Source organism: Paroedura picta, chromosome 6, assembly GCF_049243985.1.
Source record: "Paroedura picta isolate Pp20150507F chromosome 6, Ppicta_v3.0, whole genome shotgun sequence".
NCBI lineage: Eukaryota > Metazoa > Chordata > Lepidosauria > Squamata > Gekkonidae > Paroedura > Paroedura picta.
This window is the reverse complement of record NC_135374.1, coordinates 126,629,632-126,917,989: the sequence shown is the minus strand read 5'-3', so window position 1 is coordinate 126,917,989 and position 288,358 is coordinate 126,629,632. Positions and strand designations below refer to the sequence as shown.

At 49.0% G+C, this 288,358-nt stretch overlaps 1 protein-coding gene and 1 long non-coding RNA gene across 6 annotated transcripts; one reads left to right on the top strand and one right to left on the bottom strand.

Moving 5' to 3' along the window:
* Positions 1 to 61,969: 61,969 nt before the first annotated feature.
* On the top strand, positions 61,970 to 76,419 carry LOC143840501 (uncharacterized). 5 transcript variants are annotated; one of them, XR_013232233.1, is made up of 5 exons: positions 61,970 to 62,384; positions 63,652 to 63,874; positions 64,277 to 64,886; positions 66,665 to 66,804; positions 72,723 to 76,419. It is a non-coding gene; the product is annotated as an uncharacterized LOC143840501 (long non-coding RNA). The 5 variants fall into 5 exon arrangements; XR_013232230.1 differs by having other exon boundaries at positions 63,652 to 64,500; positions 64,677 to 64,886; XR_013232232.1 differs by having other exon boundaries at positions 63,652 to 64,886; positions 66,668 to 66,804.
* Positions 76,420 to 81,347: 4,928 nt separating this feature from the next.
* Positions 81,348 to 274,939, bottom strand: PCDH17 (protocadherin 17). The gene is made up of 6 exons (XM_077344311.1): positions 271,008 to 274,939; positions 190,667 to 190,725; positions 190,324 to 190,496; positions 125,934 to 126,017; positions 93,156 to 93,230; positions 81,348 to 83,688 (listed from the first exon to the last, which is right to left on the bottom strand). The coding sequence occupies exons 1-6, from the start codon at positions 273,627 to 273,629 to the stop codon at positions 83,003 to 83,005; spliced, it is 3,699 nt and encodes a 1,232-aa protein (XP_077200426.1). The 5' UTR covers positions 273,630 to 274,939; the 3' UTR covers positions 81,348 to 83,002.
* Between the last annotated feature and the right edge of the window lie 13,419 nt (positions 274,940 to 288,358).

The window sequence follows — 288,358 nt, the reverse complement described above, 5'->3', positions numbered from 1 at the left end:
GGACATTCCTTCTGTATTATTTATTTTAAAAAAATGCTTCCAGATATTTGTTACTTCTGCTTACTGCAGTAAAAGGGCAACGTTTAATCTCCATCTTCCTCTCCGTTTTCTGTTTCAATGCCAAACTATCTCTATAGGATTATGATCTGCAAATATCTTCCAATGAAGCTCTGGCTTTGCCTAGATTTATTGTTAGACCTTTTGACACCCAGCACAAACCTATTCCTGAGTATAACAAATGTCTATCAGGAAAAAAAAAATCTAAATTCATTGCCTTTGGGTGCTGGATCCTCCAGGCATCTTCTAATTTCGGCATTTCCAAATACTGGCATGTGTTTTGGTAATCTCCCATGTTTAGAATTCCCACTGTGGATCTAGCCTCCTCTGGATCTAGCTCTCTGCTTGATTCATATCTCCAAAAATTGTTTTATCTTTCTTGACATTCTGGTATAGTTTAGATCCGCATTTAGCTTACGAAATTTCTACTGCTTTCTCAGTCCAGCAGTCATGACTTTCTAAATATATAACATTAATCATTTTGCTTCTCTTTAATTCTTACAGTCTCTTGTGTTTGCTCTTCTGGTTTTACATTAATTTCCGACAGTCCAGCCAGTAGTTTTTGACATGCTGTTTAGATGTTCTTCTGTTTCCCCCCCCCCCTCAGATTCTTGAATGTTCTTCTTTCTTTCCTCAGAAGGGTCTAGCATTGTTGAGTAGTATTGTGTGTTTATGCTTACATGTTCTGATAGTTGTGGCATATGGCAGTGGTCACCAACCTTTTTATCACCGGGGACCAGTCAACGCTTGACAATTTTCCTGAGGCCCGAGGGGGGTAGTCTTTTGCTGAGGGACGTTGCCACCGCTGCCTGAGCCCCTGATCCACTTGCTTTCCCGCTGGTGCCCCTGACCTCCCGCTGCCCGCTGGGGGGCCTGCCAGCAGCAGCTGCGCAGTGCCACGCTGAGAGGGAGCCCCCGCCATGGCGGCCGTTGGAGAGCACCCAAGGTGAGCCAGTGGCAGAGAGTCAGGGCAGCCCCCAAGGCAGCAGCCGGGGCGGAGGACAAGGAGGAGCCGCGGCCCGGTACCGACTGATCCACAGACCAGTCCCAGTCCCCGGACCAAGGTTGGGGGCCACTGGCGTATGGGGTGGATCTGTATTGTAGGGAGACCAAGCCTATGCACCAGGCTTCCACAAGAGGCGTGTGGGAAACCCAGCTACGTCACATGACCAGGTGGCAGGAAGGAATCAAGTCAAGGCCAATACCTGTAGGGTTCCTCAACAGTCTGCCACACACACACACACACCACGGTTCCAGCAGGTGAGTGGGAGCTGGACATTGAGCAAAGCTGAGTAACTCGATTGCTCCAGCAGGACCACTGAAAAAGGGGCTAGCCACAATGTGGCAGGATCTGCCCATGCTGTGCCAGTGTACATTGCTGGAAATGTTCATCAATAAAAGCAAGAACCAGGTTTCTTGCAAACATTAGATCTGGTGTAGCATTTCCCCAACACACCCTTGTTTTGCAAGGTGCTGATTTGTCTGTGGTCCCCACTGTAAAAAGGAGAAATGTTGCAAAACCATTTCTCCAGGATCCAAAGTCTTTTCATTTTTATGTTCTGGAAATGATCAAGGAAGGTATCTAGTAGATAATATATATAGGATAAGAACGTAAATCACATCTTCCAGTTGAGCTATCAATTTGATGAATCTGCCAGATTATTTTTTGTTGTTTGGGTTTTTTGTTTGTTTGTTTTTTGCTCTGTCACAAGTCTGATCTTTTTAAAGAAACTCTTTTCATCAGAAAAGAATGGGGGAACAGGAAGATAACTGATTGTTTAGTCCACAGGGACCGATTATGCATGGGAAGGATAAGCCAGTCCAGAACTTGTACATCAGCAGGGCAAATCCCTGAAGATGCATGACATCGCCATCAGCTAACCCCCCCCCCCCGCTGCCGCCGCCGCCATGGTGAAGTGCATCGGATCCTGTCTGACCTGGAGTTATGCAAATGCACGCACAACTCTGCAACAGACTGTGTTCACCGGGGTATTTTGTCCCCTGTGCCTACACAGGAAGCAGCATGGCATGCTACCCCACTGCACGAAACCGGTGGTGGCATAATTGGTCAGAGAGGATAATCCACAGATATGTGCAATAAGATAAACTTTGTCCAGTAGATGGGAGTGCAGATTGATATAATTTCATTGTCTTCTGGCATTTCTACTCTGTTTTAAGTTGCACCATTTTTTTTAAAGAAGTAGTTAAATTAGACATAGTTCAGTAGTTTATCTCTGCACTATCCAAGATCTCTTGTTAGGTCTGTGTAATTTGTGATCCATACATTTTCAGAAATTAACTTTCCTGTGAATCTCCAGTTTTCACCTAAATGCAGTCTGCCAGTGTTCCACAATAGGCTACAGTTCCAGGACTGATTTTTAAAAATGAACCAGAAGATTACAGATTTATAGAAAGGAGGGAAATAAAAATTCAAAAATTAAAGTAGAAGTATGAGGGGTTAATCTTTGCCAGCAAAAGCTCATTTATTCTTTTATGGTTATCTGAAACCAAGTGGAGCCTGCATAAATTAGGCCCCACCAAATGGACTCATCTGTCAGATGTATCTCCCACACGGGGGGAGAGGTGAGGATAGAGGAATAAATCATCAGGATCCTGCTTTAATACACCTGCAGTGAGATACATCTATTAAGAATTTTCCTTTAAGAATTTTCCTGTTCTGGTCACCATTTTCCCAAAAGTTGGGATTAAGATATTTTGATTAAATAAGTAACTACTGGTAATGCAGAATATATTTTAATGAAGCTTGTACGGATTATAATTTCAGTACTGTAGCCCTGTTAAGTCTGTGATAGAACGGCTAGATTCAAGTCCAGTAGGATCTTATTTATATTTATCTGTAACTGTTCGGTGAGCGGTATCATATTTGGTTAAGGGCCTGGTGGGCGGAGAGTGGGCAGGGCCGGTCCAGGTGAGGGCCAAATTGGAAGGCGCAAAGCACCTTCCAGTTGGACCCTCACCCAGACAGGCCACAGTTCCAACCAATCAGATGAGGGCTCAATCGGAAGGAGCAAAACGCCTTCCGATTGGGACCTCACCAGGACAGGACAGAGTTCTAGTCAGTTAGAAGGCGACCCCCCCACCCCTGACAGGTGATGCCCACTCAGGACTTTGGCCCAATCATTGACCTCAACCAAATGCCTGATGGAAGAGCTCCATTTTGCAGGACCTGCAGCATTGTGATAGCTCCATCAGGGCCCTCAGCTCTTTTGGGAGCTCATTCCACCAGGTTGGGCCTGGTCAAGTCCAAGTACACTTCCTGTAGGCAGGGATTCAGACCCACAGAGTGAAGGGCCTTGCGGGGGCCATAAGGAGACAAGCAGTCCCACAGATGTTCAGGGTCCTGACCACGTATGGCCTTAAAAGTAAGTATCAAAACCTTGAACCTGATCTGGAACAGATTGGCAACCAATGCAGCTGGACATGGGCCCTCCAAGTTGACCTTGTGAGGACCCTAGCAGCTACATTCTGCACCTACTGTAATTTTCAGGTCAGTGACAAAGGAAGGCCTGTGCAGAGCAAGAAGTCTAATCTGGAAGTGACTGTTGCATGGCCAGGTGTTCTGGAGCCAATACAATTGGAGCAATATAAGCTTTCAAAGGTTGAAGCTCCCTTCATCTCACAAAGAGTCATTTAACTTTGGAATTATTATAACCTAAATCTTGTTGGTGTTTTTGATCTCTAAGGTTATACTGGACTTGACTCGTCACAGTACTGCCTATAAGAAGCCAAATTGTAGAACCCTGGGAAGATCCCATTCTGGGGACCTGAACTACAGATGAGTCAAATTGTTTATAGGTTATGTCACTTGAGACTGCAGGTTGCCTACTGGGACACTTCCCCTTGTGCACATCAGAAGCAGGTGAGCTAGAACTCTTTCTTCCCAATCTATAATTAGCTGCATATTCTCTCATCTGCTACAAAGAGGTGTGACTCATTCCTAGTATCCCAAAGCAGCAAGAACCAACTAGCAGGGCCTGTTCCCTTCTTTTCACATATTTTGCTTTTCTAAATAAGCATGTTTGTCTGGAGTTCTCACTTGTGTTGCAATTTCAGAAAACAAGGGCTTTAAAATGAATTGATAGAGGAGGGGGAGGAGGAAGAGAAATGCAGAAGACACAAAGCACAAGTCACTTCCTGTTCCCTTCAGCTCATCCAGTTCTTTCAAGGTCATTTCCTTCTGCCAAAATTCAAATTTCAAATTAATATATCTTATCTGATATTATTCCCCCGATCACTTGTAGACTTCTATATGCATGTATCTTGTACACCATACCAACTCTTTGATTGTAAACATTTGTTTTGATGTAATTGGGTGATATACAGTTATGTTCCTCTCAGCCTTTAAAAAAAACCCTACTTAAAATCCTCTTTAGGGATGGGCACAAAATAGTTGAAGAATTAACTATCACAAATTTTGTCCAGTTCATGGTTTGCAAAGAAACAACAAAAGTGTCTATGAATTTTGGTGTAGTTTATGGTAATTCACAAAAAGCAGCTGAGCCACTGAGAGCTCCCCGCTTCTCGGCTGTTTGGTTTAAATGGCTGAGAGTTATTTAGACCCAGCTTTCTACTCCACATGGCTTTCCTGGGGAGCAGAAAGGAAGAGTTTATACTTGAAATGGATCACAAACCAATAGTCATTGGATCATTTCCTCTGAGTTCATGGTTCAGCCTCAAACCACAAAATGACCTGTAAAATTGTGGTTTGGGTCCATCCCTAATCTTCGTAATGTTTTCTTCAATATCCAGGAGAAAATCCAATTCTGTAGACCTGTAGCAGGCCCACCCTCACAATCCTCACCCCAACCCCTGCTTTTAGCATCTTCTAACATAGCGAAGACTTTTTCCTAGTATACCTTAGGAGAAATGGAAGCTTCTGGTGGTACTTGAGAATGGTTTTGCAAATATGTTCAGCTGTGCTCCAGGAAGAGTTCTTTTATCTTATTTTAGTTGTTATTTTTAGTAGTTGTTTTTATCAAAGAACTGAAGACCAACATGACTGAAGACTGTTAAACTCTAACCTTGAAAGTACTTGGACTTTGTGAGAGTGTACAGATCTTTCAGTAACACCTGGAAAGGTGGTTTTGGTTTGCAGAGACAAAGAGAATGATCAGTCCATGTTTTGAAGAGTGAAACATGAAAACATGGACATGAGGATACTGCAGACCATCTGGAATTTTAGCTTTTGAGAGGAAAATAAGCCTGTTCTGAAGCGTCACCTGAAACATTTACATGCAGTAAAACTGGTGAATTTCTCAACCCAGAGCTGGCAAATCATTCTGCCAGGGGTGGCCACACTGTGGCTCTTAGATATCCATGGAATACGATTACCATGAGCCCCTGCCAAAATTCTAGCAGGCAGTTACTATGTAAACATGCACTAATAAACCATGACAATTACTGAGAGTCTTTTTTCAAACCACATTGTTTCAAATAATACAAAATACAATTGTATCAGACCAATAGCCAACAATGCCTAGAAAATCCATCCAAGTGTAAATCTGTAACAACTTGCGCTTTTAATATTTGGGCAAGGGGTAGGCGGGCAGAGACTGGGCAGGGACTGTCCAGACTCCATTTCCAGACAACGGGCCAATCGGGATTCATGCAAGGCATCCCGATTGGACCAGCCCCAACAGCCTGGCCAGGAGCAATCTGGAGCAATCGCTTCCAGTTTGCCCCTCAATGCTGTTGGGAGAGGAGGTAAGTGGGGCTCCTGGGGGAAGTGGTGAGGGTGGGTGGGCTGTGCTCTTCACTGGGCTGAGATGCCTTCCCACTCTCTGAGGCCGAGGGAGGGCTTCTTGGACCACTGGGGAGTGCGGCTGGGAGGGTGGGGCCCGGTCGAGTGGCAGCTGAAGGGCTGTGCGGAGGGGTGGGGGGTTCAGAAAGATTCCCACCATTACTCCACCCGGCCACGCAAAGCCCTGGTGAGGTTCAGATGAGCCATAGTGGGGCTGCAGTGGGTGCTGGTAGGAGGGCTGGTGAGGGGAGAGGTCCTAGCCGCCATTCCACCCAGCCCCACAAAGCCCCGCCCAGGCTCGGACAAGCTACATTGGGGATTTGCAGGGCCGCAGTGGGTGCTGGCAGAAGGGCTGGTGGGCAGAGAGACCAGGAGTTCACGCCTGACCTCCCACGTTCCCCTCCCCCCCACTGGTGCCCATTGAATTTAGCCTTGCAGTGGGCTTTAAGTCTAATAATTCAATAATTCAACAAAGTCACCAGTTCAAACTCTTTTTTGGCAACAAAAAAAAGCAGCTAGGCTGGAATTCCAAATGGCTGCCAAGGAACTGGACCGTCTCCAGGGCTTAATACAGTGACCAGATTCAGCTACTGGTGCATTTTGTTGCTTCTCTGCAGGTTTGCCTCTCTGCTCTACCTCCAAGATGAAATCCCCCACGCTGCCAACTTTGGGTTCCAAAATACCTGGACATTTTGAGGGTGGAGCCTGAGCCAGTTTAAAGTTATTTCCCCCCAAAATCAGTCCTTCGTAGCTGGATTTCCTCAGACCAAAGCTACTGGCTCCTATTGAAATGCTAATTGAGGACAACGTTCGTTGGAATGTGAATGAGGTTGCCTAGCAACATTATTCCCTCCTCAAACGCTCATCCACCTCCCGGAGTTGCTGTAGGAACTTTTTGAGGTGCAAAATCACTGGGGGGGAAACCAACACAGTATCACAGCATCATGTATAAATGGGAATGTTTCAAAAACATTTGTAAAAGGACGATTTAAAAGGGCTGGTGAACTGAAAAGGGCACTGAAAACTGATACATGCATAATGGGCCCTTCCCCCCCCCCCCGAAAACCCCAGAGGGTACCCTGAGTGGGCTGCAGCTTAGAAGTGAGTTGCAATAAGACCTTGCCCCCACACAGTGAAATGGCACAGGAAGGAGAATCCCCTTTCCTAAACCATTCTTGGTCAGGCTAAGGGGACCAGATTTTAAAAATGGTCAAGCGGGACACGCCTGCAGGCAGCGCCACATTGCAGGCAGGGGGGAGGCGTGGGCAGACGGGCTTCATTGGCGGGCCTCCTCTGCCGCCTTCCCCTCATTTGCGCTCACCCCTCGGAGCCCCCCGATGCTGGGATGACCGTGGGGAGGGAAAGGAGAAGCCCCTCCGGGGGGGGGGGGAAGAGGTCCATCCGGGGCAGCGGACTTGTTGCCGGTCTAGGAGCCAGGCAGGCAGATGGAGCTGGAGCCGCCTTCGGGGACAGAGCGAAGAGCCTGGTGGGAGCTGCCTCGGACGGAGCCCCCACGAGCTTGGAGGAGACGTCAAGGGGTCGAGCGCTGAGGTGTCGGCCAGGGCGGCCCCCTCCCTTGTCCTCTGCATGGCCAAAGTGGATCGGGCGCCCCGAGGTGCCCTCACAGCCCACGACAGAGCGACACACCTCGGGGGCGAGCTTAAACACATCTCGGCCCCAAGAACCAAAAGAAGTTTTATGAGAGCCCCCCACCCTGCCCCCCACCAGCATGAAAGAAAACAGCTAAATACAGATTTAATGTTGTCTCTTTAACAATGCTTATTGTGGAAATTTAGAGCGAAGAGTTTGCAGTAGGTGCAAACTTAAAAGGACTTCAGGGAATGGTAGAGGACAGGAGGGCCTGGAGGATCATTGTCCATGGGGTCGCGATGGGTCGGACACGACTTCGCACATAACAACAATAACAACAATTGTGGAAATAGATCTGCTCCTGTTAACATGGATGTGGGCTCAAGCTGCCAGGTTCGTTTGAGAAGTTCCCAGAGATTTTAGGGCGGAGCCTGAGGAGGGCAGGGTTTGGGGAGGGGCCTCAGCAGGGTACAATTCCACTGACGTCACTCCCCAAGGCAGCCATTTTCTCCAAGGGAACTGAGCCTGCTGGTCTGGACGTCAGCTGGAGGTTCAGGAGATATCCCACCGGCAAGCACAATTTGTGCTTTCAGCAGTTGCAGTCTTTGTGTCAGTTCGTGCCAGTATGAACCATTCAGTGGATCCAGTATTGCTGACCTCCATGTTCTTCATCAGTCCAAAGTATGGCAATTTAGGTTGTCAACCCCCCCGTGGAGGTGGGGGTCCCCTGCCAGCAAGCCCCACCATTCCACTCTCAGTCAACTAGCCTGTGTGTGTGTGTGGGGGGGGGGGAACTTACCCCAACAAAAAGAAGAATCCAGCCAATCTGCAGGCTACACCACGGTCCACATTACCCATATGTGACATTATCTTGTTGGAACCTTCGGGATGATACTCTGGAATTTGGGCAAGAACTCAATTTTCCATAGAGTTATAGCCCAAATCCAAGAGTATCACCACAAAGTCCTCGATGTGATGGTGTAACTTCCATTCACACAGGCAAGTGATATGAAAGGGACCCGGACACAGAGGGTTGCTGTGGAGGATGAGTTGTCAGACCCCTTTAGGCTCCCGTGTGGGTTGCCGCAAGGGGCATCACTCTAGCCCCACACTTTTTAACATCTGTATGAACCCCCTAGCCCAGGGGTAGTCAAACTGCGGCCCTCCAGATGTCCATGGACTACAGTGAATGCTGGCAGGGGGCTCCTGGGAATTGTAGTCCATGGACATCTGGAGGGCCGCAGTTTGACTACCCCTGCTCTAGCCCAGCTGATCCAGGGCTGTGGGCTGGGTTGTCACCAATACTCCCCCCCCAGAAACAGTTGCCAGATGTTTGGAAGCCGTGGCTGGACGGCTCAAGCAGAGTCGTGTGAACCTCAACCCCTCCAAGACGGAGGACCATTGGCTGGGGAGGAAGGGAGAGCACTGGTTGCCAGGAATTTGGGAGTGACCTTTGATGCCTCCCTTTCCAAGGAGACTCAGGTCATTAAAGTAGCCCGGACGGCATTTTTCCATCTCCGCCGAGCGTGGCTACTAGCGCCCTGCCTGCCCTCGGAACACCTGGCCATGGTGATTCATGCAACGGTCACTTCCGGATTAGACTTCTGTAATTTGCTCTATGCGGGCCCATGCTTGGCTTTGACCTGGAAACTGCAGCTGGTACAAAATGCAGCTGCAAGAGTCCTGACTAGAACACCATGGAGGGCCCATATTCAGCTGCTGCTACAACATCTGCACTGGTTGCCAGTCTGCTTCCTGGTCAAGTTCAAGTTATTGGTATTATCCTTTAAGGATATACGCAGCCTGGGTTCCATCACTGCCCATCAGCTGGACCTCCCTCCTGTTCCTGGTAAGCCCCCCATTCCCCACATGTTTCCAGGTAGGACCTGGCAACCCTGATTCCAATTGCTAAAAAATCAGCTCTGAACTAGTCTTATAGCTTCATGGAAAAGCACAAAGACTCCACTTTGCACAGGACTCCACCTTGCCCATGTATTCCTTCTCAGTTTGCATGCCTCACCGGTTGCCTTATTGTTTAGGGGGAAGTATGTAATTTAGTGTATTCATGTTGCCTACATCTGGCCAAAGAGCCCAAGGCCAAAAAACAGAGTGGCAGGATAATTCTTCTTTCCTTCATATTTTCTGGTCTGTTTAAATGTTTGCTCCAATTGTTGACTGCCAACATTTGAACCCCATGTAGGAACCTTCCAAAATATGTACACTTTTCGCCAGTCCCTTCCCTGTGGTTTAATAAAACCCCATAACATAAATATATAAAATGCCATGTGCAAAAATCACTCACTGTTTGTTTAACCCTAATACTGGAAGCTGGCCACCATTCCAGCATTACAAAGGTCTGTATTTCAAAACTGTATTTCACTACCCAGTAATTTTGCAGTGATTTGGTTAGGTGAAACAGCACTTGGGTACCAGCTGTCTGTCATTCTTAGCATGTGTATTTCCCATTAACAGATGCAACAGTTCCAAAGAGATGCCAGCTTATCAGACAAGAAGTTTATCACTTGACAGTTCCAAAAATATTAGCATAGCATGCAACTCCCCTCCCCAAATTTGGCTATTGGAACACTTAGATTTTTGTGCCAAGTGTTTTCTTGGGCAGGGCTTAGAAAAATGACTCCTGAGCCATGCTATTACCACCATTTCTTCCAGCTATGTGTGGATGGGTAAAGATCTGTAGACCTTCTGCTCCTGTCCCTACAGTCCATCACATCCATTGGTGGGAACAGCATCAAAACCTCGTTTAAAAAAACCTTCTTCCTGTGCTGCATTCTAGTCTTGCAGTTCCTTAGCACACTCCCACAAAAAGGGGGGGGGGGGGCGCTAAGCTTTCAAGAAACAACGTTCCCCTCATAGGTATCTTGAAAATGCATCCTCTGGAAATCTTGTCGGTCTTGCTTGTACTGGGCTCAGGTCTTGCACAGCAGGTCAGCATGGCTCCCCTTGGAAACTATCATCTTTGACCTGTATAATTGGCTCCCTTTGGAAGCAAGTGCAAAATTAATGGTTCTTTTCAATGCTCTCCTCTTGTCTGTGCATTCAAAGGGCCTCTTTTAAGCCACTTGCTTGGTATACGCCTCCAGTGGCGCCCCAGGTTGGATGGATCCACAGCAAGAATTCATAGGGCCAGAACACGATCGGCTCAGGTACCCCCCCCATCCCCCCCCCAGAAAATATTTTCTGATGTCTCAGAAAATGTGTCATCAGACTGCCAGGCCCCCGCAGGCACCACAAAGGAAGACCCCCTGTCCTGGTTATCAGCACATTTCGGTATGCAAGCTATGATCAACGCAGGGCAACTAAGTTACAGCTCCAACCTTGAAGCCAAAGGGCGTAGGACTAAATGCCAGTGGATTCTTTCAGTCACTTCACCCGGGAGCCCCACTAAATAGGAAGGGGATAAGTTAATTAGTTGCAGGTCAGCTGTTGAAAAGGTTAATAAACCCTGCCTTCACCCATATTCCATACTTGGTACCTTAGCATTAATTATAATATGTATCCAAATAATACATGCACACACTCTCTCTCACTCACACACAGGGGTGTGTGTGTGTATCATAAATATGTATGTTAATGATATGATAGTTTGGAGGTCATTCATTCATAAGGTCGTTTTATGTACATCTAGCTTCAGTTTAGCAAGTAGAGTCAAAGGGTGAATGGTCAGAAGTCACAGGAGCAGGGAGACTGAAGCTCTAATCTCTGCAGCATTCTGCATCATTCTGCATTTTGTTGCAAATGCTTTTCTGCACTTAAGAGAGCTAATGACAAAAGGTAGGAATAAATGCTGAGAATTTCATAACCCTGAGAATGTATTGGGCCCAGCAGAATTCTAGGTCCTGTGACTGGACGAAATTGTAATCTCGTCCAAAATAATTATCAGAAGACCTGGGGACTGGTACATGCAGACATATCTAGATGGGGGGAAATGTATAATCTCATGGCCAGGTGGGATTTCAGCATTCAGAATTAATGTATTGCCAACACTAAACTTTTTCTTCCAAATGCTACCTGTACTCTAGAAGAAACAATACTGACAGAGTGGCCAAGACAGATACATTTATTTTAAAGCACAAGGAAACAAAAGCATCCAGTGAAAGAGCTACCAGCCATTTACACCCAACAACAACAAACCCTTTAATTAGGGTTGTGGGTGGCAGCGCCGGTGCATAACTTGCGCCGAATGCGGGCGCGGCGCTGGCTGGGTCAGCCTGGAATGGCCGATTCAGACAGTGGCACAACCCTAAATAGCATATTTTAAAAACACAATATAAGGAAGAAAAGTGCAGAAGGAGCCACTACAATACAGAGTAAACCAAGGCAAATGTCATGCTTTGGGGTGGGACAAGATACATTCATGATCTCTCATGGACCGAATATGCATGGCAGCGGCTGAGCTGGGCTTGATAGCCCTTGATAGCGTCAGAACAGCATGCCTCGCCGCTGCTGGAAAATGCACAGGGGAAGGAATCCCCATTACATGCAGATTGTCCCGACGTTGTGCGTATGCACGCACACCGCCAGCACTGAGAGGACCCACTGCACTGAGCGGCGGTGACGGCAGCGGGAGGGAGCGGGGAGCACAGGGGCCCCACCACACGCTGGCGGGAGAGCTGCATTCTGTTCTCACGCCATCGTGGGGGTGGGAGACCTCCTTGGTCAGTTCTGTGGCTCTGTGGTTCTGACAGGGACATTTGGTGTCCCAGTAGGGCCACCATGGGTTGTGCATGGAATCATAGAGTTGGAAGGGGCCACACAGGCCATCTAGTCCAACCCCCTGCTCAACGCAGGATCAGCCCAAAGCATCCTAAAGCATCCAAGAAAAGTGTGCATCCAGCCTTTGCTTGAAGACTGCCAGTGAGGGGGAGCTCTGTGGGGGAACTACTCTGATTGTGAAAAATTAGGATAGGATACAAAATATTACGTACAAAAAGTATTGGAATATCAGGAACGATATTAAAACAAATGAGATTCAAAAATAGAAGAAGAAGAGTTGGTTCTTATATGCCGCTTTTCTCTACTTGAAGGAGGCTCAAAGAGGCTTACAGTCACCTTCCCTTTCCTCTCCCCACCACAGACACCCTGTGAGCTGGGTGAGGCTGAGAGAGCCCTGAGATTACTGAAGAAGAAGAGTTGGTTCTTATATGCCGCTTTTCCCTACCCGAAGGAGGCTCAAAGCGGCTTCCATTCGCCTTCCCATTCCTCTCCCCACAACAGACACCCTGTGGGGTGGGTGAGGCTGAGAGAGCGCTGATATCACTGCTCGGTCAGAACAGTTTTATCAGTGCTGTGGGGAGCCCAAGGTCACCCAGCTGGTTGCATGTGGGGGAGTGCAGAATCGAACCTGGCATGCCAGATTAGAAGTCCGCACTCCTAACCACTAAACCAAATATATTGTTTACCATCACAATATGTTTACCGGTCGATCATATGCTGAGATATATGGGGGGGGGAGGGGGAGGGATCATGTATTAGTTACAGGAATGAAAAATCAACTTGGTCAATCTTGTATATGTATATCTATATGTATGTATATCTATATCGGTATTTTATTGCATTTTTTAAAAGATAACCTTCTCTGAGCTCTTGGAGAAGGACAGAATAAAAAAGTGGAAATTAATAAATTAATTACAATAAATAATGAGTTCTCGGTGAGATGTTAGAGTAATTGTGGAGAGCAATGGCTCGGAATAACTATTTGGAATTGTTGTGTTATTCATAAACATTTGACAACCTTTTCGCCGGAAAGTGAATACAGGAAATGTGATATAAAAGGGAACAAGCGTTGGCCCTTCAACACCCACTTCTGCAAATTACCACAGAATGTATCAACTTTAGGGGAGATTAACTATAGCAAATAATTACCATAATAATTGCAATAATTGTTATATAAATGGTAAGGAAAACTTGTAGAACAGATTGAGGTAACATGCGCTCCTTTTAAAACAAAAGACTGACTCATTATTACAAGGCATATTTTCTCTCCAAAACTAATTAACTTGTCAGTCAAAATATACTTGAACAATGTTTAAAATGCCCGTGGATTTCTGGGATAAAGTTTTAGAAATGGAGAACTGCTGTTTAAATTCTCTTTCTCTTTTCGACACTCTCTCTCCTTTTCTGTGGTGAAGTTGAGGCATAATGTCAAATTATGGTTTATTGAGTTATGTTTCGTTGGGAAAGCCAAGATTCAGCATGCAGGCAACTCCTCAAGTCATGGCTTGATCCCCACCACCTTCTCTACAGAGCCCTGGCTGTTATCCCAGCATGCACTGCTGTGGGGGACGTGCTGGGAAACCAGACCAATAAAGCCTGATATTGCATGCCACCCAAAGCCATAATAAAGACTGTCTCTAGTGAATGACGCAACCACACCATAGTTTCAGATCTTGATTTGATATATGCCAATCAATCCCTGGTGGATTGGCCAGCCATCAGATTACCCAGGGGTAGTCAAACTGCGGCCCTCCAGATGTCCACGGACTACAATTCCCAGGAGCCCCTGCCAGCGAATGCTGGCAGGGGCTTGTGGGAATTGTAGTCCGTGGACATCTGGAGGGCCGCAGTTTGACTACCCCTGAGATAAACAGACTCACCATAGTGGGATGAACTGTACTTACCCTTGAATTCCACTGAACAAAATATGAAGCCTTCTTCCATTGGAGGAAAGCCCATTTAAGAGAGAAAGGAAGCCTCCTTGGGCTAGATCAGCCTCTCTCATCCTTTTTACCATTGAGAAGCCCCTGAAACATTCTTCAGACTTTGAGAATCCCCAGACGTGACGTCAGCAGGCCGCACCTCCCTGCCACGCCCCCAGGAGTCATTTCTATGATTGTATATGTATATATGTATGCTGTCAGACAAAAACACAGAAATAACTTCTGTTGTGGCCAGATTTGCTTGGAGGTCAATCAAAACAAGGACGAGCTGGCTGGATTCGGAGCAACTTAGGTAGAGATAGTCTCAATTGCTTGAGATAAACTCCAGAAACCCTCCCACTGTTAACCCCCACCCCCCCAGCACCAAGAATACAGAGCATCACTGCCCCAAGAATGTAAGGAAGTCCATGCTGGAACAGGCCAATGGCCCATCCGGTCCAACACTCTCTGTCATCCAGTGGCCAAATCCCAGGTGCCATCAGAAGGCCCACCAGTGGGGCCAGAACTCCAGAAGCACCAAGAAGACCGAGCATCATGGCCCCAGACAGAGGGTTCCGTCTGTGCCTTGTGGCTAAGAGCCACTCATGGACCTCTGCTCCACATGCTCACCCCATCCCCCCTTGAAGCAGTCCATGCTTGTTGGCACCAATCTTTACTGCAGCCGAGGATCCCACATGCTAATTATTCCCACATGCTATAAAGTTCCTGTAACAGGTTGGGCTTGATCTGGATGCATGAAGATGACCTCCCTTCTCTCGGGATTATTGAGAACAGCCAAGCCCCGTTTTGCTTTGTATTGAAGTGGAGTTTTTCACGGAGGAATGTTCAAAATTATATAAATATTGGTTCTCACTATAAACAGGCTGTTTAGATCATAATGCTCGGCACTCTATGGGAAGTAGTTACTGAAGAAAATTGCTGCCGTAACCTTTCATGACTTTATATCAACACCAGTAGGAACACTAATTAGCACCCTGAAAACACTAAGTGATTTATTTTGTAGGAAAAAAATGTTATCATCTGTGGGGAAAACAAACCTTGCATCATAATGCTTACCAGCAAGGACCTGAAAAGAACTGGAAGGAGGAAGGATTCCAAAGATGGGAGAATCTTTTGCTCCTCCCCTTCATGTCTCAGTTTCTCATTCTCTTCCCCCCCCCCCCTTCACAGGAGTTCAATCAACTCACTCTCACCTGCCCCTCCCCAAATATTTCCCTCTCATTGGCCTAATTCCACTTCAAGCATCTATTTATTTAAGATTAGGAGCAAAGCTTGGGGTACCCAGGAATACAACGGGCGCTAGGACATGTGCCTGCCCTGCGGCTTTCCTGGGTGCTGACCCTCCCCTTGCCCCGTTCCCTGCTGGATCTTGAGCTCCAGATTGTTGGAGGAGATTGAACAGGAGGAGACTCAAGAGCCCAGATTGATCCCTCACTCCTCCTCCATGTGCAGCCAGCTGGGCTGCCAACCTCTAGCTGGAGGCCTGGAGATCTTCAGGAATAACAACTGATCTCCAAATACCAGTTCTTCCGGAGAAGACAGCTCAGAGGGAGGGAGGGAGGGAGGGAGAGCAGAGGCTGCGCTGGGTCCCACAGGGCTGGTGGGCAGCCTTTACTCCTTCCCTCACCCACCCCCATGACTCTTGAGGCCCCACCTCCAAACTGCAAGAAACATTCCTAACCCAGGGGTCACCAACCTCCAGGTGCAGCCTGGAGACCTCCTGGAGTTGGAGTTCATCTGCAGACTATAGAGATCAGCTTCCCAGGAAAAAATGGCTGTTTTCGAGGGGGAATTTTGCTGTGACAGCTCATCTCCAGACAACAGAGATCAGTCCCCCTGGAGAAAAGGGCTGCTTGGGAGGGGGGGACTCTGTGGCCTTGTGCCCCACAGTGGTCCAGGGATGCCAGCCTCCCAGGAGACCCGTGGATCCCCCAGAATGACAACTCTTTATCACATTGCAGGGATCAGGTCCCCAGGAGAAAAGGCTACTGGGGAGGGGGAACTATGGCCTTGTGCTCCACAGACGTCCAGGAATGCCAGCCTCTGGGGCTGCTTGGGATGGGCTTCCCTCCACCACAACCCACTTCTATTCCAGGGCAGCTGACTGGGGATGGTTCTGCTTCCTCACACCACATCCTTCCCCACTTCTACACCATGGCCAGTCACTGGAGCCAGCTGTGCTTCATCCCACCCTACCCCACTCCACTTCTAAACCAGGCAACTCACTGGGGCAGGTTTTCCTTCCTCCCTTCCCCAACTTCTACACCAGGGCAACTCACTGTGGCAGTCTGTGCTTCACCCCATCCCACCACACCCCAATTCTAAAGGTAAAGGTATCCCCTGTGCAAGCACCAAGTCATGTCTGACCCTTGGGGTGACGCCCTCCAATGTTTTCATGGCAGACTCAATACGAGGTGGTTTGCCAGTGCCTTCCCCAGTCATGACCGTTTACCCCCCAGCAAGCTGGGTACTCATTTTACCGACCTCGGGAGGATGGAAGGCTGAGTCAACCTTGAGCCGGCTGCTGGGATTGAACTCCCAGCCTCATGGGCCGAGCTTCAGACAGTGGCTTACATTCTCCTTCTCTTTCCTCTCCCCACAACAGACACCCTGTGAGGTGGGTGAGGCTGAGAGAGCCCTGAGATTCCGGCTCGGTCAGAACAGTTTTATCAGTGCCGTAGTGAGCCCAAGGTCACCCAGCTGGTTGCATGTGGGGGAGAAGCAGAGGATGAAATATGGCTCGCCAGATTAGAAGTCAGTGCTCCTATTTACTACACCAAGCAGGCTCTCACCAAGATACACTTCTCTTGGGAGCCTGTTCCATCATCCTGTGGCTGCCACAAAAAGGCCCTCTCTAGTGTGCCTTCCAGATGACTTTCTTTGATTTATGGGGCAGTCAAGAGAGCCTCTGCCTGTGATCTGAACTCCCAGGCAGGAATTTATGGAAGAAGACAGTATAGGAAAATCAGTCAAGTCACCTTCCTGTTCCCTCTCACACACCTTTTCCCCCTCCTTGTATTACTCTACTGACGTATTCTCCTCTCCTCTTCTTCTTATACATGTTTTTAACCATATGTAGAATGGAACCAGGTAGATATCAGGGGAAGAATTTCCACAGTCCAAGTAGTTGTGCATGGAATGGGCTGCCTCAGGAGGTGGGGAGCTCCCCCTCACTCACAGTCTTCAAACAGCAGCTGGACAGAGACTTGCTTTAGGCTGATCCTGCACGGAGCAGGGGGTTAGATTAGATGGCCTGGATGGCCCCTTCCCACTCTATGATTCTATATTTCCCCTTGTTGCCTGCTTGCTACTCACTTCCTCTTATTCCCTCCAAATTGCTTGAAAGGGACAGAAAGGTGGCCCCCGAATCGAAGGGTATTGGGCAGGCTTTTTCCTTCAGCTCCAACCAGGTGGTGAGGGGCAGCAAACACTTTTAGCCCTCACAATAGGTTCAGGAATTGTATGGCCTTGCCTACCCCTCAATGCAATGATGGGACCTGAGGGTCTTAGGATCTGAGGGAGCTTCAACCACCAGACGTCCCCACTGGGTGCCCACTCCAGTGGTTTGCCTTTGCCCATGATGGGAATACACATGGGGGGGGGGGGGAGGGAGGGAGGGGAGAAGGCAGTTATTTCAATACGTCCCCCCTTCTGGGTGAAAGTAGAGATGCCTTCCATTCTTGTTCCGCCCCACACACTACTGTGTACTTCCTTTATTGTTTATTTAAAGTATTTATGTTTGTATTATGTATATTAATAAAAATATTCTTGAGGTTTACAGTATCAGTTAAAACAGTCAAGGTGGATCTCTGGATGGACAGAGATAGACAAACAGATGGACAGACTGATGGATAGGTAGGTAGGTAAGTAGGTAGATAGACAGCGACAGACAGACAGACAGAAAGACAGATATGTAGATGCTGAATGGATGGAGGGGTGGAGGGGTTGATAGATGAGTAGGAAGGTAGATGATAGGTAGATAAGTACAGTGGTCCCCAACCTTTTTATCACCGGGGACCACTCAACGCCTTTTACTGAGGCCCGGTGGGGGGGGGGGGTAGTTTACTCCTCTACTCTCAACCACTGCCCTAACGCTCTCTGATCGCTTTGGTAATGTTTAAACATCCCTTCAAAATAAGATACAGACACACCACAACACTGAACATAAGGAACATTTTATTTTCATGGAAATTTTAACTCATGACAATGACAAATCAATGGGAACCCTGAGCTTGTTTCTCTGCAACGGGATAGGCCCATCTGGGAGTGATGGGAGACAATGACACCCAAAGTGTGTTGTAAAGGGCCGGGGGGGGGGGGATGAAGTAAAGGACCGGAGGGGGGGGGAAGGCGTCCTTTGCAGCCCACCTCCAATTAGTCGATGGACCACATGTGGTCCGCAACCCACAGGTTGGGAATCGCTAGATAAGTAGACACAGACAGAGAGATGATGGATTGATGGAGAGTGGATGGATGCATGTATGCATGCATGGATAGACAAATGATGGATGGATGGATGGATGGAGGGAGGGAGGGAGGGAGGGAGGGAGGGAGGGAGGGAGGGAGGGAGGGATGGATGGATGGATGGATGGAGGGAGGGATAATAGATGAGGATGATGAGAGACAGGCAGACAGACAGACATCACAGTGAGGGTGGTATACAAATTAAATGAATAAAATAAACATAAAAGATGATGGGTGGATGATGAGATTTTAAATGTATAGAAGTCCCTCCATCCCATCAGCTTCAACGGGTACCCTTGAGTTCTACCATTTTGGGAGAGGGAGGAAAAGAATGAATGGCTAACTGACCAATCTGCCCCATCCCTTGTTGCGTGTGTGGGATTATCTAATGCATACCCTGCATACAATTATGTGTAGAAGGGTTAACAATTTAGGAACACCATTTGCAGTAAATCGGAAAGGATGACACATTGCCCATCTGCTGCTTGTTTTCGATAGCAAAGTCACAACACTAATAAGGATGCACGTTGGTGTAATACGACACACTTCATTTTGCAGAAAGTGGACATACTTTTTGAGCAGGCTGTAGGATGCGGCAATGTTTATCCAATTTAAGCTTATTTTCAGCAAGGTCATTGCAATCTGCCAGAACGGGTCATAATGTGTGTAGCACAGCAAACTCAACCAGGGGAGGGGGAAGAAGATTAAACAGGAAAAGAAGAAAGGGATCACATGAAGAGCTTGCCCTGAGGGGAGAAGGAGGCCCTCCTGGCTTGCTGTAGTGGTTAAGAGAGGTGGACTTTAATTCGGAGAACTGGGTTTGATTCCTCTACCCTTTGGATGAAGCCTGCTGGGTGACCTTGGGCCAGTCCCAGTTCTCTCACAACCCCACCTACCTGACAAGGTGAGTGACGTGGGGAGAAGAAGGTAATCCTAAACCAACTGGGAACTCCATTGGGCAGAGAAAAGCGGGGTACAAAAACCAATCCCTCCTCTTTCTCTGGACTTGATGGAATTATTTATTTAAATGTTTCTATTCAAGCTTCCCAGGGATCCCATTCCACTGCACTGAAGTCACCATGGGAAAAGGGCTCAGGCTCCAGCCGATGCCAGGAGGTCCATCCTAAGTGGTGAGAGAGTCAACAGATGGCTGCATCATGACTGCAACTGGCACACAGCGGGAGATGGAAGGAGATGGGCCTTCAGATATCTGAGTCCCCAATTGTGGAAAGCTGTCAAGGTCATAACCTGCATCTTGAAGTGACCTTGGAAACAGACTGGTCATTGGACCTTTTTTAAAACGGGCAACATATACTCCTGACAATAGTTGGTCTGCTGCATTCTGTGTCAGTTGTACTTGCCAGGTTGTCTTCAAGGGCAGCTCCATGTAGAGGGCATTGCAGTAGTCCAGCTGTGAGGTTGCAGAAGCATGGATCAGTACAGGCAGATTGGCTGAGTCTAGGTAATGAGAGAGTTGGCAAATCTGATGCAGCTGACAGAAGGTGCTCCTGGCCACTGTGCCAACCTGCTGAATTTCCAAAGTTGCACCGAGTCCAGCAGCATGCAAGTGACGGCGGTGTGGAACATCCTGGCTGCTCACCTCCCGGATGCTAACCTTCAGAAATTTGTGTTTCACTCTTACTAAATGAAGGATTTGAGGCTTTAATTAAGGAAACATCCCAGTACGTCTTTCCCTTGCAATAGGCAGCACCTGCGTCCAGTGGAAATGATCTGTTTAGATAGCTTGATTTCCTAACATTACAGCAGCAATTGACAGTACCCATATGGCCATTAAATACTTGTGATGAACAAATACACAGGCATTGCAAGACGACTCTTGGGGTGGGGGAGAAATGATGACATCTGATGCAGTTCTTCCCAAGTAAATTGCTTGTGATAGAGCTGTTGAAACCCGCTTAGGAGCCGTTCCTGAAATCCACACGGCGTCTGGGCAAGCTAATTAAGACTGCTGTTTTAATGGTCTTCAGAATATTAGTTAGCATAAGAACAGACTTTCAAAATGTCCTCAATGACATCTGTAGATTATATTTCATTTTTGAACCAAATGTCGGAAATGGTGTCCTTTTTTGTTGTTGTTTTCCTCCATGGGAGTCGGGAGATGATGCTGTAGCCAGATAAATTGTACACCTGCAGTAATAAGCCCCAAAAATGTACATAATTTACAGAATGTAACGTCTTCAAAAAAAAAAACATTGTGATCCTTTCCAAAAATCTGCACTAACATCAAACCCATGGAAGATCATTAGAAGCCAACTGCAGTGCCAGATTCCTTCGGGGGCATCAGGGCTACAGACCCCACTAGGGAGGAACAGACGTTGCTAGGACTGGGATTAAAATTGCAGAATGGGGAAGGCTGTTGTGGCATAGAATTCCATCTTGCGCTGACTTTTCCCCGTTCTCCGTAAGGTGAGCTCCTGATCGTACGTAGGGGCATGGCATCAAGTGGCAATGGATTTATGGCAAGCCCAGAAAAGGGAATTTCTGGGCAAGTGAGAAGCAGAGGTGAGGAGTTCCTTTTCCGTCCCCAAATGTTTCCTGGTGAATTATGCAGACTTTCTTCCTGAAGATACTGGCAAATTTGTTTTCAATGCCATAACCTTTACAAGGTTTGTTTTTGCTAGATGCTGGAAAAAAGAATTCCAAATTAGGGCTGCCAATCTCCAGTCTGGGATTATCACTGATCCGCAGGCCACAGAGATCAGTTCTCCTGGAGGAAATGGCTGCTCAGGAGGTGGACTGTATTGCATCATGCCTTGTGGTGGGGGCTGTCCTCTCTCCAAACTTTGTGCTCACCAGGCTCTACCTCCCGCCCCCCCCCCCCAGTCATCAGATGGGGGCTGGCAGCCAAGTAAAGAGGAGTGGTCAGAGGACTGTGTACAGTTGTGTAAATCAAGCTATACCTTGCATGGTAAAAAGATAGTGTTGATAAATGGGATAGAATTCTGACTAGGAGGAAGAGTTGAATCTATTAACATCTGTATGAGTTGTTTACAGAACAGAAGACGAACTTGTAAAGCTTTGCATCTCATTGTCCTGAGTAATTTTGTCATTTTCCAAGCAGAGGTAGTTTGCCATTGCCCCCCCCCCTGCAGAATCTTCCCTTGTGCTCTCCCTTCCGAGTGCCCACCCTCCTGAGATTCCGAGATGGGATGCAATCGGGCAGCAGCACCATGCTGCCTTCCTCCCCTGGCGTTTGTTTGGTTGTTTGTTTTATTAATTCAACTCACAGACCGCTGCTCCCAGCAAGCTGGCTCGCACCAGTTCACAAGATAATATAGAGCATAAAACAGATCTCCCAGAAAAACATCCACAAAAAACTCCAGCATAAAAATGGCAGTAAACAATACAAGATTATTTCCATGCTTCCTGTGCTTCAGCCCTCCGGCAATTGGTCCAGATGTTATCCAGGGGTTGATGGTGAAGACCCAGAGTGGCAACCAGGGGTGGGCATCAGCAACTCTAATGCTGTGTCTGAACTGTGAGCAGGTCAGTTGAATTAATGTTGGGCAGCCTGTTGAGCAATTTCTCACCTGCACAATATCTGCTTGTCCGATTGCATCATGTTGTCCGTAGACCAAAAGGAACCAAATAAACCTTGATTAACGCTTCAGAGGGGAAAGCGTCACCCTTTCAGGGTGATGGTCAGGTAACTCAAGCAATGCAATTATCAAGAATGCCGGCCATTCCATCTTGCACCGCCATGCGGGGGGACACATGCTTAACAGGTACCCAAGCTCTGGATTGGGAAATTCCTGTTGATTTTGGGGATGGAGATGGCAGAGTTTGGAGAGGAGCATAAAATATTGCTGAGTCCACCTTCCAAAGCAGCCATTTTCTCCAGGGGAACTGACCTCAGCAGCCTTGAAATCCATTGTATTCCAGAAAATCTCCACCCATCACATGGACACCGGCAACCTTAATTTTTCTATGACCAGCATACAGTATAGTCTGTTCGTTGCTTTTGGATTCTGCACTGTCAGTAGTAGCTATTAAAGACATCTTCATAAGACATGATTGAAAGATCTGCTAGGCTCATGGGTAGGCAGACATAAAAGGGACACCGAGACATCTAAGAAGTCAGTCTCATCTCAAAATTCTGATGTTGATTTATTTTTGTTTTTTTTAATTCAAGGATAGGACAATTAGAGGTAGCTACGGCAGGAGGATGAAAATCTATTAAGAAAGCTATCTAGCACTGTAGGAAAGCAGTGTAATCATGAAAAAAATGTTGTTGTTAGGTGCGAAATCGTGTCCAACCCATCATGACCCCATGGACAATGATCCTCCAGGCCTTCCTGTCCTCTACCATTCCCCGGAGACCAAAAAACCAGACACAACCAAATCTATTTAGATGCAATCAAATAGTAGTCCAATCACAGACAGGGAAAGCAGAGAATGATCAAGCACATAACTATTATGCTCTTTAATTATACCAAAAGAATTATCTCTCATGGGTCCTCTCCCAAATAGTAATATCCAGATCTTCCAATGACCAAAAATGGAATTTTGACCCACAGTTCACATTGCCTTCTTCATGCACAATCTGCTCCCTCATGCTAAATTTCCAGCTCCCCAGCATAACTACTATGAATAAATTTCATGTGACCTGGAGCCATGACATGGTGTCTCATTCTTCCCTGTCAGGGGCATATCCCTGTTGAAAAGTGGCCCATCTTTGGTTTCCCAACTTACAGTATACAAGCATGGGACACTGGATGAGGCCAATGGGCAACCAGCTGCGTAGCTATTCTTAAGGATCTCAATTTGCCCTATGTTTTGATGGAGAGCTGACTGGCGGGCCCATGTAAATTGACCTGACTTCTCAAAGGAAAAGTAAGCGATCACCTTTTTTCCAGTTTGCTTCCAGGCTCAAGAAGGAGGAAGAGGGGGGTGAGTAACGGGGTACCTCAGGGCTCGGGGCTCGTTCCGGTACTTTTTAACATATTTATTAATGATCTAGATGAAGGGGTGGAGGGACTACTCATCAAGTTTGCAGATGACACCAAATTGGGAGGACTGGCAAATACTCTGGAAGATAGAGACAGAGTTCAACAAGATCTGAACACAATGGAAAAATGGGCAAATGAGAACATGATGCAGTTTAATAAAGATAAGTGTAAAGTTCTGCATCTGGGTCAGAAAAACGAAAAGCATGCCTACTGGATGGGGGATACGCGTCTAGGTAGCACTGTGTGTGAACGAGACCTTGGGGTACTTGTGGACTGTAAACTAAACATGAGCAGGCAGTGTGATGCAGCGGTAAAAAAGGCAAATGCCATTTTGGGCTGTATCAACAGGGGCATAACATCAAAATCACAAGATGTCATAGTCCCATTGTATATGGCACTGGTCAGACCACACCTGGAGTACTGTGTGCAGTTCTGGAGGCATCACTTCAAGAATGATGTAGATAAAATTGAAAGGGTACAGAGGAGAGCGACGAGGATGATCTGGGGCCAAGGGACCAAGCCCTATGAAGATAGGTTGAGGGACTTGGGAATGTTCAGCCTGGAGAAAAGGAGGTTGAGAGGGGACATGATAGCCCTCTTTAAGTATCTGAAAGGTTGTCATTTGGAGGGCAGGATGCTGTTTCTGTTGGCTGCAGAGGAGAGGACACGCAGTAATGGGTTTAAACTTCAAGTAAAATGATATAGGCTAGATATCCGGAAAAAATATTTCACAGTCAGAGTAGTTCAGCAGTGGAATAGGCTGCCTAAGGAGGTGGTGAGCTCCCCCTCACTGGCAGTCTTCAAGCAAAGGTTGGATGCACACTTTTCTTGGATGCTTTAGGATGCTTAGGGCTGATCCTGCGTTGAGCAGGGGGTTGGACTAGATGGCCTGTATGGCCCCTTCCAACTCTATGATTCTGTGAATCAATTCAAGGAGCTGGTATTGACCTTTAAAGCCCTTTATAGTTGGGATTCACACATGTTATAAATCTTCTCCTCCCATTTGAATGTACCTGTATAACCAGAGGCCCAACTTTGATTGGCTCACTATCTGAAAATAGATAGGTGGTTATGTGAGAAAAAGCCTTCTCAGCCATGGGAACAGAACTTTGGAACTCCCTCCCCAGGGAAATTTGCCAGCTGCCCTCTATCAATGTCTATCAACAGCAGGCAAAGTCTTTTTTTGTTCTGGCTGGTCCAAGGGAAGTGCACCTGGCCTCAACCAGTTCTAGGGCCTTTTTGGACCTGGACCTGACCTGGGGGAATAAATTGAATGAATGAATGAATGAATGAATGAATGAATGAATGGATGGATGGATGGATGGATGGATGGATGGATGGATGAATTCCCCCATAGCTGTTCATCATCAGAGTGATTCAAATGTGGAATTGATTGCCAAAGGATGTGGGGATGGCCACATGAATTTAAAGGAGGATTAGGCAGATTGGATGATAGGTCTATCCATGACGACTAGTCATGGTGACTAAAGGGAGGCCCCATGTTCAAAGGCACTAAACCTTTGGATTCCAGAGCCAGGAGGCACCATCAGGGGAAAGCTGCAGCCTTTATGCTCTGTTGTTGATCTTCCAGAGGAACTGGTTGGCCCCTGTGAGAGACAGGATGCTGGAGTAGATGGCCCCCTGATCTGATCCAGCAGGGCTCTTCCGATGGTCTTATGAAGGCCTCAGACTCTCTGCCGTTGTTGGCCCTCCAGAGAAACTGGTTGGCCACAGTGCGAGACTAAAGGATCGGCAAAAAGGGCCATTGGTTTGATCCAGCAAGGCTCTTCTTGTGTTCTTATGTTACTGTCCCTCCTTCTAGTGTTGTTTATCTGTTTTATTATAGTTGTTTTGTAATTCTAATTGTATTTTAATTGTTCAAATGTTTTAATTTTTCTATGTTCTCCATTTTATGTCATGGACCCTGATTGGGTAGAAATGTGGCATAAAACTGTCTTAAATAAACTCACAAAGAGCTGATAAGTCACAACGAGCTTTGTTTCTTTATAAGAAAGTATATTTTCCTGACCCTGCGAATGTTTCTCTAAGGCACCAGGAAGGTGAAGTCTTTTTTGATTTCAATCCAGAAAGGAAAATCCAGCAGATTGCCCTAATAAATTATCAAAATGCCATATGGCAATTAAAGCCAAAAATCTCTAACTTAATTTCCATTTTTTTTTTAAACAAGAAGATTTTGTAGGTCATCCAGAAGCCTGATGAGATCCAAGGTGGCAGCTTCTGTCCATCAGTCTCCCATCAAGAAGAAGAAGAAGAAGAAGAAGAAGAAGAAGAAGAAGAAGAAGAAGAAGAAGAAGAAGAAGAAGAAGAAGAAGGGGGGAAGGAACTGAAACCTACCTGCTGACATTCATATCCCATTTGCCAGTACCAGGGAAGGGTATCCTGGGAAATGTGTGGAAAGAAAGGGACTTAATTCAAGGGTCTGATGACTCGGACCTCACAGAAAGTGGGAAAGAGTAGAGTTCTACCTCGCAGGGTCTAATAACCCTATCAACCCATAGGTCATGGGTGGCCATATTGTAGCTCTGCAGATGTCCATGGCCCACCCCCAGAATCTTTAGCTAGATGTCTGGAAGCTGTGATGGGATGGCACAAGCAGAGCCATCTAAAGATCAGCCTTTCAAAGAAAGAGATCCTGTGGCTAGGCAGAAAGTACCCAAGCGAGGAAGCATGACTACCCAATCTGGATGGGGTGCAACTGCTGGTGACTCACTCTGCCAGAAGTCTGGGCAGATCCTGGATGCCTCCCTTTCTATGGAGACGCAGGTCACAAGAGTTATTAAGCAGTTATTAAGCTGATACTGTGCCCCACAATTGATGTTGTCTGTAAATCACCCTGAGCCACAAGGGAGGGTGGTATATAAATAACAAATAAATAGTTTCACTGGATAGTCATGTTGGTCTGTAGCAGAAAAGCAAGAGTTGAGTCCAATAGCACCTTAGAGACAAACAAAAAATTGGGATATGACATTGTGAGAATCAAAACTTCCCTTTGGCCTTTTTTGCACAAACAGCTTACTGCAGATTTTTTTTAGCAAACACGTATTGAAGCTTGACTTTGAATTCAGTGCCTGCCTTTATGCACCATTCTTTGTTCTCCAGTGTGTTTATTATGCAGCCACAACCCCAAACAAAGACAGTTTTCTTAATTTGGGTGGAGACATCCTTTCGTGCTGTTGGAGACGAATGCTGCGAATCCCATGGACAGCCAAAGTTACCAACAAGATAGTTTTAGAGAGGAGCAAACCAACAATGTCATTAGAAGGCAAGATATTATGGCTGAAGCTCACTTACTTTGGACACATCATGCAATCAAACTCACTAGAAAAATCATTAATGCTCGGCATGGTCAGCAGCAAAAGGAAATGTTGTCACCAAAGGATCCACTGGCTCGACATGATCAAAGCCGACACAGGGATGACCAGGAACCAACTGAAGGAAGCAGTCAGAGACAGGGACGCATGGCGAAGACTTTCCTATAGAATCCCCTTGGGTCGGACACGACTGAACGGATGGCATCATCATCAGCAGCAGCATCATCATCATCCTTTTGTGGTGTGTGTGTGTGGGGGGAGGGGCATCCAGGCTTTTGTTTTCCATAACACAATTGTCCTATTGCAGCTGTGCAGTACATGAATGGCTTTCTAGTGAACTCCCTCAATTTGCATCATCCTGATTCAGTTCCTTGAATGAAAAGGAAAACTAAGTAATGCAGGCAAATGAAAAGAAACCATCCTCAAACTGATAACACTTTTTTGAAACTGACCTGGAAGAAGGAAGGGCCCTAAAAGGGGAGTGCTGAGGGGCTGTGAGTCCTTGCCTGTCGGCTTGCCTGCCTGTCTGCCTGCCTGCCTGCCTGCCTGCTTCTGCGGTGGGGTGCAGAGCAGAGCAGAGCAGGGACTGATGTGCTTGAGAAGCCAGTGGAGATGGGTGCTTGCTCCCACACAGAGCCAGCTCGGGGGTCTTCCTGCCAGCGCATTGCAGCTGCCCCTGCTGGATTCTAGACCAATTCCTCTGCACTCCTGGTGCTAAGCCTTTGGCCCCCCAGGGGCAGCTGCAGGCCAGGCTCACCAGACACCTGTCTCTCTCTGAGCCACAGTGCCATCCTGCCTGACAACCGCTCTGGCCTCTCCTTTGGAGGTTTTGCTGTGGGCAGAGCAGCTATTGGGCCAGTCAAAGCCTCTCAGCACCAATTCTTAAATTGCCTGGCTTTCTCCAGAGGTGCTTGAGACTCAAGGCCTTGCCCTTGTTAGAAGGGCTATCCAAGCTAGGGCTATCCAAGATAGGGTGTTTTTTTTTTAATTGATGCCTTAATTTTAATAAGTTCTTAGTGGCTGGTAAAGTTTATTCACTTCTCGCCTCCTTAATTGTTTGACTCTGCTGTAATTTTAATTCCCATCCCTTGCCTTGGGAATCTTGGTGTTGACAGAGGAGCAATAAATCTTCTAAAACGGGTAGGGTTAGGGTTAGGGACATCAGGTCAACAGCATCAATTCCCAAATTTCTTGGTGGGAATTTTAGAAAGCCATTCATGTAACTTGCAGAGTATCCATTTCGGCTGTCATCCTAGACTGGGGTCCCCAGCCTTTTTGACCCTGCAAGCGCCATTAGAACTCCGACAGGACATGGGAGCTACCACAAAAATGGGGGAACCCATGTCTTGGTCAGCCACAGGACAGACACAACAAAGCATGGATTCCGCAGGAGGTAACCTGACTACAGGGACAAGCGGCTTCCATTAAAAAATATGCTTCGCCCACCCAGGAACTTGTATGGAAATATTTATTCATTTAAAACTTATATTAGCTACCTTTATTCCTTGCAGAGCCCAAGGCAGCTAACTATTTAAACAAAATACAAAAAAAAATAGTTACACAAAAATACATATAAAGCCAAAAGTCAAAATCACAATTTATAACTGCTTCACTCAAATGCAGTCCTAAATAAAAACATCTTAAATAACACCTGGCATCAGCTTAGAAGTGAGACACCTGGTACAGCCGTCAGTATATCTAATGCACCCCACAAGTCCTTGTTGGTAACCCACTTGTAACAGCCAGTCATATCAATGATATCAAATAGACCAGGGGTAGTCAACCTGTGGTCCTCCAGATGTTCATGGACTACAATTCCCATGAGCCCCTGCCAGCATTTGCTGGCAGGGGCTCATGGGAATTGTAGTCCATGAACATCTGGAGGACCACAGGTTGACTACCCCTGAAATAGACCCTAAATGTAGGGCCTCATGTGGTGAGCAGATGTTTGACTTCCCCCAAGAGGCTATCCACAGGACAAATGCCTGAGTATCACCCTGCAAGCAGAGAAATCAGAGCAGGGGGAGGGGAAGTCGACTGTAAGCCTCTTTGACACACCTGGAGTCAGCTGGGTAACTTTAGGCCAGTCATGCTTCTTTAGAGCAGGGGTAGTCAACCTGTGGTCCTCCAGATGTCCATGGACTACAATTCCCATGAGCAAATGCTGGCAGGGGCTCATGGGAATTGTAGTCCATGGATATCTGGATGACCACAGGCTGACTACCACTGCTTTAGAGCTCTCTCAGCCCCACCTACCTCACAGGGTCCCTGTTGTGGGGCGAGAGAGGGAAGGCAATTGCAAGCTGCTTTGAGACTCTTTCAGGTAGTAAGAAGCTGAACTAAAAAAAAACACAGGTCTTCTAATTCTTACTACACCAAGCTTACCAGAGGGAATTCTGTTTCAAGTATTGATTTCTTTCAAACATTTATTGGCTGCCATTTTCTCCTTCAAGAACTCAAGGCAGCTTGGGGGACAGAGTTTGAATATGAGGCCCAGACAAGTGAGTGGGGCGAGGTCAGCGGGATGGAAGCAGCCTGGCTTTTCAGTGCGAACTTGAACAAAGCTGATATTTTTGCACCATCTGATACTGGCAGCCTATATAGACAAAGGAAATATATCCAACACTTTCTGCCCACACCTGTAATAGTTTGTTTCCCGGGCTCCTTGGCTCCCCCATGCTGCCGCCTCAACTTCTCCCAAGAGAGTAGGGGAGGGATCATGGAACGATCTCCCACCGGCCTCCTCAAGGCCTCAGACTCTTCCCAGGAAGTTATATTAAAACGAGGGCAGGACAGCGGAGGGGCCGGGGTCACAGAGCAAGAGCGAGCTCATTACAAGCGGAGTCCAAACTTCCCTGGAGTTTGGGCTTTACTAGTAATGAGTTCAGGGAAAGGTGAATGCGTAAGTTCACCATCGCCAGCCTCCCCAATTTCAAAGCTGAGTGCCATCACTAATTTTGTTAGCCGCTACAGAAATATATTCCCAAGGCAGTGAACGGGTAACACGCGAGAAAATCCTTTCCGCGGCAAAACCAGGCCCACCGTTACGGTTTGCAGCGTGGCTGACGTCTGATAGTTCTGTACCCCATTTATAATGGCTTTACTATGTTTGCAAAATATTAATGCTGTATGATTTCTGGCTCAGCGCCTGTGCGAGAAATATGTTACGCATCAAACAGTCAGAAGCCAAGCAAGTATAATAGGCTCGTTTACAAGCTGCATCAAAAAGCAGTTTCATAAAACTGGCAGGAACATGCTCCTGAAAGCATCAGTTCCCGTGGATGGAAAAAACAGATGCTTTGGAGGGTGAGCCCTAGAGCAGGGGTAGTCAACCTGTGGTCCTCCAGATGTTCATGGACTACAATTCCCATGAGCCCCTGCCAGCGAATGCTGGCAGGGGCTCATGGGAATTGGAGTCCATGAACATCTGGAGGACCACAGGTTGACTACCCCTGCCCTAGAGCATGTTACCCCACTGAGGTCCCTGCCCTCCCCAGGCTCCAGGCCCCCATCCCCCTGAGGGGCCTGGCAACCTCTAATCCTGGCCTGTTCAGCCCCCACATACAGAGTGTCTCCCCCTCCCTCTTGCCATCTCTCTCCTCGACAGGCCCAGGGCTGCAGGCCTTGTATAAGTTTATAAACCCACGCCGTGAAACCTCAGGAACCGCAAACACCGAGCATCTCCTTTCAAGTAGATGTGAGGAGAAGTCAGCTTGGATATTTCACTGCACCGTGACGCTGGGGATAGTTCGGATGAGATTGTGCCTCCGGCTGTCCTTGTTCTGCTGTTTGGGCTTGTTCCCCTCTCTTTCTCTTCAGCCGTCTCTCTTTCTCTCGTACCTTTGCACGCCCCCTCCCTCCAGGTGCCTTTCAGTGGGGGCTTGATGTTTTTGCCTTTTAAGAAACCAAAACAATACAAGGGGTGGGCATATTTTTACTCACAGAAACTGTTGGATACATTTCCTTCATGCCACCAAAAATGCCAAAAAAGGGGGAAAAAAAAAAAAGCTCTTTGGTCAGACATCCATACCTAAAATTTTTCGAAATAAGCTACAATGATCTTGTCAGCACTAATAAGACAGGCAGTGTCAAGATAGGCTAGTATTTGGATGGGAGACCACCAGGGAAGTCCAGAATACACATTGGCAAGCCACCTCTGACCATAGTGTAGTAGTAAAGAATGCCGGGCTCTAATTTGGAGGACCAGGCTTGATTCCCCACTCCTCCACATGCAGCCAGCTGGGTGACCTTGGGCCAGTCAAAATCCTGATAGAGCTGTTCGGACCAAGCAAGAATATCAGGACTGTCTCAGCCTCACCCACCTCACAGGGTTTCTGTTGTGGGGAGAGGAAAGGGAAGGCGACTGTAAGCCGCTTTGAGACTCCTTCGGGTAGAGAAAAGCAGCATCTAAGAACCAGCTCTTTCCCCCTCTCTTCTGCCTTGAGAACCCTGCTGGGACTTGATGACAACAACAATGATAAAGTGAAAAGCCCATCAAAGTTTTAACCAGGCTCATCTCTTAGAATTGTGGGAGCTGAGCTCTTGGGGTCACTTGGTCCCCTAACAATGTTTGTCCCAAGTGCAGAAATAAAGTTTCGAAGCATGTCATGCTCACCGTGGAAAGCAAAGTAGAAGCACACCTTTCCCAGCCCATTTAACCCTGACCAGGGTGGCCCAGGCTAAGCTGGCCTCATCAGGTCTTGGAAGCTACCCAGGGTCAGCCCTGGTGGGACCTTGGAGGGGAGACCACCCAGGAAGCCCAGGATTGCTCTGCAGAGGCAGACTATGGCAAGCCACCTCTGGAAGTCTCTGCGCTTGAAAGCCCTGTGGCAGGAGCTCATGGGAATTGTAGTCCATGGACATCTGGAGGACCACAGGTTGACTACCCCTGCCTTAGAGCCCACTCTCCACATCACCCGAGGAACTGAGCTCTGTTGCCAGGAGGTCAGCTGTAATACTGGGAGACCTCCAGGGTCCACTCGGAGGTTGGCAACCCTAACTGAGTGTTCTAAAACCTCATCAGTTGTCCAGCCTTGAGGTCTTCTGGAGTTGGCCACGTCTTTCGTTTTCAAGATCTCACTTCCCAAGCTGTACTCAAGCATAGGTTCTTTGAACGCAGCATAAAACAAGTTAATGTTTGCATAAAATCACCAAGAAATAAGTCCATAACAGATAAAGCACACATAAAAGATGAAGGGTATTAAATTATTGACTAATGTATGCACAACCATTATCATTTGTAATGTTACCCATAACAACTTCGCAGGAAGGCACAGGAGTTACTGCAGAGGACACCAAAATCTTGGACAGACCAATGTGCTTAAGGAGAAGCAGGGGGGGGGGAGATGTTTGCAAAAATTACATAAGGTAGACAGCGGCCGGCCCACACAGTAAAAATGTGAATTGAAGTGAAAATTGTGGCAGAAGTTAAGATAAATAATAAGCCATGTTTTTCAACTTTGTGAGGGACAGGAGGTCATTGAAGGAGACGGTGAGATTTCGAGGCAATATAGCCAGGGTAATTTATTAACCAAGGAGGCAGACATTACTAAAAATGCAGTGAAATGAATTCTTTTCCTCTGTGCTCTCACAGAAGACTGAGGGGGACAGATGTCAGCAACAGACATAAATTTCCCAGGAGAGCAAGTGGAAAAAAATATACCCAACACAGATAGATTCATGCCAGAACAGGTGATCAAAATATTGGAACATCTGAAGACTAGCTGAGCTTCAGAGCTTGGGGGAAAAAATGTCTTTTCCCTCCGGAATTCAGAAAGAAAAGGCTACGGATGGCAGGGAAAAATTCCTGAGAGGCTGACGTTCTCTGGGAATACGGAGAAGGATTGGTTTGAACAGCAATCCCCAGATGGCCGTTCTGGGCCTTCTGGTGGGTTGGAGAAACTTTGCAGGCGTATCAATTTTTCAGCTACAGCTTCGGGGAAGAGAGAGCGAAAGGAGCTGAGTATGAGGCCACGCTGGGAACCAAGACAAAATCCGGGGGCTGCTTCTCCTTAGTCAAATATTTGGTGAATACCCAGGGCCAGAATACATTAAATGCACCGGGAACCTGGAAACTGATGCTAGGTGTCTGCATTGTGCTACAAAGGCCTGGAATGAATATTTGGGCTTTTTCCTGTGGTTCCGCTGCTTGTCTCCAGAATGTCTACGACAGGGGTAGTCAAACTGCAGCCCTCCAGATGTCCATGGACTACAATTCCCAGAAGCAAATGCTGGCAGGGGCTCCTGGGAATTGTAGTCCATGGACATCTGGAGGGCCGCAGTTTGACTACCCCTGGTCTACGATGACGTGGGATCGGATTTGTTACCAGGGTAGACTTATGAATGCGGGTAAAAGAGCCAGGGTGGAGAACTGTGGGGCTTAAGGAGGGTGAGGTTTGAGGAAGGGAGGGACCTCAGAGGTATCTGATGCCACAGAGCAGCAGAGGTTACCTTCCAAAGCAGCCATGTTATTTCAGGGCAACTGATCTCTTTATCATAAAGATCAGCTGAAATTCTGGGAGATCTCCAGATTTCTCTTGGAGGATGGCAGCCCTACTTACTTAGCCAATTGCCACGGTGACAAAACTATGGGTTAGGACTTGTGCGCTGCATGAAGAAGATTCACTGCATCCATCTATGGGTTCCTCCAAGAAACACAGGAGCATTCAGCTTCTTACTTTGACCTCCCAACTGTTGGCTGTTGTAACTCTGCATGTAAGAAAGTCTGGGAAAGAGAGTTAAGAGATCTATCTCCTTCAAGGACACCCTCTTATCAGTTAGATGTTGGGCCTCTTTGGCCCTTGCGTGTTTCATCTTATATAGGAGAGTTCTTCTGGCTCTTACCTGGGGCATGGAGCTGCAGGAAGTTCATCTTTTTGAAGTCAATCTGTTCACAATACGTTAAATGTAGCTGCATGAATGAGACCTGTAAGATGTGTTTCTAAGTTTGCAAGTAAAATTTCTTTCTCTTGTTACCATTGAAGTCAGATCACCTTTGGCATTTCAAATGTGTGAGAGTGCCTAATGTGGAGTTCTCACTGAAGCAGCCCACTTGCATCTCAATTGTACTGTGTCAGGCTTCAGGGAGAGGGAACCGGCTAAACTGAATGCTCCCACAAACAGGTCACTGTGGGTGGGCAGGTAATTGTAAGGTTCCTTCCAGCTCTGATTCCATGAAAGGCCAATGGGGTGGGCACATGCAAGTCTTCCTTCTTTCCTTCTTTTTTTCTGTGTGCCTTCCTCCCTTCCTTCTGTTTTCCTTCCATCTTCGTTTTGTTGCCCCATTTCCTTCCTTCCTTCCTTCCTTCCTTCCTTCCTTCCTTCCTTCCTTCCTTCCTTCCTTCCTTCCTTCCTTCCTTCCTTCCTTCCTTCCTTCCTTCCTTCCTTCCTTTATCCAGCTTCCTTTTATCTATCTGTCTTCCTTCTGTTTTCCCCCCTTTCCCCCCTTTCCTTCCTCCCTTTCATTGTTCACTCCTTCCTTCCTTTTCTTTTTCTTTCTCCCTCCCTCCCTCTTCCTTCCTCCCTCTTTTTCTTTTTTCCTTCTTCCTCCTCCTTTCTTCCCTTGTCGTTTCTTTCCTTCTTCCTTCCAGCTGTTTTCTTCAGGGGAATGGGTGCTTTGAGGCCAGTTGTTGTCCCTGAAGATCTCCAGGCCCCCACTTGGAGGTTGGCAACCCAGCTTCCTGCCCCTGGAAAGGAGGGGGGCATCAGACCCAGCCCTTGAGACTGGAATCTGCTACCCTTTAACCACTGCTCTGTGCCGGAACTGGGGGAGGAAGGAAGGCCAGCACTCAGGAAGGACACGGGGCAGGCGGGCGTCCTGGCCCCCCCTGGATCCCTGGGTGCAACAGGCTTCGACCCTAGTTTTTTGTATAATCCACCCTTCCCCAAATGCTCAGGATGGGAAACAACACAGATAACAAACAATAAAATCATACATTTTGAACATTATATCACATGTGATCTATGTACTTTCTGATTTTGTAAACTGCCTCAATCCCAGTGGGAGACAGGTGATCTAGAAACGAAATTGTTATTGTTATTGTTATTGTTTGGCTTTTAGACCGCCATTCTCCAAATAGGTCTCAGGGCGGTTTACAACATAAGCAGTTAAAATACAATAAAATCCCCATAAAAACCCCAATTAACATCAACAACAAGTCACATATAACATATAAGTGGCGGGGGTCACAATTCTGATCTTAGTTACCTGACTTCCCCCCAAATTCAACCTGGTGGGGAGCATAATATTCAGAAGAGGGTGGTGCCAATGCAATAGATCTAACAATGATCTTGATGTTAGAGATCTCAGTATCGGAGGGGATGATGATGTGGGAGAGCTGCCCTGGCCTCAACCATATGCCTGGTGGAGGAGCTCCGTTTTGCATGCCCTGCGGAAAGCTGGTAGATCCCGCAGGGCCCTTAGCTCTTCTGGGAGCTCGTTCCACCAGGTTGGGGCCAGGACTGAAAAGGCCCTGACCCGGGTCGAGGCCAGGCGAACATCCCATTAAATAACGATGACGATGACGATGACGATGACAACAATAACAATCTTTATACAGCTGTCTGTTGCCTTGACCTAGGTGGGCCAGGCTAGCCCCAATCTTGTCAGATGTTGGAAGACAAATAGGGTTGACCTCTGTTGGGTGGGCAACCACTAAGTATGTCCAGGGTGGCTACAGAGAGGCAGGCAATGGCAAAACACCTCTGAGCATCTCTTGGCTTGACCGGAATGACCCAGGTGAACAGGTTCTCATCAGATCTCAGAAGCAAGGCAGGACTGGCCCTGGACAGAACCTGAATGGGAGACTGCCAAGAAGGTCCAGGGATGACCACACAGAGGCAGCCAACAACAAGCCACCTCTGAGCATCTCTTGGCTTGAAAACCCACCCCATGAGCAGTCACCACAGTCCTGCTGTGGCTTGATAGAGCTTTCTGCCATGACCAGATGTGTGCGTGTGTGGAGAACAATTCAGTCGCGCGGCCTCCTACCTTCAGTCCAAAGCTGTACAGTCAAGAATGAGGTTTGCCGCCTCTCTCAGAAGTAGGACCAAGAAAAGAAAACTGGCTTTTTTGAGCTCCAGATGATGAATCACCCCCCCCCTCCCGCCCCGTCTCTTGACACTGGCCTTGGGAGACAACACAACTTTTGCGGCTCCCGAAGGAGCGGCTCCGACAGAGTGTGTCACAGGAGGTGAGACAACTACAGGTTGCGCATGCATTTTTTATGTGTCTACACACTGGAGTGTACAGATGTGATGTCTCCTGATGTGCCCCTTTGCTGTAACAAAGTAAACAAAACAAAGAGAGAGAGAGAGAGAGAAAGAGAAAGTCTTCGGCATTTGAATTTCAGGCTTAAAAAAAACCCCTTTGATATTTCCTGTCTTTTCTTATGCAGCCTATCCCTTCGAATGTGGCAGGGAGAAGATGAGAGGTAATGGGTTTTAACATCTCTTCTTTCATAAATTTTTTTGTTCCTTATTCTGTTTTTAAAGAATATGATCAGGTAACAGAATAACGATCAAGACACTCCTACCGTATCTTCTGAGGTCCTGCTTTCTCCAAAATACTAGTGACTGTATATAGAAAGGACGTAAGACCGAAGAAGCCTTGATAACTCCATGGGGTTTCAGCATGAAACTGTGAGAATTCAAGAGCAAAGGGGGGCTCACTGCCAGACCCTAAGGGTATGAAATAGAAAGAAGCTCTCACTTGAGAACACTCTCTTGCCATCTTGAAAGCCCATTCATGAATAAAACCAATTGTTTTATCTCAGCAACTTGCGTGGGGGATCTACAGACTGTATGGAATGTCAGGAAGACAAAATCCATCAGCTGAGATTAGCTAGAAGGAACAGAAGAAGGTTTAGTTGTCTCCATCCTCATGTTACCTCCATGTGGACCTCTAGTGATGGAAGCAAAATCACAAGGGGATATGTGGTAACCAACATCATAGAAAAATGTAGGGTTGTTGGCCTCCTGATGGGAGCTGGACATCTCCTGGAATTACATCTGATCTCCAGATTACAGAAATCATGGAGATAATATGCAGCTTTGGAGGATGAAATATATGGGATTGTACTTGCCAGAGGTCCTGCTGCCCTCCAGACTCTGCTGTCTCCAGGTTCCACCATCAAATCTTCAAGAATTTCCAAAACCAGAGCTGGCTAATCAATCTCAGACTGCTTGAATGAGCTTCCTATGTGCATCTCGCCTACCACTATCCGACACAGAACTAGAAGATCCTGAACTACACAAAGTGGTTCTCCTGGAAGATTACTGGGCTTGTTAAGGGAGCACATATCAGGCCACACAGAATCAGGCAACAGCAAAACAACTTTGTTGATATCATGCAGAGGTGGCCAAACTGTGGGTCTCCAGATGTCCATGGACTGCAATTCCCAGGAGCCCCTGCCAGAGGCCAATTTGGCCACCCTGGTCTCATACCTTGAAAACCCCATGGGGGGGGGGGTCACCATTTGACCCTGACTTGAGAGTGCTGCTGACTGCTACCACTAGCAATGTGCCCCCTTGCTCTGCTCATCAACCTATGCTCACAATAGGTCAACAAACAGCAAAATGCATTAACCTGCTTTGGATAACTGGACTGGGAAACCCTGAGATGCCATAATCGGCAATCGGGGTCATCCCTCCAAGATCAAAATCAATCAAAACCAAAACTACTGCCCACCCCTACCTGTCCAAGCTCCCTCTGTGCTCAATGTCTTGATGGATGGGCAGAAAGGGTGTTCTGCTCCAATCCCTTTCAAAACAATATGCGTGGTAGATTAGGGCAGGGGTAGTCAACCTGTGGTCCTCCAGATGTCCATGGACTACAATGCCCATGAGCCCCTGCCAGCATTTGCTGGCAGGGGCTCATGGGAATTGTAGTCCATGGACATCTGGAGGACCACAGGTTGATTACCCGTGGTTTAGGGTTCAGCCGCTGATCAGAAGCACGCAACTGCAGGAGCCATTTCTGGCTAGAAGTAATGAATAAAAGCAGCCATGTACAACTGGGAAAGGGTCTTAACATTAGTTTAGAGGAACAGCTCGCAAGACAGGGGGGGAGGGGGAAGCCTCCAAAAATCAATACGTGGGTCTTGGCACGCTTCAGATATCTAAGTGCTTTCGAAAGGAGGGGAGGGAAGAACATGGCTTGGAAACAATCCCAAGACAGGCCTTGGCACTTGGAAGTGAGAAGAAAAAAAGATTCTTCATTTACTGCATTTCTCTCCTCGGAACCTTTCCTTTGTTTGCTACGTCAGGTTTAAATACTTGCAGGAGACATCTGCAGGCTGGAACAGGGTGTCTGCCATCGTTTCGTATATTTTTAGTAAGGCAAGGAGATTTGGCCCAAACAGGCCATCCGTAAAATGACAGGCAGTGATGTCGCAGTACACTGTAAACATCTCTCGCCTCCCCTTCCATCTCTCCGTTGTTTCAGGTTTTGTTCTTTTAAAAGGTTCCCCAGACAGCGCGGCCCAATTGGCACCGGACTCTGCAAAGCAGAAAGCCACCAGGATGGTTGGCATGACCCTCTGTTATGAATACATTATGGGCCTCCTTTTTCATTATTTATTTTTACTGTGCTTATTCCAGGAATGGTGAAGATGCTGCTGATGTATAAATGCCATCAACTCGTACACCCCATAATATCCTGTTACGATTTATACGGCACCTTTCAAAGGCTCAGGTCCCTTCACTGACGTTATTCAAGCAATCCCAGCAGAGGTGTTATGAAACCCGGCTTAAATGTAGGCTTGCCACCTCTGGGTTGAGAAATTCCTGGAGATGTGAGATGGAACATGGAGAGGGGGTGTTTGGAGAGGAAGGGCATCTGGAGATCGGGGGAAATTCTGAAAGGCCTCCAGGCCTTACCTGGAGGATGGCAACTGTATAATGTGAAACATAAGCTGAATTTTAGAATTGCTGGGCAGTTTCTGACAAATAGTGCGAGGCTTATGAGGGGGCACTGCATGCCAGAAGAAAAATTGAAATTAAAAATAAGGCCTCCTCTACTGACTGGAAGTTCTTACTATAGAGTCCCCAGCAAGTCCTAGAACTACCTAGAGGAGATGGGGTTGGGGGGACGATAGCTCTGACAAGCACCAGAAACTCAGTAGTAAAATTGGAAGAGGTTTTAGCAATTCCTAGAGCTACGTTGTGCATAATGGCAAATCAGTAGCCTTTTCAATTGGCAACCATTGTGCGATTTTGAAGGGGTGCGGAAAGCCCCTAAGTATGCCAATGCTTAAATGTATGAGTTTCTGGCCTGTTAGGAGGGAAACGGATGACCTCGAGCATGTTTGACCTTCCAGCATTGTATTAATAACCCACTCACAGGTCTAAACATTCTAAAAAATTCAAACCCAATTTCCAGTACTTGTTGCTGTGATAGTTTTAGAGTGCAGCCATGGACTACAGTAGAAGAGCTAGATTTGCACCTACTCTGCACCTTCCAACAGCGTGAAATAACATATTTCATATCTCTGTTTCATCAAATAAAGTGTCTATGAGAAAACAGCAGAGAACTGTGCAAATGAACATATCCAAACGGTTAAGGGGCAGGTGAACAGACGGTGGAACAGTCATGACCAGCGAGGAGGGGCAGGCCATATTGGTGGGTGATTTTGTGTCCCTCCTGACAACAGAATTAATCTGCAAGTATTCGTCGTCTACAGCAGCCTATGGACGGGTGCTTGGCGTTGACATATGTGCATTAAATAAAAGAGCGTGTTTGCGCATGTGTGAGAGTCTTTTTCTGGAAAGCAAAGGAAACCTTTTCCCTCCGTGAGCATCTGTGCTGTGTTCTCCCCGGCTCCCCTTTGCTCTCCCACACAACGCTGCTTCTGTCTCACTTCCTGTAATGCAGCTATTCCTGCTACTCCAATTATGCTTTGGGGATGTGAATCTGCGACGTTCTGAGAAATGCATTATTTTCCCAACAGTTGGGTAATGTCTAGCTACAGAGACAGTACACAATAACACAGACATTACACCTTTCAGAATATTTTTGTCCCGAATTGCTTGAACAGTCTACAGGATGCAGGAGTCTCTGGACAGCAGCGACTGTAACAATGTTCGGGGGGAGGGAGGCCCAGAGTCTCTATTCAGTTCGGCTCCCAACTCTTGCCAGAAAAACTGGGTGGCTAGAAGGAAATAGTTTGCTTCAGGTACTGTTCCAGTATCTTCCTGGCACTTTGAGGCATCTTAAAGGTCAGAGCAGTAATAATATCATGATGATAATCATAACAACAACAACAACATCAACAACCTCCTAACCCAAGATCATAAACTCCTAAATTGCTACTCTCTAGTGTAGGGTCCCTCAACATGAGTGCCAACACCTTTTCTGTTGCTCCCAAGTGCTTTTAGAAAGTGGACAGGGTCAAATTGGGCTTCCCCCCCCCCCCCAGTTTCTTCCTACCTCCTTGATGCTGAGTATACAGGGATCGTCCCTGGTTTCTAAGCAGAAGCCCTCTCAGTAAACAGCTGGGCCTGGAAGCTTCAGTCTTCATAGTGGCTCTCAGGAGGCATCACCTTGGCTAGGCGACAGAGGCTGGAGGCAGGGGACAGGGCGTGGGCTTAGCAGGAACAGGGAGTCTCAGCTGATAGTTCAGCAGTGTTCCCACATGACTTCCAATGTGACCTGGAGGTGGTGCAAACATATCGGGGACATCAGGGCCACTCATAGAATCATAGAATCATAGAGTTGGAAGGGACCTCATGGGCCATCTAGTCCAACCGCCTGCACTATGCAGGACACTCACATCCCAATCGCTCATCCACTGTAACCTGCCACCCCCCTTGAGCCTTCCCAGAATCAGCCTCTCCGTCAGATGGCTCTCCAGCCTCTGATTAAAAATGTCCAAAGATGGAGAACCCACCACCTCCTGAGGAAGCCTGTTCCACTGAGAAACCGCTCTAACTGTCAGGAACTTCCTACGAATGTTTAGATGGAATTTCTTTTGAATTAATTTCATCCCATTCATTCTGGTCTGTCCCTCTGGGGCAAGAGAGAACAACTCTGCTCCATCCTCCATATGGCACCCTTTTAAATACTTGAAGATGGTTATCAGATCCCCTCTCAGTCGTCTCTTCTCTAGGCTAAACAGATCAAGCTCCCCCAACCTTTCTTCATATGTCTTTGTCTCCAAACCCCTCACCATCTTTGTTGCCCTCCTCTGGACACGTTCCAGTTTGTCAACATCCCTCTTCAACTGGGGTGCCCAAAACTGAACACAGGACTCCAAGTGAGGCCGAACCAGAACAGAGTAAAGCGGTACCATCACCTCCTGTGATCTGGACATGATACTCCGTTTGATATAGCCCAAAATCCCATTTGCCTTCTTAGCCACTGAGTCACACTGTTGGCTCACGTTCAATGCATGGTCTACTAATACTCCTGGATCCTTTTCACACATGCTACTGCCAAGACAAGTCTCCGCCATCTTATATTGGTGTATTTGGTTTTTCCTACCTAAATGTGGAACTTTACATTTGTCCCTATGGAACTTCATTTTATTCAGTTTAGCCCACTTCTCGAGCCTATCAAGATCATCCTGTATTCTGTTGCTCTCTTCAGTTGTGTCTGCTACCCCTCCCAGTTTAGTATCACCTGCAAATTTAATAAGTACCCCCTCTAATCCCTCATCCAAATCATTTATAAATATGTTGAACAACACAGGCCCCAGGACAGATCCTTGGGGTACTCCCTAGTTTTAGAACAAAAACGTTATGATAGAACTAGTAATTAAGCCCGCTGTATGGCTAATGCAGTGGGCGCTAGGTACTTACCTTCTTACGGGTGCTCCGTGGCAGCTCCCTTGGGCGGCGGGGCCTACCCCGGGCGGCGGTGTTTTGGCGGCGGCTCAGTCGTGCGTCAGGCTGCTGGGCAGGGAGCCCCCGGCAGCCGCGCTCCGATTGGTCCCTCCGATTGTCTGTCCTGGCCTGTGGCGTTCCTGGGTGCTGACCCTCCTACCGCCCCATTCCCCACTGGATCTTGAGACCCAGCATGTTGGAGGTGAATAAATGGGGGGAGACCGCTACTCACCATGGCTGGCTCTTCTGCTGCTGCTGCTTCTCCTTAGGGTTGGGCGCTTTAGTGCCCGAAGTGGCCCCTTCTCCTCCTCATACTTCTCCTCCTCTCCCTCCCTCCCTCCATGCCATGGCTACTCAGTGGGGCCTGTCCTTCTTCTGCTGCTGCGTCTTCTCTCCCTCCCTCCATGCCACGGCTACTCACCGGTGTCAGAATCCTGGGTATTCTGCCATGTGGTTCTCATTGATCTCTGTGATTGATGGTTGGAGCTGTCTGCTTTGCCTGACCTGTGATGTTTCCCAGTGCTGGTTCCCTTCACAACTCAAGGCCCTTATCCCTAGTTGGCGCTTTATGGCCTCTGCTTCCCATAATAATGCTGTGCTGAGATGCTACACTCCCTTTGACTTAGCTTGCCCTTCTGCACCTGCTACCCTGATTAGAGGAATGTTTAGTCTGCTTTTGAAACCCAAGTCATCACCTTCCCAAGGGGGGGGGGACGTTCCTGTGTTTTATACATGTGAATCCCTGCATGTATCTTCAGTTCTGCCTGTTTGCTTGTTGGACGCTTTAGCTTGAAAATAAACAAACTTTCTAAAATATAATTTTTCTTGTCTACAAGTCTAGAATTCTGACAACTGGGGCTTATTCTTCTTCTTCTGCTGCTGCTTCTCCTCTCCCTCCCTCCATTCCTCAGCTACTCCCTGGGGCCAGCTGCATTTCCACCCAGCACATCTGAAGGGTGGCAGGAATTTGGGGGTAGAAACTGACTCCTTATCAAGCCGTCCTCGGGGATCAAGGGTGCGGGTGTGTTGGAACGGTGGGTGGTGGGTGGTGTCAGCATCAGAGGGCACCACCAGAAGCCGTGGGCCCCAGCAACTGCCCCAGGTCGCTGTCTGTTAACACTGGCCCTGATCTGGCCTAAAAGAGATTCATAGAGTTGGAGGGGGCCCACCCCCTGCCCAATGCAGCATCAGCCCAAAGCATCCAGGATAAAGATCTGACCAGCCGCTGCTTGGAGACTGCTTGTAGGTTCTTCCCCTCTTTCCTGAGTACCTTGTGGGACAATCGGCAGTGAGTGGGAAGCCCTGGGGCAGGCGGGGCAGGCGGGCCATGGCTACTCAGGAACTGGACCCCCCCCACACACACACACAGGGAAACCAGAAGAGCTGCATTAGTCAGGGAAATGTCCTTAGCAAATGGTTTGGGGCGAGAAAAGTTGAAAGCCAAAAGCTGTTGATTTCCCAGGAGCTGCTCCATACGGGAAGCGTGCCGGTTCGGGATCACAGCTGAATGGGTTTTGTCCTTTCATCACGAGCTGCAGATGGCATGTAATTTAGGGATGCCCGTTCGGTAAAATTTACTAGTTGCTCTGGAGATTGCACATGCAGGTTTGCAGGGTGTTGGGGTTTTTTTTACTACCATGCCACATACTGCATATAAAGCAACAGATGTAAGTAGCAAGAGAGGAAGGATCCATTTTATTTTTTAAAAATATCCGCCCAAGAGATTCTGTGTGTGTGTGTGTGTGATATACTTGGAGCACTCAAGCTTTTTAAAAACCTCATTTAAAGAAACAACCCCAAGAATAGCTATGAAATCAACGTATGCAGTGCTTGCAAAAACCCCTAAATTAGATATGAGACTCTGTCTTTGCTGTTTGCGGCTTTTCAGCATCAATCGCACTGGTGGCCACAAGCCTCGGGCACAGCCAGGCGGAAGGACGGCTGATGGCTCTGAAACGTCCATTTGCAGCCCAGAGGCGGCAGGGCTGGGAGCAAGAGCCACCGTTTGTGCTGGGACGAAGGCCTTCTGCCGGGGATGCCTTGCTCCAGGTAGGAAATGGGGCTCAGCTCCAGACTGCAGGGATCAGTTCCCCTGGTGGAAATGGATGCTTTGGAGATTGGACTCTGCGGCCCTGGATCCCCACAGAAGTCCCTGCCCTCCCCAACCCCCATCCCCAAATCTCTAGGAGTTGTCAGCCTGGATCTGGCCACTTAGCACTCCATTCCCTACCAGTGGCAACCGTAGCCTGCCAGTGGCATCCCCCAGTCCCTTGCCTGGTGGAGGAGCTCCCTTTTGCAGGCCCTGCGGAACTGTGGGAGTTCGGGCAGGGCCCTGATCTCTTCAGGGAGCTCCTTCCACCAGGTGGGAGCCAGGATGGAAAAAGCTCTGGCCCTCGTTGAGGACCGACGTGCTTCTTTGGGGCCAGGGACCACTAGCCAGTTGGCAGTGGTGGAGCGTAATGCTCTTTTGGGGGTATAGGCGGGGAGAACCCTTATTTCTATTTCTACTTTTTCTCCTGCTCCTCCTTTCATTGGCAGCAGCCAACAAAACCTAGAGGTGAGGAATCTCTAACACGTTTGGTTTCCAGAAGGTTGGTGTACTCTGACAAGTACCCAATCCCCTTCCCTTGAAGCACTATTACTTGCCTTGAGTTGTTAACTGGTTCTTAAGGTCTCGAGAAAGCAATTTTTAACCACACCAGACCAGGGATCTTTGGCATCTTCAGAGCTAAGTTCTTGTTTTACTGGGTAAGGAAATTCTCCTCTAACTAGAATATCTACCCCCTTTCCTTGGCGCAAACGGGGGTCTTTGCTTCACTCAAGGCTCAACTGTTTCTGTGAAGAATTAACCCTTCACAGTCCTTCAGCAGTTTGGACAGCACCGTCCAAGAGCTATCTGGAGGTGGTTTGCCCTTGCCTGCCTCTGCCTAGGAACTCTGGGTTTCCTTGGAGGTCTCCCATCCAAGTCCTCTCCAGGGCTGACCCTGCTCAGCTCTGAGATGACTGGGCTCTCCTGCAGCCTCTGGATCATGGCATGAAAGCACAACATAGAAATCCTGAAACAATGAAATCCTCCAAATGAGTAAAGCATAGATTTCCAACCAAGGAACAACAAAAAGCACATGTTGAGAGTCTGCTGTTCCTAATGAACAGGATGGAAGGTTGCCAACTTCCAGATGGGACTTGGAGTCTCCCAAAATTTCAGCTGATTTCCAAATTACAGAGATCAGTATTCCCCTGGGAATAAGATCCCTCCCTTTCCTAGACCTTGCCCTCCCCTGGCTCCGACCCACAAATCGTGAGCAATTTCCCAACCTAGAGTTGACAGTGGAGCTGGATGTCAGATGTCCCTAAGGAAGAAGGTCATCTCTCTTGGGAGCATCAACTGCTCCTGCCTGAATCAATCCTTATAGTGACCATAAAGGCCTGCTGAATGCAAAAATCATTTCCTAAGGGATTGTGTGATGCGCACACATAAAGTTAAGGAATATTTATGAAGAAATTAAATTGAATTTCATTTGGAAATTGGAAAAGAAATACTCTGACTGCCCATATATTTGAATACAAGATGATGAAGAGTGTCATGCAAAATAGATGGGGAGGGGGAAAGAGAGGCAGGCAGGCAGGCAGGCATACAAGGATGGATGGACAGGAAAAGGGCAACTATCCCCCTTCCTGTTCTGGAATGGCACAGTCAACCTTGCCGTCTAGAATTGTCATTGAATCCATTGCTCAGGGCCCAGCAGTGTAAGGGATCTTGTTGCTTCTAGGATTTCTCCATGCCTGCCATCTATAGGACAAGTTGCATCCCAAAATCTCAGTGCATCTCAGTCCTTCCTTGGGGGCACAGTGGTGTGGCCCTAGTACATGCAGCATCTTGGATTACTGAGATATAATGCCACGGATGCCCTCTGCATGCTGGCTTAACATTCCAAGCCCCCCCCCCCCGCCTTTATAAGATCTGTTCTAACACTGAGAACATCTCTGCCGTGGCCATGAGACTTGTCTTCAGCTGTGTGTTCCTGGCTGGGATTTTGGATCCATTAGTTCTGATTAAAATTCACAAGGTGATGGCGGCACTCACAGAGTTAGTTGTACAACAGCTAGAAGCTGGAAAAGTTCAGCTTTTGTATCGGAATTCATCATCTGCAGGAAGGTCTCTAAATATCACAGGGACACATTTCCCTGCAAATGCATTTCTTTTGAGAATTGGGGGGGGGGGGCTGGACGTTCTCTGGGTTCTAAAATGCTGCATTAAACAAGTATTGCATCGCCCAAATTTGATTATCCCCCAAGCCAGATGTTAGAGCTGAAAATCCTATTAGGAACCAAAAATCCATGAGCAGGTTTTAATACATGGCGTGCTCATTTAGAGGCAAAAATTTGCTTCTGCTGAACTGAGACAAAGACAACAGGGCCATGTTTTTAATGAGAATAATGATCTGAAAGAAGTCCTCTCCATGCTCAGAGGGTTGGGATGCCTCTTATGCCTGGTTAAGTTGCCAGCCATCTGCCGGCAATCGCTAAGAGCTTGTGGGCACAGAGTGTGGTAGTGCCACCTGTGTGATGCCATGAAGCAGGGACACCAACCTCTTCTTCTTCTTTTTGGGTTCTTATATGCTGATTTTCTCTACCCGAAGGAGGCTCAAAGTGGCTTATAGTTGCCTTCCCTTTCCTCTCCCCACAACAGACACCCTGGGAGGGAGGGGAGGCTGAGAGAGCCCTGAGATTACTGAAGAAGAAGAGTTGGTTCTTATATGCCGCTTTTCCCTACCCAAAGGAGTCTCAAAGTGGCTTACAGTCGCCTTCCCTTTCCTTTCCCCACAACAGACACCCTGTGAGGGAAGTGAGGCTGAGAGAGCCCTGAGATTACTGAAGAAGAAGAAGAGTTGGTTCTTATATGCCGCTTTTCCCTACCCAAAAGAGTCTCAAAGTGGCTTACAGTCGCCTTCCCTTTCCTTTCCCCACAACAGACACCCTGTGAGGGAAGTGAGGCTGAGAGAGCCCTGAGATTACTGAAGAAGAAGAAGAGTTGGTTCTTATATGCCGCTTTTCCCTACCCAAAGGAGTCTCAAAGTGGCTTACAGTCGCCTTCCCTTTCCTCTCCCCACAACAGACACCCTGTGAGGGAGGGGAGGCTGAGAGAGCCCTGAGATGACTGAAGAAGAAGAAGAGTTGGTTCTTATATGCCGCTTTTCCCTACCCAAAGGAGTCTCAAAGTGGCTTACAGTCGCCTTCCCTTTCCTTTCCCCACAACAGACACCCTGTGAGGGAAGTGAGGCTGAGAGAGCCCTGAGATTACTGAAGAAGAAGAAGAGTTGGTTCTTATATGCCGCTTTTCCCTACCCAAAGGAGTCTCAAAGTGGCTTACAGTCGCCTTCCCTTTCCTCTCCCCACAACAGACACCCTGTGAGGGAGGGGAGGCTGAGAGAGCCCTGAGATGACTGAAGAAGAAGAAGAGTTGGTTCTTATATGCCGCTTTTCCCTACCCAAAGGAGTCTCAAAGTGGCTTACAGTCGCCTTCCCTTTCCTCTCCCCACAACAGACACCCTGTGAGCTGGGTGAGGCTGAGAGAGCCCTGAGATTACTGAAGAAGAAGAAGAGTTGGTTCTTATATGCCGCTTTTCCCTACCCGAAGGAGGCTCAAAGCGGCTTACAGTCACCTTCCCTTTCCTCTCCCCACAACAGACACCCTGTGAGCTGGGTGAGGCTGAGAGAGCCCTGAGATTACTGAAGAAGAAGAAGAGTTGGTTCTTATATGCCGCTTTTCCCTACCCGAAGGAGGCTCAAAGCGGCTTCCAGTCACCTTCCCTTTCCTCTCCCCACAACAGACACCCTGTGAGCTGGGTGAGGCTGAGAGAGCCCTGAGATTACTGAAGGAAAAGAAGAGTTGGTTCTTAGATGCCACTTTTCTCTATTTGAAGGAATCTCAAAGCGGCTTACATTCGCCTTCACTTTCCTCTCTCCACAACAGACACCCTGTGGGGTGGGTGAGGCTGAGAGAGCCCTGATATCACTGCCTGGTCAGAACAGTTTTATCAGTGCCGTGGCGAGCCCAAGGTCACCCAGCTGGCTGCATGTGGGGGAGGGCAGAATCAAACCCGGCATGCCAGATGAGCACTCCTGACCACTGCACCAGACTGGCTCTTCCAGGTGGTGGCTGGCGTTCTCCCGCTCTTGCAAGTGGCAGAGGTCTGTTCCCCTGGAGCAAACGGCCGCTTTGGCAGATGGACTGGGTGGCATCGTGCCTCACCGAACTATCTCCCCACAAACGCCCTGCCCTCCGCAGGCTGCAGCTGGCATCTCCCAACCCGGAGTGAGTCACTCGACAATTGCGTATCTGGAAGTGGCTTCATGACCCCGTTCTAGGCATTTGCTGCTCACCCGCTTTGTACCCCAACAATCGTATCTTCAATCATCCGAAGCAGACATTTCCTCCAGGGGAATAAACAGATCTCTGGCATCTGGAGAGGAGTGGCAGTTCTATCACCAGCCCCCAACAGGAGGTTGGCATCCCTTGTTTTAGGAAAGCCATCCTCCAGTTCGGAACTCGGGATCCTCTCCAGGCCACAGAGCACCCCCGGAGAGTGGCACAGTCCCTCTCCTCCCCAAACCCCATCCCCAAATCCCCAGGAGATAGCAAACCTGCCCCTCCATCCCTTACCTGGTTCCTCGGTTTGAAACAACTGCTTTGGAGGGTGGAGGAAATGGCATGATACGCCTCTGGGATCCCCCCTCTTCTTACAGTCCCCCCCCCAGGTTTCTCCCTTAAATTTCTAGAAACTTCCTAACCTCTTAACAATCCTCCCTGCCTCACTCTGTCCTTCTCAACCATCACCAGCCTCCATTTTATCTGCCTCCCATCTTCAGCTATATTTACTCTCTGTTTTCTGCATTCAGACCCCCACCTGTCTCCACACTGGGTACACAAGCATAGAATCGTAGAATAACAGAGTAGGAAGGGACCTCCTGGGTCATCTAGACCAACCCCCTGCACTATGCAGGACACTCACAACCCTCTCGCTCATCCCCTGTCACCTGCCACCCCCTTGAACCTTCCCAGAATCAGCCTCTCTGTCAGATGGCTCTCCTGCCTTTGTTTAAAAATTTCCAAAGATGGCAAAATTTCCACCTCCCGAGGAAGCCTGTTCCACTGAGAAACCGCTCTGACTATCAGGAATCTCTTCTAGATGTTTAGACAGAATTTCTTTTGCATTAATTTCATCCCATTCGTCCTGGTCCATCCCTCTGGGGCAAGAGAGAACAATGCTTCTCCATCCTCTATATGGCAGCCTTTTAATTACTCGAAGAGAGTTATCAGATCCTCTCCAGGTAAACAGACCAAGCTCCCCCATCCTTTCCTCATACGTCTTGGTCTCCATACCCCTCACCATCTTTGTTGCCCTCCTCTGGACACACAGTTTACATTATCCTCTTCTCCTCATTTTAACCACACAACAGCCCTGTGAGGCTGAAAATATGTGACTGCTTATAGAACCACAGGGCTGGAAAGGACCTCCAGGGTCATCTAGTGCAACCCCCTGCACAATGCAGGAAACTCACAACTACCTGCCCACCCACTGTGACTCTAATTCCATATCGACATGATGCCCCCCCCCCTGAAAACCAGAATCTCTGGTCAGTCTGGCCTGAATGAAATTCACCTTCCAACCCCTTTTTGGTGATCGGCATTTCCCTGAATGTGCCAGAGAATGAAGTGGCTGGATGGAGTCACTGAAGCAGTCGGTGCAAACTTAAATGGACTCCGGGGAATGGTAGAGGACAGCAAGGCCTGGAGGATCATTGTCCATGGGGTCGCGATGGGTCGGACACAACTTCGCAACTAACAACAACACACTCCAATAGCACAGTCACTGGACCTAACAACATGACCTACACCATCAAAGGCTTATTCACTTGCTCATCTTCTAACATTGTATGTGCCATTAAATGCCAACAATGCCCTTCTGTTCTCTTCATGGGGCAAACAGGTCAAACCCTCTGCCAAAAAATTAATAGACACAAGTCTGATATCAAAAACCACAGGGGGAAACCTGTAGGGGAACACTTCAACCTTCCAGGACATTCAATAAGGGACCTCAAAGTAGCTGTTTTATTGCAAAGGAACTTCAAGAACAGACTAGAAAGGGAGACTGCCGAAATACAAGTTATTGCAACACTCAAAACAACAGAATCCCCAGGACTCAACAAGAAAATAGATTTCTTATCGCAGTACGCATGCTGACCTCATTCAACTCTTAAAGCCACATTCCTTACAATCCCCTCTTCTTTTTATTTTATTTGGGACGGGACTATTTTACGGGACTATGACTTACTATCATGTGATGTAAGTAGTATGTAATGTCATTCAGAATCCAACTCTTTGTTCTCAGGACAAGATAGCAGCTCAGCAGGCCTTGTCCCTTTTGGGGAGGCTTCTGTGCTTGGGTGGAGACAGATGGGGCCAGCAACTTTTCTTTTCACAACTGGGGAAGTATCTGCCATTAATTACTAAACTTGACATTTTTATTTTCACAACTAGAATGAAAGCCTGTTGAATTAGAGAATACAACGGGTGCTAGGATCTCCCTGGGGGGTAAGGGATGGAAGGAAGGAAGGAAGGAAGGAAGGAAGGAAGGAAGGAAGGAAGGAAGGAAGGATGGATGGATGGATGGATGGAGGGGGGTAAAGGAGGCGGAAAGAAAGGACCGGGGCGGGTGGAGGTAAAGGAGGGAGGAAGGCAGGAATGGAGAAAGGAAAGAAGAAAGGGAGGGAGGAATGCTGGCTGGGGCTCCAGGGGAATTGTAGTCCATGGACATCTGGAGGGCCGCAGTTTGACTACCCCTGATCTAGTCCAACCCCCTGCACTATGCAGGACACTCACATCCCTATCGCTCATCTACTGTAACCTGCCACCCCTTTGCCTTCACAGAAGTCTCTGCCCAGGAGGCTGTTGCCCAAATATTAAGTTTTTGTGAACTACAATTGAACCCAAAGGACTGATTAGCTTTTCTAGGAAAGAATTTATCATACTGCATATTTAGGATGTTGTGACACAGTTCACTAATTTGCTACTAATTTACTTTTCCATTATGTCTTATAGTCTTACGATCCCTGTTCTATTTTGTCTGAGGAAGTGTGCCTTCACATGAAAGCTCACGCCTTGAATAAAACTTTGTTGGTCTTAAAGGTGCCACTGGACTCAAATTCTGTTATGCTACTTCAGACCAACACAGCTACCCACTTGAATCTATCCTAGAGTGTTGTATGACATGATGAACTCACTTCTGGTTTCACTAGCTGAAGTGATGCCATGGCATTACATGATAACATATTTGCTCCTCGCTCCCCTCCCATTTTGGTACTGTCCATAGAGTTGGACCATAAGGAAGGCCAAGCATCAAAGAATTGAGGCTTTTGAACTCTGGTGTCAGGATTGTAGAATCTCTGTCATAAATTAGCCTGAGTTCCTCCATGTCAGTTATATTGCTTTATTGGACCTGGCGCCTGCTTGCCCCAGGCCTTGTAGTTTTCTAGCTATAAAAATGAATAGTGATGTTATGCTAACCTTATCTTGTTGTGGGCTCACGGGGTTGTTGTCACCTCCTCAAGGTTGTGTGAACGAAATCCTGTTTATGTTACACATATGTCTTTTCTCTTCTGCCCCCTCCCTTGGGAACTGTCAAGTTTTGGGCGGGAGAAATGTATTGATAAGCTGGGGCAAATCTGGCCTCTGGTCAGATTTGACTTCTCAGTCTCTTGCGTATAGTACTAATCAATAAAACTCTTTATTATTAAGAAGTTTGTTGTGAGTTTCCTGTACGTTTGACATCTGGTGCTGGAGAAGACTCTTGCGAGTCTCTTGGACTGCAAGGTGAACAAACCGGTCAGTCCTAGAGGAGATCAGCCCGGACTGCTCCTTAGAAGGCCAGATCCTGAAGATGAAACTCAAATACTTTGGCCACCTCATGAGAAGGAAGGACTCCCTGGAGAAGAGCCTAATGCTGGGAGCGATCGAGGGCAACAGAAGAAGGGGACGACAGAGAATGAGGTGGCTGGATGGAGTCACTGATGCAGTCGGTGCAAACTTAGGGGCTTTTTGCACGCCTTCAAAATAGCACAATGGTTGCCAATTGAAAACGCTACTGATTTGCTGTTTTGCACAACGTCGTCGACAATCTGCCACACACCTGAAAACGATCTGCAAAAAGCACTTCCTTGTAGCGCTTTCAGGGAAATCCCCAAAAGTGGATTCACCCTCCGGAAAGCGATACACTCCTGCAACCAATCTGCAACACTAGCGAAAAAGACCTGTGCGTTAACATTGTTGCGGTTTCTACAAAGTCCCTCCCCCTGGCTCTCCTCTCTGATCTTCCGGCGAAGCGATCGCCATTTTTTTTTCTCCGAGCGAGCGGGGATAAACGCACCAGCGAGCCTCTTTCTGTTTAGAGGCTTCCCTGGCTTCAGTCCTTCCCCTTTAGTCACTAAGCACAAACCACAGAAAAGCCCGTTTGCTGATGTATTTTCCCATTAATTTTTACACATTAATTCAGCCGAAAATCGGGCCCGTGAGAGGGGGGGGCGGATTTTTTTTTTTCACTCGGAGGCAGCGTGGCAACGATCAAACGATCAAACGACAGCTCAAACACATTAGGCAGCTGGATGGGTCTCTCCGTTGCAACGAATCTACACAGATTCGTTACAATGGGTCTGTTTTTTTTTTTTTAACCTTTCTTAAAGGGAAAGGGGCTGTTTGGGAGCATGCTAACGGCTGCCCATTGGCTGCTTGACGGCCAGGGGCGGGACGAGCTTGGCAATAGCGCTTCCTTTCTAGCGATTTCTGCCGAGACCGGAAGCCTGTGGGAAACGCTACAAAACGCAACTGGATTCCACTACAAAGGCAGGTATGCATAACGACGAATTCCACTATTTTAAATGGCGATTTTTCATTCAGTGACCAATTTGCTACAAAGATCCCGGTGCGTAAAGCCCCTTAAATTGACTCTGGGGAACGGCAGAGGACAGGAAGGCCTGGAGGATCATTGTCCATGGGGTCGCGATGGGTTGGACACAACTTTGCAACTAACAACAACTAACAACAACCCCTCCCATACTCCCCCCACCATCAACTTGAAGCTGGGCTGGCAAGTTGAGATTAGCCTTACCTGTATATATGGAGGCTCACTAACTCACCAGTATGGCTTGTGTCCATTAGGTTTGTTGCAGTCACGGAGTAGACTGTGCATTATTTGCATGCATTTAAATCAATCTGGAATGGCTCTGTTTGCATAATTATAGTCCCATGGCTCATGGCTTCCATCCCAGCCCGCTATCTGCTGCAAATCGCCACCTCCCGCTTTTTAAGAGGCATCTGCTCACTTAAAAGAAAACCAAATCATTTTTCCTGTGGCAACTGTAGGGAAGCATCTTTAAGTGACACAACAAAAACTGCAACGGAAATCCATCACAGAAGTAATCGCTGACTGGCAAAATTTAAAGGAAATGGAGACATGAGATGTAAACATCCTGGAGGACGGGCATGAGGTGTGCACTTCAGTGGTGAGCCAGACTCCATGCGGGATGGCCACAGGCAGCAAATGGGACACTCCAGCCCTGCATTAGTAGCGTTAGAATCACAAGTATGCGTACCATGCTTTCATAAACTTATTATGTCTGGTTTGCCACAAACTGAAAAAGTTATGAAAACTTAGTGCAATAAAATTTTCTCGAAAACAATACGGAGTTTTAATATTTGATGTTTTCACATACATCTTACGCAACAATCTGATTCTCGCAACTTCTTAAGAATCGGTGACTTACCACTTAGGTGTCTCCATGTCCCCTGAACCTATATTGTCTAATGGGTAGTTGTCTCCTCTTAATAGATGCTACGGGTTGCATAGGATTAAAGCAGGACAGAACTGATTCCATGTCATTTTAATGACACAGCCATTACCCCAGGCATTACATGCCTTCTTTCCGGTAAGGGAGCACTGCTCACTGGCCAGTGGCCACGAGGAAAACTTGCCATGAGCTCCAGCCTGAAATAAGCCTTTATTGTGCAGGCAACTCAGTAAGGAATCCGCCTTCTTTTTTTGAGCTAGGAACTTGGATTGAGATAAGTTCACCAGGTGATTGTGTTCGAGTCAAAATCCTCCATAGCTGTAGCTGGATATAGGTTTACACATCACAGGCACATCACATTCCTACAGGTGTGGTGAGAGGGCACATTCATCAGTTTCTCGGTGATGGGTACCAGATCCTTGGACAGGAGAAGGGGCACGAAAACTGAATTCTCAGAAGTTTGTTTTATTCCATCACCTCTTCAATAAGTAAAGGCTTCGCTTCTCAAGCAACACAGGAGAGGAATAAAAGAACTGGCAGTTTGAAAGCCTGTCGTGATGGAATCTTTCTGGGTTTTTTCCCCTTTTTTTTTTGCCTAGAGGAAAGATGTGATGAGACACCAGCAAGGGAAGAAATGACATCTTTCTGAAGCACTTGAACCTGGAGACCGGGTGCTCGATGGGAGCTGATGAAAGGCGCTCCTCTGCATAATTAATCAAGATAAGACCCATGTGAGCTGTGCCAATGTCCTTCCCTCGTTTTTTTTTCCCTTAAAAAAGAAACCCCTTATTCCCATGAAAAATCTGTCAACAGGGTGCATTTCCTTCGCCACAATGTTAGCACATTTTCTTGACAGTTTATTAAATTTTTACAGGGAAGTCATGCAGATTTATATAAATATCTTCTTTGGCCTTCTCACCAGATCCCTAGGGTTTGGGTGTGTGTGTGTGTGTGTGTGTGTGTGTTTGAAGAAACTTAGTCTCCACATTCATTCAACATCATTTGGCTGTGAGCTTGCGGTATGCCAAAAATAGTAAACACTTGTGGAATCGGTAGTAATTGAAAGCAACAGTAAATTACATTTTAAGCACTCATCAAGGTGAGGAGAAGGCTCTTCAACGCCTCCTCATACACTCTTGTTAGGAAATGTGCCAAAGGAGGTGAATGAGGGAGTTCAGAGTTGGTGGCAGTTCGCTGCCTGTGCTGTTTCCCACCAAGTGCTGAGAAAATGCAAGTTGTGATTACCAAAAGATTGGAATAGAGCAGACTTTTTCAACCCCTGGAATATTTTTCAGACTTCGAGGAACCCTGGAAGCAGGCCAGAGAAGTGGGCGTGGAAGTAAGATGTGGAAGACAGTCAACCCATCGGTTGGTCGGCCGTCTAACGTTTCTATTGTGGAGAAAAAGACTGGGCCCGTAGAGCCATGTACAGAGGCATCTAGGGGTGGCAGTGGCCACCTGAATTTCTGGGAAAGGACACATAACCCTGCGGAGCTCTTGTGTAATCCCAGGAATAAAAGATTGTTCCCTCCTGAGAGAACATGGAAGAGAGAGAGAGAGAGAGAGAACATGTTCTTTCTTGAAGGCCTCCATGTAGGGTTTCCAGTTCCAGGATGGGAAATCCCTGGTTATTTGGGGGCGGAGCCTGGGGAGGGGGAGCTTAGAGAGGGGAGAGACCTCAGCAGGGTCTAATGCCATGGATTCCACCCCCCAAAGCAACTGTATTCTCCAGGGGAACTCATCTCTGCTGTCTGGAGATCATTTGTATTGCCAGGAGATCTTCAGCTAGCACCTGTATGCTGGCAACCCTACAATACACAGGGGACTAGTGAGGAGGAACAGTGCTCTTGGGGAGGTGTCAAAAGTTCAGGAGGAGACCATTTATTTATTTATTTATTTGTTTGTTTGTTTATTTATTTATTTACATTTATATACCTTCCTCCCCGATGGCTCAGGGCGGTTTACATCAAACAGAGATTGCTGTACAAATAACTCAGTATATAATAACACAGTAATAACTATAACATTTTGAACAATAGAACATTAGGGAAAACAATAACGCAATGCTTACTGATGGTCCAGTGGGTTGGGTGAATTCATTGCTATTGCCATTTGCCTGCATTGGACCCCACTGAAATCCCTTCCTGCTCCAATTCCTGCCCACCCCAAAGTCTCCAGGTGTTCCCCAACCCAGAGTTGGCAACCCCTTCTCCAGCCCCTCCCTTTATTTGCACCAGGAGGGTCGCCTGCTAGAAGGAATTCTGGGTATTCTGGATATTCTGAGTATTCCATAATAGCAGCTTACAACAAATACAGGCCTTGTTTTAGAATCTTTTCAAGTTTATTCTTTCAGGTCTTTCTGGACCATGGAAAGTGTGGAGCCATTTGATTCACTTGACCATACTGCTGCATGTATGAAGTGGCCTACAAAATACCTGTTTTTCTGCTTGTTTGTGTGACAAAACATCTGTCGGTGGGGGCTTCTGGCACGTGGTTCTGATGTATTGCCTTTCCAAATCCAGCAGCCCGCAATAAGTCATAATTCCAGGAAACGTTTTGCTGGTGCATAGGGTTACGGCCCATCAAGTGGGGATGGGTGGAGTCCTGGAATCACAGCTCATCTCCAGACTACAAAGATCAGTTCGCCTAGTGAAAACAGCAGCTTTAGAGGTTGTGCCCCACTGAGCTCCCTCCCCAAACTCCACCCTGCTCAGGATCTACCCCCAAAATCTCTAGGAATTTCCAAACCTAGAGATGGCAATGTTACTATGGTAGGGATGCTAGCTTCCAGCTGGGACCCTAAATTACAGCTCATCCCCAGACTAAAAATATCAGTTCCCTGGCGAATATGAAGGGTGGGCACTGTGTCCTCCTCAGACTCCATCCCTAGATCTCCAGAATTTTCCCAACCTGGTTCTGGAGACCTTCTCTCCAGGAGGGACCTGGCAATCCTGTATTGTCATGCTGTTCTCAGGAGTTATTTGCTGGATCTGCAGTATCAGTTATGGATTAGCATTATGTCTGAATTTCAGACAAATGCACGTCTGGCTTGAAACAGCAGATTGCTTGTCTCCAATCCTTTCCATCGATTTCCCTGCTTCCTTGTTGGGTATAATTTCTCCTTTCCTACTTAACATTCCACACACTTGAGAACATTCAGTGTACTTTTGTAACAGTATCACTTTTCATCTTTGCCTAGACCTTGAAAGTGTGAAAGAGGGATATATGCCTATTAAGTGTGTTTTTTTTAAAAAGAAAAAATCTTGACGGAGTCCCTCCATCTTCTCCAAAATAATTGCACTGTTACACTTGTCCGCAGCCTCCTATAACTGTCAGATGTTCGTTTTGATATGTAGCCCAAGACAGACATCGAGAATAATCAAGGGCTTTCCTTCCTCCCTGCAATGTCCAATAATGTTCCAAATCATCTGCGCAAAGGTTATTTCCTTTGCCTCTGTCCAGACTAGCCACTGCTTTGATCTGGCATGCCTTTTTATCTAAACATCCCATTAAAACAATAGTCTTCTGGAAACAAGGGCTGGTTTGGGGGGGGGGGAGAGGGGAAGGGAAATCTGGCGTTTAAATAACTACCCCAGACAGACATTGAGATGCCGTTTCCCCCAGGTGTTCATGACGGATGTCTTTTAGAATGTAATAAAGATGCCATCTCTAGATGAATTTGTCCCTTTGAAAACAGGCCATTTTACCTATAAAACTGGCAGAGGAAGAAATATCACTCAGAGATAGCGGAGAGCAGCTAGCAAAGGAGAGCTTGGCTACATCTTTGAATCCCGGTGGGATTTGAAAGGGGATGTTGCGTGAAGCCCAAAAATGGTTTGCTTGGTCTGAGAATGCAAAAAGGAGGCAATCTGCCTGCAGGAGCAGTGAGGTCGGGGTTGCCAGTCTCCAGGTGGGAGCTGGAGATCCCCCTTGAAATACAGCTCATCTCATCTCCCAACTACGGAGATCAGTCCCCCTAGAGAAAATTGGTGCTTTATGGCACTGTACCCCACTGAGGTCCATGTCCTCCCCAGACTCCAACCCCAAATCTCTAGGCGTTTCCCAACTTGGGCCTGACAATCCATACTCCCCCCCCCCCTCCAGTGGCCACCCTTAACCAGAAAATTCTGTGGTTGTCCTTCACTCTCCTTGACATGGTGGGGCTTGGGTTAGTCTGCATTGTTCACAGCTTACAGGCAGGAATTACTTTGTTACTTTTGTATCAGAGAGAAACTCGACTGAGATGGCAAATCCAGAGTTGAATTTGCTGATTATACTTTTCACACGGCTAACCCTTCCTTGCTTTTGAACCTGAAGGCATGCGGGGATGCTGGACAGTTGTTTTTTAACCTGTTTACCTGTTAACCGAATCTCGGTTGAGCTCTCTGCAGATTTGAGGCCACTGCGCAGCGTTATTCTGCAGATGAAACCGGATGCTGTAATATGACCATATATAGTTACGCTGACCCACCCATCTCTCCCAAAACGGCCAATGGTAGACCTGGAGGGGGTGGGAAGGGGAGGGGCCCCAGGTGGGCATGTCCACAGCTCTGCTTCCCAGCCATATTCTGCACCATTAGGCCACTCCTGGGGTTTCTCGAACCCTGAAGAATGTTTCAAGGGTTTCTCAATGACAGAAATGTTGAGAAAGGCTGCTGTAATTCATAGGGTTTGTTTTGGGTTTTTTTAGATTACTTACAGTGCCTCTGAGGTAGATTGTTTCAGAGAGTAGCCATGTGAACTGCTCAGTTCAAGTCCTGGAGCACCCATGAATTGGGAATGCTGGCAGGGGCTCATGGGAATTGTAGTCCATGAACATCTGGAGGACCACAAGTTGACTACCCCTGCCTTAGAGAACAAGATTGGGGGGATATTACTGTCGTTTTTAAGAGTCAAAAACCCAGCTGAGACTTACCTTGGCTGAACACTGACATGGCTTGCTGGGAAGGAGAGGCGGGCACCCAGAGGCCGTCTAGTGTGCATGCTGCCAGATTGCAGCGCGCTCAGTGTCAAGGGCAGGGGGGGACCTGTGGTGACCGACCATTTAAGACACCACGTGTGTGGGTCTCGGACTCTTCGCAAGCGATGCCGCAGGAGCTGCTTCCCTCCCACCCACCCTTTGTTGTTGTAAACAATATTGTTCAGGGTTTTGAGGTGGATGTTTTTGTTCAATAATTGTCACCGCTGCAGGTTTGCGTGGGATGGAGCCTGGTGGCAAAGAGCCCGGTATGCCACCCTGGAGTTTGGGGCCTCCCTATTAGGCGGCGCATAAACAAGCGCGGCTTACCCTGCTGGGAGGCCAGGGACTCGTTTGCCTGGTGGGCTGAGGGCAATCAGGTGGGTGCCTGGTAGATCCCCTTGGTGGCGGACTTCAGTAGGCAAGGGGATCAGCTCTCCTGGCTCCCAGGGGTGCCTCTGGACTCCATGGGTGCAGTCTGCTGACTGTTAGCTCAGGCTCCCTCTCCCATGCTGTGCCAGCCCTCCTGCTGGGTGGCAATAAAGCTGTGGCCTTGTTCATACCAACATTGGTACTGCGTCTTATCCCGGCATATAATGCCCTTCTGCAAGTCAAAACTCTCTCTCTCTCTCTGCACACATTGGTAGTGCACTTCACGGGTCAATTTTTCCTGTTTCGCCAGAGGATGGATTTAGATCTAAACCAGTCTCAGGGCCTGGTTGAGGCCATCAGATGGTTGGCAGATAACCAACCTGTTCCCCCCATGGCTGAGAGCCAAAACCTTCCAAGTCCAGGGATGCCCTCGTTGAGTTTCGCAGAGGCATGACCAGAGATTTGAAACACAGCTGCTCACATTGCAGCCTGCGAACAAATGTTTCCTTTGACAAGATAATTGCTTTTAACCATTTGGGGAGTCCTTACAGAAAAAGGTTATGCTTGAACGGGGAGGCTGCCTCCTTCACCTCCCATTCCTCTCCCTCGCACCAAAACGTTTCCCAGCAGAAACAAAAATTTCAAATCCAGGGGAACAAACAGAGCAGTAAAAAGAAGAGAAATAATTGGGGAAGATTCTTCACCCTCTCTCGCTCTCTTCCCACTCAGATATACACCAGGCAGAACAAATTTCATAAACTCACAAGTATTTATTCCTTACGCTAATTCAGCAGCGCTGTAAAACAACGCGGCAACTGCCGACTGGAGAGGAATAAAGAGTGTCGGCACAGCAGATCTGGATTAGAAAGTGGGATTTGATCATCTCTAAGTTATCTGCATCACAGCGCAGGTTCACTGGGCAACACCTGACTAGAATGTTGTCATTCCCCACTCGGGCAAGCATGCGCTGGAACAGACAGCCACAGCAGTTTCCATGCCGGGATTTCCTAGCGTGCTAATGAGCGTTGTAGTTTTGACAGAATGTCCCCCTTCCCCCTTGTCTGACTCTCCTGTGCGTGGGGAAAGAAAGATCTGGAGAGGGCAGTGACCTCCGTTGGGTATATGGCCATAGAGTCTGCCCTCCAGAGCAGCCATTCTCTCCAGGGGAACTGACCTCTATATAATAGCTGGAGATCACTTGTAATGCCAGGAGAGATCCAGGCCCCACCTGGAGATTGGCTACCCTACTTATCAATGCATTTAGATTGAGAGAGATCTGCTACAACGAGGAAGGTGTTGAAGGTGTGGAATTGGGGGCACTGAGAGTGCACCAAGGGATTCCTGCCCCCTTCCACAGCACGGCAGCCTCAAGCACATCATGAACTTTGTCCAGTGCGATCACCACAACCGTCACTTGCTGATGGCTTGAGAAGTCACAATAATAAAAAAAGAGAGAAGACAGTCGTATATTTACTGCCTGAGAGCTGCAGAGAAGCCCCTCTTTGGCGACAATAATTTAAAAAAGAAGAAGCCTAGACTGGAGAGGTTAGCTTGAAAAGCAGGGAGCAACACCAAAAACAAAACAAAACAAAAACCCTGACCTTTTTGTTCTTAGAAGAAAGCCCATTAGTCGAATGATTGATTTTGTGTTTAACTTCTTTCCCCTCCCCTCCCTTCTCAGCATTTATTTCCCTAGTTCTTGTGTTCCTATTTGCGGCACTAACTTCTCCAGCAGCTGATCTCCAGACTTGAGAGTTCCGCTCCCCTGGAGAAGATGACATCATGCCACACTGAGGTCCATCCTCTCCCAATCCCACATTCCTCAGATGCCACCCCAAATCTCCTCGATTTTCCCAGCCCTACCTGGCGAAGATACTGTTATTCCTTCCTTGGAGTAGCTTGGCGAGAGATGCACTTCCTGGTTGGACCTCTCAGGCCTTTCAATCATGGGCATGTAGGAAGGGAGCTGGTTGGTGCCCTTGGGTGGGAGGGTGGGGAGCCACTGGGTTGCTATTCCTTGGCCTGATAAATGAGGTCCTAAATGATTATCGTTAGACTAAAGATTGAATTTAGGGTTGCCAACTCCAGTTGGAAAACTTCTGGAGACCCAGAGAGTGTTTGCACTTGGGTTCCTACTCATGAGCACAAGGAGCCCTTGGAGTGGGATCCCTAGATGGTGAAGACATGAACGTTCCATATGTAGGTGGCCACATATTTTAGTAACACACCAGATTAAAAACAAATTTTTGGCAAAGAAACTATAAATAGATATGTGTGTGTATACTCTTGTATTTATTGTATTTTGATATTCTTGAGCATTTCTCAACCTTTACTTTTATGGAGGTTAATCAGAACTGCTATGAGAGGGAGAAAACCCCAAAGGTACTGTTAGGCCAAATAAATCTCACAAACAGACTTCAGGAAGAAAGTAAGTTTATATTTGCGCAAACAGAAGCAAAGCTTAGCCTTCTTTGGGGAAAGCCAAGACTTTACTCAAAGCTTGCTGGTCCAAATCAATCCTTTATACAGTTCAACCAGGGAAATTCCATCTAAACTGTCCCTCCCAGGGCAGTCCTGGGCCGGGCTCACACTCTTTTCCCTATATGCCCCAAACATACAATTTCCATACATGTATGTGCATTAAAATGAGCTCTAAGTCCCCCCAGGGGCGGTGAATCTACCATGCTAATAAGCCTAGCTATACTTCTGCGCAAGCGTCAATATTTATGACTCTCACCTTTTCTCCAAAAAACTGGTTTCTTTGACAACAGGGGTCTTATCTACAAGAGGGGCGCCAGGATTCTAGTTAATCAGCTTCTTTAACCCATGAGACAATGATGTTACTAATCAAGAAATCTAGCTCTGACCCTTCAGAAGCCCATCTACTTTGAAGGGGGCATTTTTATGCCAGTGACCAAGCATGCCGCTTGCTGCATTAAAATCAAACCAGCGGAGTCTTCTGGCCTAGGAATGCAGAGGTCACCTCTAAAACAGACGCAACCCAGGAGAGCAGAAACCTTCACTTTTGTCCCTGCCCCTGCATCTAGCCAGCCTCCCTCCCTCCCTTTGGGTTTTCATTATCCCAATGCTATGCCAGCCCTTTCCTGTTTCCATTAGACTATTGTAATGCCAGACTCCTACTGTTCTCATTAGCGCAGGACCCCATAACGGCAGGCACCTCATGTTTTCATTATAACTGAACTGTATGGTGCCAGATGCCACTTGCTTTACTTTACAGAATTATATTTGACCACAGACGACAAACTTGTAGTCAGACAAGTGGGAGGCCTGAAAGGTTTTGCTAGAAATGCTGAGGATAAGAGGCAAGAGAAGTTGTTTTTCTGAGACAGGGCTGGAGTTCTCCGGGAATTACAACTGCTCTCCAGCTTGCAAAAAGGAAGAAGAGTTGTTTCCTGTACCCTGCTTTTCGCTACCCAAAGGAGTCTCAAAGCATTTTTTCCAATTGTCTTCCTTCCCTCTCCCTACAACAGACACCCTGTGAGGAAGGTGGGGCTGAAAGAACTCTGAGAGAACCACTCGGTGAGTACAGCTCTAAAAGAACTAGTCCAGGGTCCCCTAGCTGGCTGCATGTGGAGGAGTGGGGAATCAAACCCCAATTAGAGGTGTGAGAAAATTGGAAGTTGAACTCTATGGCATTACACAGCACAGAGCCCCCTCCCATCCCCAAACACACGCTCCCCACCTCTGACCCAAAATCTCCAGGAAGCTCCTCAAAGTTAGCAACCCTAACAAAAATCCAGGCAGGTTTCCACCTCTGGGTTGGGAAATACCTGGAGATTTTGGGGTGCAACCTGAAAAAGATGGGGTTGGGAGGGGCTTCAATGGGGTTAAGACTACCTTAAGAGTCCACCTTCCCACGTAGCCATTTTCTTCAGGCGAACTGATCTCTTTCTCCTGGAGATCAGCTGTGATCACAGGAGATCCCCAGCTACCACCTGAAGGTAACTCTACGCCATTGTCATCTGAAACAGGGGTAGTCAACCTGTGGTCCTCCAGATGTTCATGGACCACAATTCCCATGAGCCCCTGCCAGCAAATGCAAATGCTGGCAGGGGCTCATGGGAATTGTGGTCCATGAACATCTGGAGGACCACAGGTTGACTACCCCTGATCTTAAAGACGGGGAAACTCTTGAAGATTTGGGGTGGAACCTTGGGATAGATGGAGTTTGGGTATGGACGTTCAGTGGGATGTGATGCTGCAGAGTCAACCATTTTGTCCAAGGAAACTGATCTCTCTGGACAGGAGACCAGCTGTAATTCCAGGAGGTCTTCCTGAAGGCTGGGAATCTTGTTTAATACTCCTCGTGGTGAGCAGTACGGCCAAGTCGCAGCCAACTTACCGCCACCCTTCAATGGCCTTTTCAAGGCTAGAGAGGCTCAAAGGTTGTTTGCCCTTAGTGGCCTCCGAGTAGCAGCCCAGGACTTTGGTCTCCCATCCAAACCCTAACCAGGTCCTGTCCTGCTTCACTCCTGAGATATGAATATTGGGTTAGCAAGGGGCATCCAGGTCAGGGCTACTAAAGACAAAGAACGTGTACAGAAACATGAGCTCACAAAAGGTTATGGCAAAGTCCAAGCGGGCAAGGAGCAGGAGCAAAGTGCTTGGCAGGGAGCCCTTGCTGGTCTTGAAGGGGCCACTGATTTTGAAGAAATGTGGGACATTAGCAGGAGAAAGGATCCTTTTCCAGGCAACAGTGTAAAAAAGCTAAGAACCTTGGGACATGTTCAGTGAAAAATATATTTAATATTAACTTTTTCTTTAAAAACAGAACTTTTTTTTTTAGGTATACTAGAGGAGGAAATCCCAAACTATTTTTGCATTCCATGACTGCAGCGAGGATTATCTATGCCAAGAATTGGAAACATCTTGGGACTAGGGACACCTCTGAAGGAAGACGGGCTACTACAGATATTAGAGCTCTCTTGAAATGGCCAGACAGAAATACGGGCCTGGAAACCTTGTTGGATTTGAATGGGCTGGTTTTGCAGAATTACAGGACATCCCAGGTATTGTAGGGGATTCCTAACGGCAAGGACATGATGGTATTGGGTGTATTCTGATGAAACGTTTGTTTGGAAGTTTGGGGGGGGGGTTATTGTTATTTCTCTGATTTAGATACCGCCCTCCCTTGCGGCTCAGGGCAGCTTACACAGAATATAGGGATAAGTACAGTGTAATTCAGTAACTTTGAGCAGAACACAATTGTAGCAGTGGTTTCACTATCTAAAGAACATTTCCATAGAACCGTTCTGATATTAATGATGATAATGTTTTAACCAGTTAACTATGATCCCATGAGCTGGTTGGTTCGGGATTCAGTTACAACTTAACTTGACTATGTATGTCTTCATTATTAATTTGTGCATATATACAAAAGCCATGAAACATCACCCGTATGTTGTTGCCAGGCCCATGTGAGCCGTCTACTGCACCACAGAACAGCTGGGGCAGGCTCAGCTGTGCTGGCCGAAGGCCTTGGACGGGTCATCCAGGGCCTTCCTCCAAGGCACATGGAGGGCCAGAGAGAGAAGCTGGCTGGTCTTCCTCGGTGACAGATGGGGAGCTGGGACTGAAATATGTGACTTGGCCCAAATGGCACGATGGGTCAGGATGTGGACTTGGCACCATCCAGGTAAGGAGACGTTCTTCTCAGCCTAGATCCAACTGATTTTCCCAAAGAAAAGAAAAAGGTTATAGGCTTGAGTCAAGCACTGTATTAAAATCCAAAGTCTGTTGTTCAGCAATTATTTAACGAAATATGGAGACAGACTACTTTTTAATGGAATTTCTTTTGGCCATCCTGTGCAGCTCACCTATGGCGACCCCACTGGGTTTGCAAGGTAAGAGACCCTCATATGCCATTGCTGGACTCCAAGTCACAGGCCTGGTTCTCCTCGATGGTCTCCCATCCGAATACTGATCAGGGCGGAGCCTCCTACGCTTGAACACATGAAACGACCTGAATCGGACTCATCAAGGTCAGCATCGTCTACCGGCAGTTGTTCTCCAGGGTCTCAGGTGAGGGTCTTTCACATCACCTCCTGCCCGATCTTCTCACTAGACCTCCCAGGACCATCTGCATGCCATACATGGAGGGGCTCTCCCATGGAGCAAGGTTGGGCTAGCCCAAAACTTCTTTGGAAGTTTTTAAGCGGAGGCTAGATAGTCATCTGGCAAAAATGCTGATTTTACAGACTTAGCAAGATTGTGAGTAGGTGGGCAGGAAGGGATGTGCTGGTGTTTGTCTCTTGCATACTCAGGGAATTGCTAAATGCCTCTGTGGGATGGTAGGCGAATTTCCTCCAGGCCAAGCTGGTTTCAGGAGATTTTTGGTGGGGGGAAGCAGTTGGGCATGAAATTGGGGTCATCGTGGGTGGGCAGGTAGTTGTGAGTTCCTGCATTGTGCAGGGGGTTGGACTAGATGATTCTGGAGGTCCCTTCCAACTCTATGATTCTATGATTCTAACCTCTGTCACTTGGAGATCAGTTGTAATCCCAGGAGATCTCCAGGCACTCCCTGGGGATTGGCAACTCTATCCTAGACATAATTACACATTAAAAGGATGCACAGTTTCAGCCTGAGCCCTACGGGGCAGGAGTTCCATTAATAATTGGTGGCTTCTACTGGGTATTTGTGAAGCAAGGGATGCCACAGATTTCGTGTCAAACATGTTGTACAGTCGTCTTTATCATGTTCAAAGGTGTCAGTCAGATGTGAGCCAATCACCTGGCCTGTTTGAGGGGTGCCAAATGGCCAGGCATTGTGTTTTCCCCAAAATGAACATGCTGAAATGAACATGCACTGCTTAAAATTAGTCAACTTTGCTAACAGACTGGCAGCAATTAAGCAGGGATTCCTTAGACCAGGGGTTGTCAAACTGCGGCCCTCCAGATGTCCACGGACTACAATTCCCATGAGCCCCTGCCAGCATTCGCTGGCAGGGGCTCATGGGAATTTTAGTCCGTGGACATCTGGAGGGCCGCAGTTTGACTACCCCTGCCTTAGACAAACACCATAGGGTGGGCATTTTTTAAAATCCATTTATGACAGATGTTAATGATATAGGACTGATTTAACTCCTTATTCATTGAGGGACCATTTGCCTGGTATTTTCTCGCTGCCTTTTGGAGGATTTCATCCTGTTTTTTGTAGGGGACAAAGTCAGCAGTCGCTTTTTCCCAATTGCAAATTGACATTTTGACAACCAATCAGTATGATCTCTGAAGTCCCCGGCTTCATGTTTCAGAAGTCTCTACTTTGTGGTTATGAGGGCAAGCTCTACATCTCCCCTTGTAAGTCCACACAGAAGGGCCAGAAGTTTCACTTTAAAAAGAATCCCGGGACTTTGGTGATGATGGAGACGCTTCGTTAGAACAGTTGCTTGTAACAGTACAATTGTGTGTGCGCTTTAAGAACTGAATCACGGTGAGCCCATGAATTAATGACCTCAAAAACGCCCTCTCGCTAACAGCCTTGTCCTGGTCTTGCCAGCTAAGGGCCACATCGTCCTTGGCAGAGTCCTCTCATGCTGGGTTAAGTATGTGGAAAGTCACAATGCATGTTGGGTGAGCCAGAGACAGGCAGTGGTTAGGGGACTGGCCTAGGAGTCAGGGAGTTACTAGCAAGCACTCAGCAGATGCCTGGAAATGTTGAGGGAAACACATCCCTATTTTCTGGCCATTTTTTTTTCTTACTGCTCCTCAGTTTTCGAAAGGAGAAGAAGAGTTGGTTTTTATACCCTGCCTGAGGGAGTCCTGAAGCAGCTTACGACCACCTTCCTTTCCTTTCCCCCCAGCAGACACCCTGTGGGGCAGGGAGGGCTGAGAGGAGTCTGACAGCAATCCTTCATTCAAGCTCAACGTGCAGGAGCACTTGCCTTCCCTATCAAGGCACCCAGTACCCAAGACGGCAATTCTTCTTTACTGAAGCCCCCAGGTTTGTTCGGTTTTTTTTGACCCAGTGATGTCTCTTTTAATAACCCCTGTGATTTTATCTTTGCACTTTTTGCCATTGTGTTTTTTAATGATTTATGGCAGCAACGTTACTTGGGAGGGATCCAAGCACATTTCACAGAAATGAGAAAACGAAGGTTTTCGTGACAATGCTGGTGTTTCCCCCCTTACTGTTGTGGTGGGAACCTTTTTTTGGAATAACCCTGTTCTCTTTTCCAGAATAAAGTGTTTGAAGATGGGGAGGGGGGATTGTGTCATATTCCCATCACAGCATTATTAACATACTTGAATGCAGTAATTGACAGATGTGTATAAGTTGGGTTCAAATGATTAAAAGCTGCCGAAACATCACCGCCTGTCAATCTTCCCAGGGAAAATAAAGACCCATCCATCTGCTGGGGGACTCCAACAAGACTGTAATGAGTCACCTTTAAAATGACAGCTGTCACCCCTAGGAAGGCAGCCCCACAGCAGATCTCAAATGCATTGTGCGTTATGCATCCTCTGCCGCGTCAGAGGAAAGAAAACCCCTCGCCCCGCAAACCTGAGACCCCCAATGTCAACTTCTAATTTGGTGCTACTTTGATCATGTTCCTCAACAGCAGAGAGGCCTATCTTGTAACATTATCGGTGATCAGTAGCATTTGGGTGCAGCCCAAGTCAATAAGAGGAGAGCGATGCCAGAGCGCTGCTACGGTTTGATAAGACGCAGCGTGCCGGCTTCTATCTCTGCAGTCGGCTGTCACATTCGTGCAGGATGAATGCAGCTTTGCCAGAAGAGAGGCATGCGATAGCATCGCACCTGAAAATTAATTCTGCCAAGCTGTGCTGCCGTCGCCCCCCTCCCCAAACAAAACAACTTGCTTCTCGGTGGCTGCTTTGTGTTTCCCAGGGACCCTCGCAGGCACAGGACTATGCGCCCCCTGACCCCTTGGGTGCTCTGGCAATTGTGACCTCTTTTCCCTTCCCCCGCCCCCCTCCTTCCTGATCATCTTTTCTCTTCCATTTTTGGTGTCTCCCACGAAGTCGGGCAGGTGGAGCCATAACATTTTCTGGGAAATAAAATGCAAATTTCTGCTATGCAAATGGACCATTAAGAAGTAAATTAGATTGAACAGCGGTGGTAAATCAGCAATTATATTGTTGTGGCTTTTTTCAAAAAATATAGCGAGATTCCAACACAAATAAAACCTACAATGTTTGCAACACATGTTGAGGATGGTAATGTGAGTCGCCACTGGAAAAGCCACCCCGGGGCTTCCAGTGCGCTTTGCTGGGCCCGGTGTGCGTCTGGCTGCTGCTTTTGATGCCTCCTTCAAAGGCAGGGGAGCTGCGCAAACGGCTTCTAGACTGCTGGTATTAATTACTGTTTATAATAGCTCTCATTTTGACATAATTATTGCATATTTGGGCACATTATGCCAAAGGATATCCTCAGCATGGTGATTAGGATTCATATTTATATTGTGTTTCTAATGTTCATAGTTTAACCTTCCCCACCAAGAGGCCCTTCATCCTTCAACATAAAATAACTCACACTTCGCCCCTTGGCTGGTGGACTTAGGTTTCTGTCCCCAGTGGATGGGAGCACACAAAGACACACAAAGCTGCCTGATACTGAATCAGAAACTTGGCCCATCAAGATTCAGACAGGCAGCATCTTTCCAGGGTCTTTCCCATCACCTGCTGCCAGGTCCTTTAAACTGGACATGTCGGGGACTAAACCTGGGACCTTCTGCATGGCAAGCAGAGGTTCTGCCACGGAGCCACGGCCCCTCCCTGGCTGGGTAAGGCCGTTGAGAGCCCTGCATCTGTTCATGGAGGTTAGGTAGGACTCGGATTTTCCATTCCTCTCCAGAGCTCTTCTGACCAACATTGTTAGATGGGGGTGGCACAATTCCATGACGGAATGGAACCTCCCCTGCCCTGAGGAAGACCCACAGGCTGGTCCTTGTACATCTTGTGATCTTCTCAAGCACACACCTGCCATTCACGTGGGATAACAATGCCAGCAAGCAGTTTCCAGTGTGTAAGATTAAGAAGGCCCCAGTATAGTGGCTAAGCATCCTTATCCATTGTTGCTCCTCTATATATTTATGTAACAGCCTAGGGGGTGGGACGTGTCCAAGTTAGAATAGGGCCAATCAGGGTGCAACCAGCTTTGCCCTGATTGGCCCTTCCCCTGCAGCTCCCGCCCTCTGTCCCTGGACTCTAGCCTCTTTGCTCTCAGACGTGCCTCAGTGCCTGGAGCCAGCAGCAGGTAAGGGGAGAAGGCCCTGAGCAAAGGGTTGTGGTGGAGGGCTTGCTAATGAGGGCCTTTTGGCCTGCTAGGCTGGGCCTGCTGACAAGGGCCTCCTGGCCTGCTGACTGCCTGCTAAGGAGCTCTGTCCCGGCCCTGCTAACGAGCTGCCCAGCCTCCCTCCCTCCTGCCCAACTTGATCTGGTAACAGAAAACAGAACCTATCCCGGGCTATATTAAACAATTCCACAATAAATACAAATAAACGTTTATTGTGGAATTGTTTAATATAGCCCGGGATAGGTTCTGTTTTCTGTTACAATAATTTTGAACCGTCCCTTTCTTTTCGTGGTGTACTCTCAACTTGATCTGGTGGCAAGCTGCAGCCCAAAGCCACCTTATGGTGCCTGGCTAGGGGCTAGGGGAGGGGGCCCTTTCAAGGCCCATTCTTAGGAACGGGCTTTGAAGCTAGTATATACATAATATGGCAAGTCTCTCATTCTTTTATCATCTCATCAACAAATTACTGAAATATATATATTTTAGTTGAGGCTTACTACACACATATCTCTACGTACCTCCAGTGCCTGCCTATGTACCTTGCTAATCTTGCACTCAGTTCTCGGAATCACTCCACAAATAGATATCATGAACTGCACAGGAACAAACCAACCAACCCAGCAGGAAATGCAATGAATCCAAAATTGGTAATTTAAAGAATTGGTCTGGTTGCACAGGCACAAAGAGGAGATGAAGTACAAGAGAATCGGTGCTTCACAAGTAGGTCAGTTTAATGCCTCCAGCCCTCAGGGAATAGCTGTCCCTTCTCTGGTAATTAGGAAGATTTAGTTTGCACACTCTGCAAGGTGAAAAGTGGCTGCAAGCTGCAAACAATTTGTTACCTTTTACCAAGGCATGACTAACCATACGGCGTGAGCAGCTCCAGTGCAGGTGGAGATTTGCTTGTTATGGGGTTTGAAATGCATTTGGATAAAACTATTGGCACAATCCAGTCAGGACCAAGGAATTTTGTTTAAGGCAGATTCATCTGGTAAATGCAGCTAAGTCAAATTTCTCAGCATCCTTGGCATACCAGTACTGGCTTCGCTTACCACTGTCGTGAACAAAATGAAGATATTAGGGCACTTGGTGTAGATTTATTATTTCCTTTATATCCTGCTGTTCTTCCCAATGGGGATCCAACATAGCTTAGCCATGTAATTGTTCTCTCCATTTTACCCTCACAACAATCCTGTGAGGTATGCGGAATATGCTGACAGAACTGTCCAAATTCTGCAGGACCTGCAAAATGGTGATTTCTATCAGGCATACAGCTGAGGCCAGGATGCACAGAATACTGTCCATTGTCCCTTCCCGAACACCCCCTGCCACCCAGATCTATTCAGGTGGATCATTGGGATAGAGTTTTTACTATTAATTATTATTATAATTTCTATATTCTGATTTTAACACTATTGTAGAAATATATATCATACATTTCACTTAGCCTGGATGCAAAGAGGGGTGGTTAATAAATCAAATGATAAATACAAATAAAATTAAAAAGACGGGGGAGGAGGCAAAAGTCTGCCTTACTCCTGTTTGTGCCCTTGATTTGCAACCCTGACAGTGATGCGGGCTGTTCCCATGGAATTGCAGCTCATTTCCAGACTACAGAGATCAGTTTGCCTGGAAAAAATGGCTACTATATACATAAACACAAACACATATATAAATTTAATCCTCCCCAACTGGAGGAACCTGCCTGGGACTTTGGAGTAACTGTGGAGTTACTAGTAATCCTGGTTGAGAATGACTGCTATAACCAATTAATGTTTTATTATATATATACTAGGCCAAAAGCCCGCTGCATTCTTCAATGCACTGGGCACTAGCGGGTAAGTATTTTGGTGAAGGAAGGTGGAGGGAGGAAAGGCTGGGAAGTTGAAGAGCAGAGGAAGCTCCCATGTCCTCGCTTATCTTCCCCCCGGAATGTGGTATGGGAAGCAGGTGGCATCCCCAGGGCCGGCGCACCTCGGGTGAGTGCTCCTCAGGCTGGCGGCCTTGCTACTGCTGCATATGAAGTTGTGGGGTGCAGCTGGTGGGGGCCATGGCAGCTGGCTCAGGGCCACTGAAGCCAGTAGTTCCCTGGTGCTGGTGCCACCCCCTAGGGGCTAGTGGCTCCTCTCGGCCTCTGCCTGCACCTTGGGACACCTCCTTTAGTGAGTGGATTCTGATGGCTCACTCTTGCAGCTGCCTTCTTCTCACGGGCACCGCTGATAGTTCACCGCTGACAGCTTCTCATTTCACAAGTTTGGAGCAGGTGCTGCAGGTGCTGCAGGTGCTGGCCCCATCCGGGCGCGGCAAACTGTGCTAGCCACGCCCGGATTGGCCTGCCACCCTGGAAACAAATTCCAGACACCAGATGTGTCCCGGACAGCGGACAACTCCTAGTGCTATTTTCAGAATATATATGGTTACAGATATATGTGATCTATTTTTTATAGATTGTTTAACTTTGATCTTATCCAACCTGAGTTGAATATGGAAGAGTAGAGTAGAATAATAATAACATTAGGCAAGTTAATTTGCTCAGAGCTTCAGTTCCTGGAATCAGTCTCTCATCTAGGCTGCTAATTTCCCTGTTCTGAGTCATTGTATGAGTTGATTTTAGTAAACTTTAGCTTTCCTTTTTCTCTCTCGTCGTGTGATATTGCCCTACCCTGACCAGGACTGCTCAGGCTAGCCTGACATTGACAGGTTCCAGAAGCTAAGCAGGTGTTTCAAGTGTAAATTTTCTCTTTGAAAAAGGAAGGTGTTGAGGTATAAAGGTGTGGATCCTGCCATAAATCTCCCACAAGTGCAATCTTTACGGAGTTGACTAGAACAGAATTAGCAGTTGTCAGGCCTGAATATTCCTGAATCTTGCTATTAAGAAAGCCTGTGTGCAAATTCACATTGAAATAAAGCAGAGAAAATAAATAATGATGCATTCATTAACCTCCCCCCTCCCAATACAATCTTCCCTTGGAAGAAGGGAGATGCAGATCCATCTGCTTTACATTGCACTCTTCAAATAATATTCTTGGGGGATAAACAGATCCGGGGGGACTAACAGAGCATCTCCAAGCCAGGAGAGGGGATTACTTCCTTGCTAACAAGGCATTACGGACTCCACATTTTTCAAAAGACAACTCCTAGATCACACCCCACTAGGCAATTAACTATCATTTACACTAAGCCTTCTTGGAGCACTTCCTTGCCAGGCCTGCACAAAGCCTTCCTGCTTTTTACTGCAGTGTTGTATTTCTGCAAGCTCCGAACAGGCAGCAGGTTGTCCAACGCTTTCACCAGCTTCAAATGCTAAAGTTACCCAGCAGGCTAGAGAAACCTCTGCCGCTCTCCTGTTGAGGGAAAACAGCTATCCATCCCTAATGAAGGAAGTGTGAATTGCTGGTGATTCCTGCAAGCCAGCGACTGGGACAAGCACTTCAACGTCACTGTTGCTGTCCTGAAGTCGTTCTCAATATGGTCGCCAGCATATGTTGCCTTAATGTATATTCCCTGTTAATGCAAGCCAAGGCAGACAACGCTGCTATTAGGAACCACTTTATTACTACAATTATTAACTGTTGCTGTTATTAATCGTCCTCGTTTTCCAGATGTCGTCTCAAACACAGCCATTAAACAACAGTGATGGAGACGATCCGTCCCAAAGTGCCCTGATTGTGTTTCTCTGCTCGATTTTGGTGTTTGCCAGGTACCGTATTGTGATATTTTCAGCCATGCCGAGGACAGACATGTATCGATTGGAATGGCCATCCCAGCATGTTCATGGGGCATCCTCTCAGGCTCCTCTCAGTGATATACTAAGCCAACAAATCTTGAAAGCCCAAACACCACTTGAAATAACGCAATGGTTCAGACCACCTGAACATAATGAGGTGATCCTGAACATAATGGTTCAGACCACTGAACATAATGAGGTAATCTCAAGGAGTTATATATTGCCAAGCATCCAACCAGTCATCAACCTGAGGACCTTCTAATTAGGTACCAAAGAGCCTGAAAGCCAACTGAGATTTTTTTTTTAATTGTGTTCCATTACCAGCATCTCAATAGCTTGTGTGTGGTGCTGCTTCCAAGGGAGATAACTTCCTGTTTGTTGTTAATGACAACATGTGGTTGGAAAGAACGTCTGTTCTAGAAAACCAGGGCCCATTCTGCACACATAGGATAATGCACTTTCAATGTGCTTTGGCTGCTGGATTTTCCTGTGCAGAACAGGAAAATCTACTTCTAAAGTGCATTGAAAATGCATTATCTATTGTGTGCAGAATAGGCCCAGGAAAGAATACCGCCTATCCCCGGACATCAAACCAGGAAATCAGCCTTTCTTTGACTTTGAATAGGATACAAACTTCACTCAAAAGATCACAAGCTACATCAGTGGTTCTCAACCTTTGGGTCCTGACCCCAAGTGGGGTTGCCTGGCCCCTTCTGCCGGGTTGCCAGGACAGGTTGGTGGTGGCGGCAGTGGTCGAGCCATGGTACTGGCTGCCTCCATGCCGCCTCCAGATCATTGTGTGTGTGTGTGCACCTGCGTGCCTCCGCCACCACAGTTGGACTTGTGGCATTACAATTGTTGAGAACCACTGTCCTACACTTAACAAATAAGTGGATTGGGTCACCCTGAGTCACTGACTAGTAATTGGGGCCATCCCTCCAAAAACACACAACTCACAAAACAAATCCAAAACAAACTCACCAAGCAAGAATCAGGGCCTAAGAGTCCTAGTAAAATTGAAGAAATAAGACACCTACTGAGAGCTATGAGGAAATAGAGTGAATATATCTTAAAGAAACTAACAACCACCAAATATGGATACAACACACACATCAGCTATAACGGAAGAGTGATAACAACAGGGGGGGGGGAATCAAGGGTCCTAATATTGAGGGGAAGAGGCAGAGACAGTGGTGGGAGGGGGTGGGACAGTAGAGTGGAGGCAAAGGTGAACAAGCCACCTCCAACACTGGTGTTGTGCAATGCCAGGTCAATTAATAATAAGAACCACACCTAGCAAAACTAATAACTGCGTGGACCTGGCATGCATGACAGAGACCTGGATCAGAGAGGGTGAGACATTCACCTTTAAAGAGCTAGCCTGTGCCATATTCACTGCCCTCCATCAGTCCAGGACTGTGGGGTGGGAAGGAGGGGTGGCAATCCCAATCCAAGAGGACTTCTCATTCAGGGCTCTCCTTGCACCGTCAATTCCATTAATTGAATGTGTAGGCCTCGGGTGGGACTCAACCAAGAGTGTGGCTGTCTGGTTGGTGTACTGCACATCCAATGCACCTCCAAATGCCTTGCCAGCCCTGCTAGAGGAGGTGGCATCCTGGACACTACAGTTCCTTAGACTCTTAATTCTGGGAGACTTTAACATTCATGCCAACCGCTGTGCTGGCTTTCAGTCCAATTCCAGATCAGGCTTAAGGTTCTTTAAGGCCATAGGCGGTCTGGGCCCAGTGTACTGAGGGACCACCTTTCAGCCTACACCCCTCAAAGAGCTTTATGCTCCGCTACTTCCAACTGCCTGGTGATCCCTGGCCCCAAGAAGCTCGCTTGACCTCAACCAGGGCCAAAGCAGTCTCCATCCTGGCCCCAGCCTGGTAGATCAAGCTCCCAGAGGAGATCAGGACCCTAACAGAACTAAAACATTCCCACAAGGTCTGCAAAAGGCATTTGGTTGAGGTCAACCTGAGCAAATCACCTTCCATTGGCCCCCAAGCCTTCCTCCTATGAAAACCACAGCTGACATGTCCAGCCCACAGGGCCATCAGTATCCTGTAGTTAATTACTGTTCTCACCACTGTTCTAATGTTCCAGGATACTGTTCTATTGTCATCATTGTATGCCATCAGGAGGTCCACCAGTGGGGCCAGCACTTCAGAAGCCCCCCCCCCCCCGTTGCTTCAAGCATCAAGAGGACAGAGAGTCACTGCCCCAGACATAATTTTCCATCTGTACTTTGTGGCTAATAGCACTGGTTACCTCTGCTCCATATGTTTTGTCTCTCTGGGATGAAACCCACTCACCTGCTCTCTCTGCCCCTCTGCCCAGCCGAGGAGGAAGCCTTCGGCCATTGTCACCACCTGGGAGCTGCTCTCCAGCCTGCACCCCCGGACCCAGCTCTGCATCTTCGGGGGCAGGGCGGACAGGAACTGCTCCAGAATCACCAGGTCCAGCATCTCCCGCTTGCTGTGCCTCTCTGGCTCCACGTTTGATCAGGCACTGGTTACCTCTGCTCCATATGTTTATCCAACCCCCTCTTGAAATTTGCTATATTTGTTGCGGCCACCACTTTCTGTGGCAGGGAATTCTTTGTGTTAGTTACTCTTTGGGTGAAAGTCCTCCCTTTTATTTGTTCTAAGCTTAGGCTTAGTTAAGGCTATATCAATTTCATTGAGTGTCTACAAGTTTTTCTCTCCCTTCTCTATCCCAGGCATAAATTTCTAAACTTCTGTCATGTCACTCTTCAATCATCATTTCTCCAAGCTAAAGAGCCCTAAACTCTTCAACCTTTCTTCGCAGGTGTTCCATAACTTTAATCATTTTCCCCACAAATTACACATACTTCTAAACCTACCACCTTTTCAGGTGGGTTGTCACCAATATGTGGATGACACCCAGCTCTACTTCCTAATGGATGGATGGCCGGACTCCCCCCCCCCCCCTGATACATTCGCCAGTTGTTTGGAAGCAGTGGCTGGATGGCTCAGGCAGAGTTGCCTGAAACTCAACCCCTCCAAGACAGAGGTCCTTTAGCTGGGTAGTAGGAGGCAGGACCAGGAAGCACTTCTCCCATTCCTGGACGGGGTGCAATTAACACCAGTTCTAACTTGGACATCTTGGAGGGCCCATATTCAGCCCTCTGTCATCTGCACTGGTTACCAGTCTGTTTCTCTCATGAACTCTGATTCATGCCCCCTCCCTCCAACCGCATTCTCCCTCCAGGCCGGGTGTTGGTTCCTGTCCGCCTTTGCATACCAAAGCTCCCCTCAGTAGGGCATCCTTATCTATTCCACTTTTAGTGACCTTGCTTGTCTCGCTGGAGTCTCAACAGACTGCTAGTTTAGATCAAAGCTGGGCTATCTGACTCGTCTGGGAATCTTTGTAACTTTTTGCAAATGTACCTTTCCCGCCATTTCAATTCCTCATCCCCCCTCCATGTTTGGTCCCCCCTATAAGTACACCCCAATGTTCATTGTATCTTCGTCTCTGCCAAGGCGATTGTTCAATGGGTCTTGGCTCGCATTGGCTGCTGTAGAAGTTCTGTTAAATAAAGCCTTTCTTTTGGATCCTTACTCTGTCTGGGTCTTGGAAGCTCCTTTATCACACACTCTACTCGCTAACCTCTGCCTGATTCTTGACAGTTTCCAGATCAAGTTTAAGGTATTGGTTTTAAATATATATATAAGGACTCATATATATATAATTCCTGGAGACACTTTTTGGGTAGTTTTTCTTATTTTTTGCTGTCACAGCTGGCTTATAGGAACCCCATGGGGTTTTGCCATTTGCCATTTGCCTTTGCATAGGGTCCCTTGGAGGGCTCCCAAACAAGTACTGAACCTGCCTAGCTTGCAAGAGCTGATATGATCAGGCTAGCCTGGGCTACCCAGGTCAAGGAGGCTTACTTGGAATTCAATTGATGTGACCTTGTTGCTTTCCTCATGCAGAAATTAACTTCTGTGGTTTTCACCTTTGATCTTACCTGCTTTGGGTGTAATCACTCATTTCTGCATGCCACTGAATATCATAATGCAATAATAGGATATTGCAAAAGTAAACCCATTAAAAAAACATTAGAGAGGCAAACTGAGCAATTTTACAACTGTTCCCCCACTCCAGCTTTTTGGACTGTGGAGTACTGAAGAAATAATAAACAGAAATCACCCTTGGGATGGGGGATGCAGCACAGGGGTAAAGCGGCTGCTCTCCAAGCATATAAACGTTCTGCAACTGCTTGATTTCTGGTCAGGTGGTTTCCAACAGCAGAGTGGGAAAGATCTCAGTCTGGAAAGCCATGGTGGTAGGACTGCCAGCCACCAGGAGGGCCTGGATTCCCCTAGATTTACAACTGACCTTGGCCATAGAAATCTGTTCCCCAGGATGGAATGGTCACTTTCGAGGGTGGACTCTATGGTCTACCATAGAGATCACATCGCCACTGAGCTCCTTCCCACCCCCAGACTCTAGTCTCCATAAGCACTGCCCCCACAGGCAGCTGTACCTGACTGCAGTCAAAGTGGAGAGTGATGACCTCATGGGGTACAAGGAAGCTTTGTCTTTTTGCACAAAGGTGCTCCATGTGGATGTCTGCCAAATGATGCCTGGCTAAGGAGCTGGGCCTTTTTGCGCCTGTTCCCTTCTCCTGTGTGGCAACTGGCTTGGCTTAGGAAGACTAAGGGTCCAGCTGGCGATAGCTGCAAGGGAGTGGACCTTCGACATGGCAGGGGCCCCTTCCTCATTGTGCTGCTCCAGGTGGTCGCTTGCAAGCCTGGGCTGGAGAACCAGTCTGGCTGAGGTTGACCAGATGCCTAAAGATGGATTTGACTACTTCAGGATGCAGGATGGAAGACAGGTTGTTTGTTCTCCCAGGTTAAAAAACAAAAAACAAAAAACAGTGGTTTTAAATCTAGCCTGTCAGGGAGAGAAAAATGGGCAAGAACATTCCATGACCCACCTCCAGCCACCATAGGTTCAAGCAAAGCAACAGAAACATCATGCTGGTCTGCGGATTGTGATGGTTTTTGGCTTTTCAATGCCAGATTCCACTGGGAGAGGTGAGCTTGAGGTGCCATTGGGTGGTCTGAAGGAACTGGGAGAGTTCATTCAGACATGAATGCTCGTCCCTGATGTGGGGGTGGCCCCACAAGTGAGGGGTCCGGATCTGCAGCAGCAACAGCATGGCCTTTGATTTCATGTTGACCAGGGCCGGCGCTGAAAACAGTCCTCTGTCGCCAAGCAGAGAGCCAGAGACCATCGGTGCCCGGCAACTGTCAGCAGAATTAAATGAGCGCCACGTTTCCTAAACCGAGCTTTTCCACTGTGAGTCATGAGCACTGCATTATCTCAGGCTGGTAAATAAATAATCGCAACTAAATACAGATAATGTGTTAACAGCTAGAGCTAGTAAATCACCAGTGACAGAGCGCCTTGAGGTAAATTCCTCTTTTCTTAACACTGGTGAGGGCCTTTCTTGGGGTGTTGTGAATGTGTGTGTGTTTACATCTTCCGACACCCAACAGGACCCTTGTAGCATCGTATACTTAGCCTGGAAACCATTTAGAAGATGTACACGCCTCCATCACTTAACATCACATAGACTCTGCTTGAGCTTCCGTGGCCTAATTCTACTGCTGGTAGCAACTATGTACCCGATGTTCAAGCCATTCACTTACCGGCACTTCGAAAATATGGAGATGCGCATCAAGCACCTTCCTAGCAGGAACATTTCAGCTGCCACACAGGAAGAAGAGTTGGTTTTTTATATGCTGCTTTTCACTGCCTGAAGGAGTCTCAGGCGTCTGGAACGCCATTAGCTAAGAGCTGCGATTAATACGACCCTACATACTATCCAAGAGACAAGTTTTTTTGCATATTAGAAGTGTGTTTGAAACACTTATATTTGTCCCTTGATAAAGCCAGCAGGTGAAATGCATTGGGACTTATATGAAGGATTAAAAAAACAACTGAAATTGAAGAGAGACAACCTTTCCTTGATTTATTATTGCCATTGTTGTCCCAGTGCATCTGTACTGTTTCACAATTCGTGTTTTTCACTGGTACCTACCCCTCCCAGTTCATTTATTTGTCAAGGAGTCTCAAAGCAGCTTACCATTGCCTTCCCACAACAGACACCGTGAGGTAGGTGGGGCTGAGAGAGTTCTAAGAGAAACTGTTCTGGGAGAACAGCTCTAACCGGACAGTGACTGGCCCAAGTTCACCCGGCTGTCCACTTGTGGTGGAGTGGGGAATCAAGCTCGGCTCGCCATATTAGATGTTGGCACTTTTAACTGCTACACCATGCTTGGTCACTGAAGAAGAGCTGGTTTTGCAGGCTTTATTTACCACCCAACGCAGTCTCAAAGTGGCATACACTCACCAAACTTTCCTCTCCCCACAACAGTCACCCAGTGAGGGAGGTGGGGCTGACAGAGCTCAGAGAGCAGTGGCCAACCCAAGGTCTTCGTGGGTATGAATGGGCAATCAAACCTGGGTCTCTAGATTTGAGGCCTCCACACTTAGCCACACCAGCCTGTAGTTTCCTAACTAAATTATACACTTTTAGAATATTGGTCAAAGTCGGAATGCTTTCAGAAGCTGATTTTTATTATAAAATCATGGAGTTGGAAGAGGTCATATAGGCCATCTATTCCCACTGCCTGCTCAATGCAGGTTTAGCCTAAAGCATCCATGGTATCTGTCCAGCTGCTGTTTGAGGGCCACCAGTGAGCTGGATCTCACCTTCTCCTTAGATACGCATTTCCACTGCTAAATCTTCCCCTGCTATCTAGCTGGTACCATTCTATATGTAGTTTAAAGTCAATACTGGAGGTCTTATCCTCTTCTGCCAACTAGAACTGTTCCCTGTCCTCTTCCAAGTGACACCATTTCAAATACTTTTCAAATATTTAGAGAACAATCATAATCTTGTCTTCTCCAGGCTGCACATTTGCAGGTCCCTCAGCCTTTCTTCATAGCGGGAGCATCCTCATCGCACTCCTCCACACCCTCTCAATTTTGTCCACATCCTTTTTGAAGTAAGGTCTCCAGAACTGCACACAGGATTCCAGTGTGGTATCCAGTGGGAACTCTGACACCTTGCAATTTTTATGTGATGCCTCTGTTGATATAGCCCAAGATGGCATTCACCTTCTTTACTGCTGTATCATGGTTATTTCTGTGTTGTATCTATAATGTTTACCTTCCTTGGGACCTACGTCAGGCGAAATGGGGAGTGTATACATGCTGGTGGAACGTGCTGAAGTCCCAGCCAACGTACGGCTACTGTAGAGTTGTCAAGGCAAGTTCAGAGGTGGTCTGCCATTGTCGGCCTCTGGTATCCCTTGGTGGACCCCCATCCAAACACTAATCAGGGTTGACCCTGCTTAGCTTCCATGATCCTCAAGTATCTAAATACCACAATGAATTTTGGTCTTGCAATATTTGCTTCTGTGGCCACGAAGGGAGTACAGGGGGGAGGCCCAAAGGTCTTGAGTTTTCTCAAGGCTGATAACCCCAAGCTTTTTGGTTCATATGAATTAAAGCTAGAGGAAAGAGAAGGTTATCCCTCTCCAATCTCTTGCCACTGACATCCAGGAAAACAAATAAGAGACCAGTTTGCCTATCTAGCAAATGCATTCATGGTAATCCATGACCTTATCACCATTAAATACTGCATGCTAAACTTAAAATGCATATAGTATATTAAGATATTTCAAGTACTTAAAAGAATCTACTGACAGTACATTGAGAAGCAGCCCATGAAGGGGGTCCCAAGACTACATTTTGCTCAGTGTCACACGATGGCCAAGATCCAGCACCAACAGGATGTCTACCAGCAGGCCAGAACCCCCTGTGGCCTCCCAAGCACCAAGAATACAAAGCATTTCAGCCCCCAGACAGTGTCCATCTCTACCTTGTGGCTAAGAGCTCCAGATGTTCATGGCATCCCCTCTTTAGCCACCACAAAATAATCACTGATGATACAATTCACACCTACTAAAATATAGAGCTGGAGTAGAAAATATATTTTTTTAAACCCTACATAGATGCTTATTTTCAGGGGGCATATAGACTGCCTAATTGTGTTTATGCAAATTCCACCGACTTTATACTGCAGCTCTCATATAGACCAAAGGCAAAAATGCTACAGCAAGGAACATGTACCTGGGATGGGGGGGGGGGGGAGAATAAAATTACTGAAGCCTCTCATAATAGAGGGTGACAGCAAGGGCAGAGGGAGAGCTGTGAGCCCAAATTGAAACCTTAATAGACAGAACAGCACTTTCCAGAAAACCAGACAAAAGATCATTTGCACCACATGGGCACCAAAGCATTTTCATGCTCCGCGAACCAAGCAGTGGCATCAAACTTTGAAATATTAGGGTAATTTGAGCATTCAGCCATGACTGCGATATATAAACAGACCGGCCTGTGTCTTTGCGAGAGAAAGAGAGAGTGTGCCCAGGAAAGAACAAGGAGTTTCCAGGTGTTGGTTCAAGTGTAATTTTTGTTATTAAACATGGATCGCGACAGAAGCTTCTACAAGGACTTGCACACAACCATGACTGATGGATGCATTTCTCGGCCGTTGGGGTTCGCGCCATCAACTCACTCATGACACACTGGAACAGATTATGCACTGCGGCACTTGGGAGACCACACATTAAAACAAGAGACTGCGCCCTGAGGCTCTCGTTCCCACGCTCCCGCAGGGGAATTGGAAAACAGGGAAAAGAAAGAACAAGGGAACAGAGAGAGAGAAAGACACAGAGAGAGAAAGAGAGAGAGAGAGAGAGAGAGAGAACAAAACTCAAAGGGTTCGACAGCTACCGAGCCCACACTTGCCATTTACATTATAAGCCCAAATATTTGTTTTTTGTTTTTTTGTTTTTGCAACACAACTATATATTAATTTAATAAAATACACAATATAGCTCTTATACACTCAACAATTTGGCTCAAATGCACTGAATCGGCAATAAAATCAATTTAAAAAAAAATCCATGTCATCGGATGTAAACACATTGAATCTTCTCACATTTCAACATTTAAATGGAGGTTGGTGAATCGGCGCGGGTGGCTGAAATGGCGGCACTCACTTGAGCTATTGTAGTGTCCACAAATGAACTACGAAAGGTGTTAATAATGTTAATTCTTCTCCTCTAGTACTACCCATCCGATGGGTCTCTCTCCTTTGGGATCTCGTATTATGCCTCAGCTTCGAAACAGACCGCTAACCTAGAGTTTTGCCGGACACGGAAAGCCCCTTCCCCCCCTCCCCGTCTTACCACGTGAGCTAGCGGATGGGTGCGTCGGACAATCATGGGACTCTACCATTTTACACTGAACTTTAACATGAGTCATGAACAGTGTTACTAATGACCGGGATATCTTTGCGGAAAACGATGCTACAGAATGGATTCTTGGGGGTTGCTCTGTGTCTCGTGTGTGTGTGTGTGTGTGTGTGTGTGTATGAGTGTGTGGCAGGAAACTTTTATACAGAAATGGTTGTCTCAAATGCGTGTTAAATGCTGGGTGTAGCTCGGTCTATGACAAGAACGTTTGTTTCTTGGTTTATGCAGGTTCTGGTTTTAGGATTTTCAGTGGAAGCCTGTAACAGACTGCTGGAAAACCCTTCAGAGAATGATCGGGCCCGACTTTGATGAGGTCTACAGGTAAACAATCACAATGACATCAACTATCAAGTCTTAAACAACAGGTTCCATTTGTCTCAGTTTTTAAAATCCTTACAACTTTCTATTAGATTGTCAAAGTGGCGCCAATTTCCTTCCTTCCTTCCTTCCTTCCTTCCTTCCTTCCTTCCTTCCTTCCTTCCTTCCTTCCTTCCTTCCTTCCTTCCTTCCTTCCTTCCTTCCTTCCATTTGCTTTACATACATCACACTGTCCTAATGAGAGTTTTGTCAAAATGAAACCGGTGTTATCTGTGAAAAATAAACAGCAGTGAAAAAAGGAACAGACTTAGTGGGCACTTCAGATGTTCACTAAAAGCCGTAAAGCAGCATTGGTCTTTGTTCATCCCTGTATAAACTTTAGAACCAGGGGGAGATTTTGTTTTGTTTTTCAAATCAGCAGAAAAAGCAAATCAATGCTAGGCTGTCTTTTTGTGTGTGTTTTGTTTTGTTTTCACTTCCTCACAGCTACGGGGTCATTTCCCCGACAGTCCTGTAAAAGCTTGTCGATCTCCCGCACGACTTCCTCCGCGTCCACCGACTCCCTCCCCAGCTCCCTACTGGAGCGGTCTATCTGCTCCAAGACAGAGTCCATGTCGGCGGAGTCCCGGCTGACGCGCGAATGCACCTCCGCAAAGACCCTCGCCACCTGATCGGAGGCGAGGAAGGCTGCGTCCCTGGGCTGCTTACTGGGCGACAGGTACTGAGAGTCAGTGGCGGTCAAGTACTGGCTACTGGGGTCAGCCAGCCCTCCCGTTTTGACTTCGCAGCTCTCCAGCGGCCCTTTGGTCGAGGCGCAAGGCTCCACACAGGTCTTGGTGGGGCTGCTGGACGCAGAGGGCACCTCTTGGAGGAGAGGGCTCAGGGCACGTTTGGCTTTGAGATAAGGTTTCACGTTGGCAATGAGAATGGTGTGCTCCCGCTTGTCTTTCCCAAAGGTACAAAAGGTCTTTTTCCCCGTGGGGTTCACCGTTTCGTAAGTCTCAGTCTCCACGTTCGCTTCCACTGTAGGGACAAAGAGATTTGTTCGATAATCCGCATTTTCGGCCTGGTTGGCAGTCGGGAACTGGGGCATCCAACACCGGTCGGAATGACCAAGCACCCGGCATTCGTCGGTGCAGTTAACGCACTCCTCTTGTTCTGCGAAAGCAACGAGAAACAACAACGGCGGTTTTAATCGGCTGCAGTGCTGAGAAGGGATCGCAGCTTGCCTGCCTGCCTGACAGCCCAGGTGCTCCCGTTGCAAAAGCAACCATAATTAAAACATTTCAGGAGTCTTGCATAATAAACCTACCGGCTGAGGCCATCCATTTACTTAGAAGTAATTCTCAAGGTATGACAGCCACCCCGCAGCTCAAAGAGAGAGAGAGAGAGAGAGACTCAGGGGAGAAGCTCTCCACTGAATTGAGTTCGCTGGCAAACCCTCACTGTAGAAATCTGTTCCGGTAAAGTCATTTAGGGAAACACTGAACAGTCCTTAAGAGTCTCCAGAAGGCATTATCTCAATTATCTGCCCACCCCCAATCCAATAGCTGAACAATGGTAGACTTTGTCGAAATATGAACACTTTATAACAATTAAGCAAGCTGAGTTTTCATCTCTGACGCCTCGGTGTGTTTGGAATTGTGATACTGAATGACAGGCAAGTTATAAAGGTGTGTGTGACTGTGGGGGGGGGGAGCATCCTTTGCCAGCTGGGAAGAGGGGTGGGGTTTTCTTTTATTGGGCATTAAGCCTGCCAGGAGGTGCATTTTGCTGTTTGTTAGACCTGAGTTATGGATTGTGTAACTGACTCACCCAATCCCTCTTCTCTGATTTTTTTTAAAAAGTGCAAACATGGAAACATTAATTTGCACAATACATATTAGGGGGAAATATCACATATATAAATTCTCTTAGAAGGAATAATTTCTTTAGTCAGAGTGCTGTTTTTCTCAGAGTGATGGTAAGTATAATTCATCAGGTGGATTTTCTTCTTGGTCATCATATTGCCATTTCAGGAACCAGCAAAATGGTTATGACGATACTAGGGGCAAAGCCTGTTGCACCCAGGAAGACAAGGGGTGCTAGCACACGTGCCTGCCCTGTGGCTTCCCCCCCCTTGAGATCCAGCGTGTTGGAGGTGATTGAACAGGAGGAGACTCTAATCTCAGGAGCCCAGATTGATCCCCCACTCCTCCTCCATGTGCAGCCAGCTGGGTTGCCAACCTCTAGGTGGGGGGCCTGGAGATCTTCAGGAATAACAACTGATCTCCAGGTGCCAGTTCTTCTGCAGAAGACAGCTGGGAGGGAGGGAATGCTGGGTCCCATGGGGCTGGTGGGCAGCCTCTACTCCTTCTCCCACCCCCACCCCCACCCAGTCTCTTGAGACTCCACCTCCAAGTGTCAAGGAACATTCCTAACCCAGGAGTCACCAACCTCCAGGTCCAGCCTGCAGACCTCCTGGAATTGGAATTCATCTGCAGACCTTCCCAGGGGAAAATGGCTGTTTTCGAGGGGGAATGTTGCTATGACAGCTCATCTCCAGACAACAGAGATCAGTCCCCCTGGAGAAAAGGGCTGCTTGGGAGGGGGGGACTCTGTGGCCTTGTGCCCAACAGAGGTCCAGGGATGCCAGCCTCCAGGGAGGACCTCCCATAGGAGAGGTCTTCATCAGATTGCAGACATGGGTTCCCCTGGAGAAAAGGGCTGCTTGGGAGGGGCTTTCCCCCACACACAGTTCTACACCAGAGCAACTCACTAAGGCAGCTCTACTTTCCCCTCTCCCCCCAATTTCTACACCAGGGCAACTCACTGGAGCCAGCTCAGCTTCCTCCCATCCCTCCCCACCCCACTTCTACAAAAGGGCTACTCACTGCGGCAGCTCTACTTTCTCCTCCCCTTCCAGGGCCAAGCTACTCACTGGGGCCTCTCCTGTTGCTACTGCTGCTTCTCCTTCTCTCCCTCCCAATTCTCCTGGTGTTTCCCAAGTCATAGAGGAGATGGTCTTTGTGGCCTGCAAATCAGTTGTAATTGTGGGAGAACTCCTCACAGATCTTCTACCTTCTATGGACTCAAAGCCTTGCTTCATAAATGTCAAAAATGTCTATGGGCTAGGGCAGGGGTAGTCAAACTGCGGCCCTCCAGATGTCCGTGGACTACAATTCCCAGGACCCCCTGCCAGCATTCGCTGGCAGGGGCTCCTGGGAATTGTAGTCCACAGACATCTGGAGGGCCGCAGTTTGACTACCCCCTGGGCTAGGATCTCAGGCAGGGGTCTTCCACATCAGATCCCTTTAACTAGAGACATTGAAAATTGAACTTGGGGCTTTCTACATGCATAGCAGATGCTCTACCATTGAGCCATGACTTCCCTCTACCAAGTTCATCATTCAGATTAGCAGCAGCTCTTCAGAGTCTAATGGAGAGGTCTTCCATATTGTCTACCATCAGATATTTTAATTGGAGATGCTGCCTGTGATTGAACCTGGGACCTTCTGCATGCCAGGCAGAGGCTCTGCCATTGAGCCACAGCCCCTTCCCCAATCAAATTGCAAAGAGGGAGGGAGGGAGACAGAGAGAGAGAGAGAGAGAGAGAGAGAGAGAGAGAGAGAGAGTGTTGTGTATTTATGCTTACAGCATTGACTAATTTTCCATTTTTGCTACATGGAATTCCCAGCACCAGCTAAATTAAATATGAAGCGGAAAAAAATAGAAGGGGAGAGTGGTTTTATGAGGAAACCAGCACACTTTGACCTTGAAAGGAAAACCCACCAGCTCTGCCTGAGGTTTCGCTCTACTCTGCTGGGAAACGGACCAGCAAACAAGCCCTTTACAGCTTCCTCCTCCCCCAATCTCCCTCTTTTATGTCCCCTCATAGAAAGCAGATTTGAGGTATTGATTAGCATATATTACAAGCTGCTCGCCTCTCCATCGGCTTGCAATTTCGACATGCTGCAGCTAGTCAGACGAGGAGAGGGAGGGCAATCGAAGCCGGTACTTTGGTACCAGCGGCAAAATCCCCCACAAAACCCTATCAACACAGAGCGTGCTACGACCGCCCGTGGCTAAATTAGTATTTATGAGAAAGTGGAATCAATTCAGCAGGTAAAAATAAATACACCAAGCGAGCCCTCCGCTCACACGGGGCAGGCAAAGAGCCGGGTCGGGCGACAGGCGCTGTCTGCCTTTATCGCTCCCTGCGCCTACCTGCCTCCTGTCGCAAACAAGCCCTGAACAGCCCAAGTGGGCCCAACACACAGCCGCAGCGGCAGCCCCAGGGCCTCTGCGGTCTCCGGAGGCTGCGGGATAAACAATCAGAGGCGCTTGGCGCACGTTAGGGAGAGCAGCTCCGAAAATAGAGCAGAGAAATTAGCATCCAGAGAAAGAAAAGGAAACAAGCTACCTAGAATTACCCGTGGCTGGCAAGCCAGAGCAAGGAGAAGAGGAGGAGGAGGACAAGAGGAAGGCTGCTGAAGGTCAGGGTGGTGAAGCAGACGGGCTGCCTCCCCTCACACCACCTCCCTGCACCACCTGCACTCAGCTGCTCTTTACCTTTATGCCTTCACACACAGAGCCTTTGTCAACCTTCTGGCCGTGGAGGAGCCCCGGAAATAATTTTGCAGGCTTTGAAGAGCCCCGGAGGTGGTGTCAGCTGGCCACCACTCCCTGCCACGCCCCTGGAAGTGAAATGTCACCCCAAGTGACATCACCGCCCGGGTTAACAGGCAGGCTTGGGGAGGACTGAGCGGGGAGAGAACAGGCGGCACTTTAAACTGGGAGGAGGGGTGCAGGCTCCGGGTCAAGAAGCCACAAGAGAACTCAGTTTGGTGTAGCCAGTTTGGTGCAGTGGTTAGGAGTGCGGACTTCTAATCTGGCATTCCAGGTTCGATTCTGCACTCCCCCACATGCAGCCAGCTGGGTGACCTTGGGCTTGCCACGGCACTGATAAAACTGTTCAGACCGGCAGTGATATCAGGGCTCTCTCAGCCTCACCCACCCCACAGGGTGTCTGTTGTGGGGAGAGGAATGGGAAGGCGACTGTAAGCCGCTTTGAGCCTCCTTCGGGCAGGGAAAAGCGGCATTTAAGAACCAACTCTTCTTCTTCTTCTTCTTCTTCTTCTTCTTCTTCTTCTTCTTCTTCTTCTTCTTCTTCTTCTTCTTCTTCTTCTTCTTCTTCTTCTTCTCTCATGATCGGAAGGCGAAACAACTAACTTGTGGCTTTAAGGCAGGGGGGGAAAGGCTGTGGACCCCCCAGAGCACCCGTGGACCCCCGAGCGTCCAGGAAGAGGAGAGGCCTGGAAAGGGCCCTTTTGCCGCCTAATATGGACAAAAACCAAGGGCCTTTTCGCACAGGGATCTTTGTTGCAAATTGTTTGCGGAATGAAAAATCGCCATTTAAAATAGTGGAATTCGTCGTTATGCATACCTGCCTTTGTAGTGGAATCAGTTGCGTTTTTTAGCGTTTCCCACAGGCTTCCGGTCTCGGCAGAAATCGCTAGAAAGGAAGCGCTATTGCCAAGCTCGTCCCGCCCCTGGCCGTCAAGCAGCCAATGGGCAGCCGTTAGCATGCTCCCAAACAGCCCCTTTCCCTTTAAGAAAGGTTTTTTTAAAAAAAAAACCACCCATAGCAACGAATCTAGGTAGATTCGTTGCTACGGAGAGACCCATCCAGCTGCCTAATGTGAGCTGTTGTTTGATTGTATGATCGTTTGCACGCTGCCTCGAGTGATAAAAAAAAAATCCCCCCCCCCTCTCACGGGCCCGATTTTCGGCTGGATTTATTTGTAAAAAATAAAGGGACTTTATTTCAGCAAACGGGCTTTTCAGTGGTTTGTGCTTAGTGACTAAAGGTGAAGGACTGAAGTCAGGGAAGCCTCTAAACAGAAAGAGGCTCGCCGGTGCGTTTATCCCCGCTCGCTCGGAGAAAAAAAAATGGCGATCGCTTCGCCGGAAGTTTGGAGGAGAGAGCCAGGGGGAGGGACTTTGAAGAACCAGCAACAATGGTAACGCACAGGTCTTTAGCGCTACTGTTGCAGATTGGTTGCAGGAGTGTATCGCTATCCGGAGGGTGAATCCACTTTTCTGGATTCCCCTGAAAGCGCCACAACAAAGCGCTTTTTGCTGATTGGTTTCAGGATTGTTGCAGATTGTCTACGACGTCGTGGGTTATGGCAAATTAGTAGCGTTTCCAAATAGCAACCATTCTGCTACTTTGAAGCCGTGCGAAATGGCCCCAAGACTTGAACACTGGCAGGAGGCTGGTTGTCTAGTAATCGCCTCAACAGCCACGAAGTTATAGGCTTCCTTCCTTCCTTCCTTCCTTCCTTCCTTCCTTCCTTCCTTCCTTCCTTCCTTCCTTCCTTCCTTCCTTCCTTCCTTCCTTCCTTCCTTCCTTCCTTCCTTCCTTCCTTCCCTTAGCCCTGAGTCCTATTCTCCTTCTTTCCTTCTTTCCTTCCTCCCTCCCTCCCTCCCTCCCCTCCCCTCCTCTTCCTTCCTTCCTTCCTTCCTTCCTTCCTCCCTCCCTCCCTCCCTCCCTCCCTCCCTCCCTCCCTCCCTCTCTTTATCTCTCATCCATCCAGCTCAAGAGGGAAGGCATATCTGTATAACTAATATTCAACATGGTCTCATCTGTGGAAATTTAAGTCTGGAGACTTAAACTGGACAGATCTGGCTCCAAATTGGAGGAAAACTCCAGGTCTTCAGAATAATCTAATATCGGGGGGGGGGGGGAGTTAACCTCCCCCTCCCCCTGAAACAGTGCCTACAAGGAATGAATGCCTTCTCAGATCTTGAGGGGATTACTAGACAACTATGCTGCTGCCAGCATTCAAGTCTTGGCTTCTGTCAATATTAGGCAGTGAAAGAGCCCTTTCCAGGTCATTTTCCTTTTCCCTTCGCATCTGCCTCTGCGCCATTTCTTCCTGCCCTGGAGAGAGGAGCCCAGTCGGGCAGCACCCACCAGGCAAATGGGTGCCATGCACCTGTGGCTCCTGGTCCCTGCACAACCAGGCAGCGGACACCACACACAACTCCCCTCAGCCACTTGGCCAGACTTTTCCCAAGGGGAGACTGTGAGAGGGAGGGAAGGGAGAGTTGCTGAGAGCCAGGGTACTGCCGCGGACAGAGTAACATCTGGGAAACCCAGCTTCGAATCTCCCCTCTGCCATGGAAGCTTTCTAGGTAACCTTGGTCCAGTCACTCTCTCTCAGCATAATCTGCCTCACAGGGGTGTGCAAAGATATAATAGAGGGGATGAAAATGGGATAAGTTCCCTGGAGTCACATTTGGAGAGAAAGGTGGGGTATGAACGAAGGATATATTATTATTATAATTAATAAAACTGAAAAACTGATGGGCCAAGGTAAGGTTGGTTGCTGAGTAAGGAGGAGACAGGGAAGGGGGAAGGATATGGGGCATTCCAGTGTTTCACAGACAGACAGACAGACAGACAGACAGACAGACAGACAGACAGGATTAAAATACAATGCAGTTTTAAGAGAAGATTGGTCATCTTGGAGGTTGTTATTGTTAGGAACCACCACAATATTTCTGGGCCTTCTCGGTCTTTTTTTGTTTTTGTTTTTGTAGATCAAGGCCACAGAAGTGAGAGAAAGGGTGGCTCTGGAGGCCAAGGCGTACCTGGAAATGCCCTCCCTCCCCTATACGATTCCCCGATGGCGGCAGTCTTGACAGACCCAGGCCCAGCGGTGCCCACCAGAGACACAGTTCTCACTCAGCTCAGCTCAGTCCATGGGGAGTGGCCAATGAACAAGTGAGCCTGGCCCCCCAGTGGCCCTTGCCCCACTGGCCTGGCCTGGCCTGGCAGTGCAAGAACCACACAACCGGGGTTAGACTCACAGCAGCAGCAGCAGCAGCCACCTCACCCCTGGGTATGGCTTGACGGTTGTGGCCGTTCTCCAACTGGGTCTAAGTGCCCTGACTGTGGCCACCACGCAGCTGGCTATAGTAGCTCACTGCACAACTAGGCCAGACTTGCCCTGGGGAGAAGCAGTCAGGGGAGGGAAGTAGAGAAAGCTGAAGAAAGGGGGACAGGTGGGTGCGAAGGAGAGAAGGACGCAGAATCAGGGAGAGGCTGGAAGAGCTGCCAGGTAGGGAAGGAGGGAACCAGGGTGAAGTAAGAGTCGATACAGGCGGGGGGGGGGGGGGTTAGATGTCCCTGCAAATCCTTGTGGGTCCCCTGCTTGTAAATTCACTAATGAACAAACTCACAAACCTCTCCTTAGGTACTCTTCCACCTTGAGCTAAAAGCATCTCAATTTCCAGCCTTCTGGGAGGGGCAGAAATAGCCGGAGAATTCTGAAACTGCCGCTGGTTTCCCTTAGCTTGTGAAGCTGGATTGAAGGTAATTCTGCAAAGCGACGAGCTTTTTGGGGGGCCGGGCTCAGGCTCTGCTCCTTCCTTGATTTTGAGGGAAATGCTGCTGCCGCGGTTTCTGTAGCTGCTGCTGCTCAAACGTTTTCTATAAGGTGTTTACAGCGAAGACGCAATGCACGAAGACTCTGGAGCAATCAAGAGCAGTTGCCCCGCTAAAATGAATGGTGGTCCCCATGCATTCTTTATCACAGGCTATCTATAATTGGACAGAGGCGAGGAGGGCAGAATAACAGTTTCTCTGGCATGGCCTAAGTCCCAGGCACGTGGGACTCTCCTGATGAGAACCATCAGCTCAAGTGCCATCCTGACGCTGAGGCCCATCTTTAATTACTATCGATCTTGACATAAATAAGCCGAGATAAACAAACAGAGTTCCATCTCTGCTCCCATTCGGCGTTATTAAAGGGAGCGGCGTGGAATCTGCATATTTATATTGGCCGAGGTGCTTTTATTTTTCAGTTAGGCAAAGCAATTAGGCGAGGGAGATTAGAAAACTGATTGGCAATAAATCCAGAAGGGACATTTGTTTTCCCCGGCTGTTGTATGGAGCGCTGGCTCTTGCCAGCAGTGGGCCGAAACACTTTGGGGCTTGTGGTGGGAAATCCAGTTGCTTCAGCGAGAAGCTCAGCTCCAATTCGAGAACAGGAACCATCGGCTAGGAAGGTCTGTCCTGCAGGTTTCAGGTGGGAACCCGTGTTGGCCTGCAGTAGGACAGCTAGGTTCAAGTCCTATAGCCCCTTGGAGTTAGCCAGATGTTGTTGCTTTTTTCAAGGGAAGAATGCCAGAGGGAGGGAAGGAGGGAAAGCTGAGAGCCGGGGGACCGTAATGGCCAGAATAAGATCTGGGACATCTAGGTTCAAACCATCACTTGGCCGGGGATGTCTCTCAAAAGTTCATACCCTGAAAACCTGGGACTATGAGCCATATAATGGTTTATGTACTTTCAGTGCACTTTAGAAGTAGATTTTTCTGTTCTGCACGGGGAAATTACAGCTCCAAAAGCACATTAAAAGTGCAGTAGCCAATGTATGCGGAATGAGCCCAGGGTGTAAACTGCACGGAGCTTTTATTCCAACCCCAGGTCGATTCAGTCCCTGCCCTCTACACAGAATGCGATTTCCGTTTGGATTTGGGGGTGATTTTAATTTTCCTTCTGCAGCAAGAAGGATTGATCCGGAGTGAACCTACCTTTATTGTGCAATATCTTAGAGTGCTTTTAATCCTGAATATATTATAAAATCGCATAGTTTTGAATCTGGGCTCCGTGGTAGAGGACCCGTGATTGGCTACAGGTGGTCATGTGACAAGCCTGCCTCAAAGGAGAAGCCCCTAAGTTCTCTCAACTTCTGTCGGCCTTGGATTTTTTTTTGTGCCTTTTCTCCCCCCCCCCCTTCAAGAATGGAAAGGATTTTTTTCCTCCCTCCTCTGACTTCTTGGATCCTCTCTCCCCTTCAAGAAAACAGAGAAAGAGTCTCCATTTGCCTCCCCCCCCCCTTCTGAGCCTCCCTAACCATGTGCAGAAGACTTTCCTGTTTCAATGGGGAGGGTGGGGGGAAGAGGAAGACCCGAGTTCAAATCGATCTGAATTCAACAGGATTGACAATGGAATAAACAAAGTAAGTGCAGACTCTGCCCAGGTTGGTCTCTAAGGTGCTCCTGGACTCAAATCTAGATGTTCCAGACCAGGATGGCTACCCTCTAAAGCAAGTCAAGCAGAAATGGCTTAATTCTGGCTGGCCTGTGTGCCTCCATTTGTACATCATGTTTTGTTTTTGTTCCCAAGGCGCAACTGACTGATGGCCACCCATAGGCTTTTCAAGGTAAGAGTCGTCCAGAGGAGGTTTGCGATTGGCTGCTTCTGTGTGGCAAACCTGGACTTTCTTGCGGTCTTCCATCCAGGTACAAACCAGGGCTGAACATAACTAACTTCTGAGATCTGGCTGGCTGAACCAATCTGGTCAGGGCCACAGCACAGGTAACCAGAATTAATCGCTGGACAATGTTCTCCATCTGGGAGGGGGGAGGAGGGAAGGAGGCACATTTGCCCAGCAGCTAAGTGGCTTTGTGCACAGCACACTTGGCTTAACCGAGATGTCAGGCGGCAGCCTGGGAAAGGGAGCTCCTGAGTTGTAATGCGGCATGCAGGGAGGGGCAGAGACTGCAGTGGGAGCATTGCAGGAAAGCCAGACATATCTGTACAACATGAAAGAACAGGAAAACGGGATCGTTACCTGAAAACTTCCCTTCTTTACAGCGGGCCGGTCCACAGATCCCAACAATGGCTCTTTGGCCTCTCCCTTGCTGTTCTGGAGGAAAATGGGAACTGTGAGTTATAGAGAAGGAAGCGCCTCAAGCCAGCCACCCCCCACCCCCAGCCCCACAGGAAAATCAGCAAAGAGCCCAGGTTCTCCCTCACCTTGTGATTTCAAACAAGGGGGGGGGGGCGGGAGAGTATTGATTTCTGAAACGGGATATGTCAGTTATGCAGTTTATTCCAACCTGAGAAATGCAGCTGAAGATTCCTTTCTATCACTGGATCAAAACAGTAACCCAAGAACCCTCAAATTTGCAACAGACCACTTTCCCACAATCCCTTTCTTTGCAGGTTAATTCACACTGGCCATTTCAGGAGGATGGCTCCAAGCCCTGTCCTCTTCTTGGCCCAAGAGACAGGGACTCTACAGGAAGGCCGCCCCAGGCCTTGGTTGCCTTACAGCAGGGGGAGTCAACCTGTGGACCTTCAGATGTTCATGGACTACAATTCCCATGAGCCCCTGCCAGCGTTTGCTGGCAGGGGCTCATGGGAATTGTAGTCCATGAACATCTGGAGGACCACAGGTTGACTACCCCTGCCTTACAGGACCCCGCGGCTGTTGTGGGACGGCCCAGAAGAGTGACATCCCACCAGGGCTAATGCTTATCACCAAACCCCATGGAGATTCTCAGTGAGCGCTAAAACGTCATCCCAGTGCGATGTCAGCGTCTCTGGGTCACACAGGAAGCAACGCCACCACGTGGGGATGGAGACGGCCACCGCCTCGTTTTGCCAGCTCCTTCCGCCCACCGGCCGGATGAATGTCGGCTGACATCAGCAACTATTACCCAGTACCTGGGAAGCCTCGCCTGGTCCCCTTTTCCATGCCACGAGTCATGGAGCCCAGGACAAAATATGACTAAAAGGTGGCTAACCTTTAACATGCTGAAGTTAACAAATTGAGAATTTCTTAAAGAGCGGAGCAGAGTTTATGAACAGGCCAAAGAACTCGACTGAACCTTTCAAAACACACAGAGAAGGCCGACTGAAACGTGACAATGAATATCTTGCTACCTACATGCTGTATTTTAACTCTCTCTCTCTGTAGATCAAAGTGAGGGTCCAATTTATTTTTTGATGCTTTATACCCCACCCCTCCCAGGGCACTGGCACCTTTAAGACCAACAGAGTTTTATTTACGGTGTCAGCTTCCCTGTGCATGCACACTTCTGCAGACACGATGAAATGGGAATTTTCCAGCCTGCATATATATATAGTCAGAGGGTGCGTAATCTCAGGAAATAGACACAAGCACCTTATAGGAATAACAAGCTAAGTTTATAAGGTTGCCATTTGTTGGGGTTCAACTCTGGGAGGAAAACATCATAAAAATAAATAAATATGTCAAGGCTGGAGGTTAAAGGGCAGATGCATTCCCAATGGTCGAACGCAGAGTTGGTCTTCAAGGTGCCACCAGATGTAAACTTTGTTCTGCTGTTTCAGACCAGCGGGGCTACCCTCCTGAATCTAAACTCTCTGTGGTTAAATGTTTTCTTTCTGCTGTTAAAGTTAGGAGCCCTGAAAAGTGCAGGGGACAAAAGGATCACTTGCAAAATACACTGCAAAAGAAAAATAAGAAAGAGAAAACCAGTTCTGTACTGCTAGCTGCCTGCCACCAAAATGATGTTATTTTAATGCATGCAGTCAATCAGTTCTCCAGCAGCCAATCGGAAGCCCTGCTGGGTAGGAGCCCCACTCCTTCCTAAAATCACTTTTTGGGCACCAAGAAAAGTGTGGGCGGGGGAGTGCCAGCATCCCCATGGGCACCATGCTGGGGACCTTAGGGATAAGATGTTTGAAGCTGTTCACAAGAGATGCAAGCGAGTGCTACCAGTTTGGAGATGATGCTAGGAAGGTTTTTAAAAGTACTGCCTCATTTGTATCTTGGGAACCTTCTCTTACAAAACAGGTGCTCTCCAGAGAGAGAGAGAGACAGAGAGACAGAGACAAAGAGAGGATTTGCATCTTCTCATCCCTGTGGTATTGACCCTCCTTCAGTTTCCATTTTGATCTTGCTCCTCCCTGGTGTGAACCTTCTCCCAGGATGCTTTGCTCTGCGTGGGTTTCTATTTCCCTCCCAGAAAGTGGCTTCATTTCATATCATCATACATAACAATACTGTATACGGTGTGGATACTGCACATGCATAAAGCATGCACATTTTACGTAGAAATATCACAGTATAAAGGTGAGAGTAAGAGTTCTTTTTGCACATTTAAGCTGTTTTGAGTTCCACTTCAAATCTGGCAGAGCGATGAACTCATTGGTGATGTCCCCCGCCCCCCCCAAGAAATAAATTATTATCATGCTTGTGTACCTTCCAGGGGTGTGGGAAGGGATGAGGGAGGGAGCCCATTTACTGAGAGCTCTAAGGCAGGGGTAGTCAAACTGCGGCCCTCCAGATGTCCATGGACTACAATTCCCAGGAACCCCTGCCAGCGAATGCTGGCAGGGGCTTCTGGGAATTGTAGTTCATGGACATCTGGAGGGCCGCAGTTTGACTACCCCTGCTCTAAGGGAAAGCTCTGAATAATGACAACAAATATTAGAGAGGCAGAAGCAAGAGTTCAGTCCCAGCAACGTGAAAACGGTGCCCCATGCTCCGCACAAAACCCAGAAAGCAGCACTCCCCAAGAAGCAGGGATTTTGAGAGGAATCATTGCTCAAGACGTGCCACTAACAACCGTGAGCCAAAGATAACTGGAAAAGAATGATATTGGAGCGGCTTTGGGCTTGTTTTGCGTCTTGCGGGAATGGGCAGGGTAATTTCCGAGCTCTCTTCTCGCTGTCTCCTGGCAAGAACAAATGGCCGCTGCCTTCACCAACATCAGGCTGAGGGTTCAGAGCCAAGGCTTCAATAATCCTTGGGAGGGAGTCCCACTGATCATTAGCGGGTCTTGGATTTGCAACCAAGAGGACAAGGACCCCCTCAAAGAACAGCTCCAAAGCTATTTTACATGTGAAAAGAAGAAATGCGGAACATTTCTACCGTATCGCAGGACACAGCCTAAGACAGGGGCTTTTCGCACGCCTTCAAAATCGCACAATGGTTGCCAATTGAAAACGCTACTGATTTGCCGTTATGCACAACGTCGTTGACAATCTGCCACACACCTGAAAACGATCTGCAAAAAGCGCTTCCTTGTAGCGCTTTCAGGGAAATCCCCAAAAGTGGATTCACCCTCCGGAAAGCGATACACTCCTGCAACCAATCTGCAACACTAGCGAAAAAGACCTGTGCGTTAACATTGTTGCGGTTTCTACAAAGTCCCTCCCCCTGGTTCTCTCCTCTGATCTTCCGGCGAAGCGATCGCCATTTTTTTTTTCTCCGAGTGAGCGGGGATAAACGCACCAGCGAGCCTCTTTCTGTTTAGAGGCTTCCCCGGCTTCAGTCCCTCCCCTTCAGTCACTAAGCATAAACAAGAGAAGCCCGTTTGCTGATGTATTTTCCCTTTATTTTTTACACATTCATTCAGCCGAAAATCGGGCCCGTGAGAGGGGGGGGGATTTTTTTTTTTCACTCGGAGGGAGCGTGGCAACGAATAAATGACAGCTCAAACACACCAGGCAGCTGGATGGATCTCTCCGTTGCAACGAATCAACACAGATTCGTCGCAATGGGTCTGTTTTTTTAAAAAAAAACTTTCTTAAAGGGAAAGGGGCTGTTTGGGAGCATGCTAACGGCTGCCCATTGGATTTTCAGCCGAAAATCGGGCCCGTGAGAGGGGGGGGGATTTTTTTTTTTCACTCGGAGGGAGCGTGGCAACGAATAAATGACAGCTCAAACACACCAGGCAGCTGGATGGGTCTCTCCGTTGCAACGAATCAACACAGATTCGTTGCAATGGGTCTGGTTTTTTTTTTTTTTTAAACTTTCTTAAAGGGAAAGGGGCTGTTTGGGAGCATGCTAACGGCTGCCCATTGGCTGCTTGACGGCCAGGGGTGGGACGAGCTTGGCAATAGCGCTTCCTTTCTAGCGATTTTTGCCGAGACCGGAAGCCTGTGGGAAACGCTACAAAACGCAACTGGATTCCACTACAAAGGCAGGTATGCATAACGACGAATTCCACTATTTTAAATGGCGATTTTTCATTCAGCAACCAATTTGCTACAAAGATCCTGGTGCGGAAAGCCCCACAGTGTTGGTGGTTTCTGCCATAGTCATTGATATCAAACATTCATTGACCAGCAGGCTTGGCTGAGTCTCCACAAAACGTGTAAGAAAGGAGACCTACGAGGACCGGCTGAGACTGGGAGGTTGTGTCTGACTGCTCCTGCTCCACTGCTTCCTGCCTGGGATGGTCCTTTCTTCCCTCCCTCCCTCCCTCTGCCCCAGCAGCTTCTGCCTGCCCTTGGCTCTGGGGTCTCATTTTCTCACCATAGCTTCTTCCCTTCCTCTTGACCTCTCCCCTCCCAGTTCCACTTCTGCTTGCCTTGATCTCACCCTTGACCTAGTTATGGTGGTCACTATTGCTGGACAACAAGCTGCTCAAACGGAAAGCAGCTACAGTTTTTAGAGTTAGTTAGTAGGCCTAGCACGAAACAGAAGATTCTGATTTGGTTTGGGGTGTTCTCAAACAGAGTTGACCCAACCACATGGAAACCAACCAATCCAGTTCAGGAAGGTCCATTTGGCCTCTGTCCACTGAGAAGTAGAAGGGAAATGAAACAGGGGGAGGCTGAAAAGGCTTGCAGCAGATTGGGATCTCCCTCATTGGTGGCCAGATCTGCCTGTCAGCTCTGGAAGGCCGTTATGGGTGCTTTCAGGACTGCAGAAGTCCACCTGCACCTTCATGTCTGCTGAGCTGAGTGTCAACTCAGATGCCACAGATACGCCTCCCGCCCCCAACTGCTGGACTCAGAAATCAGGGAGAGGGTCGCTGGAGGACCGTGCCAGCAGCTCACATGGCAGCTCAGGAGCCAATGCCTGGGCTATTTTCATGGCGTTTTGGAGTTTGTGCTCCGGGTCATGCCAGCCCCTATTAGTTATCCCCAGTTTTCCCCTCTATGAACATATCTGTCTTTTGGACAAGCCTCCTGTGTTTCCTGGTTTTTCAAAGGGCTTAATCCATTTTGCAGACTGGGTGTGTGAGTGGATGCTACAAGGGCAGCATAAGAGAGGCCAGGAAATTTGCCGGGAACAAGAATAATTTTTTTTTAAACCGCTGTTGCGGTGATGGCATCCATCCCCCTCTTCTGCATATGCCCATTTCCAGGACTTCTGGTACATTTTCCTGGGTCACTGGATGCTATGAACAAGGAAATGAGTCTTTGTACAGGATATGTATAAGTTCTACGTTTCCAAAAAATGCCATTTCAGTTTTGTTGATAATGGAACTGCTCTCTTGTGACAAAATTGAAAAGCCACCAGTGTGGTGTAGCAGAGAGAGTGCTGATCCTGGATCGGAGAGGCCCGGGTGGAAATTCCCACTCTGTCGCACAAGCGTGCTTTGGCCTAAGTTGAATTGTGCTCGGATTTCGATGCCTTTGATGCTTGTGAATTGCTCTGAGCCTGTGTTCCAGGAGAGTCCTTCACTGTGCTGTGGGTGCTTCTTGGGTGACCACACAGCTGAGCTGAGCCTACTTCACAGGGGTGCTGGGACGTAAAAATGGAGCGGGGGGGAGTTGAAAGCCCTGTTGGATTTCCATTGGGGAGGCAGGCCCGGCATAAATGATGTGAACAAATAAATAAATAACAGAACAGATGCAGATGCAGATGCAGACCTCACTGCATTCTACCAACCTGATCACGACTCTCTCTAAAAGAAAGGGTTGCCAACTGGAAGTTTGGAAATGCCTGGAGATTTGATGGGAGAACAGGATTTAGGGAAGAGGAGAGATCTCGATGAGGCATCATGGCATGCAGTCCAGATACCCAAGCAGCCATTTTCTCCAAGGCAAGGTCGGTTAATGTTTCAAATAATAAATAAGCATAAACAAATGATTCATGTAGTAATCCTGAGAGATCTCCAGTCCATACCTGGAGCCTGGGAAGCCCGCTAATGCAAGCCTCTTGGCCCTTTGAGTTTTGCTCTCTGTGACCCTCCAGACCCTTTGCTAGACAGTGGACGGGGATGCCGCTTGTCTAGCGCTCCAGAAGCAGCCTTCTACTAACTTCGACCTGGGATGACCTGCTACGGCTCACCTGCAGCCCAGATGTGGAAACATTTCACAGAGAGACCACACGAAAGAGATGTGGCGAATCTATATAAAACCACACCTTCTCAGTCTCCAGTCTCCGAAAAGACGGCGTCTTCCGCCATTTTTAAAAGTTTGGGTGAAAACCTGGGATTTTTTAAGGCCGGCAAAATGGAAGTCTGTTGCTGCCGAGAAAGACCGATTATCTTAAATTCACAGCAAAGCTTATTGCCAAGGAAAACTAACTGGGTTGTTCGCGGCCATGGCAAACACCAAAGAGGTCACTAAGGACCGGAGAGAAGGGCAGACATCACGAGCCTCACGCACGGAGAGGGCGAGAGCAGAACCCGAGAGACGGTTCTGAGCTTATTTTGATTTAGAAGTCATGAAATGATGTTGTCTGGGATGCAAGGCCATCTGCAACATTTCAACTCCGAGTGGTTCCAGAATCACCAAACAGAACCGCCATGGACCTGTGCAGGCTTACAACCAGCACCGGACAACGCCGGCATTCACAATGGGGATGCAAACAGGGCACAGAGGTCAGTTCTCCTGGGAGTCATGATCCCTCTGCTGCCACCACTTTCCCCAGCCATCGGTCAGGCCTTGTCCCCAGTTCTGCACACACAGTGATGTCACCGCGCCAGTGATGTCCAGATGACGCTCTGGAATTTGGGGGGAAACTCTATGGCAGAAGCCAGTTATAGAGTTTTTGCTCAAATACCTGAGTGCCACTGGTGTGATGATGTCACTTCCTATGTAATGCCAGCAATGAGGTTCGGGTCTTTCTCTCTTCAAATCCCCCATCCTCTGCTGGTTGCCAACCCTAACCAGATGAAATCCCAGATTTGAAGGGGGGGGGCTCTATGGCATATCCTTGCAGAGCTCCCCCCTCCCCAAACTCCTCCCAGGCTTCAACCATAATGTCCAGGGATTTCCCAGCCCACAGCTGTCAATCCTACCCCTGTTGAAAGGGTCCTCCACCAGAAGAGAAGGGGGCAAACAATGTGGTTATTTAACACATGCCCCTATCTTGACCCAGAACCATGTGATCCACCCTAATTAGGAGCTGCCAACATTACCAGGACCATCCCAGCATAAAGTTGCCACACATGGCCTGACAACAGACAGGAACTTGGGGAGGTGAGGACACAAGTGATGGTGTGATGTCACTTCTGAGGAGAACCTGGAAATGATGTCAGGCCTCTCTAGGAATTGCTGAAAAGCCACAGAGATTCCGGCACTTGCTAGAGAGGCCTAGCATCATTTCCTCAGTTGCTACATGGTGATTTTTAAAAAGTTTTCCCCCCTTCTGCCAGTCCCTGGAGCAGCAGTGGGGAACTTAAAAACTCAAGCGTGGGAGAAGCCACACTGATGAAGCCAAATGAGAGGCCCCAGATAAATCAGAAATGGAGTCTTAGTCTAGACTCTAGGCCCAAATGGGGCCACTTTTCCCATCCAAACACTGGCACATATGCCTTTTGTTTATTTTAGCAGCAGATTTTAAAATGTCTGTGAAACACAATTGTGTTTGTTCTATAAAAGTAAAGAGGAAGGGATTTTAATATGTTGAGTTCCAGGAAGGCAGATGGTACACCAGAGCCATAAACGCAGATACTCCTGTAATGCAAGATATCGGATTTATTGCTATGACGATTCCACTTAGGTTCACAATAGTTTGGGTTTTTTCCCCCCAAAATGATTGGATGGATCTCATAGACAAGACAAAATCCTAACCTTGCTGTAGGAGGAGGAGAGAAGAAATTTGAGTAGGCTCCTGAGGGGATCCTTGAGTGTCAGAATCCAAAGAGAAGAAAACATGCAACACCCCCCAAAACAACAACAACAACAACAACAACAACAACAGCAACCTACCTTACCTGTCAGAGAAACCAGAAGGCTAACTCAACCTTACTTAGACCAATATACAATGACCTGGAGATCCTCTGGAATTACAGCTCATATCCACACTGTGAAGAGGAAGATGGGTGCTTTGGAGGTTAGACTCTGTGGCACTGTACCCCGCTAAGCTCCCTGGCACCCCCTCCCACTCTGCCTCCAAATCTTCAGGAGTTTCCCAACCTGAAATTTGTGGTGCACAAGAAAGAAAGGTATCTGCTACACAGTAGCTCAAGAAGGAAGGAAATGGGAACAGTGACTCCTTAGGAGAGGATGCTGGACTTGGCGACCACCGATTAGTGCAGAGTTGCGATCCTCCAGACACGACTGGGAGGTCTCCTGGATTTACAGCTTGAGCTCCAGTCTACAGAGACCAGTTCCCCCAGAGGAAAGCGCTGCTTTGGAGGATGGACTCTCTCGCAATTGTCCCTGCTGAGCTCCGCCCACCTTGGGCTTTGCTTCTTTATTGCCAGGACTCTGCCAACCCAGAGCTGGTAACCCTGAGTGGGCGAGAACTTTGGTGTCTCAAAGAAGAGGGTGGGAATGAGCAGCCATACTAGGTAAACGGATGTCCTTTAGTTTCCAGTTTGATTTGAGAAATCCATCCATCTCTGCCTGATCTCTAAGAGTGCCACATCCGGGCAGGGAAATTCCTGGAGATCTGGGGTATGTCTGAGAAGAGGAAGGAGCTCAGCAGGGAAGGTGGTGCCACAGAGTAGGGGTCCCCAACCTTCAGGCCCTTGGGGGTTGCATTAGAGTGCCCAATGCCTAAAGAGGGCCAGAGCAAAATGTAACAAAATTGTTAACCTTTCTGCACTTATTTTCTTTCCTGCTGTTGTTCCTCCTGAATTCAGATCGATTTGAACCTGATTTTTTCTGTTTTGTCCCCCCCCCCCCAAAAAAAAAAAAAAACTGGAACAGAGAGCCTTCTGCACTTGAGCATGAGGCTGAGCCTAGCCAAGCTGAGCCAGCAGCAGCCTCTCAGAGAACGAGGCACATCTCTGCTGAGATGTGTGGGATTCTGGAGCACAGTCACTTTAAAACAGTTTCCAAAGGGAGGGCAAAAACGAATCTTGGGAGGAAAGTTTTGCAACTGGGAACCAGGAAGTCTTTGAACTGGCGCTCAGCCAATCAGGGACAGGCTGCTTCTCTCCCTCAGCAGGGAGGATGTTAATCCGGCAAAACACAGATCTGCATTTGAATACTGGGATCCCTCAAAGTGGCTTGATCAATTACCCTACATATTCACATATAAACTGACCCGGATACAAGCCGAGGGACGTAATTTTACCACAAAATCTGGGCACACTTATTGACTCGCATAGAAGCCAAGGGTGGGAAATGCAGCAGACTACTGGTAAATTTGCAGGGTGGCCTAAGCGCTTAATCCATGCTCAATCATCACAGGCCTGCCCATCCAGCCTCCCTCCCAACAAATACAGAAAAGTCAAGAGGATGAATAGCTGCTGGTTTTTGTACCCCGCTTTTCACTAACCAAAAGGGTCTCAAAGTGAATTATAATTGCCTTCCCTTCCTCTCTTGATACCAGACACCCCGAGAGAGCACTGACAGAACTGCTCTGTGAGAACAGCTCTGGCAGGTGAACCAAACAGTGCCCCCCAGGCCATAAAACGAGTGCAGAACAACAGTTCCCGAAGCTGGCAACCTACCACAAGTACAACAGCTACCAAACTGGGAGGTACAGTGCCTACCCCCCAGAACAAAACACTGAAATAAAGAACTGTAAAACTGAAAACTGAAAGAAAGAACTGTAAAAATCAACTTTTAAACACAACCCCAAGAAGAAAAGGCAAACGATGCTGCCCCTCAGATAAAAGAGAGAGAAAAAAACACTAGGAGAAAGAAACAGTAAATCCCAAAGCACCCCAAAACTCACCCCATCCACAGAAACCAAAAGAATAGGAAAAGAAGGGGGGGAAATATCAAAATCCCTCAGTCAAACCATTGATGTCCTACAAGCTGCCAGAGGAAGCTCAGATTTCAAGATCTTTGGCAATGGTTGGCTGGGATCAACTAGCTCACTTGCAAAAAGTTCAGTTTGCAAAGGCAATGCTATGATTGGCTGGGAGCAACAACTTCTGCTTGCAACAACCTCAGCTTGTGAAGGCAATGCTATGATTGGCTGGCTGGGAGCAGGCTGTTATTTCAATTACCTGCGTATAAGCCGAGGAGAAGAGCCTCTTGTGGCGCAGAGTGGTAAGGCAGCCGTCTGAAAGCTTTGCCCATGAGGCTGGGAGTTCGATCCCAGCAGCCGGCTCAAGGTTGACTCAGCCTTCCATCCTTCCGAGGTCGGTAAAATGAGTACCCAGCTTGCTGGGGGGTAAACGGTAATGACTGGGGAAGGCACTGGCAAACCACCCCGTATTGAGTCTGCCATGAAAACGCTAGAGGGCGTCACCCCAAGGGTCAGACATGACCCGGTGCTTGCACAGGGGATACCTTTACCTTTACCTTTTTACTATACAATAGCAGTTTATAAAAAGGGAAGGTAATACATTAAAAAGGTTAAAAATGCATCAACAATAAAACTTAAAACCATCTCCACCATAAAAGTCAACATTTAAAAGCATTAAATACCGTTGACTATTTTACAAAGACAAAATGAGCCATGTAAGCAATAAAACTATTAAAACTGTTAAAACAGAAAACAAAAAACAAGATTAAGAGACGTACCATAAAAGCTACTAACCAAAAAACATAAGAAGTTCTGTGGACCTATCGGCAAGCTTATAATGGCTATACATCAGTGACCCAATCTTTCCTGGTTCTTAAAGCTAGCCACGCAGATTTTGCTACTTTGTGGGTTCAAAAATTATTTCATTCTGATAGCAATAGTTGCAGGCGATGCTTTCTCAGGTCGTGAGGGCATCCTATAAGCATTGGTACTAATGCACCTGTGCGAATATGATTATACAGCTTGCACTCAAATAAGATGTGTTCTGTGTTCTCTAATTGACCCTCATTGCAGATACAGAGCCGATCCTCGAGAGGGAGTCCATCAAATTTCCCACTCAAGTAAGCAGAGGGCAGGGCATTGTGACGAAGGAGGGTAAAGGATCTCCTGTGCTCAGGATTTGCCACTTTTCTTAGATATTGCATCTGGGTGTTCCTGTTTAGGAGATCTTTCCTAAAAAGTGGGTCCTGAATATTGTTGAGATCATGTTGATTCTCTATTTCTATCACTCTTGCCTTAACAAGATCTATAGCCTTGTCATAATCCGTAGCCAAAAACAATTGATATGAGAGACCATAGTAACACTACTTTTTATTGAGTGCAATTTGCCAATGTGCAATGAATGTGTCTATCACTATTAGACTTGCAAGACCTTGCTGTTGGAAAAGTAATTTTAGCCAGAATGTAAAGGTAGCTATCCAAAGCCATGACTGAACGTTGACCATACCTGTCTCAATCTTAACTGCTACGTTTGAGATGTTGTTTGGTATTGCCAAATTTGTCCTCAGAAATTTAGCCTGGACCTTTTCTAGACTGCCCAATCTGCCCGTTATGCTAATTGGAGCCCCATATGTTAGCTGAGCAAGAGCTTTAGCCTTGAAGATGTTTATTGCTCCTCCTCTCTTTTGTTTGTACTTCTTAGTTCCCAGACCTTTTGTTCTGGTTGGCCCAATGGTTATCTTGATATTTTGACTCCTTTGAACTGTGCCTGGTTCGAATCCCCAGGAGAAGGGGGAGCGAACCCCTATATTGCTTGTTCTATGCCCTGTACCTCAGTCTTCATTGTACCTCAGTCTTTGTACCTTATGCCTTCATTGTAGATGCTTTCATTGTTCTTAAAATACACTTTTGTTTTATGAGGTTACTTATTTAGAAATTGAAGTTTCTCACACTGTGGAATGCTAGTTACTCATGCTCACCTCATCAGTGTGATTTTTGTGGCTGTTTTCTTGTAGCCAAGGCATTCATGTGCAAGCCAAGGTTTGGGATAGACGCCCTTTAAATCTTGGGTAAATACTCATCTGTTAGTCTTGACCTGGACTTGGTTTTCACACTTTTCATTTTGGAAATATTTTGCTCACAGATGTATAAGGTGCCAACGTGTGAACATGCCTGCAGCAGATATCTTTAGGTTGATAAATAAATGTAGATCATAACAGAAATCCCAACAAGACTATTTTCTTTGAAAATTCTCTGAGATGATCACTGACTTGCAAATCAATTTGTTCCATCTGAAAAAAAAAATCTTGTATCTTCCAGTGTGACTTCAAATGGATTCTGAAACATTCACATTTCCTTTCCATACTTATGGCAATCAGTGAATCTGTTCTGGAATCTCATCTGCCATAGGTTCAGTGCTCTGATGTGTCTTTCAACACTGAATTGTAAATTTCTGTCCTTCTGTCCTTCTGTCCTTCTCAATTATTTGTTGATTGCAGAATAAGTAGTCTGAACAAGTCTTCAGTAACTCGCTTCACACAAAATGTTTCGTCACACATAAGCAACTTTAGATACAACGTATTCAGATGCTCTGTGATATCAACTCAGAAAACCAAATCAAAAATCCATCCAGGGTCAGAAAGTACCTTTTGACCTTTTCCTTTTTCTTTGAGAAAGAAATGAAGACTGAAACATCATTTTATTTATCATATCATATCATACTTATATACCGCCCTTGAGGACTTTAGCTCTGCAAAGCCATGTGACTTCTGCATGGTACAATACATCTCCATACTTTGCATCTATCTCCAAGAGAAAATTTCAGAACTAATCATGAGTAAGGAAAGCCATGATGCCTGATGTACTTAATGGTGAGTCCCTCAGTACGTGTTGCACTTTCCCACTGAAGAATCATACTACAGAAGGCCTGCTGATGGATGATGAGGTGAAATTTCATGGGAAAGTGACCTGTTTAATTTCATGTCCTCACTGATTTTTGCAATTTCACCCATTTTACTTCCCATCACATTTCTTGCACTATCCATTGCAATGCTTTTCAGTTTATCCAAACTCAGACCAAGATTTTGTACTTATTTACATACCAGCGAACCTGCTGTTGAAGATCTTTATCTTTATGTTTTGGATTGTCCACTATACTTGGAGCCAAGAACCAAATATAGTTAGAGATTTTTGAGTAGCCAGAACTTCCCTGCAAATTTGGACAAAATGGTCTTTTTATTATCAGATTAAAAAGGTAAAGGTATCCCCTGTGCAAGCACCGAGTCATGTCTGACCCTTGGGGTGACGCCCTCCAGCGTTTTCATGGCAGACTCAATACGGGGTGGTTTGCCAGTGCCTTCCCCAGTCATTACCCTTTACCCCCCAGCAAGCAAACTGGGTACTCATTTTACCGACCTCGGAAGGATGGAAGGCTGAGTCAACCTTGAGCCGGCTGCTGGGATTGAACTTCCAGCCTCATGGGCACAGCTTTCAGACGGCTGCCTTACCACTCTGCGCCACAAGAGGCTCTTGGTTATTATCGGATACCAACCCCCTAATTAGTTATAATGTTTCACTATTTGCATTAGCAGCAAGGAAAATTCGAGCCCAATTTACGCCACCAGAGAGCTAGAAACCTGAATTCTTATTGTCTTTTATTATCTATGGACTACCGCATGTATTGTTCCAATTCTTTTACTGTTTTTATATCAACTGATGTGATATTGATTGCATTGTAGTGGCCTATGGCTGGAAACAATAAAGTCTTCTACTACTACTACATACCAGTGTGTTCCCTGGCATGGCAGGGGTATCTGAGTTGCATCCAGAATGGCCAAAATGCTTGTATGGAAGATGACTAAGAGAGGGCTGACAGACCAGAAGAAACCATGTTGCTTTTGTGTTTGTTTGTTTGTTTTTGCAAAAAAGGGACAGGAAGGACAGCAGCAGATGGTGCCTCTTGACTGAGGGTAGAAGGACAATGTGGGTCTGAGGGAAAATGCCTCGAGGGTGAAAGCAAAAAAGCAGCTTGGAGGGCTGCCCAGAAAGGGCTCAGGGACCCACAAGTTGGGGACCTCTGACATAGCGTCTATCCTCCAAATCTGCCATTTCCTCCAGAAGAACTGATCTCTGTAGTCTGGAGGTCAGTTGCAAGTGCAGGAGACTCCCTGGGCCCTGTCCAAAGGTTGGCAACCCCACTGGGTCTGCTCTCTAAGAGGAGAAAATTCAACATGGTACACTGTGGGCTAAGATGACCGGATTTTGACATTGGTAAAGCGGGACACCATTGACCAGGTGGGTGGGGAGTCTTGATTTAAAATTTGGTCTATATGGAGCAACAAAAAGTTTCATAGAATACATAGAATGCAAAAATAGTATTGTAATACATATTTTTAAAATTTCAACATAAGTACAATTTGCCAAGTACCACCAGATGTCCCTCCAAAAGTGGGACAACCTGGTCACCTTACTGTGGGGGGAAGGGTGGGGCAGGTTCCAGGTTACCAGGGTTACCCAAGTTCACTGCCACATACTGTGGATGATACACCTTTACTATGCATAGCAGGTGGACTGTGTTTGGCCTCATGGTTCAGGAATTTGAGAAGACCAAAGACACTAGTTGGCACATGCAAACAGATTGTTTGGGTTCCAGGGTTTGGGTCCTGCTCCCTTTGAGATACATTTGAGAAGAACTAGCTTTGATGGCAAACCCTGAGCTAGGGATGCCAGCCTCCAGGTGGGACCTGGGGATCCCCTAGAATTACAGCTCATTTCCAGACTATCAAGATCAGCTCCCCAGGAGAAAATGGCCATGCCGTGCCCTACTGAGGCTGCTTTCTCCCCCAGACTCCACTGCCAAATCTCTAGGCGTTCCCCATCTTTACTGCCCATCTCCTGCCAGTGGGTGGGAGGATTTGACAACCCAACACTGACTTGATGCTGGCAGTGCACGGACAAACACTCATAGGTGCTCCCTTCTCCTGGAATCCATGCATTGTGGGTAAACAGCAGCATCTAGAAGCCAATGACAACCCGAACACGACCCTTTCTGACTCGGGAACAGGCTCTTGCAGGAACTGCCACTAACATAGTGGAGAAGTGGGTTTCGCCCTTCGATCCTGAAAAAGTTTGAGGAGTTGTGCCCCGAACAGTGATCATGATGTATTAGAGGAGCATTCCCCCGCAGGTTCATTAGTGCTTGACCAGATGGCACCGCAAATTATAGTTTTCCAGATTAACTTCACTGAAAGCATTATTACCCCCAGGTGAGAGATTTCCAGGATGAGGCTAGATGGTTCTTGGCTGGATTTATAGGGAATCCACGTTTTGCCCCAAAATTCAAATTAAGTCTCTGTTTTGGGGCCCTACCTGGCTAGCATCCCACAGTCCATCTCTTGAACGTAAAGGGTCAGCCCCAGAGCTGTTTGAAGCCTACATCCAATTTAACCTTCAACCTGCTTCTCTGCTGCCTGACCGCTAGTCTGCTTTTGATCTCCTCTACCGAGCTGAGATGACCTCCTGACTTAGGGCCCTGCCAGAGCCAAACTAGGGCACCTGCTCAGCTGTGCAGACAGTTCTCCAGATGCCTCCAGCCTCCCATCTGCATCTTCCCCACCTGGAAATCTCCCAGCATCAAAACTGATCTCCAGACTCCCGAGATCAGCTCCTCTGGAGAAAATGGCTGCTTTGGAGCACGGATTCTATGGATCCTTCCCAGATTCTACCCCCCCCCCCAAATGCCCCGCTATTTCCCAACCCAGAACGGGCCACTCTGTCCCCATCTGGGCTGAAGACTATCTAACCTGGCAGCCTACAACTTGGGTTTCCCTTGCCCATCTGTGTTGGTTTTGTAGGGTGCCTCATGGTTATTTTTTCTGAAGGCTACAACAACACAGGCCACCTGGACAGGGCCTGGATGTCTGGGGCTGTCAGCCGCACGGGCGTTTTCGCGGGTGTGACACATTGAAAGCATGAGGTGCCTTTGACAAAGGGAGCTTTGACTCTCTAAAGTTCATAACCCGAACATCTTGCTGGTTTCTAATCCTGGAGAAAATCTAGCTCTTGCAGGACTGAGTCACCGGCAGAACTGCTTCTTAGGTTTCTTCCTAAATATATTCCGGTTGACACAACCCTAGTCTCAAAGCCACCTGCAATTCCCTTCCCTTCCTCTTCCCAAAACAGACACTCTGGGAGGTGGGTGGAACTGAGCTCCGAGAGAACTGTGATTGGCCCAAGGTCACCTGGCTGGCTTCAAATGGAAGGGTGAGGGATCCAACCCAGATCTCCAGATTAGAGGCTACATCTCTTTACCCCAAGCTGGGTTTCTGAGAGGTAGGCTTGGCCAAAAAAGTGCTCTGATGGCACCAGTGAGGATTCGAACCTGGGACTCCTGGATCCTAGTCTGGCACTATCAACAGTCGTGCAGCACGGGCAGATCGGCAGTCAAGGACCCTGGTGACTCGACTTCAAATCCCTACATCTCCCATGGAAGCTTGCCAGATGACCTGGGGCCTGTCACAAACTCTCAACCTCCCTACCTCACAGGATTGTTGTTCAGAATGGAGGCGGTGTGAATAATATTCTAAGCTGTTCTGAGCTCAAACCAGGGAGAAAACACAAGGGATAAACAAACAGACAAACGTGTTAATTGCACCAACCCTTAAAAACATCAGCCAGGAATCCCCCAGAACTGCAGCTCCCCCTTCCCATCCCCTGCAGAAAACGGATGCTTTGCAAGGAGGGCTCTATGGCCTCGTTCCCCACTGAGGCCCCGGTCCTCTCCGGCTCCATCCCTAAATCTCCAGAAGTTTCCCAGCTTGGATCTGGCGACCCTGTTCCCCCCCCCCCCCATTCTTGGGGAGAGAATGGGCAACTCCCAGCTTATTGCACTGGCCTGATCCCACACCACTTCCCTATGGTTCAGGCGCGGTGCCAGCATGGGAAGCGATCTTGCCACGATGAGCCTCTGGTAGCCCCTTCCACGGTGACGTCAGCAGACCGGCAGGAGCTGGAGCCCAGGAAGGCCAAGCAACGCCGTCAATTCCAGGCTGTAAATCCAGAGAACTTCAGATTCTCAGCTGACCATAAAGGAGCCTTGTTTTGAATCCATCCTGCTGAGAACAAGGCCAGGGTGGCATTGCAGAAGTGAAACAGTGGTCTTGACAGAAGAGGAGATCTTGACAACATTCTCTCTCTCTCTTTCTCTGTCATCTGCCCACCTCTGTCTATTTGCATTAGCATATCTTAACTTTCAGGCAATATCATTTGGTTAGATGGTTATATCTTAAACTCTCTCTCTCTGTCTCTCTCTCTCTCTCTCTCTCTCTCTCTCTCTTGTGACTTCATGCCAAATGCACAGAGGCCAATTTGCTGCTGTCCAGGGGAAATGTGTGAACATGCAAACTTTCCCTCCCCAACGCTTCGGAAACTGCCTGGGGCGAAGGACGGGAGGATCAGTAGAAGTGATGCCATTCGCATGGCCCGATTGCAGCTGCTTGCAAATGCACCTCCGGCAGCTTCCCTGCCCTGCGCGTTAGAACAGGCCTAATTGCACGCATTTCTCTCTTCCGGGTGTCGCATGCAGGGGGACACAGAAAACCAACAGCGACAAGCAACACTAAAGCTAACACGAATCTCTTTTTTTGTGTATGGATTTTGCTTTGTCATCTGCGTCACAGGCCCTCTCCTCCTCCGTGTCCTTTTTTTGGGGGGGGGGAATCTTCCATCCGATAAAATGAGCAATAGCCCCCCCCCCCAACAGTATGCCTCAATACAATCCACTTCAGAAAGCTGGGAAACCTCTCTGAGAGAATTTCACCAATCTTATGAAAACATTTTTATGTCCCTCCAGATTCTTGAGATGGTGTGCTTGAGAAGGAATCTTCAAACGAGGTTTAATTTCCAGTTTGGGCAACATCTGGACCGTGTTAATCCCCCCCCCCCAGCCATTTCGATTTTTTTTTTTGCTTCCTTTTCATTCCGCCTGAGGTAGAACCTCCCAATTTCAAGTGACATGGTTTTGGGGGCAAATCTAGCCTTTCGGGTGAAACCACGGTTCTCTTGACTGCAGCACGCTTATGTAATTGTCACTCTGGAATTTAAAGGAGGCAAAATGCTCTCTCCCTTCTGCCTGGCGGTTTGCATTAATAGGAAATGTTTCTACTGGAACACTCCTTGCTAGTGATTCCCACATCAGTCCTTTCAAGTTGCTATTCCCTCACCAAATCTAATCATACAGGGGCACAAATAGGGCTGCCAACCCCCAGGTAGAATCTGGAGTTCTGGATTGACAGTTGATTGCCAGACTACAGAGATCGGTTCCTGGGGAGGGAGCGGCCGCTCCAGAGGGCATACCATAGATTCCTGGTGAAATGCCTCCCCAAATCCCCTGTCACTGGCACTGCCCCCAGATCTCCAGGAATCCTCCAGGCCAGAGTTGAGAACTCTAGGCAAAAACAGGAGAAGTGTCCCTAGCAGACTGCACTAACAGTGTTTAAGATCTAGTGAGCAAAACTTGCTAGAGATCGCCAGCCCCAAAGCCATTCAATTGGCCTCGACCAGGACCGGGGCCTTTTGAGCCTTGGTCCCCCCCTGTTGGAAAGCTCTACCCAATGAGATCATGGCCCTGCATGACCTCGGACACTTCCACAGGACCTGTAAGACAGAGCTGTTGGTTGAGGCCCAGAAAGACCACCGGAAATGTCTGGACCCCTACCTGGGCCATCCAAAGGACGGGCTGACACCCCCTATTAAGGATGCACTTTATGAGGGCGCTCTCTAGACCAGGGTTTCTCAACCAGGGTTTTGTGAAACCCAGGGGTTTCTTGACAGCCTTGGAAGGATATCCCAAAGGAGTGGGAGTTAATTAATTTAAATTTTTAAAAATTGTTTTTTGTTAGATATGTGGTCATTTTGAACCACTATCTCCCACTTTCAGAATGGCCAACGATGGGCCAAGAGAAAGGGGAAGAAGAAGAAGAAGAAGAAGAAGAAGAAGAAGAAGAAGAAGAAGAAGAAGAAGAAGAGTTGGCGCTTTTCTCTACTCAAAGGACTCTCAAAGCGCCTTCCCTTTCCTCTCCCTAACACAGACACCCTGTGAGGGAGGGGAGGCTGAGAGAGCCCTGATACCACTGCTCGGTCAGAACAGCTTTATCTGTGCTGTGGTGAGCCCAAGGTCACCCAGCTGGCTGCATGTGGGGGAGGAGCAGGGAATCCGAAACCCAGTTTGACAGATTAGAAGTCCACGCTCCTAACCACTATACCAAGCTGGCTGGAAGGGGAGGGGTCCCGGAAGGGTGTGTCCACAGCTATGCTTGTTCCACATCTGGGGATTCTCGAAGTTTGAAGATTGTTTCAGGGGTTTCTTGACAGTAAAATAGTTGCAAAAGGCTACTCTACAGAGAAGGGGGCAGTCCTATTGAAATTGTTGGCTCTGAATTCACTCAATTAGGATTTTCTATGCTACGTTATTGTATTATATTTATTTTTGTTGTTGTTGTGAGCCACCCTGATCCTCCAGCGGAAGGGCAACATACAAATGGGAAAAAAATAAATCAAATAAATAAATGGAAACCTAGGCTGGCAAGCCTCCAGGTTCTCGCTGGATTACAAAGAATCTCCTAGTGACAGAGATCAGTTTCCCTGGAGAAAATGCCTACTTTGGAGGATCGACTCTATGGCCGCTGGCAGGGGCTCATGGTAACTGTAGTCCATGGACATCTGGAGAGCCAGTTTTGCCTCCCCTGCTCACTGAGGACCTTCCCCCTCGTTCAACGCCCACCCTCCTCAGACCCCAAATCTACAGGTATTTCCCAACCTGAACCTGGAACCCTATAAAGAGAATGTGGCCCCTGAACTCATTCATGGAGCATCTCTAGTTCCAGAGCCAGCAAAATACATCCAGTGCATCCTAAACCCACCCAGGTGAGCCAACACGCAATCCACGGTGACCAGGCTACGCCATCGGCATCAAAGGAAGCAGGGAAGTTGGCAACCGGGGGCGTTTCCAGCTGGCAGATCCCCCCCCCCCGCCCCTTGCATTAAAATGTCCCCTTCTGCAGGGAAGGGCGAAAACGGCGGAAGAGCTGGCGGCCCTCATGAATTACGGCAGCAGATGCAAAACCCGCTCAAGGTCTTCGGTTTTATTCAGCTTATTACTATTCACATTTGCTCTCGAGTCTATAAGCTTTAAAAGCCTTCCTCCTTGTAGCAATAAGTCACTTTGTAAAAGTGACACCTTGTACTCTCTCTCTCTCTCACTCTCTCTCTCTCTCTCTCTGCTTCTGTAACTTGACTTCTCATCCTGGCTGAATGCATAGCAGTCCCAGCACAGCCTTAAACATCCTGCTCTTCAGCCCATTAAAAAATAAAAAAACCTTTCCAATGGCTCGGTGGTAGGGTTGCCCCTTTGGCCACTGAGCAGTAGGGTTGACAGATCCAGGTTGGGTAAGACGTTGACTCCAAACCACAGTGTTGTGTCCAAAACCTGGAGTGTCCAAAGCCCCCTCTGCCCCAGATGATCTCGGCACGTTCACTTCTGGGTTCTGCTGAGTGGTGGTGGTGGGGAAGGCCAGGGGTCCGCGGATCACTGCAAAAGGGGCTGTTTGGGGGTGGGATTCCCCCCCCCCACTTTCTGAAACCCGTGAAGCAGAGGGAGCAACACCAAAGCAAGGTTTCCTCTGGTGCTAGCAGGAGTCTGGCATCCCTGGGAGAGATGGACCCCTCCCCCCCCCCCAACAATACCACACCACAGCCTATGAGTGGAAGCCCTTCCACCCTTCAAAATGCTCCAAGCCTTGGAGCTGCAGGTTGGGAAATTCCCGGAGCTCTGGGGATGGAGTTTGGGGAAGGACTTCCGTGGGGTCTGAGGTCCTAGAGTCCACCTCCTGAGCAGCCATTTCCTCCCGGGAAATGATCTTTGCAGTGGGAGATCTCCGGTTCGCCCCAGGAGCCTGGCAGCCCTCACATGTGACTCCGTGTGAGAAAGACTCTCCTAACATCTACGAGTGTTATACAAGGGGGAAACTGTTCTGCCCAAATGCCCCTTCCATCATAGAACTTAAAATGATAGAGGAGAGGATGTATACCTAAGCCAGGTTCAGGTGGGAGGGGGGGCTTTACAAGCCGTGTTTCACCAACAATAAATCCAGGTGCTCAAAATGTTCTCACTTAACAGCACCAGTCTGAAGTAGGGTTGGGTGCCTTGGCACCCAAAGTGGCCAGTCGCTCCCGATGCAGCCAGCGCCGCACTATGGGGGGGGAGGGGAGGCACCTGCTGGAGTGCATCTCTCCCCCCCCCCTCGGCACGGCGCTGGTTGTGTCGGGAGCAACCGGCCGCTTCGGCCACCAAAGCGCCCAACCCTAGCTGAAGTATGTGAGAAGCAGGAGATGACCAAGCACCAGACAGTGTCCCTTGCCACACAACATGGTCACAGCGGTTGAAAAACAGAATTATCTTTTGGTGTGGCTAGCCTGTTTTGCGCATCGTTTTGGAGCTGAGAGGAGCCCCCCCCCCCCAGCAGAGACAACTGGGCTGGGGTGAAATTAGGCGTCATTAAATGGCTGACCTGCATCCTCACCTACCAACAGCTAAGTTTTGGAGTGGGCAGCCTGGAGAGGCCAGATGGTGCCACCACTTGCTTTCTCCTCTTCTCCACATTAACTGGGCCAAGTCGGGTTGCCAACCTCCCAGAATTACAGCTGCTCTACAAGCTACAGAGATCACTTCCGCTGAAGAAAACGGCTGTTTTGTGAAAGGCATTTTATGGGATTACAACCTGCTGAGGTCCTTCCCCAAACCAGGCTCTCCTCCCAAAATCTCCAGGAATTCTCCAATCCAGAGGTGGCTACCCTGGGGCAAACAGGGCCAAAAGCTGCCCACCCCCATCAACAAGCCACACAATATGGACAACTCTTGGGTAGATGCTTCTCAGCTCCCCACCGGGGACCCATCCCCAGCCTCCCTTACCAGTATGGCCTGGCCATGTCCTGGCAGCTGGCAGTGGTGGGGGAGAACTTGCCAGGAAGGAGCAGGAAGGAAAGGGGTCCGAGGGACATTGGTGGTGATGGGGCAATCTCTCTCCTGGCTAGCACTGCCAGGTCCCCTGATCCAGGTGAGGTCCCCTGCTTTCTGGACACAGCTACCCCCCTCAGCTCTCCACCAACCAGAAGAGCCTTGCATTGTAACATGGCATGCTAACCTCACCTGGAAGAGACGTTGGCATATTGGGTCTGTGACATTTTGGGTTTTGGGGGAAACTCTATGGTTAGAAGCACATTTTAACACCGAGTTTTGCCCCAACACCAGAGTGTCACCCCCAATGTCTCCCAATGCTGGCAATCTCACAGTGACACTCTGGTCTATTTGGGCAAAAATTCTATGGTAAAAATGGCTTCTGCCATAGAGTTTTTGCCCACATGGAACCATTGCTGACATGGTGACATTGCTTCCAGTACACCCTGGGCCTCCCCCTGCTCCTTGCAAGTCCCCTCCCATTCAGCCAATTGGTAGCAGGAGGAGTGCAGGATCCCCTGCCTCCACCTCCACAGAGGGCTAGCAAGCCTAACCAGGAATTATGGGGTTTTTTTCTGGAACAGACTATTCTCAAGGCATTTGGCAACCATGGAGGGTGATTGTGGGGAGGGGGGAACTTACCGACAGCAAAGAGAGGTCTAGCCTGGCATCTCAGTGATGTTGTTGGCGACGACATTTCTGGCCCTCATAAGAAGAGACACCATTAGGACTGCACTTGTATTTGGGCAAAAACTCTATGGCAGAAGCTGTTTTTACCACAGAGTTTCGCCCAGATAGCAGAGTAACTCCATGCTGCTCGCAATGCAATGACAATGTCTCCAGTGCACCAAAGGTGTTGTTGCTGCACTGCTGTTGTTGAGATGATGGGCTAGGCCTCCCCCCGGCCAGTCCGCTCCCCAGCTGGCCTGCTGATCAACAGAGTTGGGCAGAGCCCAGAGCCAAATACCTCCCCTGCCCCTGGCAGGGCGGTGGAACTACCTGGGGGAGGAGCTCTGGGTGGGAGCATTCCTTGAGATGTGAGGGCGGAGCCAGGTGTGGGGAGGGACCTCAGTGGGGCAGAAAGCCTCACGGTCCACCTTTTGAAGCTGCCCGTCCCCCATCCCCCCCTCCTGGAAACTGCTAGGGTCTGGTCTAGAGATTTGATGTAAGGACTGGCAGCCAAGAAAGGAATGACCCAATCCTCAGGTTCAGAAGCTTTTGTTTTTAAAAAGATATCAAGAATTGGCTGCAAGAGATGATCAACCCACATTAACCAAACACTATCTTCTAGTCCATTCCCCGCTATCCATTCATGCCTGGATGAAGTTACCCCCCCCCCCCAGATGCTAATGTCTTAGGAGGCCAAACAAGTGGACACACCCCAATAACCACCCTGCAGTCCTGCATTTAAAAAAAAAATCTTTCTTTGATGGCAGGTGGGCGTTCTAACCTCCCCAAATGTTCCAGCACATCCTAAAGCTGCTGGAGGCCCTGAGAGACCATTTCCAGCATCAGCTTAGGGCCCTGGGACTTCTCTCGGGACCGGAGCCCAGCCTCTCTGACCCCCCTGGACGGACTACTGAGAAGCCAGCTGGCAGGAGATGGCGGGGTGCTCTTGGCATGCAGCAGAACGCCCTGAAGGTGGCTAATGTGAAAGAGAAACTGGCGAGGAATGAAAGGTGGGAAAAGGATAAAACGCTAGATTAAGGCAAAGGGGAGAGGCACGAATACAGCTGCGATGATTAACCAACAAGCCAGCAAACAGCACAAAAGAGGGGGGGGGGGAGCTGCAGCAGGAAAGGGAAATTATGGGCATGTCAAATCCCCATTGAATTTCCAATAAGCAGGCTCTTTGGTGCAAAGAAATCTCTTTATTTGAAAGAAATGGCATACAGGAGCAAGGATTTCCTTGCTGAAACTGATTAGCTAACAAGCTAGCATACCTTTTAGGTCTCACACAGCCCCCACCCCACCCCCAATATGACTCTTGGTGCTCAAAATATGGCACCAGGTGCAAGACTTTTCCCAAACTGTTTCCAGTCAAAGTCTACAAAAGCTGTGCTAGACAGCACAACGTTCCTAGATCACTACATCAGCCTGCCAGATATTATGAGATATCTGTGGAAATTTACGACACCATTATGCAGAGTCAAAGGAGCATCACGTGCTAGAACCAAAGAAACACATAGATAGCTCTTCATGGCAATAACAAGTGACAAGAGGAAATGATGCATTGAGAAGAAGAGTTGGTTTTTATACCCCACTTTTCACTGCCCAAAAGAGTCTCAAAAGTGCCTTTCCTTCCTCTCTCCACAACAGACACCCAGTGAGGGAGGTGAGGTTAAGGGAGCTCTGACAGGAGTGCTCAGTCAGAACAGCACTATCAGGGCTGCGACTATTTCAAGGAACACCCAGCTGGCTGCATGGGGAGGAGTGCTGGTTTGCTGGATCGGGGAAATTCAGTTGATGTCGTTTACTTGGATTTTAGTAAAGCTTTTGATAAGGTTCCCCATGATGTTCTGATGGATAAGGTGAAGGACTGCAGTTTTGATTTTCAGATCGTTAGGTGGATAGGGAATTGGTTAGAGAACCACACTCAAAGAGTTGTTGTCAATGGTGTTTCATCAGACTGGAGAGAGGTGAGTAGCGGGGTACCTCAGGGCTAGGTGCTCGGTCCGGTACTTTTTAACATATTTATTAATGATCTAGATGAGGGGGTGGAGGGACTACTCATCAAGTTTGCAGATGACACCAAATTGGGAGGACTGGCAAATACTCTGGAAGATAGAGACAGAGTTCAACGAGATCTGAACACAATGGAAAAATGGGCAAATGAGAACAAGATGCAATTTAATAAAGATAAGTGTAAAGTTCTGCATCTGGGTCAGAAAAATGAAAAGCATGCCTACTGGTGGGGGATACGCTTCTAGGTAACACTGTGTGTGAACGAGACCTTGGAGTACTTGTGGATTGTAAACTAAACATGAGCAGGCAGTGTGATGCAGCAGTAAAAAAGGCAAATGCCATTTTGGGCTGTATCAACAGAGGCATCACATCAAAATCACAAGATGTCATAGTCCCATTGTATACGGCACTGGTCAGACCACACCTGGAGTACTGTGTGCAGTTCTGGAGGCCTCACTTCAAGAAGGACGTAGATAAAATTGAAAGGGTACAGAGGAGAGCGGTGAGGATGATCTGGGGCCAAGGGACCAAGCCCTATGATGATAGGTTGAGGGACTTGGGAATGTTCAGCCTGGAGAAAAGGAGGTTGAGAGGGGACATGATAACCCTCTTTAAGTATTTGAAAGGTTGTCACTTGAAGGAGGGCAGGATGCTGTTCCCATTGACTACAGAGGAAAGGACACACAGTAATGGGTTTAAACTTCAAGTACAACGATATAGGCTAGAGATCAGGGAAATAATTTTCACAGTCAGAGTAGTTCAGCAGTGGAATAGGCTGCCTAAGGAGGTGGTGAGCTCCCCCTCACTGGCAGTCTTCAAGCAAAGGTTGGATACACACTTTTCTTGGATGCTTTAGGATGCTTAGGGCTGATCCTGCGTTGAGCAGGGGGCTGGACTGGATGGCCAGTATGGCCCCTTCCAACTCTATGATTCTAGGATTCTATGAGTGGGGAATCAAACCTGGTTCGCCAGATTAGAAGCCCCCTCTCTTAACCATTACGCCATGCTGGCTCCAGCAGGACATTTAAACTGGGGGGCGGAAGGATCCCGAGAATCCCAAGAGGGCACGGGGGGAGCTACCCTGCATGGCTTGGGATGCTTGGCTGGGCTTGCCAGTGTGATGTCCTGGTTAAAGCATCGGATGCGGCCCTGGGGAATCCCACTGGTGCCATGGAAAGTTGCTGGATGTGGGTGGCCTTGACGAGTCATGCACTGTCAGCCTAAACCTACCTCGCAGGATACAATGGAGGAGAATCACTTGTCAATTGGGACCTCACTGGGTGAGAGGCAGGATAGTCAATAAGTAAGTAAATAAATGAGCCTTGGAAGGTAGATAACAGGGCTGGTTCCAGGTTTTTAAGGCTCTAGGAAAACGGTGCCCAGGGGGGGCCTCCATCTGCTCACCTGAATCTTCCACTCCCACCGGTTTGTTCCCCACTTTCTCCCACACCTAAGCCCCCCCCCCCTCACACACACACATGCCACACGCATACCACTGGGCATGCAATTCTCCCACTATTACAATTGATGTCCAAATGACCAAGATCCCTTCCCCTGGAGAAAAAGGCTGCTTGGCAGGGTTGGTTTTATGGCCTTCCCTGCCCCATCTCCACTCCCTCCGAATCTCCAGGTACCTCCCGACCCAGAGCTGGCCATCCTATCTTGCGGGGACTTCTCTGCTTCCTTTGCGGCTTTGGATCTTCCTACGGGGATTCGGCTACTATTTACCACCGCAAATCTTGTTGTTCCTGTTTTGCCTCTCTCGCATTCCCTTTGTTCTTTTTCCCTCCAGGCAGGCTGGCGGCACGGGCGGCCTCTCATTAGCGCTCTCTGAAGACGTGGGGAAGGCAGATATGGTTAATCCCCTCCCACGTACCATTCAGGGATTGGCGCCTGCCGGTAGGATTTGGGCGTCCCAGAAGACGGAGGGTTAAAATGCAGGCAGCATCCTGGTGCTCATCCATCATCTTGCAGGCGAGGGTGCCGCGGAGGGACCGCGGAGGTTGCCAATTAAGCTGCATTAAGCAAGATGGACAGGACTCCCAATGAACGAGAGCCCATTGTCTCCATCGAAGGCGACTTTATTAAATGACAGAAAGCAATCTTTGGCGGCGGCCGTTCTTTTTAATCAGGGCCTCTAGCTCCAGCCTCTGACTCATTAAAAAGTTCCATTTGGGAGAGACGGTTCCTTCATCCGTATTCCCACCGAAGAGAGGATATTAAGACTGGAAACTCTGAGCTACAAACACAAAGTCTCTGAAATTGTTCTTACACGACAACCTTCCTCCTCAGAAGAGAGAGCTGTTTCTCACCCCGCCTGGCTCCGAGGACGTGGCTAATCCTGGACACAGACTTTCTCCATCTTGGCCAAATCGTTCGTCTTTTGAAATTGCTCTGGGAGCTAATCTTCAGCTGATCTTATGATGTGGAAGATCCTCCGTGTTATAGGGGAGTTTTTTAAAAAATATCTCCGTGATGTGTTGGACCTTCGGACTGAACCGTCTCCGTCATTCTCGGATGCGGGATTTGATTGATTGGGGAAGGTGTGTAGGCAGCTACCAGAAGTCAGATGAAATCCAAGATAAAGGGGGACAAGCCTGGCTGAATAAAGGAAGGGAAGAGCCTGATCCTAATCTTGTTTACTCAGAAAAAAGGCCTTCTGAGTTCAGCATGCATAGGAGGGGGAGGAGAGGAAAAAGAAGGAAAATATTCAGAAGTCGGGTTGCCATCTCTGGGTTGGGAAATTCCTGGAGGTTTGGGTGAGGAGCTTGGATATGGTGCAGTTGGTAGAAATGGCCTCAACAGGGTATAATCCCAGACAGCTCATCCAGAGACCGGTTCACCTGGAGAATATGGCTGCTTCGGAAGGTGGGCTTTTTGTCATGGTATGCCCATGAAGTCCCTCCCCTCCATGAACCCTACTGTCATTAGGTTCCAAGCCCCAAATTCTCCAGGTATTCCCAACTTGGAGCTGGCAAACATAAACCCATGCTCAAAATTTATACCCCGTTGTTCACTGCCCCACTTTTCACTGGCAGTCTTCAAGCAAAGGTTGGATACACACTTTTCTTGGATGCTTTAGGATGCTTAGGGCTGATCCTGCATTGAGCAGGGGGTTGGACTAGATGGCCTGTGTGACCCCTTCCAACTCTATGGTTCTATGATTCTGTGAAAATCTGCAGTTTTCTCCAGGGAGACTGATCCCTGCAGTCTGTAATTCCGGAAGATCTCAAAGCCCCACCTGGAGACTGTCAAACCTATCTAGAAGTGCTATAAAAAAATGTTTCAAACAGGGTTGCCAACTCCCAGGTAGTAGCTGGAGATCTCCTAGTATTACAACTCCTCTCTAGGTGAAAGCCAACAGTTCCCCTGGACAAAACAGCCACTTTGGAAGGTGGATTCTGAGTCATAATGCCCTGTTCAAGTCCCTCCCCAAATCCTGCCCTCCTCAGGCCCTACCCCTTAAATGTCTAGGTATTTCCCAAGCCAGAGCTGGCAACCCTTTTTCAAACCTGCTTCTCTCATGAACAGAAAGGAGAGAAGGTTTCGTGTTGGAGACATGGGCGAGGAAAATATCCTTAAACCACAGGAGCCAAGCTTGAAAAACAGCAGTGGCAAAACCTTAAAAAATAAATCTATTTTTCTGCGGGCTCCTTTGGACATTGTCTTCCCAGCTCTGCCATAAATTGGAGCTGTTCTCTTGTTTCTGGGCAACATAAATACAAAAAGAGCTAGTGGGTGGGGGTGGAGGAATCAGGAAGACAACAACAGCCAAATAAAATCCCTGACAAGACTAAGTCTGTCTGTTTCTTTTTTCCTAAAGTTTCTGAGAAAATCCGGAAGAGGCAGAAGGAGGCTTCCCAAGGGACACTGGCGGACATTGCCCATGAAAAGAACCTGGTCTGATTTTGCTTCACGAACAGACAGTGCAGTGCAACTGTGCCTGAGGAGATGTGGAAAGTCTTACAGAAGGACGGGGTCCTTTTTGGCCTTGGCCCCAGCACGGTGGAACAAGCTCCTAAGGGAGAACAGGATCTCAATCCAAGGGAGAGCAGGATCTCAATGCTCCACAGGGCCTGCAAGACGGAGCTGTTTCTCTGGGCTTATGGTCCAGGCCCACAACAGCATTCACCAAACAGCTGGCCTGCTAGAGTTGGGTGCTTTGGCGCCAAAGCACCCACCCTAGGCCTCACTGCTTGGACAACCAGGAGGAATCAGAAGATCGGCTCCGTCTAGAGCAGTGGTCCCCAACCTTTTTATCACCAGGGACCACTCAACGCCGGGGACCACTCACTCCCTTTTACTGCCTCTACTCTCAACCACTGCCCTAGCACTCTCTGGTCGCTATGGTAATGTTTAAACATCCCTTCAAAATAAGATACAGACACGCCACAACAATGAAGTGTGTTGTAAAGGGCTGGGGGGGGGGGATGAAGTAAAGGGCCGGGGGGGGGGGAGAAGGTGTCCTTCGGGGCCCACCTCCAATTAGTCGAAGGACCACATGTGATCCGTAGCCCACAGGTTGGGGATCGCTAGTCTAGAGAACACCCCTGTCTGGGTGTTTTAGACAAGCTGGTTGTGTAGGTCGATTGTTTTAGGGTTTTAAATTGTATGTTCACTTTACAGATGTCACCCCATCCCGAGCGTTTGGAAGGCCAGGCTACAAGTTAAAATTGTTGTTGTTGAGCCAGTGTGGTGTAGTACTTAAGAGCATCGCTGGCAGGGGCTCATGGGAATTGTAGTCCATGGACATCTGGAGGGCCACATTTTGACTACCCCTGCTCTTCACAATGCTGCTGGATTGAAATCCAGATGTTGTACTTCAGACAGACATGGCTACCCTCTGAAACCAGGAAGTGCATTCGGTCTGGATGGAGAGGGGTCTGGGGTTCACACGGATCTTGCAGTTGAATGCCTGTTTGAAGGGTCCCGAAGGAACGGTTTTTTCACCCTAGGGCGCCGTCTGCAGGGAGCTTCCGCATGGGGCCCACGCTAAGGGAGGTCTAACTGGAAACCCAGATCTGGCGATGATCCCCCTTTTACAACTGGCAAGTTAAAAGGGAAGCCAAACAAAAGGGGGAAAGGAGAAACCTGAACTCGGCTGTCATACACAACTGCCAACACACACAGACACACAAAATGTTGCCACTCTGACCTGTGCCTGCTTTCCTTTATTGAGTGTATTTTAAAAGGCCCAGTCTACCTTTCCCTCCTTTTCATCTGTCACATAGAATACCTGCAAGTTAAAGTGTGTGTGTGTGTGTGTGTGTGTTAATAACCAGGCTCCGTCGGACCACAGGCCCAGAGGTATTTTATCTGACCTCCAGCCAAGTGGAAAGAAAGTCCCAAGCATTCCTCACGAACGTCAAATAACACAGCCCCAAAACGGCAGATTATGGCAGCACTGCAGTGGCGTTCAGGACACGGTGCAGTCATGGGTTTAAACTTCAAGAACAACGATATAGGCTAGATATCAGGAAAAGGTTTTTCACAGTCAGAGGAGTTCAGCAGTGGAATAGGCTGCCTAAGGAGGTGGTGAGCTCCCCCTCACTGGCAGTCTTCAAGCAAAGGTTGGATACACACTTCTCTTGGATGCTTTAGGATGCTCTGGGCTAATCCTGCATTGAGCAGGGGGTTGGATGAGATGGCCTGTATGGCCCCTGCCAACTCTATGATTCTACGATTCTACGGCTTTGAGAACTGTAGGAAAGAGAACCAACCGTGTGCCCCGAAATACGGGAGCAGGAAGCCACAAGCAGCAACACATGGAGATGCCATCCAGGGAACAAGACCCTTGGCCCATACAGTCCACTTTATTAGGGCAGAGGTGGCTCTCCTGGGGCTCATCAGGCAGATGCCGTTCATGTCACCACTGCACATGTTGGATAATGCAGTTCCAGTGAACTTTAGAAGTGGATTATCCTGTTCTGCACAGGAAAATCCAGCTGCAAAAGCGCATTGAAACTGCATTATCCAATGTGTGCAGAATGGGCCGTTGTTTCTGATTGTCTTACAGCATGCTGATGCAAGCAAGTCAAATGATTACTTCCGCAAGAGTACGTGTACACACACCGACCCGGCTCTGGAGCGCTTAGGGCAGCCAACCTCCAATGTCCAGACTGCAGAGAAAACAACTGATTTGGAAGGTGGATTCCAGGGCAGTGTACCCCCCAGAGGTCCCTCCCCTCCCCAAACCCCTCCCTCCCCAAGCCCTGCCCCCCAATCTCCAGAGCGGGCAACTCTCCCTGCTCTACTCTTTGGTTAAACACAAATCACTTCACAGGCTGAGGGTAGATCAAGTGCAGAAGAAAAGGAATAATGAAGAGAACATTTTCTTGTGCGGTCAGAGAAATCTCTCCTACCGCCCCCCCCCCCCCCGCGTAAAGCAGGCAGTAGCTGGGTAAACGATGGCAGACCTTTTTGGTACCCACCCCCCTCTGCCTTTTTGATGAATCCATGTTAATGCAATACGGTGTGATGTATTTAATCTGTTCCTTAAAGAAATGAAAGACACACAAAAAGCGAGTTCTTCTGCGTGGCTAGAGCCCGCCCATCATTTACGTGGACAGCGTGGCTCCCGGTTGCCCAGCAGAAGAACCTGTTCTACATCTCCTGCTTAAAGAAAGAGCAGAAAGCCTAAACTCCCACCCATCCCCTGCCACGGTTTTATAGCTGATCTGTGGCAAAAGGAAAATAAAAGAAACCCTCATTGGAAATCTCGGTTCTGATTTCACAGGCAGATCCATCAAACTGGCGGAGCTTGTAAAATGGAAGATCTGCACGGAGAACGGGGTCTGGCTGCAGCCTTCGCACGCGGGACGCATCATGAGCGTGAGCCCCCAACCCGGACTCCTGATTTACCACAATGCGAATCATGCTTTTGCAGGGCCAGTCTCAAAAAGAGTTAGGGCACGCACACGATTAAGCCGTACTTTCGAGTTTTACACCAAAATCTCCAGGAATTTGCCCACCTGGAGGTAGCAGGATGAGGGGATTGGGGGCTAATTAATCAACTCCCTTTTGGCTCCGGGGAACCGCACCTCCCTGGCTCTGGGTTCAGGAATCGCCCACAAACATGTCCCTTGCCTATCCACAAACAGCAAGGAAAAAGCATCCCCCCCCCCCCCGCCAAGCATTTGCATTCTGCACGGCCATACCGACACCCCGGATCAGAAACAGGCTGCCTTGGGCTGAGGAACTTCTGCATTTCACGGGTATGCCATGGCCCAGGCTCTGATGGAAAGTTTTGCATCTGGTGCTGGATTTGGCCTTTGGACCACTCCTTTGCTGTATGTGGCTTAACTCAAAAGAGCTATCTGAATGAGCGAGAGACGGTTCAGAAAGCAGCCACCCACCCACCCACTAAAGCAAGAGGCCAGTGGCGCCCCATCGGCTAATGCAAGAGATGATCCGGAGCCCCTGAGTCTGCCACGGGGACATGGAGCCATCCTGGAGCCATGTTTATATTCATTAAGCCCCCCCGGAGGCCCCAATCCTGATGGGAACTGCTGCACAGGTGGATGAGGGGCTCTTCTCTTATTTCCATGGTGTTTCCAAGAGCCACAGTGTCCACAGGGTGGACATTTGAGACGTTTCAAAGACTCACCACTGGTGCAGCATCCCCGTGGTAGAGGTGAGGGTGCGGCATCATCTCATTTCTCTCTGGTGCCCCTGGACTGTTGCATAATTAGCCCTGTACAAACTAACCCGGCTATTCATCGGGAAGGAAAATGCAAAACACCGAAGACGTCATGACTGCAAACGCAAAAGGTCATGAAGAGCGAAATTTCTGCCCACCAATTTGCCTCAAAAGTCCCATCCGAAACCCAAATTTCGAGTTAGGTCTCAAAATTGCTCTGTTATCAAGATCTCTGAAAAATCCGTCCAGCAAAAGAATGCAAATCATCAAAGGTGTCCACAGGGATCTTTTACCAAGACAAGAAGGTGCCTCCCCCACCCACCCACCCCCACCCCTTCCCATGACACTTTACACTCTCGAAGGTAAAATTCGGACCGCGAGCGTAAGAGAGCGAAGCAGTTTTGCTCACCTGGCAGAAGCAGCTCAACAGACTGCAGTCTAGCTGTGATGGTGTGTAGGGTGAGGATAGCAAAGGAAAGCAAAGTCGGGAATGCTTGAAAAATAAAGCGGGAAAAAAAATCATTTGCAGTGGGAAAGGGATCATTCGCATTCAAAGTCCCACGCCCCAAATAAGAATTTTTTTTCTGCAGGGTACAGGGGGGTGAGAAGAATTCTAAATTCCCTTTCCCAAAGGCTCCTCCTCGCCTGCCCATCAAAGGCTGTAAGGAGGGCGTCCCCTATGCTGGATGACCATGAAGCTGACATGGCGAGCCCTTTGTGTGCATGGATATGCTGCTGGCGATTCCAGAGCCCATCCGGCGCATGATGCTCAGAGCACAGAGAGGGGGCACAAGGCATGTTCTGTCCCAGGCAGACAACCCAACAGCTGGTGAAATAATAACAACGAGGAAAGGGACGATTAGTCATGCAGAACAGCTGGTCATTGGCTGCCTTTCCTGGTGCAGGCCAAACTCTGCAGCCCTCAAGGTGAGCCAGCACTGCCCAGTTGCTGGGGGTGGGGCGGGGTTGGGACGAAGATGGGGAAATCTCAGTCTGTGCTTTAAGACTTTCGATAAACCTCTGGGGTATAAATCCCCAGATCAATAAACATGGAACCAGAACAGAATCAGAAGGTTTTCAAACACAGGCATCTGACCCTTGGTCCATTAAGGGCAGTGTTCTCAACTCACTCTGGCTCTGTGGGGTCTCAGCCAGAGGAGTTTCATACCATGCGCTACTGGATCCTTTTAATTGGGGACGCCGCGGACTGAACCTGGGACCTTCTGCTTGCCCGACAGATGCACTACCCATCAGCCACTGAGGAATTTCACTTCACCTCCTACCTGGTCCTTTTAACTGGGGATGCCAGGGATTGAGCCTGGGACTCTGTCGCTGAGCCACAGGTTCTGATCCGCCCTGGTTAGTGATGCACTAGCCCAGAATGGGAGTCAAGAGGTCTTGGGTTCCAAACTCAGTCCAGCCACCAGCTCACGGCCTCCCCTGAGGGGCAAGCCGGCCGGCCCGGGGCTCCTCTCGACTACCTACCGAAAGAACGCCAACTGCCCATTCCTGAACTGTGCTATGTAAAAGCCAACCATTATTGCATTGTGTTTTTATTCTTAACTACGATGCAAAGCAAGGGCAGTTGGTCGACCATGATGCAAAGCTCACTTGCTGGGTTACCAGCTACTGCGGCCCTCCAGATGTCCATGGACTACAATTCTCAGGAGCCCCTGCCAGCATTCGCTGGCAGGGGCTCCTGGGAAATGTAGTCCATGGACATCTGGAGGGCCGCAGTTTGACTACCCCTGAGCTACAAGCTCATAAAAATCATGAAACAACCCCAAACATCTGTGATTGCTCCCCTGCCTTAGGCCTGCCTGGGCCTTCAACCTGAGGCCTGCAAGGATGGGGTACACGCCAGAGGGCCAGGCAAGGATCCGGGAGACTCTGGTTTGTGTCCTCACTCTGCCAGGGAAGCCTCCTGGGTCAGTCTAAACTACCTCACAGGGCTGGTGCGAGGATAAAGTGGAGAAGGGGAGAAGGGGTAAGCCAATTTGGTTTCCATCAAATGAAGTTACATTGTGGTACTCTGTGTGTATGTGGGGGGGGGGGGGTACAAACTACTCCATCCAGTCAGAATAATGGTGTGGATAAGATTTCTGAATTTCTTTCTCTTTTTGCATCTGTAAAACTAGACTGTCTAACCGAAGGGCATGCAAACTGTCTACAGTCTTATTTATTTTTTACATTAAGAAAGGTTCAGATACGCAGGGCCAGCGTGGTGTAGTGGACAGCCAGCAGGGTGGGCTGGGTAAGAGCTGTGGTCTCTCATCTGGAAAATGATGATTCCCCACTCCTCTTTCACGTGAAGCCTGCTGGGTGACCTTGGGCCACTCCCAGTTCTCTTGGAGCTCTCTCAGTTCCACTGATTTTCAGAGGTGGGCTGGCATTGCCTGCTTGTGCATCACAACTCTGGATTTCCTTGGGGGTCTCCTATCCAAATCCTACGCAGACGTGGGGCTGCAGACGCTCTACTTCCACATCCTCTGCATCATGTTGGGAGATACCTGGAGATTCTGCGGAGGGCCTCCAACAGGGAATTAATGCCCTAGAATGAGCCTCTTGTGGCGCAGGGTGGTAAGGCAGCAGACATGCAGCCTGAAAGCAGTGGCAGTTGTAACCCCAGGAGGCCTCCAGGCACCACCTGGAGGCTGGCAACCTCTCATTCTTCACTTGTGTGCATCTGAAGCAGGGGCTCATGGGAATTGTAGTCCATGGACATCTGGAGAGCTGCAGTTTGACTACCCCTGCTTTAGGCATTTAGCAGGTTCTAATATGTAATTCAGCAATAATCACATTTTATTCGACTAAGACCTCGACAACTGTAGTCTTATATTGATTGTTTTCGCCTTTTTTGGTGCTGAGTAAAACAATTAATTCATAACAGGGGGAGGGTGAGAGCCAACCCCCCCCCCCCCCCCGCCTCCCACGAAAGCTCTTGCTGCCGCATTTTTGACCTGATATCCTATTCATTTAATCTGCTTTATGAAATTGCTGGAGGAAACATTCAGCTGTTTTCTGAAAGACCGACTTGGGGATTATTGGAAGCGGCATAATTGTTCAAGTGATCAGATGCAAGAAGAAACACTCGCTTCGACATTAATCTTGCTGAAATGGGCAATGAATTTGAGAAATAGACGACTGTCTGTCTGGCGTGCCAAAATGCTCCTCGCTGAGAGCAAGCATAGCTCATTGTGGGGGGAAGAAGAAAAATTAATTTCAATGGGCTCCTTTTAGAATTTTCAATCTTTATTCAACATCTGTTGTCTCTCCCTCTCCTTGAACATAATTATGAAGAATTCCAGGGATAAAACAGGGTTGTCTCTTTAACAACAGGCAGCTTGAAACATTCATCGTCTTGCCCCTGCACATGTTTCTTTCATTTCTGGATGGTTTTTCTCCTGCTCTCAAGAGAGCATTCACGTGGCTTATGGGAAGGCCTGAAAACCACTTTATTTCTTTAATTCATTTACTCCACAGTGCAATTGACATAATTTTATCCTTACAAGCACCCTGCGAGGTAGGTTAGTCTGAGAGATTGGGACTGGCACAAGGCCACCCAGCGAGCTTCTGTGGCAGAGCGGGGATTTGATCTACCCCACACTGGCTCTTGAAGTGCACGAATTTACCTGACTCCAAAAGATATCCTCAGTGCTCTCCAGAGAACAAAATCCCAGGGCTAAGGGAGGTGAATTTTGGAGCATTAATCAGAGTTAATTTCAAACATAGACTTCAATGTTGTTATCCATGCTGCTATAAATATGCAGTATATGCACGCACAACTGACAGATATAGTTTTCGTCTACCGAGGGATCTCCTCCTTCATTTTATCCTCACAACAACCTTGTGAGGTAGTGCAGACTGAGAGAGGCTGACTTGTTCAAGGTTAATTACTTAGCTTCCTAACTCAAAGCTGGCCTCATGACTTGTTCCAAATTAGCTCATCCAACACCTTTCATGGTGCTCATCAGGTGTTTTTAGAAGTGTGTGTGGACAGGCGGAGCTTTTGCCAAGTGAGACTTCTGACTGGCCACTGGAAATCTTACTGAGGATTTAAAAAGCCAAAAGCAGCAGCTGCCCCCCCCCCCCGCAGCACCCAGATCTTCACTGTGTGACTCAAGATGCATGCAATAGTTTTAAATACGTTAATCTTAAACAGGTGTTCTGCCTTACATATTGGAGAGTTAAGGTTCGAGTTAGTTATGCATGACCTCACCCCTAATATTTTGTGGTTGGCACTGCCCCCTGTGGCAGCCATTTTGTAGCTGGCTCCACCTACTGTGGTAGCCATTTTGCAGTTGTGCCCAACACCCTCTATCAGAATTCTAATTGTTTCCACAGTGGCTCTGATATATTGCTTCATGTTTCACGTTATGGCTGAGTCTTTTATGAAATACTAACAAAAGTCTTATAAGACCCTAAGGAAATAATAACAATCCCAAATGGAAACAGAGCTCATCAGTATGATTTTCGAATGTGCTTTGAGTCCCAACTTCAATGGGAAACATGAAGAAGAAGAAGGAGAAGGAGGAGGAGGAGAAGAAGAAGGAGAAGAATAATAATAGAATAATAGAATCATAGAATCATAGAGTTGGAAGGGGCCATACAGGCCATCTAGTCCAACCCCCTGCTCAACGCAGGATTAGCCCTAAGCATCCTAAAGCAAGAAGAAGAAGAAGAAGAAGAAGATTTGGTTCTTATATGCCGCTTTTCCCTACCCTACCCGAAGGAGTCTCAAAGTGGCTTACAGTCGCCTTCCCTTTCCTCTCCCTACAACAGACACCCTGTGAGGGAGGGGAGGCTGAGAGAGCCCTGAGATTACTGAAGAAGAAGAAGAGTTGGTTCTTATATGCCGCTTTTCTCTACCCGAAGGAGGCTCAAAGCAGCTTACAGTTGCCTTCCCATTCCTCTCCCCACAACAGACGCCCTGTGAGGGAGGTGAGGCTGAGAGAGATGCTCGGACAGAAGAGCTCTAACAGGGCTGTGACTAGCCCAAGGTCATCCAGCTGGCTGCATGTGGAGGAGGAGCGGGGAATCAAACCCAGCTTGCCAGAAAAGATGCCGCCTCTCTTAACTACCATACCACACTGGCATTTCCAATCACACTGGAAGTGATGTTGGAGCATCAGGGTGATACTGCCCCCCCCCCCCGCCATTGCCCCCTTCCAACTTTTCATGCTGCCCAGCTGAGTGGGGGGACGGGGGGGGGCAGGACAACCTCGGATAGAATTCACTACAGGACTGATTTAACATCAAACGGAAGCTACATGAGAAGCACTTGTTCGCCTGTGATAAATAATTTTCATTTTTCAAAGACACGGTTTTTGGTAAATCACATTTGCTGTTCGGCGAGTGGGAACGCAAATGTGGGAAGCGTCATGTAGAAGGGAGAGACGGTCTGCTTTGAAATCTGAGCGATCCAGGATGACTCCGCTCAGGCAGAAGACGCACGACATAATTGGTTCCCTTTGCATTCTCAACAGATCATTTATTAGGATGAGCAAGGATTCCTATGAGCAAATGGAGATGAGGTTACAATCAGGAAGAGCTCAAATAAAGAGGAACAACCAAACAGGCTAATTAATTGTTTCCTACCAGCATTAGCATAAAGGATAAACATAGAGGAAACACAGTTCAAAAGATGGCACGCCATGAGACTAATTAGCAGCAGGATGGGCAGACCCCCCCCCCATCCCCTATCCAGGGAAAGTTCTCTTGTTCTATTAAATCTCATTTGTTTCCCTAGAAATATGATGTTCCCTAAGCGGAAACCCCCGGATCCATAGGATTCTGCTTTGTCTAAAGTAACTGAATCAGGGGTGTGCGGAGAATCCCTCTCCTCAGGTGCCCCAATCACATGGCAGCTCCCTTTTCTGGCTTCTCCAAATCCCCCAGGATGGTTTTCACCTGTGCATGAATAGTAAAAAATGTCTTAAAACATTGTTTCAGGTGAAATTTGAGAGCCAGTGCAGTGCAGCAGTTAAGCATCTCAGGCTAGGGAGCACCAGGTGTGAATCCCAGCTTCTGCCACAGACGATCGCTGGGTGAACTTGAGCCAGTAACACACTCCCTGCCTGGTCTACCTCATAGGGTTGTTGTAAGGACAACAAGGAAGGAAGGAAGGAAGGAAGGAAGGAAGGAAGGAAAAGAAGAAGAGTTGGTTCTTATATGCTGCTTTTCTCTACTCAAAGGAGTCTCAAAGCGGCTTCCAATCGCCTTCCCTTTCCTCTCCCCACAACAGACCCCCTGTGAGGTGGGTGAGGCTGAGAGAGCCCTGAAACCACTGCCCGGTCAGAACAGTCTTATCGGTGTCGTGTCACCAAACTGGTGTAAGTTGCTTTGCTGGGACCCACAGTGGGGACGTCATCATTAGGAACGTCTTGTGGGCTGCAGGGCATAAGTGTGCCAGGTAGCATCTCCATGGGCTCCCAACTGTGGGGGAGAAGGATGCGGTATAATAATGCATTTAATTAATCCATCCTTAACACAGCCTATGTTGAGTTCGAGTGGCTCGGCATGCCTGGAGATGGGTGGGCCTCAGTTGGCCCTGTCAAGGGAATGCAAAGAAATCCGTGTTCCCTTTTTTGCCGGGAGCCTCACCGGGGCGGATGTCAGGCCTGGGCAATCCCGAAAGGGGGAGATCAGGCATCCTGGCCTGGCTTCTCCCCACCCCCACCTGCAATGCCACATTCCTAAAAATAAAAAGAAGTGTCCAAGTGGTTCTGCTACCACACTCAACCTGTAGGAAAATAGGAGTAGTGTGATGATGGATTTCCCACTGGCACTAGAGGACAAATCTGCCACTAGAGGACAAGCCAATGAAACTGGACCCAAATTAGGAATTGCCCGAGTGTTTTCAAATGTTCCTGCTGAGGCGGAACATAATTCCTTTTTATATCTTTTAAATATAATACTGTCTTTCTGGGCAGCATTGCACGGGGGTGGGGTGGGGGAATAGTTACAGATTATAAGATCGTTCCTCTCTTTTATTCTCCCGAATGAAGTCTATTTCCCTCTGAGAAGAAGGTTAAAAATAATTTTGATACGAAACATCTCTCTCATATCAAAATTCTTGCTTTTGAATCAGATAAGCAAAGTGTCAGAATATACATTTTTAAAAGAACGTCTTTATGTTGGAAGCGGCTTTTATAATAAAATATTACATTTGTCATTTTTTGGTGAGAGTACCCTTTAGTAGTAGCCATAAATATGTGCATATATAATGCAGGTGTTCCTTTTGTGATGTAAATTTTTAAAAACTTGGGGGGGGGGTGGAGAGATTGTGGTTCACCACTTTCTTCTTAAGCCACGGAATTACAAACTCCCCCTTTTGTTCCAAGCCATCTTCCTCTGCTTTCAGCAAAAGGCATCAAAGCTGCAACCTGCGGCTTGGAAGTAAAGAGGAAACACCAGAGAATGTTCAGACCGACTGAATGGCAAACCATCCATTGGGCACCTGCAGGATCCACCTAGAGGACCCATAATCTTGCCATTTCCCCGAGAGCCCTGGGACAAAAAGAGCCAGACAGAACACAGCAGTACGAAGAGCGCTTCAGGTTAATTTGCACAGAGTGCTGCATTCCGGGCCGGGGAAGGGAGGGTGCAGGCACCTTCAGTAGAAAGTGTAAATTCCTTTTCCTTTTTAAAACACACAGGAGGGACAGATCAGGAATTTCATGACACTGTTTACAATAGGAGTTATTGGGCAGATCATTGATCGCTCTGGCCATATCCAGAGGCCCTGTGTTGGGTGGGCTCCCCATCTACGGCCTTCTTGGATGTGGCAGCGAACCTTCTGCCCTCTTCCACCGTTGTCTTTGGCCAGCAAAAGACGAACACTTTGTGGTTTTGTTTTGTTTTGAGCTCCCCAGTGAACTGTTATTGGCTGCGCTCTCTGTTTGCTTTTATCCATTTGACTTGCAGGAGGGCATTTTGGCTGGAATAAGATGCGACACTCCAATGCTGGGTATAAACAAGGCCTCAGCTTTATTGCCTCCCCATGGGAGGGTTGGCGCAGCATGGGAGAGGAAGCCTGACCTGGCAGTCAGCGGAGTCCACAGGCCCCATTCCCCACGGGGAGAGCAGATCCCCTTGCCTACTGGGATCTGCTGCTAAGGGAAGCGACCCATGTGGGGGAGCCAACTGGGTGCAAATCTCACTTGCCTGGCAACGAGCCCCTAGCTGCCCTGCTGGGTCAGCCGTTCTCCTTTACATGCCACCCCAAATGGAGGCCCCAAACCCCAGGGAGTCCGAACGCACATTGGACTCCCTGCCAGCAGGCTTCATCCTGTGCAAACCCGCAGCTGTGACGAATTCACCATGACAACATCCTCTTCAAACTCTATAACAAGGCTGATTTCTATTCATACAGGGCGGGTGGGAGGGAAGCTGCTCTCTGCAGCATCCTGGCTAGGCAGACGGGACCCTTTATAGGCAATGTGGGTCCTGCCCCGCGGATGCACGTGTGCTGCCTGATGCAGCGGGTGCCACGGAGGGGCCCTATGGAGTCGCGTCTGCATCCTGCCACCCTCCGCTGCATCAACTGTTGGCTAAGGTAAGTCTCAGCTGTGTTTTTATATTTTATGTGTATGTTTTTATTAAAAATTTCTCTATCTCTCTCACACACACACACAAACACAAACAGACTCACTGTATTTTATATGCTTTGGATTGTAGGAAACCATTTAATTATTGTCCCTTTTGGGACCCTAAATTTGGTGGAAGGACATCTAAGATAAGCACCCATCCACCCACCCACCCATCCATCCAAAAGGGTCATTAATAATAAAATTTCCCCACCCTGTGATGACATTATGATTGATTAGAAAACTAACTGCTAACATATCTGGGCACATTATGCACACATTGGATAATGCAATTTCAAAGTGCTTTTGCAGCTGGGTTTTCCTTCTAAAGTTTCCCCAACATGTGCATAATAGACCCCAAATGGTGTACTGGTTCTCGACCCATTCCAATCCAGCTTCCAGTCTGGCCATGGGGTAGAGACGGCTCTGATGGATAACCTGGTGGATAACCAGAGCCTGGTCAGGAGGCTGCTGGACTGAAGCGGGTCAGCACTGCTAGTGTTACTCTATCTTACACCAGTGTTTGACAAGGTGCAAGAAGAAGAAGAAGAAGAAGAAGAAGAAGAAGAAGAAGAAGAAGAAGAAGAAGAAGAAGAAGAGCAAATGTTATTCCGATCTTCAAAAAAGGGAGGAAGGATGACCCGGGAAACTACAGACCAGTGAGTCTGACCTCTGTTGTGGGGAAGATAATGGAGCAGATATTAAAGGGAGCGATCTGCAAACATCTGGAGGACAATTTGGTGATCCAAGGAAGTCAGCATGGATTTGTCTCCAACAGGTCCTGCCAGACCAACCTGGTTTCCTTTTTTGACCAAGTAACAGGTTTGCTGGATCGGGGAAATTCGGTTGATGTCATTTACTTGGATTTTAGTAAAGCTTTTGATAAAGTTCCCCATGATGTTCTGATGGATAAGCTGAAGGACTGCAATCTGGATTTTCAGATAGTCAGGTGGATAGGGAATTGGTTAGAGAACCGCACTCAAAGAGTTGTTGTCAATGGTGTTTCATCAGACTGGAGGGAGGTGAGTAGTCGGGTACCTCAGGGCTCGGTGCTCGGCCCGGTACTTTTAAACATATTTATTAATGATCTAGATGAGGGGGTGGAAGGACTACTCATCAAGTTTGCAGATGACACCAAATTGGGAGGACTGGCAAATACTCCGGAAGATAGAGACAGAGTTCAACGAGATCTGAACACAATGGGAAAATGGGCAAATGAGAACAAGATGCAATTTAATAAAGATAAGTGTAAAGTTCTGCATCTGGGTCAGAAAAATGAAAAGCATGCCTACTGGATGGGGGATACGCTTCTAGGTAACACTGTGTGTGAACGAGACCTTGGGGTACTTGTGGATTGTAAACTAAACATGAGCAGGCAGTGTGATGCAGCGGTAAAAAAGGCAAATGCCATTTTGGGCTGTATCAACAGGGGCATCACATCAAAATCAAAAGATGTCATAGTCCCATTGTATACGGCACTGGTCAGACCACACCTGGAGTACTGTGTGCAGTTCTGGAGGCCTCACTTCAAGAAGGACGTAGATAAAATTGTAAGGGTACAGAGGAGAGCGACGAAGATGATCTGGGGCCAAAGGACCAAGCCCTATGAAGATAGGTTGAGGGACTTGGGAATGTTCAGCCTGAAGAAAAGGAGGTTGAGAGGGGACATGATAGCCCTCTTTAAGTATTTGAAAGGTTGTCATTTGGAGGAGGGCAGGATGCTGTTCCCATTGACTGCAGAGGAAAGGACACACAGTAATGGGTTTAAACTTCAAGTACAACGATATAGGCTAGAGATCAGGAATTTTTTTTTCACAATCAGAGTAGTTCAGCAGTAGAATAGGCTGCCTAAGGAGGTGGTGAGCTCCCCCTCACTGGCAGTCTTCAAGCAAAGGTTGGATACACACTTTTCTCGGATGCTTTAGGACAGCGGTCCCCAACCTTCTAGTAGTCGGGGACCGCCTCTGAGGGTTGGAGAGAGCCGGCGGCCCAGCCGCCGCCGCCGCTCGCAAACGCGCACGCGCAGTTGTCGCACATGCGCGTTTTCGCCACTAGGTGGCGCTAACGCGCATGCGCAGAGCTGCCACGCGTGCGCGTTATCGCCAGCAGGTGGCGAAAACACGCATGCGTGGCAGCTCCGCGCATGTGCGTTTGCGTCGCTGCCGTGCCGGCGGCTGTGCCTGCTTCTTCCACCCCTCTCGCTGTGGGGGGGGAGGAAGGCGCGGCCACTGGCGGCCCGGTACCATGGCCTTTGTGGCCCGGTACCGGGCCGTGGACCGGGGTTTGAGGACCCCTGCTTTAGGATGCTTTGGGCTGATCCTGCGTTGAGCAGGGGGTTGGACTAGATGGCCTGTATGGCCCCTTCCAACTCTAGGATTTTATGATACTATGATTCTAAGAAGAAGAAGGAGTTGGTTCTTATATGCCGCTTTTCCCTACCCAAAGGAGTCTCACAGTGGCTTACCGTCGCCTTCCCTTTCCTCTCCCCACAACAGATACCCTGTGAGGTGAGGAGAGCCCTGATATCGCTTCTCGGTCAGAGCAGTTTTCTCAGTGCTGTGGGGAGCCCAAGGTCACCCAGCTGGCTGCATGTGGGGGAGTGCAGAATCAAACCCAGCTCGCCAGATTAGAAGCATTCCTACCCACTACACCAACCCCAAGCTTCTTGCTTGCTGCCTTGTGGACGTGGGGATAAAAATGCTTCCTCAACTTTCATTTGATGACCTTGTGTCCTAGGGTTTCCAGTCTGCAGGTGGGACCTGGAGGTCGCCTGGGATTACAACTGACCTACACACCTCCGAGTTCAATTCCCGTGACAAAAATGGCTGCTGCGGAGAGTGGCCTCTCCAGCACACTACATCGACATCCTTCTTCACCCCAAACCCCGCCCACTCAGGCTCCACCTCAAAGTCTCCTGGAAAGACCCGACCCAGAGCTGGCAACTCTAATTTACTCCCCCTTTAGCTATTAGCAATGGGAATCTGGATAGAAACGAACGATAATTGAAATTGAACATCACCCGTTCCATAATATATATTTATCTTCACTAATCTGAATTAAACAAAATGGGCATTTGGATGTAATGGGGTGGATCCAGCCATGCCATTCAGCAGAAATTGAAACGGCTTCCAAGACTCCTTGGCCTTCTGGCTCGCTGTTGGCAGGCAGTGTTTGAGATCGATGAGGGCCACCGAAACAGGAAGGGTGGAGGAAGGGGAGGAGGGCGAGTCAGAGGACTCTGCTAAGGATGGGCATGTTGGCCAACCAGCAGCGGGAGCAGGATTCTACACCCAAAGCCTCTATCTACTAGGAGGTGTTTCTTGGAGCCTGTGAAGAACCAGTGGGCCACCATTTGCCTGCCCCCGAGGAGGACCTTCTCCCTGGACTGTGGATCCTTTAATTGTTGCCTTGTGTTGCTATTGTTCACAATGGTTGAGTTATGCCAGGAAGGGCATGGCAAGGCTGGCCAGCTGCCTGCTATGGTGGGCAACCTCTCATCAACTCAATGGACCACTGAGAGCAAAATGGGGGGAGAGAACCAGCATTCCAAGACACTCTAGGAATTTGTATTGTGTGACACTCTAGGAATCTGAGGAATTCCTAGATTTGTGGGACCAAGGGACTGTTCCTGGGGCCAATGAACTGTTTTAGGAATAGGATGAGTCTAGGGAGGGCTTTTGTCCGACAAGCCCTGCTGAGCATCATGCAGCACCAGCCTCTGGGGTCTCCACCTTCCAGAGCTCATGGCAGTGGCCAGCTGGCAAGCCAAAGGGGAAGGCAGTGCCTGCCTCCCTTCATCCAGTGCCAAGGGACCCCATGCAGCCTGGCTGCAAAGCGAGACCTTTCATGAACTGCGAATGGAGACCTCTTTATTCCACACGTCTGAAGGAGGCTCCCTGTGCGGAGGGGCACGACCTCTAAAACCCTCGTCCCCAGTCAACGAGAACCAGGAAGCTGGAGTGAAATATGCGCTTTAATGTCACTGAAGCAGGGTTACTCTCTCCTGTCTGCTTTGAATCTGTCCGGGAGTTCCACCAGATGAGCATTGGGAGGAAAACAAACAAACAAAGAAAGGCGTTTTCTATTGAAACCAATGGAAAGAAATAAAGACTAGAACAAGGGTGGCTAAAGTGTGGCTACTACAATGCTGGCAGGGGCTCATGGTAATCGTAGTCCATGGATACCTGGAGAGCCACACTTCACATACCCCCCATAAGAAAATCTATTTGAACTAGGGCTGCCGGTCCTCAGGTGAGGCCTGGAGATCGCCTAAGGTTATAACTGGCCTCCAGATTACAAAGCCCAGTCCCCCAGGATGAAATGGATGGTTGGCGGTGGGCTCTAGGGCAGAAGTCCCTCCCCTCTCCAAGCTGCATCCTCACCCGGCTCCACCCCCGGATCTCCAGGTAAAGGAAGCAAAAACAGTACAGAAGGAAACTCATTGATTACCACTACACAGGAGCCAATTTTCAGGGGCTGTCTGTAGTTGGAAAGGAGGCTTGCCCACTCAGGGTTGGAGGGAGTCTAGGTGGTTTTGGGGAGGGGCTGGGGAAGGGGGAGGGAGGTTTGGGGAGGGGAGGGTTTCAGTGGGAGATAATGCCACAGAGTAGGGTTAGCATAGCCTGAAGAGCAAAACAGAACAGATATTTCCCAACTGGCCACTTCAAAACATGTGATCGCTAGGACTAATCTCATTTTCAATACCTCTCCTATTTAAGCTGTGTTAATTGCTACTTAGTAGGATGATCCCTAGCATCCCAATCACTCAAAGAGGACACTTTAAGCCTTTTTTCTTAAAGATCCCAAAAGAGGATCCACACCAAAGAAGGCATAAGTCTTCTGGAAGAAGAAGAAGAAGAAGAAGAAGAAGAAGAAGAAGAAGAAGAAGAGTTGGTTTTTATACCCCACTTTTCACCACCTGAAGAAGTCTCAAAGAGGCTTACAAATGGCTCCCCTTCCGCTCCCCACAACAGACACTGTGAGGTAGGTGGGGTGGAAAGAACTCTGATAGAACTGTGACTAGCTCACAGTCACCCAGCTGACTGCCTGTGGAGAAGTCGGTTCTCCAGATTAGAGAACACCACAGCTGTACAAAGAGAACATCTGGTACTCTTGCCACTGAGCTCTCCCTCCGAAACACAACAAAAACCCAGGAGCACCTTCAAGACCAACCAAGACTCATTCAAGGCATGAGCTTTCCAGTGCATGAACTTGAATAGATCTTTGTTGGTCTTACAGGTGCTCTGGGGCTCTATTTCGGTTGTGCTCCTTCAGACCAACGGAGTGACCCACTTGAACCTCTCCTCTGAAACAGACAGTCTTCCCAAGGGAACAGGATCGACTGTCACATTAGGAGCTCCTCAGGCTCCACCTGAACACCGGCAACCCTAAGTACGACTCGTGCCAGACTGCAGACACCCATTCTGGAAGAAATGGCCGCTTTGACAGGTAGGCTGGCCTAACTGCATCTTCCACTACGACAGCTTCAGGAGGGCAGCAGGGTAGGTCTGGAGTTGCAGACCAAAGTCCGGGATCTCGGGGTGCAGGTGCAAGCGTGCCCATGAAAGCTCCCACCTTGAATAAAACTTTGCTGGTCTCAAAGGTGCCGTGGGACTCTAACTTTGTGCCGTATCTTCCACTGTTGCAGTCACTCGGGTCATTTAGCAACCTGGGAACGCCTCCTTTCATTACCAAAAGCAAGTTGTGGCTGCAAAACGAGGGTTGAAATATTCTGGGTCACCAGACTGGTCGCATGGATGAACTCCCTCTTCACTGCAATTCCCAGCGGCCTGGAATAGAGATCCTAGCTGGGGATGCCTGTAGTTAGCGAGGGGTTCAGCCACAGCCTAGCGAACCAGGTAATCCTAGCAAACCGTTTTTCTTATGGAGGCTCTCCCGTTTTCTTCTTTGGTCTTTTTCTCCCTCTCCAGGGGAAGGGGGTCAGGACGACATACAGATCTAGAAGACTTTACTGGCATTTAAGAACAAGATATGCAAGTAATATAACATGATATAATTATGGTGAAAATGGGGGCCATTCCACACAAATGTAGCAGGTCTTACCTTTGGTAAACGCTACTAATTCAAGGTTCCGCATGATATCGCACACAATCTGCAACGCTCCTGCAACACTCCCGCAAAAAGCGGTTCGTTGTAGCACTTTACGGGGAATCCAGAAAAGTGGATTCCCCCTGAGAAAACCGCTACACTTCTGCACACAAGGTGCAACACAACAGTGAAAGGCATGTGCATTCTCAATGTAGCGGGAGAAAGAAAGTCCCTTCCCCGCTATTGCCGGCAAACTTCCGGCGAAGCGATCACCATTTTTTTCCTTAGACGGGGAAAGCAACGAACGAACAAGGCTTCTCCGGCTAAAGTCCCTCCACAGAAGTGATTAAAAGTTAAACAAAGCTCCCTACTGCAAGTGTCTTTAAAGTTCCCAAGGACAATACAGCCCCTTGTTCGACACTGTCCATAATTTCGGCCACAAATCTCACCCATGGGGGGGGGCGGATTTTTTTTTTACTTGAGGAGCCTGTAAACGATTAAGCTCCAGCCCCTACGCCTGTGGAAAAGGTCTTTCTGATACATTGAAGGAACGAATATGCGTTGCTACAGGTGTTTTTGGGTTTTTAAAAAAGAGTTCTTAAAGGGAAACACGAACACAACAGTTAATTGGCTGTTAAGGGGCGGGAGGAAGCGTGGAAAAATATCGCCTCCCTTATTGCGATTTTGGCGAGACCAGAAACTTGTGTGTTACGAGAAAAGCGCTATTGGGAGAGGCTTTTTTCGCTAGAAACGGCTGTGTGCGTTACCACGATCTGCTGCTGTTGCCTGCAGCGCTTTTCAATAGCGCACAGATTTAGCCACATTGCCCTTTGTGCAGAATGGCCCTGTATTTCTCCATTTCATTAAAAACACAGGACTGCTTCTTAAAACATTGCCTAAAAACGCCATGATACAGGAAGTTTGTGTAGGAACAGAGCCATCAAGAGGTCTGTTGACAATTGCTATTTCATCCCATTTAGATTGTAAAGTGTGGACAAAATGTCATTAATCAAAGAGCAATATTAGATACCGCATTCTCTCCAGAGGAATTGATTCCATTTGGATGGAGCTCAGCTCTCATTCCAGTTGAACTCCAGAGCCAACCAGGGCTCCCAGAAGAGACTTCAAGCCACAGAATCGTCTCTTACTCTAGGATTGTGTTTTAATTTACACTCTGGAATGTGGTGGATTCTGCAGCCTTTACCCCACTGAGGTCTCTGTCTTCTCCAGGCTCCATTCCTAGACCTCCATTTTCTCCATTGGGGTCTAGCAACCTTATCCCCCATCTGCCCTCCCCCACTGTAACAGTAGTGGCTACCCCATGGCCCACTCCCAAATAGTCACATTGGGCTGCCACGTGGCTTCTCTACCTGAAACCACTCACTTGCCACAAGTCCATGACCTGACCCTTTTCTTTTAGGCTTCCTTATCGGGGAGCTTCTTCATTTCACAGAGAGCTTTAAGGGGAGATTACAAAGTGAGATCACTGAACTTCAGAAGATTCACCCGTTCAGAACAGTGACTCAGGATTCTTCTCTCAGCTGAGATGCTTCCTTCTTCCTAAACGTTTGTCCTTGGCCCTAATCTAGCTTACTACAACGTGCATGGTCCCTGTGCATCCCTCTCGCGACCCTGTGCCTGAGATCTCTATCCCAACTGGTATGTGACCAAAAGAGCTCAAAAATGATATCCTAAAAGTCTCACTGGTTTCTAAAGGGCAACTGGGCTTGAATCTTTGCATCCCGGTTAACCTTGGAGGAGCTGACTCAGTTACTGCCCCCCAACCCCTTCCTTTTGGGGAATTCACTAGGCCAAAGCACAAGATTTCAGTTTAAGGCTTTAAGCTCCTAATAAGAATCGCATTTATTTAATCTTCTGTTTGGAAGGAGCTATATAAAGAATACAGACTGCTACCAGTAATAGTAATAATAGGAAGAAGGAAAGCCAATTATAAGATCCGATTAAAGAAACAGCGAATCGTAATTAATGGGTCGGGCAGAGAGGGAGGCCTCTGTCTAATAGTTGCAAAGCTGGTAGGCGATTAGCCAGGGAAATCAAAAAAAGCTACCCAGAGCCATCTGGGAAGAGACAAAGCACAAGGAGTTTGTAAAAACCAGGACGGCACACGAGAAGTCGATTTAACAGTTCCATCGGAGAGATGTCAGGCTAACAATCTGATCAAGGAAGATTTCCTCCGCCCGATTAAAGGGAAGAGAAAGACAATGCGTTGCAAATGGGGACACAGGCAGTCTGGCTCAAAACAAAATCTCCAGCGTTTGTCAACTCCCGCATTCTTGTCAAAGGGAAGCTCAGATTCACAGCAAAGGAATCCGATTTGCATCACTCAAAAAAATGCCGCTGCCTTTGAAGAGACTATAAAGCGCAGGGTGTTGTTGGCCATCCACAAGGCATGAGCACAAGGCCCAAGCACTGCGACCTCATGCACGAATCGGAGCCACGGAGACCGACCCACACATCACAATTATCTGGGACACCAAAATATCACACGGCAAAACTTAAGTTGCCGATTATTCAGTATTGCCTAAAGGCGGGACAATGAGCGAAACGCTTGTCAAAAGAGCAACGCAAAGCAAGCAAGCAAACAACAACAAACAACCCTGAGCTCTATTTACACCGAGCTGAAGGGGAGCGAAATAAACAGAGGTTGCTTGCTGAGTTCTAATTAGAAAAGAAAGCAAATGGTTCTCTCGCAATCAAGCTGGAGAGGTTGGCTCCTTCCCTCCTACAATCCCTCAGAGCCGATGAAACGTTCAGGAAAAATCTCAAGACTTCCTCTGTGCTAACGCTCACGGGGATGGTCTGTCTGTCCTACAAATACCAGAAAGGGACTGGAAACACGGAGGTCGCAAAAGATCTAGTGCACAGGTTTCGACCGCATTTGTGACTGAGGCTGGACCTGGCGTAAACAGAAAAAGAATTGTGTTTTTTTTTTAAATACCCTGCTTTTCCCTACCCGAAGGAGTCTCAAAGTAGCTTCCAATCGCCTTCCCTTCCTCTCCCCACAACAGACACCCTGTAAAGTAGGTGAGGCTGAGAGAGCTTCTGTCAGGACTGCTCTATGAGAAAAGCATGATCAGGGCTGTGACCGTTCCGAGGACACCCAGCTGGCTGCATGGGAAGGAGCAGGGAATCACCCAGCTCCCACCAGATTAGAAGCCTTAACCACCACACCACACTGGCTCTCTTTGTTGGGCCGGGCGGTAAAGTATAATGCCACAACATGCTTAAAACATCAGCACTCTTACGCTGTATCCTTACAGTCCCTCCCTGATGCCTCCCCTCCTCCCACGTCCACCGCTTGTTAGGCATGAGCACTGAGAGAGGCTAGCGGAGCATCCTGCACAGCCCCTGTCATCTGGCAACAAGGAGAGTGGCCAGTGCTCATGGGCTGCATAAGAGCCCTGGATGGGCCGCTTGTTTGACACTTGTGCTCTAGAGTAGTGGTCCCCAACCACCGGGCCACGGCCCGGCCCTGGCACTGGGCTGTGGCTCCCTCTCCCCGCCCCCCCCCACACCGCAGTAAAAAAACTTCCCAGGCCGCAAGTTTGCGGCCTGGGAAGCTTCTTACTGTGGGAGGGGGGGAGCGGGAAGCAGGGCCGCGCACGCGCATTGTGCATGCGCGGCCGGGCAATTGCCCTCCCTGCTGCCGCCGGTCCCCAGTCTCAAAAAGGTTGGGGACCACTGCTCTAGAGCCCATGGAAATACTCCGGAGGGCCCTGCCATGCTCCGAGAAGTGGCATCACTTCTTGTGCCTTTAGCTCTCCCTTTGTCCCCCACCCCCCCCTGCCTTTACTACTACTGCGGCAGCTCTGTCTCATGCAGGCAAGAAGGAAGAGTAGGAGCTGAGAAGACAGACTGCCCCCCATACCATGCCACAGATCCCCTTCAGAACCCCAAATTGTGATATTGCTCTCAAACTGGGACCCATCTGCATAGCCTGTGATCCAGTATCTGCTTGGAATATGCAAGGTCTGTATCAAGGCCTGATTCAAAAGAACAGGAAGAATTCCCTATCTATGATTCCTAAAACTGTCCCCTTGTTCAGAATACGGTGGTTCTTGCCGCTTCAGGGGGCCACCACTCTAGTGGATTTCTATCCTCCCCCTCTAGAACAGTGGTCCCCAACCACCGGGCTGCGGCTCCCTCTCCCCACCCCCCCCCTGCAGTGAGAAACTTCCCAGGCCACAAGCAAATCAGCTGCCAAAGCGGCCAGAGCGGCCAATTAGCTTGCGGCCCGGCAAGCTTCTTTTTGTGAGGGGGGGGGAGAGGGAAGCAGGGCCCCCGGCTTATACACGCACGTGCGGCTGGTCTGCGAATGCGCATTTGTGCCATGCCCGGCCGCAATCGTGCATGTGCGACAGTTTCGCACATGTGCGCACGTGTGGCAGGTCCACGCATGTACGTCTGCAGCCATGCATGTTGCAAATGTGCATGCGCGGACCTGCCACACATACACACATGCATGTGGTTGCCGGGCATGCACGTTTGCGGCTGCGCATGCCACAAATGCGCATTCGCAGACCAGCTGCACATGCGTGTTTGCACCGCCGGATCGCCCTCCCCCCTACTGGGCCATAATCTTTCTAAGGCTGCGGACCAGTGGGGTGGAGGGCAATCCGGCGGCGCAAGCATGCATGCACGGCAGGTCCGCGAATGTGCATTTGCACCATGCGCGGCCACAACCTTTCTAAGGCTGCGGACCACTGCTCTAGAAGACCCAGCAGTGCAGGATTGCCTGAGCTTGTCAGAATTTTGAAGCTAAGCAGGGTCAGCTCTGGTTAGTTCTGTTAGCAGAGATTAAACTTGTGAAGAGAAACGAACTTGTGTAGGAAGGAGAGAGAGAAAGAGAGATTCCTAACTATCTAACTGCTATTATTGTCTTTCAACCTGTCTGTTGTGTTCTGGGAAGATGGGAAGAAACGTGCTCAGAGGGGCAGGATGTTTCTAGGACACCGGAGAAGATTAGTCAGAGAACAACAGGAAGTTCCTAAACTGGCTTTGCTCAATACTCAGCTCCTCCGATGCCCCCACAGGGTGTGTTTCTTACACTGTCGATTCATGTCCACTGCGGATGTTGCAGGTTCCCACAAGTTCTTGGGTGGGAAACCACCAAGGAAGACAAGGGCAATGGCCAACCACCTCTGGACATTTCTTGCTTTGAAAACTCCATGAAGAGATCTCTCTAAGTCAGCTGAGGCCTGATCGGACTTTCTCCCTCTGCCGTCACCCACTGGAGAACAATGGGGGGAAACTCAGTTACCTTTCAAAAGGGCACCAAACAGGATGGGTAAGCTAGCGTGACCTCATCAGATCTCGGAAGCTAAGCAGGGTTGGTCCTGAGGTCCAGGGTTGCAACGCTGAGGCCGATTCCACACAGGCAGAAAAGGACAGTGTGGTGTCAGTTTGGACATGAGGCTAATCACCGTGCCCACATGATGTTGCAGCTATTCCAGCCCCCTTCAGGGCCTGCTGCAAATCAGGCCCTCGTTTGCCCCAGGCTAAGGGAACGGTCATGACTGGGGAAGGCACTGGCAAACCACCCCGTATTGAGTCTGCCATGAAAATGCTGGAGGGCGTCACCCCAAGGGTCAGACATGACTCTGTGCTTGCACAGGGGATACCTTTACCTTTACCTAAGGGAACTTGGGAGAATCCGTGTTCCCTTTGTCTGCTGCGGAGATCAACGGGGCCTGTCCCATGGGGTGTGGAAGGGATGAGCCAAGCCTTCTAGGTCAGATGCCAAAAGGGAGCAAAAAAATGCCCCGGTCCGGTTTTGCAGCGCTTCGTGGCACCGCAGGGTGGACCGGGGCTTTAAAAAGATTATTTTGCAGGAAGGCTGGATCACACTCCCACGCAATCCCATCTACGTGCAAAACAAACAAACAAAAACACACACGTCACCATCCCCCTGCAACGGAAACTCTCCATTGCTGCATCCCCTGGAGGGATGCATTTCAGTGGGGGACCAAGTTACCCCAATGAAATGTGGCCCCCCACGGAGACATATTTTGGTGCCAGTCCTGAAATGCGCCCCCCATGGGGACACAGAAAGCTGCAGAGCATGCAACTACTCCGTTATGCACCACAGACATCCTGGCACTGCCGCTGCTGTGTGGAATTGGCCTGAGACAGGGAATGGCCTCTGAACGAGGGTTGGTGCTTTGGCACCCGAAGCAGCCAGTCACTCATGATGCAGCCACAGGGCGGGAGGGGAGGTGCAGGTGTTGGCGCGCCACCTGGCGCACACACACAGGTGCCGCATCTGCATGTGTGCGCCCTCTGGCGTGCCAATTCCCGCGCCTCCCGTCCCTCCCCCTGCGGCGCGGCGCTGGCTGCGTCAGGAGTGACCGCACCCAACCCTACTCTGACCACCTCTTGCCTTGAAAACTCCATAAGTTGGTCTCCACCTGAGTTATGCGTTGATTTCAACTATGACTTGGTGGCAACCTGAGAGCATTTAATTATTATTTTTGCCCCAGTGGGTATCCAGAACAGCCCTTCTGCGCCAATGAAAGCAGTCGCCACCTGGATTTGCCCAATTCAGAGAAGGTATCCTTTCTTCCATGACCATTTTATGAAAAATTAGCCCATTTTTGCCATTTCTTCATGGCACCATCTTGCTACCCACACACTTCTCTCATGCAGCCCACCCAGCAACCTGCCTGCAAGGCCCTGTAAGCAGGTTGTACGGCTAACGCTACTTAGGGGCTTCCAATCTGCCCTCTCGAGCGATCCAGTTCCCCTCGCAAAAGGCACCCTGAAAAAGACATTCTTACCAATGTGAAAGTGCAAAATATTTTTTCATTTTCAAAAAGCCACTCCTACTGACAGGGAAGAGGCAAGGAAGGGATAGTCATCAGGAGAAGCCAAGCTGAAGGGTACCACAAGGTCATCCTTGCTACAGAAAATTGGGGGGGGGGAGAGAGCGGGGAGAAATCAAATCAGAACCAATTGGGTTCTGGAAGAATTGAGAGTCTAAAACAAGGAGATAAAAAAGGCCGAGGTGCAAAACCAGGTTTATATTTGATTACTATGTTAGACCCAAAAGAGGATACTAGACTAACCCTGACGAAAACTATTGCCAAAATGGGTAGGATTTAAAAATATATATTTTTTTAGCTGAGAAATAAAATACATATTTTCACCCGATTTGGCACTATCGGCCTTTCCTGTGACTGGTAAGACTCTTGATTTTCTTGAATCTAAAAAAGGCAGGGGAACTCTGGATTATGATCGAGATTGTCCTCAGCGATTGTTACATGCATGTGCACACCCCTCATGACGGTTGTGCCCTACCGAATACTGAATGATAACATTTGACACAATAGGGAATGGAAGTTCACCCTTAGCAGCAGGTGCCAGACACTGTGTTGTCCCAAGGACCTCAGGTTGCCACGGAGAGGGGCTGGGGGATAGGGTGGCCAGCTCCAGATTGGGATGCTCCTGGAGATTTGGGGATGGAAGAAGGGGAAGACAGGCAACTCAGAGGGGTCCAGTGCTATAGAGGGTGGACCCCATGGCGTTGCTACACAGAGGACAGCTAGCATGCTCCAAGGGGCTCAGCAGAGGTGGCCACTTTCCATGTGGTGCCCAGAGTTCTCCTAAAGTGGCAACCAATCTCCAGAGAATGAAGATCAGTTTTCCCTGGAGGAAACAGCTACTTTGGTGGAGGGACGTAAACCACACTCCCATCCAGACGCCCCCCCCCAAAGACCCAGGAATTCCCCAGGCTGGAGTTGGCAACCCTGGGCTCAAGGAGTGAGTTTGGCCTGCAGAAGATGAACAGTGAGGTTCAAAGCAAGACAAAGAGCAAGACACTCTTTACTTTCAATCTGTTTAAAAGCTGAGCTGGGATGCACAATCTTCAGCACTGTTTCTGTGGCTACAGGAAGCAAGAAAAACTCGTGTTTTGAGTGCATCTTTAAAAAAAAAACCAAATCCTGATGGGTACTGATGAGCAAGCATGCAACATTTACTGCAAACAACGAAGACTGGAGCAAGGAGGACAAACAGGCACCTTCTCTTCTGCTTCCTCTGCTGAGGCAGACTTGCCTTTTCTGCATGCCCAAACATCTCCGCTCGATGTCCGGCCGCAGTAGCAGCACCCAGGGCTGAATAAAAATGCTACTTAATCTGCAATCTTGAGCATCAGCTGCCTGCAAACTGTCACTCATCTGGAGGTGCATAATTCATTTCTTGGGAGAAACGCCGTTATCCATGCAAATAAATACAAGTCAGTTCCTCAGCGGTCTCCAGTGTGGTGAGAACAGACCACTGGAGATTTATTTCATACAAACCAGTCTCTGCTTGCTCAGAACCGGGCAGAAGCAGCTTGGGTTATTGCTTGCACTGGTTTGCCTCTCTGGCATCTTTTGTTTCAATCTATATTTTCCCACAGATTTCCCTCAAAGTTTTTGTGGAACAAATACAGTAGGAAGGCTAGGAGGGAACACAGATGGGTACTATTCCATTCCCAAGTCCAGTGCTTGGATTCCCATCCTGTTCTATTTTTGTTACGAGCATTAAACAAAACAACAACAAAAAAAGCATGACAGTACTGAAGTAGATTTTAAACTTTCATCATGACCCAATTTTGCCTGGAGTCAGTCGAAGAACCTGGATGGTTCAGAACAGAGGTTGTCAATGTGGTGCCCCCGGCCGTGGGTGCCACTGTGATCAGAACACCTTTCTTGGTGGCTGCTGAATGTTTCCAGAAAGTCAGTGGAGCCAGTTTGAGCTTTTGGAGATTTGATTGGCTCTGGAAATTTTAAAAATGTTGGTTTGGCAGCATCTGCTACCACAGCACAAGGAGTGAAGGAAAGCTGTGGCAGCCATTTTATGGCTGGTTCCATCTGCTGTGGCAGCCATTTTGTGGCTCTGCCCAGCATGCTAGGTCAAAATTCTAAAGGTGCTACAGGCTCAAAGAGGTTGGGAAGAGCAGGGGCCTCCAACCATTTAGGTCCTGTGGACACACCTGGAGTTTTGCAAGGAGATGATTCACCTAAAAATGGCTGCTGCAGGAGGTGGAGCCAAATGGAGTCCATCTCTCTTCACACTTCCTGGGAAGAAAGAAGGACTGAAGGGAACGTGGAAGAGTGGCGTGCTTACCAGTTCCTCCATGGCCGTGGCTGCTATTGTGACCATATGAAGTTGTTCTTTGGATGATGGCAGCCAGTTACAAGCCCTGTCTTAACAATGGTCCCGCTCACTTTCTGATGAGCACGGAGGGAAGTGCTGACAGGCGCCATGGCACCGTGCTGGGGAACCCTGGCTTAGAGCAGCGCTGTTTCCCTCCAGCCTGTTGGCATGACATGTGCAAAATGCAACGGGGTGTTATTCTGCTGAAGCAGGACTGGAGCACCTGTCAGTTGTCTGGCCAAATACTGCCATGGGACCAGTTAATGGACGGCCTCTTAGTGGGATGTCCTTGAGGATTCCGTGAAGCCAAAAATGACACTGTGCAGACCACTCTCTCTTCTTATTTCGCTAAGCTGTCATTTGTTAGCCGCCTGCCCCCTAACCTCGTGGCAGACCGGGGTAGACCTGGCTGCACTGCAGAGCTTATCCCCCCGGCACCTGTTAGAACTGGAGGCATCAAAGTCAGAAAATAACTAGCCTCCTGCCTAATTACAGCAACCATTAGAACTGGCTCTTCTTTATTAAGAGCTCCTGTTTGCTTTATCTCTTGGTAGTTTTATTTTAAGCGTAACTGGATGTTCGCCTATTGTTCCAAGATAAAAAAAAATAATTTAAAAAGAACTGCTCCGTGAATTACTGGCTTTTATAGCAATCTTACCTAACATTGTTCTTACTTAAAATAATTCATTACGCTTTTCCCCAAAGTTAATTGTTATTACGAAGCAATGAAATTAACAAATTGGTTTCTTGAAATGAGCATTAATATCAAGCCTGTTGATTGAAATCCGTTCTGCTGCATAGATCCAGTACAGTTTACCAGGATTTGACAACATGCAAGGCAACCTGAGTCCTTTGTTACAGGAGGGAAGCAGTGCATGCAGAAGGTAAGTATCTACAGATATGCTAAATAGATAGCTGATCAGTCAACTGCGTTAGGGGGCTACCTACTGGCAGGCAGGGGTTGAGTCCAGGTTCCCCAAGTGGAGTCACTGCCCATGAGAACCATGGCACCTGCTTATACCTTTCCATGGTGCCTGTCCAGTGCTTTTAGAAAATGGGTGGGGCTTTTGCCCAGCAGGCTTTGTGATTGGCTCTGCAGATTTAAAGGCATTAAAAAAAAAACAGAACTTCTGTCTGAAATTTTTGATATTACTATTGGAGTTATAAATAAACTCACTTTCTGACATGTTCTGGGCAGCTCCACCTCCTGCAACAGCCATTTTATGACTGGCTCCACCTCCTGTGGCAGCCATTTCGTGGCTGTGTACCTGCCCTTTGTCAGAATCCCAGAGGTGACTGCAGGCTAAAACACTGGGGATCACTGACCCATTGCTACAAATTAATCGTAGGAACAAGGCAGATGAAACCGCTGGAGGACGAGCAGTGCGAGATATTACTAATAATAGGCTACACACTCTAAAGCAGGGCTAGTCAAACTGCGGCCCTCCAGATGTCCATGGACTACAATTCCCAGAAGCCCCTGCCAGCATTTGCTGGCAGGGGCTTCTGGGAATTGTAGTCCATGGACATCTGGAGGGCCGCAGTTTGACTAGCCCTGCTCTAAAGGCTGGTCAGAAATTCAACACTAACAACATGAACTAAACCATTGTTATCAATTATATGAGAAGCTGCTCAAGAATCAGAGATTAAAAGAACTATTGAATAAACTTCTGTTAAATGTTACTATCATCTCCCTGAATGGTCTACGGAAGAAAAAGCAGGCAATTAGACCTACTTAATTCCTAATTCTCACAAATCTACATCACAAATCCCGAAAAATTAAGACTCATTTAAAGCTAACCAAGTGGGCAATTAACAGCTTGTTGAAGCTGTCAATCAACTGGAAATGGGGGATGAATCTCAGCAGATGTGAATTCTCTCCGTCCTGCTTCTTCTGCTCCTCCCTTTTCTTCTTTTTCTCCTATCTGCTACGAAAGAACGATTGCACGCAGTTGTCATCCTTCGCATTTGCTATTATTTTTGCCAAAGCAGACAATGGCTGGGAAATGCAGAAATCGCCTCTCAACCTCGCTCTCTGCCCCACTGTATGTACACAAACATGAACAAACACACAAACTAGGCTTGCCATTTGCTCATTCATCGCAGGAAAACTCTGGCTCTTGGCCCTGATCCCCTACTCTTGAGAAAATGCTGGAAAAAGGCCTGAAAATGGCCCACATGGCAATACTCTAGGATTTTCTTTATGTCTCTATGGTTTTTACCACTGAGACTGGGAAAATTCCTGAAGCGTCACCTTGAAGTTATATCACGTCATCCCCAGGCACCTTTTCTGGGGTTCTCCTGCATTTACTAGTGCAGTGCTGGCAAATTCACAGATACCCAAGAAACTGCACTTCTTCCATTTGTCCTTCCCAAATTACACACACACACACACACACTTTCCCCCTGTAAAGCAAAAGATATGGTGCTGATGACAGGTGTATGTGTGAACATTTGTGTAGGGTAAAATGTCAGGAAATGGGTTAAGTAGCTTCCATCTGTTCAGCCACGGTTCCAGTTCTGGGGCAATCTTTGATGTTCGCCCTGCCTACTCATCTTGTGTTTATTCGGCCTTCCCTTAGTCTGCACATTTCCTTTAAAAGCTCCATAAAGAAACCCATTATTAAGGTGACAGAGATGTTAAACATTCACTTGAAAATGACTGTCCTTGGCTTCGAGTTGATTGTCTTAAAAAGGGAGTTAAATCTCAACTATTCGTGCGTCGGAACCTCTGGGGCATTTTAACGGGCACAGGAGTTCTGCTTCACTTGCATAGCCCGGTTTCTACATATGTAAGGCTCTCTGTGTCATGAACACTCTGAGCAATGGTTTATTTTTGTCAAACACACATTTTTGTGTACAATACAAATCAGAACATTTTGTTACAGAAGATTTCCTTGTTCACAACTTCCATTGGGTTCATAGTTTATGTGACATTTTTTTCAGTCTATAGATTTGATATTTCATAATACTCTTCTTTAGAGGCCAAAAAGTTATTGTTCCAAAGAGAAATGCTAATTGTTCTCAAGAAATGCACATCCAGCTTGCTTTTGTCTCACTCATTTGTACTGCTTTTAGCACAACAGAGCGTTTCAATGTCTGATTTTTTTTTGGGCCCTGAGTGAAATAAATATGAAATTATATGATAAGATGAGGCCTATTTGTTACTTGAGCTGGTCACATCTGCCTTGACTTACTCCATCGGAGACAAATGTGGAGTCAGACTGCATCGCCTTTGTTGCGAGAACAATGCCAGTATCCATCATGAAAGTCCTAAGTAACTCAGCTGGGATATGGTTTTATGTTGTTATCCTTCACCAGCAATCCCCCCCCTCCACACACACACACACACACACACACTGCTACTTGGTAGGCTGGTGAGAAAACAATTATGTACAAATTGCCATTGTGTTACCACTGTGACGTCATTTCCCAGGCAAACCTGGAAGTGACATCACACTGTTCGGGGATTCAGTAGTGGCCTGGCATCACTTTTGGGTTCACCCCAGATATGACATCCTCAGCAAGCCAAAAGGCCAAACAGCCCACCCTTCAAAGCAGCCAGTTTTCTCCAGGGGAGGTGACATCTGTTGTCTGGAGATCAGTTTTAAGAGCAGGAGATCCCCACCCCTATCTGGAGGCTAACTACCCTGTTTCTCTCCAATGGGGTCCCAACCAACTTTCCTCAGTCTCTTTTCCCTTATTTTATCATTACACAGTCCTGTGAGGTAGGTAAGGACAAGAAACAGTGATTGGCCCAAGGTCACCTAGCATGTTTCCATGAGACAGTTGGAATTTGAACCCAGGTCTCCTAGATCCCTGCCTCTTCGAACCTTTTGACCACGGAGTAACCCCTGAAATATTATTCAGGCTTTGAGTCAACCTGGAAGTGATGTCAGCCTCCCTGCCACACTCCCAGAAGTCACATGTTGTGCTGCCCTGCCAGGCTGCACCTACTCTAGTCCAAGAGGTTGAGACAATTCACGGGGGAGATGGGGCAGGGAGCGGAGTCAAAGCCGGGCTGGGGTGTTGAGAGCCAGGGAGAGAGTCAAAAGCCAAACCAGAGTCCGAAGCTAGAACGGAGTCAGAAGCCAGAGCCAAGGGTCAGGAGTCAGGAGAAGCAAAAGCCAGAGGTCAGGAGTCAGGAGCTAAGTCAGGAACTGGGAGTCAGTCAGGCAGAGGTTCACTGTAGGAAACTGGAACATGGAACATCTGGGAAGATTGCCTGGGAAACACAGACATTGCCTCAGGGTCCTCCTAATGTACATGATAACAGGGTGTAGCAGCCCTCGGTCAGAGGACTTGCAGCTGGAGCTCATCCTTGTCAGGAGGAAGAGTTGCAGCTGGGCCCCATCTGGCCTGACAGCAAGCTGACAATCGTGCTGATCTTCTGACAGCTGTTAAGCTAGTCTGGCAGTGAAGTTGCTGCCGCTCTGGTGAGTCCTCAGGGTTAGATGGGGATTTGTCATGGGGTTTTACGTAGACTGTCACATAGGGCTGGGCATCAGCCTGGTTCAGCCCAGGCTGCTCATCATCCAAGGGCACTGGCCTGTCCCCAATCCCCAAGGTAACTGCTACTGAACTAGGCTGGTTCTGCACTTGCTTTGTTTTTTCCATTGTCTATCCTGCTGAATTCAGACCAATTTGAACCTGGGTCCATTTCTGGGGCATGCAGCACCATGCCGGATCAAAAGAAGGAAGCATTCATCTCAGCTGTCATACAAAGCAGCAATTCTCCGCAGGGGAGATGATCTGTGTTATCTGGAGATTTCCGGACACCACCAGGAGGTTGGAAATCTTAGCAATAGATGGCCTCTTCCTCCCCCCAGGACCTGGAAAGGCTGCAGGCTGGAGGCCCTTGGAAAGGGATCTGCAGCCTCCGAGCCTCAGAGGGAAGTGGAAGGAGTGGATGGTCAGAGGTGGGGAATGGAAAGCTACTGGCTGACTGCTGGACAGGCAGGCAAGCTGGTTGGAGGAGGAGGCACTCAGGGGCAGGACAGCTGCCCTGAGTGGGTATCAAGCACTGAGTGACACTTAAGCCATGAGACCAGCTCCTCCTCCAAGGCCTTACCAGAATATTAAGTGGAACAGATGTTTAAAGATTAAATCCTCCCCACCCCTCCAACTGGAGTAACCCCTCTGGGATTTAGGAATAACCCTGGTTGAGACTATAACTGGTAACCTTGGTTGAGAACCACTACAGCAGGCTGAGTCTCAAATGTTTTGCAGTGCAGCAAATGGTTTTCTTGGTGCTTTCTCTGTTCTTTAGAACACACATCTTCCGTCACCCTGAAGCCATTCCTGTGACAAGTGCCCGAGCCCTATGGCAATTGGGACAGCCCTGCAAAAGAGAATTGCTACTCTTATGACCAGGAAAAGCAAATGAGAAAAGCCCTCTCAAATAGAGAACCTCACAGAGACGGCAGTGAAAAAAGGCCCCAGCAAAGCACCAAAATCATTTTATTTTCACAGGAAGGAATGAGGAGAGAGCAGCAGAATGGCACTGTGTTGCTATGCAATACATAAAGGCAAAGGCAAAGGTATCCCCTGGGCAAGCACCGAGTCATGTCTGACCCTTGGGGTGATGCCCTCCAGCGTTTTCATGGCAGACTCAATACGGGGTGGTCTGCCAGTGCCTTCCCCAATACGATACATACTTCCATACAAAAAATGGGTCGTTAACGCCAAAGATGGGGAAAGCTTGAGCCAAGGGGATTACGTCTCAGGATTGTGACTTTAAGGGTAGAGCCTGGGGAGCTGAGTGTTTGGGGAGGGTCATCTGTGGGGTATGATGCCATAAACAGGGGTGGCCAGACTGTGGCTCTCCAGATGTCCATAGACTCGCTGGCAGGGGCTCATGGGAATTGTAGTCCATGGACATCTGGAGGGCCACAGTTTGACTACCTCTGAGTTAAGCGAGAAGGCCAGCAGATGCTTACCATTTATACTAGGCCTGGCCACACCAAAGGCTTCAATGGAGACTCCAGTGGTCTCTCCTTGCATCTACAGTAGCTCCACAGGCAAGGCCTGTGCTGCAGGTCTCCAGGCATCTGGTTTATAGAGCAGTCTTAAGCAAGCAGGGCTGCCAGCTCTGGGTTGGGAAATATATGGGCATTTTGAGGGTGGCGTCTGAGGAGGCCAGGGTTTGGGTAAGGCATTTTCTCCAGGTGAATGGGTATCTTTTGCCTAGAGATCAGCTGTAATAGTGGGAGATCTCCATCCATTACCTGGAGGCTTACAACTTTAGAACCAGGCCTTCTCAGGAGAGGGATGGACGCCAGCCTTGGGGAAATCTCATGGGAGGCAAAATATAGGAAAGAATGTGGATTATAATGTGATTTATTCTAACACAAGAGTCTTCACAAAAACCTTCCAACCTTGCTAAAACCTTGCTAAAACCTTCCAAAATACATTTGAGTAGCTCCTGGTTAACCCTATTTTCGAGAAATATGATTCCTTTCTTCAGAAAACATTTCACCTCTAGGAATTACACCATTAATGGTTTACAGATGGAGATTTTGTTCATTGTCTTTTGTTATGCACACAGATGAAATGTTTTCTGAAGAAAGGAACATGGAAAGGATCCACATTGTTGACAGATTTGGGTTTTCAGTGGTCTTCAAAAGTAGATCGAGTAGCATTTTCCAGGGCAAAATCTGGACACGTAAAAAAAACAAACATGGAAAGCATTTCTCCCTGTAAAAGAAAAAAATCAGCCCTCTTCTTCCTACAGGCCGTAAAGTTGTGACATAGCTTAGAACAGGGGTGGGCAGACTGCGGCCCTCCAGATGTCCATGGACTACAATCCCCATGAGCCCCTGCCAGCTCATGGGAATTGTAGTCCACGGACATCTGGAGAGCTGCAGTTTGCCCACCCCTGATTTAAAACCATTGGCTTGTTGATGACATCCCCGAAGAAAAGGAAAACAGAGAAGAAAACTGTTCAGAGTGAGGCAGAAACATTGGGTGCCCGCACACAAAAGCTTATAACTTGAATCAAACTCTGTGGGTCTTCCAGGTGGACTCAAACTCTGTTCTTCTGCTTCAGACCAACACGGCCACCCTCCTGAATCTATATTCAGAGTGAGTCCATGGTCCATCAAATTCACTCGGTCTATTGTTGTTATGGGAAGGTCGATTTCTTTTTCCCAAATTCTCTCTTTTTAAAAAAGATTTAGCCATTGATTCTTCTTATTCCCTTGTTTCTCTCTCTCTTGTTAAAAAGGGGTATTTATCTTTGATTTCTCTTTATAAAGAGAAATCAATGCACCTTCTTGTAACTTCAGACCTTGCAGCAATTTCATGTTACACGCTTGTGAGTGGTGCTTTAGCAGGAGTATAGGGAGATTTGAGAAATCCTTGACTGCCTCTGAGCATCTACAGAGTGAAATTCTTTCATGTTGCTGAACCACCCACCCCCCTTCCTGCCCCTGCTCTCTTCAGACTTATCTTTTCTCAAAACAGAATTGATAGAAACAGACTCCAAAGTACTGAAAGGAGGGGAAAGAAAAGGACTGATTTCAGGGAGAAATGAGGTAAGGAGGCAATAAGAAAAAACATTATCTTAAGAAGGATTATCCAAATCTGGCTGACTAGAAGACAACCTCTGTACTTTTAAGAAGGAGAAAGCTGATTGGCAGAAAATGTACTTTAAAAAATATCCGGGGGGAGGGCTATAGGCTATAGGCGCCTCATTGAGAAGAACAGTGGCTAATATATGTTTTAAATAAAGGCATTAATTAAATAAATACACCCTTTTGAACTTGTGAGGACCTTTGGACCTCTGACACACGGTGATGGGGGCAACCATGAGACAATGGCTGCAGGAAGTGGAGCCAGCCGTAAAATGTCAGGGAGGGAGGTGATGAATAGCTCCAAGAGGACCTGGTGGGTCACCATGTACAATGCTTAATTATGGGCATCAGATTTTGTGCAGGAAAGCAGATACCCAAAATTCAACTCAGTTGGTCAGGAAGGTACCACTGAACTCAAACCTGGTTCTAATAACTCTTTAACACTTTGGACACAATCTGTTTAACTGGATGCCTTTAACATCAACACATGATTTTTAAATAATTTCTTGCATACACACAGCTTATCTTCAGTTATGCAGGTCTAGGTTCTGCGGTGGGAGATGCTACCAAAGAAACTCTTAAAATATCTGCAGAGCCGATCAAATCAGCAGTGGCCCATCAGAAGCCCTGCTAGTCCATAAGCCAACCTGGTTCCACCAACCTTCTAAAACACCTGGTGGGTACCAGGAAGAGGGCTGGCCAGCATCTTGGCACCCATGACCCCCAGCATGGATGGCCCAGTGGAGGCAGATGGGTTCTAGCATGAGTCCAAAGATGTTGGGGTTCTTCAGTTGTAGCAGTTGAGTGAAAGGGGGTGGAGTCTAGAGATGGGGAGTGTCACAAGCCACTCCAGGCATAACGCAGAAGTGATATCACAGGCCCTTGCAACCCTCTAGGATTTCCCACAACCTTCATGGGAAAAGACCAAAGAGATCACAGGAAACTCCTAGAGCATCAGGGATGCTGTGGTAACAAAGCATTTGTCATGTCATGGCCTTTATGATTTTTTTCAGGAGCCATGTTGTTGGTCCTCAGGAGGAACTGGTTGGACACTGTATGAGACAGGATGTTGAACTAGATGGACCTCTGTTCTGACCCAGCAAGGCTCTTTTTATGTTCTTACGAAGGCCTTGGCCTTTCTGCCCTATTTTCGGCCCTCCAGAGAGACTGGTTGGCTGCTGTGTGAGTCACCATGACCGATTATGCACGGGACAGAATATGTGAGATGGTGGCGACAGGGCTTTGGGGAAAATCCCCAATTATGATCAATGTCACCGCCATCTCAGGCACCGCTGAGCCCTGGCCCGACCCAGTTCCCTGGAAGGCCAGTATTAAGGAAACACAGAGTCTTCCGCGTTCCTGGGGCTGCCGCGGGCTCTGGTGAGGGCTAGGTCAGGCTTGCCTATGCATCCCCGCAGGGACGCCTCTTGCCCCTGCCAGCTCTGTGACTCTGCAGAGCTGACAGGGGCATCCCCCCACCCCCACCGTGGTGGGAGAGCAGCATGCTGCTCCCCACCATTATGCAGTGGAGGCCGCATGCCCCCACCACTGCCACGGAGTGCCCCTGGTGCTTCTGGCCCCACGTTGTGTGTGTGTGGCTGTTGCAGCAGGGTGGCCCATGTTCACCGGGTAAGCCCCTCCCCCATGTGCATCTGGGGAATGGCGGGGCTTTTGCCCCGCCACAATGGAACGGTGGCAGCCCGGCATGGCTGCCGCCGTGCATAATAGGTCATTGTTCGGCTTAGTGGGTCGCTGGTCTGATCCAGCAGGGCTCTTCCTGTGTTTTTGTTAAGGAAGGCCTTGTTGATGGTCTTCCAGAGGAACTGGATGGTCACTGTGTGAGTCTGAATGCTGAACAAGATGGGCTACTGGTCTGATCCAGCAGGGCTCTGGTTACATTCGTATGACATTTCCCATGCTGGCCCACTGGAAGGAACTGGAACATACAATAAGGCAGCGAGCAGAAGGGGGGAGGCTGTTCTCACAGGAACACGAAGATTAAGTGACACACTCGTCTGCAGAAACCAAAAAAGGAGCCAACATTTCCTAGTCAATAAATACGCAGAGAATGGAGGCCTACCACGGTGCCTCTTGTGAATCCTTTCAAACCCTGGAATTCTTTTTGAAAATTTTGGTTTTACGGTTTTTCCCATGATCTATTTCTTGTCCTGTATGTTCGGAACACTGTAAGCTGCCTTGAGTTTTGTAAGGAAGAAAGATGGCTAATATTAGACTGATCCTGCATTGAGCAAAGGGTTGGACTCGATGGCCCCTTCTGGCTCGAGGGTTCTATGTGTCTAGGGGCTACTATTTAATTAACCGATGAAATCCTGAGGGGAAAGGCCTGCTGGCTGGCTACCATCCAACAAACTCCATTCCAGCCTCAATTGCACAGTCAGAACAGTTGGCCAAAGTGATGTTCACAACTGACTGGGAAAGGGAATATGCTCAGCATCACTATTTATTATTATTTATTTATTTTACCCTGCCTTTCCGCGGGATTCAAGGAAGCTTACAGGGCTTCAGTTGCTAGCCATGGATCACGGCTGCGTCCATAAAAGATTAAAACATCAGAAATGAACTGAGGACAGAGCTTGTCCTTCTAGTCTCAGACACAGACAACGCGGGACCCCCCACCCCATCACAGCATTTCTCATCACGATGCTGCCAAGATTCACAGAGCCAGTGTGGTGCAGTGGTTAAAAATACCAGACTAGGATCTGGGATACCCAGGTTCAAATCCCCACTTTTGTCACGGAAGCCTGCTTGATGGGCCAGAGGATGCAATAGAGCAGGGGTAGTCAACCTGTGGTCTTCCAGATGTTCATGGATTTCAGTTCCCATGAGCCCTGCCAGCAGTTGCTCATGGGAACTGTAGTTCATGAACATCTGGAGGACCACAGGTTGACTACCCCTGCAATAGAGGAAAGGACATTGATGTAAGCTGGGGTGAAAAGCTGGGCATAAAGAGATGTTACACGGTGCTCCGAGAGAACGGAGGGGAGGAAAGGAGCATTTCTAGAAAACAAAACCCCAAACCTGCTTAGGATCCCTGGCCCTAAAGAAAAGAAATTGGCCTCCACCAGGGTCAGGACCTTTTTGGCCCTGGCGGAATGCTCTGCACAGGGAATCAGAGTCGCATGGAACCTCAGAGAGTTTTCCACAGGGCTTGCAAAACATCAAGGACGGCATCGTATGGCCCCCTTTTCCTGTCCCCTGTACTAGGAGATGGGTTAAGCAGACTAGCACTATTCTGGTTTCAAATAAGAATTTGAATTTTAAATGTTATATTATTTATCAATCAATAAATAACATTATCTGGGAATTTTAGAATGCCTTGAAGAATGAAGGGAGGCCCCATACCCCATTTCAGGCACGCCTTCTCTTACTCCAGACAAACCTGCCTTCAGCTGCCAGGTCTGGGTCAGAAAATCCCTGGAGATTGGCAGGTGGAGCCTGGGAGGGTGTAAGGTCATACAGCCCCCCTCTCAAGCAGTCATTTTCTTCAAGGGGACAAATCTCTGCTGGCTGAAGTTCAACTGTGATCCCAGCAGATCTCCAGGTCTAACCTGGAGGTTAGCAAACCTGTTAAGAGATGGGAATTCCCCCCTCCCCCCCCCCAACACACACGGAGCACATTCCCAATTCTCCCTCAACCAGGAAGGTAAACATGGAATTCAGTTGGGAAAAGCAAATGGGTGTGTGAGTTTTTGCACTAAGCAACCATCAAAGAGGCCGGCTTCTGCCCGTCATCTCACATTCTCTTGGCCACGCTGACGGTGCAGTGTTCCCCCCTCTGGGGTGCAGCTGAGCAATCTCAAGCCGCGAATGACTCTTAAAATAAAGGCAAGGTTGCAGTTAATTAGTTATAACTGTTTCATTAATTAACTCTAATTGTTTCATTAGCTGGGAGTAATCGCCCTCCACTTCCTTCTGCACATGGCAGGCGGGATCTGAGACGGATCTCGCGGTCCAGGCTGCTTGGCTGTTCTCAGGAGCGCCAGAGTGCAAACGACCATCTTGTAGCCCTCACCGAGGAGGATTTCCCGATGAACCGAAATGCTGAAAACGAGCGCGGCGGCTGTGAACTCTGCTTACGTGGCACCTTCCTGACAATTTTTATTACACTTGCTTTCGTCTCCATGTTTCAAAATGTCAGGGAGCTATTTTAAGGACCAGCTTAGTTCAGCTTAAAACAGATATTAAAATATCTACATCCCAGAAATAGAGACATTTGTATGTATGTGTTTGTGTTTCCGTGTACTAAAAAGCAGCTTAAACAAAACAGCAGCTTCACTTGGGCAAAACAGACGTGTGTGTCCCCCGGCTTGATGAAGGACATTCATCCTGCAGCTGCACGGGTGGCTGGTACCACAGAGGGGCCCAAAGTCCTTCAACCCAACTCAAGCCCTGGAGGCCACTGCAGGTAAGGCCCACCGGGACTGTTCCTCCTGGGAACCAGCTGGTCTCCCTCCAGCTCTGATTCCCTGAAACGGTATGTCAGAGACCAGCCCCCTTACTCTGTGGCTTCACGGGGAGCCATCTCTGTTGGCTGCAGCAGACTGGACAGCCTTTGCCAAGAAAATATGGCGCTAGTGAAAGGGGAGCCCCTGCCCCACAAGCCTGCTCTCCCCTGATCTGCTGGTCCCGGATGACTCTGAAGAAGCCCACGTCGCAGTTCTTCTCAGTCTCAGTAAACTGGGGATGTGACTGTCTGTGGGGAAATGAGAGATGCCTGGGGGTGGTCTTCTTAATGAATGAGACGACTGACTTTGTCTTACCACGCTGGCTCCTTCTCCTCCTGTGCCCTCGCTCTTTTCTTGTGGACTTGTGAGGAGCAAGATGCTCCTACAAGGTCTCTCCAGCAGGAGCCTGCCACCTTACTGGTGTGCACCAGCTTGGCGTCAAAGTGGTCCAGAGTGGTGGCGTCTAATCTGAAGAACTGGGTTTCAATCCCCACTCCTCCTCCACATGCAGCCAGCTGGGTGACCTTGGGCCAGTCACAGTCCTCCCAGACCTCTCTCAGCCCCACCTACCTCACAGGCCAGACAGAGGAAGGGCAGGAGATTGTAAGCCTCCTTGAGACTCTTTTGGGTAGTAAAAGTGTTGTGCAAAAAACCCAGCTTTTCTCACAAGTTGTGCAAACTGCAAGGGAGGGAGCAGTCTACAACCGGCCCGTTCTAATAAAAACAGTGGTGACAACAGAGATGCAGAGACCCTACTGATGTGATGAAGTGCATGCACACAAATGCAGATTCAACTCAAACATCGTCCTTCTGCTGCTCCCCGTGCTGTTTAGCATCTGTAATGGAAGTCAATAAATCTTCCGAATCGACACCAGGTATCTCCATAGCGTGCCCTGCCAGCTAAGGTACAGGCACATAGCCAGACGGGTGCAATGCACACCCAACGGGTGTCCATGCTGTTATGAATTCCTCCAGGAGATGAAGAACGGGGGCTCCCACCCTGCTTTGCAGGGGCCACCACTGGCTCGCCAGAAGGGCAGCGAAAATGGCATCTGCGGTCCTGCGGATCAGAAACGGAGGAGCCTCTTGTCTAATAATGCGCACGGTGTCGAGACGCACAATGCGATCCTCGGGTTCTGGTCGTGTGATACACGCTGAGGGATGATGGATGTTGCCGGGCAGGGTAGACGGCTCCAAGTGTCTGCGATGCATATTTATTTGAATTTAATAAGACCGTGACGGGCGTGTTTATTAAATGCCTACTGATTTCTAAGCCTATTTGCCCAAATTAATAGTTGTTTAAGTATCTATCTGTAATTAATGAACACAAGAAGGGGCTTTGCGTGTTAATTATTATCAAATGATTCAAAAAATGGCCCGTAAACATTTTGCGTGCTACTGAGGCACCGTACGTGCAAGTGGCAACCTCGCACAAGCCTACTTGAGAGTAGCAACACAGGCTGAAGGTGGGAGGATTTGTGTGCCCATTATGGTTATGGGCCTGCCCCCAAGCTCCATTCAAGGTGTTAGCATTGACCTTTAAAGCACTACATGGCTTGGGACCAAAGCATTGGAAAGACCATCACCCCCAAACATTCCCGCCCGGGAATTATGACAACGGGCCCATCCATCAAAGCTCATTTGGTCGGTATACAAGGCAGGACCTTTCAGGTGGGAGCCCCCTGATTCTGGAACAACAACCCCTGTTCCCCTCTCAGTCCATCTCTAGGAGCTGAAGGTACAGTTTTATTCAGGACTGCGTTGAGTTTTTATTTACTGGCAGCCCTAATTGGAAACTGTGGCCTTTTATGCTTTTTAAAATAAATAAATGCATACCCACATACATAAACACATAAATAAATGTTATTTTATTGCTATTGTAAGCTGACTTGTATTCTGCAAGGTTGTAAGGTGCACGTTTAAAATGAATAAATATTAGACAATGTCTAATATGTGAGCAATTTAAAATCTCACCAGAAATCCCCCAGTATCATAAAGTAAGGACCTCTGCCTTTCACTGGTCTAAGAGAACTGAAACAGACTTTCGTGATGTCCATTTTTTCCTCATTATTATATTTAATTCATAGGATTGCGAGCTCTAGATTGGGAAATACCTGGAGATTTTTTTTGGGGGGGGATCTTAGAGAGGACAGGTTTTGGGGAGGGAGAGATCTCCATTTGGTGCCATTTTCCCCAGGGGATCTTGAGTGTCTGGGGCCACCAGGATTTTGGTAAAGCTGCCAGGACAGCTGCATTTGCAGACATCCCTGTTGGAGGTGGGGTGAAGAGCCACATGTGGAGGAAGCACGTATGAGCCTGGACATCTCCATGGCCAAACAGGCAAAGCAGATTTCTAAACAAGAAAAATGAAAGAAAGCTCCTGAAACTGGCCACTGAAATCCAAACATGCCGGTCAAAGTCAGGTGGAAGTTTGGGAGGGGCTGGGACCACTTGTTTGGGTGGGTTAATATTTGGGGAGCAGTTTCAGAATTTGGGGCTCCGGCTGGCGTGAGGCCTGGCAGTGTCTCCCACCAGGACCATCGCTGACCCATCCTGGGGGTGTTAATTTGCAGCCTTGTTATTGCTGGAGCACCATAACCTGCCCAGGCCTGGCTGATCTTGTCTTGTGAGCAGGGTTGAACTGGGTAGTTGGAGAGTGGCGGCATAGGCATTGAATATTCTATTGTGGATGGAAGACCCCCAAGGAAGTCCAGGGTTGCTACGTAGGCGGGCAGTGCCAGCTACCCTGTTCCTCTGACCTGACCTGGATGGCCCAGGTTAGTCCGATCTCATATGAACTCGGGAGCAAAGCAGGGTTGGCCGAGGTTAGTACTTGGATGGGAGACCCCCAAGGAAGTCCAGGGGCTTTGTAGAGAGGCAGGCAGCAGCACACTGCCTCTGAAGGTATCTTGCCTTGAAAATGCCAGGAGACGGCTCTTCCCATTCAGCTAACACGCTCAGGGGTGGGCCTTGAAGACAACCTCCAACCTTCTTGGCTAGCTGAGAAGAACACGCCTCACCTGTTTTAAAGCAACGGCATTTCAATTCGGGGTGCTGGGACCCGCGTATCTGGAAGGCCCTCTCTCTCCCTCGGCCCCCCTACGGCATGATGATGGCGTCCCCCTGCTTTCTCCCCACTCAAGGCTGCCCATGTCATTGGCTAGGTCGTTCGGAGGCACGTCGGATGGATTTCTGCGCTCCTGTTTTACTTATGCATTCCAAACGGCCCGGAGCCCAAATGGGAAGGCAGAGTATAAATGTTTTAATAAACATTTTACAACCCAGCTGAATTGATTTAGCTGAAGATCAATGGATTTACAAGGGTGACTCTGCCCTTGGTGCTTGCCCTGAGGTATTTACATACCAAACACTGGAGAAGCCGATTAGGATGTAGGTTACCGTCTTGCAGGTGGGTGGCTGTGCAGGTCTGAACTAAACTTTGATCGTCTCAAACAGGGGTAGCCAAACTGCGGCCCTCCAGATGCCCATGGACTACAATTCCCATGAGCCCCTGCCAGCGAACTCTGGCAGGGGCTCATGGGAATTGTAGTCCATGGGCATCTGGAGGGCCACAGTTTGGCTACCCCTGGTCTTAAAGGTGCCCCTGGACCTTTAAGTGGCTAAAGGGCTACTTCCTGAGTACCAACCTTGTATCCTACACTTGGATCTCCAGTGACTCTGCAGGGCACAAACAGCACCAGCCTTCTGGAGTCCATGGGACCCCGTGACTCCAGCCCATATCTATAGAGCCTTCATCTCTGCGAGTGATAAACACAGGCCTGCCTCACAGAAACCTCCTTCAAATAGGCACAGACGGCTTTAAGGGAGGACTGGACAGATTCAGGGAGGAGAGGCCTAGCAGCCATGGTAACTAAAAGGAGCCTCCATGTACTGAAGCAGCAAACATCTACATATCAGTGCCAGGGGGCTGCTTCAGGGGGAACCCTCGGCCACTGTGCCTTGTTGTTGGCCCTCCAGAAAAAGAAGAAGAGTTGGTTTTTATACCCCAGTTTACACTGCCCGAAGGAGCCTCAAAGCGGCTTCCAGTCGCCTTCCCTTTCCTCTCCCCACAACAGACACCCTGTGAGGGAGGGGAGGCTGAGAGAGGTCGGACAGGACAGCTCCGTCAGGACAGCACTATCCATGCTGTGGCGAGCCCAGGCCACCCAGCTGGCTGCAGGTGGAGGAGGAGCGAGGAATCAAACCCAGCTCACCAGATTACAAGCCACCGCTCTTAACCACTATGCCACACTGACTCTCTTGCTACAGGGAGGAAGAGGGGGAGGAGGAGGAGAAGCCAGGTCTACCTATTCAGCTAAATGTATTGTTGCCAACTCTGGGTTTGGGAATTCCAGGAGATACGGAAGAGTAACCTGGTGAGGGTAGGGCTTGGGGTGGGTAGTGGGAGGACCACCTTCCAAAGCAGATATCTCCTTCAAGGGAACTGGTCTCTGTAGTTTGCGGATCAGTTGTAATTCCAGATCTCCAGGCCCCACCCGGAGATTAGCGACACTAGAAAAATGCAAGAAGAAAATCCTAAACTAGGGCAGTAGATAGTAAACCTTCAGACTAGATAGGGAATTATTGGGATATTTAGGAAACTGGGGTATAGCAGGGTTTTGCCCAGGCATAGAAGTGTGATCCTGAGTGCAGCAAATAAATCTCCCAAGGAGTATACTGCAAACAGGTAAACTTATATCTATTGAAGTCGATCCAGTTCACACTCAGGATGCAGCCCAAGGAAGAGGAAGAAGCCTAATCCATAGAGCACCTTCCCTATCACAAGCGGCCAGCTTGTCTGTCATCGTGTGTGGGGGAGAATGAAGGCATCGTGTCTACCAGAGAGGTCAGGAAAGGGAGATGTCCCCATGGAAGGCCATGTGAAAGGGGAGGGGAGAGAGAGAGGGAGAGGAGGGGTCAGAGGGCAACTCCCAGATTGACAAAGCAAGGTATCCCATTCAAGGAGATAACACCTGTACACCTTGAGTGCAATGCAGCACCCCCCCCCCCATTGCTCACTCCAACAGGAAGCCCATAATGTAAAAAGTCTGCCACATGGGAACACACCAACGACAACCCAATCGAGTGGGCACCTTCGGAAGGGAAGCTCAAGCCCCGCCCGCTTCCTGCAGTGCCCATTTCCTTCCGGGAGGCCTCGCTTCCCTTCCGCCTGCCGCCCTTTCACTGCTTCGGAGCTCTCCTCGCCTTCCCCTTTCTACGGCGTGGGTAAACCGGGCCCTGCAGGATAGCTGCCTTTCAGCAAGGAAGCATTTCGGCTGATTTAATGCAGTGCCTCAAGTGCGTATTTAAACTACAAATTCACCTTGGAATCTTGCTGAAATTGTAGTTTGACAATGGCAGAGAGAATTCAAGACCCCCTCTTCCCCCCCCCCCACCCGCCTCCTCCTCCTCCTGGAGTCCTCTGGAGAGGGGGGCCAAGACAATGCAATCCTCTCCACTCTCGGGGCTCCGGCATTTGTGTGACGCACGGGGCTGACTTCCAATCTCAACAGCCATTTTCTCAGCCATCCGCGACCAGGGAGTGAGAATAATTCTGGCTTTCTTTACTGGTCTATCGTAGAGATTACGGAGACAATGTTTCTGAAACGCTCCGAACGCCTGAAAGGCACTATAGGAATATAGAGAATTCCTATATGAATTATGACCATCATTATGCTGTAGCAACAGGGTTTCCAAGCTCTGGTGGGGCCGGGAGTTCTCCTGGAATTAAAACGGATCACCAGGCTACAGAGTTCAATTCCTAGGGATGCCAACCTCCAGGTGGGCCTGGGGATCCCCCAGAATTACAGCTCATCTCCAGACTACAGAGATCAGTTCTCCTGGAGGAAAGGAGCAGGTAGGCTCTATGACATTGTACCCCACTGAGGTCCCTAACCTCTCCAGTCTCCAAATCTCCAGACGTTTCTCAAACTAGATCTGGCAACCCTATCCCCCCCCTACAGTAGCCAGGAGAGACCTGTCCACCCTATCAGTGCCCTGGATGGTGGATTCTGTGGCATTATACCCCACTGGGGACCCCCTCCAAGCCTTGTCCTCCTCAAGTTCCACTTCCCAAATCTCCAGGAATTTCTCAACCCAGAGTTGGCAACCCTATACCAACCTTCAGTGAACAAGTAAGAGCATTAGTGCTAGATCTCCCAGCAGAAAACCATGCATCCATTCACTTTTTCCTTCCTTCCTTCCTTCCTTCCTTCCTTCCTTCCTTCCTTCCTTCCTTCCTTCCTTCCTTCCTTCCTTCCTTCCTTCCTTCCTTCCTTCCTTCCCTTAGCCCTGAGTCCTATTCTCCTTCCTTCCTTCCTTCCTTCCTTCCTTCCTTCCTTCCTTCCTTCCTTCCTTCCTTCCTTCTTTCCTTCCTTCCTACCCCTCCCCTCCCCCCTCCCCACCCCTCCCCTCCCTCCCTGCCTGCCTCCCTCACTGTGCCACATTTCAGGATAAGCCTGGATGAATTTGTGTGGCTTCCAGGCAGTTTGGATTATTCATCTCACTTACACTGCCTTTGAACTTTATTTGGGCATGGAAAGCCCTCCGGTATTCTGACCAACCGCGTCTGCTCAAGTTTGCAGTTTGCTTGCTTGCTTGTTGTTTTTGCTTTCCTTTTACAGAGCAGGAAAATCCTTTGAGGTTAGGAAAGCAGTGCTGCGCTGCACATGGGGGCTGCCCTCCCCCGCGAGGACAGGGCCTGGTTCTCAAGAGCTGAAGGGGGCATTAGAGACCTGGCCCTGGCCTGGGATTCCTGGGGTGCCTGCATGCACTCGGTCTCTTGCGCTATTACAATATTTGTAGCTAGCTTTTCTTCCCAAAGATGTTCAGCATAAGATGAAAAGCGAGGGATGCCCAAAATCCACAAGACAGAGAGGTGGAAGGAACAGGAGCAACTTATCCAAGCTCTGGCCCCGCCTTGCGATTGTCCTCCTGAGCCATTTGGCCTTCCAAAGCAGGGTGCTTCCCTGATTTCATGGAGAACTTCAGGTGGGAAATTCCTGGAGATTTGGGGAGGGCAGGGCAGGGCCTGGGGAATGAAGGGACCTCATCAGGATACGATGCCGTGGTGTCCAGCCTCCCCAGGCACCATTTTCCCAGGTGCACTGATCTGTTTTCTGGAGATCAGCTGCAATTCTGGGAGCTCTTCAGTCACTACCTGGAGGTTGGCAACCCTACTTTCTGATTTCCTGCCCTGCTGGGCTTCCTTCAAAAACTAGGACATGCCAACAGTATGGGATTCACAACAATAACATAAAACAACAACAACAACAACAACTTACAACTCATAGCTGAATTTAAGTAATGCCCTGAAATGGGTCGATATGGCCTGAAGCCCTTGAGAAAGCCCTCCCAGAAGTCCTGGCCACAAACTGAGGAGGGGCTGTGGATCAGTAGAAGACCCTCTGCTTGGCATGCCTCTAAATATGGATGTTCACCTCAGTTGTAATGGCTGGTAGCCACAACAGACTCATCCTCCATCAACCCATCTGTTTATTCCTGTGGCCATCTCTACGTCTTCTGGTAGGGAATTTTGTTCACTCTCTGCGTACAGTGGTATTTCATTCTGTCCATCCTAAACCTACTGCCCATCAGCTTCGTAATGTTTAAACATCTTTGCAATGGTCTTCTTTGTCATCTTTGCAATGGTCTTCTGAAGCAGGAGTATTAATAGGTTTTAAAATGTGGGATTAAGAATGGGAGGCAGGGGTCCCGCATTATGTTTATATAGGAGGAGATGCAATTTGAATTCCCTAGCGCTCTGGATACACACACACACACACACATGCGCACACACATATATAATTACACAGCGCTAGCAGCTCTCAAAGTTCCGGACTGATTTCAGCCCTCTGCATCACAATAAGTGGCCCTGTTGATTTTGCAGAGATGAACGTCAGGTGACCGTATTCCTAAATCTACACACTCTGTTTACACAATTTAAATAAAGACGTTTCAACATTGCGGCACAATTTCGTTACAATAGAAGCGGCTGCCCCGTGTTTCCGAATTGCAGAGTGGAGCAGATGGAGGGAAATGTAATTTGGCACACTGCTCCTGGGAAATTATGTAGCATTTGCCCCGAACACCATGTAGTTGTGAGCAGCCCCTCCAGGACAAAGTCACAACAGAGCCTCCATATTTAAAAGGGCGCAACACCTTCAGGAAAGGGGAGAGAGCAAGGATAATATTTGTGGTTCGTGGCGTGTTTCCAACAACAAAAATGCATCAGTGCTGACTCCCCCCACCCCACCCCTCCCTTTTAGCCTGGCCACTTTTCGGATGAGGAGGATCAGAGGGAGCTCTGGTCAAAGAAAGCTGAACATATGATGCTGCCTGAGAGTGCCTTAGACCGTCGGCCCATCAAGCCCAACAATGTCTGCGCAGACTGGCAGCTGCTCTCCAGGGTCTTAGGCAGGGGGCTTTTGCATCACCTGTTATTTGATCTTTTTAACGGGGGATCCCACACACACCCCTACTTGACTATAGCTGTGCCAAATCTCTGCACTTTGGCTGAAGGCATCATTTCTCACACACTTGTCCAGAATGCTCAGGGCTGCAGCTTCCATGCTCCTGTCCAGCCTCTGCAGGACTCTTCACGCGTGCTACTGCACACAGAGGTCCTTGGGCAACCCATTAAAGTAGGCCAACAAAGCCATTCAGGTTCGCTTCATCCCAAGCAAGCACCTTGCCCCTACCCTCGTGACACTTGGCTCCCACTTTTGGCCCCACCCACTCCGCTGAACACTCTCCTTTTCGCCTACTTTTCCTCACCTCATCCCACAGATACCATAGTGCAGCATGTCACCTGGGGGAGGGGGCTGGAGGCCTCCAGTTCCACAAAACCCTTCCCTGAGGTCATGGGTTCTGATCCCTATTGTCCCCTCCAGCTGGGAAGGTCCCAGTGCCCTGGGGGGGGGGGGAAGGGAATGCGGATATGTACTGGTTCCCTGGCTGCAGGGCAACGGAGGGCCTGAGTTAGGTCACGCCTGGGATGGCCCCAGCCGGGTGTTGATGTTAAGTGGAACCAGAAATCTGCCCTGCCTCCAGAAGGAGCAGTAAGGTGGGGCAAATTCCTGGTATGGAAAAGAAGAAGGAGAAGACGACGATGACAGAGAAGATGGAGAAGATGATGACGGAGAAGAAGAAGAGTTGGTTCTTATATGCCGCTTTTCTCTCCCTGAAGGACTCTCAAAGCGGCTGTCATTGCAACGTAATAATCGCCAACTTGACTCTGAAGAGAAACGTCAACAGCCGCATGGGGTACCTTCATGTAGGATTTGAGTCGAGTCGACGATATCCAGAGTACCCGTCCCTCCTCTCTAAAAGGTGTCAGCTAGCCCTTGTGCATCGGACTCCAGAGTCAGAAGAAGAAGAGTTGGTTCTTATATGCCGCTTTTCCCTACCCAAAGGAGGCTCAAAGCGGCTTACAGTCGCCTTCCCATTCCTCTCCCCACAACAGACACCCTGTTGGGTGGGTGAGGCTGAGAGAGCCCTGATATTCCTGCTCGGTCAGAACAGTTTTATCAGTGCCGTGGTGAGCCCAAGGTCACCCAGCTGGCTGCATGTGGGGGAGGAGTGGGGGAAGTCAGTGCTCCTAACCACTGCACCAAGAGGTGTGGGATCCAGAGGACGACAGCCCCGAACGCAGAACCTCCCTTCAGTCACCATGGCTAGCAGGCACAGAGGGACCCGACATCCACAAATCCGTGTAATCCTTTTAAAGCCACCTATGCTGAAAACAACATTTCACAGAAAACTTGAAACGTGGCAGACCTTGCCTGATTTATTTCAAGGCTGAATCCTTTGCTCTTTAGCAATGCGGCAATGTTTAAGCAGCAATCAGATTCTTTCTCAACAAGAGCGTGCCTTCAATCGCACACTGAGACAACGCACCCTTGGTGTGTTCCGGAAGTCAGGGGTAGCCAACCTGTGGTCCTCCAGATGTTCATGGACTACAATTCCCATGAGCCCCTGCCAGCAAACGCTGGCAGGGGCTCATGGAAATTGTAGTCCATGAACATCTGGAGGGCCACAGGTTGACTACCCCTGCCGTAAGTGACAACTAAGGCACTTCCTCCAGATCAATTGCTGCCCATCTCTGATCACCTTGCACCAAGGTGCAGAACATCCTGTGTGTGCGCACAATCATCCCTTCCAGTTTTGTACCACAGCTAGCCCTTTCTCACAGGCAAAAACTTGCTCGTGGGGGGGTGGGGGGGGTGGCGCCATTTCCCCATTCCCCTTCCATGCATTTTTTTCTTCCAAAAAAGGAGGCCGCAGCCATGGTCACATTTCATCATGGACATGTTCTAATTTTGCAGTTGACATAATTAGATGCACACATGGGGGCCGGCAATTGATCGCACAATTATCACGTTGAATAGGCAGATTTCCATCTCTTGTACAGAAACGGTGGGTTTAGGGGCATTCTTTGGGATGCTAACGAGCTCTACCTGTTAACAGCGTGACAGCCAGGCGCTCCTTCTCTGGCAGAGGACCCAAATGCCTGCACCCTGCCTGAGATGGCTTTGATATTTCCCATCACACCTGCAGTGCCTTTGACATGATGCTTGCTTCAATGAGGGCACAGCACACGGCAGACATACCTAGTTTAATGATCATCCTCTTCCTCTGCAGGAAGCCCTGGGAATTGTCATTTATTCTTTTTTGGGGGGGGGGGAGAGCAAGAGGGAGTCCTGGCAGTTAAAGTGGCATAGACAGAGGGTGGCCAGCCCCATTTTCTGAAATTCCTGGAGATTTGGGGGATGTAGCCTGGGGAGGATGAGGTATGTGTGTGGGGGGGGGGGACTTCAGTGGGGTATGATGCTACAGAGTCCACCCTTCAGAGCTGCCGTGTTTCCCCCCCAGGGGAACTGATCTCTGTCACTTGGAGATGCACTGTAAACCCAGGAAATCTCTAGCATTGTAAGTCTGGAGATCTGGAGGTTGGCAACCCAAATAGCAGCAATATAAAGATCTAGGATTGGGGGTTTCTGGGTGGTCTACATCTAAGCAAATGCTGGGAAGAATATGTTACATGCTTGAAAATCAACAAACGCTAGGAAAGAAAGGACACTAAAGTTTAAGATAATGTTGAGATTAAGATGGAAAGGGAAAAAATGGAAAACATGCATGAGAGTTGATTTTAAAATTGTGTGCATATTAGTTGTACAGGGTCAATTTCCTGTTCATGGTAGTTTTGTCAGTGGAGAAAGAATGACCGTGCCTCTCTGTTTTCATGGCAGCGTAATGATTTCTCCGGAGAGAGAGGGGCACATGGAACCTTCCAGAAATGCATGGGAGGAAAATCATGACCTGTAGGAAGAAGGAGGGTTTGGTGGAAATTGCTCCATCTGTTCCGTCAATGGTAAATTACATCTGATCCAAACCCACCATCTAACCTGTTTTCCCTTTCTGAAAAATTCTGCAGTTGTCTCTACTCTGTTCAATCCCAGATGCATAAAACTATCAGTGGTTCTTCCAGTTTCCGAGCTAGGGATAGTATAAGTGAAAGCAAGATGGTTCCTGGACTCGCACACGACCTAGATGGCCCAGGCTAGTCTGATCTCATCAAATCTCAGAAGCGAAGCAGAGTCAGCTCTGGTTAGTGGTTGGATGGGAGACCACCAAGAAAGTCCACTACGGAGAGCCAGGCAGTGCAAACCACCTGTGAACATCGCTCGCCTGGACCTGGGTGGCCCAAATTAGCCTGATATTGTCAGATTTCAGGAGCTAAGCAGGGTTGGCCCTGGTTCCTACTTGACCAGAGTTACGAGGCAGAGGCAGGTATTGGCAAACCACTCCTGCTCCATCTCCTGCCTTGTAAACCCTATAGGGCTGCCCTAAATTGGCTTCAAATGCTTAGCACATAATTATACCTCAAATAATGATGTAAGAAGAGCCCTGCAGGAGCGGATCAGAGGTCCACCAAGTCCAGCATCTTGTCTTAGACCATGGCCAGCCACTTCCTCTGGAAGGCCAACCATGGGGCATAGAGGCTGAAGGGCTTCCCCATACGCAAAACCTGGACTGGTCCTGGGGGAGAGCCAGGAGTGAGAAAAAGAGTTGTTTTTATACTGCCCATGAGAATGGGAATGGATTCAAGAGGACTGCTTGGGAATGGAGCCCAGACATTTTTCATGGGGCGGGGAGGGGGGTTGAAATGCGTGGAAAAGCAGCCCCCCTCCATAACTACGGATTTTAAAAAATGGCTATTTTAGCAATTAGCCCAAACACAGCCTGAAAGAGCAAACTGGATGCTGAAAAGTATTCAACATATTCTACTAAGAACAGGTCTCCAGGATATGCACTCCCTTCCTTTTGACGTTTAAGTTTTGATCAATATTTCCTCCTCCAAGCGGAAAATGTCCCAGGCCTCGCAAAGTTTGACTGTCAATAAAAAAATTGCCTTTTATACTTGATTTGGTGGGCATACATGTGAAAACCATTTCAAGCGTCTTCTAAGATCACTCAACCAGTCTTGCTGTTCAGCCGTCTTATATTTTTAACCTCAAATGAGCACAAAGCTCACTCAGACAGGAGTAGTTCAGAAATCTAAAGCGGGACCATCACAAAGGCAAACACTTTGAAAACCAACAAGGGAGTCTTTCTGTATGCTCCCCCCCCCCTGCCCCACCCCGTGTGTGAAGACGGGCCCTAGTCATGTGTCTAGGGCAGAGTCTGCACTTACTTTCTTTATTCCATTGTCAATCCTGTTGAATTCAGATCGCTTTGAACTCGGGTCTCCCCCCCCCCATTAAAACAGGAAAGTCTTCTGCACGTGGTTAGGGAGGCTCAGAAGGGGGGGGGAGCCAAGCCTCTTTCTTTCTTTTCTTGAAGGGGGGGGGGAGAGGAGCCAGGCAGGGAGCCTCTTTCTTTTCTTGGAGGGGAGGGGGAGAAGATCGAAAAAGGCAGAGGAGGGAGGAAAAATTCAGGACCGACAGAAGTTGAGAGAAATTAGGGGCTTCTCCTTTAAGGCAAGCTTGTCACATGAGCAGGTGTCGCCTATCAGAGGTTCTCTACCACAGAGCTTGCTTTCCCCATCCGGATATTGAGCGTTAAAAGCACTGTAAGATATCGCACAATAAAGGTAGGGTCACTCCGGATCGATCCTTCTTGCTGCAGGGGTAGGAATCTGGGGTTGGAATTAAAGCTCCATGCAGTTTACACCTAGGTGTACTGAACTCAGTGATATCTGCTCTGGGGGACCCTGAGGTGGTGCCTGTGGGGGCCCTGTTGTCCACCAACACCTTGCCTGCCAAGTCCTTTTAGCGAGTGGGTGGGATCAGGAGGGGCTTTCCCCAGCAAGGCTCCAGCTGGGCTCCTGGAGATTTGGTTGGCGTTTGAAAGCATGGCTGGGGCATCAGCTGCTGCCACACCACAAGACTCTTGACTTACGTTAAGCTGTGGCAGCCATTTGACTACTGGCTCCACCTCCTGTGGCAGCCATTTTGTGGCCATGACCATCATGCGCATCAGGATTCCTATCGTGCCTGCAGGCAGCAGATCTTCAAGGCTTTGCACACACAGCCCAGCTCCCAGGTAACCCCCCCCCCCCGCCAATTAGCCATGTCCGAGAACACGGAAATGTTTTGACATCTTTGTGCAGAGGACATGTTGGCATGCATTATGGTCCTTCCTCTCCCCCCCCCCTCCTTAGCATCCCATCCTGCACTCTCTTCTGTTGCTGTGTCGCTGTCATGCAAGGCCCCTTGTACAGAACCAGGTTTTCAGATCAAAAGAGAGTCACTGCAGAAGTTCCTGGCTCTGCATCTCAGTGCTGAGCTGTGCTCATTACTCCCAGAGGAACTGCAAGGAGAGCTTATGCTGCAAGGAGAGCTCTCCTGCCCAGAACTTAAAGTGATCACTTTCTGATTTTTTTTGTCTCCACAGTAGGCTTCGGGGATCAAGGCTTGTCTTCCGGACTCCCTTTTCTTTGCCTCTCCAAACCACAGGGATTCTCCAATGCATGAGAGAGGAATACTGCAAAGTGTGAGAGAGATTGGGAGCAACGGGAGGGATGCTGGTGAGTCTACAAGGAGACCCACTGAGCTCCATGTGAGTTACTTCTGAGTAAACATGCATGGGTTAGGTTGAAGGAGGGGGAGGGGAGCTCCCATTGAATCAGGAGAATCTAGTTTATCATGAAGAAAAGTTCAGATTGTTTAAACATCAAACCAAGGAAAGCTGGGGAAACTGAGTGGGATGTCAAGCAAACATATAGTGCTATGATTTACCAACAGTATGCTGATTCCAAGAGAAACGTCTCTGTGAGAACAGCTTCTAACAGGACTGTGACTAGCGAGAGATCCTTGGCTCCCATAATCCACCATCACTCCTGCGGCTGGGAGGAAAACTAACTTTTAAAATTCACTGTTGGGCCCTGGTATGAAAAGTGATGTCAGTCTGCTCTAGGAATCCTAGAAAGAGGGATGGCACTTCCTGGTTTCCCCCAGAAGTGATGTCATAGCATTGCTCAGTGGCGCCCCCTATGTCCCCACTGGCCACTGCCTCGGTGAGTGACAGAGGCAAGGAAGGGCCTCAGTTGGAAGGAAATGACACTGCCATATACATGGGATGGAGACCACCTGGAAGAGGGGCTGAGGGTGGTGACTGAGAAGCTCCCCACAACCTCCTTTTGTCTTGTCAGAAGGAAGAGGCTTTTAGGATTTTGTGAATTGGCTGTAGGTGGTTTGGGTGGCCAGCGATATTGTAAAAATGGTCTGAAAGATTCCCCCCCCCAATGGCTCGTTTTACTTTTTAAGCCTCCCTTTTATCCAGTGCCACAAGGTCAAGGGAGCGACCCTTCAAAAAGAGCTAGAGAAATGCAGGGGATCGCTCAAACCACCAAAGGGTAGTCCATTCACAACCAAAATGAAAGTAAATAAATAATGATAGAAAGCCTATGGTAAGATACCTCTCAAGATACATATCTGGAGTCTATGCAACAGCGCCCTAACCCTGCAGCTGCTGGCTGCCAAGTTGGACGAATGGGGCACTGCGTGCACAGCAAGGAGGTCTCTCTGACCTGCCCTTGTCAGGGGGAACCAACCCAAAGTGGAGGAGACTCTTGGGCAAAATGTCTCTTAGGTCAGGGGTAGTCAACCTGTGGTCCTCCAGATGTTCATGGACTACAATTCCCATGAGCCCCTGCCAGGGGCTCATGGGAATTGTAGTCCATGAACACCTGGAGGACCACAGGTTGACTACCCCTGTCTTAGGTGGTGTCAGAACAGGGAAAGTAGCCTGACAGCTAGTCTCATTTGGGGCACACAGAGAAAGGGAGAGGAGATGCTCAGTCCAAAGGGGGAAACCTACAGGAAGAAGCAACAGTGGACAGCATCTTGCAGGCAGAGTCGTTTTAGGGTGGGAACTGCAAACTAGGCCATATTTGCGGCTTGGGGGGGGCATTAAAAAGAGCCAAATATTGAAACGTTTTAAGAAAGCATCTCAAAAGCTATGGCAGAGTTCCTGATATGAATGTTTCTTACTTAAGGGGATTCGGGGGCTGCTAATTTTGTTTGTTAGGGGAACCACATTTCCAGGCATCCCCTGCTCTTAGTGAGAGAGGCATAACTCCTCAACATGGTGCTTCTGGGAGCCACAGCACCCTCTGACACCAGTTCTGGAGCCCACTGTTTTAGAAAGTCGGCGGGGCTAGGCGGGCCTTTTGTCCAGCAAGGGTTCCGACTTGACACTGGATCGGCTGTGCAGATACGTAAAAATGACGCTTTGGCAGCAGCTGCCACCCCAGCACAAGGATGATTAAAGGGAGGCTATGGTAGCCATTTTGTGATTGGCTCTGCCTCCCAGGGCAGCCATTTTGTGGCTGTGCCCACCACACAGTGACAGAAACTAAGGGCCATTCCGCACCAGTATCTATGTTGCAAATTGGTTGCGGAACGAAAAAACGCCATATTAAATAGGGGAATTCGTAGTTATGCATACCTGCCTTTGTAGTGGAATCCAGTTGCGTTTCTATCGTTTCCCACAGGTTTCCGGTCTCGGCAAAAATCGCTAGCCAGGAAGCGATATTGCCGAGCTTTGTCCCGCCCCTGGCCATCAAACGAGCAACCAATGGGCGGCCGTTATCATGCTCCCGAAAAGCCCCTTTCCCTTTAAGGCAGGTTTAAAAAACACCCACACACACACACGTTGCAACAAATCTGCGTTGATTCGTTGCAACGGAGAGACCAATCTAGCTAGCAGGAGAGACCCATCTAGCTAGCAGGTGGTGTTTGAGCTGACATTTCATCGTTGCCACGCTCCCCCTGAGTGGAAAAAAAATACCCCCTCCCCCCGCCGAAAATAAAGTGAAAAATAAAGAGAAAATAAACCAGCAAACGGGGCTGTGTGGTGCTTGGTGCTTTGTGACTTAAAACAGCTCTGGGGAGGGACTGCAGCCAGAGAAGCCTCGCTGGGTAAACGAAGGCTTGCCGGTGCGTTGATCTCCGCTCGCTCCAAGAAAAAAAAAAAAGCGATCGCTTCGCCGGAAGATCAGAGGAGAGAGCCAGGGGGAGGGACTTTGCAGAAACCACAACCATGGTAATGCACAGAACTTTCCCGCTAGTGTTGCAGATTGGTTGCAAGAGTGTAGCGCTTTCCGGAGGGTGAATCCACTTTTTGGGATTTCCCTGAAAGCGCTACAACGAAGCGCTTTTTGCAGATCGGTTTCAGGAGTGTTGCAGATTGTCAACGACGTTGTGCATAACAGCAAAACAGTAGCGATTTCAATTTGCAACCATTGTGCTATTTTGAACTAGTGTGGAATGGCCTTAAAAGGTGCCCAAGAAAAATAGAGTCCAGTAGCACCTTTAAGACCTACAAAGATTTATTCAAGGCGTGAGCCTATATATCAGTGTAACGGTTAAGGATCCCTGCAAAGAATGCTGGAAGTTGTGGAGGGCCTGCTGTGAGCAAGTTCCCAGCCTGCACTCCTGGAGCCAAACAAGAGCTTCCCAGGTTCCTGAGGGAGTGCAAACCGCTGCCAAACACCCTTCTGACTCAGGCTCCCGCTTCTGAAATGCCATAAAGATCGTTCTGCTCTTTGTATTAACTTGGGTAACTTCAGGGTTATTATGGCCACCAAGGGAAGAAGAAAAGAACCACTCTGTGGGCACATTTAAATTAGAGATTTGTATCTGTTTTAAAGACCATAGTTTCCCCCCGAAGAATACTGGGAATTGCAATTTGGTTAGGAGTGGTGCAGAACGATGATGCGGATCCCTCTTCCCCTGCCTGGACGCTGCTGGTTCCCGGGTTCCCCGAGGAGAAGGAATTACTGTTAAACCAGTTTAAATCTCGGATGTAGATATGCCTGTGTGTGTTTTATACAACCAATAAAAAAGCACAGCACTGCTACTCACTTCCCCTGCTGATATTTGATTAGATATACGAGCTCTTAAACGGCAAATGAGCTCCGTGGGGTTTGCTGTCAACTGATTCGTGCAAATCCCCTTCTTGGGTGCCTGTGCTCTGCTCGCCTCGGAGTCGCTCCACTACGCTTACCGTGTCACTCTGCAAAATAACAGCCGTCAATTGGTGGATATGATCCGGTCCGAAGTGGAACCGACGCGGTGGCGGAAAGCACTGTCCAGTCGCAGGCCATTGACACTGACCCCCCAGGGCTTGAGAGGCAAGAGGCGATCGGGGGGGGGGGGGGGGGGCTGGCTGCTGCCTGACTCTCCTTAGCGACCTTCCTTGGTGGTCTCCCATCCAAAGAGCCGCCGGGGTCTGACCCGATCGAGGGAGCCTGGGTCGCCCAGGTCAGGTGGAAACTGACCCAGGTTCACTGGAAATAAGAGGTAACCTCAAAGGTAAAACCATACAGACTTCCCACATCACGACTTTAAAAAAGTAAAGGTATCCCCTGTGCAAGCACCGAGTCATGTCTGACCCTTGGGGTGACGCCCTCCAGCGTTTTCATGGCAGACTCAATACGGGGTGGTTTGCCAGTGCCTTCCGCAGTCGTTACCGTTTACCCCCCAGCAAGCTGGGTACTCATTTTACCGACCTTGGAAGGATGGAAGGCTGAGTCAACCTTGAGCCGGCTGCTGGGATTGAACTCCCAGCCTCATGGGCAAAGCTTTCAGACGGCTGCCTTACCACTCTGCGCCACAAGAGGCCCTTATCACGACTTTAGCTGCCCAAATATTTACATTGTCTAGATTCTGCTCACAGCTGCAGGCCACTGACCTGATGTTGCCCAGCTGGCAAAAGTCACCTTGCATGGGTTACCAACCGCCAGGTAGAGCCTGGAGTTCTAGACTAGAGAGACCAGTTCCCATGGAGTAAAAAGCACAATGAGGAAAAAGCAGTTCCCATGAGTAAAACACAGCCCACTATGGAAGGGGTGGCCATACCTTGGCTCTCTAGCTGTCCTTGGATTTCAATTCCCATGAGCCCCTGCCAGTATGGTGCTGTCTGGGGCTTATGGGAACTGGAGAGCATGGGCATCTGGAAAGCCAGAGTTTAGCCACCGCTGGGCTCTGGTATGCCATATAGTCTAGGAGGAATGGAAGTCCTAGACTGATTGCAAAGGGTGGGCGCCCTAGGAAAGTGCTCCCCTCTGTGGGCACCATGTCCCCCATCAATAGCTGCCCTGGTGCCACCAAGTGCTTTTAGCAAGTGGTGGGGTTGGTGGGGCTTTCCCCCACAAGGCTCCTGACTGGCCAATGAACATCTGTCCTGCTTTTGAGAATACTGCAGCTGCTACCACGGCACAAGGATCTTCACTGTGTGATTAAAAATAAATTGTGGCAGCCATTTTGTGGCAGGCCTTTTGAGGCCACATGTACCATGTTGTGTCAGAATTCGAATGATGCCTACGGGATCGAAAAGATTGAGGACCCCTACTCTACAGTTTTCACTACTCCTGGCATCCCATCGAAATCCACTGAATCGCGGAAAAATGTTGAATTAATACTTGCAATTGCATTAAAAGGTCAGAAGGACAGCGACTGAGAGACAGATAGGACTGCTATTGGCTGGTGTTCTCCCTGTGGATTTTCAAAGTTGATCTTTCTCCTTAGCAATGAGAAAAACCTAAAGAGGATTCTGAGTGGGTTTTTTAGCTTGATATCAGTACAAATATTTAGGATCAAAAGATTAGTATGGCACATGGAACACATCCATTGGGGAGCCAGAGACAGATATCACATAGGAGAAAAAAGGCCACGGCGAGAGAGATGAGGTGAGAAATTTGGCTATAAACTGGAAATTTGGTGGGATGAGCAGTCACAGGAAAGGGGAAAAGCTGAAGGGGCTGGCCTTTGACCTGGACATGACATCACAGGATGTGATATCACACTCATTAAATTTCCTCTACTTGCCCAAACATTATCTTCCATCGGTAAATCCTCCAAATCTACAGGAATTTCCCAAACTGGAATTATCAATCCTGATTCCCCCCCGCGCAGTCAATAACAAGCAAACTACCTGCAGAATCAGATTTTTTAGATTTGCTATCTGGGGTATTGTGAGGTTTTCACTATCTGGGTAAAGATATTTCCCCAATAGGCTTGTGAGAGCTTTACCAATTCCGTCACTTCCACTTATTATTTCTATGAAGAAGGGATTTTTTTCACTCTCTACTGTAAATTCTTAATAAACAGGCTTAACATCAAGAGTCAGACACCCAATCATGTGTCTTTCATTAACTCTTCTGCATAAGATATGCTTGCATCAGTGTATACCAAATATCTCCAACAGTCAGACCACGGCTTTCCTTCAGCCCCCAGAGTAACTTGTATTTCCTTTGAGTCTTAAGGCAGTTGTGTTCTCCTGTCTTCCCAAGTCAAACGACCTAGTTTGGCCCAGAGGATCTCTCACATCCTCTCTCTCCCAAACCTCCACCTCACACTCCTCTCCAAATACAAAGCTTCCTTTAGAATGAGAAGGAATGTCAACAATGGGGCACCATACACCTTAAAGAGATGCATTGTTTCCCACTAAGATTCTCGGAAAAGGTACAAAGCACTACCAATGATATCCTAAGGGCCATTCCGCACAACTGCCAATGTAGCCGAATGTAAGTGCTATCATAAAGTGCTACTATTAATAGTGGCAGATCTTAATAACGCACACAGCCGTTTCTAGCGGGAAAAAAGGCTCTCCCACTAGCGCTGCTTTCGTTACCCACAATTTTCCGGTCTTGCCTGAATCGCTACAAATTAGTGGCATTCCTGCCGGCTTCTGGCTGTCAATCAAATGGAAGAGCCAATGAAATCGATATCCTAGTGCCACCAAAAAACCCTTTTCCCTTTAAATTTTTATTCAAAACCCCGAAAATACAACTGGCAACAAATATGCGTTTACTCATTGCTCCGTAGAGATCCGTCTTTCATTTTCTCTTCCCAAAACATTCCTTTATCGGATAAAACATGCCACGCTCTCAGGTATTCGTTTCCATTTTTTCCCCGAGTAATGACTGTGGGAGATGGCGCTTGGAAAGTTTGAATACATTTGAAGAAGGGTTTGGCACTGCTGCTCGCGTGTTCGTTGCTATCGGTGGCTTGAAGGGGGAAAAAAGCCTTCCCCGTCTCCCGGTAGCTTGGGGGTGGCAGCAAAGGAGGAACCTTCTTCCTACCGCTGTATTGAGAATGCACATGTCTTTTTTTGGGATGTGTTGCAGGTTGTTCTCAGGAGTCAAGCGGTATTTTTAGAGGGAATCCACTTTTTACGATTCCCCGAAAAGCGCTACATCGAAGCAATTTTTGAGGGAGTGTTGCAGGAGGGTTGTGGATTGTGTACGACATTGTGCATAATGTTTTAAAAAATGGCATTACACAACAGTTAGACTTCAGCAACATTAGCCCTGTGCAGAATGGCCGTAATGTGGGATTGCAGCTATAACTCTGTAACCATCCCAGCGAATGTTTCTTCAGACAGGCAAACATGAATATGGAGATTTGAAGGATGAGTGCTGAGAATGGAGAATAAGAATATTTTAAGGGTCTTTTGTTTTAAACTAGCTTAGTCCAATAAACACCTGTTAATATTCGGAAGCACTAAAATTTTCAATACAGGGAGAAAGTTGAACTACACATTTCAAACATTTCAACTGCTAACTTCACCATTTGAAAACAAGGAACTCAAGGGGTTGGATCCTATCTGTTCTGGTAGTCTTTCCAGAGCAAGGGAAAGGAAGTCTGCAGGATCCAGTCCACAAACTGAGATCTGCTGAGGGCAGCTGGTCTGCAGACAATCTTGTTCGCTTCTTTTAGTCAAGAAGCTCCTGTCTATGCACTGAGAATCTCGTCCCACAAAAATGAACATCTTCTCAACAAATGTTGAGGTCTTTCACATCACCTGTCCTAGCAACTTGAGATGCCGGGGACTGATCCTGGGACCTTCTGCATTCCCAACACATGTTCTACCAGTGAGCTCTTTCACATCCCCTCCTACTGGCTCCTTTTGACTGTGTTGCCTGGGATAGGACCTGGAACCTTTTGTGGTGGTTCTTCAGAGACAGAAGTCATGCACACCACCTCCTTGTTGGTCCTTCAAACTGGATATACCAGAGCCTAAACCTGGGACCTTGTGCAAGCCGGAGAGAAGCTCTGATAATGAGCCACTGAAGTCTTTCATATCACCTCCTGGCTGGTCCTTTTAACTGGATATACCAGATATTGAACATGGGACCTTCTGCAGCCCAAGCAGATACTCTGCCACGGAACCATGGTCAGTCAGTCAAATAAAGTGCTGTTCTGTGTTACATCTGAACTTAGCCAGGAATGGCAAAAATTAAAGATTAAATTTGTTATATATGTTAAAAAAAAAAGAAAACCCAAATCCTTATTTTTGAGCAGACACCATTGGAAAAACCACAGAAATATACACAGAGACAAAATGTTCAGTAGAACAATTTCCCTTAAGGACTAGTCAACACGGGGGATGGTGCTCAGCAAGGCCTGGGAATCAGAGAGCATAAATAAGTTTGTGAGACAGCTAAGAAAGAGCAGCTGGGGGTCCCTTCCAGACGCTGCCACGAAGAGCACTCCAAGGGGAGGCGACTGCTTATTCCACAAGACTTCCTGTCCCGCCGATTACCCCAACTCTTCCACAAACTCTCCTCCTTTAGGCCACCTGCCAAGAGTTATCAAAGCTCCCTCCTTTTAAAATGATTCTCCCTTTGTTTACTGTTACAGAGGAGGCCAGCAGAGAGCTGCTGCAGCCTCTTTTTAAGTCGTACTTCCTCACAAGCAGGGCTCCTTGGGCTGTCATTTTCTCCAGTCTTGGTGTAGTGGTTAGGAGCACCAACTTCTAATCTGGCAAGCCAGGTTTGATTTCCCACTCTTCCTCCACATGCAGCCAGCTGGGTGACCTTGGGCTCCCCACGGCACTGATAAAACCGTTCTGACCGGGCAGTGATATCAGGGCTCTCTCGGCCTCCCCTCCCTCACAGGGTGTCTGTCGTGGGGAGAGGAAAGGGCAGGCGACTGTAAGATGCTTTGAGACTCATTCTGGTGTCACCGGCAAGTGCTGCTGGGCCCCACCCATTTTAGACCTAGAGATAGCCAGTGAGCACATCCCTCTGTCTCAAACACGTCCACTTTGATCAGGTCTAGAGAATCCACACAAAAATTTCAATGACATGGCTTGGCCCTTGATGGCACCCAAGTTTGCCAACCTCCCGGTGAGGGTCTAAGCTATCCGGGTATTATATCTGAGTGCAACCGCAGAGATCAGTTTCTCTGGAGAAAATGGCTCTTTGGAGGGGTAGTCTATGGTGCCCTCCGCAAACCCAGCCTTCCTCCCATCCCCAGGTATTTCCTAACCCAGAGCTGGCAACTCCATGCATCAAAGCAATCCCACATGCCACTGTCCTTAATATGGTTGCCTTCCTCCAAGGGGAGGCTGGAGTCTCCCAGAATGATATCCAGTCTCTAGACGACGGCAATCAGTTCCCTGGGAGGAGATGGCTGCTTTGTGGGGCAGAGTCTTGGCATGAAATCTCTGCTGAGATCCTTCCTCTCCCCAACACCTGCCTTGCCCAGGCTCTGCTCCCTGATCTCCAGGGGTACCCCAAGCCAGGGTTGGCAACTCTAGTACTTATTTTTATTTTATTTATTTATAATTGGATTTATATAACGGCCACGCCCAGAACTGGCTCGCAGCGGTTAGCCAGGGCTACAGCAAACTGGGGTCCAGTGAAATTCAGTAAGAGTTAAAAGATATATGGGCCAACCATTGGTTGACTTCCCTCAAAACATCTCCAGGCCTTTGGCTGGGGTGTCTCCCTTTGCTGTGTCTGGACCTGGAGATGTCCCCATCTCCCGCAACTGATCTTCAGCCCAGAGAGATTAGTTTCCTCTGGAGAAAACGGCTGCTTTGAATGGTGACCTCTATGGTATTATATCTCACCCTCCCCTCAACAACCCCCCCCCCTCTCCCTAAGCAACAGCCCTCCCCAAATCTACAGGAATTACCCAACCCAGAATTCGCTCCTTTAATTGCTTGGAATGTTATTTATAGTCTGCTTTAGTCACTTGGCCTCAGATCTGACTGGAAACCCAAACTGGAAATCTTATTCTGTGTTTTCCATGGTAGAAGGTTCACACCGTTCCTTTTTTCACTTATTTTGCATTTCTGAAAAAGTTGATTCGGTATTCTTCTTATATTGAATGCATTTTAATTACTGTGGCACTTGCTGTGCTTTTGGATGAGTGTTTGCTGTGTAAAAGGGAGAGATCAAAAACGAAAGAGTGCCTTTAGAGAGAAAGGGAGGGGAAAAATCCAGTCCTGCATCTATCTATACAGGGATCAATGTCCAATTACAAGCAAAGAGCCAGGTTTGTAAAGAGGAAAGGGGAGGGGGAATCACCTTTGGGGTCTTTATTACTTGGAACACAAGCACCCCAGTGAGGTCACCCCACAATGACACAGACAACACATGATGAAGCAACACCCTAAATATTCTGCACGGCAAACTGTCATCTTGCATTCTTCACATGAGCATGTCTTGATGGATATCCTACAACATTTTGGCTGTGCTGGAGGCAACAGATCTAGTTCTAATTAATCACCAATTAATAGAAAGCTTAGGATGTATTTCTGCTTAATTATAAATATAGCTTCTCATTAAGAAGGGCTTAATTAATCAATTTTTTGAAATAAAAAAAATCCTCAGAGCTGTGAATCAGTTCCCCACACAGCAAGCCAAAATGACTAACCGAACTGTGAAAGCTGAAATGTTAAATAATCCTTCCTGCCTGGGAGAGACAACATGGAAAATGTGCAACGCACGCCCAGAACACACACCCGCGTGCAGATGGCGCAGCCGTTGGAGCTGGCACCGGGAGAGGATGGTGGGACTTCTTTGGGAATCAACAGCACTTGCAATTGGCATAAACCGAATCAGACGACACAGACGAGGAGGCGGGAGGCAAGCTTCTTCTCTGCAATGGCAAGCCGGGGCGGAACAATACCCAGTCGGCTTGGAAGGCCCCAACCCTGCATGAACTGAGGGCGCCACGTTTAAGGGGGGGCCTGGAGATCTCCTGGAATTACAGGGCACCTCCAGATCAATCCCCCAGGAGAAAACGGCAGCTTCGGAGGGCACTTCCATGGCACAGTGCCCTGCTGACATCCCTCTTTCTCCCAAACCTCAACCTTCCCAGGTTCCATCCCCCCAATTTCAGGAATTTCCCAACCCGGAGTTGGCACTGCTAACCATGCTGGATCAGGCCAATGGTCCATCTAATCCCGCTTCCTGGGCAGTCAGGTGCAACCACAATGCCCACCAGTGGAACCCACAGGTCCTTCGGACCAGCCTCCTGGCCTGTGGCAGGGAGACTCCTCTGCCTCTGAACTCGGAAGCCCCACCATGTGGTAACAGGACACAGCCAATGAGTGGAGTTTCCAACCTCCAGGTGCTGCCTGGAGGTCTCCCACAATTACAACTGAGCCTCGGGCAACAGAGAAAAGCTCCCCTGGAGGAAACGGCTGCTCTGGAGGGCAGGCTCCATGACATTATAGAGCAACTAGGGGCAAAGCTCGTTGGACCCAGAAATGCATTGGGCATGTGCCACACGTGTGCCACCCTGTAGCTTTTGTGGGTGCTGACTCTTCCCCCACCCTGTTTCCTGCTGGATCTTGAGATCCAACATGTTGGAGGAAATTGAACAATAGGAGACTCTAATCTCAAGAGACCAGATTGATCTCCATGTGCAGCCAGCTGGGCTGCCAACTCTCACTACGTCCTACGTGTGCTACTAGTGAAAACCACTTCTGGGAGCCGCCTACCAAGGGGGGAATACAAGTGGGCCTAGTGCATTTTCTGCATGACCTTTGCATACGCCCTCAAGAAGCCCCAGAATTCATCCCTGCTGCATGACAGCATTTCATGGCATGGGCTCAGTGAGGAACATTCCTCCAGAAGAAGCGGGCCTCTCAGATCGTCAACCAGGAAAGGTTACAGGCTGCTCCCAGTTGGAATCTGTTCCACAGACTGGAAGACACCCAGCCACCATGAGCAGACGGTGCTGGAGATGTCATCCCTGGATCATTAACAGCCTCTTCCTCCTCCTCATTACAATGTCTTGGAACTGCTGATCTCGGCAGGATCCTTTGACTTGGGAGTGCATCCTGAGCCTGACATTAATAAGAAGATCCCACAGCGAACTACAAAAGCCATCCAGTGGCCATTTCGTAGGGGCCTTTTTTCAACCGCAAAGGTATCTCGTGCTCATTGTCTGATTGTCAGCACTAAAACTAGGAATGCATAAAGCCACTGCCAGCTGTTTCCAAGGGCGAGTGCCCAAAGATTACAAAACATGAGTCCAGTAGCATCTTTAAGACCAACAAAGATTTATTCAAGGCGTGAGCTTTTGAGTGCAAGCACTCTTCCTCAGACAATGGAACTACAATCATACGAGTACCGATATAAGCCAGAGGTAAATAAGTGGCAAACTAGTTAACCGTGTCATAACTTCCAAATTATGCAGTATATTTCTTTCCTTAAAAAGCTAATCAGTCTTCAGGGTTCAGTTGTAGTTCACAAACAATTGGAGAAATAAAAAATATCAAGGTTAGTAATTAATGGCAGTGAGCTTTCGAGTGCATGCACACTTCCTCAGACAATGGAACTACGATCATACGAGTACCGATATAAGCCAGAGGTAAATTCGTTGCTAGCAGCTACGAGGCCAACCACTTGCCCACTAGACCCATGTCCATCGTGGCTCCTAAAAACAACAGACAGAAGAATAGGAGCCCCCCTCCGGGAAATAATCAACCTCTCCCTCTCAACAGGAGAATTCCTGGAGGGATTAAAAGAGGCCGTGGTACGCCCGTTGCTCAAAAAACCATCCTTGGCCTGACAACTATCGTCCCATTTCACATCTAGCATTTCTGGGGAAGTTAGTTGAAAGGGCTGCTGCGGACCAAATATCAGCATTCCTGGAAGAAACTTCAGCCCTTGGGCCATTTCAGTCGGCCTTCCGGCCTGGACGTGAGGTAGAGGCAGCACTAGTTGCCCTGACAGATGACCTCCGATGCCAGCTAGACCGAGGAGGGTCAGCGCTGCTCATACTATTAGACCTGTCAGCAGCATTCGACACAGTAGATCATGAGCTCCTAGCTCACTGCCTAGCCTATGCCGGGATATGGGGAACAGCCCTTAAATGTCTGATTTCCTTCCTCCGGGGTCACAGACAGAGGGTAGCGATAGGAGCAGTCCTCTCTCCTATTCTATTTAACATCTTCATGCGCCCTCTTGCTCAGCTGGTGCGGAAGTTTGGGCTGGGTGGCCACCCATATGCGGATGACACCCAGCTCTTCCTCCTGACAGGGCAAGCAACTAATCTCTTTTAATTATTTATTTTTACAACTGGGATAGTGTCTGCCATTAATTACTAATCATGACCTTTTTATTTCATTTCTCCAGTGCTTTTATGCACTACAACTGAACTAAAAGATTGATTTGCTTTTTAAGCCAAGAATTATCACACTGCATAACTTGGAAGTTATGACACAGTTAGCTAATCTGCTACTAACTTACTTTTGCCTTCTACCTGCACTCTTATGATGATGGTTCCCTTGTCTGAGGGAGAGTGAATGCACTGGAAAGCTCATGTCTTGTTGGCCCTTAAGATGCTATTGGGACTCAAGTGTTGTTATGCTACTTCAGACCAAAATGGCTACCCTCTTGAATCTGTCCCAAGGATAGTGTGGGTTTGATGAAGCCTCTGCTGTCATGGATGAAGCGTTATCTGTGCCTAGCCCACGTATACTGGAATGGTGAATATGATCCTTAAATTGCCACACAAGCCATGCAAACCCACCATGACCCTGTCAGGCACGAGATCAAAATGGCTGTAAGCTCAACATTTTCACAAATCCTCTAAAATCGAAATATATAAACCAGAATTCAAAGAGCCAAAGGCTTGCCATTTGACCACTCACAGTGCATAACCCTCTGCTCTTGGCCTCGATCTCTTGCCCTGGAGATATTGAGGAATGGGATAAAAGAATAGCCACAAGATGCCCTCCATAGTGACGCTCTAAGAATATCCCCAAGTCTCTGTGGTCTTTAGCAAAAATTCCTAAAGCATCACGTGGAAGTGATGTCACATCCTCCCTCTTCTCAGGCAGGGCCCTCAAAATTCACCAGCATTTTCCAAGCCGGTGCTAGTTCTGGCCTGCTGGGGGGGGCTTGATCAGCACACCCTCGTATCACAAATGGTTTTTGAATACCTGTTTACTTTTTAAAAAACAGTCTGTCACTGGGCATGGGGAACTCTTTAAGAAACACAAAAAACTTCAAAGCCCTCCTGGGCTCATGGGGGTCTTTGGATCAAGAACGTCATCTCACACTGGGCTTAAACAAAGGCCACTGATCTTCATTACTAAATCAACATTGGCCTGGAAATCTTAAATAACCAACCATGTGTCCCGTTTTACCTGTCTGTTGAATAGTAAAGAGAAACAGGAGCCTGACCAAGGCAAGATGAAGGTTGAGAAATGAATGGGGCAAAAGGAAAAGGATCTTGAATGGCTGAATAACCCCGACCCTTTTTGTGTGTGGTGTCATCAGGGGGAATTTAATGAAATCACACAAAACATAAAATAGGTGAAGTGCACATTTTAAGAATTAGATAAAATGCGGGATGATTTCACAGAACAGGCACAGCATGCAATTCACAGTCAGTTGTTACCGTGTAGAAAACTGAACCAGCATTGACATATACTGCAAATTTACAAAGCGTGTTATCAAATGCAATTCCTGTTACGCAATTCCAAGGGAATGCAGGGGTGGCCAGATTGTGGTTCTCCAGATGTCCGTGGACTACAATCACCATGACCCCCTGTGGCCACTCCTTAGACCAATGGTAGTCAAACTGTGGCCCTCCAGATGCCCATGGACTACAATTGCCATGAGCCCCTGCCAGCATTCGCTGGCAGGGGCTCCTGGGAATTGTAGCCCATGGGCATCTGGAGGGCCACAGTTTGACCACCCCTGCCTTAGACTTTTTGTTAAACAGGTGCGAGAGAACTGACCTTCCAGATTATTTCTTCTTTCCTTCCTATACAAACACTTACAACAGAATGCGTTGCCCAGGCAAGTCCTGGCTCTTAACCACCTTGGCGCCTGCCAAGAGATATTCTCCTGTTTCCTATTATTTCAGGAAATTCGCCCCGACGAAGCTGTACGCAAAATGCACGAGGGTTTATTCAATCAGTAAAGGTTCTTTTCCTTTGGTCGCATTCGCTGCGGCTGCTTCTGCATCCTTCTCCCGAAGAGAGCCAGAAGTCGGTGTGCACGTGTCCGCGCCACAAGAAGAGGCCGGCCGTGCTTCCCTCTGCCGCCCCCACCGCAGGCCAGCTGGAAGGTTTCCCGTTTCCTCTGGCCGCATGGTCAACAGGGCTCGTCCAGCGTGATCGAGGGCCGTAGCGGCACTAATGGGTTTCTAATCATTCCTTACGCCTCCGATCCCGCGAGCCCCGGCGGCTGCACTCACCTTGTTCGAGCGGCTGGCTTTTGGTCGAAGTCGGTTTGATCTTGAGGGCCTCCCTCACGGACATGTCGCAGCAGGAGCCTTTGTTAGTATCTTGGTCACTGTCGGCCTGATCGCTGTCCCCGTGCCCGCTGTCTCTCAAGCTGGCGCGTTCCGGGTCCTTGAACGTGGAGCTACTGAAATAGGCACCGGGGAGAAGAAAGAGGAGAGAGACAGAGAGAGAGAGAGGGAGAGAGATGTGAAAGTTGCAGCCACTTCCCCTCCGTTGGAATTGTAGTCTCTGGCCAAGCAATTTTGACAAGAATGCAAATTGGGAAGCCGAGAAAGTTATTTAATAGGGCCTTACCTTTGAACAAACTGCTGCCTGCTGCCCATGTAATTGGGCTCTGCGGGAAAATTGTCTGTCTGTGAAAGAAAAGGAAAAAAAAATACATCGAGTTGTACACTGGACAAATCTCCTGCGGAGCAACAAGATTTCCTAGAGGAGGAACGATTAATAATTCAAAAAAAAAGAAGAAAGAAAGAAAGAAAAACAAGGCAAGCCCCCTCCCTTAATCTTCAAATTTGTACGTTTTAATTAAACTGGAAAATGCTGGCATGTAATTATGCACTCGGAACAATTAAGTGATCCTGGTCCACAAATTACCTGCTAAAACAAACAAGGAAGATTTACATAAGTGACGGGAAATGCGGCCTGCAATTAGCTATTTGGCAAGCTGACGGTAAACTGATAGTTTGGCAAATTCAGGACTGCCCAGGAGAATTTCTGGGGCCTTCTTAAAAACTCTCGAGAAATTATTTCTGCATACACTAAAACTGCACTCGAGTTGACTTTATGGATATGAACAGGAAAATAAGATGATGAAATATGATCATCCTAATTGATGGTCTGTTGTGGTAGTTTTCTCCATGCAGGATTCATTTTATTTATTGTTTTAAAATATTTCTTTCGGCCCTGCTTTCCTCTCCAAAGTGGGCCCAAAGTAGCTGACACGGCTCTCTTCCCGTCCATTTTATCCTCTTACCAACCCAGTAAGAAAATTAGGCTGAAAGTGAGTGGCCAACGCAAGGTCACCCAGGGAGCTTCCGTGGAACGAGTGGAGAATCTCATAGAATCATAGAACTTTAGAGTTGGAAGGGACCTCCTGGGTCATCTAGTCCAACCCCCTGCACTATGCAGGACACTCACAACCCTCTCGCTCCTCCACTGTCACCTGCCACCCCCTTGAACCTTCACAGCATCAGCCTCTCTGTCAGATGGCTCTCCAGCCTCTGCATAAAAATTTCCGAAGATCGAGAACCCACCACCTCCCGAGGAAGCCTGTTCCACTGAGAAACCGCTCTCACTGTCAGGAACTTCTTTCTGATGTTTAGACGGAATTTCTTTTGCATTAATTTCATCCCATTGGTTCTGGTCCACCCCCCCCCCCGGGGCAAGTAAGAACAACTCTGCTCAATCCTCTACATCAGCGGTCCACAACCTTCTTCGAGTTGTGGACCGCTTCCAAGGGGTGGGAGGGAGGGTGACCCGGGGCCCCACGCATGCGTGGCAGCCCCCGCAAAAACGTGCATGTGCAGACCTGCCACGCATTCGCATTTGCGCCCGGCGGGACCATAAACGAGCATGCACAGCACTTTGATGCATACACGCACGTGCGGGTCTGCTGCGCACGTGTGTTTGCGCTCACAGTGGGGTGCAAACACGCATGTGCCGTGGCTAAGCGCACACAAACATGCACAAAATTGCCACCCGTGTGCATTTGCGGCACCACCGGACGCACGTGCGCATGCGCAGCAGGTCTGGGATCCGCGGCCCAGAGCTGGGCCTAATTTGAAGGCTTGTCCAAAAGTTTTTCCACAGTGGCCAGAGATTTCTGCCACAATACCACCTTCAACTGGAGTGTTATGTCTCGCTTTGAGTGCAAGGAGGGGGCAAGCAGAACAGCTGGATGTATTATGACCCTCATTCAAGCAAAGAAGACAGTCAACTGGCTCGTCATATCTATCCATTTTTGAAGATGCACTGACAGTATTTCTTAAACAAGGCCATACTGTTCCCTCTCCATGACAATGAAGAGAAAGACTGAGGGAGGAACACTCTCCCTGCCATCTTTACATGGGCAGGAAAGTTCTCGCTCCCAGCTCCATCAGAGGAGAGGGGGACTGCTACAAGTTTCTAGCCACAGCTGGAAGCTTATACTTCCAATTTTTGCCGATGGCCTGCACATGCACAGTCCCATGCATCGGACTGCACTGAAAACAAAACGATGATTACAACAACCAGCTTATGAAATCCCAGAATCTCACACACAATCATGGAGGAACTGCTCTGACACAACTTATTCATGTGCCTCTCACAGAGGAAGAATCAAGAGTGGAAACCAGAATTTGGGTGCATTAGAACAAACAGCTTTCAGAACATCAATTTACAGAGCAGCAACTATTTATTCAAACCGCTTTCCATCATGCTTAAAATGTTGAGCGATGTTGCTGAGAACTATGACTTCTTGGCATGGAAAACAAAGTTGCACTTACATATAACTATTCCTCATCAAATATCTTCTGTGCAGGGAAACATGGGGACTGCACATGAGCAGTGGGTAGGCTTTTACAGCTAAGAGATAGAAAACCCTTTCCCTCCAAAGAGTCTAGCAAAACTCCAATAAGTTGTACTTTCTGAGATGGAACTAATCGTAATTCAATTCACCAGGAGTCTTAGTCAGAGACATGTCACCAGGGCTGATTCTGCACTTACTTTGTTTATCCCATTGTCAATCCTGTTGAATTCAGATTGATTTGAACTCGGGTCTTCCCCCCCCCCATTGAAACAGAAAGGTGTTCTGCACATGATTAGGGGAGTTCAGAAGGGGGGGGAGCCAAGCACAGCTTCTTTCTTTCTTTTCTTGAAAGGGGGGGGGGGGGAAGGAGCCAAGCAGAGCGGGAGCCTCTTTCTTTTTTTGGAGGGGGGGGAAGAGGATCAAAGAAGGCAGAGGAGGGAGAAAAAAAATCCAAGACTGACAGAAGTTGAGAGAAATTAGGGGCTTCACCTTTAAGGCAAGCTTGTCACATGGGCAGTTTTGGCCAATCAGGGAATCTCCACCATGGAGCAGAGCCCAGATTCAAAACAGCCTGCTTTTTCAATCCGATTCTTAAAATATTGAGGGTTAAAAGCACTCTAAGATATCACACGATAAAGGTAGGGTCATGCCAGATCAATCATGCTTGTTGCAGAAGGAAAATTTAAATCACTCAAAATCAAAACGAAAATCACATTCTATGTAGACGTCAGGGACTGAATCGACCTGGGATTGGAATAAAAGCTCCGTGCAGTTTACACCCAGGACAAGAGCATAACGACTGAACAAAGGGTCCTTCAAATCTGCCAACAGTAACCAGTCATCGGAAAAAGGGAATATATGGCAAGCATTTATTTATTCTCTTAGATTTTAATACAGGAGTTAAACAATAACTGGGTAAATATCCAAAAATACCCTGGGTGTGCTAGGTAACCAGAGGGTATGACTATGTACTGGAAACCTCTAAAATCTTGCAGTGTTGAGGATGAACTGAAACATGAAAATAAACATCCTTCAAATCAATAATGATAAAATGACAACTTTTAATAGCTGTAAAATCAAAGGGATGGACATCATGTGGGACTTTGAAATAGGTTCAAAAATTAATTTATGAGGTCTAAAATGGGCCTATCTCCCCCACCTTTTGAATACTAGGAATAACTGGGAGAAAAAAAAGTCTTCAGTGCCTGAGATCCCCCAACCTCTTCTATGACACCCTTATCAATCAAGGAGCTCAAAGCCTGAGCAAGAAACAAAACTGCTTGACTGGACCCCCTTAAATGTGAAAAAAGGAGAGATAGATTTAAGTTCTAAACTTCCACTGCATTTATCGATGGACAAAACTCACTCGTCTGAGGTAACAACCTCCCAAGTTGAAACAAACTGAGTCAGCCTGTCCCTGAAATGAACAGGAACTGGCAATGATCCTAAGCAGAATGATGTCTTCTGGGATAAAGATGTCTCCCTGGAGGTGGGCAGCTGCTGATTCAATCTAAGTTTATTAGAGCCCTGATGCATATGGTAACCCTAATGCTTATTCATAAAATACTGAGACCCCACTTTGATACAGATGCCAAGGCTGTCTCATAGACCTGTGCTTAAATTTGGCCATGGGCACACGCGAGACTCCTAATGATTTAGCTGTCTGCCTATTCTTCTTTATCGGGATCAGCATTTTGTCCACCTTGTAAGAAAAAAGACTGGGACTCTCAAAAGGTAAGTTCTCAACATTAAGCCTGGTGATCACAGGTGACACTGTTGGTCTCAATCAAGCATGACACCTGAGTATGATGGTGCTCATCTTGGCTTTTGCAGCTGAATCAATAGAAGGCCATCCAACTTTAATCTGATGCTTTGAAAATTTGATAGGTTCTGTGAACAGAACTTTAGTGAGTGGACAATAATCTTCCAGCAGGAGTTCGCAGAAAGGAAGAATCCTCTCCCACAAGAAGAGCTGATAACCCATCAGGATGGTTTCATAGTTAGCAATTTTGAGACCTACAGTTGCTGAAGAATATAACTGTCGTCCGAGAACATCCAGCTTCCTCCCCTCCTTGTCAGTTGGAGCAAAGTGGTAGGCTTGATGGTCCCTTGGTTGCATCAGCTCCATAAACAAAGAAGGATGGTGTCAAATTAGTTCTAAAACAGTTAAAAGGTTCCTTCTTAAGTTTATAAAAGGGATCTACAATTCTTGAGGCAGGCTGGAGAGATGTAGGCTTTTCCCACAGTTTATGTGTCATGTCTTCAATGTCCTCCACAATCAAGAAAGCAATAATCCCAAGAGACTCTGAATAAACACACTGGAAAATGTTGTCTTTCAGTTTGTGTCCCAAAGTAATGACTTATCTTGAATAACTTGGCCATCCAAACCATCTGTTCTTCAAGTAAACAGAGATCATCTGTAGGACCTTTACCATTCAGAGGACTTCATGCCGGGCTGCCGCCTGGTGTTTGGGCCGGGGCAGGGTGCCCCACCTCTTCCCGCTCCCCACAGGGGAGCATTTGGCCACTGTACCCATCTGCCCTGAATTTCTGCTCCCGCACAGCAGCCAGGGCATTGAGGTTCCACCATGCTTTGGGGTGGCGTGGGCCTTTTTAAAAATTATTTTTATTAATTTAACATTTGTTATTTTTAATTTTTTTAAAATAAAAATGTCCCAATCAGCTCAAATGCGCTGCACAGTGTGATGAAGCTGCCTAGGGCATTTTTCCCCTTCCAGGATGCTGTACTCGGGCACAGGTGGGGAGGAGCTGGGTCAGGATGGCTCAACTCTTCCACAGTGACACAGCCCAGGCCTTTGATGCCCAGGCAAAAAATGGAACACAAATTTTCATGTTCAAATTTTCAAAATGCTTAGCCATGGGGCAAATGAGAGCCTGAGTTGGGCCAGGCCTGGGATGGTCCCAGACTGGTGCCAACATCTTGTGGAAGCAGGAATTAGCCCCGCCACTGGGTGATCACTCTCCTACCCTCCCATCTGGGCTTGGATTCAATAGCTGCTTTCCCCCCTCTTATTGCAGGTACAGGAGAAAATGAACTGTGTGAGATGGTTGCTGATGGAGTACATGATGACACCCAATGAGGGTGATGATACAAGCTTGTGTCCCTGGGGCTTGCAAAGTTGTCCCCTCAAAGCTCCAGATCAGACTCAGGCAGAACGTGGCCCCCTGGAAGACATCTCTATCGCCATCGGAGATAAACAAGGGTTGAGATTTCAGGGTCCTGGGTTTCTTCTGCAAGGCTGGTGATGGGTCAGGAGTGTCAATGAAGGTATTTTGTTGGGGAACAGATTTTCCCTTGCCTTGCCTTGAGCCATCTTCACTGGAGGCTTAGCAGTAGCACAATGAGCTGAGGGGAGTAAAGCTGAGGCTGGATCCACTGAGACACCGATGGAGGAGATGAAGGCAAATGTGGCAATTCCAATGATGGAGAATTAGGAGCTCTCTCCGGAGCCCATTTGGATGGAGACCCCAAGGCTTTAAGAGCTTTCTCCCACAATGCTGCCTTAGGTTCTAACACTCTAGGACCTCTAGCTTTTGAGGTGAAGCACCAGCAGGCCTTTCATGTGGAAACGCTGCCCTTCACCTAGACAGAACAGACAAAGTCTGTGTCTGTCAGTTTGGTTTTTCTTCGCTCCACATCGAAAGCACTTCTTGAAAAGGACCTTCTAAGCCAGGGAGGACACTCGTAAGCCAGCTTAGCTTCAACCATCTGTAGGACGTTCCTCTCACCAAAGCTGGAGACTCTAAAAGAGCCCTTTTCAACCTCATATTGACCATTTACTGGGTTTTTCCCCCGTTGTGAAGAGATTTGACCTGTAGAGCAACAGGGGCAGTGGGCTCCAGGGATTCCTAGTGATGTCAGCGGCCACCCAAATGTCAGAGAAAGGCCGCATAACCCCAGGGTCCTCCATAACCCTGGTTGAGAATCTCTGTTCTAAGAGTGTGACCTTCTCCTCCTGTGGCAAAAGAGGGTAAGGGGACCATGTGGTGCCTTGGTGGGGGGAAGCTTATGGCCCCATGGAGACTCTTAGCTGTAAAGACCTACCCGAGAACAGGCCTGTTCATCCACAGCCCCCATGCGTGCCTGCACAGAAGATTGATGATGAATACAAATTTGTCTAGGTCGTAATGCTTGGATGTATTTCCAAATGAAAAATATTTCCTTGCTTCCTTTGAGAAGTTTATCTGCGGCTCAGAACGTTCAAAGGGATCCTGAGCATGCCCCCGTGAAGTCGAACTCAGCATTCTTTATCTTTGCAGGTGCCGAATTATGCTCAATGAGGGAGAACCTTTCAGCGAACAGCTATGCAATTCACACAAAAGCGGAAAGTGCCTCTTTGCTTCCAGTTGAAACCTAACTCTTGGACACTAATCATAGCTCAGATGCAGCTGTATAGAAGCACCTGCAGAATTATTTTTAAGATTTCCAGAAAACCTGTCTAGTCCTTTTTTAAAAATGCCACCCATCTGCCAGAGAACTTGCTTCTCCATTTTATCTTCACAGTGACCCATCAAAGTGCGCTTCGGGGCAGTGTGGGCGCCTGAAAGTAGGCCCTAATCTGACCTCTGTACTACACTGACTGTGAATATGGGCAGTCCATCAAAGCCTTAGGAAAGGGATCCACAGCTCTTCCGAGCCTGCAAGTACCGCTGGAGTTATGACACAGGATAGTGGCCACAGCTACAAAATGGCTGCCACAAGAAGCGGAACGAAGCACAAAATGGCTTTTTGTCACTTACCTTCAATTACACAGTGAAGAACCTTCTGATGTTGTGGCAGTTGTTGCTGAAAGAGTGTTTGCAAAAATCTGCACCATCTGTCAAATGTCTAATCTGGTCCCTCCCAAAAGCCCTCTCTGGTCCCACCCACTTGATGGGTGCCAGGAAAGGTGTTGTGTTTGTAGAGAACAGCCTTTCTCAACTTTTTTATTGTCAAAAAAGCCCTGAAATCTTCTTCAGGCTTTGAGAAACCCCAGAAGTGGCGCCATCATGCAGAATATGGTTGGGAAGCAGAGCTGTGGTCATGCGTACCTGGTGCCCCTCCCCTTCCCACCCACTCCAAGCCCCTCATTGGTCATTTTGGGAGGGTGGGGGCAGACAGACATGACCATATATGTCCATAAGGTAAAGGTAAAGGTATCCCCTGTGCAAGCACCGAGTCATGCCTGACCCTTGGGGTGACGCCCTCTAGCGTTTTCATGGCAGACTCAATACGGGGTGGTTTGCCAGTGCCTTCCCCAGTCATGACCGTTTACCCCCCAGCAAGCTGGGTACTCATTTTACCGACCTCGGAAGGATGGAAGGCTGAGTCAACCTTGAGCCGGCTGCTGGGATTGAACTCCCAGCCTTATGGGCAAAGCTTTCAGACGGCTGCCTTACCACTCTGCGCCACAAGAGGCTCATATATGTCCATATCACCTGATTAATGTAAATGTAAATATAAATTCCCACAAGAGGCTCATATATGTCCATATCACCTGATTAATGTAAATGTAAATGTAAATGTAAATATAAATTCCCACCCATTCAGGAAACCCTTCCAGGCCCACCAAGAAAACCCAGGGTTTCACGAAACCCTGGTATAGACAGATCCACCTCCCAATATGCTAGCAATGAATGTGTACTGCTTCCCCCCCCCTCAGGGTGAAGCATTTAACTATGCAACACATACATATCCACACACAGACACCCCTGCAGTGAAGTGGTACAGTCCAGAAACAGTTCCATCTTGTTTGTTGTTGGAGCAAACATCAAAGCCTCAGGACCAGAGCATATTTTTGCAAGATAGAAAGAAATTACATAAAAAGACGAGAAGAGATGAGCCCTTGTTGTGCTGAAGGCAAGGGGATCTTAGAAGAAACCTTTCCAACCTTTTGGCCATGGCTTCAAGGAGCCCTGCAAGTGGTGACATGCTTCTTCAGAGAAGTGGGTGTGGAAGTAAGATGTGGGAGCCAGCCAGCCAGCCAGCCAGCCAGCCAATCAATCAATCAATCAATCAATCAATCAATCAATCAATCAATCAATCAATCATTTACAATTTTTCCATTGTGATGCCATGAGACATCACTGGAGCCCACTTCCCTGTTGTTCTGCAGGTCTACTCAAGTCAGCAGTCATCTGAACTTCTGGGAAAGGCCATGAAACCCCTGGGAAAGGCCTGCATGACCCCGGGGTTCCCCAGAACCCTGAGTGGGAGTCCCTGCCTTAGATTATGCCATTTTTGACAGCGAGTCATTTAAAAATATCTGAGAATCTCTCCCAATCTCCACAAGGGTGCCACGGATGGAAGGGCCTAGGGTGCATTTATTGAGAATTATTCTTTTAGACAGGAATCTGGGGAGAATTTAGAAAGTAACTAGATTAGCATGGCTTGCACCCAAGATTAAGAGAAGATTAACCAGCGATACTGATGATTCCGAAGTGTGCTATTCTTGGTCTTATATTTATGTATTCTATTGTGTATTTTATATTATTGCACATTGCCTATTTTATTGTATTTTTATTATTTGCAGGAAAGAGCCTCTTGTGGCGCAGAGTGGTAAGGCAGCTGTCTGCAAGCTCTGCCCATGAGGCTGGGAGTTCAATCCCAGCAGCCGGCTCAAGGTTGACTCAGCCTTCCATCCTTCCAAGATCAGTAAAACGAGTACCCAGCTTGCTGGGGGGGGGGGGTAAACGGTATTGACTGGGGAAGGTACTGGCAAACCACCCAGTACTGAGTCTGCCATGAAAATGCTGGAGGGCGTCACCTCTAGGCTCAGACATGACCCGGTGCTTGCACAGGGGATACCTTTACCTTTACCTACATTTTAAACCATCCCTGTATTTTCTATTTATATATTGCTGGTTGTAGACTTCAATGAAACATGGATGCCACCATTGGGATAAAACCTTCACGCCTAATGCCTGGACACTCCGTGCCAAAAATAACCTTTCGGGCTGCAGGTGGTACAACCCCCCAGTGGCTGGCTAGTATCCTTGCACATTTCGCAACTCCTCACTCTCAGCCTGTCGGTCCCCCCAAGTCACAAGCAAACACGGCCCAGTGATTTATGCTGCCAAGTCGAGCTTTTTCTTTCACACTTCCAAGAAAAGGCGGCTGCTCATGATGGATGGCGTCTGCGTTCAAGTTTTAAGCAAACTCTCTTCGTCTTTAGTAAGCTGGGAAACTCGAGGGGGGGGGCAATGCAAACAGCACAAAGAACTCATTTTTTTCATACTTTGTTTTTTACAATCAGATCTCTGCCAGTGAGGGACCCAGCCCCAGTTAAGTCCCACTTCATAGGCAATGTCTGGAAGTTTCTCCCACGGAGAGCAAAGGGCCTTTTCAGATTCAGGTAACTTGGGCTACCTTGTGCCTAAAGACTTTATGTATTTAGTTCTGGGGGTCCGTTTTAAATGGCAGTACAAAGCAAAGAGATTTCCTGTTAAAGCAATGTTATTTGCACATGATATGAAAAAGGATCGAAAATAATATATCAAAGAGGGCCCTTCCTTCTTGCAGCGTGGAAACTTTTTTAAAAATTAAAAGTCCTCTCAAAAAGTCCTTTGATATGCTCAGAAATGCACCTGCACTGAGATCTAAATAATGGGCCAACTCATTTAAATTTAATTGAGCACATTTAATTGATTAATTGGCTACCGGCAGATAATTTATCAACTAAAAGTTCTTCATTAATTGATACCCCTTTAAACAAAAGACCTTCCATGTGTGAGAAGCATTTTAAAACCAAATTGATTACAGTGGGAAACTGCAAAGCGAAATGCTGAGGCCTTTCCTGATGAAATAAACGGGATTTCAGCCTGCCAAACGCCGGCTCAGCCGTAGTTTCGTGTTGGGTAATGTCCCTATTCTGATTAGCCGAATGAGCACAAGATAACTAACTGCAGAAGAGAGAGTATTTACAGCGCTGTGGAGACGAGCCAAAGCGAGGACTGAACCTCCCTTGTGCTGCCTGCGAGTAGCGGCCCTTGAGAGAGAGGCGGTATCCTCGACAGAATCCCTTCCACTGTGTGGCCACCCCACGGTTTCGTGCAGCTGAGCCGGACAAGGCTCCTCTTGTGCCCGAGGCAGCTTTGAACGCAGCAACGTTTTCTCAGCTTCCAGTCCTCCGTGTGAGTTGTGTTCCCTGCAGGCCCCACAAGACACAGGCCCAGCCAGAGCAGAACGGACCACCCTCCTGTCCAGCGCCTCATGGCTCCGAATGTTGGATGTTCACAAGCAAAGCACAGTCAAGTTTTGGACCAGCAGCTCTAGGAAAACCTTCAGGCTCCACCTGCTGTTCCCTTGTCCTTTTCCCCTGGAGCAAAGACTGTAATCCACCACAACTGGGTAGTAAAAAGGTAAAGGTAAAGGTATCTCCTGTGCAAGCACCAGGTCATGTCTGACCCTTGGGGTGACGCCCTCCAGCGTTTTCATGGCAGACTCAATACGGGGTGGTTTGCCAGTGCCTTCCCCAGTCATTACTGTTTTACCCCCCAAAAAAAGCTGGGTACTCATTTTACCGACCTCGGAAGGATGGAAGGCTGAGTCAACCTTGAGTCGGCTGTGGGATCGAACTCCCAGCCTCATGGACAGAGCTTCAGACAGCATGTCTGCTGCCTTACCACTCTGCGCCACAAGAGGCTCACCTACAACTGGGTAGACAGCTTGCCAACTCTGGCTTGGGAAAGTCCTGGCCAATTGGGGGATGGAGGACCCTGAAGGAAGATAGAGTTTGGGCAAGGGGGAACCTTGCATCTTCCAAGGAAGCATTTCTCCAGGGGACCAAGTCGATCGGCTGGCAACCAGTGGTAACTCCAGGAAATCTCCATCCGGCACCTGGAGGCTAGACCTACACACAGACCCCAACAGGGACTGAGACATAACATTTTAAAACTCTATATTCCCAACTTCTGTATCACAAATCCAGAAAAAAATAAACAAAGTCAGCCATGCTCTCCCAGGATGTCCCTCAGGAAGCCTTACACACTGCAAATAACAACCTGTTGGTGACGCTTGGTTCCAGAGAAATCTGTCTGGCCTTGATCAGAGACAGGGCCTTCTCAGCCTTGGCCCCCACTTGGTGGAACAAGTTAAGAGCTGAGACTCGGACCTTAGGGGGGAACAATCACATTTCTGCCTCTTCTACTCCATGTCCTTCTTGTTATGCCAGCTTTCCCCTGCATTTTAGGAGATCCTCCAACCATACTGTTAAATAGAATTGCCAGCGATGCTCTGGTACTAGTGGAATCAGTGGAATCAGCAAAAAATGTTGTGTTTTTAAAGATTATTTTAAAGTGGACACATGTTGTAAATCACCCCGAGCCACTTTACGGAGAGGGGCAGTCTATAAATTCAAGTATAAATAAAATAGACACATTCATGCCAAACGTTTGCCGCCAGTGTCTCTCCCCCACGGCCTCCAAAATATAAGTGGAATCACTGCCGTTGGTATTTTGCTTCCACTGAATTGCCCAAACCCTCACCTGTTTCATCAACAAGGCCTTTGTGTGGGGTGGCAGCCTGTGCCCCACAGAGCCCCACCCCCTTCTAAGCCCATTCATTCTTCTTAGAATGGCTCTGTAGAATATTCACTTTTCCCTCACTCTATTCTGAATGTTGTTTTGGGCACGGTGGCTTTACAAGCTGCTATCCAGAGAACCCAACTAGGGTGCCAGCTCCAGACTGCGGATTCCTGGAGACCTGATTGTGAGTCAGGAAAGGAGGGACCTCCCTTCCTGGAGACCAGAATTATCAAACTTATTTGCCCAAGGCCTCCGGGTGGCCCATGGGGGAGGGAGGCCCGGCCACAGAGTCATGGAAGAACCTGCCGAAGGCCACCCTTCAGCAGGTCAAAGCACAGCCACCACATCAGGGGTGCAAATATGGTGGGGGCGATTGTCTATCCTCTCCGATGTGCAAACAGGGATCCCAATGTCCGTCTGGGACACCATCCCTGGAGCTGCAAGTCGAGTGGAGAAGCATGCAACCCTGCCTTGGAACCCCAAGCTTGCACGGACGCAGCTGTGTGGGCTTCCAATTGAACAGCGAGGCCGCTCCTGAGGTAGCGAGGTTCTGCTTGACAGCTGAAGAAGAGGTCATTCTGCCTTGCTGAAGCCACAACTGGACTGGCTTCGCCCACTCACGCCCTCCCCCGTAGCCTCCTGTCCCCTCCCTTGCACCAATGGCTCGCGGGCCCAATAAGAGACTGAGCTGGGCCGGTTCCAGCCGCTGGGCCTCGTGTGACCCCCCTGCCGTACACTCTGCCCTCCAAAAGAGCCAGTATCTCCAAAGGAAATGACCTCTGTCCAGGAGATCTCCAGGTCCTGACTGGATAGGTTTGCAGGAGGGCTGAAGGAGTCGGCAGCTTCCCAAGAGAAAAAAATCAAGAAGATAAACAAGGCTGAATGGTCCCATGGGGCTTGGGCACCATTTGGGAAGTGGAAACCTTCCCTCAGCTGGCCAAAGAGGGCCAAGTCCCTTTCATGAGTGTGAGTTAAGCGTTGGCTCTCTTGTTCTATTCTAAAGACATGGGTACATTCGCATGAGTCAATCCCATCTCTGGAGCCATCTGCGAATGTAATACGGGGTGACACATGCAAGCTGCTCGGAGATTAGACCTGTGAACTTCAAAGCTATTGTGATGATATTCCGAATTTAGAGACAGACATTCGCCTAACAAGATATTGAGCCAGAGAGACGGGAACTAGAAGCTCGGCCCTAATTGGGAGCGGGGAGCCGCTGGATGAAGCGGACAGCGGTCAAACTTTTTGTAGGGAAAAACGGCTCCCTTCTCCCTCACCGGGGCTTTCAGAGTCTTCCTCGGGGACTCCCTCTCCCGTAAGCAGAGTGGCCAGCCTCAGAGGTCTCCTGTCCAAACACTAGTCAGGGTTGGCCCTGCTTAGCTTCTGAGACGGGAAGGGGTCGAGCTTGCCTGGGCTGCCCTTTGGTCTGTGTGGTGCATGAACAGGGCCTGGGTCAACCCCCTGCCTTGCTGGGAGAAGGATGTTTTTAAGACAAATGAGAGGCATCCCCCCTTCCTCTGCTCTCCTCGCCAGTCCGCTGCACACAGGCAGTGTTATTCTAACTGGACTCCCACCCTGGAGGAAAGCCCCTCTGCAGGAAGAAAACAGGGAGTGGATGGAGGGGTCCAGTTTCCCTCCCCATCTCTGGCTTCTTCACTTAACAACACCTCCGCTGTATAGTTCCCCCCCCCCCCGCATTCTCAATTCAGTGCTGCAGCCAAAACTCTGAGGACCAAACTACACAACACTTTTTACAGAGCCAGTGTGGTGTAGTAGTGAAGAGCGGCAGCCTCTAATCTGGTGAGAGCTGGGACTGATTCCCCACTCCTCCCCCACATGCAGCCAGCTGGGTGACCTTGGGCTAGTCACAGCACTGATAAAACTGTTCTGACCGAGCGGTAATCTCAGGGCTCTCTCAGCCTCACCCACCTCACAGGGCATCTGTGGTGGGGAGAGGAAAGGGAAGGCGAATGGAAGCCACTTTGAGACTCCTTCAGGCGATGAAAAGTGGGATATAAAAGCTTGCCACAGTGAGTGGTCTCCTCAGAATGGCTGTGCACCCTTCAGCCACAACTCCCATGAAAAAGCCCAGAAAGGACATTCCCTTCGCCACCATCTAGTGGCATTTTGGCCCCCCGAAAATTGCTGGGGGCAGAAGGCAGGAGCTTCCCCTCAGACCTGGCAGCTGCAATATGGATGCCAGTTACTTTGGGAAATCACCTATGACTACACTTGCCAACTCTGGCTTAGTGGAGTCCTGGTTCCGCAGGAGGGCGGAGGAGGGAAGGGCCCTCACGGGGCATCCTGCCTCAGACGGTCCCATGGGGCTTGTAAGACAGACCGATTCCACAAGGCCTGAAACGTCTAATCTGCTGGCCTCCCTGAGAGAATCCAGCAACCCACTCAAGTGCCCTTCATGCTTATGATTTGATGAATTTATTTTAAATTTCTATTTTTGTAATGATGAAAGTAATAATAGTTATAGCCGTCGTGTGGGGCCCATCCCCTGAAGCAGCCACCACCTCCCCAGGGGCTGTTCTCTGCATTCCGGAAGTCAGTTTAATTCTTGGAGAAGGCCACTTGCACGCAGTGCTGTAATAAATGAAAGGAAGCAAAACGAGATATCTGGTTATGGGTGCCAGCCAGACTGAAGGCCAGTGGCACCTGAGAGACCAACAAGGTCTTGGAGGGGATGAACTTTTCAAGAGCCAACACTCTCTTTGTCAAATGGCTGTGGAAGATGAATCTCCTCAGGGTTTGTCCCTTCTCACATTCTCCACCTTGGAAGCATGATTCACCTCTGTGAGCTCGGCTTCATCTACACTGCATGCCAATGCAGGGAAGATTTGGGTGTGGGAAGACCATGCATCAAAGTAGATGCTCTGTATCTCAGGATCAGTCCCTGCTGTAATCATGTCAAGGCCACAGCTGTGCTAGGAAGTACTTCTGCAGAAGGCCCAGAGGACATCTGGGAGTCCGTGTCGACTGCAGTGGGACCGACGGATCTTGGCCTTCGAGGTCTCTGATGATGGGATGCACAGCTCAGAAGTACACATCAGAATTACTTCCATCATTGTTTTAAATGACTTTTTAAAAATTTCACTGCCATGATTGCTTTATCAAGGAGAAAAAGGGACTGGGGAAAGTCGTAAACTCACATTTTCCCTCCTCTGTTGTTTCCTCACTGAAAAAAGCCACAGGTACTTATATGATTTCCCCAGTGAAATAAAGGGAAGCCCAAGCACGGCATTTCCCCCAAAGAGCCAGGTTGCCAACCTCCATGTGGTGACTGGATATCTCCTCAAATTACAATTGACTTCCAGGTGACAAAGATCTTTTCGCCTGGGGAAAATGGACATACTCTACTGAAATCCCTCCCTTCCCCAAAACCTCAGCTTTCCCCCAAACCAACAGGCAATTCTTGTTCTTAGCTCTACCAAAATTGATTGTCAAAGACCAAACTTTATGATATACCACAGATGCTAGGTAATTTTCCTCCCTCACCGCCTACCTCCAGAGAGACTACCCCCAAATCTCCAGGAATTTCATGAGAATGCTAAGAGAGAAACCAACCTGAATTGTGCTGGGTTTTATACTTTGTCAACTGCCCCAGGAGGCCTGTTTGCAGAGAGGGGTGGGTTGTACATCAACCAAATCAACCAAATCTGGAACAGCTTCACTGTATAATATAAAAAGCTAAGGCCTAGGTGGGCAAAGAGTGGGCACAGCCAGTCCAATCATTGAAACAATCAGAAGGCACAAAGTGGTCCAAAGATCGGACTGGACCCACCCCCCGGACTTGGGACCAATACAGAGTCAACACAGCCTGCTACCCAGCCTGACTAGGGGCAATCTAGTGACATTGCCCCTGACCACCACAAGGAGAGAAGGTCGTTAGGGCTGCCGAGGGGGGTGAGAGGCTTTCCCCTTCTGCCTGACAGTTGGCTGACAGGGAGGCCACAGAAAAGCCCCTTTTCTCTTAAAATACTGCTATGGCCGACCTCACTGCTGGAGGGAAGATGCAGCCAAGCAACTCTCTGTAGATTTGAGGCCTACCACACAGAGTTGTTGTGCAGATAAAACTGGATGCTGTTTCGGAGGTTCATTTGTCCCCCGTTTCATCTGTACAACCCTGTCCAAAGTTCAAGGCAGCACTTTCTGCCTGAGGAGCTGATAGTTATACACTGCAGATGAGCTGTAATTCCAGCAGCTCTCCAGGCCCCACCTGGAGGTTGACTACCTCTGGGATGGAAATATTCTTGGGGGATTGGAGGTAGGACTTCAAAATTTTACAATGCCTCAGAGTCCAGCCTCCAAAGTAGCCATTTTTGCCTGTAGAGATGAGCAGCGATCTAGGTAGAGGCCTGCAGACTGTGGTTGGGAGGGGAGTGATGTGGGTGTGTTCCTCCTGGGCTATATGCTTTGGCCAGCCCTTACCAGCAGACAGAGAGACGGACAGACCAGCATCAGTCCTGCGAGTCTGGAAAGTGCAGAAAGATCTAAATAAAGAATATTTACAGCCTGAAACTGTAAATGGTTAACAAGTATATAGCTGGGGAGACATGGGAACCAAAGTGACTTTTTCCAAGCTTGGCCTGGTAAATAAAAAAACAGTATTTGCCAGGAAGGTCCTATGAACTCAAAGGTGTAAGTGGCCCAGAATTTCAAGTGGAGTTAGCTTTACAGGAAAGTAGACAGTGAGACTTTGAGGGAAACTAGGTGATCCACTTTTATTAGACAACAACTTGGCCTTGTGGACAACAATAGTTGCTAGCAGTAGGCCTCAGGCTTCAGAAGGGCAGACATCACCAGCCAAGCAACCAAGGGGAGTCTGGGGCCACCTGCATTCCTTTTGAAGGGATACATGTTAGGGGAGAGAACATTCCCCTCAGCCTGCCTGGAGATGAGCTGTACTTCCATGGGATTCTCAGGCCCCACCTGGAGGCTGGCATCCCTAAACCTCAGTGGGATACAATGCTACACAGTCACCCCTCCGAAGCAGCCATTTTTGCCTGGGGAGCTGATCTTTACAGTCTGGAGATGAGCAGCAATTCAAGGAGATCTCCAGGCCCCACCTGGAGGCTGGCTGTCCCTGGTCTGAACATACTTCTTGAAGTCTGGAAGTGGGGCCTCAAAAGTGTGTAATGCACCTATCACCACCTGACCTATTTCAGGTAAAAAAAAACATTGCAGAGAGGAAGTAAGGTTGCTCAATTGGTGTAGGTACATGTTCTGGAATTCCACACTACCTAGGTGTGCATAAACCGGACTAAGGTCAAGATTGCCATGCACAGAGTCTTCCTCTCAGGGTTGCCAGCTTCTCTGTGAGGCTCTCTACCCCACCTCCCTCACTGGGAGTCTTCTATGGGGAGAGAAAGGGAAGGCGACTGGAAACTGTTTTTAGACACCTGAGGCCTGCTGGATGACTGCGGCCCATTCCCAGTTCTCTCAGACTTCTCACAGCCCCACATCCCTCACAGGTTGTCTATTGTGGGGAGATGAATGGGAAAGGTGTTTGTAAACTGCTTTGAGACTCCTTTGGGTAGGAATCAGCAGGGTACAAAAATCCACCTTCTTCTAAGGAAAGAAGCATGTGGGCACAGAACATTTTATCAACAGTAAAAAAATGGAGACAGAAGAAGCAGGGCAGACACCTGTGTACTGTGACCACCCCATGTGGATTCACACAAGAAGGGAAATGACATTGAATGCAGAGCTGGGAGGAATTGCTTGCCATGTAATCTCCCCCTAAGAAGAATCTCCAGTCTGATATTCCCTTCACATATCTGAAGACCTGGCTCTGGAAAGCTCATCTGTAACCACTCTGCCACAATTCCCAAAGCTCAGTCCTCTCCCACACTCAATGAACGCTCCAAACCATAGGTTCTTGACACCCATCTCTCAACACCATGCCACCACAACCTCCCACACAACGCACATACACAACACGCAACCCCTTGTCCTGGATACAACGGGCATTCCCCCTAGTAAATAAATAAATTACTAAAGAGCACAGTTCTTCCATTCAGCCACAGACCATTCGTGATGTAATAAATAAATAAATAAATAAACAGAATGAATTCCCGACTTGATATCAGTCTTTTGAGTCCTCATTCAGGAAAGCCGCTCAGCTTCTATAAGACATTAGCTCCACCATGTCATCTGTTCGCTGCTTGTTATTTCCAGCCGAAGCAAATACTGTTACCAGACAGTTAACATTAACATTTTGGAGGGAATGTGCATCTCTGTGTGGGCACATTTTTAAAGTAATTGAATTTTATGGATGGGTTTTCATTGAAGGCATGTGGCAATATGAACAGCAGTTCTATTTAAAAACACTTTAGCGGCCATGAAGTGCAGGGTTTTTTTTTTAAAGAACGTTTTCATTCTTTGACGTTATATATATAAAATTTCAAATATAATTCAAATTTTGCCCAAATGAGTTTAAAGACCTTTCCTTCTGTTTTTTATTGCCCTGGTTTTTTAAAAAAAATTCTTATAAAAGTTAATGGGGAACACAGCAAATAGAATAACAAAAACAGATTCAGCCCCTGACATACCAAAAACGTTACCCCCATGGACCCCCCAGGACATCACAAGACCTCGGTCACAATCTCCATTTCACTGCAAGGGGGATAGAATCCTCGAACCATAGAATGGGAAGGGGCCATGCAGGCCATCTAGCCCACCCCTGCTCAGTGCAGGATCAGCCTCAAGCCTCCAGGAGAAGGATCTGTCCAGCCGCTGCCTGAAGACGGCCAGTGAGGGGGAGCTCCCCACCTCCTGAGGCAGCCCCTTCCACGGCTGAACTAGACTCCTAGAATCCTAGAGTGGGAAGGGGCCATGCAGGCCATCTAGTCCCACCCCCTGCTCAGTGCAGGATCAGCCTCAATCATCCAGGAAAAGGATCTGTCCAGCCGCTGCTTGAAGACCGCCAGTGAGGGGGAGCTCCCCACCTCCTTAGGCTGCTCATCCCACTGCTGAACTAGACTTCCTTTCAAGAACTAACCTTACTTAGCTTCCAAGATCTGACACTGTCAAATTATACCATGTTGTCTTCCCTCCAAGACATGCATGCCCATTCCTGGGTTTCTCTACACTAGACCTGTGTGTAGCTGAGTATGAGCAGCTTGAATGTATAAAATACCTTTTGAGATGATTTGCCTCTGGCATCTGCAACACTCATTCGCACATACAAGTCATGTCTTGAGATAGTAAACCAGTTAGCCTGGCCGTGTGAGCCAACTAGGACTAGGGAGCTCTGGAGAGATTTGGGGCTGAGCCTGCTGAGGGCTGTGTTTGGGGAGGGGAGGGACCTCAGTGGAGATGTTCTGCCATAGAGTCAACCACCCTGACTAATGTATTCTGGAGATCAGTAATCCTGAGAGAGCTCCAGAACCCACCTGGCGGTTGCAACACAATCTGGGATACCTTCTACAGAATCTATTCAACAGGCCACTTGAAATGTATTTCAATTATTGTGGGACACCCAGAATTCTGCCCCACCCCGCACGGGTAAAAGATATAAAAAACATACGTCTGTGGTGTAATTGCACTTCCTGTATTCCTGGAGCAAATACATAAAAAGGCAATTGGGATTGGTGCACAGAATAGGAATGCCTTGAAGAGTTGGAACTTTCTTGGATGCTTTAGGATGCTTAGGGCTGATCCTGCGTTGAGCAGGGGGTTGGACTAGATGGCCTGCATGGCCCCTTCCAACTCTATGATCCTGTGATTCTATTATTTTAACCACCCAAAGAAGCCACGCTTACAACTCATCCTTCCAAGATATGGATTAGGTCAGCTGTGCTGGGAAAAAGGCTAAGAAAGACTGTAAGTCAGTCCAGGATAGGCTGTTGTGTCTGCGGGCTTTGAACTATGCTTACGCTCATTCTAAGGCAAGGAGTGATCTATTGTAGCCAATGAAATAGATAGGGTATAGTCCAATCACAAGGCTTTGTTAAGAGCCAATCAGGTTGATTAGCAGGGAGTCCCGAGTGTACAAAAGCATTTTGGATTGTGTGTTAGTTCAGTGTTTGGTTAGTGTTAATAAGGTGTTGAATAGGGAAACCAACCTCCAGGTGGAGGCTGGACATCTGCTACTATAACTGACCTCCTGGTGACACAGATCAGTTCCCCTGGATAAAAGGGCTGCTTTGGAAAATGAGCTCTATGACATTAGATCCCACTGAAGTCCCTTCCCTCCACAGCTCCACCCCAAAATCTCCATGTTTCTCAACTGTAGCCTGGAAGGATGTGGGAAAGCAACCCTGAATACTTCTTACATGGCAGTTGGGTTGACCATGCCTGTCTACCCACCACATTTCTTATTGCACATTTTTATTGCACATTTTTATTGCACATTCCTCCAAGGAGTTCAGAAAACTGTACATATTTTGCTTTCTTCTTTCATCATCACAATGACCATGCTAGGAAGGAAGGAAGGAAGGAAGGAAGGAAGGAAGGAAGGAAGGAAGGAAGGAAGGAAGGAAGGGAGGGAGGGAGGGAGGGAACTGGAGTGGGATGAGAAGGGAGGGAATGAAGGAAGGACTGAGTTATACAGAAATTAAGTTGCAGCCCTTATTCTTTTAAGTAGCATGTCGCTTTCTCCATTCAGGAGGGAAGGTGCCATGACACAGTCCAATCTCGTTGATACTTGGATGGGAGATGACCAGTGGAGGCTCTGCAAAGGAAGGCCATAGAAAACCTCCTCTGCTTCTCACTTGCCTTGGAAGCCTCTTGCTGGGCTAGCATTCACTGCCTTCTCTTTCTTCCTGTTTGGAGCCAGATGGAAGGAGAAGCTCAGGTGTGTTGCTCCATCTGTCCTGGATGTAGCCTGCTCCTGATCCTATCTTTGCAAACAAATGTTGTCAGGCTGAAGTAAATAAGCAAGCAGTTGCCTGCACAGTGTCATTCTTGATGTCACGGAAGATGTGGCCACAGTCAGAGAATGGGCTTCAACTGACAACATCTGATTGTTCAGCTGTCTGGTGCTCTTGCCCATGGTGGGGGACAGTCATCCCGCCCGCCAACAAAGTTTGCAGATTCTGGGCACCCTCTCCGACACCCCCCTCCCAAAACAACAACTGCAGAACTTCTTTGCCCAGAGATGAACTAAAAGAATTTAGGTCTGTGGGGGAAATACCCACTTCTTTCCCAAGGTCCTTCTGGGCTTACCAAATTATATTTGGTTACTCAAACTTGGAAGTTAGGTGGGATTAAAATAGCATCATGATGTGTCTGTGATGAACTGGCTTGTCAGCGATGTCTTCCAAGAACTGAGGTGACAATTTGTTTATTAGCTGCATTGCTCAAGGTGGCTTACACTTACAGCATAGATGGGCTTCTTCTGCATATGGCCCTTACCCCAACAGATCTCCTACTGGCAACAAGCTCTCTGCTTTGCCATCATGGTTCAATTTCAGAAGAAGTGGAATATTTTACAGGCTTCCCAGTTCAGCAACAAGAAAATGAAGGCAACAACTGTGGCCGTTCAATACACGCACAACCCTTCACAAGTTCTGCAATGCATTGAGACTTCCTCTGTATTTAATTGCAAAAGGAAGTGTTAGCTTTATGATAAGGCCCTCACAATCACACATTGACTTGAAGTGAGAGTCGTCAAATTGCCAGACAGTCTAAGAAGTCATGTTCCACTTTGAATGATGTTGTGTTAAGGGATTGCATAACAGTGCCTTGCCCCAGGGTTATCAGTCTTAACTGCAAATCTCACATAAATTACCCACCCTAAAAGTTGCCCTCCCGGGGGATGGGGACAGAGACCCCGGTAAGACATCAAAACAGAGAACAAAACCACAGGGAAAGAATCATAGAATCATAGAGTTGGAAGGGGCCACAGAGGCCATCTAGTCCAACCCCCTGCTCAACGCAGGATCAGCCCTAAGCATCCTAAAGCATCCAAGAAAAGTGTGTATCCAACCTTTGCTTGAAGACTGCCAGTCTTCAATCTGGGAAACCTGTTGGGATATGTGGGCAATGCGTCGAGGATGCCTTAATTCCTGCTGCCCTCTTCTTTAGAAAGGGGGGAAGGGACCATCTTTCCCCGAAGCTTCACCCACACACCATGAGCACACAAGCTGTTGGAACGGGGAACTGACAGTAACATACATTGATCCCTATTCCCTGTTCCCTGCCAGGATTCCCAGCCCCGCCTCAGCAAGTGTCAGGCGATTTCGTGAGTGTGGGGACGATGGGCACGGCTGGTCCAGGCTGATGCTCCATTTCCATGACCTTTGCCAGTGACTGGGGGAAATGCCTGCATCAGGACACTGGGTCTGGGGGCCAGCAATTCCCCACCCCAGGCAAGAAAAACAGAAGGCTTCTTCCCTACTATCTGAGTGGTTACTACCGCCCTAACAATTTAATCTGGATTGGAAATAACTGTTTTTATTATGAAATGCTCAAACAAAATAGTTATCCTTCTATCATAGTCAAGCAATTTCCATCTTTTCCCAGATGGAGCAGATTTTATTCTCTTTTTTTTTTAACTGAATATTCAGTTGCAGTAGGACCGTATCCAGTGTGGGCCGGCAAAATGCTACTCAGACTCTCCAGAATTGCCGTTCCTTTACATTTCATTCATTCTTCACAGGTTTCTTATAGCACAAGGGACCAACGGACCAAGCCCTATGAAGATAGGTTGAGGGACTTGGGAATGTTCAGCCTGGAGAAAAGGAGGTTGAGAGGGGACATGATAGCCCTCTTTAAGTATTTGAAAGGTTGTCACTTGGAGGAGGGCAGGATGCTGTTTCTGTTGGCTGCAGAGGAGAGGACACGCAGTAATGGGTTTAAACTACAAGTACAACGATATAGGCTAGATATCAGGAAAAAGTTTTTCACAGTCAGAGTAGTTCAGCAGTGGAATAGGCTGCCTAAGGAGGTGGTGAGCGTCCCCTCACTGGCAGTCTTCAAGCAAAGGTTGGATACACACTTTTCTTGGATGCTTTAGGATGCTTTGGGCTGATCCTGCGTTGAGCAGGGGGTTGGACTAGATGGCCTGTATGGCCCCTTCCCACTCTATGATTCTATGATTCTATAATTCTATAATTCTAGGGGGAAAGCCCCTTGTGCCCAGGAATCCAACGGGGGCTAGCACACACGCCTGCCCTGTAGCTTCATGTTTCCAACTTAATGTTTCCAAATAAGAGGGAGAGGGGGCGCATAGTTAGCAAAGGCTCAGGATGCAAAGGGGAAAGCAGAAATTCAAGCACGCCCCTCCCCCTCCCAGGACGAACCACTCATTAACCATCGATTCAGGAATGTTACCGCCACGGCAAATGAAAAGGAAGCACCTGATCAAACTGAACTCACTGAACCCGAACTTACAAACCCCTCTGCCTTCGTCTCCCCACAGCAGACGCCCAGGGAGGGAGGGCAGCGCTAAGAGAACAGTGACTAGCCCAAGGTCACCCAGCCGGCTGCATGCGGAGGAGAGGGGAATGCAACCTGTTTCTCCGGATTCAAGCCTGCCGCTCTTAACCACTACACTATCCTGCCTCCTGACCAGGCTGGTAAACGCAGAGCAGAATCTTGTCCCTGGCAAGTGATATTGCAGAATTCTAAAGCCACATTTTGCCAGGAGGAATGAAGGGGCCACTTTCAGCTGCCTCCAGGAGATGAACAGGGCTGTGGCTCGCTGGCACACGCAAGACCCCGGTTCAGTGCTTGGCATCTCCAGGCGAAGGGATGGACATGAAGGAACTCTGCCAGAGGCTCTGGACTGAGGGTCTGAGTCAGAATAAGCCGGTTTCACGCACTCCTGTGATTGGACAGCACAGAACTGTCATGGGGAGGAGACAGCCACAAGCCAATCAAGGCAGTTGGAATGGTAAGTTATACTAGGAGTCCCTGCCGGGGATGGCCCCGGATAGCCTGCTCTCTCCACATCTCAGAAACGAGGAATTATACTTTGATGCTGGTCAGTGACCGTAAATAAATGATCTATAGGTGTTTGCAGGCTGCTTTGGGAGTCCTTCGGGTAGCAGAAAGCAGGGTGCAAAAACCAGGCCCTCCTTCTCATCTTCCTGCCTAGTAAACTCTGCCAGGTTGCTATAAGCCGGCAGTGACTTGAGAGGATTTCCCAGCACCCAGAGCCCTTGCCCTCTGTGGCATCAACCGGCACACAGCAAAAGGTCTTGTGCAGGGAGGGGCCCATTGTGCCCTCGAAAGAAATAATGCGGCTATTTCACCGCTACACGTTTATTTACTGGATTGTGTCAGGGTGTTTGTTATTTCCCTGGCCTGGCAGATTCCTAATTTTCTTTAAAAAAAAACACTTCGGGTACAATCTATAAACTCCTCATATACCTTTCCCCAAAGTTTACTTCCAGATATAGGACTCTCGTGGTTTAATGGCTGCGGAATCCAGCATCGTTGAAAACAATGGAGGGGGATTAGATGAAGTTTTACATTGATTTTAACCAGAGGACTCTGCAAGTAATTGTTTAAAGCTCAAAATAAATCTAAGTCCAATTGTCAACTGCATTAAAAATATGGCCTATATGGGCAATCTAATAGCAATTTTAACTAGGGAGCTACCATGGCAAAGTTCTATATTTAAAGTAATTGTTAATGGCCTGTAACTCAACAATCTGACCAATTTTCTCCATACTGTATTGAGCACAAAAACAAAACAGCTGGGTGCCTACCTTACACCCAGAAAACACAATGATGACTAATAAATCACAGAGAGCTGCAGCAGGGTAGGCTACACAGCCATTTCAGAAGTCCCCCTCACCCCGCCCCCCCCCCAAAAAAAACATGCCTTTATCATCACGCAAGCCACAGTAAAAAAAAAAAAAGAATTAAGTTATTTCTGAGCTGCAAGTAAAAGATGCTGGTCTGGAACAGGGAAATATTCGGGTCAGAAATACTGACAGTTTCTGAGCCAACCCCCCCCCCCCCCAAATATATGCAAGTTAAATACCCTCCTCTGGGTGGGCAGCTCACCCGTCTATTCATGGTATATATGATGGAGAGTTCACTAAAGCTTTAATAGATGCCCAGCTGATTACAAAAAATTCAGAGAGTAGTTTAGTCAAGCTACTAAACAACTGAAACATACAAGGAATCACTAATATCTATAATGCTATTTTTTTTTAATGAAGTCGCTGTTCAACCCAGCAGGGGAAGAATAGTGTGAAATTTCTTAATGAACCCCAGTTCAGGAGTTTCATGCTGGTGTCTCCCTTTAAAGTTCTCTGATTGAAGAATTGTGCCTTTCATGTCACAAGCAGAGTTCCAAAGGGACTGAAATGCTCAGAAATGTTTCTGAATATCCTAATTTTTAAGTTCAGATTTATGTCCATTCATGATTACTGTTTTATAGGGGATGTTTGTCTCCTGTGGAGAGCACAAGGGCATCATTGACACAGGACAGCGCAGAGCACATGATGATACCAAACCATGTTTCCTCGCCTCTCTGCAAGCTTCCGGCTGAAGGTTTTTTAAAGGCCTTTCTTGTTTGTTTTTTAATTGACTCCTCGCCCAGATTTCAACTTCTGTTCAAGAAGACTTAGTGTTTTCAAAGATTTGTATTTCATTTAGTACTTTTCTTAAAAGTGGCACGGAAGGGCCTCGGTGGTCATTCCACAGCCCAACTGAGGTCCTCCTGAATCTCTCCAGGGGGCATGTTGAGATGTCCCATCTTGCAACGGGAGGACTGGGGGCCTCGCAGGGAGCCCAAAACGAGGGCTGGTGGGCAGGAAAAGCTACTGCTGGTTCTGTCCTCTGGCCAGTGGCCTGCGTGGTATGGGGGTTTGGTTTCCAGGCAAAACTGACTGCTTGGTGTTATCTGTTTCGACACTGTGTGAGGGACGACGCTAGACTAGATGGACCCCGAGTGTGATCCAGCAGGGCTCTTTTGAGGTTCTGACCCATGTAAATGGCCTATGCACCCCGCAGGGCTCTTCGTTCTGCAGGTATGAATCTATCCGTTGTCCCAGGCCCCTGGGACATTCACCTGGCCTCGACCTTGGCCGGGGCCTTTTCGGTCCTGGCCCCAATCTAGTGGAATGAGCTCCCGGAAGAGCTGAGGGCCCTGCCGGAGTTACCAGCTTTCCACAGGGCATGTAAGACGGAGCTCTTCTGCCAGGCGTATGGTTGAGGCCAGGATGGAGTCTAGTGTTACTATTGGAGGACCCCCACGAATATATGATTAGACCTGGTTCCCTGCTCCCAGTGGAAGAGAACTTGGCCACGGGCAAAAGGGGGGGAGGGGAGATTAGTATTTTATACAAATAAATTGCCATCCAATTAATTGTAGTGTCTGGGGTGTTTTAGGGCAGGGGTAGTCAACCTGTGGTCCTCCAGATGTCCATGGACTACAATTCCCATGAGCCCCTGCCAGCATGCTGACAGGGGCTCATGGGAATAGTAGTCCATGGACATCTGGAGGACCACAGGTTGACTACCCCTGTTTTAGGGGAGTTTATGGTATTTTATTGTATTTTATTGTGCTGTGAACCACCACAAGACTTTTGGAGAGCGGTATAAAAATCTATAATTTTTCACCAATGCTTCTGGCATTCCCTCAATGATCCCTCATTGTTTTAATTGCTGTTTTTTTAAAAATGTTTTATATCTCATTTTTAATTGCAGGACTGATTTTAAAGTGTTTAAAATGGGTTTTTTATCAGGCACATTTTGAACGGTTGCACGCCTTAACGGGCCTTGTAAGGGCAGAAAGGTGTAACAGATTTAAATTAATAGAAAAGGTGTCTTTTAGTTCAGAATCCTTTGCCTCAAACAGAGAACAGCAGGCTGGGACTCTTAAGGCTTTGGAAAAGAAAAGTCCCATAAAGTCAGGATCATGACACTTGGGGACGGGGGAGGCAGGAACACTTCGGGATTTCAGAGGAGAAAAAGATGAGGATTGTTCTTATTAGAACTGCCAATTTCAGCTTTGGAAATTCCTGCAGATCTGGAGGTGGAGCCTGAGGAGGAAGGGGCCATGACTCAATGGAAAAGCATCTGCTTGGCATGCAGAAGGCCCCAGGTTCAATCCCCACCATCTCCAAGTCAAAGGGCCAGACAGGACATGATGGGAAAGGCCTCTGCCTGAGACCCTGGAGAACTACTGTCAGTCTGAGTAGACTGCGCTGACTTGGAAGTAGCCTGGGTTAGACTCAGTGCCTATGCTTTTGGGGAGGGGCCAAGTCTCCATGGTGCAGCATCTGCTTCATCTGCAGAAGGCCCCAGGTGCAACCATCAGGCTTGGCCATTGAAAGGACCAGGCAGCAGTTTGGGAAAGGGAGGGGCCTCAACAAGTCATAATGCGTTAGGGGTGGCCAGACCGTGCCTCTTCAGATGTCCATGGACTACAATTCCCACGAGCCCCTGCCAGCATGTCCTGGCAAGGACTTGAGGGAATTGTAGTCCATGGACATCTGAAGAGGCACGGTCTGGCCACCGCTAAGCCCAGACTCCAAAGCAAACATTTGCTCACGGGGGGGTCAGTTATAATCCCAGATCTCCAAGCTCTGCCTGATGGCCTGGCGGTAAAGAAAATGATTGCAAACTTCTCTTTGGTCATACAATTATTAGGGATTGGCTATAATTTTACATCCTGGTCTGTCCTGGTCCAAGTCTTTGGTTCTGGCCAGGCAGAGAAAACAGCCTTTTCCTCACTGGAATGTAGCCTTTGATAAGCTCTCTCACAAACCAAAGTTTATGCTGCAGCTGAGAGCGTCTTTCTCAAGGCTAGAGAAACGGAAGAAGAGTATCTCACTGCCGTTTATGTAACCAATTGGAGACTGGGAGGGAAGCATGCGAGCAGATTTTTGGACCTGTCAGCAGTTCCTAGAAGGCAGGCGTAAGGGCTGGAGCAGGGGTAGTCAAACTGCGGCCCTCCAGATGTCCATGGACCACAATTCCCAGGAGTCCCTGCCAGCTTTCACTGGCAGGGGCTCATGGGAATTGTAGTCCACGGACATCTGGAGGGCCGCAGGTTGACTACCCCTGGGCTGGAGGGTGTCCTGGGGGGAGGAGTGGGGAGGGAGAGACCCCAGGCTATTGGCTCATCCTACAAGCCCAACCTCCAAGGGACGGGTATTTAACACGATGTAATCCTATTGTTCTTCGCACAGATTTGGGAACTCCCCGGTGTCTAAATTTCTTCTGCAGTAAAAAAGTTTTTTTTCTCTCACTGAGATTAATTGGGGCTGGGCAAAAGAACCCTAATTTGGCCATTTGGCTATCATGCCTGGAGGCTGGCAACCCTAGCTCTTGGCCCGCTGTACTGAGAGCAAGCCAAGCACTACCGGTGCCTTCTGCTTAGCACAACCATACAGGGTGCTGGTGTGCAGGAGCCATGGTGGGAGTTTCCTAAAAGTGGAAAAAGCAATCCGGCTTCCTAACAGCATGAGGCTCTAAAAGAAAACAAGGCCTTTTCTTTTTTTTTAGAAAGACATATTTAGCAGAAACAGCATGCATTATAAAGAAACAGCATGAATTTTCTTTTGCCAATCAGGAGAGAAAGTAGTATGTGTATACACACACACACACACATATACACACACACAAATACTATCTTTAAAGGGAAAGACTCCCCCTATTCCCACTTGGGAGACTTCTAATCTGGCATGCCGAGTTTGATTCTACACTCCCCCACATGCAGCCAGCTGGGTGACCTTGGGCTCACCACGGCACTGATAAAGCTGTTCTCACAGATCAGTGATATCTCAGCCTCACCCACCCCACAGGGTATCTGTTGTGGGGAGAGGAAAGGGAAGGCGAATGGAAGCCCCTTTGAATCTCCTTCGGGTAGAGAAAATGGCATGTAAGAACCAACTTTTCTTCCCCTCCTCCTCCTACTACTCTTCCTCCTCCTCCTCCTCTTCCATTCCTTGCTTGTAGCCTATTTTGCTACCTTTAGAGGAAGATATTACTGGGCTCTTGTGGTCCCCACCATTTATTTCAACCTCAAACGCATCGGCGTCAAACTTCCACTCTGTGCGTCCGATGAGGAAAGATACGCAAACAGATACGGGAATGTGGATTTTGTGGGTTCGAAACATGGGAGGCTGTGACCTTTTCAGACTTGCAGGCAGATTTGGAATTCTGACCCAGCGTGGGGGGAGCGGTCACAACCATTTCTGCTTGCATTAAACTACCTTCTTGCATGCGCACAACTTATCTTCAGTCATGAGGCAAAGATCTCTGAGCACTGGGGGGGGGGGGCATGTGTTGCTAAAGAAACTTCTCAAAAATCTGCAAAGCCAATCAAAACTCCAGCGGCCACTCAGAAGCCCTCCTAGGCAAAAGGCCCACCTGGCGCCACCCCCTTTCCTTTTTAAAAAGGTGTCTACAGGTGCTCGAGTGGGGAAGCTCTGCCCGCCTCCCCCAACAGCCATTTTCTCCAGAGAGGCCGATCTCTGTCATCTGCAGATCAATGATTATTCTGGTTCCTCACCTGCCTCTGGAACTTCTACTGGAGACCGGAGATGCAACGAAAACCTCCTCGAGAGAACTGGAGCCAGAAAAACTTCAACTCTCCTTTCAGGGCATCACAGCAGAAGTCGCCCCTCGACACTGAGGGGACTATTGGGACATGGGGTCAGTACAGCAGGGTCTGGCCCAGTCACAGAAGTGTGATGCCAAGGGCAATAAATAAATCTCCCAAGAAGAATATGGCACAAAAGGTAAACTTGCATTTATTCATGTCGATCCGGGTCATATTCAAGTTGCCCTCAAAAGAAGAGAGAGCAGCCAAATCTCCAGAGGCCTCTCCCCACTGCAAATGGGCCGCTTGTGTGGGAGTCCGAGGGCATTGTCCCCGGAGGAGAGACCTGCAGAGACGTGGGTCCCTGGGAAGGCCACGTGGAACGAGCGGGACGACAAAGGGAGAGGCAGAGAAGGGAGGAGAGAGGTCAGAGGTAAAAATATTTTTATTAAATTATCTCCCCTCTACAAAACACCATATAGAAAGCTGATTTTTCAAAATATATATACCTCTTTTATGTACAAACCTTTCAGGTAACTAACTTCAGGTGACCACCTGTAACGATTATGGCGGGATGGTCCCGACTTTGGCCCAAATGTCCCGCCTCCCACGGCAAACCCAGAATGTCCCCCCTGCCTTGGGTTCTCCCCCCCCCTCGCCTGCCTACCTGCCCGCCCGGCCACTCCCCAACTCGCTCGCTGTGCCTCTGCACCCGACGCCTCTGCCCAGCGCCCTGGAGGCGGCCAAGGGCCGGGGGGAGGAGGAGAGCGGTTGGGGCTGGAGCTTCCGGGCAAGAGGAGAAGGCACTGGTGGCCCCCGCGGCAGGAAGGGGCGGGGCAGGAAGGAACTTGGCCTGGCGCCCACGACACCCGCCCCATCAAATCAGCCAACCACGCCCTGCCCAAAGAGCCCGCCGTGTCTGCCCGGAGGTGACGGCAGGCTCCGTGGGCATCTGGGGCCGGCTCCCCCATGCCGCAAGGCTGCTGCTGCTGCTGGGAAGCCGGCTCACACACCCCACCCCCCCGCCCGTTCGCTCACTCACTCGCTGGGGCCAGCTCTGGGTAATTTCTTCTGGGCAATTTCAGCAAGTTACACAGTTCATTACATTTAGCTTTATGGATCCTTTGCAAACACTCATTTATTCCATGCCACCTTTCACTAGTCAATCTTGGGATTGACTTGGGATTTTGTTGCTGGACACAGGACAGTTTAGGAGGGGCTGTGTGAGATCTACTTGGATTCTAGTGACACAGACTATATATGCTACTCTGCAGGCAGGAGAAATGCCTAAGAGAAGGTGCTTGTTCTGTACCAACCTCCAGGCAACCCCCTGGTGTCTCCAAGTGTTGCAGGCCTCAGGTGATTCCAGACCTCCAGGTCATGCCTGAAGGTTGGCAACACCTCTGGCCAGTGGTGTCCCTCCTTTCCAGCCTTGAAATCTGGTCACCTTAAACTAACTCCAGCATTCAAATGACACAATTCAACATTAGCAACTTTTGAAAATTATAAATAAATTACAACATTCAAAGTTGCACCAACCGCAAAACAACACTCCAACAGTTAATTTGTTTTCCCCGCAGTAATTTCTACTTTCCCCCACCTCCTCATGTGGTGGGCATCCCGCAGCCCTCCAGCCACAGCCACCTCTGCACCAAACTTGTACCTTTTTCATTCTTTGTCGTATGCAGACATGCTTAGTAAGCAGGGTATTATGTTCTCCACTGTCCTGTCTCCCGCCCGTTTTCATGCCTTTCATTTGTTGAAACCTAAGAAGCGTAAGGAGTAACACTACCACCAAGTTTACGATCCGTGCGCTGGTCCATGGCAGACTCCTAGCCCTTTGCCTAGTCTGTAGGCCTACTCTAACTCGTTGCACCCTTTCCTCACGTTCCCTCAGAAGAACTGATTTTAGCAAGGCGCTGTTCTTTTCCCTTTCTTTGTCCTGCCCAGGGCTTGCTTTCCCTTGGTCTAGGTCAGGGGTGGTCAAACTGCGGCCCTCCAGATGTCCATGGACTACAATTCCCAGGAGCCCCTGCTAGCGTTTGCTGGCAGGGGCTCATGGGAAATGTAGTCCATGGACATCTGGAGGGCCGCCGTTTGACTACCCCTGGTCTAGGTCCCCTGGTTCTATTCCAGCTCTCAGGTTAAGGCCAAGGGAGGCATTCCGTGCAAGGCGAGAACACCTACACCCACCGGGAGCACTGCAGCAGCCCCCAACCTCCAGGCGTGCTGAGTCCCCCCCCTCCAACATGATCCCCCCCCTCCCCAACAGCTACGCTCACTCACTGAACCTGTTGCAAGAATGGGAAACTCCCACACCGGCACGGGGCCCGAAAGTGCAGTCTTGTTTGACGAGGATTTATTCTCAACTCTAACAAAGCCTTAAACATTCGTCAGACTTATAAATCTGAGGCTGCTGGAATATTCATATTTTTTTACCCAGAACAAGGATCACATTCTCAAACAATGCATGAGTCACTGCTGGCCTGATTGCGTGGAGGTGTTCGTACCTGAAACTGTAACAAAAGCAAAATATCTTGGCTGAGTTTAATGACATTTTAATTAAACATTACATGGGGGGGGGGGACCATACAGAATATCGCTACCCGTTATCAGGCTGCCACTTAACACTTCCTCCGAGCTGGGGCCAGCTCTTCCCTCGGAAACCTGAAGCCTAAATATTTCCCTTTGCTGCCTCAGTCACCTGGCACCACAGGGATCCCTGCGCATAGCAGGAGAACTGCGTTCTGCCAAAGGGACTTGGAGAGAACAGACGATGACTGTGATTTTCTCAGAAACTGTGTCCACCCTGGCTCAGAACCATTTTACACAAAGAGGAAAGAGAGCCCAGTTGCTTGCAAGCGGAGAGTCTGCTTGGCCTTCCTTTCCAAAACCATCCGTCCTCCCCCACCCTCCCCGTCCTAAGCTACAGACTCACGGTCTAAGCAGATTCAGAATTTGTTTCCTTCATGAACTGAACTGCCTTCTAGTTTACCAAATGGAACTACTGTGTCTCTGAACATGTGCAGAGTGGTTTTCTCCTCTGAGCAGCTATTCAAAAAAGTTCATGGGGCACCTTTCTGATTACTGCGAGCCTTCACATGCTCGAAAGGAGAAATTTGGAAGTGACTATAAACTGTATGGTCTCCATGGCTTATCTTATTCTCCAGCTGCTGTACTCGTGTATGCTTCATGGCCATAGAAGGTGACTGACTGACTGTCTGGTAAAATCATAGAGGACTTGGCAATCACTTCACCTCTGTGTCATCACTTCCAAATTTCTCCTTTCGAGCATGTGAGGGAGGTGAGGCTGAGAGAGCCCTGAGATTACTGAAGAAGAAGAAGAAGAGTTGGTTCTTAGATGCCGCTTTTCTCTACCCGAAGGAGGCTCAAAGCCGCTTCCATTCGCCTTCCCTTCCTCTCCCCACAACAGACACCCTGTGAGGGAGGGGAGGCTGAGAGAGCCCTGAGATTACTGAAGAAGAAGAGTTGGTTCTTATATGCCGCTTTTCCCTACCCGAAGGAGTCTCAAAGCGTCTTCTATTCGCCTTCCCTTTCCTCTCCCCACAACAGACATCCTGTGAGGGAGGGGAGGCTGAGAGAGCCCTGAGATTACTGAAGAAGAAGAGTTGGTTCTTAGATGCCGCTTTTCCCTACCTGAAGGAGTCTCAAAGCGGCTTCTATTCGCCTTCCCTTTCCTCTCCCCACAACAGACACCCTGTGGGGTGGGTGAGGCTGAGAGAGCCCTGATATCACTGCCCGGTCAGAACAGTTTTATCAGTGCCGTGGCGAGCCCAAGGTCAACCAGATGGCTGCATGTGGGGGAGCGCAGAATCGAACCCGGCATGCCAGATTAGAAGTCGGCACTCCTAACCACGACACCAAACTGGCGTCACAAGCTTCCAGGCTTGGAAAATACATTGATTTTATTGTAGGTAAGACTGTTTGGCTATTCTAAAATGTACAACGACATCCAATATAGGGGGCACTAGTTCCCAAGAGCAAATAGATGGGCCAGACTAGCTCAGTCTCTTTAGATCCTGGAAGCTAAGCTGGGTCTGCCTGGTTAGTATTTGGATGGGAGACCACCAAGGAAGTCCTGAGTCGCTGCACAGAAGCAGATGATGGCAAACCACCTCTGAACATCTCTGGCTTTGCTTTGGATGGCCCAGGGTAGCCTGTTCTCATCAGATCTTGGAAACCCTACGCACGGTTAGCTCTAGTTAGTACCACACCAACCAAGTCCAGGGTCAGTTAGTAGTCAGAGCTGACACCTGTCCAGCATCCGCTGACTTGCGTGGACGATGTCCTCCAGCCTTTCTCAACTTTCTTTGCCATTTAGAAACATTCTTCAGGCTTTGAAAAAACCTCGAAGAGGCACAATTGTGCAGAATAGGGTTGGGAAGCAGAGCTGTGGACACGCCCACCCGGGGCCCCTCCCCTTCCCACTGCCTCCGGGCCCATGATGGGCTGTTTTGGGAGGGGAGGGTGGGTTGACCTGTCCATATATGGTCATATCACCCTAAAAACTTTTGACAATTTGAAAAAAAAACTCCCATCCATCTGAGACACCCTTCGAGGGCCATCAAAAAGTTCCATGGTTTCATGAACCCCTGGTTGAGGAATCCTGATGCAGTCACTAGAGGCCACCACCACTCAGGCCTTTAAAGTGACCGTTTGGCCCCTGACCTGGATAGCGTTGGCCGGCCCAGTCTCATCCCACGTTAGGACTTGGAGGGGAGACCAGCAAGGAAGTCCAGGACTGCTCTGCAGAGACAGGCCAAGGCAAACCACCCCTTGCTCGTCTCTCGCCTTGAGAACCCCAAGAAGTCACCATAAGTCAGCTGCGCCCTGATGCTGCTTGCCACAACAATATTTGCAATGAGCACCAACTATCTGGCGCTTACTGACTCTTCACTTGGCTGCTGCTACTCTTGTCCTCCCTCCCTAGCTGTCATCGGAGGAGAGCTCAGCTGGCTGGGAAATTTCCATCTCATATTGATTGTTATGGGCGGGGGTGGATATTCATGACACAAAGAGGGGCTAATGAAAGCCTCGTATGGAATTAATGTGCCGTCCGGGACGGAAACGGGAGCCCTTGGAGAGGTGCGTCCCTTGGCGAAGGCTTCGTGGAGATCCAACCGGCTCCCCGGGAGTATCTGTAAGTTAACCTTGAGGTCCTGTTTGGCAGATAAATGACAACCAAGGTTATCCCTCTCTTTATTAATATACTACGGTGCTTTCTTGCAGTTTTAGTGCAATTACGAGAAATTGGGGAACGAAATTACAATTAGGTCTCTGGCAGCGATAATCAGAAAATTAGGTCATTAAAACAGGAAAAACCTGCAGGCGGACAAAAGAACCCAGCTTCTAAATTTTGGGACTGACTCATGGATCCAGGGAACATTTGTCGATGCTGAGGCTAATAAATAATAAATATGCAAGAGTTAGCAACTGCTGGGCTGGGCAGAGTCCTGCCATTTCCCGCTCTTAGAACAGAATGAGCAAAACCGCTCAAGGCCGTCCACGCAGCCATTAAGCCCCAAGCACAAATTTCCAACAACTTCTGCACAACTTGGGACCCACAACGCAAACAGCAGTTACACATCAGGGTTGGGCTACCCACCAGACCCTTTAACTGGCGAGGAAAGGACGGCTGCTTGTGAGGCATGCAACCCTACAAGGAACACTCACAAGGACCTCCCAGACCGCTTGAACATCCCAGTCTGCCTGGGCACTTTATCAAGGGTCACAAACTGGCCAGAAAGGGGCGGGGGCTCATCTCCTTCAGGCACATGGCGCTGCCTTCTACTGATTCAGACCCTCGGCCCGCCAAGGTCAGGATTATCTCCTCAGGCTGGCAGCAGCTCTCCAGAATCTCAGGCAGAGAAAGACCTTTGACATCACCTATTGCCATATCTTTGAAGTGGAGATGCCGGGAATTGAACCCAAGACCTTCCGCCTGCCAAGCACAGGCGCTTCCACTGAGCCACAGCCCCTGTCCGCCTCTCTGATAAGTTCGATGTGTCAAAATCAGCAGCTTAAACCTCTTCCCGCTTGGGAGGTCAGTTTGCGATACAGTGGTTAGCAAACCTGAGTTTAATTCTGCCTTCTGCCTCAGGGTTGCCAGCAATGGGATGGGGAATTCCTGGATGTTTGTGGGCGGCTCTGGGAAACAGCAGTGAGGTCTAACCCCATAAGGTCCAGAGCTGCCTTTTGCTCCTGGAGAACTTGGCCCTATAGTCTGGAGCCCTATAGCCAGCCATAATCCTAGGCAAACCTATATCAGCCCGAAAGCTCTACTCATGACCTTGCAGACCACCAAGCCAGCACATTGCATAGCTGGGGGGGAGGGGAATCAAATCGCTTTTTAAGAGACAGCTACAACAACTGGGTAGGGGGTAGCCAACCTCCAGGCAGAGCCTGGGGACATCCCAGAACTACAACTCACCTCCAGATATCAGGGATCGGCCCCCCTGGAGGAAAGAGCTCCTTTGAGGGGCATGCTGCTTAGCAGGAGATCTTGGCTGAATCTGCACTTAGTTTGTTTTTTTCCGGTGTGGATTCTGCTGAATCCAGATCGATTTGAACTCAGGTCTTCCTCTATCCGTCCCCCGCCCCGCCACATCATTGGGAAAGCTCAGAAGGGGAGGGGGGAGCCAAGGCCAGACAGATCCTATTTCTTTCTTTTCTTTTCTTGAATGGGGGGGGGGGGATTGAAGACAACAGATAAGGGACAGAAAAAACCATGAGGCCAATCTCTATCAACAGAAGGGAGGGTTTCTGCAGTTTCTACAGAAAGAAAATTAGGGCTTCCTCTTTAAGAAAAGCTAACAGTCTTGCCTGGCTTGGCAGGTTTGGCCAATCAGAACTGCTCTGCCACTGAGTCAGCTGGCCAATCAGTGCTTCTCTACCACGGAGAGAGTTCTTTCTCAATCCAAATCTTCCAATATCAAGGATTAAAAGCACTCCTGGATATCGCGAAGAAATGGTAGGGTGACTCTGGATCAATCCTGCTTGGTGCAGAGGGAAAATTAAAATTGCCCAAAATCAGAACGGAAATCGCATTCTGTGTAGACGGCAGGGACTGAATCGACCTGGGAAATAAAAGCTCTGTGCCGTTTACACCCTTGCTGAGGTCCCTCCCCTCTCGGAACTCCACCCTCTTCAGGCTCCACCCCCACCCCAATTTTCTGGCAGGTCCAAATGCAGAGTTGGGAATCCTAATAATGTGGTCGAGCTTTCACCCGTGTGGCAGTCACACTCACAATTATACGGTGCGATGCTAAAGAGAGTTAAGCTCTCTGGAATCCACAGCCTCCGACTGGAGAAGCTCTGCCTGGGATTGTGCTGCTGCTGTGCCTCTTTTTAGCACGAAAGAAAGCCCACTGGCTTCTAGCGGGTGAGGGGGGAAAGCATTTTTATTTTTTATTTTTGTCTGAATCCCGTTGTTGTCTCTGAAACAAGGCCATTCTACAATGCAGGCACTGTCAGCCAAGGGATCCACGGAGATCCACTGCCTTCCCCCTCCTGCCTTGATGGACTCAGCCACAAGCTGGTTTCACTGCTTCCCCCCCCCCACACACACACACACACTCCTGAGCATGAGGGGGTTGTCTCCTGGTTTCTGCACCTGGGTGGAGGCCGAGCCCAGCTCAAAAGCCCTTCTGTCTCTCCTCCCCCCCCCTGCCCCCATCCTGCTGGAGCCTTCCTCCCTGTTACCGCAGGTGATGATGTCACTTCAGGGGGGGGGCATGCCAGGGAGGCACGTCTTCCGGGGCTCTTCAAAGCCTCAACAATTCTTTCAGGGGCTCCTCCATGATCAAAAGGCTGAAAGGGGCTGCTAGTGTGGCCAGCCTCCTCCGGCGGGGGACTGAGCAGCATTAGATCCCATCAAAGCCCCTCCTCTCCCCAAACCCTGCCCTTCTCAAGCTGCACCCACTCACCCCCCCCCAAAAAAAGAAATCTCCAGGAATTTCCCCACCCAGAGCTGGCAACCTCAAGGGCCACCTTTCCCAGCTGAGCTGATGTTTCCTCCTTCCTTCGAAAGAAGCTTCCAGATTCCAGAGTCCCGGGGGGGGGGGGGAGCCAACTGCTTCCCACACATTAAAAGAACAAAACCACCCAAAACAAGAACCCCGTCTTTGATTCTCCCTGAGATTTTGGTGGGGAGAAAAACAAAAGAGAACCAGGCGAGTGATTAAGTGAGGCAAAGACAGATCTGATTGTATCGCAGTGGGGCTTCTTAAGATAAACTGCTCGTCGGAGAAGGTAGACAATCGCCCATAAGGAGTGTCAGCTATCACATCTCAGTATATAAATATTTCTAGTCCGGATTGAACACAATAGCTTTTCCTTCACCCATCACCCAGCAGAGTCAATAAATAAACTTAATGAAATTCATGGCACATTATTACGTTACTGGGTAGGGCTGCTATTCATTTAAGAAAGAGGAGGGGGGGAGAAAGAAAGGGGAGACGGGAGGTCTTAAAAAAATACAATAATTCACAACGTGTCAAACGCTCTGAAGCAGTCGTGGCAGCACAGGAGGGTGTTTGGGGGGGGGGACGACTTCTTAAGAGTCTGTGACAGAGCTGGGCTCCTCAAAAGTTCAGATGGAAGTACAGAAGACTGGGACCAAATCCAGTTTCCTATAAGTCGGCTGCTTTGTCGTCTGGGAACACAGACACCAAAAAGATGTGTTATTTGCTGAAGTGACGCTCCCAATACCAGCATTAGGGAGGAAAGGGGGGGAGAAACCAGCAGAAAGGGCTACGGCATAGGCTTCCCTGTCAATTAAGCCACAGATGGATTCTGTCATTCCCTTTCCCCCCATGTCCTTTTAATATATTGTGTCATATTAAGAGAGCCGGGCTTGTCAATAAGGTAGATCAGAATCCTGTTACTGGAGTCAACCTGCCAATATAATGACCTCCCTACATATTGAACTAACCAGTATCCATTTTTTTAAATGTAAAAGATTCAAACGGTTACAAGTTCCTGATGCCTCTATCTTGATGTTATATAAATATTACAGACATCTGAACCCGAGAGACTTACAGAATGGTCTCTGGATCACCCCACCTTTGTCCCCATTATAAGAAGAGTTGATTTTTAGTTCCTGCTTTTTCACTTCCCAAAGGAGTTTCAAAGCGTCCTTTCCCTTCTTCTCCCCACAGCAGACACCCTGTGAGGTAGGGGCAGCTGAGAGGGCTCTGAGAAAACTGGCACTGGCCCAAGGTCACCCGGCTGGCTCCACATGAAGGAGGAGGAGCAGGGAATCAAACCTGACTCTCCAGCTTAGAGGCTGTTGCTCTCAACGACAACACCAGGCTGGCTACTTGTATGTGACCCTCACAGGGGAGAAGCACACAGAGCCACAGACAGGACACTGGCAGAGCTGCGATCCCATGCACATGCGCCTAGGAGAAAGTCCCACGTGATACGGGGAGAGTGCTTTCTGAGTAGACTTGCAAAGTGTTGCAGATCAGGGGCACTCCCATGACAAAAGGCTGCTGGTTTGTCCCAAGTGCTCTCATAGGAGGCAGGAGCCAAGGACAAAGGCCACCATGCCGGTAAAAGAGGAAGGTCCAACCAGAGATGGAGGGACTCCATCAAGGAAGCCACAAAGCCCTCTGTTTGCAAGGCCTGAGCAAGGCTGTTCATGAAAGGAAACCCCACAGGTAGTGAATTTAAGGCTCTTCTAGGTTACAAGACCCAAGAGGTGGCTCTGGAAGCCCTTCCGTTTCCATTTAGCCAAAGGCAGGAGCAGGAGTGGGGCATTTGAAAGTCACCTCCTGCTTTGGAACAGCAAGCATCATCAGGACATGCCAGGAATTACCAAACAAAAACAGCAACAGCAACAATAAACACACAGCTTTACCATAGAGACCTTGGAAATCCTTAAAGCATCATAACAGCACTTAAATCGAGGGTGGGGGATGTGGAGAATCACCAGGAAGACCCCCAACATTCCCTGGGAAGATCTCCCAAACCAAAATCTGATCAATATGCCGGTGTAAAGGGATGAGAGCCCCAGGGGGGGAGGCGGGAGGTATAATCCAACCCCAGAAAGAAATGCATTGGATTCCCTGTTGCACTGCTACCCTTGAGGGAACAGCACATATGTTAGGTGGAACCAATAACCCAGTACCATCAGGTTGCCAGCTTCCAGGTGGTAGCAGATCTTCTAGGATTACAACAGGTCTCCAGGTGAGAGAGATCAGATGACCAGGAGATAATGGCCTTGATGGCATTATATGCCACTGAAGCCACACCCTTCTCCTCCCCAACCCCTACCCATCTCAGGCTCTACACCCCCAAATCTCCAGGTATTTCCTATCTCAGAGCTGGCAACTCTATCAATACAGGGAGATTCTAAACAAATTTGTTTCCCAAAGTCCCTAACGTCAGATCAACTCCTGACAGGGAATTCTGCAGTCCAAGGGCCACCGCTGAAAAGGCCCTGCCTCCATTGTACTACAAGGAAAGGCATGCAGAACCAGGGTGAAAAAGCAGATCTGAATGTCATGAACTCTGGCCACATAGACATCGGGACACAGAAGGTAGGAAGTGAGGAAATCTGGGCTGCCATCTCCAAGATGAGGAATTCCTGTAAACATGCAGGTGAAGCCTGGGGAGGGTGAGACGTGGGCAAAGGGAGGGACCTGAGATGAATATAATTCCATACAACCCTCTATCCAAAGCAGCTATTATCTCTCAGGGGACAGCTCTGGGATCTGGAGAGCAGCTATGATTCCAGCAGATCTGAGGCCTCCGCTTGGAGTTTGGCCCCCACCCCTTGATGGACAGCCAATGGCGGCTTCCCTACCCCCACCAACCCAATATGGAGCCATATCTTTCCGCCTTGCTTCACATCCTCCCTGCAAAAGGCTCAGGCACCCAGGTCATTGAACTGGTGGATTCCACCTCCACTGGCACGAGAGAGGGCATCCCTCCCCACAAGAACATTGGCCCACCAGGGCTGAATTTGCACTTACTTTGTTTATTCTGTTGTGGATCCTGCTGAATCCAGATCGATTTGAACTCGGGTCTTCCTCTATCCCCCCCCCCTTCCCCATTGAAACAGAAAAGTGTTCTGCGCGTGATTAGGGAAGCTCAGGGGGGGGGGAGCCAAGCACAGCAGGAGCCTCTTTCTTTACTTTCTTGAAGGGGGGAGGGAAGAGGATTGGAAACAGCAGAGGAGGGAGAAAAAAGAAACAAGAGACAAATCTCTGCTGAGAGAAGTTAGGGCTTCTGGAGCTTCTGCCAAGAGAAGTTAGGGCTTCCCCTTTAAGGCAAGCTTGCAGCCTAGGAACAAGGAAGCCAATCAGGGCTTCTCTACCATAGAGGCTTAGCAGCAAGCAGAGAGCTGCATGCTTTCTCATGCCGATTTTTCAAATATCGAGGGTTATATCCACTCCAGAATATCGTGGGGGAAAGGTAGGGTCACTCTAGATCAATCATGCTTGTTGCAGAGGGAAAATTTAAAGGACCCAAAATCAAAGTGGAAGTTGCATTCAGGGGAGACAGCAGGGACTGAATCAACCTGGGATTGGAATAAAAGCTCCATGCAGATTCAGCCCAGGACCTTTCCAGGCTGCCATAATGGCCAATTTGCCTCTGTTCTCCAGGCTTCCTTTTTGTTGTGGCATCGTGCTTTTCTGTGGCAACCACTGTCAGAAACCAAGCGGATGAGACCCAAGAGATTCACAGCAAAGACATCACTCCCGGGCTTCAGGATGAAGCTTTAAGTAAAGTCTTTATTTGAAGGATCAAGATCAGCACATCACATAAGCTCTTAGACAGGAATCTTGATAGAGACACTGGGATGGGGGTTTGCATAGAAGCGAGGCAATAAGGAACCTGGGCCCGAGGAGGGGAGCAAGGAATTGGCTTTTGGCTGGAACCTGGATTCACACAGGAAAAGAGCAATAGTGTTCTCTGATCTCAAAGGTGCAAAAAAAAAAACCACTCAGGTAGCAATCTGGTGTTTAGACTGCCTTGCCTGCGAGGCCAGCCTTGAAGTGAGCCAATAAGGCCTCCTAGCTCCTGGCTGGCCTGTGGCCTAGAGTGAGCCAACCAGGTCAGATGAGCACCAGCCAGGATGCCGGGAGCATCACAGGCCAAACTGGTTCCTTTAAACCGGGGAGTTGCCTTCATTTTGTAAACAACTTTGAGTCCCCAAATGTGGGAGACAAGTGGGGTATAACTTAAATAAATGTTAGTAATTGGGCTAAAATGGAAAAGTAATTTAATTAGGAGACTAATTAAAGCAATAAAAGGAGCTTTGGGGAATGTTTCAGAAAACATCTGCACATCTCGCTCTCTCTTTTTATTCCAAGCGCCCTCTGATAAGGAAAACGAGAACATGAGCTGCCGCTTTGCTCCCTCTTTTTCATATCCGACCTTGCTCTCCGGGTGCCTTTTCATCACTTCCATATCACTTTCATGGATCTTTTCTTGGTGGTTTCCCACTCATGTTGCTCCCTGGGGAAATGCGCCATCCACACCGTGCGGGCAGATTTCTAGCGATGGTTATTCTATAGGCCTTTCTGCCGTTTCCACTGAAAAAGCAGAAAGGTCACTGAGGGCATGTGGAGGGCATCGACAAAACTGCATCTCAGTTAAACCTCTTTTCCCGTGCATAGAAATGGGAAGTGAAACTGTCGTCTGAAATAGTTCCCCTTCGGAATTCTTCCTTGAGAAGATGGCTGCAGGGATGTTCATTTCTCTCCATTTTTTAAACAAAATATATAAATAGAAGATAGAACCTGGGGGCATTTGAAGGACTTCAGAAGCATCCCGTTGTCCGCACAACAGTCTTGTAAGGCGAGCCACTTTTATTACCCCTGATGTGGGCTGCAAGGAACTCGGGCTTCAAAAAGAAGAGCTTAGCTAAAAGGCCCAATTGCAGTCACAACAAAAGTGAGATTCACATCAGAGATTTCCTCATTCATTCTTCCATCTCTTAGCCACGACCTCTGTCTGAAAGCAATACTGCCTTTTTTCAGCACTTCGAATAAAAGAATGCATTTTAATCAATTTTTACAAGACCACACTTCTTAAATCAGACTGCAAAACAAATAAATGTCAAAAACAAACATAACACAACTGTCATCTGTACTAGGACGGCTCATTCAGACTGGGGGCTTCTCAAACACTGAAGGACGCCCCCCCCCCCAAATAAAACCCAAGAAATCACTGGCTTCCACATCCTTTGTAGAAACCCCTGTACATTTGATGCACATTACAGACAGAGCGGCCAGACCCTCGCCAGGGGTGAAGATACCCCATCCCAGCATTGCCCCCTCATGGGGACTTTCCAGCAGCAGGGGAAGACTGATGCGACATCTCACTGCGACATCACCACTGCGACATCTCTTCCGGGATGCACTGAGGTGATGTCATCATGTCACCAGTGGTGCAAGAGGGTCTGTTTTTTTGTTTTTTTGGAGGGGGGGACTCTGTGGTGGAAAAGGTGTCTACCATAAAGCAGGGGTAGTCAACCTGTGGTCCTCCAGATGTCCATGGACTACAATTCCCATGAGCCCCTGCCAGCGAACGCTGGCAGGGGCTCATGGGAATTGCAGTCCATGGACATCTGGAGGACCACAGGTTGACTACCGCTGCCCTAGAGTTTTCCCGAGATGCTAGACTGCCTCACATCACTGGCCCAGAGTCATTTGGAGTGTTTCCTGATAAGTGACATCTACCCAAGCCCAGATTTGCCCCACTGCTGCATTCCATGTGACCAGCTGTTTCTTGGGAACATTATCTCCCTGAGCTATTCACACCTGACTTCCAAAATAACCTGGTGGCACTGGGGTCTCCATGACCCACTCCTGTCAGAGGTAACGTCTAGCCTGACCCTCAGCATAGCCTCCTCCTTTTCACACCAGCATTATCAAATGGCTGGATCCAACCCATTCTCCCCACATTCAGATGATCGCCAAACACTGGTAAGTCATCTGTTAGTTGCATTCAGTGTCCAAGGATATTTAATTTCAGTGTCTGAGAGCTGATATTTCTCTATGCTAATTCATTAGAATCTGCCATGTGATAACTGGGATACTACAGCATTTCAAATTGGACAATATTTGATAGCAAGCATGATAAAACAGCTGACCGTTGATGGTATTTGACAGACGATACAAAAAAAAAAAACAACCTCTTGATGGCTGCTGAGATTTCATATTTGAGACCTCACAAGTCAATGCAAGACAAAAAGCACCAATGTCCTTTCAATGTTCAGTCAAAGGCCACACTGGGAAACTGAATTGCAACCAATCTGCAACACTAGCGGGAAAGTTCTGTGTGTTACCATTGTTGCGGTTTCTGCAAAGTCCCTCCCCCTGGCTCTCTCCTCTGATCTTCTGGCGAAGCGATCGCCATTTTTTTTTCTCGGAGCGAGCGGAGATCAACGCACCGGTGAGTCTTTGTTTACCCAGCGAGATTTCCCTGGCTGCAGTCCCTCCCCAGAGCTGTTTTAAGTCACAATGCATCAATCAACACACAGCCCCATTTGCTGGTTTATTTTCCCTTTATTTTTCACTCTATTTTCGGCCGAAAATCGCGCCCGTGCGGGGGGGGGGGGTTTCACTCGGGGGGAGCGTGGCAACGATGAAACGGCAGCTCAAACACCACCTGCTACCTAGATGGGTCTCTCCGTTGCAACGAATCAATGCAGATTTGTTGCAACTTGTGTGTGTGTGTGTGTTTTTAAACCTTCCTTAAAGGGAAAGGGGCTGTTTGGGAGCATGATAACGGCCGCCCATTGGCTGCTTGACGGCCAGGGGCGGGACAAAGCTCGGCAATAGCGCTTCCTGGCTAGCGATTTTTGCCGAGACCGGAAACCTGTGGGAAACGATAGAAACGCAACTGGATTCCACTACAAAGGCAGGTGTGCATAATGACGAATTCCACTATTTAAAATGTCGTTTTTCCGTTCCGCAACCAATTTGCTACATAGATCCTGGTGCGGAATGGCCCTAACTCATCTCTCAACAACAGGGGAAAAGATAGATGGACTGTGTATAGAGTGGTCACATGGGGCTTAAGAGATCTTTCAGGAGTACAACTCATCTCCAGACTACTTGGAGAAAGTGGCCGCTTTGGAGGGTGGACTCTGTCTAGGATGGTCAGACCCACATGCAGCTGACAGACCTCCTGGATTTACAGCTCATCTCCAGAGGGGCAGTGATCCATCCCCTGGGAGAAAAGGGCCGTTTGGGGACATGGCATTATCCCCCACTGAGGTCATCCCCCCCAAAACCCGACCATCCCCAGGCTCCACCCCAAACCTTCAGTCACTTCCAGACCTGGCGCTGGCAGTCCTTCCAAGGAGCCTTGTTTTTGTCTTGCCCGTTTGCAGCTGAAGAAGCTTTCAGGTTGGCTTTTGTTGCAGTGCCGCATGGGGGGGGGGGGGGTTCAAAGCACAGCCACTGGTGCTGGGGGTGCAGGGATCCCCCTCCCTGCAGCCTCCCCACAGTCAGCCGGCTCCACTGAATGGCAAGCAGCCCTTTAAAAGCCCGACTGCTGGACCGGCTTGCGTGAATTAATCTGCCATTTCACACGTCCGCCCAAGGGAGGCATTGTAATTGCAAATTCTGCATGCTGACTGCTGAGAGTCATAACAATTATATATGTGCACTTCTTTTTTTAAAAGCCAGAAGTAGCCACAGGTGGTTAAAAATGGGTTGTGAGATGGGAAACTGGGCATGCATTTTAATTAACCCAAATTACTTTGGGAATCGTCTCGATTGAGGGCGGGTGGGGGAAGTGCTACCAAAAGCCTATTGCTTGAAATGTACCTTGGAACAGGGGGGGGGGGGGAGGAAATGCACCCAAACCTTCTAAAGCTTCCATTATTAATATCCGCAAGAGAGGAAAGAAGCCCAAGCCGTCAGCTCTTGTCAATCCAAGCCACCCCCCCCCCAACCCTGCAGTTTACATTTGTTTAACCCACAGGGTTGTCTCCCGCCATACCTTCCAAGCAGGATAAACCATTGCCTTATTGGAGGGGGCAGGCTCGGTTAGTGTTGCCACTAATTGTTAGTCCTTCCTTGCCAAAATCCAAAACACAATGTCCGTAGGATCCAATTCTCCTTTCCCCCATTTCACAGGGCTCTGACAAATTGCCATCCTGGTAGCTGAACTTCTGCCAGCCGCACTGAAAACGGGTAGCAAAATCCCTTCCCCGTTCTCCTGAAAGCTTCGTTTCCTGCCACTGATGTCACTGCCAATGAAGAAATGCCACGTGTGGAACGAACAGCAAAGCCGATCTGACCGTGGAGAAGGCTTCAACCTCCTTGAGCGAAGCGTGGAAGTCACAGAACTGTGCACTTAAACAGGGTCCTTGAGGTGGGATATTTGCAGGGCGCAAAAGGCTCGTGGACACCTGACTTCACACTTATGGATTACTGGCAGCAGGATGTGCGGATTCCCTCCGGAGTGGACCTCAGATTTGTTACCCAGCAGCCCATTCCTGGTGGGGAATTCTCAGTCCCCATCTCTCAGCCTCCAGAGACTCCAGAGTGAAAATAATGGCTGTCCAGAGTGGCACTCTAGGAATTCCCCATCATCTTTGTTGTCCTTACCATAAAGACCAGGAAGAAGGGTTAAAACACATTCCGTAGAATACAGGATGGACTGGGGTATACCACATAAGGTGAGGGCACAGGGATGCAGACTGACTCTCCCCTCCCCCCAAAAAAAGAAACTCCCAGGGGGAGGGGGGGAGGCATGGATTCCAGGTCAGCCCCATTACCTGAGTGCAAGTTTTCTTCCCACACAGAACTTTTTAGACTACGCAGAACTCAAAAACTGCTTTTGAATCTTCACAGTATTCTCCTTGCATTTGCTGCACAGGCCTCAGAGGTTTCCTATCAGCTGGAACACAATGTGCTCCCACCCTCAGTGGCCAAGCGGCATAGCTCATTCTCACATGTGCCCCGTTCTGTGCAGAAAGGCAGCAGGATCACTCCGGGGCCCTGGGTAGCAAAGGAGCCTCCAAAGAGTGCAGATCCACCCTCCAAAGCAGCCCTTTTCACCAGGAAAGCTGAGTCCTGTAGCTTGGAAAGCAGCTGGGACTCCCTCTCCGTCTAGACCAGGTCACCAGGGACAGGGCTTGAGATTGGCTGACAGTGACCCATTTTCTCCCCAGAGATCCCCTTTGTGAACCTTTGAACTCCTGATACAGAAAGGTCTTCCAAATGTCCTGGCAGTGGAGATGTATTTACATTCAAGAACCTGCACTGACTGAAGTTCTAGAGACCTCTGGGAAGAAAGACAACCCTGAAGGACTCTAGCCACAATTAACAAAAGGCAGATTTCCTCTGGTGTAAATTCATTCATTCCAATGGGCTTAAATTAGAACAGGGGTTCACAATGCTGTGCCCATGGGAGCCGTTGCACCTGCCAACTTGGGAGGCCACCAAGCCTTTTTAGGAAATGGGTGGGGCTAGGTAAGGCTTTTACCCAGCAAGATATTTGATTGGCTGTGGAATTTTTTCAATGTTGCTTCGGCAACAGCTGCCACCAAAGCCCAGGGATCTATATCTTCAAGTATTTAAAAGGGTGCCATATGGAGGATGGAGCAGAATTGTTCTCTCTTGCCCCAGAGGGACAGACCCGAACGAATGGGATGAAGAAGAAGAAGAAGAAGAAGAAGAAGAAGAAGAAGAAGAAGAAGAAGAAGAAGAAGAAGAAGAAGAGTTGGTTCTTATATGCTGCTTTTTCCTACCCGAAGGAGCCTCAAAGCGGCTTACAGTCGCCTTCCCTTTCCACTCCCCACAACAGACACCCTGTGAGGCTGAGAGAGCCCTGATATCACTGCCCGGTCAGAACAGTTTTATCAGTGCCATGGTGAGCCCAAGGTCGCCCAGCTGGCTGCATGTGGGGGAATGCAGAATCGAACCCAGCCAGCCAGATTAGAAGTCCACATTCCTAACCACTACACCACACTCCTAACCACTAAACCAAACTGGATGAAATTAATTCAAAAGAAATTCCATCTAAACATCCTGAAGAAGTTCCTGACAGTCAGAGCAGTTTCTCAGTGGAACAGGCTTCCTTGGGAGGTGGTGGATTCTCCATCTTTGGAAATGTTTAAACAGAGGCCGGATAGCCATCTGACGGAGAGGCTGATTCTGTGAAGGCTCAAGAGAGTGGCAGGTTATAGTGGATGAGTGATAGAGGCGTGAGTGTCCTGCATAGTGCAGGGGGTTGGACTAGATGACCCATGAATGAATGAATGAATGAATGAATGAATGAATGAATGAATGAATGAATGAATGAATGAATGAATGAATGAATAAATGAAAAGGCAGGGCATCCCTGCATTAGAGTAACCCTATGTAGGGTTGTGCTGCGATTCTGTTAAGGAAGGGCAGCTGGATTGGGTGGGTGCAGTAGGGCATCAGACGACCTATGGGATAGAGTTTGGATATAGCTAGTATAGATTTTTTCTTAAATTGCTGCTCACCCCCCCCCCCCCCCGCCTTGTCTCCAGAACTAGGAGCGGCATGAACTGGCCCTGGATGAGAAGTGTGCGGTGTTTACTGAAGCAGAATCTAGAAAGCAGATGTCTTTTCCGAAGCAGTTATTCACAGCTCACACAATGTCTCCGGCAAATGCCACGAGATGAGTATTGTTGAGATGCTTTTCCCCACTCCCGTCACTGAAGTGGATCTCTCTCTTCCTTTGAAGCACACAGTTTCTGCCTCTTCCCTCCAAGTGCACACATTTATCTTGTTTGAAGTATGGCCTAGATATTGAAATAATTTCTAAGGGATTCTTAATGCCACTTTAAAAAAAAAATGCCTGTAAATCCTTTATTTCCTGGGTACTCTAAATGTGACTCTTATTTCTCTCTGTTATTTGATCCAGGGAAGCAACAAAGGGATCTGGAGAGACCACGTCGGACAGCTTTTTCTTTCACAGCTGCTGTAGGGATTAATTTTTGTGCCTGATCATCAAAGCGAGATTTCTGTTTTTGTTTGACGATCTTAAGATCTGCATCTCCAGTTACACAAAAGTGTATGCAAAGCAGGCAAAAATCTCAAAAGTGGCAGCCATGAAGATTATCTCAGTGGCATGCCACAGAACAGTCTGCAGTGCCAGGAAAGAGATTGCATCTCTGGATGTGGAGGTCCTATCCCATAAATAAAACATATAAATATAAAGCTGGACGGAAGCTCAAAAGGTCATCTAGTCCAAACCCCTGCACAATGCAGGGAATTCACAACTGCCGCCCACCCACACCCCCTACCCCATGCCCAAAGGGAGGCAAAAACTGTCCAGGATCCCTGGGCCCATCTGGCCGGGAGGAAAATTCCTTCTGGACCCCAAAATAGTGCTCAGCTGAGCATGGGCTCATTCCTTCCTGCCCCCCCTCTGAGGAACTGGCTAAACTCACAGAACCAGCATTGGTGCCTGATGGCCATTTAGCCCCTGCATAAAAGACGGAGAGCACACCACCTCCCGAGGAAGCCTGTTCCACCGAGGAACTGCTCTAATTTCAACCTTTGGTTCTGGGGCAAGAGAAAACAGCTCCACCCCATCCTCTATAGGGCAGCTGCTGAAGATAGCTGCCGTATCACCCCTCAGTGTAAAACCAGGCCAATAAATATGGCTGCCAACATCTAGGTCAGGTCTGGAGATCTCCTGGAACGACAAAGAGCAGTTCCCTGGAGAAAAGGGCTGCTGACTCCACAGAAGCCCCCCCCCCACTCCCCTTCTGGTGCTCCACCCCCACAACCTGGATCTGGTCAACCTACTGATGAACCAGGACTTGTAAGAGATGGTCTCAGCCTGCATGTCCAAGGTCCTAAGTTAGGTCATCGTGTGCAGACTGGAATACTTCACAGGACTGTGACTCTCACGTGCAGCTCTACTGTGTTTCAAGCAAAATGATAACTTAAGAGGGGTAGGAGGACCCAGTGAATGATCAAATACAAGTCAAGTATAGAGGCACTGGGAGACCAAGGTGGCAAGCACAATATCCCAAATAGACTTCTGTAGAGTCTTGAATCTTCTATTATTTCTTTCTTTATTGCACAAAGCAGTCCCAACAGATTTCGCCCATTGGCTTTGTCAAGGGACATTAAATTTATAGTTTTCAGACAAACTTCAGATTAGTAAATATATGTCTCTTAAACAGAGTATAAGGTCGTTTTAAGAGCAGCTACTCTTAGCTTACGGCGTTCGAGCCCACGGAGGGGAGGCATCTCAGCAAGCTATGTGGCCCTGCTCCACCCTCCAGAGCAGCCCTTTCCGCCAGGGAAACTGATCTCTATTTTCTGGAGACCAGTTGTAATTCTGGGAGATCTCCAGGCCCTACCTCGAGGTTGGAAATCTTAGCTGTGAGTAACCCCCCCCCCAAAAAAAAAACCCTCACTTCTCCAGCAGAGAGTGAAGCTTGCCATAAGCAATAAACCCTAATCTCCCACCCTTGATGATTTGAGGGGGGGGGGAGAAATTGGCAAGGGGGGAAACTCTAGGCATTATCTTAATCTCTATTGTAAAGATCATAGAGATTGTGGGGATTCCAAGAGAATCACCCACAAGTGATGTCACATTTTCTAATGTTCCACATGGCAAGTAACATCACATCCTCTGTCCCAGCATTGTGGAGGATGTAACACCTCTTCTCATGAAACTCCACTCCCTGCCCCCCCCCAGGCCCTGGTCCCAAAATTCTCCTGGCGACCTTATACCGGATCAAAGGGTAAAGGGTGGGCTGCAAGGAAACTAGAGGGTCAGGTGGACACCTGAGATCAGAGCAAATACAGGGGGCTGCTGGGTCTGGCTGGCACCTGAGAGGGAAAGGTTTTTTTTTGGGGGGGGGACTTCAATGCCACACAGTCCAAAGCGGTCATCTTCTCCATGTGATCTGTCTTCTGTCTCCTGGGAACCCCTGGGATCACAGGTCTCCAGCCACCCCCTGGTTGGTCAAAAAGCCCCCCCCCCCCAGCTGCTTGTTCAGTCTAGATACAGAAATCACAGGCAGTTCTGGACAAGGGCTGAAGAGAGTGCCATTAACATAAACAGGTAAGCAGTATAGAAAGACGGCTCTTGTCTTCCTTTCTTATTTCTGATTTATTTGCAGTCCTCCCCAGAGCTCCGTCCAGATAACAACCGCTTTCAAAAATCTTCTCATCAGTGGTAAAGACACCCAAGAGACACTGGAGTAAATTTCAAAAAGCAATCAAATATTTCTCCAAGGTGGTATCATAGAAAACATCTACAAAGGCCCTCGTTGCACGATGCCAAAATTCTCTTCCGGAGGGCAAAATCCCAAAGAGAAGCATCAATAGAAGCACAGGCATGACCCCACCTTTGGAATCCCTTTGGAAAGGGAACTCACCACGGAGAACTCACAGTTGACATCTTTCTAGGGTTGCCAGCTCCAGGTCAAGACATTCCTGGGGATTTGGGGGAGGTGGAGCTAGAGGGGGATAATGGGAAAAGTCTCGGCAGGGTCTGAGGTCTTACAGTCCACCCTCCAGAGCAGCCGTTTCCTCCAGGGGAACTGATCTCTGGAGATCAGCCAACACCTGGGAATTAGCAACCTGAATTACATTTGCCAGGCTGCAGGAGGGCTAGGTTAGAATCATAGAATCATAGAGTGGGAAGGGATCTCATGGGTCATCTAGTCCAACCCCCTGCACTATGCAGGACACTCACATCCCAATCGCTCATCTACTGTCACCTGCCACCCCTTTACCTTCACAGAATCAGCCTCTCCGTCAGATGGCTACCCAGCCACTGTTTAAAAATTTCCAAAGATGGAGAACACACCACCTCCCAAGGAAGCCTGTTCCACTGAGATGGAATTTCTTTTGAATTAATTTTATCCCATTTGTTCTGGTCTGTCCTTCTGGGGCAAGAGAAAACAGTTCTGCTCCATCCTCCAAATGGCAGCCTTTTAAATACTTGAAGATGGTTATCAGATCCCCTGTCATTCGTCTCCTCTCTAGGCTAAACAGACCAAGCTCCCCCAACCTTTCCTCATATGTCTTGGTCTCCAAACCCCTCACCCTCTTTGTTGCCCTCCTCTGGACATGTTCCAGTTTGTCTACATCCCTCTTCAATTGGGGTGCCCAAAACTGAACACAGTACTCCAAGTGAGGCCAAGCCAGAGCAGAGTAAAGCGGTACCATCACCTCCCGTGATCTGGACACGATACTCCGCTTGATACAGCCCAAAATCCCATTTGCCTTTTTGGGTTCCCCAGGCCTGTCTGGAAAAGCCAGGTATTAGTACTTGCATCACCTTCTCATTCAAATGTGTATCTGCTAGCTGAGTTTTCTACTGAATTCCAGCCCTGGTGGCTGTGATGCAGCTGAGCACTTCCACAGGCAGAAGAACTTCCACCTGCGGAAGGCAACTTTCATGGCTCCTCCTCTCCTGCTGTAGCCTAAAATGGTCCCTGAGAGGAAGAGCTGAGAAAAGGAGTGACTCTACGCAGGTCTATAGAGAAGAGAGTCCCTTTATATTGGGGGGAGGGACAGTGCTTCAGATTGGAGCATGAGCTGCATGCTACAAGTGGAAATATCCTTCCACCCACGGAAACACTCCACTGGATCCAGAAAGGATTACATAGAAATCACCCCCACACACACACACACACACACACAAACACACACCCTCAAGTATGTAATATCATTTACTGACATCTTAGGAAAATGAATCTTGACGTTCATTAAAACAAAACAAAGAGGTGAAAACACTCTCAACTGTCATGGAGAAGGGATGGAAGCAAAGCTATAATCAAACCCCAAAATAACTCCCAGGTTCCAAATTATTTATTTAAAACAGCTACAAAGTGAGACACTTGTGCCACTTAATGGCATAAGATCCTGTCGCTATTATTAAAAATACATTACAATCCTTCAGGTTTGGGGTGCCATTATTTGCCTTTTGTTTTTCTAATTCAATTGTCAAGTGTGTTCCCAACATTTTTTTTTTAAAAAAGGTCTATATCTACAAAGCTAGCAAGACATTGCTGCTTTGAAGACCTGCAATTGATTTTTAATGCTGCCGCTTTTAGGTACTACAAAGGCGGTTCTCCTTTGATAAAGGCAGTAAACAAGAAATCGCTTTTTAAATGTTCCCTTCCATCTAAAGGTGTTGGGTTATTTTTCATTAATTAAAAGTCAATCAAAACCTGCTGCAGTTTTATTTTCAAGTTCAAGGTGGTGGCTGTTTTCCAAGACGGGCCGGGCTGAACAAGACGTGAGGCTCTTGATTAGAGTCGGCTCACCCCAGCGTGCCATTCTAGGGAACCAGTTGCCCTACATGTGCATATGGGAATCTGCATCCAAACAAACGGGCACAGGAAAAGCTATGATTAAAAGAGAAAGACAGTTCACCCCAGCGCCAGCTCTGTCTGCTATCCAGGCGCCAGCTATTGATGGGAACTTTCCAAAGCCCTGCTGCCACGCCCTTCTGGCAGCTCACACCAAGCAATTTGGCAAGTTGTAGCCAAGATGGCCCACTCTGGCTTGGGAAATCGCTGGGGATTTGAGGGTTAGTTTGGGAAGGGAAAGGACTCAGTGGGCCATAGATCAGGACGAACCACGCACCAGAACAGCCGTTTTCTCCAGGGGAACGTGATCTCTGTGATCTGGCAATCAGCTGTCATCCCGGGAGATCCCCAAGTCCCACCTGGAGCCCATCAACGCTCTCTGAGCCACCCTTCCGGCTATTCAGGAGCCGAGCACCGCAGCCACATTAGGCAAGTTTATAAAACAGAACCCAGCCCCTTCAGAGAGCAGGCCTTCCAGGCCTTGTTATGCAGTAGTGCTTAAAAGCGCTGGCTTCTAATCTGGCAAGTCAGGTGTGATTCCCCGCTCCTCCTCCACATGCAGCCATCTGCCCAAGTCACAACCCTTATTGTGCTGTTCTCGCAGAGCATTTCTGTCAGAGCTCTCTCAGACCCACCTCCTTCACAGGGTGCCTGTTGTCTGTTGTGGCTAGCAGAAGTCAAGGTGATTGTAAGCCACTTTGAGGCTCCTTTTGACAGTGAAAAGCAGGGTATAAATACCAACTCTTCTTCTTCTTGGTGGTGGTGGTCGCCCATCCACATATTAACCATAAATAATCCTTCTTAGCTTAGATATTTGAGTAGATCAGGCGAGCCAAGGCTGGTCAGGTCATTATAGCTTCAAGTGAAAGACATAAATGCCAGATCTGCCCAAAATTGTACACTGAATTTGCATGTGAGCTGCTTTGCTTCCATGAATTGGAAACAGTCTTGAGGGACCCCCCCCCCCCTCAGTTTTCACATCCAATCCCTTCATGACCCGAAGTGCTCGTTGATGGTTCAAGGGCCTATAAAACTCTGTGTGAACCTTTTCTGACAACTTCCTTCTGAGCATTCCGGTTTTTGCCTTCCATCCTGACATAGAAACAGATTTCTCATCATCCAAATTCCCCCCCACCCCCACCCCCACCCCCACCACTTGCTTCTGCCTCACATTAATTTTGGGCACGCAAACAAGCCAGACTCTGAAGCAATTTACATGATTTTTAATCCCAGGATTCAATAATGTACGACAAATGGAGAGAAAATGTAAAATATAATACTTTTGTTTACTTATGAGATTCCCTTTAAGTGTTAGACACTGTTGATAATTTTTTAAGTTCAATTTTGCTTATTTTTGTTAGCATACAAGACATTTTTAATAGAAATGTGACAATAAAATAGGAAGCTATTGTTTAAAAAATGTTTTTAAGGCAAAAAATACTTCTAAATTATTTTAATGTATTCCATTCTTCTAATCAGACCAAAGCCTATTTATGTAGATTAGTTACATCTACAGTCTCATTTATCCAACCTGTATTTATCCTTTGATCACAAAGCTTGTTAACTTAAATGCTCTTTTATTGTTGTGATGCGTTTTCCCGTAATTATGCGGTTTAACTGCCGGATTCCCCCCTCCCCCCAGCCAGAATAAATCTATGTAAACGCGCCAATCATATTCAGTTGTATTATGCTGGATGCTCAATGAACTGGAATTGCTCTTTGATGACAATAAAACTGCCTGGACCGTTTCCAGGGCAGGGCCCAAAAAAACCAGCAATCAAAGTGTCAGCGGGACTCAAAGGGGAGTCTGACATAGAAGTCTCGGTGGATGCTCTGAAACGCCACCTGAAACTAATTCTGCACGTGGATCCCTCCAAGAGCCAAACGACTATCATTTCAGATGCATAATTCCCTTTGTGTGGGCGGGATTCTTGATCAACGCTGGCAAGTTCCACAAAGTCGCGAAAGGAAGATGCGCTCTACTTTCTTTTTTTGGCTGCATCTCTGCAGAATGCAGATGGCCTTGAGCAGGGCTGCCACCAATCCTGCCAGAGGACTGAATGGGAAGGGCTGCCAAAAGCTAGAAGCGACACAGGGCTGAGCTGGGAAAGCAGCAATTCCTAGAGCTACCCTCCGCCACGTCTCTTTCTCTTGAACCGAAGTGATGCAGTTAAGAGCCGTAGACCAGCCCTCCTCAAATGTCTGACCGTTGAGAAACCCCTGAAACATTCTTCACACTTCAAGAAACCCCAGAAGTGGCATGATCAGGCAGAATATGGTTGGGAAGCAGAGCTGTGGACACCCCATCCATGGCCCCTCCTCTGCCCACCCCCTCCAGCCCAGCATTGACCATGGGGGGGGCAGGTCAACACAACCACATAGGATCCTATCACCCAATAAATGTTGAACAAATTTTAAAAGTACATAAGAAATTAAGGGAAACCCTTCCAGGCCCTTCAAGAAACCCCAGGTTTCACAAAACTTTAGTTGAGAGAGCCTGCCATAGACTTTCCACCAATTCCTAGAGTAGCCCTACATCACTTCCAGATTTTTTTTAAACCAGAAGTGACTTCCTGCAGCACCAGAATTTCTGCTGACTTTGAGACCCCCACTATATCACTCCAAGATTTTTCCCAGAAGTGATGTAGTGCTACACCCTAGAGTTTCCGGTGATGCCTAGAGCTATCCTATGTCACTGTAAAGATTTACGGAGCTCAGGAGGAAAGGGTTGGGAGAGGGAAGGGACTTGAATGGGGTATAAAGCTGGCGTTTTCCTCAGGGGAACTGATCTGCATCACATGGAAATCAGTTGTAATCCCAGGAGACCTCCAGCCACCACCTGGAGACTGGCAATACTTAGGGTTGTCAACTCAAGTTTAGGAAATACCTGGAGATCTATGGGGTGGAACCTGAGGGGGGGCTGAGGAGGGACTTGAGTGGGGTACAGCGCCATGAAGTCCCCCTTCCACAGCAGCCGTGTTCTCCAAGGGAACTGATCGCTACTGCCAGTCGTAGTTCCAGGAAATCCCCAGCCACCCCCTGCAGCCTGGCAACTCTACAATGGGGCAGTCTGGTGATGTCGTATTTTCACAATTGCAACAGTGCAACTGCAGCTTCCTGCCTTTAGCAAGTCCGATATTTACTCAAAGGCAAGGCTGTTTTTGTTTTCTTTGCAGGTATACTATCAAAGAGAGAGGGGGGGTCATCTTGTATTTGCATGCAAGTTCTAGTTATGTCCAATCTATGTTTGTGTATAAGATTCTTAAAAGGGCTGTCTTAAAGCAAAAGGAGACTTTCCCCGACACAAAATGCTCTCCGAGAAGCTGGCTCCTTTCCCCGCTGCTAGGAGAACGGATCCAAGAGATCCAGGCCAAGGGAAATAAAGCAGAAATGGGAGGCACTGTTTCTTTAAAAACACACACGGATACCTCTTAACGGCGTTTTTCATTGTTGCCAAGGCCTCTAGAATTCTACCTCAGTTTCCCCTAAAGCTTCTGAGCACAAAGCACAACAGGGGGACAGTTCACGTTTCATGTCCCCCACTTCCTGAACTGTGCAAGCTCTGCCCCATTTTGAAGGTGCTTCCGGACTTTTATTTAGAAGAAGAGCTGGAATTTTTATATCCCATTTTTCACTACCCAAAAGAGTCCCAAAGTGGCTTCCAATCACCTTCCCTTCTTCTCCCCACAACAGGCACGCTGTGAGGTAGGTGGGGCTGAGGAAGCTCTAACAAGAACTGACCCTAAGAACAGTTCTAAGAGAACTGTGACTAGCCCAAGGTCACCCAGATGGCTACATGTGGAGGAGGAGGAGTGGGGAATCACACTTGGTTCTCCAGATTAGAGTCTGCTGCTCTTAACTATGACACCGATTTATTTATTATATCCTGTCTTTCTCATCAAAGGGGAACCAAAGTGGCTGACATTGTTCTTCTCTCCTTTGTTCTAGCACCACAACAACCCTGCGGGGAAGTTTAGGCTGGAAAAGTTGACTGGCTGAAGGTCACCTAGAGAGCTGCTATGGCCACAGGCAGGGATTTGAACCTGGGCCTCCCTGATACTGTTAAGCCATACACCACACCTGAAGGTTTTCGGGCAGCTTTCTCTTTTGCTGTGGTGGCTGTTTACGTTTCAACACATGGGTCCAAGTTTCCCGGACTCTCCAGTCTCCGGAAGTGGCTCCCCGTGAGACTTCACCTGTTTTCCCCTCTGGCTGAGGTGGACCCGTGGGAAATAGGCAGGAGCATTCTCGCCTGAATTCTCTTCTCTTCTCTCCTTTGCTTTGTTTTTCTCCTGGCTGACATCATGCTTCCCTCGACTATGTTATCCTCACAACAACCCTGGCCTGTTTTCCTCGACATTCTGAGAAATTCAACCAAAGACCACGGGAACAAAGCTCAAGAATTAAAGACAGAGCAGAATCAGGGCAGTAGGACATTGTTCTGCTTAGGCAGCACGTGAAGACCGAGGGTCCCCATGTCTCTTGCTACAGAGACCCAGCTCACTACCACTATACTGTTGGCTGGTGGGAGAAAAATAAGACCCCCCCAAAGGCGTTATGTCACTTCCAGGGGAAAGCTAGAAATGGCCCTGCCCTTCGAGAAACCACCAGCAATTCCTGAAGAGGCATGAGATCACTGCTGGGGTGTCCCAGGGGTGGACGTAGTTAATGTGGCCAGCTCTCTGTTGGGATAGTTTTGGAGACATGCGGGTGCAGATTGCAGAGGGCATGGTTTGGGGAAGCGACCTTAAGGCAGGAGTGGCCAGACTGTGGCTCCCCAGATGCCCATGGACGCCGTTGGGTCGTCCTGCCACCCTCCAAAGTAGCTCTAGAAGCCACCCACCCACCTAACCTCAAGGGGCATCAGTAATGTGCTAAAAGGTCCTTGCCCTGCTGACCATTTTCCTACAGCAACCAGTGTTTCCATGGTCTGGGGTTCCAGTCCAGAGGCCCCCTGAAACTTCAGTTCTGCAAACCAACCAACCGCCTCCCCCCACGCCAGCCCTCAAAAAACACTTCACTGTGCAGAGGCAACCGCTGAGGTTGCAAGTATCATCCAGCCACCAACCACAGAATCACAGAATCCTAGAGTTGGAAGGGGCCATACAGGCCATCTAGTCCAACCCCCTGCTCAACGCAGGATCAGCCCAAAGCATCCTAAAGCATCCAAGAAAAGTGTGTATCCAAACTTTGCTTGAAGACTGCCAGTGAGGGGGAGCTCACCACCTCCTTAGGCAGCCTATTATGCAGCCTAACCAGGTAGACCCCAGGCTTACAAATCCCCAAACCTTTATAAAGTGCCCCCTTTTAGCCTTTGGTGACCAGGCTAGACTGAATATAGGAACATAAAATTTTGGAACAAATAATGAAACACTTGGTCCTTGAGCAGCTGGAACTGAGAGCTGTGATTTCTAAGACTTAGCACGGGTTTGGCAAGAACAAGTCATGTCAGACCAACCTTATGTCTTTTTTTCGAGAAAGTGACTACCTTGCTGGATCAGGGGAGTAAAGCTTTTGATAAGGTTCCACATGATATTCTTGTTGACAAGTTGGTAAAATGCGGTATGGATCCTAATTCTGTCAGGTGGATCAACAACTGGTTGACAGATCACACCCAGAGGGTACTTGTGAATGGTTCAGCATCCTCTTGGAGAAGAGTGACAAGTGGAGTACCCCATGGAGGGAGCTAACATTGCTGACTAATCATAAGTGATTTGCTATTCCCTGTCTCTGCGAAGCAACCCAGAACTTCAGAACATACAGAATCCAAGCTGGATCAGGCCCTTGACCTATCTACTCCAACTCTGTGTGTCACATGGTGGCCAAGACCCAAGTGCCATCAGGGGGTCCAGCAGTCCGCCAATAAGCCCTCCCACTGTTGCACCCCCCCCCCAAAGCACCAAGAACATTGAGCATGATTGCCCAAGACAAAATGCTCCATCTATATCAGGGGTAGTCAAACTGCAGCCCTCCATATGTCCATGAACTACAATTCCCATGAGCCCCTGCCAGCAGTTTGACTACCCCTGATCTATATCTTGTGGCTACCAGCTACACATGAGCCTCTGCTCCATATGTTCATTCACTCCCCCCCCCCTCCATGCTTGTGGCCACAATCACTTCCTACGGCAGGGAGTTCCATAGGTAAAAATGCATTTTCTTTTATCTGTTCGATATAAGACTAAAAGGTAAAGGTAAAGGTATCCCCTGTGCAAGCACTTAGTCATATCTGACCCTTGGGGTGACGCCCTCTAGCGTTTTCATGGCAGACTCAATACGGGGTGGTTTGCCAGTGCCTTCCCCAGTCATTACCGTTTACCCCCCAGCAAGCTGGGTACTCATTTTACCGACCTCGGAAGGATGGAAGGCTGAGTCAACCTTGAGCCGGCTGCTGGGATTGAATTCCCAGCCTCATGGGCAAAGCTTTCAGACAGCTGCCTTACCACTCTGCGCCACAAGAGGCTCTTGATATAAGACTACTGCTCATTAATTTGTGCCCATGAGATCTTGCATTATGAGCTAGGAAAGGGAGAAAAGGGCTTCTTTCCCTACTTTCTCTCCCAAACATCATTTTGTAAACCTTTCTCTTGTCCCACCCACAATTGTCATTTCTCCAAGCTCAAGAGCGCTAACCTCTTCCACCTGTTCCACCCCCTTAATTTAGTTTCCCCTTTCTGCACATTTCCCAATACTGCAGTGTCTTTCTGGAGGTGCGGTGACCAAAACAAGCCAAATGAAGCTGGGCCCTAGAATTATACAGGGACATTATGAGGCCTCCCTGATGGTCTCCCTCCCAAATACTGACCAGGGCTGACCCTGCTTAGTTTCTGAGAGCTGATAAGATCAGGCTACCCTGGGCCCTCCAGGTCACAGCATTTAAAACATGCAAGCTAAATTTATATTTTAAAAACACTTAAAAACAATTAATATCAAGCCCCCCTCACAAACCATCATCATCATCATCATATCACATAAAACATGAAGGGTACTTCCAATGATGTTCCTCCCCCTCTGATTGGCACTTAGGGGCTGGCCCTCCCCAATTAGGGCTGCTGTCGGAAGACTGGGAGGGCCCATCCCCACTGAGGGCCAATCAGAGGCTTTTACCCCCCTCTCCTCCCACTATCCTCCCCCCCACACACACACACACCCCGTGGACAGCCAGCAGGAGCTAAGCCATATGGCTTTCTTGGACTAGCCATCAAAGCCTCCCCGCCATTGTGGGGAGGGGACTGTGTTCACTGGCCTCCTCCACCACAGAAGCCTAGCCAGCCTTCCCAATCCTGTGGTAGCAATGAGGCACCAGAGACCAGCACAGTCTCTGCGGAGGAGGCTGCTGGCCTTCCAACCACTGGTGGCCGTGAGGCTGGCACATCTTGCCCACTTCTTCCCTGTTGGCAGCACGGGGACAACCAGCCCACACTCTTCACAACCCGCCCCCCACACACTCTTCACACGTCCTCTCTGTGGAGGGGGTGGTAGGTAGAGCCTGGAGCCCCCGCACAAATGCGGAGTGGTGGAGAAGGCCGCCCCACTCCCCACCACCATCCCTCCCCTCTCCATGGTGCCCTCCCTGTGCAGGGTGAGACCCCAAAGTCCCACCATGTCCTCCACCACAGCCCCGCTGCTTTCCCCGGCCTCGGAGCCACCGGCAGGCAGCAGGGAAATCCCGCACTCCGTGATGCACCTGCAGAGACAGCTGCCCATTTCTCCACAAGGCATTAAATAATATGTAGTAGCCAATGCTACTCAGGCAGGAGACGATGGAAGAGAGCCCCTTGCAGGAATGTGCGCTTCCACTCAGCTCGGCTGCCTTGGCAGCGCATGGGAAGCCAGTGGCCGGGCACAGAGAGGGGGGCGGCCTCAGGCTTCAGTGGTTGCCGAGGCAGCCGAGCCGAGCCTTTGATCCCGAGGATCATTATCCACAGTTTGACATCTGAAGCTAAGCCCCGGCTACACACACCTGTAGGACTGCTTGTTGTTGTTGTTAGGTGCGAAGTCGTGTCCGACCCATCGCAACCCCACAGACAATGATCCTCCAGGCCTTCCTGTCCTCTACCATTCCCCGGAGTACATTTAAGTTTGCACCGACTGCTTCAGTGACTCCATTCAGCCACCTCATTCTCTGTCATCCCCTTCTTCTTTTGCCCTCAATTGCTCTCAGCATTAGGCTCTTCTCCAGGGAGTCCTTTTAAGGAGCAGTCAGGGCTGATCTCCTCTAGGACTGACCGGTTTGTTCGCCTTGCAGTCCAAGGGACTCGCAAGAGTCTTCTCCAGCACCAGAGTTCAAAAGCCTCAATTCTTTGATGCTCGGCTTTCCTTATGGTCCAACTTTCGAAGCCATACATTACAACTGGGAAGACCATAGCGTTGACTAAACACACTTTTGTTGGCAGGATGATGTCTCTCCTTTTTTTGTAGGACTGCTAGCCTTCCCAAATTACAGATGTAGTATCAGTTCTCTGGAAGAAAAGAGGAGCTTTGCAAGGTGAAGTCTGTGGTGTTATACCATGCTGAGCCCCCATCTCACCCCCACATCCCCAGCCCAGAGTAGGCAAATCTATGCTCCAGCATGACAGGATTTCAGAAACCATAACTACTGCATGACCTACAGTTTTCTACTGCATGACCTACAGTTCCCACCACTATATCCTCTTAAAGCAATGGGTGGGGTTTGAAGAGTGAGGTTCTTTACCAAATTTGGTCTTCCTTCCATCGTCATTTGCTTCAACAAGTTTGTACGTGAACATAAGCATGAAGCTGCCTTCTCCCAAATTAACCTCTTGGTCCATCAAGGTTGTCATTGTCTAACCAGACTGGAATTTGGAACTATGCTTTAAAAGTCAAATGCACTCTCATCACACCATGAAATGAACTCTGGGTGGAGAACATGGTTGCCAGACTCCAAACTGGCCTCGGATTCTTCCAGAATTTCCACTGGACTCGATGTCTCCTGAAGAAACCGGCAGCTTTGGATGGTTGGGATAATGGGGCATGTAGCCATATTTCAGTTTCTACCGTACATAATCCAGCTTCCTATCTCAAGATCACATTAGGTGAACCTCTAGAGCAGGGGTAGTCAAACTGCGGCCCTCCAGATGTCCATGGACTACAATTCCCAGGAGCCCCTGCCAGCATTCGCTGGCAAGGGCTCCTGGGAATTGTAGTCCATGGACATCTGGAGGGCCGCAGTTTGACTACCCCTGCTCTAGAGTGTTAAGTAATGATCTTACATTTTTTTGATTGAACTAGTTCCAACCGCTTGAATATGCCCAATTGAATAGTGTGTGTTCTGTACCTCATCTGGGCTACATCGTGATTTGCCAATGGAAATCACTTCTAAATAACAGGAACGGCTAATGTCTACTAGCAAATGATGTTTCTTTATGATTTACTTTTTCTTTTATACTTACGTTGCATTGGGTTTTTTTTTTTACTTTTGTTCTTACAATTATGATGTTGTTTTTATACATATGCTGTTGTGCACAGTATTTACTTAGAACAGGGATGCTATTCCGGAATTTTAATTCACTAGTTTTTTTTTCCTTTATGTTATGTTGGAATCTTACTGGTCAATGGCCGTATAAATAAAGTGGATATCCTGCTCAGATCTCTTCCCTCCCCATGCCCTGGCCTCCTCATGCCCCCGCCCTGATATCCGTGAGTTGGGAAATGCTCAATATTACACTGATGAATGAGCAATCGTTTGCAAGTTTGCAATTCTTTGCAATTGTTTCCTCCAGCACAGGAGGAAGAGCCCACTTCTGAATGGCTGCTGAAGGGCAATGACAGGACAACATCCAAAGATGTGAGGGATGCCAATATATATTAATTAATTTATTTAGAACATCTTTTTTCACGTTGCCTTTTAGCCCCATCCGTGCATGGCAATCCGAGGATCACAGCCTGGTGTTTAGAAATAATTTTAATGGCTGACGTTTTCCAACGCTCTTTATCTCTCGGAAGCCAATGGGCAACAGGTCTGATTTAATGAGGTGGGCTTTTGTTTCAAATGCATCATTAATCCTCCATTTTCACAACAACAGCAACATGTTCCTTCTTGGTTGATTATCTTGTAGCAAAGGCATCGATAATGCAACATGCCCAGCCAGACTCTGGTTGCAATGAACTGGTTGGCTGGGATGCTGGGATATCGGGGAAGGTTCGGGAACGCCCAAGGAGCAGTTGAGTTTGCTTGAGTTCTCACAGAGAACGGGGTCATAAGAGCCTTTGTTGGCCGTGACTGGTAGACAATGTTCAGCAATTCAAGATCTGGCCAAGTTCTCGGGAACTGCAGAGGTGTCCGTTCCTCACAGGATTCTTGCTGTTCCAAGCAACACGGGGTTCTGGAGCTGAGCTGGTGTTATTTGCTCAATGCTCAGAGTGTCCAGCTGTTTCTGGAGACTCCACGGGTTCCCACAGGTGCACTAACTCTGTTTGTAGGTCTTGTTATTTGTGAGCTTCTCCTGTTCTTTCTTCTCGTTTCTGCTTTTCTATTCTTTTATATTCTCCCTCCACTGGGGAGAAAAGCAAGGTACAAATGAATGTATAAATGCATAATTTGCAGGGGGGCAGAGCTGTCAGGAGATCCAGTCAACTATCTGCTGCCTGGACAAATAACACAGCCAATATCAGGAAGAACCGTTGAGCATTAGGGTCGCCATGGCAGGCAACTGGCAGGAGGTTTGGGGGAAAGGAAATATGAGAGAAATAGCATCTTAAACACCAGTACATTATTTTGCGGGGAAACCCAGAAGTGACACAGAGTAACTCCAGGCAGCCCTGGAAACTATGGTAGTTTTCTAGAAATTCCTAGAGTTACACCTCATCACTTCTGGGTTTTCCCCAGAAGTGACGCAGTGGCATGCAGTCTCCCACCAGAGCAGAAGACCTGACAGCTGTCCTACCTATGCAGGCGAGAAGTAGATCATTGCTGGAGAGTGGGGGAAATGTTCCTCTCCCCACCCCCCACCCCCAACTCTGTGACTTTGAGCGGTTACCACCAAGAGCGCTCCATCTACAAGCCAAGAATTTTCTGGTTCGAGGCTAAGCCCATCCTGCCACAAACAACCACAGCGGTTACAGGGACAGCTGCCTTGTGGTTTCCTGGAACGCCACTGAATGGAGCAGAGATTGACAAATAGGCTTCCCCATGGACCTGAACGGTCTCCGGGGAACTTTGCACAAGCTGAATAACTGCACAGCTCAAAGGTATTTCATCACTGCCCAGATGGGGAGCCAACAGGCCTGCAGCCAAACAGCAGGTCAATCCACCACAGAGATGGGCACATGTGGAACCACTCACAAGACAATGCCAGGCCCACTCCTGCTCAGCAAGACCCCCATGTAAAGAAAATAAGGTACAGGTATGCACAATGTCCACATAAGCAGCACACCTGGGTGTAAACTGCACAGAGCTTTTATTCCAACCCCAGGTCGATTCAGTCCCTGCCCTCTACACAGAATGTGATTTCCGTTTGGATTTTGGGCGGTTTTAATTTTCCTTCTACGGCAAGAAGGATTGATCCGAAGTGAGCCCACCTTTATTGTGCGATATCTTAGAGTGCTTTTAAACCTCAATATTTTTCAAATCCGGATTGGGAAACCAAGCTCCGAGAACCTCTGATAGACCTGGTCACGTGACACACTTGCCTTAAAGGAGAAGCCCCTAATTTCTCTCAACTTCTGTTCGTCCTGGATTTTTCCTCCCTCCTCTGCCTTTTTCAATCCTCTCCCCCCCTTTAAGAAAAGAAAGAGGCTCCGTGCCTAGCTCCTGTCCCCCCCCTTCTGAACTACCCTAACCACATGCAGAAGACTTTCCTGTTTCAATGGGGAGGGGAGGGGGGAGGGGAAGACCCGAGTTCAAAGCGATCTGAATCCAACAGGATTGACAATGGAATAAAGAAAGTAAGTGCAGACTCTGCCCTGGATTCAGGGTGAGGCTCCTAACCTCCAGGTGGGGCCTGACGATCTCCCAGAATTGTAGCCGATCTGCAGACCGCAGAGGAAAGTTTCCCTGGATAAAACAGCAACTTGTGGGGGGGGGGGGGGGGGGCTCTCTGCTGACCCTCCTTCTCCTCAAAGCCTGCCCTCTCCAGGCTCCACCCTGAAATCTTCAGGAATGTCACACCCCAGAGCTGGTGAAGGGGCTCTGAAATTGTTATTTTCTCCAAGGAAACACAAAACGGGGAGGCTCAGGGAAGGGAGAGATGACCATTTTATAAAAATCTGCATTTTTCCCCATGAAAATCTATAAAAACTTCCAACAGAAAACTGTACATTTTGAGGAAGGACTGGGGAAGAGAAACCCTAGAATAAGATTTCTCTCTTTAAATGGGATTTTTTTTTTAGTTAAATGCTTTTTTAACTACCATATTTTGGTCATACAGGGTGTTTTTTTTAATGTAAGACATCATTAGATAATGGTAATTCCTGGGCAGACTGCAGAACGATGTCGTACCGCATGTTTTCAAACATGCATTCAATGTTTAAATGTCACCAGTCCTAGGACATGTCTAATGAGAAGATCTGCCCAAGAGCTCATGGTTCCCAGTGCCATAAACTTCACCTGACTGCGAATAGCCTTGGAGGTCAAAACCAAGACCAGGAATTTCTCTGGCAACCAATGGAGCTGCCTCAGCACAGGCTGGCTGTGGGCTCTCCACAGTATTCTATCGAGGACCCTCGCAGAGAGCCAGTTTGGTGGAGTGGTTAGGAGTGCGGACTTCTAATCTGGCATGCCGGGTTCGATTCTGCACTCCCCCACATGGGTGACCTTGGGCTTGCCACAGCACTGATAAAACTGTTCTGACCAAGCAGGAATATCAGGGCTCTCTCAGCCTCACCCACCCCACAGGGTGTCAGTTGTAGGGAGAGGAAAGGGAAGGCGAATGTAAGCCGCTTTGAGACTCCTTCGGGTAGGGAAAAGCGGCATATAAGAACCAACTCTTCTTCTTCTTCTTCCATCCTGCAGCAGCTGCAGTTTCCAGGTCAGGGACAAGGGCAGGCCTGCGTAGAGCAAGTTACCAAAATACCATCTGGAGATGACCGTTGCAGGAAGGCCTCCAGTAGCCATTATACCCCACTGTGGTGCCACCCAAATGCTGTGGGGTCAGTTCTTCTATTCCACACACACACCCCACCCGAGATATTTAAGACTGAGCATATTAAATCAGCTCAAGGTCCTGGTCCCAGAGAAATAAAACTGGACTCAAACAGAGTCAGGGCCTTTTCAGCCCTGGCCCCGGCCTGGTGGAACACTCATCCCAAGTGAGATCAGGGCCCTGGTTGAGATCTGAAGAATGCCATCAATAGGCAGCCTCCCTACCCAGATGTCAACACAAATAATGAACATCGGCACTTCACCACCCCATCCCTCCTATCAGAGGGAAGGCAGGAAGTTCCTTGAACATTTTAAATTAAAATGTTAGAACTTTTTAAATCACTGTTTTATGATGGATTGTAAGCCACTCTGAGCCCTTGGGGGAAAGCGGCATATAAATTTGATTTAAAAATGTAAAAATAAATGCTCAATACCCAGAGGTTCGTCAATTTGAATACTGACTGCTGAATTGCAACTGATAATGAAGCTAAGGGCAGCGTATCCTCCGGGACTGAATCCAGATCTAGGTTTTCCATTACCAATCCTGTTTTCTCCACACCTATGCCCACTCTGCATATCACACCTAATGCAATCACGCCTGCTATTGTCATCCAGCATCTGAAATCACTCTGCTCTCCAAGATACCAGGACAGAGACTGACATAGCCGAATCTGAAGAAGTGAACAATGATTCATGGAAGCCCCTCCCCTCACTCACATTCTGCTAGTCTTGAAGTTGCTGTGGACTCCAGCTCTTTTCCACTGCTACAGATGGACTGACATGGACACCCATCTTGATCTATCTCACAGCCCACTTGGATCCACCAGAACAAATGACTGGCCGGTCCCGCTGGGAATTGTGCTGCAGAACATCATTTGGCCAAATGCCCCCAATAAATTTTATTGACTGAAAATAGAGACATGAAGCTGCATTAAACCACCACATATTGTCCACTCAGGTTGGCAGCACCTGTCCAGGATCTCAAGCAGAGGTCTTCCACATCACCCCCCCCCCCCCCACACACACACACCTGATCTTTTAAACCAGCCGGGAATTAAACCCAGGACGGCATGCCGGGCCAATGTGCCACTGCTGAATCAAGGCCCTGTCTTTCTCCCGAGTATTTCAGGAACCAAGAAACCGTTTCAGAAAACAACAGATAAAAAAGCATTAAAAGCAGTCTGCTCATAAACACACTGGTGGATATTCCCCCTCTGCCCATTAAGCTGCCTGGACAGAGCTGCCAGGAGCCAGGTGGGGCCCTGAGATCTTCCAGCATTACAACTGACCGCCAGATGACAGAGGTCAGCCCCATCCCCACCCCTGGAGGAGAAAGGGCACCTTGGGAGGCTGCAGTCGATGGTTCATGGAGATGGGGCTCAATGCCCCCCCCCCAAAAAAGTCTCCTGAAATGTTTCCAACCTGGAGTGGAGGACTCCAGCCTCTGTGTGGTCACTGCTGCTGCCCTGGTCTTTGTCAGCCATCCATCTGGTGGGGGGGGGGGAGCCGGCTGCGGCAGGAACCAAGAGGCCTGGCTGTGAACCAGAACATTTTCGCCTCCCATCTTGCAGCTGGTGAGAAGCATCTTTAGGTGACCTGAGCTCAGCTCCCATCCCTCAGGTCTCCTCCCTGCTTTGATGGCCTGCTGCATGCACCAGAGCCAAATTGCTTCAATACTCTGAAGTAGGGATTCCCAGCAAGGGGTCTCTGAAGAGGGTCCGTGGGAGCACTCAAGTGGTGTGGTATTGGAGGGGGGGGGGTCTGAGCTGGATTCTCTGCTCTTACTCTTCCAGCCTACAGGAGGCAGAACTGCCCTAGTAGTAGTAAAGGAGGGGGGAGGAAACAAAAAAGAGGGCGAAGGGTGCAGGTAGTGATGTCACTCCTGGGGGTGTGGCAGGGGCGTGGCCAGCTGACATAATTCCCAAGGCTCCCCAAAGTCTGCAAAATTATTTCAAGGGTTCCTGCATGGTCAAAAGCAGGGGTAGTCAAACGGCGGCCCTCCAGATGTCCGTGGACTACAATTCCCAGGAGCCCCTGCCAGCGAATGCTGGCAGGGGCTCCTGGGAATTGTAGTCCACGGACATCTGGAGGGCCGCCGTTTGACTTTGTTGTTATGTGCGAAGTCGTGTCCGACCCATCGCTACCCCATGGACAATGATCCTCCAGGCCTTCCTGTCCTCTACCATTCCCTGGAGTCCATTTAAGTTTGCACCTACTGCTTCAGTGACTCCATCCATCCACCTCATTCTCTGTCGTCCCCTTCTTCTTTTGCCCTCGATCACTCCCAGCATTAGGCTCTTCTCCAGGGAGTCCTTCCTTCTCATGAGGTGGCCAAAGTATTTGAGTTTCATCTTCAGGATCTGGCCTTCTAAAGAGCAGTCAGGGCTGATCTCCTCTAGGACTGACCGGTTGGTTCGCCTTGCAGTCCAAGGGACTCGCAAGAGTCTTCTCCAGCACCAGAGTTCAAAAGCCTCAATTCTTTGACGCTCGGCCTTCCTTATGGTCCAACTTTCGCAGCCATACATTGCAACTGGGAATACCATAGCCTTGACTAAACGCACTTTTGTTGGCAGGGTGATGTCTCTGCTTTTTAGGATGCTGTCTAGATTTGCCATAGCTTTCTTCCCCAGGAGCAAGCGTCTTTTAATTTCTTGGCTGCAGTCCCCATCTGCAGTGATCTTGGAGCCCAGGAAAATAAAATCTGTCACTACCTCCATTTCTTCCCCATCTATTTGCCAGGAGTTGAGAGGGCCAGCTGCCATGATCTTTGTTTTCTTGATGTTGAGGCCGTTTGACTACCCCTGGTCAAAAGCATGAAAAGGGCTGCTCTAAAGTGATATTAGAACGGAGTCTAGCAAAGTTTTATTTGAGGTGTCAGTTTCCATGGACATGCAAACTTCTTCAGATCCTTGAGGGCCAGAAGAGGCCACGAAGCCATGGGGGTATTCACAGTAACTGCTCCCGATGTTTGCAAATGGAAGCTTACCTCCCTGGGTTGTTGTTAAGAGGATGAAATGGCTGTGAGGAGAACGACCTGAGCCCTTTTGAGTCCCCGTTGTGGAGAAAGGTGGGACGCGAATGAAGTAAACCAATAAATGTATCTAGAAATTTCAAAATATGTCATATTCCCTGGTTGAACCGATCAAGAAGCTGCTAGGCCTACACAGTGAACAGGACCTGACGCTTTAAGACCCAGCAGACTCCTGCCATTCAGCCGCATGGATGGCAGGTGTCTCCTCCAGGACTTACAAGGACACTGGACAGATCCCAGCCATGACCTTTCAGCAGGAGTGGCTACCTGTGGTACTCCAGAGGTCCATGGACCAATGTTACCTTGAGCCCAGGGACATCTGAAGAGCCACAGTTTAGCCACCCCTGCCCTATGAGCTCAGCAAAAGTCACCTGCGATGTGACAGCCAAACAATAAAAAAAGGAAAAAAAGAAATCCTAGAATTTTTCCCTTGTACATGAAGTCACCCAAGCCCAGGAGGCAGGATTCCTCAGGACTTGTTTGGAGTTTTTTTCCCCTTTCCCCAGACAAAAGACTGTGAGCCCATGTTTACGCTCACTTAAATAATATTATTAACTCCCACTAACTAACAGAAAATTACTAGGCTAGTGAACAAAGCGGGAAGAAACAAACAAACAATGCAGCTCTCACGATACTGGGTTTTCCTAATGATTCAACACACTAGCAGCAACTTGAAATATCTCTCCTGCTTTTCAGGCCCTGTTGAAGTTTCTCAAGGTGAAATCAGAGAGGTTTATTAAAGCAAGGCAACAGGATAAGAAATCCAAACAGCAGGGGACACAGCCTAGGGGGGGTTTCTCTCCCCCCCCCCCAAATCTCATCTCTTCTTCTGAGATGCTTCTTGGGACACCTGGTGATGAGGCGGCCTTGGGATCTGACAGTAATCTGTAGGAACAGCGTAAACCTCAAGTGCCTGGCAGCATGACCAGCAATCCGTACTTTATCTTCAAACGTTACAGGACTGCCTACGACAGCAAACCCCAGTGATTCTCAGCTTGAAAAGTTCCTTGCAAAATGGGCTTTTTGTGTTGCTGCCCGGGTTTAACAAAAAAGCAGCACCCTTCTTCTGCCTCTGCTATATCTGCCCCTCAGAGCAGAAGGGCCATTGTCAATATCCCATCAGCGGCAGCACAACTGGCTCATGCAGGCTCGGTTTGACGACCACGCGGCGTCATCTTAAATCGTCTCCATGTGCGACTTTCCCTTTATCCATCAACTCTTTCATCTTGTTCTTGTTTGTTTGTTTGTTTAGTTTGGGAAATGGGGAGGAACAGAAAAGCTTGGCTTGTTTACCAGGAGTATTTTTCAAAGGGCTTCTTGTTAGCATGAAATTACTGCAGGTAGCCAAGGCAGGTCATCCGTGCAGGTCTAATCTTTGCACACAAGCATCATGGAAGGAAATGGGAGAACAGCCAACTTCGACCGAGGTGTGATTAGGCGTGGAAAAGAGTTCAAGAACAGTGTCAGAGGGACAGACCAACGGTGCTGTACTCAGCTCCCAAAAGAGCCCTTAGGAACAAGGGTGTCAGACATACAGCTCGGGGGCTGGCACCGGCCTGTCCAGAGGTCTTATACAGCCTGTGAGCAACGGATGCAAGGGCAGGAAGGCAGGTGGAGAGCGGGCACATGCGGTGAGGGGTGTGTGGTCTAAGCCAGGGGTGGGCAAACTGTAGCCCTCCAGATGCCCATGGACTACAATTCCCATGAGAATGGGAATTGTAGTCCATGGACATCTGGAGGGCCACAGTTTGCCCGCCCCTGGTCTAAGCTGTCAAGAAATAGAAAGGAAATTGCCAGGGGGACAGGACTGTGAGGCTGAGGGGAAACCGTGGAGGGGGGGGGTGGCAGAGAAGGTGGGGAAAGACATCCTGGCAGAGGAAGCAAGGGGAGGAGGGGAGGAGGGAAGGGAGAAAGACATCTGAATGGCTGGATGCAAAAACGTTGCAGGAGGACAAAAAGGACCCCTCTGAGGTTTCGGAAACAGCCTCTCCATCAGCCCTTCCCTTCAGCCCCCGGGAAAGGCGGCAGGGATGAGAGCGGGAAGGGGGAATTTGGGGAAACCAGGTTCAGATCCACCCCCTCCTCTGGAGCCGAGGACCTGGAGTCTGGGTTGCTCAGCCTGGACCACCTCATAGGATTACTGGTGAGGGTGGGACAGTGCAGGGGGAAGTCTGGTGCCCCTCCTCAAGACCCTCAGAGCCAGGTCAGGACAAGAGCAGAAACAGTGAGAGACAGATCATGACCATGCTCAGGGTCTGGGCTTAAGGGGGAGTGGGGATGCTGAAAAACGACCTTATTAACTTGCAAGGAAGATGAGTTGTCTCCTAAAAGTGCTATACATACAAAAAGTAACTAATTTGGATGGAAATGTAAGATAGACCGTTTTTATGGTACTCCAGGGGGAGGGGGGACACAGTCTTGCATCTGATTAAATGCATTTATAGGGACTTTTGTGGATTCCCCAGTAAATCAGTTGCTTTCACTCCTACGAATCAATTACTTTTGTTTGTAGTATGAGTAAAAAATAACACCGCTAACTGGGCTTCCCTGTGTCATTTATAAAGTTTACAATCCCCTGTGCCTGGCATTACATCTTATGGCTCACATGGTCTGTCCAGTGAAGTCATATATATGTCAGATCTGGCCCGAGTAACCTCTGCTCTGGAAGGTCCTAAATAATTATTAAAGTTATGGCCTTCCCCACCTGCACCCATCAGCAGGCGTGCTGAGGTATACTGCCTCTATACACGGAAAGTCTATTTAAGTCTGATGGCTAAAAGGGACTGGTCATCCTCTACTCTGGAGATCCCCAGACTTTTTGAGCCTGTGGGTACCTTTGGAATCCTGGCACAGGGGGGTTGGCATACCCTGTGGGTGAAATCAGAGGTCCTAGAGTTCTCCCCAGGTCTGAAAAAGGTTTCCCCCCTAAGTATCTGAGCAGAGAAAGAAGGAACCAAACCTGAATGTCCTTTTCCTCCTTGGGGCAAAGTTCTGCCATTCCTCACCCCCCATTAACTGCATCCGAGAGGTTTTTACTTGTGGCAGAATGCAGGATTCTTGATGGGCAGGAGCCTTAAAAAAACCCAACATGTGTGATTATTACATTTTCTGCGGGTCAGTCCCATAAATTCACTTCTGCATTTTGGGAATAAGTGTTTAGGCCTGTCTGGAATCTACTGAGAGCCTGTAACATTATAGGAGAGAGAAATCCCATCTTTTATTGTACCCACCCCATACACCTTAGATTGTTTTTAAATATAATAATAATAATAATAATAATAATAATACTTCCTCTTCCGAAAAGTTTCCTCTGTTGTCCTCAGCATGGAACAACTGTGGGTGCCTCCAGGCCCCCCCTTCTCCTGTCCCAAGTCTTGGGTGTTTAACAGACACAATGAAATTTAAGAAGTAAAAACATTTCTTAGTACTAGACGCCAAGGTCATGAAAAGCTTCCCTTGGTTCACTTTGGGGTATCGGGTGGCTACGAAAGGAAAGGTGGGGAAGCAGAGAGGGACCGTAAGCGACCGAGATGATCCCGAAGGGGGTGGGGGGGAGGCAAAGACAGCAGCACGAGCGGCAAAGTTAGCCTCTGGCCAGCATCTCACCCTAGGGCAGGGGTAGTCAACCAGTGGTCCTCCAGATGTTCATGGACTACAATTCCCACGAGCCCCTGCCAGCAAATGCTGGCAGGGGCTCGTGAGAATTGTAGTCCATGAACATCTGGAGGACCACAGTTTGCCCACCCCTGGCTTAGACCACACACCCCTCACCGCACGTGCCTGCTCTCCACCTGCCCTCTTGCCCTCGCACGCGTTGACTACCCCTGCCCTGGGGAGTCACCAATGCAGCACACCTGCCTGAGTTTGCACAGAGCTCAGGTCCACCCTTCCACCTCTTGATCCTCACACCAACCCTGCAAAGTAGGCCACTTTGCGGGGGGAGAGGGAGTGAAGGGCAAAAGGCCACCCAGCACATTCCGTGACTTTAAGGTCGCTCTCTGTTACTTCACCTTGCCTTTCATAGCCGCCCAACTCCAGGTTGGGAACTGGAGAGCAGCACTTTCTGGCCTGCATAAGCAGCCCCACCTGACCGACAGAGGCCGGATTCACGGCCCAGTAAAGTGCAGGACTGCAGGTGGACTCCCTCAAGGCTGTTCTGTCTTCCCCCGAGCCGCTCAGGAATCACAGGTCCTGCCAGCTGTCAGGTGAAGCTGAAAGGAACCACCCAGGGAACTCCATGGCAACGCAGGGGTTTGCACACAGGACGCTGTCACCTACCAAGCCAGACCCTGGGCCCAGGGAGGTCTGTGACTGGGAGGGGCTCTCCAGGGTCTCGGGTGGAGGAATTTCACAGTGCATGCCACGGGATTGGGATTTGGCGTCTTCTGCAGGCCAAGGAACGGCTTTTCCACTGAGCCCCAGTGCCTGTCTATGACGCTCCAGAATTACCTCCTAAGCCCTCTTCCACCCTGGCTCCATAACGGAGGACTCATGTTTCCCTTTCTCCCCCCCCCCCCAAGGTCTTTCTTCCCCAAATGTGTGGAAGGGCTTCCATTTGTGCTCCAGGCAGCTGAGATCAAATGGCTCTCATTTAAAATCTGGGAGATTTAAAGCCTCTGGGAATCCACAGTTAAGGGGGCTGGATCAGAACCCCAATGCTTAACTGGCAATTTTACTACTACAACGTGCAAACTTTTCTAGGCATTTATTGCACAACCCCCAGAACATCCCAGGGGTCAGCAACCTCCGCTCTGGAGTCAAATGAGGCTCTTTGCAAAATAAAATGAGATCTTCAACTTCAGGGCTATGGAAGGAATAGGTGGGAATGATGGGATGGCCAGGGGTGAAGGGGATGCCGGGGGAAATTGTGATGAGATGAAAAACATTTCTTTGGGAGATGCCTTCCCTATGGCAAGGCCTTGTGGCTGGGTTGTTCCTAATGAATTACTAGCAAACGCCGGCGTTGGGGCTGCAGAGACTCTGAGGATTCCTAGTCTGTCTCGAAGTATTCCAGTTCCCAGTGATACCCCCAGGCCTCTTTCCACTGGGTCTTTTTGGGATCTCTTAGCCACTTTCACACAAACTGAATGATGCACTTTCAGTCCGCTCAAGATGCACTTTAGTGATAATTTGCGAGTGGATTTGTCTTATCAAGTTGCGCTGCCACAGATAGCGAGAGCTGCACTTCCAGTCCACTGTCCGTGTGCTTGAGCAACGGCTTGGAAGTGGATTTTGCAAAGTGGATTGAAAGTGCTTTATTCAACGCTTTGTCAGGCTCTCTTGCCAAGGGCACTGAAGTGCATCAGTCAGCGTGTGGGGAAGGGATTTCATTCTGAGCGGTTTCACTTTTTAATTATCAAGGTTTGCCAACTTCGGTGTTTTATCGTCATCATTACAATAAAATCTTGGAAACAAACACTTGGTGCTGAGGAGCAAATGTCACTTTGTCTGAAAGTTTTGAACACGTGGAAATGTTCAGTGCAGAAAGGCAACTTGCGTTTGCCGCCCAGAGAACCCTTGAGGGGCTTTCACATTTCTGTTGACCCCCGACCCAAGTTACTCAGAGCAGCTTCACGTTTCTCCCTTCCTCATTTTCTTCTCAGTGGCACGGCTGAAAGGGTGGGATAATTTATTTACTTTATTTTAATTACAGGATTAGCCTGAAAGCTATCTGCTACAAGAGGAGTAGCTTCTTATACCCCACTTGTTTCTCTCCTAAGGCATCTCAACGTGGCTTACAATTGCCTCCCCTTCTCCTCCCACCCCCAGCCCTGGGAGAAAGAAGAGGCTGAAAGAGTTTGGAGAGAACTGTGCCTGGCCCAAGGTTGCCCAGCTGGGTCCATGTGGAGGAAGAATGGGGAATCAGACCAGAAGGTTGGCAAGCCTGCTAGGACAGAACTGTACAATTTCCCATGCAAACATCATAATGCAGGCAAAGCTCTATCTAGGGCAGGGGTAGTCAAACTGTGGCCCTCCAGATGTCCATGGACTACAATTCCCAGGAGCCCCTGCCAGCGAATGCTGGCAGGGGCTCCTGGGAATTGTAGTCCATGGACATCTGGAGGGCCGCAGTTTGACTACCCCTGATCTAGGGTTACCAACTCTGGCTTGGTAAATTCCAGGAGGTTTGCAAGAGCCTGAGGAAGGTGAAGCCTGGGAGGAAAAAGAGACCCAGAGATATAATCCAGGGGTGGCCAAACGGCAGCTCTCCAGATGTCCACAGACTATAATTCCCATGAACTCCCGTCAGCACATGGGCTCATGGGAATTGTAGTCCGTGGACATCTGGAGGGTCACAGTTTGACAACCCCTGATACAACCCCACCAAGTCTACCTGCTGAAGCTGCCATTTTCTTGGGGGGGGGAGCTAATTTCGTTGCCTGGATGTCAATCACAATTCCAGGAGAACTTCAGACAACCCTTGGGAGGACAGCAAGCAGCCAGAACCAGTGGGATGAAATTAATTCAAAAGCATTTTCAGCTAAGCATCCAGAAGAAGTTCCTGTCATTTAGAGCAGTTTCTCGGTGGAACAGGCTTTCTTGGGAGGTGGTGGGTTCTCCTTCTTTGGAAGGTTTTAAGCAGAGGCTGGAGAGCCATCTGACAGAAATGCTAATTCTGTGAATTTAGGCAGATGGTAAGTGGGGTGGGCAGAAGGGACTGTGTAGCTGCTTGGTTCTTGTGGCCATTTCCTGCATTGGGCAGGGGGTGGACTAGATGACCCTGGAGGTCCCCTCCAACTCTAGGATTCTACAATTCTACGGTGTGTTGCTCTTAAGGAAAGCCCAAGAAATACCCTCACGTGCTGGCTTTTCCCCAGCCCTAGATTCTGATGGGGAGCAATCCACGGGTAATAACAGTGTTTCCCCCATCTCAGCAGACAGGTGGGTGCCTGAGGACAAGGTTCCCAAGATGGAGGCTCATCTTCCTAAGTAGGGCAGGGAAGACCGGAGACCCTTCCCCCGCTGTGCTTGACCTCCCTTGCAGAAGGTGGTCCGGCGTGCGACTCGGAACACATTCGGGAGGTGAAGTTTTCTAAGCCAGAGTGGTCCATACCAAGGAAGGAAGAAAAACTGTTTTGCCTCTTGTCAGTTACTGGGGATGCCAACCTCCTGGGAGGAGCTGGAGATGTTCTAATGTTCTGATCTCCAGATGACAGAGATTAGCTCCAGGGGGGGGGGAGGAGGAGGCTGCTCTGGCCTGTGGCTTCCTTGGCATCATGCACTACAGAGGTTGGTCTCCTCTTTTAGCCCTGCCCCCCCCCACGCTCCACCCCCAAAGCTGAATTTTCCAACCTGGTCCTGAATTTCAGGTCTCCATTGATAACTGGGTGGACTGAAAGGAACTATGGAACGGGTGGCCAGACTGCAGCTCTCCAGATGTCCATGGACTACAACTCCCAGGGGCTCATGGGAATTGTAGTCCATGAACGTCTGGAGAGCCAGTCTGGCCACCCCTGAACTATTGTGCCTAAATGAGTCTCTTCAGCACAGCCTGCAGAAATACTGTGCTGCAGCCACTTAATGGCAAGTTGCAACTGTTTCTAAAATGTGAACTTTGGTGGAACTGAGGATGTGTCATTTCGATGACAAGGAACGTCACTTATTTAGACTCCAAATCTATGTCCTCTTGATTTTTCTGAGGTCTGAGGAGGGAGACATTACTGCACTGTTGAACATCAATGCAACCCTGTCTGTTACAATTTCTGCACACCTACTAGGTCACCCTTAGAACGAAGGCTTCCCACTGTCAGGAGGGTTAGCATTTTACAGAAACCACAAAACACCTTTTTAAGGGAGGAAATGCCTCTTGCAGTTTTATATAGATCTCTGGACAAAATAATAATACAACATACACTGTTTAAGAAAAGAAAATCATGTTTACCAGATGGGATGTTACACTACATTAAAATCCTTATTTACTTAGGATCAGTACGGTGTGCATCGCTTGCTTCAGACAGATTTCACATCACTTTAGTAAAATATAATAATTCTCAATATTCAAACAGCTATTACAGTGGATAGAAAGGATTTGGGTTAAGGCATGGGCTTTTTTGTCTTGTTTTTGGTATTCTGACTACTCCGTTTTACATTCTTTAAAAAGACATGACATAAAATGAGTGCCACTAACCCAAAGAAGAGGGGGAGGGGGACATACCCATTTTAAATGCATGAATTATAAATCAAATTACCTCCAGTTCTGCCCTAACCTAATCTTCTTCCTCTAAGTGTCACTTTTTGTTAAAATCAATTTCAGATCCTGAGTATTGCTCTGCTCACCTAATTGATAGCAACACACATCTATGATAAGCATAAAATGAAATTGTTTCTGGAATACAACTCAATAGTGGGTTGAGTTCACAGTGACCTTGCATGGGAACAACCCCCCCCCCCCAAGCGCACACACACACACCCCTACTTCCATAACTCAACAGCTGCTATTTAATCAGGTATTTTCCTCCCGCACACCACGGGTTCTCTCCACTTTCTCTCCTCCACTAGAAAAACACCCTTCCCCCCATTAAAGGAAAGCTTTAAATAAAAACTATCCTGTAGGTATCTCTGTGTGTGTGTGTTTGTGCATGCAACTGCATTGGCCACAGAAGGCCACTCTAAGGATTGCCAACTGGAGATTCAGAGGGGTGGAAATTGGAGGACTGTGGGATTTGCAGAGGGGAGGGACTGCAGAGGGTCAAAATGTCCTAAAGGAGCCATTTACTCCAGGGGAACTGAGCTCTGTAGGCTCCGTGATTCAAAGAGCTCTCCAGCCCCTGCCTGGAGGTTGGCAACACAAGGCCATCCCCAAAGGTGTCCCGCTCTAAGACAGTCTGAGTGCAGAATTCTGCCTGTGCTGCTGCCACGTGGAACCCGAATGCCACGCCCAGGAGAGAGGGCCAATGGCTGACTCCGTTCCTGGCCTCCAGCGGCTTCCAGCCCCTGCAGATCTTGGTAGGTCCCTGTCCTGGGTTCTCCTCCTCAGTCCGACCCGAGTGTGATGAGAAAGTTGGGAAGTAACTTTTGCACCCAGATCCCCACATCCGTTTACTCAGGTGTCAATCTCACAGGAAGCCTAATCCCAAATAAACACAGGAAGCCTAATCCCAAATAAACGTGCAGGGGATTGCAGAGATAGGAAAGGAAGACAGAGAACAGTCAAAGCAGCACGGAGCTGAACTCCATTTCAGATCTCTTTTCCATGCATCAAGGGCCACTTCCGTGAGCACAAAACGCATCTGTGGTGCCCGGGGAACCCTCGCTTCGTCCCCCGGAGGCTCAGGACAGCACAGGAGAAGCAGCGAAGGGGGAACGAATAAAATATATGATGTCTGCCAGCAATCTGAACAGACCCCCCCCCCCCCAGCATTGACTGTGGATACAGAAAGCCCAGGAAGCTCCAGCCATTCCTGCTCTCCCTCAGGGCTGTGAAAACTTCCATTTGCAAAAGAGGGGTGCGGGGGGGGGGGATTCTGGATTGTGCCACCATTTTTTTTTGGGGGGGGGGTTGAGTCAAAGTTTTGAAATACCTCTCTGAAAATCCCTTCCTGCATACAAGAAATTCACATACTAGGGTTCTTTCTGATGTATAAATGTACTCTACTGGTGTGTGTGTGTGAGGGGGGTTAGTCATACAAGCCCCCCCACCCAATATTACAAAATATGACTCCCCATGCGTGTGCTCTGAAGTGGTACAGTCCAGCATTCACCCCATCCCAAACCTTTCTTGCTCATGTCCAGATGGACTTGGAAATGCACCCCCGGAAGCACCTTCAGGGCCACTGCTCTGACTGAGTTCTGTTTTCCTTCAGAGCGCTGGGGACCAAGTTGGTGGGCTATGATCCACACAACTCTAGAGCAATCCTATAAAAACCATTGGACTACAGTGGGACCTTGGTGGCAACATCAAAAACCCTTTTTGTCCTCTAGAGCAGGGGCAGTCAAACTGGGGCCCTCTCCAGATGCCCATGGACTACAATTCCCATGAGCCCCTGCCAGCATTTGCTGGCAGGGGCTCCTGGGAATTGTAGTCCATGGGCATCTGGAGGGTCGCAGTTTGACTACCCCTGTTCTAGAGGGTGGATGGAAGTAAAGCAAATGCTGAGCTCCCTCCATGTAGACCCGGGCTCACGTATTCATTGCACTGGGCCTTGACCAGGAGAAAATAGCTGTAGAAATAAGGGAGGCCGCTCAGGCCTTGGATATTCAGGCATGCCCAGACCCCACCGGTTTCCATGCCCTGAAATCCCAGCAACGTCCTTGTCTTTGGGGGCTCCCTAGTGCCACAAAAGGCATCTATTTTACAGCCTTCACTTGCAAAGAAAGAGACACAATCTAAGGCACGGCCTGACCCCTGCGATCTTTTCGGAGACAAAGCAGAAATCATTTTAAGGCAGGCTCACGCCCTTGCAGAGCACCCAGTTTCTCAGCATTTGATTACTGGATGCTTGCCAAAACCTCAAGCCCTGGAAACAGGGTTGTGCGAAAACAGTCATACATGCAGGTCACCCCTGGATCCAGTTGTCTGGCAGCCATCGGGCAACATATAACGTTTGCCAGCAATCTGAATATGGGCCGGTCCAGAATCTTTTCCTGCCTTTCAAAAGCTGATAGCGGACCGACCAGAATTTTGATTTTGTCAACCGGTGGCAAAATAGATCTTCTCTTAATTTCTTTTCATCTCCTAAATTGCCGCTACAGACAGAGGGCACAGCCCAGGCATTTACAACGAGAAATCAGCAAATCCCATCTTTTTAAATAGGAGCGTTACGGTGGGAAAGAACTGTTTCTGCCTTCAGCCATGCTAGCTAGTCTAAGTCAACCTGCTGTTTATTTATTTATTTTAATAATTAGGAGGCAGGTCCCAAGAGAGACTGCTCTGTGTCCAAAATAAATATTTGGCGGGCAGGTTTATTTTCATAGGCCATTTTAAATATTAAAAATATATGTGTTTTGCAATAGCGGGCCCTCTGAACAAATGGGAAGCTACAGGCTCTACAGTTTTCTTCAGCTTAAATCTCAAATTTGTGTGTGTGTGTGAGTGTGCGTGAGAGGGAGAAACTGAACAATGCCTGCCAGCTCCAATTCACAACAAGTGGCAGAAGATCTTCATACCGTCTTCTGTCTCCCTAAGGAACATTCTAGGTGAAAAACCCTTTTTTGGAAAACACGTGCAGCTGCCTTCAACTGAACCAGGCCCATGGCCCAGCAAGCTTCGTACTGCCTACTGAGACAGGCAGCACTTCTCCAGGGTCTCAGGCAGAAGGCCTTTCACCTTTTGAACTGGAGATGCCCGGCCAAGCAGAGGCTCTGAAACTGAGCCAACGCTCCTTGTCTGGTGCATTTGCGAGCGTGCCTCCACATGAGCACAAACCAAGCGGCCTCACACACAATCCGACCCGAAATCCCTGCTCTCTAACTAGATGGGCAGTGGCTGCCCAGGGTCTTCTGCTGCTTGCTGCTTTTAACTGGAGACTGAACCTGGGGCCTTCTGCATGCCAAGAAGATGTTCTGCCACTGAGTCACAGCCTGGCCCCTGCTTCTAGAGCCCACACCGGCTTCAGACTGCTGGCCTGTTTCATTGCTACGGAGGTTGAACCCCTCGTTTTTGGGCCTAGACAAGAGGGGGCCCCCAGGTAGGACAGTGCCGGCCCCTGAGCCTCGGGGTCTTGGCGAACCCACAGAAAGCAGTCCTAAAAGATTCCTACCTGAATTATGGACATCCTGCTGGGGGGAGCTTCCGTGACGTTAGTCCCTTGCCCCGTGAAGCTGGTGTGGCACCCCACGTGGCCCTGGGGAACAGTCAGGTTGTTGGAGGCGGGCTTCAGGTACATCACCTCGGAGCGGGGCGAGCTGAGGGGCAGGCGGGTCTGGTAGTCAAAGTACATGGGCGAGGTGGCCAAGGAGGGGCTGCTGACCACGTTCATGACGTTGAGGGGCCCCCGGCTGTCCTCCCCTTCGCTGGGCACCAGCATGATGTCATTCTTGCTGATCTTCTTCTTCTTGCCTTTGCCCCCACCGCCCCCTCCGCCCCCGCCGCCCCCACCACCACCCCCTCCCCCAAGCTGGGGGTGGCTGTACTCAGCAATACGGCAGTTGTAGGTGCGGATCTCCTTGTTCTCCCGCTTGCACTTGACGGCCACGGTGACCATGGCCGCCAGCAGGATGACGGAGACGGTGCTGAGGGTGACGATCAAGGGGAGCGACAAGTCCCAGTGGGGGCGCCGGTGCTGCTCCCCGTTCACCTGGGGCTCCCCCGACTCTGGCAGAGGCCCAGCCAAGGCCCGGACGATCAGCTTAGCCACGGCAGACAGGCTGGGCTTCCCGTGGTCACTGACCTTGACCACGAGCTCAGCCACGGGGCTCAGCTCTTCCCAGTAAGGGTGCAGAGTGCGGATCTCCCCGCTTTCAGGGTCCATCTCAAAGAGGTGCTCCTCGTTGCCTTCCACAATCTCATACGTGAGGTGGCCACTTTCTCCAAAATCGCTGTCCAAGGCACGGACGGTGCCCACGGGGTAGCCCACGCCGGCGTTCCTCGGGACCTGGAGCTCGGCAGTGTCGTTGACCAGGGTGGGCAGGACGATAACAGGGGCGTTGTCGTTGACGTCCAGGACGGTGACCCGGACCGTGGCATTGCTCTCTCGGTGGGGGGAGCCAGAGTCCTTGGCCAGCACGTGGAACTCAAAATGCTTGGTTTGCTCGTAGTTGAAGCTGCGCAGGGCATAGAGGGCGCCATTGGTGGGGTTGATGGAGACGTAGGTGAAGATGGAGACGTCCCCCACGTGGCCGGGGAGGATGAAGTAGGAGACGGTGCCGTTCTGGCCAAGGTCCGGATCCTTGGCCAGCACAGAGCCCAGGTACTCCCCGGGGATATTGTTCTCGGGCACCTGCAGGACGTAGAGGTTCTTGTTGAAGCGGGGCGGGTTGTCATTCTCATCCAGGATCCGCACCGTGAAGGATTTGGTCGAGTTGAGCGGAGGGCTGCCCCCGTCTCTGGCCACGATGGTGACGTTGTACTCATCCTGGACCTCCCTGTCCAGCGGGCGATCGGTCACCACCGTGTACAGGTTGTCATAGTTTTCCTCCAGGGTGAAAGGGGCGGCTCCATCCCCTCCGCTGCCCTCCCCTTGCACCCGGCACTGCAGCTGGCTGTTCTTGCCCGAGTCCCGGTCGGTGACCCGGACCAGGGCGATGACGGTGCCCGGCGGGGCAGCCTCGCTGAGCGCGCCCTGGCGCACGGAGACAAAGCCGATGGAGGGGGCGTTGTCGTTGCGGTCCACCAGGCGGACGGAGACCTTGCAGTGGGCCGGGATGGGGTTGGGGCCCAGGTCGCGGGCCTGCACGTCGATCTCCACCAGGCCGCCCTCCTCGTAATCCAGGTTGCCCTTGACGCGGATCAGGCCCGTCTGGGGGTCGATGCTGAAGAGCTCGCGCACGCGCTCGGGCGTGTAGCCGCTGAAGGAGTAGAGCACCTGCCCGTTGGTGCCCTCGTCGGCGTCGGTGGCGTTGAGGTCGATCACGGCGGTGCCCAGCGGCACGTTCTCGGGCAGCTCCACCACGTAGGCGGGGGCCTCGAAGACGGGGCTGTTGTCGTTGGAGTCGATGAGGCGCACGTTGAGCTGCACCGTGCCCGAGTGGGGGGGCTCGCCGCCGTCCAGCGCCGTCAGCACGAGCGTGTGGTGGCTCTGCTCCTCGCGGTCCAGGGGCTTCTGCACCACCAGCTCGGGGAACTTGGTGCCGTCGCCGCGCGCCTTCACGTCCAGGGCGAAGAGGCCGTAGTCGTCGCGCGTGAGCAGGTAGGTGCGCAGGCCGTTCTCGCCGGCGTCCGGGTCGTGCGCGCTGGCCAGCGGGAAGCGGGTGCCCGGCGCGGCGTTCTCCGAGATGTCCAGGTCGACCTGGTCGGCGGGGAAGGCGGGCGCGTTGTCGTTCAGGTCCTGGATCTCCACCTTGATCATGCAGATCTCCTGGTCGTTGGCGAAGACCTCGAGCGACAGCAGGCAGCGCGCGCTCCAGCGGCACAGGGCCTCGCGGTCGATGCGCTGCTTCGTGTACAGCAAGCCGCTCTCGCCGTCCACGTCCAGCAGGTGCGGCGCCGAGTTCTCCAGCACGCGGAAGCTCGACTTGCCGCCGCCAACGCCAACGCCGCCGCCGCCCCGGGCGCGCTCCACCGACGGCGACCCGCCGCTACCTCCGGGCTGCAGCCGGGCATCGCGGCCGATGTTGCCGATCACCGTGCCGGCGCCCTGCTCCTCGGGCACCGTGTAGTTGAGGTTCTTGAGCGTCAGGGCCGGCGCCCAGCACAGCAGGAACCACCACGCCGACGGGCACATCCCCGACCGGCGGCCGCGCAGCTCCCCCGCCCAAGCCCGGCCTGCCGCCGCCGCCGCCGCCGGCCTCCCCCCGCCCGCCGTCCTCGCCGCCGCCGCCGCCGCCTTCCCCCTTCTCAAGTTCCAGCACCTGTTGCGCCACGAGCTCCGCAGAGCCCCGGCCCCACCATGGAGAGAGGGAGGCGGGCGGGCGGGTGGCGGCTCGCCTGCTTGCCGCTGCAGTCCCCGCTGCTCGCTTGCTTTGCTGGCTGGCTGGCTGGCGGTGTCCAACTTCGGCGAGGCGGGCGAGGGCGCCGGCGTCGCTCTGCGAGGGAAGGGAGATCCGCAGCGACGCTGCCGCCTGCCTCTTCGCGCCTCGCCCGGGAAGCGGCGGAGAGCCGAACAAGCCGCAGCCAGCGGAGCCCGCGCCGGTCACGCAGCCCCCGCCAGACCGCGGCCCACGACGCCGACACGGAGACGGGAGAGCCGCGCTCGGCCGGAGACGGAGACGGGAGAGTCGTCTGCCGGCCCCGCGCCGGGCTCCCGGGGCTTGTTCAGCGCTGCTGCCCTCGCCGACGCCGCTCCTGCTCCTCTTGCTGCTCCTGCTGCTGCTGCTGCATCCGCCGATCTAATCTCGCCCGCTCGGCTGCGGCGGAGCGCCGCATCTCTCGCCGCCACCGGGAGGGAGAAGAGCGCCCTGCCTCCTCCTCCTCCGCCTCCTCCCTCCCCCTCCGCCTCCCTCACACGCGCGCCGCCAGCACAAGAGTGCGAGGCGCTCGGCGGCCAGGAGCGGGTCCCGCCGGAGGGGCCGCTCCTGCAGGCGGAGAAAGAGGCGCCCTCGCCGCAGGCTCACGGGGAGCGGGAAGAGCCCTCTCCGTCCTGCGTGCCCGGCCAAAGGCACGCTCGGCTCCGCAGCGCCAGCCTCCTGCGCCCGCCCGCCCGCCCGCTCCTGCCTCGGCGAGGGTCTGCAGGCGCCGGCACTTTCCCGCTCGCTCGCTCGCTCGCTCGCTGCCTGCCTGGCTGCCTTGGCGGCTGCCTCTGGGCTCGCTCTCCGGCGCTCTCCCGCTCTGGGTCTGGGTGCGTGTCGCGCGCGCGAGCGAGCGATCGAGGCGGCGAAGGCGATCAACAGGCAACTCCGGGCTGGCCGCAGAGATTAAAAAGCGAGCGGGAGGCGGAGAGACCCCCTCGCCGCGCGTCCCCTCCCTCTCTCGCTCGCTCCCACGTGCACGCTCCCGCGCGCGCCCCCAGACAGACACGCACCGGCCCTCCCTGCCCGGGAAGAGGCTTGGCATTCAGCAGGCAGTCGCCGCCGCCGCCGCCAGCCGCTTCGGGTCGCTTCGGGTCCCCCGGGGGGAAAAGCTTCCCCGCCACGGCCGGCGGATCGAGGCGCTGCACGAGCCGCTGGAGGCGCCGCGGGGGCCAGAAAGGCCGTCTCGGACCCCCCACCCCCATCCCGGGCTGGAAGGCGAGAGGACTTGGCGTGTGTGTGTGTCGCCCCCCCCCCCCTTCCTTCCTTCCTTCCTGGCGTTTATTTATTTCCCGGGGATCGATCGGGCGGCAGCTTGCCGAAGGCGGCGGGCTCTCCCCCCCCCCGCCCCTGCCCGGGAAGGCGCCGGCAGAACTGCAGGTGCTTCGAGGCGGCGGGCTGAGTCAGAGGCAGCCCCCTCCGCCCGCACCCGCACCCCACACGCTCGCCCATCGCGGCGACACACGCACACACACACGCACCCACCCCGGCGCGCGCGCGCGTGCCCAGCCCAGCGCCACACGTTGTTCCCCGCACCGCCGCGGAGGAGCGGCCGCCCCCCAGAGCGGCGCCGGGCCGGAGGGAGAGCGGGGAAGGGGAGGGGGCAACATTCCCGCGCCCGTGTCTCCAACGGCGCGTGTGAACCGGCCACGGGGACGACGGGGACAGCAGCCAGAGCTCGAGGAAGTTGGGGCTGCCTTTGGACCGCGCGCGTGGCTGGGGGGAGGGGGGGCTGGGCGCACGCACATCAAACGGAGTGGGGGGGGGCTGCGAGGGGGTTCGGCCGCCAAGGGAAGCGGGCGCCGCAGGGGAGGCGGGTCGGCGTCTTCGTCCCCGCAGCGCCTCCGGGCCAGCCCGCCGGGCGGGGCGCATGGCTCGGCCGGCCAACAGCGATGCCAGCACGGGCAACAGTTGGCCCCGGAGGAGGCGGAGGCGCCGCACACCCAGCCCCCCCCCCCCCGGCCGCCCCGCCGCTTCTTGCCGACTGAGTCGCGGGAGCCTCAGGCCGCCGCTTAAACCTGGCACCGGAGTCCCGGCCAGCCAATCGCCGCCCGGGGAGAGGGACCGGCCTCCCCGGGCGCCTTCCAATGAGGAGGCGGCGCCGGGCGACTGGGGAGGACTGGGGGGGGGGGGGTTGGCCGGGCGGTTCCGATGCGCAGCGGCTGCCGGGCGGGCGGGCAGGAGCCGCCGAGGATTTGGTGGGCGCGGGGGGGGGGGAGGACGCGTCTCTTCGGCCCCCGGCGTGGAGAAAGGGGACGGAAGCCTGAGGCGTGACTGTGCAAAACGGGGGGCGATCCTCTGCTCGCCGACTCGGGAGCCGGGATTGGCAATCGAGCAGAGAATGTGGCTGCTGCCCGCTAGCCGGAGCGAAGGGAGTCTGGTGGAAATCTCATCATCCGTTGCTTTCCCCCTTTGGGGAACTGGGAGCCTGTTTCTAAGGGAGGGGAATGGGCAGGACGAGACGCCCTGCAGAGTTCCCAAATTGACTCTGTACGTGCGCAGAGGTGGACAGAGTCTTCCTCCTCCTATACTCCTCTGTGATGTCTAATTTAGGACAGCAGCCAGGGCTAAAGAAGAAATCCATTTTGAAGAGAGACGGTGAGGGGGAGCAAGGGCCAGATCTGGTAAAAAGTGGAATTCGGACACAAAATTCCCATTCTCATCTCCACACAATATTTGGCTTCTAAGAATAAAGGAGGGTGGCTGGAGTGGAATCCATCATACAAATTGTAACCAACAGATCCCCCCCCGCCCCTCCCAGTTGTGTCAGGCAAGGACTCCCAGGAAATCTCCTTCCATGCTTAGTTCAGTCCCAACAGGAAAACAAAATACAAAAGGGATCCTCCACACACAGAGGCAGTAAGTTTCCAAATACCATCTCAAGGGAGCAACGTTTCAGGGGACTCAAAGTGACAGACTTGTCCTCCATTTTGGCCTCACAACAACCCAGGGAGGTAGGTCTGGCCAAGACCGTGTGATTCACCCAAAGTCACCCTGCAAGCATCTATGGCAGAGTGAGGATTCGAACCTGGCTCCCTGGGCCCCTATGCCCTCTAGGGCAACTGATTGGCAACTCCCTGAACAGGATGGTAGGCAAGATGGAGCAGCCCCAGCAGGGCTCTTCTTATATGGACTGAGCTACCAAGCTACCCTGCTTACATCTGGTGGGTGAGTCTAGATGTCCTTTGGGGCCTAGATGTAATTCAGTAGCAATTCTTTTATATTTAAAAAAAACAGATTGTGATGAAAATTTGCTCAGTCCTTTCAGTGCTACTGAGGTAGTTCTATAGTTGTGCTCTCACACGGTGTTGTGCAGCGTGGAAGACAAGAGGGAGGTGACCGGCGAGGTGCCGTGGGCCTCAGTACTGGATCTGGCACTTTCGAACATTTTTATCTGTGATCTGGATGACGGAAACTCCTCATTAAATCTGCAGATGACCCTAAATTGGGAGGAGTAACAAACACACCCACATGGTAGAGCCAGAGTTCACGGAGATCTGAATATGCTGGGAAAGTGGGCAAATGGGAACAGGATGCAGTTCAGTGAAAAGTGCAGAGTGCCACATCTGGATCCCCAAAATGAGAAGCCTGCATACCGGATGGGAGAGACACTCCTGAGCAGCAGTGTGTGTGAATGAGATCCTGGGGTACTTGTGGACTGCAAGCTAAATGTGAGCAGGCAGCAAAGAAGGCAAATGCAGTCTTGGGCTGCATCAACAGAGGCCTCCATCAAAATCGCCAGTCTCCAGTATCCTGCCTTAGTCAGATCTCACCTGGCCAACCCACCTCATGGCTGGCGTGAAGGTAGAATGGAGGAGAGGAGAACCATAGAAGTTGTTTTGGGTCCTGTGGGGGCATTTGGGGGGGGGGGGCTCTGAGGCAACTGCCTTCCAAGTGGAAGAATATCCCACCCCCCACTCTGGCCTGAGGGTTCTTTAGACCCCAACTGCCCACTATAAGGATGTCATCAGCTTCGTGCTCCCAATGAGTTCTTTTCTGGAAACATGCTGGACTGAGGCCGGGCTTACACGTGAGGTAACTAGAGACCAAAAAGCTTCTTTGGCTTTTGGACTCTGAGGACAAGACACCCAGGGAGAGGAACAACAAAGGTTTATTTAACAGGAAATAAAGCAACTAAGACGTGTGGCTGACGCAGGTCTACCAATTCAGGGGGGGGTCACTGTGTTGGCCGGAAGCAACGGAACAAGGTGAAGCGTCCAGGGCCTCCGGGAAGACCGACCAGGCTTGATTCTGGTGGCACAAGTTTTCATGCACATGGGCGCTTCTCCAAACACGCACACCAACGCACGCTTTCCCCCCACTGAAGCAAGCTTTTGCCCCTCCATCAGCCCCCAAACCCTGGGTGAAAGCCCAGTAAGGGCCTGGCTCTTCTCCGGTCTGAGGAGAAAGCTTTCCCCCTCCTCTTTTAAGCGGAGGCTGGCTTGGCCCCACCCATTCGGAGGAGTTCCATGCGCTCTGATTGGCTGGTGATGCCTTGGATTTGCATGAGCCCAAAATCACAAGGGCTGGTTCTCAGGCCTGGAGGAGAGGCAAGACTGGGGGATGACTGACACAGGTCCATTTGGGGAGAACAGTGGACTATAAAGGAGAAGGAAGGAAGGAAGGAGAGTTGGTTCTTCTATGCCGTTTTTCTCTACCTGGAGGAGTCTCAAAGCAGCTTACAATTGCCTTCCCTTCCTCTCCCCACGACAGACACCCCGTGGGGTGGGTGAGGCTGAGAGAGCCCTGAGATTACTGAAGAAGAAGAGTTGGTTCTTATATGCCGCTTTTCTCTACCCGAAGGAGGCTCAAAGCGGCTAGTCGTCTTCCCTTTCCTCTCCCCACAACACACACCCTGTGGGGTGGGTGAGGCTGAGAGAGCCCTGAAATCACTGCCCAGTCAGAACGGTTTTATCAGTGCCATGGTGAGCCCAAGGTCACCCAGCTGGCTGCATGTGGGGGAGCGCAGAATCGAACCCAGCATGCCAGATCAGAAGTCCACACTCCTAACCACTACACCAAACTGGAAAGACGAAAGGAGGGGAGGAGGAAAGGAAGGGAGGGAGGGAGGAAGGAAGGAAGGAAGGAAGGAAATGCCATCAAGTCTCATCTGATTTATGGTGACCCTCTAGGGCAGGGGTGGCCAAGCAGTGGCTCTCCCGATGCCCATGGACTACAATTACTGTGGCAGCATGCTGACAGGGTCTCATGGTAACAGTAGTCCATGGACCTCTTGGCCACCCCTGCTCTAGGGTTTTCAAGGGAAGAGATATTCAGAGTTGGGTTGTCATTGTCTCACGTCCCTGGTATTCCTCTGTGGTCTCCCATCCATAAACTAGACAGGGCCTATCCCGCTTAACGGATGAGACTGTCCAGGATGGATGGATCTTGGTTTTTTGTTGGGCTTGCTCCAGACATCAGCTGCATGGGGAGGAATGGCCATTCCTTCCTAGGCCCTCACAGGAGCTCATCTTGGCCCCTGCAGGTGGAGACCCAGACCCAGGAAGGGAACCCACTATGGACCCTGGAGATCGAACCAGAAGAGTTCCTGGAGCTCACGCTTGCCTAGACATCACCCACTCACCTGGCCCAGGGATTCTCACATTCCTTCGGGGAGGCCTGTTGTGATTGTAACCCTGAGCCGAGCAGGAAGGGCCGGCTATATAAAAACAGAGTTGTTGTTGTTGTGATGATGATGATGATGATGCTTCACCCAGGAAGGCAGAGTGCCCGGGCTGTGTCCTGCCCACCCAACCGGCCACTCCATCTTTCTCCCCAGCTGGGGGCCCAGCGGTTTACCTCTTTCTCCTCACCTCCATTTTATCTTCACACTCAAACGAGTGTGCCACAGTGGCTGCATCACAAGTCGTACGTGCAGTGAGTATAACATGGGAATTATTTGATGCACCAATATATTATTAGATATCTCTATATCACAAGTTGAATGGTCCATGTACTGAGCATACGATGGGCATTCAATGCACACACACACACACAGTTCAATCTCGAACACCCGAGTTCAATCTCCAGCCCCTCCAATTTTAGGAAGGCCCAGGCGGGGGCGATGGGAAAGACCTCTGCCTGACACCGGCTGCCGGACTGGGCAGACTGGCACACTAACACTTGCTGCGTTGTCCTTACAGGTGCGCCGAAGGATGTCCGCAGGATGCGCGGGGCGCGTGCCCTCCAGCTGGGGCATGCAGCCTGTGTGTGTGTGTGTGTGCGTTGAATGCGCATATATGGCCATTCCAGAAGTGCTGGTGGGCCTGCAGCTCCCGGAGGGAGGATTCCGCTTGACCTTGCGCGGGACTTGAACGACCTGGCTGGCCGCCCTACACCAAAACCGGCCCGGGAGCCGCCAGTGGGATTCCCGGCACTCTGCTCGACCAGATCCGCTCGGCACCCCGCGGGGGAAGCCGGGCCGGGCCGGGCCGCTGGGGGGGGGGGGGGGGTCCCAGTGCGTCCTGCGCAGGCGTGGCCGGCCTTGGTCCCAGGCAGCAGCCCGAGCCTTGCGCAGCAGGCGTCTCTCCGCGCGGACGCGGCTCGCCCGTCGGAAATGCGCGCGCCTGTGCGCGTGCAGAAGAGAGCGTCTCGCGCTGCCGACCTCCAGGCATTGCCGCCGACCCCGGACGAGGGAGGGAGGGGGGGGGGGCTGCTCTCGAAGCGTTCTGGGGGCGACCTGCAGCCTTCGGTGGGGGGGGGGGGAGACCTCAGACTCCGCGGAAGCCTCCCGCCGAAGCAGCACTTCCTCCGGGGGAACGGCGCTCTTCGCTTCAGGGGACTTCCGCAGAGGGAGGCAAGGCAAGCGAAAAAGACGGAGGAAAACCCGTGAGAGAAGCGGTTATAGTACATTTACAAACACCCATGGAAGGGCTAAGTTAATATTACTTGAAACGAAACCACTGTGTGTGTGTGTGAAGCTCTTTTAATGCAATGCAACGTCTACAAAACTGTCTGCTATTCAGAGGGATGCGTATTGAACACCCACATCCCGTTCTAATACACAGAGTTACCAACTGGCTTAATAACCAACAAACTGCTGCATCGTCAAAGAACAAAATAACCAGGCAAAACATGTTTGTGTCTTCCGCTTTGTTACACTGTGTCTCTCTCAGAGCGTGCTTCTTTTCCTTGTTTGCCCCCCTGGAGGCAGGCATCCTTGAAGCTCCGTGGACGGCAGTGCCACTGAATCTACCCTCCACGGCAGCCCCTTTCTCCAGGGAAACAGCCTTAAGTCTGGAGAGGAGCCGCAATTCCAGGGCATCTCCGGGTCCCGCCAGGAGGCTGGCATCCACTGGACTTACACCTTGCTTCTCGCCCCAAACAGAAGCAGGCTCCACCCCTTCCCCAAACCCCCAGGATTCTTCCAGGCAGGAGCTGGCAACCATAGGCGGATGACGCCACCTCCTCCTTCATGCCTGCTGAGCCACTTGGCAAGAGAGAGGCATTCTCCAGGCCCCCCCACCACTGAGCCCCCCCAATGCATGGGGGAGGGGGGGAACTGCAATGGTCAGCCCAAATAGGGCTGGCTGGAGGAACTTCAGGCTGCCTGCTGCGGGGTGGGAGATTCCAGGGGAGGGCAGGGTTTGGGGACAGACAGGACCTCAGTCCCCACTCCAACTGCAGCGGGAGGGCTTTCCAGACCAGCTGACCTGCTCCCTGGCTTGCTGCTTTGTTTGCTTGTTCATGCCGCACCTCCTGGACAAAACTCTGCTTTGGAAGGCAAACCACATGGTGTTCTAGCCCAGGGGTAGTCAACCTGTGGTCCTCCAGATGTTCATGGACTACAATTCCCATGAGCCCCTGCCAGCATTTGCTGGCAGGGGCTCATGGGAATTGTAATCCATGAACATCTGGAGGACCACAGGTTGACTACCCCTGTTCTACCCTACGGAAACCTCCCTCACGCAGGCTTCACCCTCAGGTTTCCAGGTATTCCCCAACCCCAAGTTCTCAGCCTCAGGCAGAATGTCTCAGGGGCTTTTTGCATGCCTTCAAAATAGCACAATGGTTGCCAATTGAAAACGCTACTGATTTGCTGTTTTGCACAACGTCGTCGACAATCTGCCACACACCTGAAACCAATCTGCAAAAAGCGCTTCCTTGTAGCGCTTTCAGGGAAATCCCCAAAAGTGGATTCACCCTCCGGAAAGCGATACACTCCTGCAACCAATCTGCAACACTAGCGAAAAAGACCTGTGCGTTAACATTGTTGCGGTTTCTACAAAGTCCCTCCCCCTGGCTTTCTGATCTTCCGGTGAAGCGATCGCCATTTTTTTTTCTCCGAGCGAGCGGGGATAAACGCACCAGCGAGCCTCTTTCAGTTTAGAGGCTTCCCCGGCTTCAGTCCCTCCCCTTCAGTCACTAAGCACACTTCAGTCACTAAGCACACTACTAAGCAGTCACTTTATTTTTTACACATTCATTCAGCCGAAAATCGGGCCCGTGAGAGGGGGGGGGGATTTTTTTTTTCACTCGGAGGGAGGGTGGCAACGATCAAACGACAGCTCAAACACACCAGGCAGCTGGATGGGTCTCTCCGTTGCAACGAATTAACACAGATTCATTACAATGGGTCTGTTTTTTTTTTTTTTTAAAACCTTTCTTAAAGGGAAAGGGGCTGTTTGTTAGCATGCTAACGGCTGCCCATTGGCTGCTTGACGGCCAGGGGCGGGACGAGCTCGGCAATAGCGCTTCCTTTCTAGCGATTTCTGCCGAGACCGGAAGCCTGTGGGAAACGCTACAAAATGCAACTGGATTCCACTACAAAGGCAGGTATGCATAACGACGAATTCCACTATTTTAAATGGCGATTTTTCATTCAGTGACCAATTTGCTACAAAGATCCCGGTGCGTAAAGCCCCTCAGAGTCCACCCTCCAGAGCTGCTGTTTCCACCAGGGGAAACGTTGAATGCATTCAGGAAATCAGTGGTGATTCCGGAAGGTCTCCAGGCCTCACCTGGAGGTCGGCAACCATAACTGGGAGCCATTTTTTTCTGCCAGTCAGTTAATTTAGATCTAAGTTGAGCATGCCCCAGACCCCACCTGGAGATTGGCAACCTTGCATCGCAGATCTCTGGCTTTGCAGAAAGAGACCTCTCCCCCCCCCCCCCCGCCCCCCACACCAGCTCCATAATCTCCAAGAATCTCCCTACCTGGATTTGGCAACCTTAATCAGAAGGGCATATCCATGTAGCACATGCTACAGGCCCAGTGGTTCCAGGGGCACCCTGGGGCCTCCACACTGTGATTGGGGGGGGGGGGACTTCATACTCAGGTGGCTTTTGGAGCACAAGAATGAAAAAAGGGCAATGTGCTTGTTCAGCATGTGCATGCGTGTGCACCAGAAGCCCCCTCAGATATCAGGGCAATGTGCTTGCGTGTCTGGCAGTGCAAACAACAGTGTCAATTGTGCTCTGCTAAGACCCCTCAAATCCTCAAACTGGCTCTGGGGCTACAGGCCTCGTGAATCCTGAAACCAGGGCTGACCCTAAAATGGACCACCTCTCAGCTCCTGCCTGCCTTAAATGGGAGAAAGAAAAGCCACGTTGCAATTTGCTTATGAGATAACTGGGATAACAGGCAAGTTTGGCCTTGGAGTACAAAATGAAGCAGGGCACAGGCTGGTAGAATTTTGTCAGGAGAATACAATGGTCATAGCAAACACTCTTTTCCAACAACCCAAGAGACGACTCTACACATGGACATCACCAGACGGTCAACACAGAAATCAGATTGACTATGTGCTCTGCAGCCAAAGATGGAAAAGTTCTACCCAGTCAATAAAAACAAGACCAGGAGCTGATTGTGGTTCAGATCATGAGCTTCTTGTTGCAAAATTTAGGCTTAAATTGAAGAAAGTAGGGAAAAGCACTAGGCCACTCAGGTATGAACTAAATCATATCCCTGAAAGAATATACAGTAGAGGTGACAAATAGATTTAAGGAATTAGATCTGATAGACAAAGTGTCTGAAGAACTATGGACGGAGGTTCGCGACATTGTACAAGAGGTAGCAACTAAAACCATCCCAAAGAAAAAGAAATGCAAGAAGTCAAAATGGCTGTCTGAGGAAGCTTTACAAATAGCTAAGGAGAGAAGGGAAGTGAAAGGCAAGGGAGAAAGAGAAAGATACACCCAATTGAATGCAGAATTCCAGAGAAAAGCTAGAAGAGATAAGAATGCCTTCTTAAATGAACAGTGCAAACAAATAGAAGAAAACAATAGAATGGGGAGAACCAGAGATCTTTTCAAGAAAATTGGAGATATGAAGAGAACGTTTCATGCAAAGATGGATATGATAAGGGACCAAAATGGTAGGAACCTCACAGAAGCAGAAGAGATTTTAAAAAGGTGGCAAAATTATACAGAAGAACTATACAAGAGCGAGCTTAACATCCCTGATAACCACAATGGGGTAGTTACTAACCTGGAGCCAGACATCCTGGAATGTGATGTCAAATGGGCCTTAGGAAGTCTGAGCAACAATAAAGCTAGTGGTGGTGACAGCATTCCAGCTGAACTATTCAAAATCTTAAAAGACGATGCAGTAAAAGTGCTACACTCAATATGCCAGCAAATTTGGAAATCTCAACAATGGCCACAGGATTGGAAAAGGTCAGTTTACATTCCAATCCCAAAGAAGGGCAATGCCAAAGAATGTTCAAACTACTGTACCATTGCACTCATTTCTCATACTAGCAAAGTTATGTTCAAAATTTTACAAGCTAGGCTCCAGCAATATGTGGACCGAGAACTTCCAGAAGTACAGGCAGGATTTCGAAGAGGCAGAGGAACTAGAGATCAAATTGCCAACATACGCAGGATCATGGAGAAAGCTAGGGAGTTCCAGAAGAACATCTACTTCTGTTTCATTGACTATGCTAAAGCCTTTGATTGTGTGGAGCACAACAAATTGTGGCAAGTTCTTAAAGAGATGGGAACACGAGAGCATCTTATATGTCTCTTGAGAAACTTATATGCAGGTCAAGAAGCAACAGTGAGAACTGAACATGGAATCACTGATTGGTTCAAAATTGAGAAAGGAGTTTGGCAAGACTGTACACTGTCACCTTGCCTATTTAACGTGTATGCGGAGCACATCATGAGAAAGGCGGGATTAGAGGAGTCGCAAATTGGGATCAAGATTGCAGGGAGAAATATCAACAACCTCAGATATGCAGATGATACCACTCTAATGGCAGAAAGTGAAGAGGAACTAAAGAGCCTGTTGATGCGGGTGAAGGAGGAGAGTGCAAAAGTTGGCTTGAAACTCAACATCCAGAAAACGAAGATCATGGCATCCGGCCCTCTCAATTCCTGGCAAATAGATGGGGAAGAAATGGAGATAGTGACAGATTTTATTTTCCTGGGCTCCAAGATCATTGCAGATGGGGACTGCAGCAAAGAAATTAAAAGACGCTTGCTCCTGGGGAGGAAAGCTATGGCAAATCTAGACAGCATCCTAAAAAGCAGAGACATCACCCTGCCAACAAAAGTGCATATAGTCAAGGCTATGGTATTCCCAGTTGCAATGTATGGCTGTGAAAGTTGGACCATAAGGAAGGCCGAGCGTCAAAGAATTGAGGCTTTTGAACTCTGGTGCTGGAGAAGACTCTTGCGAGTCCCTTGGACTGCAAGGCGAACAAACAGGTCAGTCCTAGAGGAGATCAGCCCTGCCTGCTCCTTAGAAGGCCAGATCCTGAAGATGAAACTCAAATACTTTGGCCACCTTATGAGAAGGAAGGACTCCCTGGAGAAGAGCCTAATGCTGGGAGCGATCGAGGGCAAAAGAAGAAGGGGACGACAGAGAATGAGGTGGCTGGATGGAGTCCCTGAAGCAGTGGATGCAAACTTAAATGGACTCCGGGGAATGGTAGAGGACAGGAAGGCCTGGGGGATCATTGTCCATGGGGTCGCGATGGGTCGGACACAACTTCACACCTAACAACAACAACAACAACCCTCCAGTGCACAGAGGCCGTGCTTCTCACGGGGAGTGTGAAAGACCACAGGAGCATTTATGTTAGACAATGAGCCCCCACCACAGTGGTCAGCAACACAAAGGCTTTATTCATGCTTAATGTAAGCCAGCCTCCACTTGTGATAAGCCACCGCCCATGTGGTGTGGAGCCAGGCTCCAAGGGGCCTGTCATGGAATCTTCCTAGGTGACTTTGGGCTAGTAATTCTCTCGGCCTGGCCTGCCTCACAGGGTTGTTGTGAGGGTAAAATGGAGGAAAGGAGAATGTTGCTGCCTCTTTCTGGGCCCCTAGGGGGAACACAAATGAAGCAAGCCACTGGATGCCTTGCTCTGGTATTCAGAAGTGCGCTGCTGCTTCATGTGGAGCAGGGCTAGTCAAACTGCGGCCCTCCAGATGTCTATGGACTACAATTCCCAGGAGCCCCTGCCAGTAAATGCATTTGCTGGCAGGGGCTCCTGGGAATTGTAGTCCATGGACATCTGGAGGGCCGCAGTTTGACTACCCCTGATGTGGAGCTTCTCTTTTGTGGCCGGTTCCAAATGCAGTAGAAGAAAAGAGCCAATGAGATCCATCAACAGCTGAATCTGGCCAACAAATTATTATCATTTATATTAATGTTTTATTATCTGTTACATTTTTATTAAAACATACACATCGAAGCTACATTTTGACCCCCAAATGTACATTTCAAGTATCCCCCCCCAAAAAAAACTATATTTTACACCCCCAAATGTTTCCTGCCCCTTCTAGCTGCCTCTGAAGTACTGGCCCATGAAAGCCCTTCCCCTGCCACAACCTTTGTCAGCCTTGAAGGGGCTCCTGGACTCTGGCTCTTTTCTGCTGATCCGGAGGGAATAACACGGCTACACATCTTGATCTATCTTCATGGAAGGGACCACGTTTTTCTGTACAGAGTGGAAATCCATCGGTCTTCTGATACTAGGGGCAGGCCTGTTGCACCCAGGAAGACGAGGGGTGCTAGCACACGTGCCTGCCCTGTGGCTTCACTCCCCACTCTTGAGATCCAGCGTGTTGGAGGTGATTGAACAGGAGGAGACTCTAATCTCAGGAGCCCAGATTGATCCCCCACTCCTACTCCATGTGCAGCCAGCTGGGTTGCCAACCTCTAGGTGGGGGGCCTGGAGATCTTCAGGAATAACAACTGATCTCCAGGTGCCAGTTCTTCTGGAGAAGACAGCTGGGAGGGAGGGAGGGAGAGAAGAGGCAGTTCTGGGTCCCCAGGTGGACAGCCTTTATTCCTTATCCTACCCACCCCCTGGACTATTGAGGCCCCACCTCCAAATTTCAAGGAACATTCCTAACCCAGGAGGCACCAACCTCCAGGTGCGACCAGGAGACTCCCTGGGCTTGGAGCTCATCTACGGACTATAGAAATCATCTCCTGAGGGGGAAATGGCTGTTTTGGAGGGGGAATCTTGCTATGACCACTCATCTCCAGACAACAGAGATCAGGCCCCCTGGAGCAAAGGGCTGCTGGGGGGGGACTGCAGCCTTGTGCCCCACAGAGGTCCAGGGATGCCATCCTCTAGAAAGGACAGACCCAGACGGACAGCCCTTCATCAGACTGCAGAGGTCAGTCCCCCCCCAGAGATGAGGGCTGCTTGGGAGGGGGGGGGAGTGTGGTCTTGTGTCCCACAAAGGTCCAGGGGAATCTCCAGGGGAAAGCTGGGGATTCCCAATTTCTATACCAGGACAGCTCACTGGGGCAGGCTGTGCTTGTATGCCTTGACAACTCATTAGGACAGACAGTGCTTTCCCCACACACACACTTCTACACCTCGGCAATTCATTGCTTCTTCCCTCCCACTTCTAGGGCTGAGCTACTCACTGGGGCAGGCTCTGCTGCTGCCGCTTCTCCTCTCCCTCCCTCCATGCCTGAGCTACTCACTGGGGCCATCTCCATTCCCACAACACGTTCTGAGGGCGGCAGGAAGTTGGGGGCAGAGAGCCTCCTTATCAGCCCTTCCTGGCTGAGGGCTCCCTCCCAATTAAGGGCTCAGCTACAGGGGAAGGCTGCTACTGGCCGAGGGCAAATCAGGTAGCAACTGACCTGTCATTTCTAAAAATATGTGTTTGACTGATAAGGACAGATGGACTCACATTCTAGCTATTTCTGAAAAAGTGAAAAGTGATTCCCAAAAGCCTACCCAACCTGGATGGAGTGCAACTATCAGTAGCTCACCTGGGTGTGATCCTCAATGCCTCCCTTTCCATTGAGACGCAGGTTATGGGATTAGTGCTTTCTACCGTCTGCGCCAAGTCAAGCCAGTAGCTCCCTACCTGGCCCCAGAACACCTAGCCACAGTGATACATGCGACGGTCACCTCTAGATTAAGGTGACCAGGTTGTCCCCAAATTTCTAATCAAGAACCCCCCCAGTCAATGGTGTCCCGCTTTACCAATGTTGAAATCTGGTCAACTTACTCTAGATTAGACTTCTGCAACTCAGTCTATGCAGGCCTTCCCTTAACCTTGATCCGGAAACTGCAACTCATCCAGAATG

Coding starts and splice junctions, on each gene's coding strand:
- PCDH17 (XM_077344311.1), bottom strand. CDS start 273,629: ATGTGCCCGTCGGCGTGGTGGTTCCTGCTGTGCTGGGCGCCGGCCCTG. Junction 190,497..190,666: donor AGGCAGCAGTTTGTTCAAAG/GTAAGGCCCTAT, acceptor TGCCTATTTCAG/TAGCTCCACGTTCAAGGACC. Junction 93,231..125,933: donor TGTTGAGCTGCTTCTGCCAG/GTGAGCAAAACT, acceptor ATTTTCCTCCAG/AACAGCAAGGGAGAGGCCAA.